Source organism: Tauraco erythrolophus, chromosome 4 (assembly GCF_009769465.1).
Source record: "Tauraco erythrolophus isolate bTauEry1 chromosome 4, bTauEry1.pri, whole genome shotgun sequence".
NCBI classification, from domain to species: Eukaryota; Metazoa; Chordata; class Aves; order Musophagiformes; family Musophagidae; genus Tauraco; species Tauraco erythrolophus.
The window spans coordinates 52,863,680-53,152,037 of NC_141468.1; the positions used below are offsets into that span (position 1 = coordinate 52,863,680).

The 288,358-nt window shown below is 42.3% G+C and overlaps 7 protein-coding genes across 8 annotated transcripts; 4 read left to right on the plus strand and 3 right to left on the minus strand.

Annotated features, from left to right (window-relative positions):
- The first annotated feature begins 34,118 nt into the window (after positions 1-34,118).
- NUDT4 (nudix hydrolase 4) lies at positions 34,119-65,801 on the plus strand. Of its 2 annotated transcripts, none has more exons than XM_086610021.1 (5): positions 34,119-34,218; positions 48,587-48,697; positions 58,873-58,917; positions 61,273-61,360; positions 63,261-65,801. In XM_086610021.1, exons 1-5 carry the CDS (start codon positions 34,120-34,122, stop codon positions 63,461-63,463), a joined length of 546 nt encoding a protein of 181 aa, XP_086466147.1. In that variant the 5' UTR covers position 34,119; the 3' UTR covers positions 63,464-65,801. The 2 variants fall into 2 exon arrangements, with proteins under 2 accessions (XP_086466147.1, XP_086466149.1); XM_086610023.1 differs by having other exon boundaries at positions 61,276-61,360.
- A 7,193-nt stretch (positions 65,802-72,994) lies between these two features.
- Positions 72,995-91,812, minus strand: UBE2N (ubiquitin conjugating enzyme E2 N). The gene is made up of 4 exons (XM_086610919.1): positions 91,737-91,812; positions 74,582-74,828; positions 74,278-74,418; positions 72,995-73,681 (listed from the first exon to the last, which is right to left on the minus strand). The coding sequence occupies exons 1-4, from the start codon at positions 91,764-91,766 to the stop codon at positions 73,641-73,643; spliced, it is 459 nt and encodes a 152-aa protein (XP_086467045.1). The 5' UTR covers positions 91,767-91,812; the 3' UTR covers positions 72,995-73,640.
- Positions 91,813-105,299: 13,487 nt separating this feature from the next.
- Positions 105,300-112,844, plus strand: MRPL42 (mitochondrial ribosomal protein L42). Its single transcript, XM_009992926.2, has 6 exons — positions 105,300-105,415; positions 105,907-106,069; positions 108,917-108,980; positions 109,916-110,000; positions 111,292-111,455; positions 112,723-112,844. Exons 1-6 carry the CDS (start codon positions 105,386-105,388, stop codon positions 112,766-112,768), a joined length of 552 nt encoding a protein of 183 aa, XP_009991228.2. The 5' UTR covers positions 105,300-105,385; the 3' UTR covers positions 112,769-112,844.
- LOC147528851 (uncharacterized) lies at positions 107,464-129,822 on the minus strand. The gene is given in 7 exon segments (XM_086610729.1): positions 107,464-108,011; positions 119,937-120,010; positions 120,311-120,391; positions 121,909-122,002; positions 126,202-126,324; positions 129,478-129,702; positions 129,705-129,822. Coding segments are annotated over 5 exon segments (573 nt in total). The 3' UTR covers positions 107,464-108,011; positions 119,937-120,010; positions 120,311-120,378.
- A 1,863-nt stretch (positions 129,823-131,685) lies between these two features.
- SOCS2 (suppressor of cytokine signaling 2) lies at positions 131,686-134,143 on the plus strand. Its single transcript, XM_086610436.1, has 2 exons — positions 131,686-131,839; positions 132,847-134,143. Exons 1-2 carry the CDS (start codon positions 131,686-131,688, stop codon positions 133,293-133,295), a joined length of 603 nt encoding a protein of 200 aa, XP_086466562.1. The 3' UTR covers positions 133,296-134,143.
- A 5,501-nt stretch (positions 134,144-139,644) lies between these two features.
- LOC147528852 (uncharacterized) lies at positions 139,645-149,811 on the minus strand. The gene is given in 6 exon segments (XM_086610730.1): positions 139,645-139,685; positions 145,322-145,606; positions 145,674-145,770; positions 145,772-145,971; positions 149,330-149,390; positions 149,746-149,811. Coding segments are annotated over 6 exon segments (750 nt in total).
- Positions 149,246-225,225, plus strand: CRADD (CARD and death domain containing adaptor protein). Its single transcript, XM_086610492.1, has 3 exons — positions 149,246-149,269; positions 149,819-150,124; positions 224,930-225,225. Exons 2-3 carry the CDS (start codon positions 149,827-149,829, stop codon positions 225,223-225,225), a joined length of 594 nt encoding a protein of 197 aa, XP_086466618.1. The 5' UTR covers positions 149,246-149,269; positions 149,819-149,826.
- The last annotated feature ends 63,133 nt before the right edge of the window (positions 225,226-288,358 follow it).

Below are 288,358 nucleotides of genomic sequence, written 5' to 3' on the forward strand. Positions count from 1 at the left end.
GGGTCATTAAGGTTTCAAACTTGCTCTTATTGCTATAGCCCTAATTCCCACTGACTTCTGCTTGGAACTGGAACAGGTTCGAAGCCCCTAAAAATCAGCTGTAACAATGCTCAGCCATGAATGAAATGGCTGTGTTCAACTCCCTCTCTGAAATGAAGTAATCTAACACCAGATGACCAAGTTACATAATTTCAAAATAAATACTGAGTGCTTTAAAGTTATTTTGCCATTTGAAGCCCTCAATGGCAGTGGAAAGGAAAGGAAGCAAGACAAGAAGCTATTGCAGGTGCTCACATGGACTCAAAGAAAAATTCATCAGGTACATCTTGTGGGGAAAAATAAGGGGGATTTGTTCCTTTTCTGATTAAGTCCTCCTTCATAGCTACATTTTTTCTTCTCCTGAATCCTGCCCATACCATTTATCTGGTTTCCCATATCCCCACCCTGTACAACAAGGTAAATAGACTCCAAAAGTTTGATTCCCAGACATGTACTTTCACTCATCCAGCCCACTGTTTCCAAAATCTCAGTGAAGAGCTATCAGCACCTCTCTAAGATAATAGAAGAAAACACACAAGATGTGTTCAAGAAGTGAAATGCAATGCTTCAGAAACTAACCAGGGCACAGTGTAGCTGTTCAAACCCTGGAAATAGAGATGATCAGCCAGTAGCATCTTTTCCAAAAATACCCACTGTGCATCTGACAGTGTGAAGTCTACTTTCCTAATAAGCTCAAAAAAACTCAACACAGAAAGGGTGAAACACTGAAAACTTTAGGCATGGATGAATTCAACACTTTATTCTGGAACAGTTATTAGACCATAAAGAACAAAAGAACCAGGAAAAATAACTTTCAACCAGCACAAGTCTGTGCACACTCCTGCTCCACTTCCAGTCTCCCTGAGAACACCAGGGGCAAAAAGCTGGGAAAGTTAAACCAGTTTCCCCAAGTTCTCTCTTGGCGTGCTGCCAGTACAATAAAAGGCAACCTATTACAACCAACTTTAGTCAGCTACAGCACAGACTTGTTGAGCTGAAAGAATCATCCCAGGCCTCCTTTAAAATGAATGGAGAAAACAAGCATTTAACAAGTGATTCATCTGTTTTATTTTAGAGAGTGACATTGGGATGAGATAAATTGTGCTGCAAAACAAGAAAACCAAGCCCTAGAAATGCCTGTTTCCCTCCATACACAATAAATGAAGTCCAGACGAGGAATTGTCTGTATTTGGTAAGATGATTCCCACTCATTCACTCCTTTCAAAGACCTTTTGTTACAGCTTTTACAGTTTCCATCGCTTCCAGACTACTTGGCAACCAGGCTCCCTCCACAATGAGCCCTTGATGGAGAATGGAGTCATGGGATATTCAAAGCTACTCTAGGACTTCTAAGCAACCAGATCCTACTGTGGGACTAACATAGATCTGGCAGGTACAACTTACCATGTAAAATATTCTACATAGTAAATGGGGAAAAAATGGATCAGAGACGCTGTCTCTTCTGAATTGGTAACACACTTTCCCTCCCATTGTAGAGTCATATAACAGAAACTGAAAGACTGAAAACTGCACAAGTACATGCTACAATTTTTAACGAAGAAAGAAAGATACTAAGCTGCATTCTTGAGCAGATAATTGAAATACTAGCAATTCAGAATCCACAATGAAGAATGAAAAATAATCCCCTTTAGTTGAGGACCTACAATACCTTCCTGGCTCCATTTTACAGCAACATTGAACACTAATGGAGGAGAAGGTGTGCTACAAATCTTCTTACCCAGAAGCAGCTATAAATGCCAAGGCCAGCACTCTGTACTGTCCATATTATAAATCAAGCTTGATAAGGGTCTATTTTCTGAAAATCTAGGTTCATTTTACTTTGCATTAGATGGGAAGTCCCCAAAATTAATTGCTAAAACAATTTCTGTATGTGTGATAACAAAATTAATCAGGCCGGTTAGTGCATACCATCACAATGCTCTCTTTTATGCTCCCACAATTAGTACATATGGCAGATGAAACCAGCATATCTCTGACTTCAACTTGAGTTAGTACAAACACCCCATTTCTCCACTTGAACAAGCCCACAAGGGACATGGTAGTTGTAGAAGTTACATAGTGTACAACACGTGGCATCACCATTAAAACCATTTCACCTATAAAAAAAGCAGATTTCTCATTAGACAAGGTTATTCTTTGGTGTCCACTCATTCTGGATACCTTGGCTCTGCATACAGAACAAAGTTTAGCCCATCTTATAACATTAAGCATCCCTCCACTTATCAGGACAGCTTTGATATTTTATCGATGGCTTTGAGTACCGTGTTCAGTTTTGGGCTCGTCATCACAAGAAAGCCATTGATGTACTGGAGTGAGCCTAGCGGAAGGCTACCAAGACGACCGGGAGCTGAAGTACATGACATACATAGAGATGATGGAAGAATTGGATTTGTCCAGTCTTTAGAAGAGAAGACTCTGAGGAGACCTTATTGATGTCTACAACTGCCTCATTGGAGGATACAAGGAAGACAGAGCCAGACTGTTCTCAGAAATGCACAGCGACAGAACAAGAAGCAATAGACACAAGTTGAACAGAGGAAATTCTGAGTAGACATAAGAAAAAATTGTTTTATTGTGAGGGTAGTCAAAAAACTGGTTGCCCAGAGAGGTTGTAGAATCTATGTCCTTGAAAGTGGTCAAGACTCAAGCAGACAGAGCCCTGAGAAACCTGATCCTGTTGAACCTGCTTTGTGCAAGGGATTGGACTAGGTGACCTTCCAGAGGTCCCTTCCAACCTAAGTAATTTTATGATTCTATGATGGGAATGGGAAAAGATGTGAAGAACACTAAACACAGTCTTGAGGAAGCAGTTTCTGTGGTTTTAATGCACAGCTCCCTGAGTTCTTGAAAGATATACTTGTTCAGTATCCTACAATATTCAAAAGTAGCCTCACCTAGTTGCATTCCAAATAAGGGCACACTAATATAGTTGGCTCTACACAGAGACACCTCAGTCTGCCCACAAACCCCACCACCCTTCACAGCAAGCAATGACACAGCTGTCCTAAGGACAAGGAACCATCTTATCTGCACAGACACCTGAATTAGTCAGGCACATAACCTGTTCACATAGCAGTAAGGATACTCTTGAATGAGCTTTAAAACTCCAGCACTACCCAATATTTTTCATGCTGGAGAATCAGCTGTTTTCATGTGTGCCTAGATCCAGCAATAACGACCTAACAAGTGCACAATGAACAGTCAGTGCATTTGGCTTCAAGATGGGTACTGCACAGCACTACAGACAGTTACCAAGATCCTCTTACATGCTACATATATTTTGACAATACAATCTGAAGCCATGAAGAAATACATTGCCAATAGAAGCATCCAAATGTGAATGCATTCTGCCAAAGAACCTGCTAGCTGCACTACACCAACAGAATGTTCACCAGCTAGATCTCCTCATGCAGAGAAGGCCGTGGATTTCCACTGTCTTTTAGACTCTGTCAGATTCCAGTATTAAATGGATGGATTAACATTGTGTCACCAACAAGGTCACACTGATTATCTTCATAATTGTTTTTAGTCACTAGTCAATACTAGTCAACATGTCGATTTACACCATCGTCTGTAATGAACCATGTAAATACAAGGCTGCAAATACCTGAGAGTGCGTAATGAAATGAACTCCATAAACATGGACTTACTTGAGAAATCTGTGAGGTTTTGTATGCTGCTACAGACATTACAGGCTCACTCCTCCAGCAGGTACACCCAGCAGGTGCTATCCTGAAGTAGCTTTACAGACTGTGCATTAGTACAAATCAAAACGAAATATATACTGGGCTACCAAAAATGATAAGCCATTGTTTATGCTTCACACTAGGATTTTGCCTTTCGCAGTCTCAACAATAAAACTAACCTTGCTGGAAAATCAAGTGATGATTCAGGGTATTTGAAAGTTCTCTCAAAAGATGTGGGTTTTTGCTCTTTACTAACCAACAAATACGGAACTTTATGGGAATATACTGATCCCATTATAACTTTTTTGAAGGGTTTGAAAGTCTATCCAAAAAAAAAAAAAAAAAAAAAGAAAGAGAATAACCTAAGCATAATCTGGTGCTGAATCACACAAAAGATTCAGATGAGGCATCTGATTTGCCATTATCCCACAACACTTAGCACTCAACATTCAATTTATCAGAAATGTTTTGTGTCTTCAGCTTCTTCTATCTTCAAGAGAAAAGATAAACATTACAAAGCACTTTAAATTTTTAGTTTATTAAGAGGGACTTTATTAATGAAAAGGTAGGGGAGAGAAGAAGATATAATTACTGTCAAACCAAGTTAGCACAAGGAAGATACAGTTACCCTGGAATTGTTCCTACAGAAACTATAGTACACTGATGAACCTGTAACAATTTTGGCCACACCTTCATAGCAAGACATCTACAGCAAAACAAACAAATAAGTCAATCTTTCTGTCAAATGAAACACTCTAGCAGATCATCTTCACCCCCTCAGGAGAGGATGAGAGAGATCAAGTACAGAACAGGTGTGTAGGCAGATTACCCAAAGGACTACAGGACAGCACTCAAACACTGTGATGATACATATAGACTAAAATGTGGGTTCTGTTGAAATAACAGAAAAGCCAATGCCTGCCTTAGGGTAGCCATGGGGTTCATAGGCGAAGAGAAATAAGAAACTAATCAATTATAGATCTCGTTTCTTATGCCTATACTAGGATATAAGCAAAAATGCAAAAACTTCCATGATGGCCACCAGAAATATTGTAACAATGTCATAGAAAAATTGATGTTGCAAGCCACATGAGCAAAATAAATTATTTGTTCTCCGTGGTAAACAGTATACAGTATTTACAATTAGCATTAATACAGATTTATGAGAGCTACTGGTATCCTGTAAAATTGATACTGGACAGACATATTCAATAGTGAAATGGTTCCATCCAGCTGAGTTACAGTTAGTGATTCCCACTGCAGTGAACTCCACTTAGATGTTCTCTGTTCAGGATCCTAAAGCTAGGAAAGCTCTCGCGTGTCCCAATCTGTTCTGATTTAGATCCCATCAGTAACTAAACCAAGTTCAAGATCCCTAGATCAAGGTCATTAAGAGGAAAAAAAGACACGAAAACAACTGCTGACTTAGGGAAACTACAGTCCACCACCTCTAAGGCAGCAAGATGTTTCAGGAATCCATTTTCATAATGTGGCAAAAGAAATTCTGCACATTTTAGGAGAAAATCTGAAAGAACGTATTTCCAGGGTGCACTGGCTGAGGCTAACGATGGGATGGATCTCCTAGAGTAGCAAGCTTGTCAAAAACTAGGGTGAACCTCATGATTGCCCTGAAGCCACTCAGTAACTGGTAAGGAAACATGAGGAGTCCGTCACCAAACTGCCTAGAGAGACCGTTTACACATATTACATTTCTGAAGGTAACAATACACTCTGTAGCCCTGAAACATGAGGTAATTCCTGAAAAATCTATTCTAATATTTAAAGGGATAATTCAAACTTAATAAGGAAATTGACCAAATACCTTTTGCCTTCTGCAGTTCTTTGGGAGGCATCAGCATAAGAAATCAAACTTTAAGTTTCTCTCTAAGTTTCAAGTTGCAACAAACTAGCATTCTGAAGAAAGCTTTCTATTCCTATTATTCAATAGCCTTCTTTCAAATGTCCATACAGATTATTAGGCAAACAGTTGCAAAGGTCCTAGGTAACTCACAAATATGTTTATGGAAATATTATACTTAAAACGTAAATTCAATCCTTTCAGAAATCCTCTTTAACCATCTCATTTTACAAGTTAGTGAGAGTTTTGCTTTTAACTTTAATGGTTACAGGACTGGCTCATGCTGACATGAGTTAAGACATCCATCTTTTAAGGGATATGTTAGAGATGCACACATAATCAGTAATACCGGCACCTTCACTGAAGTAATTTTCCTTTAAAAAGCAGTTACCACACAGTCATATGGAGCACATAAAAATATCATCAAAGTAAGTACAGTGTAAGCCAGCTCTCTGACTCTTCAAATCTTTGAGCTTTGGTGTAGTTCCAGTTGAAAAACGCAGCTATTCAGGTCTTCTGTTGTTTAGATCAATAGAGATGGATATTCTTCCCACCTACTTATTCTTCCCACTTTAACACTGTTGTGAGGAGGTATTTCTGATACCCACCTACACCAGGGAGAATCTGGTCTACAGCCCTTTTACATCTCAGTATTCTAAAAGACATTTTCAGATAATTGTTAGAGACTAATCTTTTTTTCAATACCTGCTGTTCATGGTTTTACCTATGCCACATCAACAGGTCAGTTCTGAAAATCACTACTCTAACCTGTATTTCTAGGACACTTTCTCAGATTTTAGGATAAATGCTAAGACCATGCTCCAGCCAGGTCTAGCTATAGGCTAGCTGGGTAACACATGAGTTCAGCTATGAATTCAGATATTTTTGTTTATTAAGCTCTAACACTGGTGGTTTGAACTAAAGAATTAACAGAATAACTCTGCAGAGTAGAATTAATCAGATCAATTAAAAAAATGCTATTCCTGTGGTAATAACACACACACAAAAACATTTTATCACTTAAATGTTAGCAATGACTAGTATATGAAATTGAAGGCAATCTGTAACTGTTCTTTTGGCTGCAGGAAGTAGTCTTCCCATTACAGCCTTACTAAACTCCAAATAGGAAATGTAAGATGGATGAGAGAAGGATATTTTGGAAGACCTCTTGGGGTTCATGTTACTTTAAAGCTCTACCTCCTCTGAAATACTATTCAGAGCACAAACCAAGCAGGTGCAGGTTAAGATGAGATTGAGACAACTAGTGTGGTATTCCTTCAGTGTGTTTTCTGGCCTGGGGGTGGGAGTATAGTGATGGCTTGGGTAAATCTTGGTGGATGTTTCCTTGCTGAATAGTACATGCAGAAACTGTAAGTCTTATTAGCATTGTCTTGAGGAGACAGTTCTTGTTATATGAATTTTGATAATCAAAGCTAAGCTTATCTTTTGGGTAATTATCTCTTTTCTTTTTTTTTTTTTTTTCTTAATTAGAGGCATTTCTGCGACAGTGATGGTGTGCTATCTCTTCTCATTTATGCCTCTGGTGACTGCGACAGGCTAAGGGCCAACTCTGGCTTAATGAATGTTTTATGGGCTATTCTGTGAGTGCAGACTGCAAGCTTTCTCTGAGTCTACAGGCTTCCCCTCTTGTTTGAAGCTTTTACAGGGAACAGGCACATTACAATACATATTTGCACCACTGTCAACTAAAAGCCTGTTTTAGGCCCCAAGACATCAAGCTCAGGATGACATAATTTGAGCATTTGAAGAGCCTGAAATGGATTTGTAAGCATTTTTTCCTCTTCTTAGGAGTGTCTGAGACTGGCTTTTCTTCCAACATTAAGTACCTCAGCTGGAAGGACCTATTTTTACTAAAGAATAGTCTGTATGCACAAGAACTACTAAAATTATTTTCTAGCTTTAAAAAGAGTATCTATGTAAACTTCACTAGAATTGTAGGTGTTAAAAAAACACTTCGAAAGTCATGTGAGAAGCTGTTGTTCTTAAAATATAATGGCGTAAGCTTGAAACATTGTTCAAATTATACAGAAAGATTGTTTTAAAATGGCATACCGCATACAGCTGTGCTTCCTTAATCTTGCTTTGGAAAGATGAACAGTGTTGTTAACACCTGTTCACGCCTTGTAGTACGGCATTTGAAACTGGCAGCACAAGATTCTCTAAAAAGCCAAGCTCTATTTTGCTTTTTAATTAAAATTCTTTGGTAAAACCTAAAAAATTTGGATTATCTACTAACTTTGATCTACATCATTTCTGACAGAAAAGGACAAAATATGCTTATTGTAGAATAATTACATTCTCTTTAATTAAGATACTGATTTATTTGGTGTTCTCTTAGAATACCATCATTATTGCTTCTTTGTAAAGGCATAAATGTATGCTTAAATGCTTAAACCTGGAAATCTGACTTTAGTGTTATCAGTAGGTCACAGTTAATACAGGAGTATAGAACACTCATACCCTAAGGCTGTTTCTGAACTGCCTGCAGAATCATATATAACTCTGCATTGCTGGTCTACTCCTTTTGACCTCAATACCATCATTCCCTCTTACCATGCGATTTCTCTTCTTGTAATTTAAATATCCAGGAATCTTGCTTCCAAAAGTCAGCTTTATCCACGGGACAGATAGAGCATTCTTTTACGGTGCAAATGGCAGCATTGACAGCATACAAAAAACAGCTTGAAAAAGAGCATTGATTTCTTTTTCGCCACACTAAACTACTGGAAGCAGCCTTTACCAATAACAGTTATCAATTTTTTGCATATACTGAAAGTAATTTGGTTTAACTGTAATATATAATTTTATTAATTAATTCAATTCTATATATTTCTATATCAACAACTTTAAAGGCAACAGCTGTTGGTGTATAAGCTGTTGTGCAAAGTACACTAGCTAATTTGTGGAACCAGTCTGTTCAGTTCTTGCTCTGAAAACATAAGGATCTTTACTTTTATCTTTACCAGGGTGTTATTTCTGGTTGCTACATCTCTCCTACCCTCACTACTTTCCTTATGTTATTCCATTTTTTCTAAGTGCTATTAACAGTCATTTCTTGGCAACTTACTGAAACTCTTTGCAATCCTAACTTTAGTAAGGCCTTTGACACTGTCTCTCTTTAACATCCTCAAAGACAAGCAGACACTATATAGGTTAGATCAGTAGACAGCAAGGTGGATTGAAAACAAGAACGGCCAGGCCGAGAGGGTTGAGAACAGTGGCACCAAGTCCAGCTGGAGGCAAGCCACTGGTGGTGTTCCCCAGAGGTCAATACTGGGGCCAGTACCACCTAACACTTTCATTAATGACTTGTACAATGGGACAGAGTGCACCCTCAACAAGTCCACAGATAATACAAAACTGGATGGAGCAGCTAATACACCAGATGGCTGCATTGCTTTCCAGAGGGACCTCGACAGGAAGAAGAAATGGGCAGAGAAAAACCTCAAGAAGTTCAACAAAGAGAAATGCGAAGTCTTGCACCTGGGCATGAATAATCCCAGACTCCAGTACAGGCAGGGGGCCGACCAGCTGGAAAGCAGCTCTGCAGAGAAGGGCCTTGGGGTCTTTCCAACAAACATGTTGATCGTGAGCCAGCAACATGCCCTTGCAGCAAGGGCTGCATTAGGAACAGCGTTGCCAAAGGTCAAGGTGGGTGATCCTTCCTCTCTATTAAGCCCTGGTGAGACACAGCTGGACTGCCGGGTCCACTGCTGGGCTCCCCAGTGCAAGACAGGGACTTACTGGAGTGAGTCTAGCAAAAGGCAACTTTGACTTAGATTAAGGGGCTGGAGCATCTGACATAAGAGAAGAGGCTGAGAGAACTGCAGGTGTTCAGCCTGGAGAAAAAAAGGCTCGTAGAATCCTGTCCATGTGTATAAATACCTGATAGGAGGCAATGAAGAAGAGGGAGCCACACTCTCTTCAGTATTGCCCAGTGATGGGGTAAGAGGCAATGAGCACAGATTAAAACACATGAAATTCCACCTGAACACAAAACCACTTTTTACTCTGTGAGGGTGATCAAACTGTGGACTAGGTTGCCAAGAGAAATTGTGAAGTTGCCATCCTTGGACATATTCAAAACACAACTGGACATGGCTCTAAGCAAACTGCTCTAGCTGACCCTGCTTGACTAGACAATCCTCAGAGGACTATTGGTTGGACTAGACTATCCTCAGAGGTTCCTTCCAACCTCAAACATTCTGTGAATTCTAAAACAGAGATATTGTTAACATTTTCATTAGTTTCTCTTTGTAAAAGCTACATGGGAACAGGATGGAAAAGAATCAACTCAGTCTCCAGGTTGTTGTCTTCTCAATGTTAAAGTGTTGCTTTCTTAAACTGATCAGTCTTAAATGAAGTTAGGGCTCCCATTCTCACACCTCCTACTTGAAGGTTAGGTGGTTTTAAAAACTTTAATTTATTTCAGCCTAGTTCACACCTACATGTTCTTATTCCCACACTGGTTTTCAGCCTAAGTATATCTTCCCTCCCATGTATTTATAGAGATGTGGGCTTATTTAGCACATGAAAACAAAGCTTTTAATGGCTATTATGTTAATTTCTGTGATGACCCTCATAGCCTTTCCTTGCACCTGTTCCAATTTTAATTCATCCTTTGTGAACATGGAGGAGCAGAATGGTACACATTATTCCTCAAAAAAAAAATATATTAATGCCTTCCTCTCTGTTCTGTATATTTAAAATGTTTTCCTCAGTCTTTGTAGGTAACAGATCATTTGATTACTTCTGCTAGACTAAATGGGAAAAATTAATATAATAGAAGACCCAGGTGCTTACCTGCACTGTACTTACAGTCCATACTACTGTGGGTAACAGATGTGAGGCACCTTTCTGCACTTTCATCACAATCCTCATGACAGTCATAGCGCTACATCACGCTGACTGCAGCCATTTCATTAAGATCTTTCTTCCAGGCAAAAATCAATTCAAGCCTTTTTATTACGGTTGTATTTCCACCCATGCACGTTCTCTGATGCTGCAGACTGCTTTTCTCAGGAAATCTTCAGCAGCCTCTGTAATATGTCCTAAGAAGTAGAAAGATCTTATTCATGAGAGGATCTGATTCAAGTTAGTCATGATTCTATGATTCTAAGTTAGTCCAGCACATACAAAACTACCCAGCAGAGAGTAGGTGGATTTGGCTTTCTTCAGACAAACAGTAAACATGCATTTTAAATCATGCTTATGAGAAAATTTTTCAAACTTGTTCTCTGCTTGTACTTAGATATCTGTAAATACAAAAATATAATGTCTGGGTTAAAATTTTCAAAGTAGCAGAAGTGACTTAGGCTCATCAGTCACTTATGAATATGGGACCTCAGAGCTTTGAAATTTCCATTCGAAGTAAGTTTCTAAATTAGAGAAGATACTGAAACAGAGCTTCAGCAGTAGAGCAGGCCATTTGATAAGACAAAAATAGCCATTGGCAAAGCAAATATAACTCTAAAGAGACGTAATCTATTTAGAACAACTTTGGAAGGTAGAAGGTGATGGAAGGAGAGGAAAAGCTAATGCAGAGATCACTTATAACTTATGATGTAAATGAAATATGATCCAATGGCATCTTGAAGCTTGGAATATATTTGTTCATGAGATACAAGCTCATCATCTTCTATATAGAGTTAGGACAGCCTTGTAATATTACATTTTTCTGCCACCTTCCCTAAAATTTTGAAGGAGAGTGAAGTAAGAGAGTCATAAAACAAAGTGGGAGAAATTATTATATTGAGCAATCCACTGGTAGCTTTGTGCTCTTTACTCTTATTTGCAGTTACAGCATTTTCAGTAAGACTTTGTTTCTGTCCTGACATTTATCATGTCATTACAGCCATTAATATGTGAAAACCTGTTTTCAAACCTCTAGCACTAGCATTCCTCCTATCTTCCATTTATTGGAGCAAATATACAATGTGAATAGTGGTGGGAGGTGAAATTTTTTGTTTGAAAGTAATAAAGTCTACAGAACTAAAATACACCGAAAGAATAATTCTCATTTTCTGTCTTTTGTAACCACAATTCCACTCTCAAATATTTCGCTACTTAGAGTGATTACATATGTTCGTAGGAAGGAAGCAAATGGCAATCCAATATTAGGTAGACTTACTGTAGCTAAAATTACATAGTAAGTACCTATTCACTGAGAACTTACCCTCAATTCATTAGCAAATCTTATCCTCAGTATCTTGATATATATACACTGCTACACATTCTGCGAGTTCTCAGGAAAATGGCTTTGCCTGGTTTCTTGTGTATGATTTTTCATTGGTACTCTACATGAATACAGCTACTCTGAAGAAAGGGACACTTACCCTTTGCTGGAGATTGTATTTTTAGAGTGTCAGTTATAAAGATATACTAAAGCAGTAGGTCCCTTTCACTTGATAATAAACATAGCCCAACAGCTGAAAAGATATATTTACAATCTTCCACCAGAATCCTCCCAACCCCTCACTGCTAAGAAAAACAAGTGGGCCACTGCAGCATGTCCCAGAACTATTTTAGTATCAGGGGAAGTGCAAGTTCCAAAGCAGTGTGGAAAAATGCCCTGCCAGCTGCTCCTCTCTCCTACAAATGCAAGCTTAAGTGTCTTCCCTGATCAACTAGTAGATGAAAGAACTTTCAGCTTCTACATCATCAGTGCCACATCCACAGAGATTTTTAGGTGTCAGAAGGCTTAAAGGTTTCAGTGAATTCCTGAGAGCTAATCAAGTAACACACCTCGGCTGACCTACAGTAATTGGCTGTGCCAGTTAACAAAAAAGATGCAAATTAACTCACAGCAGCTCAGCTCCCTTCACTACAGAGTACACTCACTCAAATTACTTGTGCCTGCCGCATATTAAGAGCACAGAGCACGCAGACCTATCGAGACACAGTAACTTGTTACCTCATACCAACTGGCTCTGCTCTAAGTAACATTCTTATTTATAAATATAAATCTGCTTTCAAAGCTCTGGCACCTGAAAAGTCATTGGTGCTGTAACTCTCACCAGTGAAGTTAGCTGAGTGCCGGATGTTCTACCACTCCGCATGCCAAGATCTTGGTTTAGCTGAGCATTTCAAGGGCCCATCTCACGCCTACTGATTACAAGCTATCACGCCTGCACTTTGTGTGCTGATCAACCCAACAGACAGGCTTGTAGTACAAAAGCCACACACAGATCAGATTAAAACGCTGAGTATAACACACACTTTCACTTAGAAGTGCTACCAAAGCAGAAGGTGGCATCCTCCACCTTTTACATGGTTGTCCAGAGGCTGGCATACTCAGGAAGGAGGTCAGAAACAGCTCAGTTGAGTTGTTCTTGGAACCATGAAGGCTTTGGCCTTTTTAAAAGAGATTTATAATGGAGTTTATGCTTCTAGAGAAAAGTTTAAAAATGTGAACCTGTGAGCCTCCAGTGAGTGAAAACCTTAGGAAGCAAACAGAAGTTGGGTGTGTGTGGATTTTTTCAAAATCTCATGAGGTCCTGGAACCTAATTCATATATGTGTCATTAATTACAATAATAAGTGCAATAATGACAATAATAATAGTATGGTGAAAGTATGTTTACAAAGTATGGTGAAACTACTTTAGTCGGGAGATGAAAAAGACAAAGAAAATAGTTGGATGGTCTGTATGAACTGTATACAAACACAGGGTCTTGGTCAGGCTGAGGACCAAAGCCAGACAGACATGGTCTGGCTGCTGATGCTGCAACATTAGTGCTTCCCGGCCAAGAAAGCAGTCGTAAGTGACGCAAGTAGTCATAAAATGCAACATCACCTCTTTCATCTTGACTTTTGTTTCTTCAAATTAATCCTTTTCATTAGTATTAGTATCTCCTCTTTCTTCACCATGAGTTTCAGGCTACTTGTAAGTTGCAGTCAAATGTAGGACTGAAGCTGACTTACACCAAAACTCATTAGCTATAAGCAAAGCAACACTGCAGAGGCTTAAGTTACCACATAGTACTGGGATACTGCTGAGGTTTATATAGCTGAAGCCAAACTCGGTGCTCTTGTAACTCCAGTGCTGTTGCCTGGGCTAGCTAGATCAATAGCAGTATCTATACGTGTTGCTGTCACACCTTTAACTGCAATGTAGATAGATACAATCACAGGTAGCGGTCATCGGTGTTCTGAACTCACACAGACACCAAAACTGCCAATCTGCCTTCTCAACTATTCGAGACACCAAATTTTTGTGAGTAGGCTAGGTTTTATTAGAAAATATTAGAAACAGTTGGAAGGACATTGCAAAGTGGTAAATGACATGACAAACCAGAGAGGCAGACCGGGAATTAAGTCTATCTCAGTGCAAAGTGCACCAAACTTCCAAGACACACTGAAGACTGCTATTTCAAAATTAAGAGATGCTAGACAATTGCTGTACTGCATTTTGATTGCCTACCTAATCATCTCATTGTCGTGGGTTAGGCCGCTCCGGCAACCAAACCCCACACAGTCGCTCACTCACCCTCCCCCAGCCCCAAGGATGAGGGAGAGAATTAAAGGAGAAACGGAAAACCCGTGGGTTGAGATAAGAACAATTTAATACAGATGAGTAATACACAGGGTAGATGCTCACCACCCCCTCTTATGCGAAGCCCGTCTCGTCCTGAAGCTGCAATCCCAGACGAACGCAAGGCCCCGAAATAGAAAGGGGGAGAGAGAGAGAGAGAGTACTCCAAGAGTGGGAGTACTGGGAGAGAGAGGAAAAAAAAGGCAACAGAGCAAAAGTGGCGAAAGAGCCAAAGCACAAAAGCCCTTCTTCCGGCTGTCCCTCACCTTTATACTGGGCATGACCCTGCATGATATGGAATACTAACTGGACAGTTTGGCCTCAATCTTAAGTTCCACCACAAATCACAAGGGGAATCGTGGCCCCCTTGTCCCAGCTATGCTCCCCCCTTATCCCACCGTGCTTCTGCACTCCAGCCAGAACACGGCACATTGAAAAGTCTTTGGAGTTTCACTTCCAACCACAAGCATCAACTTGCTATCAACATTCTTCTCAGAGCGAGCCTCCGAGTAAAACCAAAACACAGAGCACTTCTATCTGCTAAAAAGAAGAGCTAACTCTGTCCCAGCTAAAACCAGGACACTCATGAACTCAAATTATACTGAAATTTGAGGGGATACAGTTAAGCCATGAGAAACTTTAGTAGTCTGCCAAGATAAACTTTCCCTTTTGACGCATGTAACAGTCTTGACCTTTTTCTGAAAGCAATATATTACATCATAGCAATGTGTAATTTTACTTTGCAGTGCAGGTATATATTTAAGGTAAACTACAACATATCATACACACATCCAGCACCACTGAGAAATCGTTTTCAAAAAAACTACTTTGGTGATCCAAACATCAAGGAGAGAACCAAGGCTAACAAAATGCTAAAACTTAGAAATGTCTTAGAATTTCAGGGATTTTCTCTACTCATTTTCAGCTCTGATGCTTTCATAAGCAACAATCGAGAGGCCATGCAGCAGATGGAGAGGGAAGAGGCTACAAAATAGCACAGCCATTTCTCTATCACTTAAGCCTGAGCACACATCCCATGTAGAATGGCACTGTTTGAAGAGCTACTGCCTCTGTATCACGTTTCACACATCCACATCTAGTATAACACAGACTTGTTTTACATATACCCAGGCTGTTCCCAATGATTTTGAGGTTTTATCTGCCAATAAGCTAATTCTATCTTCAGTTTCAACCTTAGGATAGAACCCAAAGGCTGGGAGCTTGTGCTACAACTTCCATCTGCAAAACCTCTTGCGTGGGCAGCATCACAAGAAATTCTTCAAGGCAGACTGCGGCTCAGAAGACATTGATGGCTATGTTTGCACAATGTAGTGACAGTAGATATAAACAGTGTTTGAGCATGTTTTAAATTTAATTTCAGAGCTTGTGAACTGTGGGCATCCAGAAGATGGGAAACAAATATCAGAGCAGAAGACTCAGAGTCAGTGCTGTCACACCACCTTTGTGGTTCTCAGTAGCCCTGCAATAAGATTGCTAGGAATTTTCACATCACAAACCCCCCAACTATATCACTAGTAGAACTAATGCACTTCCCCACCCTGCTAACTAAGCTTAAATGATTAGACCAACATCAGCCATCACCAGTACAAGATTAATAAACATTGTTATAATAACACTGTACTCCCCTTTACAAGCAAGATCACTGTGGCATGTCTGAAAAAATCAGTGGATAAAAATGCTCATGTATCTTTGCTACAGTTGGTTTAAAAGAATACAAAAGCATCACATAACGCAGCCACAAAACATACTACCACACAAATTCAGGATTAAAACCTTTTCCTTGGTTGGTTTGTTTGTTGTTTTTTTTTTAAAAAAGAAGAGAGGGGGACATTTAGATTTAATTGCACACAAATATAAAACAACAAAAACCCAAGAAACAAACAGCTTTCCAAAGTATGGAATCTTTCCCTTTCTTAAGCACAAATGCAAAATGCATGCTACTGATTGCAGAAGGGACTATCTTTTTAAATTAAAAAGTGAGAAACACCACACCACACATCATGCACCAAGACATCTGTGCCTGATGCAGGAATCAAAATAAGGAAAGATGACACACAGAAACTAAGGAGTCTTTGCTGTGGGCTACTGTCAATAGTAAGCTCAAGTGGACTGTCACAAAGAACAAGCTGTCGGCAAACTCATCGCTGATGGTGGTCCGAGGGCTGACTAGCACTGTTCAAACAATGGGCAGGACTAACATGAGAATGGAAGTGGAACCCAAAACGCGCTGGTTGATCCCATCCCATCCATGGTTCCTCCCAATAACATTGTTATGCAGCCTAGACAGAAGTCAGACCCACACTTGCAAGTGCCCTTAAGCACTCAATTCCTATTGATTTCAATCGGAATCAGGCTCCTGCATGAATTTGTCAGTCTCAGCTTTACTGCCTTTGCCTTCCAACAGCAGTGAGAAATTGTCATACTACACTGTTTCTACCTGAATATCTATTCAGGAGAAAGAGGGAAAACTACATTCATGTCGTAGGCATGATTCATGTTCATTTTGCAAGAAGATAACAGCATAGTCAGCACAAAAATATCTACCAAGAGGTGTATCATTACGTATGGCTTTTAATAGTAAGTGACAGCACTGGTTAGTTACCACTATATTACCATGACTCTTTCAGAAACTCTGACAGCATAGTCAGAGGACTACGGGAAATTTCCTTAATGGACATTAAACAAATCCCTATTCTCCTCTTTCTTTCAGACATCTTTGAAAACCAGCTTTAAGGCTCTGCATTTGTGTTATGTTTAACAGCTATTTTATACACAAAATCTATTTCAGTATAGTTATCCTGGGTGTCAAGCAGTTTGATTGCATCAGTTCATAATAACACAATGGAATGTTTTTAAGGTGACTCTCTTTAGAGTTACGTTCCGTTAGTGTTCAACCCCCCTTATGAGAGGAGATGATTGAAGGAAAAAAAAAATAGCATATGGCAGCTATTACCAAAATAAACACATACCACATCTTGTTCTGAAACCCTGCACGCTACTCAAGTTACTTTAAGAGTAAAAAGTTAAAAAAATAAAATAAAATACATCGATTCCATTTATTGACTCTTGGGATTTTTTTTTTTTTTTTGCCTGGCAACAGACATCCTTGCTGGCATTACAAAGATCTGATATTCATTAAAAAAAAAAAAAAAAAAAGAAAAGAAAAAAAGTAACTGTGCTAGACATCATGAATGTCAAAGAAAATGGAGAAAGCTAGCACATGCTGAGTCTTGTTCTCCAGCATATCAGCAGAAATACATTCCAAAAACAGGTTTTATCATAAGAAACCCTGTTTCAGAGTAGAAATTCTTCTTGTTATGGAAACAGAGAGAAATGTGCAAAATGATAACCAGTACTTATACTACTATTAATGCCTAAAGTCTTAAATAGTTTATGGACATACCACCATAGACACCACTTATTTTTGCATGCCACAGTGTCATCACAGATCTTCAGCAGTGACAGCTGACTGACAATTTATCTCCTTTTGTAAAAATGAGACATAGCTACTGGTCGGACTACCCTGCTCCCACGGGCAAAGAATCAGAAAAAAAAATCTTTATTTGTAGGACAAGGACTTGAAAAAGTAGGACTCAAAATGTCATCTGGTTCATTCCTCTACTCCCAGGCAGGACTGTTAGGGTATAAACTATGTTTTGGCACTTTTGAGTCTGTATCTAGAATAGACTGTATCTGATGACTAGAAGATACAAGTGAAATCAAGCCTCCTCCAGCCCAGAAGAGGTTTCCACTCTGCAAATTAATTATGGAAAAAAATATGAAGAGTGATACTCTAGGAGTTGAACTCGAATTACATGGTTTGATCTGGGGGAGGTTATTGTAAGCCATAGTGTTGTGCCTTGAAAGTGATGCTGTTAGTACGAAAATTCCTGGACACAGTAATGCCTAGGTCTACAGGTCTTACTATTGGCTTACAATAATTTGGTATACTGTAAGCACATCAGAACAGTTAACAATTGTCTGATAAAATGATATGCAAAAATACCTGCTTTATTTTCTGCATCTGTTAGAAATATTATACCAAAGTACAGATATCATTCGACACAAACTGACACGTCCAGCTTGCAGCTAAGCAAATATTCCTTTCTCATCAATGAATAATGGGAATTAGTGTTGCTTTATTTACTAGATGACAGAAGCGTCATCTAAGTAATTGGTGTTCCTCCTGAAGACAATGTGATTTTAAGCCTGTTTATGTCCAATGTGTGGAATAAACTTGTTTCCCTTCTGAAAAGATTCATATTTCCTTACTGCAACTCTACAGACTATTTCTATGTAACAAAAACGCCAGAGTAAAAAAATTGAAGTTAAGCACATTTTCAGAGGCATTCTCCTGTTTAGTCATCACTAGGAACAAAATCTTGGCTCTTTGTTAAGGAGGAAATATCACAAATACCATATGCAATGAGGTTCCCAAAATGGTAGCTGGCAGCAGCAGAAAACATACTTTCACTGAGGCAAAGACCAAAATCTTAATTCAGATAGGCAAATGAAATACCATTTTTACTAGCTGTAGCTAGTATGCACTATAAAAGCATCTTCTCCTTTTTTTTTTTGGCCATTCATACCTGCCTTTCCTTTCCTTTCTCTTGCATTCTTTTTCTTGATGCTTACTCTTGTTACTTCAGTTTTCAGAAATTTTTTCTATAGTTCCACTTCACCTTACCTTCAGATCAGCCTAAACAAACAAACCACCATAAAAAAAAAAGAAAAAAGGAGAGTTAGCTTGCAACTATTTCAGTCCTCTTTCGCACAGCAGCAGGAAATATGAGATGTTTACACTGCTGGAAGAGCTGGGGGGAGGGTAGGGAGCACTTTTTAAAAGAAAGTCTAGAATTTTCGGATGCTATTTGAAAACAAAATAAAAATGGTTAGTTTTACTTTACCATTGCAAAATAATTGTTTAGGGTTTACACAGGCCAGTCTGGCTTGAGTTTGTTTGAAAATATTCCTTAGCAGTAAAATCAGTATCACAGATAATGTGAGTCTACACGATCTACTTCAGTAATTTTGTACCTCATTTCTGCACACGATTACCATTTAAGTCATAGAAATAATGCTACTAGATAAGTCAGTGACCTTTCATGAGCACTTGTAAAAGTTCTAGAACTATCTGCCTGTATGGTAATTTTCTTTTCAATTACAGAGGATATTTTTATTTTTAAACTGAATTCTTAGTCTTAATTTCAGTTATTCCCGGTTTCTGCATCTACATCCACGTAGCAAGACATATTATCAAAGGCAGATGCGAGAAAGTTGAGAATGTAAAACTTGATTTTACTTGAACTTTTATAAGACATCCATATTTACTTCACTAAGAAAAAGCTCTTCAAAAATACAGATACAGAAACAATTTGGGTAATATAAAACAGTACACACATGTAAGAAAACCACCATGGGCCTAATCCTCCAGGTTTTCAATTATGACAATAAAAATACGGGAATAGGATTGATTTATTTTGTAGTAGAAGGTGGGGAGGGGAAAAGCGTTACCAAATATTGAACACTTGCAGGTGCAGCAAGACACAAATTATGCTTACACAACATTTCTATCTACATCCATTTAATTTCGTACTTACAAGTCCCCTAAAAATGTATACAGAAAATACTACTGCACATATTAGCACAATACTATCAAATAAATATTTTATCCGGGATAGAGAAGGCTGAGGTACTCAATGACTTCTTTGCCTCAGTCTTCACTGGCAAGAGCTCCAGCTGCAAGTCACAGAAGGCAAAGGCAGGGACTGGGAGAATGAAGAACAGCCCACTGTAGGAGAAGATCAGGTCCAAGACCATCTAAAGAACCTGAATGTGCACAAGTCCATGGGGCCTGATGAGGTGCATCCGCGGGTACTGAGGGCACTGGCGGATGAAGTTGCTAAGCCACTATCCATCATATTTGAGAAGTCGTAGCAGTCAGGTGAAGTTCCCACTGACTGGAAAAGGGAAAACATAGCCCCCATCTTTAAAAAGGGAAAAAAAAGAAGACCCAGGGAACTACAGGCCAGTCAGTCTCACCTCTGTGCCCAGCAATATCATGAAACAGATCCTCCTGGAAACTATGCTAAGGCACATAGAAAATAAGGAGGTGATTGGTGACAGCCAACATGGCTTCAAAAAGGGCAAATCGTGCCCGACTAATTTGGTGGCCTTCTATGATGAGGTTACAGCATTGATGGATAGGGGAAGAGCAACTGACATTGTCTACCTAGACTTATCCAAAGCATTTGATACTGTCCCACACAACATCCTTGTCTCTAAACTGGAAAGACATGGATTCAATGGATGGACCACTCGGTGGATAAAGAATTGGCTGGATGGTCTCACTCAAAGAATTGTGGTCAATGGTTCAATGTCCAAATGGAGGCCAGTGGCGAGTGGTGTTCCTCAGGGGTCAGTACTGAGGCCAGTGCTATTTAACATCTTTGTTGGTGACATGGACAGTGGGATCGAGTGCACCCACAGCAAGTTTGCTGATGACACCAAGTTGTGTGGTGTTGTGGACATGCTGGAGGGAAGGGATGCCATCCAGAGGGACCTTGACAGGCTGGAGAGGTGGGCCTGTGAGAACCTCATGAAGTTCAACAAGGCCAAGTGCAAGATCCTGCACGTGAGTCGGGGCAATCCCAAGCAGAAGCACAGGCTGGGTGGAGAGTGGATTGAGAGCAGCCCTGAGGAGAAGGACTTGGGAGTGCTAGTGAATGAGAAGCTCAACATGAGCCAGCAATGTGCGCTTGCAGCCCAGAAAGCCAACCGTATCCTGGGCCACATCAAAAGGAGCGTGGCCAGCAGGCCGAGGGAGGTGATTCTGCCCCTTTACTCTGCTCCCATGAGACCCCACCTGCAGTACTGCATTCAGCTCTGGAGTTCCCAACACAAGGAGGACATGGAGCTGCTGGAGCGGGTCCAGAGGAGGGCCACAAAGATGATTCGAGGGCTGGAGCACCTCTGCTATGAAGACAGGCTGAGAGAGTTGGGGGTGTTCAGTCTGGAGAAGAGAAGGCTCTGGGCTGATCTTACAGTAGCCTTCCAGTACTTAAAGGGGACCTACAGGAAAGCTGGAGAGGGGCTTTTTACAAGGGCATGTAGTGATAAGACAAGGGTTAATGGCTTTAAACTGAAAGAGGGTAGATTTAGGTTAGATATAAGGAAGAAATTTTTTGCTCTGAGAGTGGTGAGGCACTGGAACAGGTTGCCCAGAGAAGTTGCAGATGCCCCATCCCTGGAAGTGTTCAAGGCCAGGTTGGATGAGGCTTTGAGCAGCCTGGTGTAGTAGAGAGTGTCCCTGCCCATGGCAGGGGGCTTGGAAGTAGATGATCTTTGAGGTCCCTTCCAACCCTAACCATTCTATGATTCTATGATCCAGCACCAATACATGATAAGTACAGAACAGCCATCAATTATAAAGGTCATCAATACATCTAATAAGAAATGAAGGCAGAAAGTAGATCGTACTTCCAATCTCTGGATTGCATACACAATCAATAACTAGCCTGGCTAAAATTTTAGTAGGAAGAACTAAGGCAACAGACATATACTAAGATATACAGCTCATCAAAGTGAGCCATAAAAGAAAGAAAACCATCTGACCACCTCTACCTTTTCCATCTAGAATTCAATCTCCAGTTTTCCCTCCCAAGCTCTACATCATCTTTACACCATCCACTAAAAACATATGTCTTGAAAGATCTCCTAAAGGGGAGTGGACAGCATTAATGTTGATTACCCACCCTAGGGATGAGTTGCGGTTATCGGCATAGGATCGATGTGGCTTTCATAGATGACACTGTACCATTCTGTACGCTTTTCTACTGTGGAGTAACTGAGACATAATATTATATTTCAAGAGAGTTGCTGTGTTATGTTTGAAGACTTCGAACCTGTGCGAAAGAAAAAAAACCTTGTACACCTTTTCCAAGTTGTGCATTTTTATAGGAAGTGTTCCAAGATGCATGTATTTGATGTACACCATAAGGATGAATACTCATTCAGGCTATTCAGAGAAGCTATCTGGAACCGGAGGAAGAGCAATGAAGCATTAAAATAAATGAAATGTAAATAAAATGCAAATTAAACATTTAAAATATAAATAAATTAGCAGCTTTCCTGGTTTTTTTTGGTTTTGGTTTTTTTTTTTCCTTACTGTTGTCTGCTGTAGTACAATCAACTGATAAAAGTTAATTTGAACAGACCAGCCCTTCTACACAGTGAAAAAGGGATAATTATCCTTCTATTAGCAATGGTTATGCCTCCTTACTGCCAGGATAACCTGATCACTATAGAAAGAAGCAGGCATGAAGGGAAGAAAGGAAAAGCAGAAGGGAAATTGAGAAACAGAATTTTTTAACAGCAAGGTGACTCAATGTACATTCTATATGTTTTCTTCCAGTCACAAACTTTTTACATATTTATGTCTTGCATAAAGTAGCATTTTTTCTTCCTTTTAATAAATACAGTTTCAAACTTTAACAGCAATCAGGTCACAATCAACACCCAGCTCCACCGGAGTCCTTCCTTGCTTGCAGACCTTGATACAGGTCTGCTCTGCTCTCCACTAACTACTCTTTTCTGTCCAGCTGTTGTGCCTCATTTTAGCTTTTGGGAGGTTAACTGTCTACCCCAGCAGCCACTGCCTTCATTGCACTCTTGGCTTTGATTCTGTTCTTTGGATAATTCTTTTCTTTACCAGATGCAGTTCTCTCTCATTCTTAGCACCTCAGTGAGGACCTGCTCTTTGTTAGCATTCTGAAAGGTAATCCAGCTACCTACTACTCCTTCTCAAATTAAATTTTTTACTTATTTTTGTGCTCTTACATGGCAATAATTCATTCACACAAATGCTAGTTATTCCTATGCTATAACTTTGAACTGTCTTTCTCTCTGTCCTTAACAAATACGTACTGCCCCTTGCACATACTCAGGAAGACTCACTCATTCCCTGGCACAACCCTATATACCTACACACCCAGGTTGACTCCACGTATCGTGCTCAGAAACAGCATGTGAGAGGCATTCTTTTCCCCACATTCACTCAATCACACCCTCTTCTTCCTCTAGTACTATTCAACTTTCAAAAGCACAGATACATTACTGTCAAGGCTGGAGTTTCAAAGTTTTGTTAGATGTGAATGTTACAAAGTAAAAATGTGGAAGTTCAGCGTGTTAAGAACCTATCTTGTGGCCACAGAAAGAAAAGGTAAAGTGGAATGTGTATTAGTGAGCAGTCTATGAAGTAGAATCATTCAATGCCTCACCTGAAAAGACAACCATGAAAGAACATCCTCTTTGAGTTCATATTGTATTCTCATTTAACAGGTGCTCCACAGTGTTATAACAAAGAAATAACATTACCTAAGTAGCTGGATTCCCATTCATTCTGTATCTTCAAGTGAAACGAGTTTAGGAGTTAACTCCTTAATTAATGTAAAAGAGAAGATAAAGCTATGTCAGCTTTTCTTTTAGGATACATTACAAATTTAGTTTGCAGCACACTAGCAGTACTGTAGGGAAAGACTGCTGACCGTGATGCAAATTTTGCTCCCCGCTTAGTGAGTTGTCTTGATATACATCAAAATCTCACTTCCGTTGTTGGCTTATGCTGAACTTCAGCTGTTGAGTTGTATCTTTCTGTTCACTTTTCTCCTAAATATTTATTTCATTAAGCTTTACTCAAAAAGAAAGTACCTGTAAGGACAGTTTCTTTATAACATTTTACATTTGAAATTGCCTGTAGTATTTTAAGTTTATTCACTCAAATATAACGAGGTCGCATACTGTACATCATATTAAAGCTCATAAGGTTAATGTTCCCTTACACAAGCATGAATTTTACAGTAGTTTTAGAAATGAGACAACTGAAGCAGTTTCTTTGTATGAATCAAAATCATTGTAACAGGGAAGTTGGTAAAATAACTAATCCTACCTTAAAATAAACTAACATCTCTGTATAATGCATGCAAATTATATTTAAAAACTGTTTAGGACAAGTAGTATCAGCACGAATTTTAAATTTGTATAGTAAAGTACTTGTACTACGTATTCACTCTTCGTATGTGAGACTTAATCATATGAGACCATAATATCCTCATTTCTTTTATGACAAAACCTGTAGTAAAGCACTGCCATAGGTGGGTTGGTCTTATAAGTTTCCTACTAATTCTAGCAATCCATGAGATCCTTAGTCTCTCCTAAGGCAGAAGGGAGGTGTGATAAACAATGAACCATAGAAATCAGGTCCGTAATTGCCATTAGAAAAAAAGAGGCTGTTTGTGACACATTTTATGTTTCCAGTGATGCACTGCTACTGTCAGAATTGTCTTTCTTATATATAAAGATGCTTTATCTAAACTCTAAAAATAGTAACAGTAAGGCTCAGGAAATAACATAAAAATCAAAAGAAGCCTCATCCTTTTACAATTTTGGCCTTTTACATCCTGTGAGAAATGTTAAAACTGGCTACAAAAATAAAATAAGAAATAAGGTGTTCTCTGAACTCTTGTGTCAGAGTTGTACTTCAATATTTAAGCTACATAAATGTAGCTTAAGGATGAAGATACACTGTCTTTTAATAAATTTTAAAGGTTTTTTTTCCACCTACCTTTTGTCTACTGTGAAAATATTAAGCACTCGTTCAGAAGAATCAATTTTAATTTAATCAGAAATGTTACTCATTTATTACTCATTTATCCCAGTAAAAGCAGTATTAAAATCTACACTAAAGGGAAAATGAAGCTTTTAAAATCAAATTTTAATACTGATAATATGCATAACACTGTTGAAACTTTGTAAATTCTCTACAGCCCACTTGATCTGTTGAGAATGAGATGGACTCAGCACCATCGCTGAAAATTCACACACGTGCTCACGCAAACAAGGAAGCCTTGAGATAAAACTGAAAACAACATTTTAGGAAAACTTACAATAAATATAGAGCTACAATGTCATAAGTCAACTGAGATTACATAATTTGGTCAGTGAGGTAAAGTTATAAAGCTTGCACAAGCACAGCAGAGGTTTGAAATTTGTTGCATTAATTATTTAATAAGACAACAAATTAAGTAATATAGCAAAAGTAAAAAAAAAGTGACCTTCAGACGACTGAAGAGACAATTACAATACAATGGCACACTCACAAGCTGAGATCAGTCTATCAATACTAGCAACAAACACACCAGAAAAAGCATAGAACAGTAACAAGACTTTCCTCTTCCTGAGAAAGTCTTAATTACAGCAGTAGAGAATATTTTTTTTCTGTAGAGGAGTTTGAAAGAGCTGGATTTGTTCCCAAATTCACGAAACAGTGAACTTTCAGTGGACAAACTAACCCACTGTGGTTCAACTTTACAAGCAGTAACAATGCAAAAGGTATTAATTTACAGAATACTTACAATAAACACCACTCCCATCAACATTTTCACAGTTGTCATCAGGAGAATAGTAAAACCAGAGCATCATTGCACTGAAAGATGTGAAGCTGTTAACACACATCTCAATAACCAGTTGCATTTCAGAACCAAACATCCCCAGGCTTTGATTTGAAACTGCCCACATTTGTGGTCTCTCAGAACATGGTTCAGTAACCATGTACTCAGCTTCTATTGGGAACGAGCAGTAGTTATGACAATGTAATAACTAATACCTGATTTACCAACTTTGGAATGAACTCCAGTAGGAAAAATTGGTTTTATTCTGCAAAACTGCATTTTTTCATTTATCTTCCTAAAATTTGGGAGAGATGTTTTAAATTACTGTTAAGAAAAACAGTGAATGCATTCTCAAGGCTACCTACACACATATACTGGACTCCCCTCTTACTTAGTTGTATGAGGGAGAAAAACTCAAATCTTTACGAAAAGATAAACAGACAAGTTTCACCAGATACTTATCAAAACATGGAATTTAAATAATTTAAATTTAAGTAACACATATGGATTGTGCCATGAAGAAAAACACTCACTCAGAGCACTCGTCAGAGAAATAACTAGGCATTCTCTTCTTTGCTGTTCCTAATTTGGAGTTTACTGGGTCTTAATGCTCCAATCATCTGTCCATTCTAAGGATCTTTCTCAAGTACGAATTCTATCTCAGAGGATCTGGAAAGTTTTTGAGAGAGAGTTTGTCAAAATAAATACCATTCCTCAGTAAAACTTTCTTTTCTAGGGAAAAAGGAACTTGAAGGAGTCCCAGCTAGCTCTAATAATATATTTTTGTTTGACTCCATCCCCCGTATCAATGCCATTTTATTGTAATTGTACACAGAAAACATGCTCCACCTGCTCAGAAGCTGAGCAACAGAATCACAACCATATGGAAATCACTAGGCTAAAATCCAGAGCCACCATACTGATTTCCTACTGCTATCAACATGTCATGCAAATCTTTTGACTGTCCACAAACTGTCCTTACACTATTCTCCGTGCAAAAACAAAACAGGCACACATCTGTGCCTTTGACCCCAGTAGAGCTCTTATGCACAGCTTAAATGCTACCTCTGCTGGCCCTCAACATTAGGACGATCAACTATTAAATTGCAAACATCTCTGATGCATATATTTAGTAACAGCAGCTATACCACAGTCTGAAACAGAAGCACTGAAATAAAAGTGATAATACCAGGCCCCAGAGTACTTTTGCTCCAAAGCTGGTAATACAGTCATCATATACTCTCTTTAAAAACAGAACTATGATCAGCTTGCATATCTAGGTGTTTTCAAGTAGCCCAGAAAGATGATAATGACTAACTCTGACTAAAAATTGGTGGGGTACCTATTATGAGTCTACTCCACCCATATCGATCTGTAGGTCTAATCTTTTTTAAAGGTTGCTTTGTTCAAGAAAGGTTAGGCCTGACTACACACATCAGGGTCAAAAGCCAACATTTTGGAATGAAGCCTTCAGATTAAAACAATGCAGAGGAACATTCAGGGATTTTTATTGCTTTCTCTGCCACCACACCTTTGCAGTAGTCACTTTTTCCAGTGAGTTGGTTGAAGCCTGCAACATAACAGCACTCAAAATATTGTTCGGATATTTAAGAAATCGCTATTCTCTGCTACCAAAATTTACCTTTGAAACTCAACCAGACATAAGCGTAAAACTTAATCACTATTTACTTCTCATATGGAATTACCTTTAGTAATTGTCTCAAGTATTTCTTGAACTCACAGCTCCATAGAACAGCTTCCATTCCTATTTAGCACAGTTCCTCATAAAGCATAGCTTGGCCAAGCCTCCATAATTTTTCTGCCACAAATTACTGTGGTTTTCTACAAGTCAAAAATTATGCGCGATGACACAGACAAAAATTGTCTGATGTCAACTATCAGACAAGCTCTTCTACTAGACTTATATAGTGTCATATCAGAAATAGACAGGCTCGAATAATCAGTAACCTGGCTACACAAACATACCAAAATAAACATAAGCAAATGACCTGTTCTGTGAGACTTGAATGCCAAGTCTAGCCAAGCACACTTCCGTTAGATTAGGAAAGAAGATTGCTTAAATGGCAGTCTATCCTTCCATTTTGATGCATCTGTTAATAATACAATGCAACTACCATTTTATTATTAACCTGGCTTCTAAGAGATAGGCTCTGCCAGAAAGAATCACATGGTTTTGAGGTAATCCCACTACCAACTCTTTCTCTCACCCTATTGCTGGAAACCACAATCCACAGCAAATTTAGCCAAACAGAACACATGCCCACCTCTTGGCAACCCAGTTCACAGTCTCATTTCCTCTGTACCTTAAACTGGGACTATGGAGCACTTGATATTTGGTATACTGCTGCTATGGGAGTGATAACATCTTAACCACAGGTGTCTTCCAAAACGATTCAGGTATTTTTTCAGCTTTGAGTCAGTGAAGTCCTGTTTTCTCAAGAAGCCCAACTCCTCAAAACCTACACATATTTTACCCTATTTTATTCAGGAAACTGAAAGAGGACCAAGAAAGAGCCTACTCATACCACTGCAATCTTCGTGGACGCACTTATAATTTTAAATGTTTACAGGTAAAGCAGGATTTCACTGCAATCACTGGAAGGCATAACTTTATCACTGAACAAGCTCAGTGACTCATACAGTCTCTCCAAACTACATTCACTTACATCAAACATAGTCTAATACCAGAATTAACTCAAAACTTGAATAACAAGAGTATTATGGCAATGAACTCATAACTAAGGAGGAGAAAATACTAAGGACCCAATTGTGAAATGCATTGTTCATGGGAAAATTATTTACAAATATAAAACTAAACAATAGGACATTCCACTAATAAAGCCCTACAGGCTAAGGAGCTTAAACCCAAATTCAAGATTACATAATCTCACAGAGAATCTGAAATATACAACAGTGATCTTAACTCATGCTTACTTATTTATTGAAGTCTGGCAAAAATCCTTGGGGTTTTAGGTTGTCTTTATGATAAAGACAAAAGAATTTTGCTTCAGTTAAAAATCTTTTTTCAGGTACTTTTAGCAAAGTTGAGTATCATCAATCTAGCTTTATTTTAACAGCCCAATAAAATATGCTAAACAGTTCTGTAAAATACAACTTTGTCTATTTTGCTAAAATAAGTTCAATTTTAAGCAAATCCAAACCAATCACAACCCACTGAACCCATAAAAGCACACAAAAGCATTCAATACTCTTAACATATAAAAATAAACCCACTCAGATGTCTACATTCAAATAAACATAGCTGTATTTAATTAATTTCCCCCTTTTCAGTCACTGGTGACTATCACTTCTTCCCATTTGTAAGCATTTAATGCAAAACCCTATCTTTACTGGGAGGGTCACTCCTACCAGGCATCAAAGCAATGCCAGCTACACTGGACTGGCAGACAGTAATAGTGTAATTGCATATAGTTCATACAAGTTGTTCAATGATAACAAACCACAGGAAAAGATATTTGTTGGCAGCGGTAGCAGTGCTCTAGATTCACCTGAAAATGAGGGAGCCCTGTGGTTGGGGAATGCCACCCTTATCAGTGAGCGTGTACATCTATTTAAAGCGTATTTTACAGCGGATTCAGGCGAAGATCTGGCTCTAAGGGAAAAGACGATGTGGGACTTAATATAAAAAAGCTGCTTTATGCATAATCATGATTTAGAAATACGTTAAGTGTTCCATTTTTTAAAGTTAGTTCTCTCTGTTCAGTGTTTACCAGAAAAGAGTGTGTGTGTATGATTTGGCAAACTTTTTGCATATTTTTTGGCACTAATGCTGGCATTTTCATAACTGCTAAATCATTAGAAAGATGACATTTTAAGTTTGCAGGGAAGCTAGCTTGGCACTGTTCTCGTTTGCTTCCTTACAGCTGACCACAGAGTAGTATAAAATCTCAAAAGAATCTATGCTCCCTAATATTGCATCCTGGGGGAGTAAGTCACCTTAAATAAGAACTAACCTGATGAATACTTACCCTTTCCATACACCAAACCTTCTTACATTCAAATAGGTTTGGAAAAGGTGCTAACCAGTCTGGTTGTCAGGTTAACCTTGCCAGTCTCAACGCAACTGTTATTGTAAATTCTGCTGAAATGATGACGGGGCCTCGAGCTGCAGGCAGCCTTTCACTGGACTACAATGCAGCTGAAAGAGGATTTACTGTTCCAGAAGCCCACACAATGCAGCACTAGAGGGATGCATTCTCAATACACTGTTCGCTCCCGGACTTTTGGATTTTTGTGCTGTTGAATACCAAAGAACTGTTATAACTGTTTTGTTTAACTGTTGAATACCAAAGAAATGTTATAACCGTGACAGAACAAATGATCATCTAGAATGACGATAACTAAAGACACTGGTTTCCCTAATATAATTAATTCAATGTATTATTTGCAGAGGTGAGAAAAAAATCTAAAGTCTCTATTTCTCTTCAGAGTAAATGTTAAGTAGAGGACTAAAAGTACCTCCAAAGCAAATATTTCATTTTTATTAACGACAATAAACTAAGAGTGGAAAAGAAAGTTATATCAGACTTGCCAGAACGTAGTTATTGAACACTGCAGTTTCTAATCTCAGTGACAAATGTAGGTCAAGGGAACTGGAAAATCTAATTACTCTGTAAATTTTTAAACCTGTTTCTTTCTTCTCAAGAAAAAGAAAATTGGTCCCTTGCATTTAAGCAGACTTCGCTCAAAGTGTAACTACAGCTAGGTGGAAAGTTATTTTTACCTGAATGTAGAGGTTTTTGAACTTCCTTTAAAGAACCTTTGCATCCTGCATTGTACACACAGCTCTGGTTTACACTTGGACTCAAGGTGTCAACAGTTACTTCACAATTACTATAGCTGTAATGCAAAATCCAGAGACACTCTTCACGAAAAACAAACAAAACGCTCCACCTTTGAATAAAATAGACCTTTGGTACCACACTGTAGCAGTTCCTTTCAGCAATATATCCCATGCAATCATAACTGGATACCCAGTATTCATACACTACGCTAACAAAATAGGAAGTAATGCATCATTACAGAACTACTGCAAATATGAATATGATAGCATTGTAAATGTTAATTATTTACTAACGATTTGACTGTTTCACATGTAGCTGTTGCTGACTTCTGTCTATAGACAGACCACATAACTTAGACTTACAAGAAGATAAAATGCTTTAAAAAATTACAAAAACCTTGAAGATTCAAGCCTCTTGATGATTCTAAAAACCAGCAGCTATTTAAGAATCACATTTCCAAACAAAAAATATAATTTCAGGCATTTAATTCCTAGCACAATGAATCTCAATCTTTCTCAAAAAAAAAAAAAAAAAAAAAGCAGCCTCTTACAAAACAAAATCCCTTAAGGACAAAAAAAACAAAATGTCCTTCCACTTCACTTTTTAGGATTCATCTGTCATTATTTTTAATATTTCTCCATATTCACAAAGTTGGGTTTCTTCTAGCTTGTAAAATAAAAGCCTGATTACAAATAAGCAGAGGTTGGGGCTTTCACGAAAACAAAGAGAGCCCCAATGAATCTACAAATCACTGGAGCTGTTACCGTGTTTGAGGATACATGGACTAGAAAATTTAACTCTAGCCAGCCTACTGACCGGCCCGTCTCACGAAGCTCTCTCTTCTGGCTCTTACCTCTGTGATACGTGACAAAGAAACCACCGAGTTTCACAACACAGATAGGACTTGTGTGTTGTGCTCTGATTTGGCAGTCAAATGTTTGGTTTGTTTTTTGGGGGTGGGAGGGGTAAGCTGTACAAAAGTGGAAAACCTGGCCTAAGCTCATCTGGTCTTTGGACACTGTTCTTGTTAAGTATAAATCCTACTTTGAACCTCCTCTGATTGCGTGAGAGGTGAAGCCTCCCAAATGCAAAAAAAAAGGTAATTTGGAAAGAGCCATATGGAAGACTTAAAACATGTTTGCCTTAAAAGGTAAACCCTGCAACAATGGCTCAAGGAACACCCCAAAGCAAAATGAGTTCTATCACAACAGTCTATTACAAAAAGCAGACTTATGGCAAGATTTTTTTCACTATATGCATTACATGAATGCACATCTATGCCGTTTGCAGAGATGTACCTTTAAAACTACATGGAAATACAGCAAAGGTGGCAAGGTGAAACAAAAAAACTAAGAAATGTCAGTACAATGATCAACTGTGCAATCTTAATTTCTAGCCCTTGGGTTTCATTACCCCATGCCACACTCCCTTTTCTGTATCACGCACAAGTTTATGAATACAAGCATCAAAAACATGTTTTTATTCCTCAACATTCTCAAAGGTTTCAGATCTCAACCCTCTAAATTTGAACTGAAAAATTCAGATACTAATTTGGTATTGGTCCTTCCCTCACAAAAAATAATTTATTCTGACTAGGGATCCATTAAATACTAGGGATCTATTAAATACGTACTGAAATTATATGCAGCCTGAGGCCTGACTGGTGAAAGGTAGTAGTAAATGAGACCTAGATCTACTGTGAATGAGAAAAAAAAAGAAGAAAACTAATCTGCTAGTCCACTGCAAAAGTGGCAGGGGCCTTCTAAAGAAAAATATGTTTATACAAGTAATCAATGTGTAAAAGCAAATTAAAATTGGAGTTTCTTAATCCCAGGGTGTTTGACTTTACAGCTAATACTGTAACAAAATAATATAGCTCAATACAATTGTGTTTTCCTTCTTTTAGCTTCCATGTTTTTCAAGTGTGATATTGCACTGACTCATTGCACTTAGTTCACACTCTGAAGAACAGAAGGTCCAAATTTCATTAACAATCAGAATAACCAGTGATGGCAAACCAATCTCCTTCCAATGCATGTCACAAAAAGCATATAAAAAGTCTGACTTGTTACAGATCAAAAAAATCTTTTTTTTTTTTTAAAGTAACTTAGGATGAAAAAAAAAATAGCTGTTCTGAAACAAGAAACAAGTAGGATGGAAGTTTAAAGCACATTGGTCCACTCCAAAAGCTCAAAGGAACCTCCAGAACATCAGTAGGATTCAGATGAAGGAAGAAATTTACGAAACAGATTGGATGGGTGATTTCTACAATTATGTAAGTGCACGGTAGCTTCCATCTACCAAGACGACTAAGCACTCTCTCATGCACAAGCAGTAAGTGCTTTGATGACTACTTGCAGTCAACTGCTTCCAGAGACATTGAAGAGTAGCATTTCCCTGCTTTGCTTTTAGTTTGGGTTTTGCAGAATTTTTTGGATAATGAAAACACCTGGGCTTTCACCCTAATAGATCATAATAAAAGCAAGTGGATAGTAGAGCTTCTCCCGGCCTGTCGTCGGTACTGGGAAGGCCTTTTGTCAATCTTTAGCTCCTACATAGTGTTATTACATGAACGAAAAAAAAAAAAAAAAAAAAAAAACAGACCAGCATGGGCTGCCTGCTTCCCCAGCCTGCGTACACTGGTATCTTCTGAAAATAAGTTATTTCAAAACCGGATTAACTTACACTGCCAAAACTACTCTCACTACGGTGCCTGCCCCACGTGCATCCTGCCCCTACCGAGCCCGGCAGCAGGGAAGCCGCCCTGCCTCGCGCACCTACGCCGGGCCCTCCGCCAGAGCGGCTGCCGGCAGAGACCGCATCCCTCCCGCGCTCGGAGCGCCGCGCTGGACGACGGCCCAGCGCCGCTGGAGCGGCGCCTGCGGTAGCCCCACGGGGCCGCCCACGGCCCAGCGCCGCTGGCGGCGCGTCCGCTCCCGCCCCGCGGGGCCACCGGGCCGCACGAACCCTCAGGGCAGCCTTGCCCCGCCACGGGGTAACTAGGACTGGTTGGACACCGGGGGCGGACTCCCTCCGAGCTGCCGCCCGGCAGCCCTGCCGCGGACCGGGCTGGTTTCTCCCAGCCCACAGCGCTGTGAGGGAAGGCGGGAGGGATAGAAAGGGACCAGCCCCGCCCCAGCTCCCCGACCCGCGCCCCTTGGGGACAGGCGCAGCTCCCAGCCCCAGCAAGCCGCAGCCCCGCCAGTGACTAAGCACACCCGCCGCCGCGCCGTGACCGGCCTTTTACCTCCCCTCCCCTCCCGCTCCCCGGGCCCCGCCCGCCGCCGCGGCCCGCCTCTCCGCCCCCCCAGCTGCCGCGCCCGGCGCCTGCGCGGTGCGGCGCGGCGCGCGCGGGCGCAGGAATGTGCGTTACAGTTAAATAGTGGGCGCAGGGGCGGCCGCCGCGGCGCTCGGGGCCGGCGGGCAGGCGGTGGCTCGGGGGCGAGCCGGGCCGAGCGAGGCGACCAAGGAGCCTCCATGGCGCGGCGCGGCTCCCGGGGCGGCGGCAACGGCGCGGCAGTGCTGTGACAGTGCTGTGACAGACGCTTGGCAGCTGGAACCGGCCTTCCTCCTGCCCCACTTCCGAGCGGGGGGCGCGGCGGCGCTCGGAGAGCGGAGCCGTGGCGGCAGCGGCGGCGGCCGGGGGTAGCCGGCGTGTCACCGCCTCTATGATGAAATTTAAGCCGAACCAGACGCGGACGTACGACCGAGAGGGCTACAAGAAGCGGGCGGCGTGCCTCTGCTTCCGCAGCGAGCTGGAGGACGAGGTGAGCCCGCCGAGTCGCGCGCACGTGGGGCGGGGGTGCCGGCCCGGCCCGACCCGGGCGGGGCCGCCGGTGCCGCATCCCTTTGTCTGGCTGGGGGGGCGCGGGCCCCTCCCGGGGGACCCCCCTGCGCATCCAGAGCTGTGTCGGGGCTCTCCCTCGCAAGCAGGGGAGGAAGCGACGCCGCGGAGATGCGCGGACCCCCGCTCGCTGAAGCGGGAGGCGACGGCCCGCAGCCTACGCTGGGAACGGGGGCGGTGGCGGACACCCCTGTGCCGGACCGGGCCGTGCCGTGCCGGCCGCGGGGGCGGGCGGGCGGGTCGGGCGCGGTGGCTCCGCGGCGCGCCTCTCGCCCACCATCTTGGGGCGGCGCGGCGGGGCGCGGGCCCACGTGCGCGGCGCCCGCCTTTGTGCGCGGCCGCGGCGCCCCTCGGCGGGAGGGGGACGGACCGGCCCGGGCGTGTGTGCGGCTCCCGGGGCGGGATCGGACGCCGGCTGGAACTCCGGGGTTATCCTTTGTGAGCCCGCAGCGCGCAGAAAATCGGTTACTGTGTAATGGCGTGTTGAGGGCTGGGCTGGTGTTACCCTTAAGACGGATCCCCTGCCATGCCTGGGTGGGATTAAAAAAAAAAAAAAAAATTTCTTGTATTTGGAAAAACCTGTTTTTCCCCCTGAGAGAGTAAAATGGTGCTTAAAAATACTTTGTCAAGCAGCTCGGGGGCGGGAGGAGAGAGGGTGTTGTGGTTTTGTTTGTAGAGGACAGCGCTCAGCCGGGGTTTTATGTTGCAGCAGAATCGGGAGGTGGCAACAAAGTTGTCCTATATTCCTAGCCAAGGTCAATTGCACTGGCCGTTATCTGGAAACTTTGCAGATGGTTTCATTGCACAATGCGTTTATAGACTGTCTCAGGCTGGAAGCATACCCTTTCCTGATTTTCATTTTGATGTTTCATAGCTGTAAAGTAACTACAAAGGTTCGGGCTTGGTTGCTTTTTTTTTTTATTCCCCATTATCTATATGCTGGAAGAAGCTAGTGTCCTATCTAAACTCTCAATATGACAAATTTCGTGCTTATTTTTAAACATTTATTAAGGAATGTAGTAGTAATAATAATAACATAATAAGGAGAGGCCTGATCTCAAAATACTGACCTTTGAGTTTAGGCAAAAACTGTGCATGGTGTTCTGGTATATGCCATTCGTTCCCTATGCGGTGTAAGTACAGCCTTGGGATAGCACTGGTCACCTTTTCCTAATGTTGTGAAGGAGAAAGGTACCCAGCAGAAATCTTGCTATTGTGATTTCAGTAGCACCTCTGATACTCCAGCATGCTTCCCCGTTTATATGTCTTTGGTGTTCATTTTTGGGTGCTACTCCAGCTCAGACATGTTTGGAGTTCAAACACCTGAACTACTGTTGCAGCTTTCTTGGACTAACTGTAGTTGGAAATTCAAGGTTGGGGTCACCTTTGTCAGTAATTTCCATTCATTCTTCATTTCCTGCTGCAACTTCTTATATTGTCTTTGAATCTCGTCTCCAAATGAGACCACTGGCTGCTTCAAAAATTTCTTATGCATAAGAACACCCTCCAAGACTAAGGATGGTAGTAGCAGCTTTGCTGGGCTTTGTAAGAAAGGTGAAGACTGCCACTTTTTGCACTGGAGCACTCTGGGATATTGCGAACAGAGCACCTGTACAGCTGGCATGAGGCTGGGCTTTGGCATTGTACAAGCAGACACAACTTGAGGATGAAACGAATAACATAACACTAAGTCAGATTTGGGACGTAGATTAAGCATGTGGAAACAGTTCAAATTAATTTCTGGTAAGTTACTTCCAGAAAAGCAATGGCAATGTCTTGAACTTGCTTAGCTGTTTCCCAAGTGCCAGCTCTGTCTGTATCAACACAATCTATTCCTTAGAAGTTTGATGCCTGACTACTGTTTGTGATTAACTTGTATCACCAGCCATGTTCCCCATATTGCCTGGATGAGACTTTCTTCTGCTGTTCCGAAATGCAGTTCTCTTAATACATTTCTGTGTAGATCTACTTCAGACTCCACCTGAATGTCTTCAGTGGTTCCTTTCCAATTCTCTAGAGGTTTTACCATTGATTTTCATTTCCAGGGACCTAAGTGCAAGGTAACTTCTGCTCTGAACGAGCACAAAGGCAGTAACTAGGTGGTTGGAGGGAGAAGATGAACAGCAGACTCCTGTAGAAGCTATTGTGGGGGGAGAAGTAGTTTTCATAGTAATTTTAACCTATAGGGTTACTATCCCATAAGCAAAGAGTTGCTAGACATTGGAGGAGAGATAATAGAACAGAGAACTGAAAGCAGTCTTTAGCAATACATTTCTTTTTAGGAGTCTTTAAGCAAGAAATCAAAATCTCAAGTTTTTTTTTTTACTGGTGATACCGTCTGTAAGACTCTCTCAATAGATCCCGTTCTACTTTTCAGCTGGTTAGCTTCTATCTGGAGGAATGAGTATCTGCAGCAATCTTCTGATACCAGTCTTAGAATTAACCTGTGTTCCTCCTTGCATTCCGATCTTCTGAAAGGCCAGTCCATGTCCAGTTGTGTCCATGCTTCGGCTTTTTCCTCCTTTTTTGTGCTTTAATCATTCCTTTCTTAGCACTTTGATGGACTTGAAGTCTTACAGCCTCTTCTCCTAAAACCAGTTTTCTCTTTTTCTGATCATCATGGTAGCTCTTTCATCTTCAGTTTGACAGCCATGTTTTTATGTGCGTGACAGCTGTAGTTGCTTTAGATGACATCTTACTGTGTTGTGTAAAAGGTTCCTAATACTTCTTTAGCTATACTAGCAAAAAACGTTGTGATGGAACCTATCTTTATCATACTGTAAAGCTATCATTAGTCATCTTGTGATTAGTGGTGGTATCTAAGTCTCTAACTTGCTCCCACCTTGTGAACTCTCAACTTGCACCAGAAATTCTTAGTGTTCTGAGCATTAGAATCACGGTATGTTCTTCTTAACCAAATGTGGTCCTTCTTCTGCGACTTCAGCATGAGATTCCCTGTTGATATAGTGACTTACGGATGTTGTCTCTCAGTTTGGAGACTTGCAAATTTCAGCAATAGCTTTTTGTGATCCTCAGCAACAAAAATCAGACCAGTCACTAAAACATTTAACATCTCTGTTGTTAATCATTTTCTAGCAAAATCCACATGTTATGGCTTCTTGGTCTGTTTCCTATCTGTATTGCACTTCCTATGCTACCTTCATAGCCTTGTTGAAGCCCATGTTACAGCTGAGTTTTATGGACAGTGAAGCAACATGTCAATTGGAAAAAAAAAAAAAAAAGAAGAAAAAAAACCCCTGTGATAACAAAGGATGTTTTTGATAAAACCATACTGTATTTCCATTCATTTTCTGTTCACTTTATTTCTTAATTTGAAACATAGGTTGGCTCTAGAACACCGCTGAGGCAAAATTCAGTCTGGTGGTCCCTGCGAACAGTTCGAAATACAGCTGCTGAACTCCTGCTCTCCAGCTACAGCACCTTGTCCAATTAGACTTGCCAACAGCCTTTGTTGCCAGACTTAAAATTGTTGAGTCAGTTCTCTTGGGTGTTACAGGCTGGAAACTGGGCTTGCCTGCAATCTTACAGCCTGTCAAAAGCTTTTGCTTTGTCTTAAGAGCTGGTATTATTGCAGCTGAAAGCATGTACTTGTGAGATGACCGATGGCTGTCCAGATGCACCCTTCCTGTTTCTTTCCTCATATTCAAGTGACTCCACATATGCCAATTTACTGCTATATAGCCCCTTTTGGTTTAGATTTTGTAGCCTTCATGCTGTGATATTGTATAATTTAAAAAAAAAAAAATCCTGGAGGAAGACCAAATAGCCCATTAATTTGGCCAGTAATTTTGGAAGTTTTTTTTGTGTGTTTTAGTAGTCTAAGAGATGATCTTCTGCTTTCGTCTCTCAATGCTGTCATTTGGGCTGAAGAGAGAGCAAGACAGCTAGATACAAGCTTAGGTGCTGGCTGCTTCTATCGTTCTTAATGAAAGTAAAGCAGTAATTGCAGGACTGTCTGCCCTTTGAACGAAAAAAATTGCTGGAAATGAAGCAGGAGAAATCCCATGAAAAATGAAACAAGGCTATGTGGGCATGAAATGCGTGGGGGCTGCAGGCTTTTTGCTTTGAACAAGCAAGAAGCAGTTCAAAGCAAAGTTCAAGCAGGTGTGTGGAAAAAGCTGATGGTGTTCAGCAGACTGGGATGGGCTGGTGGATTTGTATATGTGGAAATGCAAGTCTCTCTTGAGCAACTAGGAGATGTGGATGGCAGCTTTAGGATAAGCCTGAAGGAGAACCTCTCAGTACAGTAAGGACCGACTGCTTCCATGAGTTGTAATTGCCTGTGCATTCAGTATTCTGCAAACACTGGTTTTATATAAAATGCTTCTGTCTTATGGTCTGGGTGGAGAGTAGGCAAGGAAATTCTTACTTCTCAAAGCAGAGAACAAGGCAGGCTTTTAAAGCAGCGAGAGCAAATAGTAATAAACTTTTTTTTTTCCTAGTTGTTTGGATAACTAAAACAATTTTAAAAGCTAATTTAATTTTCTTCCATCAACTACGGATTATACAAATAAATGAGCGGTTATTTTTAAATACCGTGAATATAGAACTTGAGTGCGTTCTAATTATTTTGGCATCTGTAACACTCCTTTATGTAATTGAATATAGTATTGAAAGCCCTACTTTAGTGTTCAGCCAGCAGTTGCTAGTGGCAGATCTAAAAAAACAGTTTCATGTGCAAAAAAAGTCTTCAAGCTTTTCAATTTTTAATTTTGCCATTTTTCTTGTTCAACTTTATACAAGAGATAAAAATAGATGGGAATGGTTTCCTGTTACTGTTGAGACAGTAGTGAAGATAACTGTATTGTCATACAATTATGGGAAATGTAGATTTATTTTTTTCTCTGTAGCAGAGCATGCACTCTCATGTCAATTATTGCCTCTTAATTTTGAATTATAAAATACTAGGAGCCTATTATTTTTCTCCTTTTTGTTCTGATTTAGAGAATTTTATTTCTTGGGCTGTAGAATGTAGAGATTGGAGAAACCCGTGTTTAATCTACCTTGTTCTGGTGGTCGCTGTTTTATTATTTTAAAAAACAGTAGTATTGTTCAGTTTCACAGCTGTTGCTTCATATTAGCAATGGTTTTATTAAAGAATTATAAAGGAAAAAATAAAATGTTATTTTTATTTCTATTGGTCTAAATCATCTGAAAACCAGAAAGGCCTGTTGTAATGTAACCTGATCTATAAAACCATGGCTTAGAAGTATCACCTGGATACCCTGGCAAAATGAGATGTTCTAGGTATTATTGTAAATAAATTTGCAGTGATAAAAGGTCTTCCATACTTGACTCCCAGTTTGTCATTTGATTTCTTTATCCTTCAGTGTAAGCTCTTAGGTGTAAAGGTGTGCTTTAAAATATAACTTGGAGTGTGACCATGGCACCATATTTAAGGCTGGCATGCTATCCAAAGCAGTGTATGGACTGATGTGGGTTACCTAGCTCGCTCCATGATTGCATAATGGAATATAGGCATATTTTGAAGTATCAGAGAATCCACTTTTCAATATGCACTTCAGGCACACTGTGGTTTTCACTTGTTCTGTCTCATGTCCCTGTCCTGCTAACATACAGGAGAAATTATTGACATCAGGTGATTGCTGCCTTAGGTTTTCCTCAGCATTTTCTTGATATTTGAACATCATCTGTGTGGTGTAGGAAGGGGTATAGCTTGAAAAATCAAGACCTATAAATAGCTTCCAAAATGGCTCTTTATGATGCATCTACACAGACAGCGTCTGCTTATGGTGTGTCCCTGCAGGCTCTTACGGGGTTCTGCAATGGTTTAAGCTTGTGTTAATGTTAAATGAAAAGAATTGAATGTCAGGTTGCTGTGGTAGGATTGATATCAGGTAACCAACTTGCCTTGTTATCCCTACTTCCACAGAAAAACAGCTTTCTGCAGGCATTGCATGTGCACCTTGCCTTCATGTTGGGATCTTTTTTGACAAACTCCAAATGCTTGCTAGCAGTGGAAGCCTGCAAGTTCAGTGAAGCTGTAGGAATTCAGCTGTCCACCACAGCAGGAAGCTTCAGTCTTCACTCGTGACTCTTCAGATACTGAAATTGGTCAACCACGAGCTGTTTTTTATTGCAAAACCTCGATTGTTTTTTTTTTTCCCAATACTTACGGTATTGCTTGTCTGTGCCATATGAATGTGTTTAATGGCATGGGTAGTTGCTGAAAATGGGCTGAAGGGAGAAGGCAACACGGCTGTACCTGTCTAACATCAGGCTAAGCTGTCCTGCAAAAGAAGTTTTATGTTTTGCCCTGTTTAGAAGATGCCGTCTTTTTGAACTAGCAATATTTGTGTTTCGATACTTGAGAAAATGTCCTTTATAGCTTATGTGCACCATTCTGAGTTTACTTTGAGGATTTAAGCTGTTTGCTAAGTTTGTGTTTGAATCGCCCCAGTTAACTCAGTGGTGCGCAAAATTTCCAGGTTAGCAGTGTCTGTGAAATAGCAGAGTGGCAGGCTCCTTCAGAAATGTATACAAATCCTAGCTGGAGATGCACATACATATATGCACCTGTATCTCTAGCTAGGATTTGTAGCCATGTTTTCTTAAACATCCTTTTGTAGGTATGTGAGTTCACAGACCATAGGTTGATGTGTATTTTTTTGCAGTCTTATTTGTAGAACACTTAAAAAGCATATTTTAATTAGATGGCTTTCACTGCTTATTCCAACTTGAAGAAAGATGTGTTTGGCTTTGGCCAGGCCACTGATTTCATGAAACACTGCAATCTGACTTAGTGCTTAAGTACTTCAGTAGAACCAGTCCTATAAATGTAAATATTTTAAAGTAAATTTTGTCTTCAAAGCAGTATTTTTTTTTCCAAGTATCTCAAAACCAAAAAAGGCTAAAAGGTAACTGGTACTTGTCAAGAAGTAACCTTGTCATGTCTTTACCTGCAGCTGAATGGTTCTGAAAGACTTGGAGCTCTTGTTTCTGACAAGTGCTTGGAAGCTGATCCCTTAGTCAAACAGATTATGTTGCTGAGTAACCAGTAAAGCCCAATTCTCCTGCTCAAGATTAAGCCATGGTTTCAAGTTACAAAGAAATGGGCAGCAATGTGAGTTTTAGCTCTTCCCCTACTACCTTATGTGTTTTCTCCCTTGGTCCGTATTGGCAAGCATAAGGGAAGAAGGATGTACTGTAAAGTGGATTGGGGAACTGACCCAGCATGAGAAGTAAAACTTCTTTTATAGGCATTTGTGGGGGCTTTCTTGCTTGTTAGCAGAGTTTTTTTGCAGCCAAGAATCACCTTTTGCCCTGTGGCTGAGTGCAAGATCCGCACCCTTCATTGCACCCTGAGACCTGTCGCATCTGATTCTCCGAAGCATACCAAAGCTTAGGGGGAGATCTGACGTTATAGGTGACTTGAGTGCTTGTTGACGTGAGGAAATGAGTTCTGACTGACGAACTGTAGGAGTATAGTGCTGTCTGTTCCTGATATGAACACTTTAGCTGAAGAACAAAACAAAGTACTTTAAATAGCCAGAGGAAGGTACTCAAATTCTGAATCACTATAACAACATGTTAGCCGAATATGTGAGTTTCATGTGAAATAAAATCTAGAATAACAGAATTTCAATTACGAGTTAATGCAAAACTACTTCTGAAAAGGGCTGATGTTTTTCTCCCTATTGCTATATAGCCTTAAAATCAGAAGATCTCAAAGGAAAAATCACTTGCAGATCTGATTTTGAAGCATTACAAAAATATATGCATGTATTTCTTTATTGCTCATCTTCAGAATGCTGGTAAAGTTGCACTGATTGATGTGCAAGCATTGTGCTGCTGCTTTGAAAAGTGATCTTTACCTAAAGTTGGGAGGATATTTTAGACATTATTTAATATATTGTATAGACAGAACCCAGTTTTCTGGGTTGCTTTCAAGATGCTGTGCTCAAGTTAATGAGCGTTAGGATTAAAGTACTGCTAGATGTTACGCCATTTCTCTGCTGCTCTGCCAGTTGCTGTTCATTGAGACTAAATCTTCTTTTTAACCTCTGTCATAGCTAGGGACTGCTTTTCAGTCTGTTGTCTGTAAAGTACTTTGCTAGAGGCTCTTGAATTGGCTTAGGCTGATCTGAAATTGGGTATCTGCAGTCATGCCTTTCTGTCCCAGTTTGAGCAGTGCTGACCCTTGCATGGCGGTGTACTGATCAGTGCTGAGTGTGCGCAGGCTGAAAACGAAGCTTTCGTGGTACAAGCTAGTTTTCAGCCAGATCAGCTTCCAGAACTTGTGCCAGTGTAAGGGAGTAAGTAAAGATGTTGCAGCCATGACTTTGGCCTTTGATTAGCTTTTAAAATGCTGTCAAATCTGATCCCAAGGTTTTTTACTACTCTAGAATTAGTTTGTGCACGTTACATCTCCAGGTTAAGAAAAGTCATTTTGAAAATGATTGCACTAAAGAATGAGGACTTTAAGCAATCACTCTACGGAGAATATTTTTAGGAAGGCAAAAGCATATTCCTTGGTAAATGCTACCTGTGTGGCATTGCTATTGCAAGTTGTAAAACTCCATTGCATTTTTCAACTTTCTAGAGTCCAAAAAGAGACAATGGTGTTCTAGGACCGGGATACCACGGTATCCTATAGCAGAACTGAGAAACTATTTCAGAACTACTGAAATGAGGCACTGATTCTTAAAATAGCAAAAAGCGTTAGATAAAGGAAATCTCCAACTACAGTAGCAGGTTGACATGTGCTCTCTAATTTGAGACGTGTGCTTTTGTCTAAGAATTCATACAGTGAATCCTGCAAATATGATCCAGGGTTTGTAAGATATGCTTTTCCGTGCTCCTCAATGTTTCTCTGTTGCAGCATTCAAAGTAGTTTCTCAGTACTTTTAAGGAAGCTCCTGAGCTGAAAACAATTGGAAGTTGGAAGTGTTAGGGAAAAGTGAAATATTTCCTGCACGTTTTCCCCTGAGCATCTGCTTATGGCTGGTTTTAAACAAATCATAGGGCTTGACTTACCCTTTTGGCTGTATTTGATTAGACCATCTTCGACTCTTTCAGGTGCTTGTATCTTTGGCAGACCAACCGGGTAGGCTGAAGTTCTCCATGTTGAGTGTGCTAGGTTAGATTGTATTAACTTCCATCAAAGTGGGTCCTGTTTTTCCCTCAGAATAGGGTTGGATTATTTTTCCTTTTGCCTTTTAGTATTTCAGACGCCTGTGAGAACATACAGTTCGTCTGTTCTCTCTAGTAGCATTCTGACACTTTGTTTTATACCTGAGGGGTACCTCTTGCTGCCCCTTATGATTTTTCCTATACTTTGACAAGTTTAAAGCTTCTGAAATTGTTTGTGTGTACTCAGCTTCATAGAGCTTGGGAGCTAAATCCTTCATCTTCCATGCACCTGCCTTCTCCTTTTATCTGTGCAAGGTTTAGTCATACACCTGAGCAATACAGTGTTCTTCGCAGCTGAGCCGCATGTGCTCAGCGGTCTTTTCGGGGCGAGGAGTCGATTCCCTTCTTCTTGAAAGTAGTTCCTTTTAACTGCCAGTTTCACTAGGGGGAAAAAAAGGCAAACTTGGCTATCTCCATCAGGTAATTCAAACAACAAATTGGACATGGCTGCTAGTGGATTAGTGGAGGTGATGAGAGGGAAGAAAATGGGATGTGCAGTGAGGAGGAGAGGAACAGACGCGATTAGGCTGGAAAGAGACAACTTAGAGGTCTAATGGCAAATAAATAATGTCTGTGGAACCGGAGTGGAACTGTTCAAATACAAGTATGTTTCTCCTTGTACATAATACATCTGCTATGGAAAAATTCCCATCTTGTGGTTAGTTTGTAGCAGCTTCTGCTGCTGTTGCTTCATTACTGCAAGTTATGGAGGACTCTGCATTGAAGTCAAAGAATCCAAATGTGGGAGTATTGCTGTATCTAGCAAGTTTCAGCCTTAACCCTGATTACTTTTTTAACATAAGCTGATTTTAATACAATTATTTTTGTAAGCTATAGTACTCTGCAGTTAAGGAAGATAGAAAGCAATAATATTTTGCATAACCTTAAGTCATTTTCTACCTCTGAGTGCCTGATACAAAAAAATATATGTAAGGAGGAATAGCTTTTGGTTGTAATTTGTATTACTCTGAGCTGTTCCCATTTCAGTCTTCTGGAATATAAGGCTGCTAACTGTTTTCACAAGTTTCTTTTGACTTGAGAACACTAAACAGGCCAAAACTTTGACATCTTTCTCTAGGAAATTTTCAGTTGTTTGTCTGCAGGTTTAGCATTTATAGTGAGCAGGTCCCATGATGCCACATTCCCTGTAATTACCTTTGGGTTTTTGGTTAACCATGTCTTGGTTAAGCATATCGATAGGTGCTTATTACAAGTAGGCTGGCTAGCAGTTTCCCTTCCTTGCTGCACCCAAAGGTCATTGCTATTCCTGGACTTGAAACAAGGTAAAAACTTTGCTAGTAAAACTTAGTGGAGGAATTTTCTTTTTCTCCTCTTAGTAGTAGAATTTTACGGCTTTATTGCTTCACTTGTCAGTATTATGGAAAATAATAGTCTTCGGAGCAAGGTGAACTTAACACTGTAACTAGACAAGCAGATTTGATGCCATTACTCTGTATTTTCGAAACCTTTTGAAGAAAGGAGTCAGTCACTGTTTTCTTCTGAGCCTAATGAGATTATGATGTAAAATTTGGTGTGCATAGGCCAGAAAAAATGGAGGTGTGTGAGATTCTGTGGTCTGGATTTTCAGTAGACAACTGTGATCTCTGTGAACATGAACCTCCTCAGAAAAAACTGGATGTCCAGGCAACTGAGATCTCTATTCTCCTGGTTCACTTATATTAAGGGAAGATGAATTGCTGGCTTTTTGCTGGTGATTTTGCACCTCTTTTGACATGTTGAATGCATTGTCAACCAACCACAGCTTTTTGGTGTCTTCATTTTTAAGTGATCCATATATTTACAGCCTAGTCATTCAGGTACTGTGGGATGTGTCCTATGGCCACTTACAGATGGAAACACCTGAAAACTACATCCACTACATGGAATAAAAAACAACACACCAAAACCAAAGATGTGCAAGCGAGTTCAAGATGGCTTGCTACCCTAACAGAAAGAATCTGCATGGAATGCTTTTCAGCCTTACCACACAATCTTGTAATTGCTAGCTATTGGCTTTTGTGGAAATTGATTGCCACTGAGTATGTTTTTGTTCGCATACCCCAGGATGGATTCCTCATGCCCAAGTGGCTTCAAATGTTATGGGGAGGAAAAAATTGTGCATCTGAAGGTCTTGAGAATATACCTTAGTGTAGTCTCTTGGATTCAGACTGTAAAAGCAGTGGGATCACAGGAGAATAAAGCATAGAGGGAAAGATGCTTGAGAAGAAAATGCCTCAGTTCCCATATTAGTGGAGACTTGGGTGGTTGCCAGAATGAGCTCCTGGGGTGTAACACTTGAGAGTTTATTGTATGTATAGCTGTAAAGCGTATCTACCAGAGTTGATATATTTTAATGTTGATTACTTGCTAGATGTATTTGTTTCTGCTTTTTAAAAGGGTAATTTAAAACTAATAGACACACAAACCCAGCTCAATAGACTATTAATCAGGTTAGCGGTAGTCAACTGTTACATATAAAGGCATAAAAAAAAAATTCCTGACTTTATGCTACGCTGCTGGAAACAGCAACCTGCTTTATCCCTTAGTAGTAATTAACAATTTTATGTTTAGCCTTAACTAAACAATAAATGCTGATTAAAACTGTTCTACCAAGCTGGGAATGATTTAATGTGATATAATCATCCTTTTGTTCATCATTGTTGCTAGCTTCCACATGACTGCAGTGAGTGCTAGTTTCATCAGCAGAAAGTAATGTGTAATGCTTATGTCTGGGATCCCACAAGTGAATTCATAACTTCATTTTTACAAATGCGCTTTAAGCATTGCCGACATGGTGATTCTTTTGTAGTGATATAGATGTTCCACCTACATGTTGAAAAACTCTCTAAAACTATGTTTAATAGAGCTGTGTACCCTCTGGGAATGTTTTGTTAATATCAAAGGATCCTAGGAAACTAAAACCTTTGGTTGTAAGGATCCAAGTTGAGATGCGTTCGTGTCTAACCTTGTTGCCTTTGACTATTTCTAGGTTTTTAGATAGCTGAATAAATATTTGAGTTAACTGAAAATGTGAACATTTAGATCAGATGCTAACAATGATTCTGTACTAAATGAGGTCTCTGCCGTGTTCCTTATTTAATGTAGAAAAAATGTTGGGGAAATTAGTACAGTGGAGAATTCTTCGGAGTAGGACGAATCTTGACTGCAAATAAAATAAACATTACAACAAGAAAATACGTCAAATAAGGCCCTTCTTGGTGCACCTCATTATGCATATGCATTGTTGCATTCACAAAGGTGTGCAGTCACCTACACTCCCCAGTTTCTGTAGGTGAACCTACACTGTATTTCTGTGAGTGCCAAAGGGGTGTAGCATAAGTGATCAGCATTTCCCTGCTGCCCTCCTCAGGGAGTTGTTTTCCTGTTTAATCATAGAATGGTTTGGGTTGGAGGAGACCTCAAAGATCATCTAGTTCCAGCACCCCTGCCATGCGTAGGCACACCTTCCACTGAGGTTGCTCAAAGAGTCTCATCCAGCCTGGCCTTGAACACTTCCAGGGATGGGGCATCCACAGCTTCTCTGGGAAACCTATTCCAGTGCCTCATGACCCTTAGAGGGAAGAATTTCTTCCTTAGATCTAATCTGAATTTACCCTCTTTCAGTTTAAAGTCATTACCCCGGTCCTGTCACTACACACACTTGTAAAAAGTCCCTTTCTAGCTTTCTTATAGGTTCCCTTTAGGTACCGGGAGGCTGCTAGAAGGTCTCCCTGGAGCGTTCTGATCTCCAGGCTGAACAAGCCCAACTGTTTCAGCCTGTCTTCGTAGAAGAGGTTCTCCAGCCCTCAGATCATCTTTGTGGCCCTCCTCTAGACCCATTCCAATAGCTCCATGCCTTCTTCAGTTGGGAGCCCCAGAGCTGAATGCAGTACTGCAGATGGGGTCTCAACGACAGCAGAGCAGAGGGGTAGAATCACCTCCCTCAACCTGCTGACCACACCCATCAAACAAGAGAGGAGTTTAAAGACCATAAAGGTAGTGAGGACTAGACTGTCACTTCAGTCATCTGGTATCAGTCAACACTTCAACCTTTAGACTGAGGTTTCTGTTCCTAGTCTTTTAATTGCTTTTAAAGGTTCGTGCACTGACCCTGTCCCTTTGCTCCCCACAGTTGTCCTTTGACTTCAGGATTAGGCTTATGTTATTGCCTGGAATATGAGGTGTGTTACTACACAGATGATTGAGTATGTCTTACTAATCAGGATGTGTCTTTAATGCAACTTAAACTGTTTGTTTTCACGTGGTCTTGAATCAAGGTCTCATTTTCATCATCTTCTACTGCAAATTGCTCTAGATATGAGGCATCCCAGTTTGTTGGGCAGGTGGCTAAAATCTTCTTAGCTCTGAATATTATGAAGGATGGGTCCTACAGCCAGTGATTTTTAAATTGGTATATATCAATGATGTGAGCAGGTCAGAGAGTCAAATTGAAGTGTCTTGGGGAAACAATGTTATTAAATTTAGAAATTGCTTAAAATTCAGTGTGTTGCAGTTTTTCCTCTTACAGAAATGTTAAAAGAAACCAAATCAGACAAGGGCCAATGAAGTACTCTCCTTATTAATTTAGTTATGCAATATTGTAAGCACGCCCATGTTAACAGAACACTTCAGTTACTGAAAGAAGGTTGTCAAAGATTAAAAATTAGAAATACTTTCTGAAGTCCAGTTTTTCAGCTAAGAGATGCCGTTTCAGAAGAATGAGTTTAACTTCTGTGTGATGAAAATGTCTTAATTTACACGCTTTGCCATCTATATGACCCTAAGACTTGCTCAGTATTGTTTGTAGGTTTTTGTTGCATGTCTTCATTCCTGTGCATATTGTATATTTTTCACATTATATCTAAGCATCTGATGCAAGTGTTTGTGCAAGGAGATTACAATGACATTGTCTTGACTTAGTTATATTAAAAAGACTAGATGTTAATAATTTCACTTTTTTTTTTTACTTCCTACAACTCCTGGTTGTCTGTTATGTTCCATTTCTAAAGACTATAATCTATCTGGCTAGGTGAATAAGTGCATTGCTGAAAAAGTAGATAGTACCAAGATTCCTGACTTGTGAGCTATATTTAACAGTCATTTGCAATTATTTATAGGTGCTGTTGGTAAGCAGTAGCCGATACCCAGATCAGTGGATTGTGCCGGGTGGAGGAATGGAACCAGAGGAAGAGCCAGGGGGAGCAGCTGTTCGAGAAGTGTATGAAGAGGTAAGAAAAAAAAAAAAAGAATCCAGCTTCTTTCTCCTGCTACTGTCTTCAGGGTGGAATCAAGAAGAAAGAGGGAACTCTACCTCCTTTATCCAGAATTTGACTGAGACTTGCATGGTTGTGAAATTCAAAAGATTCCAGTTCTGTATGTTTAGAATTGGGGTATAGTGTGGTGAGGTGAACTAATTAGCTTGCTTCTCAGCATGCTTTCATTTCGTAGCTAAATTTCTGTCTGTCTTTATAAACTCTTGCTGGAAGTGGAAGTGTGACTTTACGCCAAATGACATATTGTAGCAGTGTAGTATTTCTCTGTTAGTGCAGAAAACATTTGACTTGCAGCTCCCCTGGAACAAACTGAAAGTGAATGAACCATTAATATGTAGCTACATAAGAAAGAGAAATAAACAGACTTTTGAAGAGATTCCAGACTAATTGGATTAGAAACTGATGTATCTAAGCAGTTGAGAATTCAACAATAAAAAGACCCCATGAAGTACATTTAAGGCTGTTTATAAAGAAAGCACCATAGGTATAGGCAGCCTTTCTGTCTCTGCCCCTAGCCCTAGCCAAAACAGTTTTAAGTCTTGATGAATTAATGCAGTTTCTCACTCTAGTGAGAAAATGGTAGTTAAATTTCAAATTCAAAATTCTATTTTTTAACTTGAAATTTAATTTTTCCTAGACAAACTGTTAAAAATGTTAAATGTTACTTGAATATTTAACAGCCAGCACTGTAATCCAAATAAAACTTCCAAGAAAGACTGCGTTCACTTTATTTAGCTAGAAATTATGCAATGTGTGACTACAGACTCTTAGTTCTTCATATCATACTTCTTAAATAGAAGGTGTAAGATTTTGCAGAAAGTGGATGCATGCTGGCAAGTGAGTGAACTACAGAATTTCTGGTAGTCTTAAACAGCTTCCTCATCACAGTTTGACTACTACTGTTGACAAAACACACTAATGTTGTTGCTAATTAGTATGTACAATGATTTTTTTATTAGCTGTGCTACCTAGTGGTTTAGCTTGCTTACCCTTAAGACTGGTTCTGCTGAGTTTTACGGCTTGGGAACTTGATGTAGATGCAACTTGCCACAAAAGCAGCTTGCTCTTTGGTGCCAAAATGAGATCTTCTCGTGAACTGTGATTCAGTGACCCTCCTCCCATCTTATATGGGAAACAGACTAGTTCAGTATTCAGTGCTCTTACCAGCCCTTACGCAACAAGATTCAAGCAGAAATAAGCCTCACTGACAGAAAGTTATTTCAGACTGTCTGTATTCAGTTTTGCTGGGGGAGCTAATTTCAAGTGGTGCAAGACACACTTGGGTAAGTGCTTGTGTATTTATTAAAAGTAAAGGAGACAGCCACAAGGCAGTCTAATGCCATTTGAGAGGAGGGAAGATTTAGGATTCTGGGAATTAAAGGCAGTAGTAGCACCTCTGGGGAAAGTCCTGGCACTTCCCATTGCCACAAATTGATGGGTAGGATTAAAAAGCACAGGACCACTGGCTCAGAATTCTCAACACTGATAGTTTTAATTGCTGATCTGACCTAAGGCACAGTTGAAGATGAGGGATAGTAAAATCTAATCTCCATGTCAAACTAGAGCTGACTGAACTGTAGTCATGTGTTTTGGTTTTTCTCTGGTGGTGAAGACTGGACCGTCTCAAAGGGACCTGTCTGCAGCTAGTGTGTCATCACAGAATCATTTAGGTTGGAAAAGCCTTTTAAGATTGTAGAGTCCAACCGTTAACCTAACACTGCCAAATCCCACTAAACCATAGAATCATCTGGTTGGAAGAGACCTTCAAGCTCATCGAGTCCAACCATTCACCCTGCACTGTCAGGGTCCCTAAACCATGTTGCTCAACACCAAATCTACACGGTTTTTAAACACCTCCAGGGATGGGGACTCCACCACCTCCCTGGGCAGCCTGTTCCAATACTTCACAACCCTCTCTGTAAAGAAATTCTTCCTGATATCTAACGTAAATTTCCCTTGGTGCAACTTGAGGCCATTACCTCTCGTCCTGTCATTCATAGCGTGGGAGAAGAGACCAACCCCCATCTCCCTACAACTTCCTTTCAGGTAATTGTAGAGAGCGATAAGGTCCCCCTGAGCCTCCTCTTCTCCAGACTAAACAGTCCCAGCTCCCTCAGCCGCTCCTCATAGGACAAGTTCTCTAAACTCTTCACTAGTTTTGTTGCCCTTCTCTGAACCCGCTCCAGCACCTCAATGTCCTGCTTGAAGTGAGGGGCCCAAAACTGGACACAATACTCAAGGTGTGGCCTCGCCAGTGCTGAGTATAGGAGGACAATAACTTCCCTGCTCCTGCTGGCCACACTGTTTCTGATACATGCCAGGATTCCGTTGGCTTTCTTGGCTGCTTGGGCGCACTGCTGGCTCATGTTCAATGGGCTGTCGACCAGCACCCCCAGGTCCTTCTCTGCTGTGCAGCTTTCCAGCCACACTTCCCCAAGCCTGTAACGCAGCAGGGGGTTGTTGTGGCCCAAGTGCAGGACCCAGCACTTAGTCTTGTTGAATTTCATACAGTTGGCCTTGGCCCATCGATCCAGTCTGTCCAGGTGCCTCTGTAGAGCCTCCCAACCCTCAGGCAGATCAACACTACCTCCCAATTTAGTGTCATCTGCAAACTTGCTGAGGGTACACTTGATCCCCTCATCCAGATCATTGATAAAGATGTTAAAGAGAACAAGCCCCAACACTGAGCCCTGTGGAACACCACTGGTGACCAGCCGCCAGCTAGATTTAATTCCATTCACCACCACTCCCTGGGCCCTGCCTTCCAGCCAGTTTTTGATCCAGCGAAGCGTGCACCCGTCCAAGCCGTAGGCAGCCAGCTTCTGCAGAAGAGTGTTATGGGAAACAGTGTTAAAGGCTTCGCTAAAATTGAGGTAAACAACATCTACAGTTCTTCCCTCATCCACTAAACGGGTCATTTTATCATAGAAGAAGATCAGGTTGGTCAAACAAGACTTGCCCTTCATAAATCCATGTTGACTGGGCCTCATCATCTGGCTGTCCTGTATATGACGCATGATAACACTAAGGATGATCTGTTCCATGAGTTTACCTGGCACTGAGGTCAGACTGACAGGCCTGTAGTTCCCTGGGTCTTCCCTCTTACCTTTCTTGTAGATCGGCATCATGTTTGCCAGCCTCCAGTCAGCTGGTACCTCCTGTTAGCCAGGATTACTGGTAAATGATGGAAAGTGGCTTGGTGAGCACTTCCGCCAGCTCCTTCAGAACTCTTGGGTGGATCTCATCCAGCCCCATAGACTTCTGTACATTTAAGCTGTGCAGCAGTTCGCTTACCATTTCCTCTTGAAAGAAACCTTGATAATGCTCTCCATCTCCACCATTTGGTTCTAGAGGCATATCACCCACTGAGTTAGTCTGACCATTACAGACTGAAGCAAAGAAGGCATTGAGTACCTCAGCCTTTTCTTCAACCCCAGTCACTATTTTTCCCCTTGCATTTAGCAAGGGGGGGGAGATTCTCCCTAATGCTCCTTTTATTGTTAAGGTATTTGTAGAAACTTTTCTTATTGTCTTTTGTTAGCTGCCAGATTAAGCTCCAGCTGGGCTTTTGCCTTTCTAATTTTCTCCTTGCATTGTCTCACAGAATCCTTGTAGTTTTCGTGAGTGAATAGCCCCTTCTTCCATAGGTCATAGTCTTTCTTTTTCTTCTTGAGCTCTAGCCAGAGCTCTCTGTTCAGCCAGGCTGGTCTTCTGCCCTTCCGGCTCGTCTTGCGGTTCACTGGCACAGCCTGCTCCTGGGCTCTGAAGATTTCCCTATGTCATGTCTCTAAGCGCCACGTCTACATATCTTTTAAGTATCTCCAGGGATGGTGACTCAACCACTTCCCTGGACAGCCTGTTCCAAGGCTTGATAACCTTTTCAATGAATAATTTTTTCCTAATATCAAATCTAAACTTTCCCTGGTGCAACTTGAGACCATTTCCTCTTGTCCTATCACTTGCTGCTTAGGAAAAAGAGACCGACAGCCACAAAGTTGCTGTGGGGGTTTGACCAACTATTGAAAGCTGCCTGAGTGGTCTAGCTTCTCAGCTTGCAAGGAATGCAGTACTACACATAAAGCTCTCAGGCTGACTTTGTAGAAAAGTAGTAATACCGGTGAGAGTTGTGGCCTGGGGGCTGATAAGTAGTTTTCTGCTACACATGGTTCTGCACCGAGAATATTCTGAGGAACACTTCTGAGTCCTGGCTTTGCTGGAGATCTGCTCACAAATTTCTGCAGTGGTGCAGTGTATGGAGCATGAGTGTTGAGAAAGGTTAAGCTGGGATAGCTAAAGAACAGCTGTAGAATATTACTGGATGATACATCATAAAGTATAACCTTAGTACAAATTTCTCTGTTAATGTAAAAGCCCAGTCAGAGTGTGCACACTACCCAGACACAGCAAACTTATCTGGTTTATACAGATACTAGAACGTTAGTTGCTTCTGAATGATCTTTTTCCCTTTAGACATGCTTTCACACTAGCAGGCACAAAAAAAAAACCAAACAAGTAGAGCAAATCACAAAGTGAATAATCGGAATACCTGCTGTTACAATGTGAAACAGTTCTTCCATAGCTCAGTTTTGTTCTTGCCCTCACTACTTTGTCAGAGCAAAGCGAAAGACTTTCCCATACATCATGGTGGTTCTGGTCAAGAATTGCAGTACTTGGCAACCTGTTTTGAATCCTGAAGACAGATGTCAGCCCCCTTCACTCATATGCTCACGCTCTTTTGATTGTGTTTTGTTCAAGTGCTATCACACAGCGACATATAAACGTGTGGCTTAGGCAAATGGTTTGATTACTTTTCAATGTATTGTACGTTATGCTGTTCTGTAGCTGCTTAGAATATATGTGTTGCCATCAAAATTTCGGTAAGCAGCTTCATGATAGAAAAGCTTCATGTTGTACCTGACTGGAAAAATGTAAATGTCATCAGTGTTTATACACCACAAGAGAAACCTTTTCTGAAGGTAAAGAAATGAACCCAGTAATTCTAAAGCTTGAGTGGTGCTAGCAGAGTTATTTTGCTCAAAAGTTAAACCAATTTTTATTCACTTCTACTACAGTGGCTACACCTTTTTTTATGGTGCTCTGGAGTAAGGCGTAAACTGCCAGCTGTGTTCAGCTCTGAGCTGTGCTTGCAAATGCATTAAGATTTTTCAAAGGCTACAGGCTTTAATAAGCAAAAATCATTTGGTGACACTTCTTCTGCAGCTTCAGAGTTTCTGGGGCTTGTGTAACTGAGCGTTAAAAGTTCATGCCCTAAAGTAACATCATCTTAAGCTACAGGCTGAATCATGTGTGCTGCCATGAGACTGCAAAGTGCCATTTTTAAAGAAAAGTCAGAGTGGTATTCAGGCTTTTGACTTGACCCATGGAAATTCCTACTAACCTTTCTAGAGATGGATGTCCTTTCTATTTTTATGCTAAGGTCAATGTCACCTGGCAAGCTGGTTACAGTACAGTGAACTGTTAAGAGTTTTGTGAATGAATAAACTTCAAAGGAGGCATGCTGTGGCACTGGTTTGACCTGTGTTTCTTCAGTATTGGGTCATGCACAAACTAAGCATCGGTTTCCATTAACTTATTACAATGGAGGAATTGATAGTGAGAGCTGCAGTAGCGTTTCTTAACAGTAAGAGTGCTAATACCTCACAATATGATAGCCCACTGGCTCTAAGTATCCCTCGCTTTCCCAGCAACTGTTGTGTATTTAAAATCCTTGTTTTAAAACCCAAGCAAAGATCTTTGTAGTCAAATCTATATGCACGGCAGTTGCTCCATAGTCTGCCTGTGTGTATGACTCCAGATTTTTTTTTTATCCTTAAATTCTGTTCATGTTAGTGATTTGGGGTTTTACCTCTACTAAGTGTTTAATATGAATTAAAGTTTGTCTGCCATTTCACAGGTTACAGTAATTACAATAACCTGTCAAATACCTTAGGTACAGTAAGTTTTTACAAACCTGGAAGTAGAATACCAAAATGAAGCTACAATATAAAGCAATCCCAGAAAGGTATTAAACCTCATAGAAATGAGGAGCTAGTCTGTTTATCAATTGGGAGCTTAATTGGGAGGTACTAGGAAAGATGGAAATAAATGTTGTTTGCACATGTAGCATTTTAAGAGAAATATGACAAAAATAATAAGGGTGGCAAGCCAATGATGTCCAGCTGGTTAAATGGAAGGAGCACCCTCTGACTCTTTTCTTCTATCTCACAAAAAAAAAACGAGACTCTTGCTTTGTTTGTGCTTAGTAGTATCCTGAAATGCCTACAAAAAATGAACGTAATTCCTCCCAGACCTGTGTGAACACAGTTTCTGAGACAGAGGCCGATCCTGAAAGTTAATCTGCTTCAACAGAGAAAACGGCAGTAATATTATCTGAGACCTCTTGCAGGAAGCAGAGGAATCTGCTCCAGTGAGCATCTAATATTTGGAAAATAACTGGGTATTACAGGCTAGGACTAGGTAGATACTTCAAAAGAAAAAAAAAATAAAACACACTTTCAGCTGAGAGGTTGTGGTAGATACAATGGAACCCTTTGGATTTTATAAGAGTATGCAAGAAAGGGCAGGAATAGTCTTGCATTGTGCCTTCAGGAGCCTAGCCATTAAAGTACTAGCCAACAGATATCACAGTTCAGACAGCTTTCAGAGTTACTTCTTATTTTAAGCAGCTTTCTGCTCTGGTAGACTGTTAGCCTAAAAATTAAACTGCAGCGTGGCTCGTGCTCCATCTACAGGAAACGAAAGGCGAGTCTGACCGTGCATCTGTGACTGCAGTATGCCTGGAGCTGCCAACAGCGAACCACCTCCAGGCCAGAAGAATTATGGGATGAAGTGGCCAGTTTGTCCTCTTGTCATTGGATTTAGGCTAATACTACAATATATACATAAATTCAGATTTGAGACTTTATTGATGTAGTACTCATAGACTTCCTTAGGGAATCCTTCTGGGGAGGTGTAGCACCCAATTTGACAGCTTGCCTGCCAGAAGAAATGGTGGTTTTTCAGGCTTTTCTCCCCAAAGTTTAGATGGTCTCACTTGCCTATTGTAGCCTATAGGATTTTGTTTACTTACAGAACTGTATTTTAACAGCCATGGGCACTTCATGGCCAAAGGAAGAAAGATATTTTTATTAGAGACAAAATGGTTCAAAGTCTGAGAACTTGACCAGTGTATTGGATTAGAAGCTTATGATTAGGAAAGTGGGAACATAGTTTGACTTTTTAGGGAAAAAGCTGAAGTGGTTTTTGGTCCTCTAGCACTCAACTTTGCCATGTTTTGGATGAACTACATTAAGGTAAGAACCTGGAGGAAATACTTTTGTTAGCAAAAACACTTAAAAAAAAAAAAAAGTCACAGTCACTTTAATGGTACTTTTTAAACTAGGAAGGTGATTCAGTTGAATATATTCATGAGACTAGTTACAACTTTTTTATACTTTTGGGTATAGAGGTTTCAAAAGACACTCCTATCTGCAGGAATGATGCTACATTTTGGAAGCATGTGCGTTTGCCTAGAGAGTAACTAGGCATCAGTGATAGTAAACACATTTACCTAGGAACATCTGATTGCACAAAAGCTTTGTTACAAGCTTTGGGAAATTCTTACACTTAATGTAATGGACTGCTTCTGATTGTTTCATTCAGAATTGCTCAGCAAAGAATATTTGTTTAAACCACTGATTTGCTTGGAGAGAGAATAGAGAAGCTGTTAAGTAAATTCCATTTAGAGTAACATTGATGATAAATTCCAATTGTGACTATAGGGTACTAATAGGTTGAAAAAACTTCTCTATGAAAGCTATTCCATATGGGTAAACTTACCTGGTCAATGGTGTTTGTGCTATGTGTTGGATATCAGTTAATTGTCAGACTCACGCTTAGCGGTTCAGAGAAGCCATCCTGCAGCTCTGATGGTGAGATTCTTTGTCCTTCAACAGTCCTGTTGCCATCGACTTGCCTTTAAGAAATCTTTGTAATGTAAGTAAGGCCTTGGCTAGGACTTCTTAGAGACTTCTAAAATCTTTAAAGTTTTTTGATTTGGAGGGAGGTGTTGGTTGGGGTTTGGGGAGGGGGGCAGTTGTTTTAGTTTGAGGTGACAGGGAGTAATTTTTTACCACCTTCGGGTAGAGCATAGTCCCCTTTACAGCAGTTCCTTGGCACTTAGAAAAGCTTTTCTTAATGCTTGAGAAACCTGCAGAGTCTATACTGGGCTCTTTGTCATGCTGGTAAGCTATATCTTGCTATAATCTTGTTGTTTGCTGCAACTTTAGGGAAGAAATGAAGAAATCACAAACTTGTGCAGCTAAAACTGTATGCTTGGATGCCTGAAGTGTTAAAAAAAGACTAATCTCACAGATTCATGTTGTTACTTTTGATGGAATAGGATGATGGAAAATTGCTTTTTTTAGTTGTTCAGTTTGCCACAAAGTAGAAATCTTAAAGGATACAGTGATTCCTAGATATTGCTGCATAAGAGGAAAGGCGAAAATTAGGGACAGAATCATAAATTTGTAGCCTTTTAGGTTCTGCTTATCTTTTTTCAAAAGATACTGTAATGTTGAGGAAACTAGGATTAATCAGTAAAACTTAAACATTTATTTCGCATGTGTTCTTTCAGGCTAATAAATGCTTTTTCATTACTTGGTGTAAAGCACAAGCAGACTTTAATGCCTATTGTGATGTAGCTGATCCTTTCAGATCAAAATGAGTCTGATGCTTTCTTAATTAACATACTGCCTAATCACTTATCCAGCAGGTCCAGTTACATATTTCAACTTCATGAACTCTAACAGGTATCTCTGTCATCACAGCAGATGACCAGAAGAATATTGTACGTAGTTTCGTGTTAAGTTTAGCTCTAGCTCTTGCTCTAGACAAGAAAAATGCTTGTTGAGTTGTAGGGGCTGTGAGCAGACTTCCTTCATCAAAACTGCTTAATAAATAACACCAGCCATCTGCTTTCTTTAAAAAGAAAGACACAGAAAGCATTCACTTCTAAGATCTTGATTAGACTTATTGCTAAAGCCTGCCTGGTTGTCTGTCAGAGTTACTCATTAAAATGTAATTAAGATCCATATGGTCCTTTATATAAAGAAGCAAGACATCAGTAGCTTCCTTCGGTTAAAGCTGGAAACAAAGACTGAAGACTAGAAAATGTCATCTTAGCACTTAAGAAGCCCTATTTTAAACATCGGTTATACAACAAGACAAAAAAAATTCTAAATATGGCTTTGTCTACCAATAGACTACATATGCTTTTATGTCTCAGGAATGTGGTCTGAGATTTGTCTAGAACAAATGGATGATTATAAAGTACTTATGTTGGAAGAGGCATTATATATTACTTATTGGAAAACAAACCCTAGAGTCTTAGTACAATATAATGACCGCCTTTATGGATAAAAGTTATTAAGCACATGCTGATACACATAGGGGTTGTTTTAAAAAGCTGGAGTAAAACTCTAAAGTCTTTCCTAACATTATTAACTAGAAAGAGAATTCAAAACTGTTTGTAGAGGATTGGGGATATAAATTTGGTTTTAAGCTTACATGCCAAAAGCTGTACTTTCATATGAAAACTAGCATACATTAAGTTATCATGCTGCAAGGTCCACTTAGTAACCTACGGTTTAATTTATTATTGTATTTTGAAGACTTAGACTTAAGATTCTGTGTAAAATAGCAATGGAGTTTTAATGATTCCTTTTCTAGATTTGTTGTTATACTACTTTAAATTATCTCTTGTCCTATCTACTTCCCTGGATTATTTAAGTATTGGATGTCACTTATCTCTGTAATAAAACACAGTGCACAAAGAACATGGTACGTAAAACAGTATTTTGATCTGGATGGAAAATCTGAAAGATTTACGCATTCTTTGATCCATACATTAGGACAAGCTTTTGTGTTCTAATACTCTGGGTACTCTAAAACTAGAAACTCCAGAAGCAATGCAGCACTGTCTAATTAAAACTTACGTTAAGACACTTGCTTAAATAACCCTAATGAAGACAAGTAATTAACTTATGCTGATGTAGGAGGCTGGTACTTGTGTTTTAGGGTTTTTTAAATTAAAAAGCACATGTTAACAGTTTTTCCTGTTTGTTTTGTAGGCTGGAGTAAAGGGAAAGCTAGGCAGACTGCTTGGGATATTTGAGGTGAGCTTTTCTTTTACTTTTTAAAAACAATATTCTTTTTTTATGAGAGTTGATAAACTACAGAAACTTAACATGTACACAACAGAATCAGACAGAAGTTCTGAAGTTACTACCTGCCTTAAATTTAGCAATGCTACTGGAAATACTACATTAGACAGGTGTTTTCCTTTAGTTGTTACATGATGTGTGAAGGTTTGAATAGGAAGATTTCAAAGTACTTGGAACTTTCCCAGAAAGATTAAATTAGTATTTGGATAATATCTAGAAGTTTTAAAACAAAAAAAGTGAAACCGACATTGATAGATCTAGGATTTCTGAAATACCATGCATACCTCTTGACGGTGTGATTTTGACTTTTTCTCTCTGATTAGTTTTTGCTGAAGTAACTTATCAACTTTCACACACCTAAATTGATAGGTCTGTATATGAAGTATCTCAGTATGGCTTTGATTCACCAAAAAAGCTAACGCTTTGGATTACAGATAAATCTAACCTTTAGCAATACTACGTAGTTCAAAACTTGTATTTCATAGTGTAAACATCAGACTCTGAAGTACTGACAGCGCAAGGTTGCATGCTAGATATAACTCTCTTTTAGTGTTGGTGTTGCCCACTTCTGCTCAGGTTTTAGACAGGAGTAGACTGTGGAAACATAGGGGTGAGTCTTCAGATCATAATACATCCAACATTACTATGTTGTCCTGTATGATGGGTGAGAGTGGAAGTCCCTTACTCTAGTAGTTAGGTATGAAGCTTCACAGTTTGATTACAAAACCAACTTTCAGAGGCAGTATATTCCTGATAGGGATTTCCTATGTGAAATATTACTTAATCCCATTGTGAAGTATGGAAGCCATGACAGAATTCAACAAGTGCCTGTTTGTAGTTAGCAGCACTTGCCCTTTTTCTGATTGATACTGAGTTTATGAGTACACCTGGATAGTCCTATACATTAACAACTTGCCTTGTGTTTCAGCTACTGGTTAATCTGCAGAAGTATTCTGTATTTCCCAGTTTGGTCCACAAAAAAGACAAGATACCTATCATCTTGTAGCCTTAAAACAAGGGATGCAAGGCATGATGATTCTTTGGCAATTCAGATGTATGTTGTTCTGAAGCCATCTACCACCATCTAGACCAGCAGAGATAAAAATCTGTGTTGAGTGGCACTTTTTAGGTTATTTGTACCTTAAATCAAGGCCCTACTTCAGTTTCACAAGACAGCCCCACAAATAGTCATTTGTATCGAGGGGGCCACCCGTTGTGACCTGGGGATGGAACTAAGACGATGGAAATGATGCTGCTGCTCAGTCCTCGTATTCTAGAACTACAGCCAGAAAGGATATCTGTTACAGATATATTTACTCCATTTAATAGTGATACTGACAAAGAACCATCTTGGAGTATTTTTATTTCCTAGTAAAGCAACAGTATAAAACAATAGTAAGCTTGTAGTGAAACAGAGTTAAGTAGGAATGGTTACTGGCACAAGGATAAAACCATCTGTAAGGGAGAGCTAGAGTATAACATCTCTTGGTTCTTAGTAGAGTTGTAATCATAGATGGTCCTGGGTTTTCTAGGAGCTCAGTTCTCTTCCAAGGGGCAGTATAGTTTGGTTAGTGGGGCAGCACCTTTGAGTGCACTGCTAGCCTGCTTCGGAGCTAGCAGGGAGTAATGTTTACACAGACCTCCCACGGACTGGCTGTGGCACAGCGACCTTGCCCTGAGCAGGCTACCTCTGTCAGTCTCTGACTTGCCTGGTTCAAAAAGCGTGTGCTTTCTCAATAGGTGGTTAGTGCTGCTAACATGGAGAACCTGTTGAGTGAACAGCTGGTAATGATTTTTGCATTTGTCATGATTGCAAACATAGGTTATTTAATTTGCCTCACTTAAACTGAAACTTTAGAGCCAGCATTGCATAGATGATCTGGCCACATGATGCAGTGGTTCCATCTTGCAAGGGTTTTTTTAATAACCTTTCATCTAGGAATATGAGTTGTGGAAACAGTTCTAGCCAGCACACTCTACTGTGGTAACTGAAAACATGTAAAAGATAAGTAATGGGCAGTACTAGTGGACAACTGCTAATATTAAACTAGATGACCAAGAACATAGTTTGGTCCCATCTTCACAACCTTCAAATTTGCTTGTTTGTTGTAGTTTTTTTTAATGAGTCTAGTAAAATATAATAGCTGTTCTTTTAAATAAAACTTCATTTTTCCCATCTTTTTGGGCAAGTATCCTTCAGGGTAAGTAATTTCTGATTTTTATAATTGTGGTATGTCTGTAAACTGGTTTGTTTGTTTGTTTTGTTTGTTTTCCTGTGAATTACAACCTCTACTTCTAATATTCAAGCAGAACCAGGATCGGAAGCATAGGACATATGTTTATGTTCTTACTGTAACGGAAATACTGGAAGACTGGGAAGATTCAGTTAATATAGGTAAACTCATTCTTTGTCCTCATGTGCTACACTTAAAACATATTAAGCAAACTTCTTTCATTTTCTGAAGCAATTCTTATAATCCTGGGGGAATACTATTTCTGTTCTATAAACTGAAATTACTGGAAATCGTAGTGCTGTTCTTCCATGCTTTTGTACGCATATAACTAGAGTTGCTTCCAACATACTGTGTTACCCTTATGTTATATTAATTAGGATATTCTAAGTATTAAGATGGAATCAACTTCATTATTAGTTGCTGATACAGCGCTTTTTTTTTTAGGCCAACTATTATACTGATATGACTTTTTTCTTTAAAGAAGAGTAGAATGTTTTGCTGTCTGATACTCTGGGTAGGGTACTCTTTAGGAAGTTTTGATGAGATTCTTTTTTTCCTGATTCCTGGAGGGGGGTGAGGGCAGAAATCACTGGTACTTACTTTGACCTTAGCCTAATTAATTTTTCAGTAGTGATAGTGCTTACCTTAAGAGGTATTTATTCCTATATAGATATATCTGTCATACAGATACCACTGTCATGCAATTTAGCTAGATTAATATCCTTTGTGATGCTGTATGGATCTTCCATTTTTAATTTAATTAAGTAAACACTAAGTAGTTTTGGTTTTAAGCTTTTTTTTTTAACTTAGTTCGTTCAGCGTATTGTCTTAGTTAACGAAGGATTGGTATCAAAAATTACATCCTACTTGGATTGGTGATGCTTTGCCCTTTTCAAGAGGCTGTGCTTTAGGAGTGCTAAAATGCATAAACTTAGCACTGCTCATCTGACAGCAAATGGAATGTAACTGTAAGGGTAATTTCAAAAGTGCTCAGTTTTTCAGGTGGAGAGAGAATGTTATGTTTCTGATGCTATCAAGTTGTGGGGATTCTTAATTGCATGTCAGGTTCCCTGTATAGCAACACTGATCAGTGATCCATTACTTAGGAGGATCAATATTGGCAGTGATAGGATTGTTTGAGGTTTTTTTCTTGTACCTGGAACTGTACAGGGCCCCTGAGGACAGGACTGGTCTGTTTCTGCTGGTGCCAAGCTGTGGGGTAGAGGGGAGCATCCAGCACTGGGGCTACTGCTGGCCTCCTTCTGGGGAGTGCTGCTGGCGGTGGGATGCTAGCTGGATGAACAGCCCTGGTGGGGCCACATACCTTGGTCTTAAACAGGAAGTTTACAGATGTCTTCATAATGTTTAAGCATAGTACCTGTAACACTGTAAAAAGCCAAATGAAAAACAGAATTAATCCCACTTTTAACAATACTATTGTTGACCTTTTAAGTGTTTTCAGAGGCCTTTAATTTTAAACGACTTACTTGTGTAGGAAAGATGGTCTTAGGACTGTCTTACTAAGATAAGGCTTAGAACTTATCTAAACATCTCTCTGGTATACTATTTTTTAAAAACTCACAGCTAACCTGAGTAACTCCATACATCTATGTTTTGAGTATGGAACACTGCTTTCTAAATCAGACCAAGCCATGCTGCTTCTGTAACTTCATGTACGCATGCATCTTCATTCTTCAGATTGATTTTCTGCTAGGCATGACAACGTAGGAAGGCAGTATTGTGTCTTTTAAATAATAATATCCTTTTCTGTAAGGACTAGATGTGGCTTTTGGAGCATATGAACAGTCATATGAGCTTCTTCCCAGTGTCTGCTTCAAGAGTGTTATCTGAAAGGCTTTATTATGAACTGCATTTCAGTAAGCTTGAGTGGATCTCTTATGTTCATGAGTTCTTTCAATGTCTTTTCACTTTGTATCTTTTGCCTGACAACTTGAACTTCTAAAGCAAAAGAAATGAGAAACAGTGAATGAACAGATAGCAACAAATGGTGCTGTTACAAATTTGTAACTCTGTTTTTCTTTGTGGATTATACTCCTTCAGGAAGGAAAAGAGAATGGTTTAAAGTAGAAGATGCAATCAAGGTCCTTCAGTGTCACAAGCCTGTTCATGCAGAGTACTTGGAAAAACTGAAACTGAGCTGTTCACCCACTAACGGAAACTCTGTGGTTCCCCCTCTTCCAGATAATAACTCCTTATATGTCACTTCTGCACAGACTTCTGGGTTGCCCTCTACTGTGAGATAAACATTTGGATTACCTTTTTATTCGTGTCGTCACAAGGGGAGACATTTGTGATCACATGTAGGCATCTGTATAACTGTCAGTTCTAAGTGAAATATGTGAATGTGTCATAATGTCAAACTTATTTGAACATGTTTTTCTTTTTTAACAATGTAAAATAGTATTTCAGCAAACCAAAGCCATATATGGATTTTTTTAAGATGCCTTAATAGGCCATTTTTTTTAAAAAAAAAAAAGGAACTTGAGTATATACATTTCCATATCTGCTAAAATAAAATATGCATCTCAGTGGTGTTCAGCTTATTTAAGACTTGTCAGTTTTAATCAGTAGTTCTGCGAGAGTACTTGCTTAGAAAAAAGCTTGAGCAAATAGTCTTATACTAAGCTCTTATTTGGTTTCCACAGATGAAGTGCAAAGATCTTTAGATGGAAGTATTTGGGTAAATAGGTGTGGTGAAGGCAGAGGTGCATAAGTGTGGCTACAATAAAGCACTAAACCACATTCGAGAGTAAAGGATACCGACACTAAGCACTGCTTGCCTCAGTTATCCAAAAGGTTGCCTTGTCCTATGCAGTCTCCATGTAATGTATAACTAGAGCAAGAACAATAACTTTTTCTTGCAACTACCAAAACTACCTGCGATACTTTTGTTTCATTACTTGGTCAGCTGATGAACTGTCAGAAGACTTACATGAAAAGCATTGTCCATCTTGCTTCCCCCATTCTTTTTTTTTCATTTTAGCATTTCGATACATGTTTTGTTCATGGTGTAATCACACTGCAGGTTCCAAAAACTGCTAATCTTCAATGAGAAGCATCCTATGTAGTGTTCCCGCAGTCTGTTGTCATTTAAAAATGTACAGAGGAAAGTAAGATTTACCCAAGGGGCACCCTTACCTTACAGGGGTGTCCACTAGCAAGCATGTGATGAGGTGTCTTGCCCAGCAGGAGCTAATAGTGGTACTTCCTGGGCCTGGAGGCAGGTGGGTTGACACTTACTTAGACTAATGGAGAAATAATATTACTTTGTCTTATTCAGCAGGTGTGCTGAAAGCCCCAATTTTAAGTTAATTCTTAAGTACTTTAATTTCACTGTTTAACATCGGTCGCTTTAGCTTCTTGAGTTAAAAGCTGTCCTCTTGATAAAACTTAGCTGGGATAAATGAGATACAGCTAACAACTTCCCTTTTCTTAATTATTTTCTCCCCTTTTTCAGCCAAAAAGATGAAAACTAAATCCACTGTTAGTCTTAATGTTTTTTACCATAGGATTACTCTCTCTCTAGGGTTATGTGTGTGTGCGTGTATGGTTTTCTTCTACAAGATCACAATCTAATTCATAAGAACACCCTAATTCTGTTTTTTCTAGGATCTAAACCCAACTGTACCTCCTCTATAGCTAGCCAAAACAGATGTTGAGGTAGACCATTACCTCACAAGTTAAGTTTATTCTGGGTAAAGCTCATTCTCTGACACAGCATTTGAACCTTTGTAAATAGTCCAACTAGTAAATAGTGAGTGTAAAATGGAAAATAAATGTAATTTAAACCTTTTGTTACTCAATACACAAATGGTTAACTTCTACTTTTTTAACACAAATTGTGTAAAATGCTGCTATAAATTAAACTTTTTTGTGCTGTTACACTTTTTTAGGAAAAAAATGTTGTTGCCACAAGTTATTCTTTAGAAAACCAATCTTGTGCCATATGTAAATGCAGTGAAACTAGGGAGACAGAGGTTCTGAGCTCTTAACGCTGCTCTCTTTGAAGAGGCATAAATACTACTGACAAGAGGCATGAGCCACAAAGCTGAAGACTTCTGAAATGTTGGGTAGGATGCTGCTTTTCCATCCCTCTATCTCCTATTCCAGGTCACTTCCAGAACTGGAAAGAACACACAGCTCTGTTCAGGTTCACCTAAAGGTGGAAGTGTTGCCAACAACTTAGGCTTCCTTTCAATCAGGAGGTGGGGCTAGGGAAGGAGTGTTGGTATTTCAGTAGTGCACATGCATGTGTACACCTACTTTACGCTGAACCTAATCCAGATGGGGACACTGTTTGCTCAGCTCACTTCTTTAAACTGAATGGTCTGTCAAAAGAAGGTGGAGTTGGGCATGTTGAAGGGTGTCTGATCTTTTGTTAAAATCCTACCCACAGCGTGTAAGGGTACCCTTTAAAGGCTCTAAAGCTGCCTTTAAAAGAGTGAATAACTTAGCTCCCTTTTTTGATCACTTTGCTCGCTTTTTTGTTCAGTAGTCATTTTAACACTTTAAATTGAGCAAACTTGAACAGGCTTTCTTGTAACAAGATTATATGGGATCTGTGAAAGCTAAAACAAGAATCCAGAGTTTTGAGTTCTTATTCATAAAAAAATGCTTCTGTCTCTGTTTCAGATTCTTGGAATGAAACCAATCCAAGCTTGTATGAGATTTAGTGGTAATGCATGATCTTATTTTGTAACTCTTGAATTATGTATTTGATAATAGTGTAAAAATGTACAGTATTGCTGTTGCTAACAAACTCAGAGTTGATTGCCTATAAATATTTTGGTTATTTTTTGGTCACACACATTTGAGCTGTTAAGTAGTGCCAGACAGACACTTTTTTTTTAAGCAGCATTCGTTGTATAAATCTCTTCAGTCTCTATGCAACCTTCAGAATGAAGCTCTATTGCTTAGTTTGACTTCTACTCCCTTTCAAAAATAAATGTTCTGTGAATTGTAAAGGTAAATTGAAAACACTTCAGTTATGCTACAGGAAACAACTGTATTAAACAGGCAGCGGTATGGCTTCAGTCCTAATGAAATCTGACACTAAGCTTCAACAGAAAGGGTCTGTGTGAAAATCAGAATAGGAAGGCTAAAGTTTCGGGTTTTTTACTACCTATCAATTTAAATGTTTTGATTTTAAATGCATTTTGGTTTTACATGTATTGCTATTTAGATGGGCCAAACTTATTTCGTACCGAGCAGATGTGAGATTTTTCTCATGCCATAAATTCTGTACAGTGTATCCAGATTTGGTTTGCCAGAGTAGAAAGGGAAGAGACAGGTGGTCATCTGCAATTTTCAGTCTAGTTTGTACTGCTGCATTTCCTGGCTGCTAGGTTTTGAGATTATCATGAATTAGATTACGGTGGTATCAAATAGAAATAGCCTTAAAGTTTAAAATCATGTGGAGCCAGAATTAAGTGAAACGGATGTGCTTTTAAACACCACAAGAAATACTGAGGTATTGCAGAGAGGCTGTTAAAGTGAAAAAAACATTCTTTTGGTGCTTATTGCACCCCTGACTTAGCCTAGCATTGGTCTGTTAGCAATGTGCTGTGAAAAAAAAAATGGAGAGGCAAACACTTAGTTTACTTACCAACATGGTTTGTGCAGTGAAAACGGAAGGGAAGGGGTTGTGGGTGGGTGGGTGGGTGGGGGAACAAATTAAGTTGTAAACATTTTGACCTGCTTGCATGGATTTTCTTTAAAGATTGATGTAAGAATTTTGACTTTTTATATTTGAGAAATACCAGAATAAAATCTAAATTAGTCCTGTGGATGCTGTAGTCATTCTGTCGCAAATACTGCAAAAGAAGTGTTTGTGCAAGAGTCTTCAGTCTCATCTAAAATATACTTAGTTTCATCTAAGGTTTTCTGCTTCTTGCCTCATCCTTGCACTCTAGCTTCACTTAACGCTGTGGAAGGGCTTATCCTAGGACAACTGTCCTAGCTCACCGTACAGCCCTCCCTCATGTAACTGTTTTACCTGTACCAATGAGACTTCTAATGCTCTACTTTCTTTTGTTATCCTCATGCCTGCCAGTTGAAGCACAGACACATATTTAATATCTGTACTATAACAAGGAGAGCAGCTGCATCAGATCAGACCAAATGTCCACCTAACCCAGTGACAGGAGGAATTTGTAACAACAGGACAGTAGTGTTTGCCTCAAGTACCCCCCTGTCGACCACGATTTGTGGCTCAAGATCCTCCCCAGCCATAGTTTCTTTGTGCTGTTAGAAGGAAAGGATTGCTTTCTATGAACTTGATGCCACACAGTTCCCCTTAGAACATGTTTATCTCTAATACCCACCCCAGCCTGGAGAGCACTGCCAGAGCTCAGCCTGCTTCTGCAGACCCACCCCCTCTTGTTTTTGTTTGTTTTTTAACCTGCTTCCTTCCACATTGTTTTGACACTGAGCAGTTACGCTGTTACCCTTCTCTCTATGACTTTTGACAAGTAGACAGTTAACACATTCCTCTGTTCTCCAGATTTAAAAGTTTTACTCTGATAGGAGCCAGACACAAGTACAGTATCTCCCACACGTGTGAAGTTGAAGCACATGATTAGGGGTAGTGTGTGTGGCAAAGCATAACACACAGAAGGAAAGGCAGAATGATGGGCTTTTCCAAGCTTCAGAAAGAAGATTAATAATCTTCAAGCTTTAAGTTGAATGTGTTTAGGGTTTTTTTTAAGCTTAACCTCTTTTTTTCAGCCATGTTCTGGCCTCGGTGCTGCTGTGACACTAAGCTGGGCACTGCACGCTCAGTTGGAGTGCTGAAGCCAGCCCTGTGTGTCCACATCAGGAGGACAATGCTCCACACAAGGAATGGTACAGCCTCTTAACATGCAAGCTCAGCAGCTGCAGGCATGTCCCTGCTTGTGGCAATGTGGGCTATGCACCACCTGGAACAATGCTCTCAGGCAATTTTCTGCCCCTAAAAAAGCAGGAAACATGGCTTGAAGAGCTAGGTTAGGAAGGCTAGAGAGCACTGAATGAGCCTGCTGTGTGATCAGCTGCTATACGCCTGATGGCCCACGCTGAATTTTCAGCTCTCAGCGGCAGCACTAGTTCCCAATAGCTTTTCCTCATTGTTTGTTACCATTGGTTCTGCTGGATGGACAGTATGAAGCAGCACATGCAGTAACACAGGCTGCTGGCTAAAGACCATCACCTTGCACGCTGACCCTGGTGTTGGCTTACCTGCAGCCTGGCACCTCTTACTCCAGACAGACTCTGTAACAAGGCTCTTGTCCTAAGGGATGTTTTGCTGCCACTCACCTCTGCTTAATTCTCCTAACGGCTTCCTGCTTTCTGGGTGCACCACTAGCACAACCTGTCTTCAAATAAGGCAGGCAAACACTCACAGCAACTGAAGAAAAGTACCATTAGAATCATCTTACTGCGCCTTATTCTTCTGAGATTAGCCTGCCTTTAAAAATTGTGCATGGGCCATAAGACCACAGACACCCCTCCATAAATTTATCAGTATCCATCCTAAGCCTTCAGTGTTACTTACAGTAATGGGAGTAGCCAGTGGGAAAACCCAGCAGCAGCACTTCTGAAGGCACAGCAGGTGCTCGGGCTGAGATGAGCACACCTGCTGCAGCAAGCAACAGCTTAACACTGCACATGAAACCTGCCAGATTTCCAACTGACCTTGCAAGGCTGCCTGCAAAAATCACTGGCATCTGTCAGGCAGGGAGGTGCAGATTAGGCCTGAACCAAAAATATTCCTTCACAGCAGCTCTGAAGACAAGAGTCCAGTCTACACTGAAGTATCTGAAACACCATTTTGCAACAAATACTCCAGTCAGAGACCAGTGAATTAATTTATATTTTCCTTTTTAAAAAACTAAAACTAAAAATATTCTGTTACTTGCCACACTTGCACCGATCTCTTTATCTGGGAAGGCTCATGCAGTCCGATACACAGAAACCGCAGGTACTGTACCTTGAGGAGCATTCCTGAGTATTCAGTGTCTCAGTGATGGGCTGATCAACAGTGACAACTCCCTAGCAACAAACTGAGCTACCCTGATTAGTCACCTTAGGGCATAATTCCCTTTCCTAACACCGATCATCCAGTGGGTAGTATTCAGCTGACACCTTCCACCACCACCTCCCTTCAAATCAGAGCAGTTTTTATCCTTAGTTGTTTTCTGCCCTGCAGACAAACAGAGGACAGTCTACTGGCTCACACCTAACCCCTGTCGGAACCGTTGAGGGGAGGTGACGAAAGCAAACACCACAGATAAAGCAGTTGCACTGCTTGATGCCACTCTTCTAATGTACTTCAGTGCAACGTAACAATTCGATATTTGCTTTAAAATCTTCCTGCATGAAGGAAATTAAATCCATCATAGCAGACGTCATTATCAACTTTAACTTTGTGCCATGCTCATAATGTAACATGTTTTAAGTCAAACTCAATACATCCATGAATCTGATTGCACTAGAAATCGTCTAAACTGTGCACTTAAGTAGGAAAGTGTTGTACTATAACAGGCAGATTGAAAACACAGGCAGGCAAAAAAAAAAAAAAACCCAAAACAAAAAACACCAACAAAAAAAGCATCTTCTGAGCTTGTGTGCCAGAGCAGTCCTCTCCAATGGCTTTAGGACAGAGGTATTGCTCTTTTCTCCCCATGAGAGAGGAAAAACATAAAGCTATAACAACTGTAAAGTAAATTATGAGGGAAGTTCTCAATGTTTATCTTCCTTATTTTAACAGATGTTAAGAACTGCTAGAAAACTATTGCACGCTGATGGCAGCCCAATACAGTGAAATGAAGCTCAGTGCCTATGTAATGAATAATCACTCTTCCTTTTATTTCAGTGTCATATTACATTACAGTCAAGACATGTTATTGACAAAACCTACCAGACATTTTACTTTAAGAGTAACCCTAAAAAAAAAAATAATCCCAAGAAGGAATGTACATAAGTCCAGATGTCACAATTTTTGATGTTACTAGTCCATTAAAATGTTTTACAATAATCTCAGATGTGTTGGAAATACAGTTTCTTGAAAGCTAGAGAAGCAATGTTTCACTTGGTTTAGACTGAAGTCAGCTAAGATACAAAAACCTGTTCCATCAGTTCCAAGTGACAATACATGTTACACCCACGACAGAACATGGCAGCATGTTAAGAGACCACCACTGCATGGTTATGCAAAAAAAAAAACCCTTCCAAATCCTCTTGATCTAAAGGAAACTACTGCAAAAGTATTTTGCATGTGTGGTTTTAGAGCCCGTGAGATAACCCAGGCTCAACAGCTACACAGTCACTGTCCAGACACTAACATACAAAGTGCAATGTCACCACTCTTGCTCCATATTTCAGGACGTTTGACGTATAGCACCAGTAATGCTAAAGAAAACTAATTTAAGTTTACTGTAAATTTATCTAACAGACATCCACTAAAAACAGAGATAAAATGAACATTCCCTAAAAGATAGCTGCATTTGCTAACCAGCTGTAATGGTAGATGTAACAAAAGTAACTGAGTTTCAGAGAACAGCTGTGAATATAAACCTGCTTAACTGAGGAGAAAGTTGTATCTAACTGGCTTCAGACTTTAGTTTAAAAGTTTTACACATTTCCCAACATATGAGAATGAAATTCCCAGCTTGGCTTTATACAGGGCTTTTAAATCAGCTTAAAAGTTAAAGACGTATTATTTAATATACATAATCAACTTTAAAATTAAAATATGCCTGAAGACCTCACAACAAACAAATTCTAGTTTTTAGGACGCCCATTTAAAATTTCTGTCATTACAACTATCATTTCAAAATACTCTAAAGTGTTCTGAGATACAGTATTTTACCTGTCCTTTTATACCGTTAATTTCAGATACACCATCACTATGGACTCATATGTTCAAATTCAGACAGCATGGACTTCCTTAACAAAATCTCAAATTTGTTGAGATAGTTAAAAAAAGAACCTGGACACATACTGGCTACTGTGTACTCAAATGGTTCTATAATCCACTCTATTCAGTCACTAGCAAATGGAGGCAGAGAATTTTTTCTATTAATACACTAACAATATTCCATCACAAACTTGGTTTTAATTACATTCTCCTGACTAGCTGCCAACTCTGGCTGAGTTTTAAGCCCTGAACATCCAAATATCTAGCCATCTGCTAAGCGACCTTGGTCCTGGATTCATCCCACCCAGTTTGAAGTTAAATTGTGGAAGTGCCAGTTCAGGTCCTGTTTCTCTACTGACGGAAGGGAAAGCCACTTTCAAAGGGGACGCTTAGGCGGGTCTCGCTGTCCTCTGAGGCTGTCACTCGTCCTTGGACTAGAGACAGAGCTGGGGAAAGCTGCGTGTGTAGTGTAAGGTAAAGCTTTTAAGAGGCAGGTGAAATGAATCCAGGCTTTACGGTAGAGCTTATGTATTCTCCACTGCCTGCCACGAAAGTTGCCCGTGTTAAGAGCACAGACAGGATGTATGCCAGCTAACCCCAAACACGCACTCATTTGTAACGAGAAGGCAGAGTTAATGGTGCTTACTCACTCTGAAGAACAATTTGTTACAAGCCCTGCATGCAACTTTGGCTTACATTCAACACAAACTACTTTTACAACATTTTTTTTTTTTTTAATAGTTCAGCCTGGTGAAAAAGTTGAATTCTGAACCAAGCTTCAACCATGTTACAAGGAGTACTTTTGAGGGACAATACCAGTTACTAACCACTGAAAGCACTGTCTGTTGGAAAACGTAGTTTTAATAGATATTCTTCATCTTACATCAGAGCACAATAAATACACCACATTCTATAGAAATTTCAGATGACACTAGAGTAAGAAGTGAAAGAGGGAGAATACCAATAGACTACATAACCATACCCCTGCATTGCATGACAAAACACTCCCTACTGCAACCACTACAAGCTGTCATTTTATACACTTCAGGTTGGCCTCACCAAAAGCTTTTAAGCTTTTTTTTTTGGCTTTTTTTTGTTGGGGGGGGGCGGGGGGAAGGGAAGAGAAGAGGGATACAGGAAATTAAGGGAAGCAATAAGATGGGTTCCCAGAACAGATGCTGGACTCCCAGACAAGACGCATACACAAAAAACAAGGATGAGAAGAAAGTTTTTAATCACTTTCCTTCCCTCCAATAAAGAAGCTTTGTTGCTATTTAAGCAGATCAGTTGCTCAAGCAAGCAGCTTAATAAGGCTTGTAGAGAAAACCAGTGGTACGAGGCGCTAGCTGTAAGTGGTTAAGCAAACATCAGTCAATACACAAGCGGGCTGTAACAGTGGTTCCACACACTGGTATTTCATGTGAATAGAGGGCAGGAATTTAAGTTAGAAAACCGTGTGGCATAACATCTGATGACAATCAGCAAAGAGAAGTTATGCAGATACTCAGAATTAGTGCTGTCATTTGCTCTCAACCTCCTACTTGAATATGGTTATTTCCATGAAAATGTGTATCAATGCATTATTAAAATTATAGTTACAATGGTTACATCAGAGACTTGTTTCTAAAAGTCACTCCAAATGGAATTTCATATTAAATTGGCCAGGTAAGGTCATCCACATAACACAGGCTAATAAAAAAAGTCAGCAAACAGAAGAAAAAAAAGAAAAAAACAAACCTTGTGAATTCCACCTCTTTACTGTTTAATCTGTCAGACTGGTGAAGACAAATTGTCAATTCTGATTTCTTTTTTTTTTTTAAATACGATTGTCACATTAGAGAAATGAAAACACAGCAAAATAAACTGTACAAAGGCAAAGTAGAATAACAAAAAATATTTTACTAAAACATAAGATTTACAGGAGGTTTTCCAGACAAGCCATACAAAATGGTCACAAGCTTTTTCTTGGAGGGATTTTTCTACACTTGACAGCAGAATCACAATATTATTAGTGAAGGTGATGGATGTTTAATGTTCCCATTTTTTTGTTCAACCAATATGAAGCTTGTCCATCTACAGCGTCTAAGTTAGACTGGGCTAGAGGGTATATTCTAAAGTATAACTCGTTAGCTGCTTTTACCAATGCAATTAGCATCACCATAAAAAGGGAGGAGGAGCCCACAAAATTAAAACAAAAAGCCCCACAGCTAACCCTGCCTACCTTCATTCACAGTGCTTGTATTTAAACCATGATGGGAAAAATGATTAAAAGCAGAGATGTGCTGCTGCTTTTAAACAATTTCACAACAATCCAGATGATACTTCTAGCCTCTGCTCATGCGGTACAATAGTGAATTAGGACAAGACACAGATTTGCTAATGTGCATTTAATCACCAAAGGACTGAAGATGTCTGGGCTTTTATTCTGTAATGTTTCTAAGACTGTGTCCATTAAATGCAAACAAAAAAGGAAGAGGTCTTGGCAGAACAGGAGAAGTGATGCACACTTGATGTTCAAAGCGCATTTAAATATTATTCATGGCATATAGCCTAGTCCATGCTCTGGCTGCAAAAAAAAAGAAACACATTTAAGATATACTTTTCAGGCTTTATTAAAGTCATTTTAAATACTTATATTTTAAAGATCACTTTTATACCGCTGCTGCAAGTATACAAAATACATCAGTTCCGAGATTTTAAGTGCAATTTTTAACTCCTATAATACACAAAAGTTGACAGCTGCTGCAGTGGATCCAAAAGCGAAGATGCAGAATGTAATAGTTCCTTCAATTCACTACAGCCTGCCACAGAAGCAGGTATGGAAGAGATGTACTTTCTGAAACTAGATAATCTGTTCCTTAAGCTTTACAGAAAAAGCAGTGGTGTGTACTTTTACTTCACCACAAGTCCAAATTAGACATGCTTGCAATTTAGGAACATGAAAACTCCAGATGAAACAGATCAAGAGAGCACTTCTCTTGCAGTGGGCCTCACAAACTTGGAAATAGACCACTGAAGGCACATTCAGGGTACCTGGACTATGACCGCATGCAGTAATGCAAGTTGCAGACATAAAACAAAGAGGTCAGGATTTATATCCCCCAACCAGTCCGTAATCAGCTACTTCCTAAAGCTAGGAAAAAAACATGTAAGGTACATCACCTGTTTCTATGGCTTGGGCTTCATTGGTCTTCCATTGCTCAGCTACATCATTTGCTAATGGATCATCTGGATTGGGAGCGCTTAACAAAGCCTGGATCGATAGCAGAACTGTACGAATCTGCAAAGCTGGGGACCATTTATCTGAAGAGAAATTTATAGCAGTATGAAACACCATATTCGTCATAGTCAACAGAAAGAGCAAATTTTCCTCTCAGATTAAAAAATAAGCAAGGTATTCTTAGGGCCAATCTACAAGTTCCTCTACTCAATAACATCAAAAGAAAGAAAACAAAGTAGCACTTACCTTTCAAAATATCTAAACATATTCTTCCCAGCTTGTCTACATTAGGATGATAAATTTTGGTCATGAAACGTACTTTAGGAGCTGCCATTGGATATTCTTCTGGAAGGAATAGTTCAAGTTTAAATGTCCCACCCTCAAAGGGGGAATCCTGTGGACCTGCAATGACCACATGAAAATAACGTGCGTTGCTTTCATCTGGCTCCGCTTTTATCCCAGGGACTGGCTCTGCCAGCAAGCGCTGGGTTTCCTAGAAGAAAAAGAAGCAGCAATGTAACAAATACAATCCATTTAAAGTAAACATGACCTATACAAACTATTTCAAAAACTATGAGCATTCATTGTGAGCTATTTGCCTACATCCACAGAAATGATCATGTTGGACAAATATCTTGAAGTCAAAGAACATGAGGATGTGCTAAACTGGTATGCATCTCCTTTTGGATCCCTCTACTGCTGTAATAGTGTGTGCTTCTACGGCACAAGGTAACAGATAACAATTAAGCTGTCCTCAGCAAATTTCTTAACTTTTGATTAAACTACTACCGAGCTGTTATTTTTCAATATACTTAAAAGCACTTTAAAGAGCATCACAGTAAAAATACCAAAACCATTTCCCGTTCTACCTTAAAACAGAAAATCCTGTAAGTGAAAAACCAGAAGGGCTAATCACTCACAGAAAGCGTTCAATATTTGCTCTAACAAGAGTGGACTAGTTTACTATGATGAACACTCATACTGGAATCAGAGTACTACTCTGCTGCAACACTAAAGGTGTTTATAAGGATGGTTTTTATATTTACACATATATATGCATAAATAGCTTTGGTGTGAGCACTTTCAGCCTACATATAACCATGTTTAGAGTCACCCTAAAGAACAGTAAGAGTCAGGCAAGTTCTGTAAAATTAGGGAAACCTGGTTTCCTAGAGAGATTTGTATTCTTTGTTTCTCAGTTCAGCCCACAGCACCGATCCCACCGCAGACCCCTCGCTGTGGCCATAGCCAAGAGCTGCCTGTGTTCTGACCATCCATCCCGCTAACACGCTGAGTAGGCAGACCGACCAAATCCTGTACCTCTTTCCCTCTCCTCTGCTGCCAGTCTTCACAAGCCTTACAGGCACTATTCTGCTCCTTTGTATAAAAAGGAACCTGAGGCCGAAACGGGCAACAGGACATTAGGCAGAGACAAGAAGTCCTACCGAGGTCTCATTTCCTCAGGTAATTTTAGCCCCATTTCCTGCTTTTCCTCTAGCTTGTTTTTACTATGTACAGTTAATTTTTCCCCCACCTTTCTGTGTTGGCTTTCACAAAGAAAAATTATCCCGTTTCTACTGAAGAAAAATGATAACTTGTAGGTGTAATATTAATTTATTATTCTAGTTTTATAGCATATTTATTCTGTGTGTCTACGACAGCACTAATACAAGCACAAGTGTCAGTTTAACCCAGCTGGCACTAAATACCACACAGCTGCTCATTCACCCTCCCCCACCCCCAGAGAATGGGGAAGAGAATTAAAGGAGGAAAGGGAAGGAGACTCACACATTGTGATAAGAATAATTTAATAATTAAAATAAAATTAAAAGTAATAGTGACAATAATATATGATAACATATAAAATCATGTTGTCCAGTGGGTTATTGTCCACATTATTCCAGTGGGTTGTCAGCCACTGGAATAGGCTGCTCAGGGAGGTGGTTGAGTCCCCATCCCTGGATGTGTTTAAGAATAGGGTGGATGATCTACTTAGCAATATGGTTTTATGAGGATTAGGGACGGTTGGACTCGATGATCTCTAAGGTCTTTTCCAACCTAGAAATCTATGAATTATAGTAATATATACAAACAAGCGATGCACAGCATAATTGCTCACAGCCTGATGACCAATGCCCGTCCCAGACAACGATTCCAAAATAAGTCCCAAAATTGCACAATACCGGAAGAGCGAGAGGCACAAAAAAAACAGAGAGCGCACTCCAAGAGTCTGAAAGAGACCAAACTTCCCAGACAACCCTCAACTATATACTGCGCTTGACACTGCACGATACGGAATATTCCATTGGCCAATTTGACCCTCAATTCTAAATCTAAATTCAAATCGTAATACAGAAGTTGTAGGCCCCTTTGTCCCAGCCTTGCTCCCCCCCAACCCGTTGTCTTCCTGCACGCTGGCAAAACATGGAAAGCTGAAAAGTCCTTGAGGTCTCAGCACCAACTATATATAAACATCAGTGTGTTATCAACATCCTTCTCATAACAAATCCCATACTGAATCCACCACACAGTGGCATTCTAGCTACTAAAAAGAAAACTAACTCTGTCCCAGCCAAAACCAGGACAACAAAATAGACAGATTACCTTTAACTTGGCTCAAGACGTTCTTCAAACATAACTGGACTGTTACAATACTGGCATTTTGTAGAAATAAATTCACACATCATTTAAGTGATGTGGTTTTCTTGATGCAGTTAAGTTCATTTTTTGCTAAAGTGAAGTGTTAATCAAATACACAATATATACAAGTGAAGTCACAGCAATTAATGCCAAAATCCAGTTATTTATCGCAAAATTATCAAGGTCCTACAAATCATAATATTGAAGTTATTACTATGTACATACACAAACAAAAATAAATGTATCTGGTCTAATTCTTTGTTGGGACTATGTACTGCCTACTTAACTACACAGGCATTAGCAGCCAATGCCATTTATACACCTTACTGGAAGGACATCCAAGGTTCCTAGCATTGTCTACACTCACTTCTGCAGGTTTATTTTTTTCAGTTATACACATCAATTTATAACATTCAGAATTTGTGTTCTACTGGCTATTTACTTGTACAGTAATTCTGTAGAAAAGCAGTTATAATAATGCTTAAAGCTTTAGTTCAGTGGTGTGAAAGTCAGTGAATAAGAAACTATATATTATTCCTATAAATGTGTAAAATATTCTCCCGTTTCTTTCAGCAAAGTTGCAGTATGAGTCCTGCCACAGGTAAACAGGATAATCTGGATTTGCACCTATGAAGGATCATATACTTATTACAGTTTGACAGTTTTGGCAGAGGAAATAGTGTCTTATGCCAAACACAAGCTAATACAGCAAGCCAACTTGAAATTAAAAAAGAACTTAACAAAAAGACCCAATTTTTAAACTTCTTCACCTGGACTTTGCCACATACACGCTAGTAGGCAAATCATGGTTTTGGTTCTTACGGGCATGCTCAAATTTAAGACTTTTTCTTTTTTTTAAGTAACAAGGGTAACACATTCATAGCTGGGCAGATCTCAGCAGTCCCTAGCCCCCTCTCAGTCATTCTGGTCTCCAGATTGCCTCCCTAGTTATGCCAGAATGCTGACTGTAACCATACCGGGCAGCGAATCCTGGCTTAAAATAACCCAGAATCAGCAGTTCTCCGGCAGCAGCATCAGCACTTCTACCTGCCAGTGTCACTGAGGGAGCAACGCCTGGCTGTGAGCTGCACAAGCTGCCACTAAAAGACATTTGTCAATAAACAATGAGAGCGCCTATGTATGAGAAAAACAAATTCTTTTAATTGAGGTACCACATTACACTGAAGGGCTACACCACTCCCAGTATGTTCTCATGCTCAGACAGCCCTTTACGCCTCTACATTACATGGATGTGGTGATCTTGCTATAAAACACCACAGAAAAGGGGAGTGCAAAGAAAAGTACTTGTGCTGCATACAGCTACGCTAGTGCTGAGGCTATCCAGAAACCATACATGCCCCCTGTGGAGCATTAGCATCAGATGAAAAATGCTGTAAGCAAGCACACCTCGCTTCCTGCACTATGCATGGAGCTCCACCACTACCAGCATAAGTGAAGTTGTTGATTGAAAACAACTTTGAAACGAGGAGGAATACTTGCAAGAAATCTATGAAGGAACTGGTTGACACTCATCTTTCATACTCGTCAGGCTCTGATGTAGCCATCATGCAGAGCAAGAGCAAGCACCAGGCTGAGCTTCTCTGACACACACAAAACAATAGGTCGTGACTTCTGTGAACATACATCACTATAGTTTTATGCAAAAGCTGAGAAACATCTTCAGTTCAAAAAAGGCATCTTTTTAAAAGAGGATAATACAGACAAGCTTGTTAGAGACCATGAAAAACACAAGAAAGACGCTATTTAATAAAAGATATTTGTACTTAAATACATCAACACCACCTGCTAAATTCTGACAGTAAATAAGGCTTTTTCCCTTCAATTATGAAGAAATTTATAATATCTTCAATATATTTTGAGGGAAACTATGGAAAAGGAACAGAACAGAAAAAATGAATCGAAAAGTTATATTTCAAGGTCTAAGCAAATAAAATGCTTAAACATACAAGTAGGTCCAGTTCTAAGGTGATATCAAGGACTCAACTTCCACATTTTACAGTAAGGTGGCCAGTTAAAGACATGCTGATACTAAAATCAATTTGATTTGCCATAAGACTTGGAGAAATAAGTCATATTTGAGATAAATAGTTGTCCATACACAGGGCAACACTGCATTAGGTCAGGAAACTGAACTGCTTAAAGATTTTTTAAATTTTTTTTGAAGTGTACATTACCAAAGCAAACAAACAAAAACCTGTAAGTCACCCAACAAGAGTCACAAGATGTGGACTCAATCTGCAAACAAGGAAATGTTTAACTACATGTTGATGTTATTTTGTAATTTTATATTACTTTCCCCAGAGGATGGTTACCCAATGAAAAACAGTCTCTCAAACACGTTAAACAAACCAATAAATAACTTCTACTTAAACTTTTAACTTCCCACCTTTTTTAACTCATCAGGAAGATAAAGCATATGCAATACTTCACTTTCTAGTATCTTTTTAGGGAAAAATCTTTCTAACACCTTTTTAGCTGAGGAAGTGAGTTTTGTGCAATCTCTTGCTTCCCCTTTTCTCCCCAAAACTGCCTTTGAACCCCTGGTCCAATTTCAATTTTCTGTACGTTTTGTAAGCTGTTAGTGGCTAAGTCAAAAACCAAGCTCAGTGCTACAGAAGAGAAAGACATGAAGAACTCTGGTATTACATACTGTTTGGCTAGTTTATTCCAATCACGTATGTACTATTCTTGCCTGGCAAAAAAAAACTGCTAATAAAAGAGCTGGGACAACCAAATATTAACATGTTAAAGAGGAAAAAGGACAAATTCACAGAAAACCAGGCTTTGCAGTTCTGATGCTCAAAATAAATGTTTTCACAATATAGCAGTTAATTTTGTCTCCACAGGAATACAAATCTCCATCGAAATGAGTGTTCCAGAACAGCACTTTATATTGTTTCTTACTAGCTCTCCTCTAGCATCCTGAAGTAAGTTTCACTGAAGAAATTCCAGGACATATTTTGAGTTCTAAAGTATTTAATGAAGTATCCCATGCTGCCATAGGCAGTTATTTCTATTTGTCATACTCTGCAATGTTTTAGATTGAGATGTCCTCTCGCTTCTGCTTTTACTCCATTTTTTCCAATTCCAAGTTAGTGTCGTAATTTCCATTGACTAAAGAAAATTTATAAACTCAAAATGAAGATACACACCAGTCAGTACTTTAAAACAAAACAAAATATCCCCACGACACTGTCATTCACAACTGGTTATGCCCCCTCCAATTTTATCTTTCTTAACCAAGTGGTTTAAAAACACAGAAGTGTTGAAGGTGTTGTGACAAGCAAAAGCAAAGCTTTTCTTATTAACACAGGTGGCCTGAAGTAGAGCGACAGATGACACGGATGGGACAGATGGCATAGCTGACATTCTGCACAGCTATTCTTCTATGAAGACATTACATTGAAAACTAATCATATCCGGGGGGAAGAAACTCTCAACCTGTTCTTACAGTAACCTGGGAGGACCAGAAGCCTCAGGAAGAGAGTGCATTGTGATCTTTAGAGGAGACCGACAGAGCAGGAGGTGGAGGTGAGGGTTTTTCAGGTTGCCAAGACTGAGAGAAGCCACGCAAACAAGAGAGATCGATTTGCAGGGGGTATGTTTCATTCTTTGAGCTTTTGCTTGGTTATCCTGCTTTCAGTAGGAGGAGGGGAAAAAAAAAAAAACAAAACAAAACACAAACACAAACAAACAACAACCCCTCCCACATGTTATTCTAAAGCAGACATAACCACCAGGATTCTCCTGGTTCGTACATCCAGAACAAGAAAAAGCCCTTCTTTAAGGATGGAAACTGAACAACCCAGAAGATGTTTCCATACAGAAATGCACAAATACCAGTTGTTAGAGCACATGGAGATATGAACAAGTGTACAAAGGAGGAATCTACCAGAAATATACTACTATTTTAATCACTTCCAGTCTTCCAGAAATGTTTATAAATGCCTCAAGTTGCCAAGGCCTCAGTCAAAACAACTAAAGAAAGACTTCTGTATGCTACATTTTTGGAAAACAAAAAGCTACTTCAGAAGTCTTACTTGCCATCAACAGACTAAGGCAGAATCAAACAGTGGCATATTGGCAAATAACTACAATCAGAAAACTCATGTATGCAAGTATTGGCAAAAAAAAACCCAAACATTATTTTTCACATAGCAGAGTCCCTGCAGCTGAACTGAATCTCTAAAGCTTCACCTGCCTTAGAGACCACTCCTGTAGTGAAGGAGGAAATTGTTGCATGATATTAGACAATTTTTAAAGCTTCTTTGTTGCTTTTTAGAAAGGAGTACTATATTCTTTGCTCAGAAAAATAATTGCAGTTCCATTCCCTGTACTATGGCAATAATTAATCACCACACATTTCACACTGCCTGCCAAGGGATGTGGCTAAAAAAGTTCAGAACAAATCAATATCTAGCACCCACAAAATACAGGAACTTTAAGGCTACTGTGTGAAAGCCACTAGAATTTATGAAAGAAATTTGCTGGCAAAGTCAGCACACACTAGCTCAAAGAAGAAATCCAAGCTCCATGTCTTCAGCCAAATTTGCTTTACTTTAGTAATTCAGCTGTCTGCACACTCAATTTCCTGACATCCCATTTTTCTTATTTCACATTCAATATTACTGCTATACAGTTACCTTCAATAAGTAAAAAATTCTGCATGTTAATTCACAAGTTAAATACAGCAGTCTTTAGTGAGATGCTAAAACTGAACTAACACACTTTTTGACAGAATCTAACATGGTCATCTTCTCTACATAGTCCTTTAATATCAGCTGTGAAATCACCTGGTGAAATTCAAAAAATCCATTAGAACAAAGGGAGCTTAGAGAAATCCCAACACCTTAAAAGCCTGATCATTGTAAGCTGATAAATGTGCGGCCACTGGGGAAAGGAAGAAAAAAGCTGCGCTGCCTTTTCACTTCAGCCTATTATGTACCTTCACTTCTGCCTGTACAGCTGTCTCTCAACTTCATAGCGAAACATAGCATGAAGCCGATCTCAAAGAAAAGAAAAAAGCAAAGAAAAAAAAAAAAGAAGAGAGAAGAGCCCCTGATGCAGTTCACCACATGTCCATGCAAACAGCTGTGCCAACAAAAAGGAGGGTGCAAACACATGCTGTCAAAAGGATGGAAGAACAGACTGCTCCTTTTGGTGAAAGGGCTGGTTTGAAGAGTTGAGACTGCAGCGTTAATCACAGCGAGACACTGGAGTAACAGATTACTGTTCTGTAACCAACCTAAAAAGGAAACGCAGAGGCTACCTCCTCATCCCAAAGGAAGCTTAACTACCAACAGGACTAATTTCAGTAACAGATGGTAAACTGCTAAATTAAAGTCTTCATCCGCCTATAAAAGTCTTAAACACTCTGTATATCTTCTTACTTGTTTTAAACAGTTATCTAACAACCTTTTATAGGGTTGAGACTACAGAAAAGCATCCTTATGACTAGGAGCTTTATGCTAGTATCTTAGAGAGAAATAACATCATTAAGACTTTCAGAGGTCAACATAGCTGTGATAAAATTATTCCAGAACTTCAAAACAGAAAACATTAATAAGGCCTCTTACACAGAGAGAAAATATTGCAAGCCTTAGAGCTGTTAAATATTTAAAACGGCACAATACCGCATCTTCACGCAAAGTCTCAGGGGAACGATTCTCTCCTTGTATTTTCAGCAGCACATTTACTAGCTCAATTCTCTCTGCAGTAGACAAGTAATTTACCTACAACATCACCTACTAAGATGGAGGTTACATTCCTACAAGTTTGTCAGGCCAATGCAAGGTACGAGCCCTCTCTAATTGACTTCAGATAGAAAAAAAAATATATGCAATATCCACTTTTACCTGTAGGTTCAACTAACTCTGGGTGGCTTTATTCTGAACAGATCAGGGAAGACAGAAGACGGATAAGTATCTTTGCCTTAATAAGGCTTAATCTGCAACAGGAATTACAGCTCACAGCTCAGCTCACAGTGCTTATTGCTGCCCCCTTGCCAGAAATCACCATCCTGCAAATCTACCTGGAAAGTAAACCCTGTCAGAATTCCCAATTCGACTCAGGAAAAGTGAGCTGGGCTTCTTAACTAGATCTTTAACCCAAAAAACACTGACTGACAACATACAACCCACTGCCATCTAGCACAGGACAGTGACTTCTAACAGAAACTGATTAACAGTTAGCATTTGCTGTGGCTAATTCCACCAGTATGAATGAATGAAATCTGGACATCTCTTGATAGGTTTCTTCCACAGGTGCTACAAGCAAGGGTCTCCAAACAGCTGGCTACAAAACAAACTTCTGTGGCAGCCCTGGCCATTTATAAAAGGAACAGTAGGATGAAACGTTGCATGTATGGCCAAGATGGTCTAAAAGGAAGCTACTGGTAAAATAAAAGAGGCACACAAATTTAAAGAAATACACATCAGCTTTTGCCTCACTTCTTTGGGACATAAAACTTGTATTTGGTATGGTCTAATATAACTGCATAACTGTCTAGGCATATGTACAGGGTGCAGGTGTCAAGGTGTTGGCAGCAGTGGGGCTCCAGGTGTGACCTCTGTGGGAAGAGGCCAGGGGCTGCACCACACCAGACACAGTCAGCTCTAACAGACCTGCTGCAGAGTCCAGCGGAGCCCATCAGCCAAGCTGGTGGCACACCTGGAAAAAAATGTATTTAAGAACAATAGAAAACATCACACAGAGAGAAGGGGGTGGGGAGGACAGACACAACAAACAAAACCACTGTGAGAAACACTAGTGTGAACATCAAGGTCAGAGAAGGAGGGTGAGGAAGTGCTCCAGGCACCAGAGCAGAGATTCCCTGCAGCCCATGGAGGGCCAGAGTGGCACAGGCACCTGCACTGGAGCACCGGAAAAGCATGAGGAGGAGGAGGAAACAGCAGAGAGGAGCTGTTGTGGACTGACCACAAACCCCCGATCCCCCTGCAACCATAAGAGACAGGGGAGGTAGAGGAGTCGGAAGTGAGGGACTGAAGTTGAGTGTGGGAAAAGGCAGTGGTTTAATTTTGTCTTTGTTTCTCACCACCCAACTCTATTTTATTTGACAATAAATTCATCCATTTTCCCCAAGATGAGTGTGTTTTGCTCATGATGGTAATCAGTAAGTGATCTCCCTGTCTTTGTCTTGACCCATGAGCTTTTCCATCTTATTTTCTCCCCCTGCCTGGCTGAGGTGGGTAGAGACAGTGGCTTGGTGGGCATCTCGCCAAGGTCAACCCACTACACCGTAAATCACAAGGTAACTTTAAATCTGAAATGTGCTTGAAATGTTGTATCTAGAAGTATTTTTAGAGAGGATGTGGTAGTCTGTTTCAGACTCTGCAGATGATATTGCAAATTAGAGCTTTTCAAAAAGAGACGACAGATTTAAAATGAAAGCTACTAACTCCATTTTCTGCTATAGACGAAATGATAACACTTATCACTTGGAGGGTACCACACATACCAATTTATATGGGGGAAAAGGAGACGAGGAAAGAGATATCTTTCAGTTTAACTGATTGCTCAGCAATCTCTTCAGTATTTCCTTCCTAGACGAGATCAGACAATTTGCTGCCAAGTCCTCCAGGAAGATTTCTAAAGCAAATGAAAAGTCACTATCAATAGTAAAAAGCAAAGAGATTTTTTTTTAAAAGTTACACCTAAGTTCCACTCTCAATGACTAAAAATTAGTGCAAGTCCTTTATCTCATCCTTCATTGGCTTCAGCTGTTGAGTTTACAATCGAGTCAAATTGCTTTTCTCCTCATTATTTCAGCCTGGTTCTCAGTCTTGATCAACTTCACTCAGATCTGCAACTACCTCCACCTTTTCCTTTCCTCACAGAACACAAGAGCTCGCCCGAGTGGGAAGCCCTAACTTCTCAGCAGCAGTGCTAATTTGTACAGTCACCGTTCCACACACGCCTTTCATCAGCCCAAGCATTTGCAAAGTCAAACAAATGAGATCACAGAAATTATGAAGCCTAAGAAATAACCTTTACTGCAGAGTTCTGAACCACATCAGTCCCTCAGTCCAAGTTTACTGCAGCAACACAAAAACTTCTGTGCCAGCACAGCCAGGCTACATCTGTTTATGCAGTGAGACCGCTCACCATGAACCACAGTCTAATCACCTTGAGAACTTCTGGTTAATCTAACTTAACTAAGTGGTAACTTTTCTGCCTTGCACTGGCTCTCTGCAAAAACCACACAAGTACATCACCAACTTCAGCGTTTCAATTCAGACTACATACCACATACATTTGTTTTGTATTTTTATTCTGATTGCAGGAAACCCTTGCCAGCTACCAGTGCTATTAACTTCCAACTACATTTAATAGTTTGGATTAATTTTGAGGTATGAAATAGAAACTAAAGGTTTTAGCTGCATAAGGCAAAAGCTTAAAGCGGCATACTGGCACACAGACAAGTTATAATTACTTGCCAACAGCAATTCTTTCCTGTTCTGTCAGAGTGGGATAAGAGGAAAGATCACACAGATTCTCCTTCACCAAGAACTGATAAGTTGCACACAAGGTAAACCGCATGCATGTTTTTGCTTTGATTTTTGAGGTGGAGGAAGTGAAACATACCAGTCAAAACTGTCTTCTACATATATGGATAAAGTTGCTTCAGAAAACCAGAAAGAATTCAGAAAGTTCTTATAACAGTACATCACATTTTGGCACAAATTCTTCCAGTATATCAATTAATTATGTAAAGAACTGGCTATAACCAGCATTACCAAAAATACATTCGTTGTCTAAGCAGATGTCATCTTGTCAAAGATATTTCAGAATGTTTAGATTAAAATTATATCACTGTAAAACAACTACATTGCAGAAAGTCTTCTGAAAATAATGTCTGTCTTTTAGGGAAAAAAGAAAAGCAATAAAGCCCATTAAACTGTAAAGTAAAGGTCAAACATTAAATACATGGCTTCCAGTAGCTGGCTTCTGCATGAATTTTTCTCTTCCTTGCCATATAATCCCCGAGCGTCAGCATCCCACACGCCTCCACTTCCTGGACTCATTACTGGGCTAACGTTTCTGTACACTAATGCTTCCACCACCTTGTGGGTTCCTAGACCCCATCATCAGCCCTGATTGTATCTACCCCCTTCTCTCCTCTCCCCAAAAAAGGCAAGAAAATGTTCTGAGTGTCAACACGTCAAAAGTTATCAGCTGTAAAAAAAAAAAAAAAATAATGAATAGAAGAGTGGAGCAGTAGATTTAGAAACCATTACCCAGAACCCAACCTATGGACAATTGTCCAGCACCTTGAAACTACAGCTCTGCTAAGCAAGCGCTGCAAACTCTGGATCACTCACAATCTTCCCTTCTGCACTTCTGGTTCTCCAGTTCCCATCACCACACAAACAATTTTAACCACTGCAAAGTCACTCACTGTGAGACAAGACAGTACACTCCAGGTAACAGCACCTTCCCAGAAAAGAAAAAAAAAAAAACAACAAAACACCACCACAAAAAAAGAGAATCTACACAGTCTTGGAAGAAGACCTAGTTGCCAAACAACAGTAACACGAAGAGGAGCATTTTTAAGGTCAGCATTCTCCCCTGAGAATGATCTCATTCTCAAATTTTCCACAGCAGATTATAGCATTTTGGAACTGTGAAGCTGAGATCCTATGCAAATTCCTGGAGGATTATCTATGTACTAGCAGAGATCAAGCTTTTCGTGGTGCATCTCCAGCTATAGTAAAGTGAGGCATCACTAAATTCACTAAGCTAATAGTGTAAACCATTCCTGTGGTTACACTGATGGGGCACATTTGCATTAGAGCCTTGCATTCATATGCAGTGCAGAGCCAACTATCAAAGCGGTTAAAGCAAACAGTAATTCATATAGAGCTCTTATCCAAATGCCATCTACGGCAAAATTTGCCACTTGCTTCTCACTACTAACTCACCAGTCACATGTAACTATAAAAATTTGGTTTACTTCATACTATTGCACGAAACAAATTTTGATGATAAACTGAAAGCCGTGTAAGCATTAACAGACGAGTACAAAACAACTGTGTGCAAAGTGATAAACCACCATTAACATCAGTACTTAGAAAGTTTAGTGTACTATAGACTTGTACCTCAAAGTTGCTCAAGCATGATACCAGAAGGTGGTCCAAACAGGATTTCTGCCTCTAGTTTGAATATTTGCTTTTTTCCCCCCCTCAGTTTTTACTCTCTAAGGTCTACTGAAAGCTTCTTTAAGGAAAAGCCTGTGGAAAGTTATCAGTGGCCTCTTTAAGACCTTTTATTAAGACCCCATGTTTTCCTTTTAAAACTGATACTTTGTTCTAACTTGAAAGTTTTCTTATCCTCTAGGCCTGAGACTCCTTCTCAGCCTCCCTCCCACACCTCCACAAAAGATCTGTCCTGACAAACTTCAGGCTTCCAATACTCGCCTATACATCCCCCCATCACCACAGCCAGCCTGTGCTATACTAGTCGCCTGGCAAGAAGACTTAAAGAGGGTCACAAAGCAGCTTATGTATTATCTTTCTACCTTCCCACATTTGTTGGGGGGTGGGAGGAAGGCGCTTGTAAGAACAGAACAAGAGAATCCTCTAGAATTCCTGAAATTTTCACCTTTCTGTCAAAATTGAGGTTATCCACAAGATTCAAACAGCATACAAGGGGCAAAAAGACATTACAAAGACCAAATATACAGCTTCTCTGACAAACACCAAGGAAGAGCACTCTTCAGAAGTAATGTTTTCTATGTCCAACCACCAAATGAATGCAAAATACCACACAAAGGTATTAATTTTACATCTAGTCTTTTTTTTTTATCCAGGAAATAAAAAATGGCCGGAAACATCAGAGAAATCAAAAAGTAACAGCTACTTAAATTTTCATGTAGACACAGATGTCCATGCCTCAGAAGCCCACACCTTCCAAGACAAAGCAAGAAATTTGGCTTCCAGTAATACTGTTTAAGAACTTCTAGAAAGTTTCAGAAGTTGCAGACTAAATATCTAACTTATATTTTTTAAAAAATAAAGCTCATTATACCAACCTCTAATATAGAATGCCGTATGTGCCTATCAAATACACCATGAATCACCATAAAACCTTCCAGAAATTTTACATTTTGAGGTAACATTTTACAACTCAGCAGTCTAAGTGCAACCCAGATTCTCGAAAAATGCTGCAAGCAGGAGCTCACTGGCAGCAATGTGAAAATCACTTCTCACAGTAAAGAGCAAAGAAGGAATCTCTCAGACAACATCACACTACCATGAAGGAAGAAATCAAAGCCCCAGTAATTTAACACTGATAAATTTGTTAATAAAAAAAAAAAGTCTCAGATACTGCTTCAGGTGGTTTGCTTCATGATATGACAAGGTACAGTGACAGAAGTGCTCCTAACAACTGGCTACACAGTTAACACATAGACCTGGACATCAAATCATGAATGATAATATCACTGCAGCAGTGAAAACAGCAGAAAAAAACATTTGAAAAGATAACATGAGGCAGCACTGCCCATCTCATTCAGATATACCAACTGCACTTGACACAGCAATGAGGTAGTTTGAATGTCAGCCAAAAAAAAAAACCCACACCATCAGATGCAATTCAACTCCTTACTCGACTGGAGCTACGTGACTTTGCAACACTGGACAGAATTGGTGTATTAAGGGCTTGAAAGTAAAAATTGCCAGGCTTATTTATTGTATATATTGCAACTGCTCACTTTTTAATGTGTGCAGTATGAAAAAAAGTTTACAGCATCAAAAACACATATCTGTGTAAACGTGCTGTACCACACTTTTATTTTATCTTACATTAATGGATTTTCTTGTCAAGGTGATTCTTAGAGGAGCCCTGGTTTTGGACTACTGAAGAAATAAAAATATCTCAACTCTATTCACAAGATAGAAGGTCTTCCAATTCTGATTATATCTTTAAAATTCAAAACTATATCATCATTTTCTTCTCACCATTTGTGATGTGCTAACACTAAGTCATAACTCCAAAGCAAGTCATCCCTTGAGCTTACAGATATCACTCCCCTCCTACTTGTTTGAAGTCTGTATTTCTACATAATCCGAGGACAGCAAACCAGGAGTAATTCCGTATCTTCTGTAACAACTGCTTTGCAACATCTATACTGTCATCTTTTAATCGAATTTGGGGAAAGTACTGGAAATATAAATAGAACTCTCTGTCGAGACAAGGAAAGCTACTGCTCTCCTACTGGGCTAGATGACAGCCTGCACATGGTGGAGAAGCAGGCTGAGGAGCACAGGGCTGCTAGTCAACCTGAAAGCCAAGCCATCTGCCAGCAGTCGGTCAAGACGAGGAACGCCAACTGCGCTGTGAGTGGTTAGCTGGATTTGTACTTCATTACAGTCCAAATACGCACTCCTATCCCCAACCAGCCATCAACAGTCTCCCTCGGATCAAAGGGAGAAGGTCTTTTCCTAACAGTAACCTAAGCCATTTATTTATCATCAAGTTATTTCACCTTTCTACAGCTCTTTCCTATCAGTTTCTCCCTTCTGTTTCCTGATCTTTCAAATCCTCACTAGCAGCAGAGTTCACTCCCTCCTCTCCCTCTAAGGCAATCAGTAATAGGAAATTTAACTCTAACATCAAGATTGGCAGGATAGAAAAGGTCAAAACAACTCTCACTTGAGACTCCTGAAGACTCAAGCAGGCATATTTCTAGGTCCGCACCTCTGCAGCTGTGATATTTCAAAATATGACTCTGCACATTTTTGAGGCTGTAGTTACTAGCGAGATTTGAGTCCTGGACTGTATGTACATCTGGCAACCTAACGTGTGCACAGCACAGGAGCTAAAGGATTGGTCATCTAACACAATCAATCCAAGATTTAAAAGTTCTAGACTGGCTGCAGACAACTTATAATGCATACATGGAAACATACAACCCAACACACACACCACTCTATAATAGATAATAATCCCAAAAATTCTAAGAGGTATCCTCTGGAGGAAATATGGAGTTTCTAGGTCTCTCTTCTGCTGCCCTCCACCTCCCCTTCCCAGGAGGACAAGAAACATTCACATGCCATCACACATCTTTGAAGAGAATCATGTGAATTGCTCCACGTTTTTTAAAGAAAAGCATGAAAAAAGCAAAAGCACCAAGAAGGACATTTATGCAGCAGCTTACAAGCGAGTGCACTGCTCAGCTGTGTTCAGAATTGTTAAGAGCTATTAAAAAAATTTACCACAGCCACCAGCCTTATGACTGATCTCCTACAACATCTCTGTGATGACCATCAGCTCCACTCTATTATGAATCAGTGTTCCCTCTCACATCTGAAATATATTCAGCTTTGCATGCTGTGCACTAAGACAGCTGTACAAGCATCAAACTCATTCTGTAAGATTTGTGTTTGTTATTTTACTGCTTACAATTGTGAGCAGTAATCATAGTATAGGCTGTTTCACACAAGATAAACACTACTCCTGCCTTATTTTTGCCTCATCACCTCTGTCACCTATTAGATGGTTTGACTTTAATTTAGAGAAAAATCTAGTTCTATTTTTCCACCCACTATTTAACATATCCTACATTCGAGTGTTTTACAACTGCATGCTCAATCAAGAGAGCTTCACAGCATCATAAATTATTTGTGACATTCTTTCACTTCAAGTAACAAGGGTGCTGTTATTTCCTATGAAACCTAACGAACCTCAATGGAACCACTCAGTAACTTTTGTAAAGGGAGCGATCACCAATTTGAGGCCTTCAATTCACATCAATGCAAAGAGAGCGGGAGAGAGCAGCCCAGCACAAACATCCACGCTAGCTACAGGACCAAGCCACCATAAAGACCCACAGGCTTTGCAATGCAGCTACCTGCATCTGTTGAGTGACTCCCAATCATCCAGGTCTTGAGCTAAAATTGCACTCGGAGGGTCAGCTGGAAAGTACGCCGAAGTCGAGATCCTTTACAAAGCCTGGTAATTGAAGGCGGACGCAGACACGGAACCGCCAGCACGAACACACCAATACCGCAGGGCCGACAGCTCAGCGCGCACGCAGCAGCACCCAGGGCAGCCCGGTGTGCGGCGGCACGGCCGCCCCCAACGCACAGCTCAAACCCGGGTTTAACCACTCGCTGCGTTCTGTCCCTGCTGGCACAGGAGGAACCCGAGCACCGCGCCGCCGCGCTCCCCTGGCCCAAAGGCGGCGAGAGCTGCGCCGGGAAGACGGGGCCAGGCCGGGCGCCGCGCCGCCCGTCGCCGAGGACGAGCCGCGCCGCCGGCGGAAGGGGCTGGGGGCGCGCCGCCGCCGCTGCCTTTCAATCTCCGAGCCCCGGAGAGGGCGCGCAGACACCCGGCGGGCGGCAGCACCGGAGGCCTTGAGGCAGCGCTGCCCGCCGCCCCCGGCCCGCCAGGAGGGCCCAGCCGCTCCCCACCGCCCGCCGCTGCTGCCGGGCCCGGGAGCCCCCGCGGGCGGCTGCGCAGCCGGCGGCGGCAGGACGCGATGGGAGATCCAGGCCTGGCGCGGCCCCCTGCCCCCACTGGCTCCCGCTGCGGCCGGGCCCGGCGGCGGGTGACCCCCCGCCCGGCACGGGAAGGAGGAGGCCCGGGAGCGGCCCTACCCCCGCGCGGCCGTACTCCCGGGCACCGGGAGCGGAGCGGCGCCCCGCCCGGCCCGACCCGCCGCGCGAACCCCGGCCCGGCCGCCCCTCGAGCGGCGCGGCCGCGAGGAGGGCGGAGGTACCTTGATGATCCTGCGGGGCAGCCCGGCCATCTTGTCTCGTCGGGGTGCTGGCTCGCGGGCTCGCCTCCGCTCGGGAATCGCGCACGGGCGGAAGTAGTCCGCGCCGCGCTTCCGGTGGCGCCGCCCGCGGCGCGGGACGCCGGGCAATGTAGGCCGCGCCCGCCCACCCTGCCGCCTGCACGGCGTCTCGCTGGCGGCTGCTGCCCCCGCTACGGGGCGCCCCGGGGGCAAGGCGGCCCCCTCGGCTGGAGGGGGATCTCTGGGCCGTCGGCGGCAGGAGGGGGCGTTGCGGGGGCGCCGGGGCGGGAGGGAGGGAGGGAGGGAGGGAGGGAGGCAGGCCGTGAGGCGGCCGAAGGACTGAGGCGTGCCGCCGCCCGCACCGCCCTCTGCCTGAGGCTGCGCCGCCCCGGCTGCGGGTGGCGGGACGCGCTCGCCGCCTCGCCTCACGGGCCGGCGGGCTGCTCAAAGCTGAAATGGGCCAGGGCAGCCAGCCGGCAGGCTCGGGCGGGCGTTCGCTTCTCCGAGTTCTGCGGGAGAAGCGGGCAGCGGCCTCCTAGGCCATCCCGGTACGAGCTGGCAGAACCCAGCTGCCAGAGCTGCTTACGGTCCCTCTGATTTGTCCCCTCTGCGACCAGCACCGGCTATCTGCAAAGGCAGGAGAAGCCCGTTTATAATAAGTTTGTGAGGTCATCAGTCAACCTGACAGGATTTCATCAGCGTGTCTTGTGCACCATGATGGTACGGTGTGTACCATTTCCTGATTTTAATCGGTGCGAGTGTCACAGATATATCATAGAACATATTTGTCTTAATAACACCTGCTTAGCAAACCTTCTTCTTTTAGCAGAAGAAGAAATATTGTAGAAGTTAGAGTATAATTATCACTCGAGCATCCTCAGACGCTTTGCTGCAAAGTAATAACCATGCTATGATTCTATAATAGTAATATCTAGCACTGTGCATCATTGTTGATGGGAAAATAAAAGCACGGAAAGGTGATTTGCCATAGGTTACCAAGCAGGCTAGCAGCACAGCCAGGAACAGTACCCTGTGTACACGCGATTCCCTGTCAAGTGTTTTCTCCTAGTTTAAAAACAGAACTTCTAGATGATCTATGTAATTTCTGTACGCTCTGGCACAATGGAAAGTTCTCTGACACTGGAAAATTTGGACTGTGCAATTGCTGAAACACTTCCATCAATCACAGGTACTACAAACATGTTCTATATCCTAAAATCTTAGCATTTCTGTTACTACATGATGGTTATAATAACATGAAGCACCTGTCGCTAAGCCTGTCCTTCTCACTAAGCCATTGGCACTGTAGCAGACAACTAACAAGTACAGAGTTGTTCTACACTATTTGATATCCCCAGCTGTGGAATACACCAGTAATTCCAAACTTCACATTGAATTATGAAAACCCGTAACCTCTATGAACTATTGTGTACAGCCTCAGCCCTTTAAGCACTCAATTCCTCTCCTAACTTTCTGGATGCAACTTCCTCTGAAGTCAGTCAAATCAACAATTAAGTGATGCGCACCAAGAGAAGTGCATGAAAACACATTTGCAGAATTGAGGCTTAAAGCATTCATCAATAACACCCCCTCATTCTGCACTGGAGATGGTGGGTTCATTTGCATACATCAGCATGTGAGATGTCCCTGTTTAGATGTGGTCCTGCAGCAAAATCTGGTCTTGCTACTTACACACAAAACTATTCCTTAATTGTGCATTTTTCTTTTTACTTAATTGTTACAACCTGCTTCTAATACTAAACAAGACCGAGTAGATATTTTTGTCTACTCAGCACCTTCACAGTACTTACTATCTAACCTAGAAAGCTGAAATGCTGATCTCTAGAAAAAGAAGTTGTAAGGAGGAGAAAAACACTTCTAAGAGAAAGTGTTTATCAGCTGCATGTTAGCCTGTTCTTTTCCTAGCTTCACAGATAATTCAAGTTATCTATCACACATCTGGTGCCTTAGAGTGAACAATTATAATCCCGGCTGCTAGGGCTCTCCTAAAGGACACACAGTGTCTTATTGTTTGATTCTGGAGGCAACAGTCTCAGTGATTTACCAGTTGGTTGCTTCTGGGTTGTTTGTGTTTGTTTTTTTTTTTTAGATAGGTGAAACCACACACAGAGATGCAAAGCCTCTTCCAAATTACTGTAGCGTAGCTTCCCAACCCTCTGCAGGAAAAAAGAGTCTAAATAAAAAGTATAGTATTCAAGATTTTTTTTTTGTATGGGCAAATGTAAACCTGAGCTCATAACGGGGGGTTTAGAAACCATGTGGCACTAATTGCTCTCGAGCAATCCTTGTTCTGTTGGAAGAATTTTGAGGCTGTATTTAGTGCCCATTTCTCGTACTCAGAAGTGACAGCTTACTTGCAGTAAACTTGCATAAATACAGTAACGCCTTCTTGAATCATCTGTCACTTGGGAGAGCAGTGAGGTTGGTGTAAAGGGATTAACAACATCTAGTGACTACCACAAGGCAGTGCTGGCCTGCTCATAAATAACTGCTCACCACAGAGCATCACATGGGTGAGGCAGAGAATCTGATTAGTTTTGAGGAATGGTGTTACAGTGAATTTTGCTTAGGGAGTCAGGAAAAAAAAGTCAAGACAGAAGGTTAGTGAAAAGAGGAAATTAGCACTCAGATAATCTTGAAACTTTGTGAACAACTGAAAATATTTGTAATCATGTTGCTATGACACCCAGTAATAACTAGGAGCCTTCATTTTGAGTTAGCAGGTATACTAACATATGTAGAAGGAATGCAAACATTTAGGTTATTTTTAAAATTGTTCTCTCCATGTCATGCAAGTTTCACATAACACAATAGGCAGCTTAGGGACTAAGACCAGAAATGGTCCCTAAACCAAATCATCCCTTTTCACCCTTCTGCCCTGCACTAGTAGCCCTTGTATGCACGTGCCAGCATCAAACAAATATGAAGATACAGCTGGAGAGGTGAAGCAATTCCTTGTGAATTTTATGAAAGTAGGAAAACCAAAGAAGAATTAAAAAAAAAAAAAATCTTGCTGGGAATCCTACTAGGAGAAAGACTCCAAGACGCCAACCCTTTATTAGACATCAAAGAATCTTCACTGGGCCACATCGGCAAGACAAATAATTTGAAACAATGTATTTTGTTACATTGCTTGCAGTCTTTTTCTTTGTTTCTGCCTTCTCCTACTCTTCCTTTTTTTTTCCCCCTTTTACCCTTCTCCTGGAATATTGACCATTAAAGGACTGGCATAAGTGGGCCAAAAGATGCTTTTAGGCTCAAGGTGAGTAAAATGCCACTCAGTTTCTTCAAAGTGCTGGAATTTCTGTTCTGTGAACTTTGCCCTGTGTCTGCGAGGTGCAACAGCGTGGAGCATAGTTGGCTCAAACAAACGCACATGAATGTTGCATTCAGTGTCCCCTTACAAGTGTTGCAGAGCAGAAATCTTGCTTCAGTCTGAAGTTGCATCAAGTCAATCTGGCAAGCTGTTATGTTTTGATAATTTTCGTTGCGTTGAGCAACAGAAGTGGCCTGCCACATCCTGGGAAAGTTGCAGTTTTCATGACACCTCTCTTTCTGGCTCTTTTTAGGAGGAGTCTTTTGAAGTCCACTTGCTTAGGAGACAGCAGTGAACTAAAACATTGTTTTCTGTTGTCATATCTACCAAGTTTTAGGTTGTTCCCCTAAGTCAGTCTAGCTCCTACAAGGACTGCTGCAAAGATCTCTGAGTATCCATATAGATGCTGAAAAAGCCATTCAAACTCGCTACTGAAGAATACTGGCTTTAGACTTTGCTTCTTTGCACTCTCTCTGTACCACAGGATATCTTCCAGGAGAAGCTATAGGAAGAAATGTCCTTCTTTTACAGAATTCTCAAATTCCTAAAAGAGGCAACTTAATCTTCTGAATCAGAGCTGGAACAAGACACATAAGTGCCAGCGGAGCTTCGTCTCCTCAAACTACCCACACCCCATGGAGGTTCTTGCATCTTCCAGGTGCTTTCCTACTCCAGTGACCTTCCAGTGTCCACCTCTGTCCTTCAGGATTTTCCACTCAGCCATTATTGGTACCGTAACTGGGTTCTGGACCGCAGCCAGCGCCACTCTGTGTACATATCCTCCATTTGGCATGTTTCTTGGAAGACATCCTTGGAGAAGCACCACGGGTGATCCAGCCCAGCATGCGTCTGCTTTCCACTTCCATGGGTAGAATAGTACTTCAGCACTCCTACTCCAAAGTTCCAGGTTGTTGCTAAAATGTATTTATTCTCCTCTGCCAGATTATTTATTTTGGCACAGAGATTCTTTATCCATACAGTTTTTTAAAGCCACATATACCATTAAACATAAAACAATTATAGTAACACCCCCCCCCCCTCCCCAAAAAAAAAATAATCAAAAGTTTTTTGGAGGGTGTTGGAGGGGGGACAGAAAAGAGAAAAGGAAAGAAGAAAAAGTAGATCTTAAAAGTGATATTTCCACAGCACTACATGTGTAGTTTGTCAAAATTTCCAGATTGTTTCAGAATTTTTTTTTTTTTTTTAGAATCATAGAATGGTTAGGGTTAGAAGGGACCTCAAAGATCACCTAGTTCCAACCCCCCCTGCCATGGGCAGGGACACCATCCACTACACCAGGTTGCTTAACACCTCATCCAACCTGGTCTTGAACACTTCCAGGGATGGGGCATCTACAACTTTTCCAGGCAACCTGTTCCAGTGTGTCTCACCACCCTCAGAGTGAAGAATTTCTTCCTTAGATCTAATCTAAATCTGCCCTCTTTCAGTTTAAAACCATTGCCCATTGTCTTATCAGTACATGCCCTTGTAAAAAGTCCCTCTCCAGCTTTCCTGTAGGCCCCCTTTAAGTACTGGAAGGCTGCTTTATTTGTAAAATTAAGGTTTGATGGAAAAGAAAAAAATCTGCTTTCATCCCAAGCACTGTAATTAATGAAGTCATGCATCATCTGCCTTCTCTGACTCAACCAGGTATTTTTCTTTTGCTAGGTTGAAAGATAAAGATGCTATGTGTTTGGCAGTCATTTAGATTGATATTTTTGTTTAAATTAAATTGAGATTTTTTTCATCAGACTCATTGCCTGGGGCTCTGTCTGATGTTCTCTTAGCACTGGCGATTGCTGGTGGTTTGCTCTCTCAATATCCTGAAATAAACCCTGCACCTCAGGCAGAACATGAGAAAATCTGGGAATATTGTATGCCTGTATTTTGTCAGATATATGCTGAAAAACAGTTCAAGGATATCAGACAGGGCTCTGAGTGGTTGTACTGGCCTTAGATCAGTAAAGGCTTTGTTAGTTGCTATGTTGACTCCACATGTTTGTGTCAGGGCACTGAGTACACAAATAGACCTTAATTTCTGTAACAGCCTCAATGGGGGACTCCACCTCCCTTTGACAGGCTTGCGTGGTCGTTTTTTCCTGAGCTACACCTCAGCTGTGCCTACCTGAGTGTCAAGGGCTCCTGGACCAGTCTCAGACCTGGCCTGTTACTGTGTCTTGCCTGATGATCCCTGGAACATCGACAGGACTCACTGGAGTAACCACCCTGCGCTGCTCACCTGCCCCTGGCGCGGTGGGGCTGCACCCCGTTGGTGGGGTCACTGCTCGGCTCCTGGCTCACTGGCCCTGAGGGAGCAGTGCCACCCTTGCTGCTCCCCGAGGCTTTGCTTCTGAGTTCAGAGTGCCTGAAAAACACAGATTCATTTTAGAAAAGTGATCTTGTCATGCTACAGTTGCTGCTGCTTGGTTTTTATAAAGCAACAGCTATATTTGCATTTCAGAGGAAATTTAGGTACAGTGTTCAGTAAGAATGATGTCACCTATAGTCCCCATTTAAATGGGAGTTCATTCTTACAGCCCGGCTCTGCCTCGACCTGCCTCCACAGCGATTATTTAGGGTGCAGTTTCCTGTCAGGGTTACACCACTTTGTATTTGCATTGCTGCTAAAGAAGGTTCTTGCCCTTCTCCTCTGCCACACACCACTGCTCCCTCAGCTCACATCATGATCTCACGGAAGATGAGCCGATCAAAAGCGTGAATAGTTCCTGGGTGAGCTGTGAGCTGATGTGAACCACAACCAGTCACACAAGTGTGTAGGGCTGGCACAAGAAAGGGGACAGGAACCCAGACCTGAGGGTGCGAGAAGGGGACTGTCTATTGTTCATTGCTTTAGGGATAGTGATAAACCACATATTTGAGGTCAGGTGATACTGGACAGCTGAGTCAATCTGTCAAAAAGAGGCCTTCTTACTTCCCCTTCCCATCTCACTCCTTCCTCACACACAGCGTTTCCCCCACCATTCACTCCTGGGACTTGTCAGATTCTGCTGAGCTGATCCACTGCACTAACTCGGCAGAAAAAGAGCCAGTCTAGTCTTCTGCTGATGGGTGAATTGATTTGGCTTACAGTGGGGTCTAGCAAGCATCAGAGACAACAAAAGGTGACAGAAGTGGGAGTGAAATTGCCTTTTTTAGTATCCATGAGTTATTAACCCTACTTCAGATACCTCTCATCCTTTTGGAGAAGCTGCAGGCAGCACTGAGCTCCTACTCCCTTTCCCTGTGCTCTCACCCTATATTCCTTATCCCCCCCTTCCATTGGTATGTCTCTATTGGGGTACGAGGTTTTTTTTTTGGCTGAGTTACCTTTCTGACCAGGTCACTGAGGCATCAGAGCTGGCAAGAGAAGCAGTAGGAAGCAGAGTGAGATGTGGCAGATGTAGGATTACCCCTTCCCACAGCACTGACCTGTTCTGCTGGCTGAGCCAGTCTTGTCCCACCACACCGACGTGAAGGCCGGGATGGAGAGCATGATCCTCATCCCACAAATCCGTAACCACCACATCATTGCCAGGATTACAGCTGTTCTGGGAACAAAATTAAGCAACCACCTTATTCACCAATAAAGTGCTCTATAACGTCACTGTAGGCAGAAAAGGCAAACAAGTAATTGCAATTATGCAATTAATACTCCCAGAGCAATTCAACACAGCTGCTGACCATCTTCCTGTGACAGCTTTTGCTGTCATGGAGTTACTGAACGGCTGCATCCAGGCCAGCTGGGCCTGTGGCTGACTAATCTTACTTCCTCCTGCTACCTGCCTTTGGAATCTTATAAAAGTCTTAATGCAATTACAACTCTATTTCAAACTCCAGATTCACTATTTTGCATAAAAGCATTTTTATAAACTGTCAAGTATTGTAGAAAGTCTGTTCAACAGCAAAAAACAGATGTATGTATGCACACATACAGAATGAGTTCTTACAGTAATATCTAGGTTTTGTATTAAAAATGTTCTTCAGTAAATTCCAGAGTATTTTACAAGAGTTGTTATTATCCCTATGTACAAATGGGGAAACCAAGGCATGGGAGTGTGGTGTTTCTTACTTAGCACTAATCGTAAGAGTCACTGGACAATTTCTGAATTATCTTTAATTTGCAGTATTTTCTGAAACTGTACTGAGAGAAGAAAAAAACCCACACCAGTAATATGTTTTACCAACTTAGGACATCAGAATGGGATGCTGTGAGTAGCAGCCTTCACTGTAGCAAATAAATTTTGATTTTTTTTTTCATTAAGTGATTGCTTGAATACAGAAATAATATTGCTTACATGAACTACAGTAATCAACAGAAATACAAATTATTTAGGCTGCATATGACCACTACAGGCACTTTAGTTTTGTCATCTGTTATTTACAGTTGCAGGTTGACTCCTTACTCGTAACCGGATGGACAGATGACAGGATGGCATGAGATCTACTAAAGAATGAAGATACCCTATTGACACAAGCATTGGAGTTTACTCTGTTTACAGATCGATTTAAAACATAGAAATCTGTCTGGCTACAGCGTAACTTGAGAAGATTTGAGAATTAACACCACAACTAAACAACAATGTCTCATTATAAATTTGTATCCTAAATTTATAGAATAACCTCGTGAAGATTAAGATACAATCCATCTCCGTTGTTAAGACACCACCTTTGCAATAAAACAAATCCATCCATTCACAAACTTAGTTCTACTTCTAGGTATGATTGTATAGTACATTTTCTACTCCAGATTTAAAGGAAACAAAGGAAACCAAATCTTATTCCTGGAAGATTTTGAAACATTGGTTTCTATGAAAAAATAAATATTTATTATATTCATTTTGCTAATGAACAGCCTGAATGATTTTACTAAGAAACAATTTCCTAAGTATGCCACTGCAGCAAAAGAACAGCCAAGTTCTGATTTTCCATTTCCCACAAGGGTGTATGTGTGTGTGGGCAACTGCTTAAACAAAACCCACACCAATCCAGATGCCAGATTTGATTTATAAATTTGTTCTTCTAAAATAGAGCCAACCAACGTAGTCTTGCCCTCATTACTACATAGCGTTTGTTGCCTAACTGCAGGTCAACTGTTTGATCAGTCAGCATAATTCCTGGAGAAGTCTGCAGCCGACTGTTTGAGTAAGAACAGGTGATGTTTTTTCTTCAGTGAGGAGCAACCTAGCAGTAAAACTTTCCAGGTTTCCAAAGACATGAAGTCCTAGAGGTCTGCAGCTCACTGCAAGTGCCTCCGCAGTATCCCCACAGTTAATGGAGAGAACAACTTCCTTTCTGTCAAGCCAACAATACAGTGAGCAGCTCCACTCTTCACCGTCTACAACCTGCTGAAGCAAGCAAGGCTGTTGGCAGTTATTAATAACCCCATCTCCAGACATACTGGAGAAGTGTGTAAGTCACGCTTCTGAGCTGTCCTTAAGTAATTCCTGTCTCCCTACCAGAAAGTTGTAATCCGTCAGAACATGCTTCTAAGAATAGACTCACAGAACATTATGTGTCAGGGAGAAGGTAGACCTCATCTACAGTCTCCTAAAAAATCTTTTTATAGAAACAGTCTAAAAATAGTCTAGAAACACCACAGGGAATGTGGTTTAGTTTTTAAAAAATAAAAATAAAGTTCTGCAGTACCTTCAGTTGCAACCTGTTAGAACCAGGATTTTAAGTTACAAGATGTTTTAAAACATTACAGTGATGTTTTAAAAGCACGCATTTCCAGAACAAGATCACTACGGAAACACCCACAGGTTAGCTCTGATTTAAAATTAATTATGCAATAAGGGTAAAAAATCAGGCAATCTGAAAAATCTAGCAAAGGCTGTTCTGTGACTCAAGATTCCAGAGGGCTGTCAAGTGTTCCCGATGAGTTCACACAAGGGACAGAAGATTCCTGACGACTTCTGATGAACCCTGCAAGTGATACTGCATCACAGTGATGTGCAAAAGAGGACTAAAGATGTGGTAGCACTAGGCAAGAGACACCTGTAATCTTCCCAGTGGCTGCCCTCCTGTCTGGAATCAGAAATTCCCCCCAGAGCACCATGTAGCATTTGCTATGTGGAAAAAGTAATACAATAATTGAAAACAAACAGTATAGACTGGCACATGATGCAACACTTATTAAAAAAAACAACACAACACCAAAAAAAACCCACCCAAACTTCAAATTCAACATCTTTTGCTGTTCTTTACAATCTCATTGATGAATTAGCTCCTTAGCTGTTAACAACTGAATACCACCAGCCTATAAAATCCCACTGTTAGAAGACTTGTTGGTCACATTCATCGGTAACATCAGAAACTCTACTTCTTCAAACTTGTGTCTGAGCAGACAGCACACACCTGTATATGTCTGTTTGCAGTTCTCAGAAAATACATAGAGCACGGAAGAGTAAAAAATTGTCTTGATAAAGGCAAATAAATTGATATAGGAAACAGTAAAGCAGGAGCACCACAGAAGGCTTACGTTGCAATGATGACTAATATACCTGAACATATCAAGATCTAGTATTTTTTATGGAGAGGGCAATTTTCTAAGGGGTTAGCAAGACGTTTTTAAAAATTGATCTTTTTAACAGATGCTGCTCAATATAGAGAAGATAAATTAAAAAAAAGAAGTGTCTTACACTGGAGAAAGAAGCAGGTGCAATTCCAGGATCTCCAGCTGTGAAGGAAGTTAATTTCAAGGTCTCCACTGGACAGCAAAGGATTTTTGTCTCCTGCATGGATGAACAATATCCTTTTGAGAGGGCATCTGAGAATCAGAGATGTCAACCAGTCATCATCATCACTGAGTTTAGGCAATCTTTTAAAGAAGGTATGACAACTAAGTCATGAGCACCTTCAAGGCAAGTCAGAGAAGCCTTAATTTTGCTTAGAAACTAGAACAAGGACCGACGTGCTTCTGTCGCATGTTGACACACTAACACGCACGCGTAGCACACGTGACAGCGTTCTGTGCTACGGGACCATAGCAAGGTGCATTCACATACAGGTGTATCGCACTGCAGCCGTCCAGAAAGGCAAGAATCCTGAGCAGCAGCTCCCCTGTTGTCACAACCTGCTCCTGGTCACAAACTCGGCAAGAGTCCATTTGAAGTAACTCAGTTTATCCCCACTAAAGACAAGATATTCCTGAAGCTCACTCCTTAAATGCAGGTTAACTCCTTTCTTTTAATTTCCAGACCGCACTTGTTTCAGACAGTTTATAACCATTTATTTTTGTCAGCACTGTCCTTGAGCTTAAAATCCTCAACATGTTTTCTTTATCCATCAGCATAACCACTGTCTCACTTGTATTCAGCTTCAAAAGGCTGTTCTTCATCCACAAGCTGACCTCATCCCCATACAAGGAGTTCCTTGTGGCAATAATGAGCTGGTGCACAGCAGAAGATACACAGAACTGTGTTGCTGCCGTTTGGTGCTTGAGCCCAGATCACAGCCCTCTGTGGCTGCACACAGAAACTTGATGGGAATGAAGGAGAGCGCTGATCTCCACAAACATGGAGAAGTTTTGTAGTGAAGATGTGATCTCCCACTTTGGTTGCATCTTTCCAAGTAGTATGTAAAACATTTTGGCCCGTCTCTGCACCCTCTCTCTACGGCTTACAGAATCTAATATTGCAAGAAGGCGCAGAATGGACGTCTTCCATCTTATGCTGTCAGGAAAAACATCCCAAAAGAAATGTTTGCCACTGCTAATGGGAATGATCATCTCTTGGTTAGTGATTTCTGTCTACACCTCTGTTGCACTTCTGGAAGCTATCAGTGTAACTACTATTCTACAGCTCCAGAACAAAGTTAGACATTGCTGAAATTGTGAGGCTTCCACCGACAGCTATAGCACAGCCGATGACCAGAAAAGATGCAACGGTTTCTCTGGAAGATGTTGCAGCTTTTTCAGGAGGCATTTTTCAAGACTCTACAAAAGAGTAATTGTATGAAAGGAATTGAGACATAGCGAGTTGATGTGACTTAGAGACACTCCGTGGGTGTATGAAAGCTTATGGTGCCAGAGCCATTACAGGTACTGGAGTAGCAGGTCAGATAATTGATTTTTGTCTCCACTTCTTGTCTTTTATCAATGTTGTGTAAATATAACGTTGTCTTTGAAATGCTCTGTGACTCGGTCTCCAAAACAAGGAAAGCAAATAGCCCCAGAGCAGCGGCACGCCTAAGGCATTCAGGTGGGTTTTCAGCATGCCTCAAATATCCGAATTGTGCGACTAGCTCAGCACAAAAGTAATCATCAGCAGTCCTCTCCTCCGCAGTACAGACACGTCAGTTGTTTTAGGAGCTGTTTCATAGAATCACAGAATGGAGATGGAGAGTTGGAAGGGACCTCAAGGATCATCTACTTCCAACCCCCCTGCCAGGGGCAGGGACACCCTCCACTACACCAGGTTGACCAAAGCCTCATCCAACCTGGTCTTGAATACTTCCAGGGATGGGGCATCTACAACTTCCCTGGGCAACCTGTTCCAGTGTCTCACCACCCTCTGAGTGAAAAATTTCTTCCTTAGATCTAATCTAAATCTGCCCCCTTTGAGTTTCGTGTACGCAAACCCCAGGCCTTCCCTGTGAGAAGGGATTACAGGTGCTGCCGAGGTCTGGCAGGCTGAGGAGAGGGAGCTGCTGCAGCCATTGCGTAATTTAACCGGGAAAGCAAGCAGGCCACGCTCACAAGCTTGTGAAATAACTGCTTATGTCAGAGATGTCCCCTCAAATGACGGGATTAGAGGGGGTTATTTTGCAGCTCATCTCACACGGTGGCACGTCCCCTGGCCAGGCAGGTGCGCTGATGCCTGTTGCGGCTATTTCGTCCCCTCTCCCCCGGCAGAACAGCTGCTGCCGACGCCGGGGATGCCCCAACACCCCCCCGCTGCGGGTGTCCGAGCAGCTCGCACCCCCCGAAACCCACCCACCTACCGCAGGGGCGCACCGAAGCCGGGAACGGCCGTGCGTGGGTGGGAGGGAGGGAGGAAGGGTGCCCATCCGCTGACCCCGGCCCTGCTCCCCGCCACTGCGGGGTCCGAACCCCGCCCGCCGTATCCTGCAGCGCCGCAGGGTTTGTTTCTGCGGCCGGGGTGGCGCTGGGGAGGGAAGGAAAGGAGGGAAGGAAAGGAGGGAAGGAAAGGAGGGAAGGAAAGGAGGGAAGGAAAGGAGGGAGGAAAGAAGGGAGGAAAGAAGGGAGGAAGGGAAGGGGGGAAAGAGGGAAGAGGCGGCACCGGAGGCGGCACCGGGGCACCGCGCCCGGGGAAGGCTCCGCCCGCCCGCCCGCACTGCGCCTCCCGGCGTGCCGCGGGGCGAGCCGCCGCCGGAAGCGGAAGGGCCCTACGCGCTGCTTGCGGTGCTGCGCCTGTTGGCGGGCTGCTGAAGGGCTGCGGCAGCGCCCGCACAGGTAACCTGTGCCGGTGCGGCCGGAGGGAGGGTGGGAGGGAAGCGGCGGTTCCTCCTCCCTGGCTGCTGCGCTCTGCGCCAGGAAAGCGCTCGTCTCCGCGGGCGGGGCGGGGCCGGGCTCCCCCACCGCCCGGTGTGTTCACAGTGTCAGCGGGCCTGGCTGAAGCAGGCAACTGCCAGCTCGGCCTCCGAAATGGGCCATCGGAAGAGAGTTTAAATCCTTTCAGAGGGGTTAAATCATTGTGGTTTGCACTCAGGATTGGTTGGTTGGTTGTTTTGGGGTTTTTTTCCTAATAGCCTGTAGATCCGTTTTTTATAACAGGAATTCTTTTGTTTGCTTTGATGGATTAATGACTTTTTCTTTAAAGCTAAATATTTTCTTTAATCCTACAAAAGTCAGGTTTCGTGTTTCTGCTTGTTGCTGACAGACCTTTAAGGTTTTTCCGTGTGCTGTCTCAGGGTTGGGAATGTCCCAATTTAAACTAGTGATCCTTGAGGTGAGGCCAAGAATGGGCCAGTGCTTGAACCCTGTCCTTTGACAAAGCAGTCCAGATCTGCCGTGTTGTTCTCACCTTTTTTGCTAATGAGCTTTCAAAGGCAAGTTACAAGCAGCTCTGTAGATGCTGTGTTAGTGTTCTCTAACTTCAGCAGCACTTGTCACAGGTAAAGAAAATGATTAATAATTATTTGTCAAAATTGGAAATGTGCACTTCTGGTATGTTCTGAAGCACTAAATATGAAGTAGTTTAAAGAGGTCTCTGTTTTTTTTATGAGAATGTCTTTAAACTGTTTCAAGTTTTAGCTTTTTAAGCATCCACATAAGTTTCTCTTCAAAGCAATTTTTTTTTTTCTGTAGACAATGAAAACTTAAGATGTTCGTATGTGTCTTTCTGCTTTTGTGAAATTTGAGGTAACGTTTAAGGTATTATAAATGGTGTCTCATAACTTTTAGGTGTATGGCTTTTGAGATGGATGAAACCAACTGCATCTAGACAGTTTAACTATAGCAGGTGTTATTAAGTACTTCTGTTTTTATACTGGGCAATGATATTTACATCGTGAACAAGGAAGGCATGTTTCGGGAGTAATTCTGTGGAGCGTGGGGAAGGAAGGATGCAAAACTTAGGTGGACAATACCACTAGAAAAACTGTGAGAAGAATCAAGCTTGGAAACCTTTTTTAAAGTTAATAACATAACTTCAAAGAGTACCTCTCAGTAAATAAAGTCTTGTACCACATTCGGCTATTAAGGAGGCAAGTGCCAGTATCTTAAATAATAAGGACTTCTAAACAACTGACAAATAATGAAGAATATACTGCACAAATTTTGTTTAAGATATTCAAGAAATTAAATTGTTGGTCTTCTGTACCCTGAACAGTTACAAAAGTGGTTTCTTTCAGAGGGTGTTCTGCAGAAGAAAAGGTTACGGTGTCTGTTTGAGTTCCATCTGGTCCAGGACTGGTTTCCTCTCTGCTGTCAGCATGGCAACATCACTTAGAACCGTATGGTCCAGATTCTTTAGGATGCGTTCAGTAGCAACCTGTAAGCAGGCCCCACTGCAAAGTAAGTAGTGATGAAATTGTAGAAGTCCTGTGTTAAAGTTTGTTCTTTGAGAGCCTCTTTCCTGTACTGTTTGAAGTAATGGAAGCATGGAAGTGACTTTTTATCTGAACAGAATCAAGTCTGATATTCCGTGTTCTCTGCTAATAAGTAAAGGATATTTGGATTTTTTTTTTTCTTTGAAAGCTTTCTCCTCTAATTTATTAATCAGCTTGTAAATACCACCCATCTTACCACTAATTATATTTGAAGATTTAAATTTATTTTTTCAGACTTACAAACATTGGTGAGAAAAGGCTACAGTAAAATCTCATTACTTAACATAAACAGAGAAGAAGTGAGAACAGGCAACATTATTTCTTAGACTTTTGTCCATGTTTTAGATGTCAGTAGAAAGATGTAGGGAAGATAATAAAGGTGGTAGAAAAGAAAGGAATTGAGAAAATATAATGGACATGTTACATTTTAAAGGTTAGTGGGCAAGAAGGGGAAAGAAGTCTTAGGAAGAAATACGAACTATCTGCAGTAATATTTTACCAGAATTCATCTTCTTAATAACTAAGAATGGTTTAATTGGAGGAACTGAAGCATGGAATTGCTAACAGAAATTCTAAATGTAAGAATTTTATATCTAAAATGTATATTTAAATATATTTACTATATCTAGATTTTAGAATTTTACATCTGAGAGGAGAATAGCTACACAAAAGTTACTTACTGGTTCTTTCAGCTGTCCCAGTTTTAACACACTGAATGCTTTCCCTCTCCCTTATGAATAGCCAAGAAGAATCCTATTTGTACTAAAATTAAATATGGTCTACATAAAATAAGAGGTCAGAAAAAAGCTGAAACCTTTTTATGACTTATTTGAAAACAGAAGGCTCAAAACACACTAAAGAGTTCTTGTGATTGTAATTCAGTTCTTAAAGTATAGCGGTAGAAGAAGCTTCACTGAACTCTGAAACTTAGATCTGGATTTGTGTCAGGTACTGGCAGTACTGGAAGAGATTTGCCAGTAAAAGTCAATGACAGGCACCTCCCAGGCCCGTCTTAGGCATGCCTATCTACATGGTTGTGGAAGGCATGGTGCCTGTGGAATGGCTCCTGTGTAAGGGACTGTTACTATTTAATACCTTACGTTAGGTTCTCAGTTGGACTTGATCTGAAACGTCTTTTCCACCTTGGGTGGTCTGTGGTCCAACCTTCTGCTCAAAGCAGTCTCAGCTCTGCAATCACACCAGGTTGCTCAGGGCTTTGTCCAGCTGGGTCTTTGAAACCTCCATGGACAGAGACTGCACAAACCCGCTTGGGCCCCAGTCCCACTGGTTGGCTGATCTCATTGGAAAAACATTTCTCTACGTATCCAGTCAAAGCCTCTCGTTTCAACTTGCAGGTGGTGTTTCATGTGATCCCACCATGCACTGCTGGGAATGGACTGGATCCCTCTCCTCAGTAACCCCAATCCCTATATGTAGTGTTGTGGTTTAACCCCAGTGGCAACTACGCACCACACAGCCCTTCATTCACTCCTCCCTCTTGGAATGCAGGAGAGAATCAGAAGGGTAAAAGTGACTCGTGGGTTGAGATAAAGACAGTTTAACAGGTAAAGCAAAAGCTGCGCACGCAAGCAAAGCAAAACAAGGAATTCATTCACCACTTCCCATCAGCAGGCAGGTGTTCAGCTGTCTCCAGGAAAGCAGGGCTCTGTCACGCATTGCAGTTACTTGGGAAGACAAATGCCATCACTCTGAACGTGTACTCCCACTTCCTTCTTCTTCCCCCAGCTTTACATGCTGAGCATGACGTCATATGGTATGGAATATTCCTTTGGTCAGTTGGCGTCAGCTGTCGCAGCTCTGTCCCCTCCCGTCTATTGGTGCACCCCCAGCCTGCTCACTGGTGGGGTGGGGTGAGATGCAGAAAAGGCCTTGACTCTGTGTGAGCACTGCTGGGCAGTAACAAAAACATCTGCATTATCAACGCTGTTTCCAGCACAAATCCAAAACACAGCCCCATGGGAGCTACAAGGAAGAAAATTAACTGTGAAGAAAATAAACTAGCACACATAGTTACTGGGAGCTGCCATTAGGTCCCCCCACAACTGGCTCTGCTCAAGGCTGAGCCAGCTCCAGTCCTTCAGCCTCTCCCCACAGGGCAGGAGCTGCAGCCCCTGCCCACCTTGGGCCCGCACTGAGCTCATTCAAGTGCATCTTTTATTAGAGGCCCCAGAGTGGCCATAGTATCTAGATACAGTGTAACAGGTGATCCCTTCCCTTAGTCCAGTCAGTACAGTCCTGGATGCTGTTGGCCTTCTTTACTACTTGTAATTCTTTAGTTTGCTTTCCTGGAAGCAACAGGAACCTAGGGAAAGGAGTAAAGTGTTACAGACATTATAGTTTTGTGTTTTGTATAGCATATATAGCAGTCACCAGTGAAGTACAAATTTAATTTTTGTAGTAACTATTGCTGTGAATGAAATTATGATCTTCCCTGTAAGTCATAAGGTAATGTTCTTTGCACGTAAAAAGATTATGCTCTAGTGAGGAAATCTATAGGTATTTTATTTGTACTGTGATTTCTCTTAGGAAAACAATACAATTGGAAAGGTGGATGTCAGCCATAACTACCTAGATACTGTGGGTTGTGATCGCACTAGAAAGCCATGTAGTAAAGTGAACTTCTACTTAGACGGTATTTGGGTTTTGCTAATCTAAAACTGATGATGATTATAATCCCTGATTAAGACTCAGAACAGAATGAAAATGTAAACATTCTTAAATTCGGCACAGCTCTGCTTGTTTTTACATTACTGTTCTTTGCCTGTTGGTTTTGGTTTGTTTTTTTTTTCAGATGGAGCTCTGTATCTTGCTCGCCATAAATCTACATACTCAGTTCTCCCTGAAGACTACAATTGGTACTTAAACTTTGATTTGATGCGTGGCCTTTTCACGTGACGTTTGTTCCAGGGCTACTTTCTCTGTCATGAAGTTGTCATATAATGGTATCAAATACATCTTCTGCCACTTTTGGATATATGTAATAACTAACTAAAATACTGGTTTTGATCATAATGATTGTGAAGTTAATATTTTAAAAAATAAGCATAATGAACAATCATGCAGGACTCATTCTAAACATGGTGATGAACCCAGTTCTCCTGCAGTTTTGTATGTGGAAGTGCAAAAGTAGCTAAGAGCAGTCATTTTTATTGATGTTTGTTGTTAAGACAAAGTCCAGGTATTTCTGTGTTGCTGCATGGGAAACTTGGGTAGAAACCAGAAAAGACGATACAAATAGTGAGATGCACAACATCCGTGTCATACAAGTTTTTAGGAAGCTAATGTGTCATGGGAAGGAAGGTGAGAAAAGTCATATTCCCTCAAGGGACCTCTGAGTAGGAATTTTTGTTCATAATGCTCATCATCTTTTACCAAATATGAAAGCTGGAACCCCAACAGAGCTTTGTTTCCTGTTCTTTCTTTTGATGGTGCCATACTTCTTACAAGGGCTTGTTGTCCTAGAATCATTATCCCCATCTGTTGCTACAGTTTTTTATGCAGTTATTCAAAGTGGTAAAGATTTTTTCCAACCCATATTTCTAGCTATCTTTAGTATTAGCCCTTTTTTTCTTCTCCATCCAAAAAAGAAACATGAACATGGCTGGTGGGGGGGGCAGGAAGAGGAAGTTTGTGGCCCTTATTTTATAAGGGTTTATTTTATAGAAGATTCATAAAAATTCATAAATGCAGGGCCAAATCTGGTTTTCTCTGGGAGTCAGACTGCTTAGTTGCTCAGCATTTCTGAAAATTGTAAAGGATATATTAAGAGTGTGAGTTTTTATTTTTATAGCAAAGTGGAACTTGCAGTGACATCAGATTTGAAGACAATTGTCTGCTACCACCCTTCGCTTGAGATTCCATATGAGCATACAAAAGTATGTCCAAATGTACACATTTATATTTCTTACTCTTGTAAAGGCATAAGTAGTTTATAATTTTGTGTCCTTAGGGCATCTTTGTTTAATTTGACATACTGAGGTGCTTTTTGGTACGTGATCAGCACGTCCGTGAAGTAAGCATATGATGAATTTAGCTGCTGCCGTGAGGAAGACCTTATTCTGGGATGAATTGAGGGAAAAGCTGCCGAGTAAGAAATGCCCAGATATCACAGTTTATAGTAACTCTAATAGAATTTAATGAGGCACTAAATACATGTGCACTACAGAGAGAACTGTGTGTGTCTGTGAGTGTGCTCCTCAGAGAGGATGTTTGAAATACAGGTGATAGTTCACACATCCCACTGCGTGCAGACGCAGGAGTCTGGGCAAGAGGATATAAATAAAGTGCTCCTGCTGCTGCTGCTCTTTTCAGCTCGAGCTTTAAATTCTAGTGAGTACTCTGGGTTCATAAACACTACAAAAAAACTTTCAATATTGATATTTTATCTATCAGTAGTACTTTCAATGTGTTCTTTACACTGACAAAAGTCTAGATACACTTTTCTAGTGTACACTTTTTGTTCCAGTTCCTAGTTCTCATTTCTCTGGTAAAATACTGCACGTGGTAGCTACACTGCTGAAGTACCCAATGTGAAAATTCTCCACTGAAAACTTAAAACATTTTAGCATTCTGCTTGCAAGTTACATATTGGTATTTTTAAAATTATCAGTTGCATGTCTCTCAGGAGAAACAGGTGTAAACAACTAAAACAAGGAAGAATATTTGTAATGGTGCTAGCAGTTAGGTTTCGGGTTGAGAACAAACGTCTTGGTCTTGGCAGATGCACAAACAATTAGGAAGTGACGCTCTTTTTCAAGGTACAAATCATCTAAAAGCTTTTTCGGCGATGATGATCGTCACTATGAATAAATTTCTAAATAGGAATGAGTACTCTTGTATTAGTAGAACCGAAACTTATGATTCAACTAGTGAATTGTAAGGATGAGATCAGCAATGATGATGACAGCCGTGCTGATTTTGGGGGCAGGATAATCAGCTGTTGCACCTGCGGTAGTGATGTTTCTAGACATCTGCTCCACAGCGGTGTGGTTTTGTTCAGGGTGGGCAGGGGGGGCTGGTAAACAACCTTTATAATTCTAGGCATTCTTCTGTATTTCTTTGGTTTCAGCTGTTGTTGTAAATTGTAATGCTATCTATGTAGCTTGGCTTTTTGATTTTCTCGAAAAAAAGGAGAAAAAGGAAATGTATACACTACTGTTTTTCTAGCCCATACCACGGCCAGATCCAGTGAATAATAAAGAAGAAACCCTTGATCAAGTTTTGAAATCCAGATTGAATGAAAAAGAGCTAAAGAAAAGCAGAGGTCCTACAATTGAAGAGCTCAGCAAAATGTTTTACACAACAAAACATCGCTGGTATCCTGTGGGACAGTAAGTATTTTCTTTTCAGTGTTTGTTCCTTTTGGACGTAAAGGGAAATACAGGAATAATTAAATGACCAGATTCAACCTAGGAGAAGTGATGTGAGACAAGATACTGTTAGAACATGGGCTACTACATAAAATCTTAAACACGGTGTTGTGTAAATGGAAGACTGTATTTCATAAGGTTTTTTTAACACTGCCCCTTTGGTAGCCTTTGCAACTCTTTCTTGGTAAAATGAATCACAGAGTAGAAATTTCTCATACCATCTCGTTAGCTGCTGGTTCAGGTGATTTATTAAGGTTGCGTAAGAGAATCTGGTTTGTAAAATACCCTCAATGGACATAACCAAATACGTCTTGGAAACATGCCTTGTCTATTCCTTAACAACTTCTCGGAAACAAACTTCATGGGATGATTCTCAGACTTGAGAATAGTGGAGGTTTTTCACTGGAAATGATGAAAAGTGCACCTTGGTGTGCCTTGTACTCAGAAAGGCAGGAGGAGAAGAGGTGCAAATATGCATGACTGAGCTTAAAGAAGAAGTATATACGTTCAGATATAGTGCTGGAAACAAATGGCGTTCTAGTTTGTGTTACTCCTTTCCAGTTGATGTTACTACACCTTTTGATAGCTGCTAATTTTATAGCTGTGGAGACTTGATACAGGCAGATTTTTTATTTTTTTTTCCTCCACAAAAAAATTGTTAATTACTGTTTTGGTAGTAGATAAAAGGAATGAAATGGTAGACCTTTCTATGGCCGAAGGGTAGCTGTCACTTTAACGAGCATCAAACAGGATCTTCATTGTTTCAGGGCGGGCAATTAGAAGGAAAACTGGGATCGTTTTTCTTGTGAAGTGTTTGTTTTTTAGTTTGTCTGCAAAATATTACACTATTTAACGTACAGCCTGGCATAACTCCTTTAAACATCAAGTCTCTTTGTAGCAATAATTTTAGCCAAAGGAAAAGCTGACCATGTAATAAAATTAACTCCACACAAAGGATTAAGAATAGACAGCAGCCTTTGTACCTATTCAGCTGTAGAACTGATTGAGTTATTGCGTGCTTGTAGCAGATGTGGCAATAGAAATGAGTAGCGTTATGTAACTCCATGAACAACAGAGATGACATCTAATGAGGGGTGATGGGTTGTGCTCGTGGATCTTGTGTCTTGCTTACTTGTGTAACCCGCAGACCCCTCGTCAGGGTCAAAAGTATGGGGAGAATCAAAGACTGTCCAAACCTGGCGTTCACTGCAGCCTTTTTTTCCTCTAGGTATCACAGAAGACGCAAGAATCCTAATCCTCCTAAAGACAGATAATTAAGATAACTACTTGTTCGTCAGCACTTTGCTGTTAATCTTTATTGGAAATAAAAATTACAGAAAGTGCAATGTTTGGCAGTTCTACGTGAGTGCTATAACTAAAACACGCTTAACTAAATATGACTGTTATTTTCTACTTCAACTAGTTGACAGAAAACCAACAAAACTGCACTATTGGAACGAGGATCCAGCGAGGGCTGTTGTACCAGCACGGTCAGCAAACGTGCTCGTCTTAGAACTGATCTGACAGGTGATGATGGCGTGCTCCAGTTAAACCCGGTCAGAGGCTTAGCGTCCGGAAAGTGAACGCGCAGAAGTAGTATGCCAAAGTGGGAAGTCTAGACTGGACATCTTAGGGTTCGGTGTTATTTTGAGGAATCATTTTTTTAATTTAGAAACCTAGTAATTGCAATGCAGGTGAGCTTGAATACTGAGGTATTCATGAAATAGTACTGCTGAAAAATACCGTACAAGGTATTTAGGAAAACAACAAAATAGTTTTGCTTCTTCTGTTAGCTTGTAAGATATCTGAGTCCATGTTTATTCCTACATCAGCCAAGTGATTGTATTGAAGGCTATTGCCATGTACTGAAAACTGGCCAACTTGGTTAAATTTTAGCTTCCAAGGGAGAACAACTCGCCCTTCTAAAATCACCGGGCATTCCCAAATATCTGAGAGAACTTCTGTGTGCATTGGTGGTTCGTGGGGGTTTGTTTGTTTGTTTGTTATTTTAACCCCACCTCAACCACCATTAAGTGAAGATGCTATGTTCACATATAAACTGGAATAGCTGTAGCTCAGGAGAGGAAGGGTTCTTTGCCTCAGCAAGGTAATGAGTGAAGACTCACGGCTCTTTCTAGCTTACCTAGGGGGAACGACTGGCCCTTTATTATATAAAATGCTTTAAATTAACATGGCTTTTTTCTGCTTCATAGTTTTAGCATTTGGTAGTGCTTAAACGTTCCTGCTATTATAATATTCTATGTCATCTAGCTTTTTTCTTTCCTCAGGAAAAGGAGATTCTTTACTCCAGTCTACAGTTTTAGGCATCAGCCTTTTGATAGAAAGGGCTAGCTTGGAACATTGTGCCTCTGCAGAGATCCCAGTGACTACATTTAAGTCTTAGCAGATCCTAATAAATAACCAGAAAATAAATATCCCGTATATGTCATACGTTTTGATTGTACTTCCTTTCCAAAGCAACTTGGATAAGCTAGGAAGGTTCTTGTTTCTTCTGTTAGTCTAGTGTCATTTTGGCAATCTACAGATTTTGCTAGACGTTGAGTATTGTATGAAGTCTCTAATCCTGGTCATAGTTAGTTTAAAGAACGCTTACTTTTCTAAAGTTATGACTAAATAACGTTTTTTTTTTCTTGAATTTCCTTTAATTGTGAAAAAAAGCAATGTTGCATGTGTGTATAAAGACTGCCTTTAAATGCTTCTGGAAGATTTTATGTAAAGAGAGTCTAAGTATTTATCTTGGTATTGTTTTTAAAAATGCATTTTTAAATCCGAATGCCAGTTAGCTGATAATGGTTTATCACGGCAGAGCATGAAATCACTTTGCTCATTGTCTCTGTTAACGCGTGTAAGATATCTGACTCTTCTGTGTTTAAGCCTACGTCAGCCAAGGGATTTTGGCTCCGCATTACACGATGTGTTGTTCACGTGGTAACAAACACACTGTCGTGAAGGAATGTCTGTTGTGTCTATGAAAGGGACAGCTGCTTACTCTGCAAGTTCAATTGCATGAAAATAATTATTTTTTTTCCGCCTAGAATATAACTTTTAAAGTAGTTTTTAGTAATCTGTAGTACAACAAATTTTAGTATTTTCATCAATTCGTGGTGCCTGGTACTTTCGAGTGGTCTGTAAGTGAGAAGCTTACATCTCACGTTTAGTGTTTTGTTACGTGCCACTGCATAAAATCAAGCCCCTTTTATTTTTTTGAAAGCCGAGACCTAATTTGTCACTGTTTGGCTTTACTCCAGTATGAGAAAAGATATCCTTGGATTAATTTAAACTTTGAATTATTTTTCCCCCTTCTCCCCAATACTTTTGCTTATTGCTGCCCTAATACTCTCAAGACATTTTGCTTTACAGAAATCTTCTGTTACTACATTTGTCTTTTCTTGCCTGTCAAACCCTGTTTGTGATCAAACATCCACAATCACTGTAGAAATGCTGGATTTCTCAGTGTTTCCCAAATGGTTTTGGATGCTTTTCAGGCATTTTGAGGGCTAAAAACCTATGATGTGCTGGACTGCTATCTTTAAAGTATCTCTTCTGACCAGTTACCGGAAACTGAGTCTAAAACACATGTTCGCAATGTACCCTCTGCCATTTTGTTATTACATTATTTCATAAAATTGGTATTTTTAAATCTTTCCCTGCTTACTCGGCCACTCTCAATCTTTTTATGTTCTCTTCTACTAAATCTTTCTCCTGGGTCATCTGAAGCGTACCCTGATTAAAATCCTATTCTCACAGTAATTCCAAGCTGTCCTTCTGATTTTCTAGGTCAACAACTACATAAAGCTGTCTTTATCTGTTTCTCTTCACTTGAAAACTTGGAATTAGAAATCCATCCGTTTGATTCTTATGCCACTTCTAAACAAAAGAAGAATCGATTTGAAAGTTAGTTTGGGGTTTCTGTTGCTCTTGTTCTCCGTAATCGAAGACTTCAGTTGCATAGAATTCACTGAACATGAAGTCTGCTCTGCTGTCTTTGTGTCAAATTCGAGGCACTTCTCCATTTGCTTTGTATCCAGTAGTTACCAAGTGTTTCAGACCTTACTAGGCTATTTGCTGTGAATAGTATATACAGGTGGGTACATCTTACTGATTATTTTTTTTTTTAAATGTCTCACTAAAAGTCTTTTCGGGCTTTGTTTGCGAGCATGCCATTAGAAAACTGTTTCAGTCAAACATCAAACAGTTTGTCCTCAATTCAGACGACTTAAATCACAGTTCAATTTATCTTGATGTCCCAGTGAACAGAAAGTTCTTTCACTTCCCTTAGTTAGACTTGAATTAATAAAAGGAAGCATGCTTTTAAAGCAGGTTTTTGCCTTTGCTATGTGCAAATGATGCTGTTCTGCAGACTCTTGGTACTACCACCAGGAGGCAATCTTGCACAATAACTCCACTGGATTTGCCTGAAGCCATCGTGGATTTAGCTGTATCATCAAATTTAACACTACGAGAGACATGCATTAGCTGCTCTTCAATTAAATTTGTAAGAACTTAGGAAAAAAGGGCTTCCTAGCGGGTCTGAAAGTGGCTGGATTCAAAGGGTCAAAGGTTCTTTAGTGGGACATGCCCGTTTGCTCTGACTGATTTGATTTTTGTAATGCGTAGCAGAGATGTGTGTTCACATGGAAACAGAAAAAGCCCCACCCTCCCGGGTTTGAAAAAAGGAGCCAGCAGTGTAGCAGTAACGGGACCCAGCTGCCAAATACACCCATGTCACAAGTTTTATGTCTTTGTGCTTCAGTTCCTCATGACTACAACAGAGGGAGCAGTTATCCATCCATCCCTTCCTGCCCCATAGTTATTCAGCCCTATAGGAAAGTTCCCTTCCTGACCGTTTACTGTTGTAATAGGTCTGAATTTCAACTGCCATGTCTAAATTCTGCTCTACCAGAATAAATCACAGCTGCAGCTCCGTTATAAGTCACAGTAATGACTGCTGTTTAAAGCCAACACTGCATTTCTGTTATTCCAATCTTCATGAATTTTAGCATCTACTCTGCTATAATTTCTCGCATGCTCATTCCATCCTCAAAACCAATACAAACTTACATAATGAAGAGATCAAATAGATGTAGTAGATGTAATAGAGTATGTGTATTTTGTTTTAATGCTACAATGTAATAAAATTGACTTAAAGCCCACCAGTCACTAGAATATACGTCAGGCAAATTGTGTACCTACAATACATAAAAGTTGGATTCATCTCTAAGATTGTGACAGCTACTAATTAGACGTCTAAGCCCGAGGTAATCTTCGTAGGCTCCCCTTAAGTCAGTTGACACAAAAAAAAGTACCTACACAAGGCAGTTCATCTTCTAAGATTTTATTGTCAGAATATGTCACACATTGTTCTCTGGAGGTGCTTCTTCCTTCTCATCTATGAAGCAAGGATGAAGCTTAGTTGAGATTCAGATGCTTGTTTCAGAGCACATGAAAGAAATCTTACTTTTTTTTTTTTTAATTTAAGAGAGCATGTATATGAAAGAAAACCATTCCACTAAAATTAAGATTAAAACATTTTTGCTGTTTCTGCTAGCCTTCAATAGCATGTAGTCCATATACAGGAACTCCTTGTTTTCTGCATAGAGTAATTCACACACATTTGTCATTTTGAATAAATTGTGTATAGGATTTTAATCTCACCTGCTTATACTGAATCAGCCCTCTAGTGCTAAAAGATAACATTCAAAGCTGTTATTTTTTTTTCTTTCATGCAGTGTGTAGTCAAAGGAGATACAAGATAGTTACTTATTTTATGTATCTTCATAGCACCTCTTCTAATGAGCCCTCTAGGTACTTCCAGAAAAATGAACACAATATATGATAATTTACTGGGTAATTTGCACAGAATTACCTGAAAATCTAAATACAATTTACACAGAATGTTAGTTCTACTGTATTTAACTACAGCTGTTAGGACACTGCACATCAGAAGGTGGGAGCTACATGGAAGCTGCATGAACCAGTTTTGCATTGTGTGGCTTCTAGAGAAGTAAAAGTGTACGGCCTGAAGTACCATTTCATTAAGTGTCGTGATGTAGCTGAGAAATGATACTCAATGTATCATAAAGTTTTTCATCACCTAGAGGCACCAGAGGAGGTTGGAATGGCCAATAGAACTGAGAAACCTTGCCAACTAGTCTTTCTGAAAAATCAAGTACGTAATAAATACAGAAAACAGTTGTGCTTATGTTCAGTTCTACTGCTTGTCAAGATGAAAAACAGCCTTGGGTCAGAGACAGTTTACCATTTAAAATAAAGCCAGTTTTGACTGCTACCAAAGTTTACAATTCCTCAGCAAAAGAATCTCCCTACCAGCATAATATGAGATATCATAGAAAAAAAAATTCTGGAAGAGCTGTTGGTTAGCATCCCTTCTGCCAAAACTAATAGAAATTTAACCATGTAAGTGATACAAAATGTTGTGTCATATAAGATGAGCATGAAAAGTACCTAAAGCTTATGTGATCTGAGACATAGAATAGAGAATAGCTTGGCTTAATGATTTTTTTACCAGCTTTCTTACCAGCCAGAGACCGTGACAGGAGCTGACCACAGAACAAAGGAGATGTGAAACTGATTAACCTTGGCGCCGGTTGAAACCAGTTTTGTGGACAGGAACAAGGCCAATTGAGCGAAGGTGAAAAGTGCACAGTGAAGAAGACTGCGAGCCTTTCTCCAAAAGACCCCAATAGACGACCACCAGATGGCAGTGCGCATGCGATGAGGGGAGGGCCGGATGATGATGCGTTCTTGGAATCAATCTCCATAAGCAACGCCTATTCTTAGAATTAATTGTAATAATCCAGCCTGTACTAGTGACTATGTATGACTATGCGTAATAAATGATTGCCTGCTTCACGGCACGGTGTGCAAGCTTGTGGAGGAGAGATCCCCCTTGCACCCGGCGCCACAATAAACATACCTGCTTTGTAACTCCCCAGGAGTTCCGGAGTTTGTTTCCACGTGTCGTAAGTGTGACAAAATTCAAATGAACCGTGAAAAGCGGCCTGTTAAATTAGGCTACTGCATTAAGCCATTATCATGTAGAATAAAAATTAATCTAGGTAAAAGACTAAACTATTAAAACATGACCCTGCTGTACAAACATCTATTTCCTACTCACTAACACCAACAAAACAGAGCTTTATAGTTCCAGTAAGGATGAGTGTTTATTAAATACTGCTAGTCTTTCTTTGTTATTCAAATTTATGTTGTATTTGTTTAAACAAATAATAAGCTAGTAGCACTTTTCTCAAGTCAAAACCTGTAGGAATTGTACTGGATCAGAGCTGTGCTGCAGCAGTGACCTTCACCTCCTGCCACTAAGGCACACTCAGGATTTCAATGGAACAATAATGCCAGGAAAAAATTTCCCTTCACCTCTAATTAGTTAACAGTCAGCATACAGTAGAGTATCCCTTTTCATATTTTTTGTTATTTTGTGTTTTTTAATCCTGACTGGTTTAAATGTGGCTTCACTCGTTACTGTCCAAGAATACCTCGTATCTTTATGAAACTTCCTTTCCCCTACGTTGTTTTTCATACAGTTAAAATCCTGGCATTAGTGATGGGGAAACTGAAGGTGGCAGCAAGTTCCACAAATTTTAGAACTAAATTAAGAAAAAAAGATTTCCTATCCAGACTAGAGGCACAGTGCAAACAAAATTCATAGTAAGTTCACCATAAGCAGGGATAGGAAAAATAGAGGAATTCCCTTTCTAGCGCATAACAAACCTGCTGTATGTTGCCTGCCTGTGTTACAACTCATTGACTTTATCAGGCCGTACTTGTTGAAAAAAAAGATTTGAAATGAGCCCAAAGAGGCGACTGGTAAGGCTGAAAGGGGACACACTGGCCCGTGAAGAGAAGAGCAGTGGCCATCCTGATGGAGAGCAGCTGTGGCTAGTACCTATGCAGTGCTTAGCCAGCCCTTGTCCAGTCTGAGGGCCAAACCTTGAATTGCTGGAACTGGGTGAGCGTTTTGCTTCAATATCACCAAGATTTTAATTCATGACTTTGCAGAAATGATACATGAGAAGCCTCATACTTCTTTAAGAGTAAAGCGTTTGTCCTGCAGTCAAAATACCTGTGTCTACACTTTACCTCAGCCAGGTGGTCCCAGCAGCAGACTGACACTCGGGGTCCCTCTGAGCGTGTCTATACTGCTGCAGGCTGGGGAGCAAGCTCAAGCTCCAGCTGCTGATCCCCATGCCTCTTCGCTACCTCCCCCTGTTCCACCTATCCCTCTTTAAAGCTGTGGCTGTGCACCCCTGCAGGGAGAATCCGCGCCAAGTACTGCTCCCAGGATCACATCTTGTTTGACTTTACCCTATGTGCTCTTCCAAACACTTCAAGCTGACTGTGCATCCTCAAGCATTAGCTCATTCCAAAACATGTAATACATACCCTCACTTTCACTCTAGGAAAGCACAGTTCCCACGGGCTGCAGTACAGTTTCACATAACTTCAGATACTTCAAACTGAAAGATACACAAAACAATCAGAATTACATGTTGGGTCTGTAAGGGCACCAGGAGGAGTCCAATGAGAACTGTGGGATGTGAATATAGGATTCTGCTCTTCAGGGAACTAGCCCCAGCTAGGGTGAATCTTGGCATCAGAGACTTCTTTTACTTAGAAATACAAGCATGCCCTCTGAAATCAGGTGGTTGGGACCCACATAATTTTTACAAACAACCTGAGCTCAGGTTGTCTTTGTGTGTTCAGACTAAGTCTTACCTGGTACAGGCTTATCGAGACATGCAAAACCAGTAATTCACCTGTGTAATTACTGTTCTCTCTAAACAACTTGAGTCATCAGGATTGTCCAGCCCAGTTCACAGATGCCTCAGTTGACACTCCTGTAAAAATAAAAGGATTTTTCTTCTGGATAAACAAAATTAAATATGCAGAGAAGAAAGTGCATTTCTGTAACTCCAAACAAAATCTGGATTTATGAGCAAGCATCTTCTTCAACAGTCCACATTGGACTAAATGAATCTTGCCAAAGGTCACTAAATGTCAATGTTCTGTAATCCTCAGCCTTCAGAGGATCAAAGGAATCTAAAGAAATGGTTGAAGTTGAGGCATTTGGCAAGATAATGAGGTGGAAGGCTTTCAAAGTTTTCTGGAGAAAAAAAACAATTATTGGACATAATTCTTAAAATCTTTATTTAGGCATTATTAAGTAAAAATGCTGTGTTTCCATTTCAGGGCTAGTGAAATGTCAACAAAAGAAAATAGTGGTATAAAAAAACAAAGAGCTGTTTTTCAGTTCCTCTCAGGACATAAGGAGTTTATTTATTTAAAAATCTGTAACACTGGCAAATAAGCTGTTCACTTTAAATAGCTTGCCAGGTGGTGTTCAGTGGTTTTTTTTCCTTTTCAGCTGTACTCATATGATAAATTAATTTTGCTAGAAATACACTACCAGATCAGCACAGATTTTTTAACAATTCATCTCCTTACCTGGCATACTCTCACCCCCTTAGAACAGCCCAAGGAACTGATCCTGAAAACGCCCAAGGAGATTAAAAGATATGCTTCAATTGATTGTTGAAGTAGAACTGTCAGAAACATAACAGATCAGTCCTGTTTGGGGAATTTCATTGTTGTTGCTGCATCTTTTCCATCAGCCAGTCCAAAGGGATTTCATTATCATCTCACTAGTACCTCTGACTAAGTAGGAATTTTGACTAAATTGTGAAAGCTTCTAGAAATAATCTATTTTGAAGTGTTAAGTATATAAATGCAAATCGAGTGGAAACAGCTGTTATTTACATTCTCTGGATGAAGGATTCCACTTCCTGATGGACAGAAAAAAAAAATGCCATTGAAAGAACACGAAGAAATTGGAAAAACATGGATCTAGTGAAAATATATGCAATGGACCACATTGTCGGGTGGTATAAATTGGTCTAACTTCACAGGTTTGCCACCATAATGATACATAGCCCACCTGCCAGGAGGACTTGAACAGCGTCACGGATTTCTTGGAGAAAGGGGGGGGTTCTGAAGAAATGAACACGCTCAAAACAAAAGCATATAAACAAATTCATGTTTCAGCTTTTTATGCAATGGCTAACAGAGAGCCAGGCGTTTTCAGAAATAGTCTCGCAGAACAAAGCCTCCATTCACAACAGGATTTTGCTGTGGACTTCTATTAGTTTGAGATTATGTTCTGCAAAAATTACAAAAGCTCCTGAAAAATCTAAGCAGCATATTCTAGACCAGTCTGCCTGCAAGTGGAGGACTGTGCTGGAGGGAAAAGCAAGCACAGCGTGAAAGCTCACCCCTTCAATGAACCCAAGCTGTATCTTTTTATTAGCCTGGCAGAGGGTCTCCTGCATGTCCTCTGTGCATGTCCCCTTTCACTTACCTGGAGCAGATCCCCACTGTCACATGTTCCACTGGAAAGCTGGCGCTCCTTCCTGCCATGCCTGCTTCTATCTGTAACATCCCTGGCAACCACCTAGAGTAAAACGAACAGGAATAGGCTGCCTCAATAACAGGCATGTTTAAAAATGTACAAAAAAGGAGGCTGCACGTTTCATTTGGACCAAACCCACTCAAGTCAAATCAGTGTTAGGAACCCAGGCTGGGGAATTAAAGGTGGGATTGTGTTGCTGAGTTTTGCTTAAAAAAAAGGGAAAAGGAGCTGATACAACCAACACAGCTAAAGCTCAAGCACCACAGAAAACACTTGATTCTTAGAGCCTGTAGAGCGATTCCCTCCAGGATTAGTTCTGTTTGACTTGGGATTGCTTTGTGCCTGCCAGCACACAAAAACTGTCACAACACAGGCAAACGTGGGACAGAAAGTTCATTCTTGTTCCATTTTAGATACAGACTCTTGTCTGCTGTTCTGTCTTATGCAAACAATACATCCAATGGGTGAATGCATCCTTTAGTTCCTTCCCAGAACAGAGACTGATCTACAGCAGCAGGTTTAGCAGCTTCCTTCCGTCTAGCATGATGTGGCCTGAAATGCCGTGGAAAAATTCTGCTGTGCCTCAGGCATCTTTCTGGATCAAATTTATTCCCAGGGGGATAATTTATCAAAGAAGTGAGCTCTGAAGAGAATGCTAAAAATAGTGTTAAAATTTTGAAATACAGGACAATAGCACTGAAAGTCAGAAAAGATGTCTAGCCAAACTCACACTTTATAAAAGGCTTTGTGTATTTTGAAATAATTATGGGTATTATTTGCCCTCCCCCACTCGTTTACAAAGACAGTGAGATAATAACAAACTTCAGCAAATCTGAATTTGGTCACACATAGCCATCTGTTAATTCTGGTGTATAGCAGTAGAGGGCATCTAAGGACTTCAAGTCACACATGGTGAGGGATTAAAATCAGATGGGTGAAGGAGTTACTACTGTCATCCCCAGCCATCCACCCCACCCTGTGACAGAATTTGCCACCTCACAACCAAACAGCTCAGGAAGCTGCTCCTGAACGACTGCGGTCGTGAGCCACGCTGGAACCAGGGCCGACTGCAACACACCAGACTGAAAGCTGAAGTTGTTCAGGAGGAGACGTGCGAGTTAATTTCTCATCCCCACTGCAGGCAGCACTGTCAGAGCCACGGGAAGGATGGTGCAGGTACGGTATAAGGGGGGATAGTAACTGCCTCGAGCAGTCTATCTGATTTTATTTACTACTGTTTGAGCGTTAATATCCGTATACCTGTCAAAACTGCTTACAGGAGGGGTAAGCAATCCTGGGACTGGACAGGCAGTGCCAAGAAAAGGCGAGCTGTGGACCAATGCTCTTTCCTTAACCAGGAAGAATAGCCCTGCATCTGTTTCCTCTGTTGAGCCCAAAAAATGCCAGTCTGTCTGTCTGGCCTGTATTTCAGTTTACGTCCTCCCAACACACCAGTCAGTTACAGGATGATGCCTTGAGCCTTCCTGAGAAAAAAAAAACAAGCACTAATCATGATAATTAAAGCAAAGAAAGTAGTTGGCAGCTAGCACTGTTTTCTTGTCATCTGCTCAGGTTTGTATAACATTCCACATCCAGCCTCTCTTCTTACTGATGAGGGAAAAGCAGCCATGCCTGTCTTAAGCCAAAAGAAGCCAAGACATCAGGGGCAGGTTAAGTCATTACCTGACACTGACACTTAACACACTAACCTGAAAAACGTATTTGATCCGAGCAGCATATACACATACCACAGGCAGCCTATTTTCAGTTAACTGAAAGAAGTTTAAAATTACATAAACACATTAGTACATGTTGATTATCCTGTTATTCAAACTCCTAAATACAGCCACACGTCGGGCCTTATGCTGAAGTCTACTATAGCCTTAGACTGAAATTTAAAAGTGGCTCATGCCCAGGAAAAGGTTCTACAACTCATTTAATGATTCACAGTACTCCTGAAATGATACTCATCTGTCTGCTTTCCATGGCAGCACTTTCAATCATAAACTCTTAATTGTAGGAATTCATCCTCAAGGCCAAACAGCTCTGGGTGAATTAAACCATCTTTTATATAAGAACTAGAACAGAGATTTAAAATTAATCTTTTTCTGATGGGAGACCATTTATTCAGAGACATATAACCCAATTTCTTCCTCACCTTCATTTTACTTTGCACTCAAAACTCTCTCCTTTGGAGGCAGCCACTGCATTACCTGTTTTAATTTTCCTTAGTTTCAGAACTGACTCTTCACCAACAAAGGAACTTTAATTACTTACGGATTGGCAGAACACAGGAGAGCTGCCTGCATGCCGTCTGTGAGGAAAACTTTTTTCACAGACATTTCTTGCTCTCTCTCACTTTGAGAAGTAGGACTTGCAACTGGCAAGAAAACACCTCAAGGCTCCTTTAGTATAAAAGGCTTGTTTTTTCTGGCAACATCTAGGAGAAGAATGCAATATCTCAGAGTGCTTTCAGCTGTGCTATCTCTAGGATTTTTCTAAAACAAAGACAAGAGTGTACATTTCTCCAAAAACCTAGAACTTCAAAAAGCGCGGTCGTAAATATGTGTGTGTATAGGTGTTTGTGTACATATACACCTATACACACTTTCTCAGCCAAAAAAACAAGGTAAACAAATATTACAATCACAGCATCTTATACCATAATCTGAATACTAAAATCCATAGCAAATATTATCCTAGTAGTTGTTTAAAACGACTGCTATCAAAACGATTCTTGCCAGTAGTCTTTTCTCCTATTGTTTTCATAAAAAGGAAGCACGATGGGGAAGAAAACGCTGTCAAAGCACGTATATTTACAAATTATCCTCAGGTAACTTTAAGCAATATTAAGCTAGTTTTAGTCAGACTGAAATTGTGCAGTTCACAACACAAAAAAGTGACAGGACAGAATTCTGCTCACTGTTTGTAAAGAAGCCTACCATAGTATAAGGTGAATATTGCTCTGTAAATTATCTTTTTTTTTTTTATACTTAGTACCCTGTGTCACCACGTTCCACTCTTCCTTAGCAAGTCCAGCCAAATTATTTTTATGTTATTTTGGCTTTAATTTGAATTGTAAATAGTAAATTACAGAAACTATAAAAGAACTACATTTAATGTTTTTAATTTAAGATGCTAAGTGTGTCTAGATAAACTCTCACTCAATACAGTTGAGGCCTTGAGATGCTACCCTAAGTTTTAAATAGGATAAAGCACATGATGACATAAGAGAAGGATTTAAATGCCACCTTTTTATGGTCAGAGTTTCAGGCTTGCTGGTGATTATCTGTCTACCTATCCAGTGAACTGAAGGAAACGATCCTTCTTTTTCTCGACTGTCTCTGAAAGAAAATAATCTGGATGTTCCTTCAAAGTAGTGCTCTCTTAATGCTATCTCTTGATGGTTTGCTTTAAAATTACAAATGCAGGTTTTCTTTTAGAACACCACTGACTCATAGAAATTATTCACTGAATTTTTTATTATTCTCCTTCAGCAAATGTATATTCTCGAGAAAGATAAAGCATTCACATCTGAACAGATAAAAATGGCAGGAAATAAGGTGGCAGCTGGTTAAGAGTAAAATGGTTTGGTATACATCATCATTTATTTCATCAAAACATTCTATTCCTCGGGCAGCTGGAAAGAGCAGAGTGATTCCATTTACAAAAATACTTGTCTTTGCTCTGCTGTATTTATTACGTTTCAGGCACTCTTTGTGAAAGACGCGAACCTTCCTCCTGACTGCTGAGAAATTCTCTGAGGGCTCGCACTGGGGACCCTGTTCGTGCTGCGGAGCTGCAATTAACTTGTTCTAATTTGCTTCAGATAAAGGCTCAATATTCTTACGTCTCTGCTCCAGAACCAAACAGGCTGCCTGACTGCTGCAATCGCAGGGCAGGGAGGAACCGTGGCAGAAACACACTGTTATTTACATTAGTTCAACTAAACAGTTGTCAAAATATGGTCAATAAATAGACGTGTGTGATAAGCAATAGCTGGCCTTTTAACTAACGCAGATTTTATGGTATGTCATGGATAATGGATATTCTGTGCTGCACCTTCGGGAAGCAAGGACGCAGAGAGCAAGGAAAGGCCCCTTGTATTCTTGCAGGTAGCTAGATAAATGTAGCTAAATAAATCTGTAAACCTTTTCGGTAAATCAAAGCAAATCAGCTGGGCCAAAAACGCACTACCCCCTCCTCCACTCACATCAGATTATATAAATAAATCAGCGTGCTAGCTCTCCAGTAAAACTGGCATACTTTTCAGGAACAAAGTGAAAATCATTTCTAGCAACAGGCACTTCACACAATTGTAAAAACGTTGCTGCCTCCTTCCTTGGTCATGAAAAGGAATTTTGCCTAAAGGAAAAATAAAAAACAAATCCACTTGCCCCTCCCCTTCTCTTTTTGAGCACATACGTTTGAAAACAAGTCAGAAATGTAATATATTCTGCCTGTGATTCTCAAGAACTCTTAATGTTCGTGTTTTCAGCAATAATCTAAATCTCGATTAAAAATATCTACTATATGGGTGACATACTGCCCAAACCAAAACATTCATGCACAGCAGAAAGTATCTGGAAAAGGCATCAGAGATTCCTTAAGTTTGTGCCTTTCATCTCCAGTCAGATTATAAGCCTCTAAAACTGGCTCAGAAGCATCCAGAACTATATACATAAAAGCAATATTTTCCTAGAAAATATTTGCTACCCCAAAACATACGGACTAAAAATAAATAAAGCACTTGCTTTGAATTGTACTTAAAATTTTTAAATCCCCATTTGTGTAAACTAATTTTCTCTTCATATTAGTGACTCTGTTTAGAAGAATTGCTATTTGTTACATGCCAAATTAAAGAATCTTATTTTGTTTCCATGATGGAAATCTAAGTTTTCAGAGTCTGAGATCTCCATGCTGCTTCTTTTCTCTTTCTCCATTTCATATCTTTCTCCTACTCCATTCTCATTTTTCATATAGTAAAACATTTAAGTCAGACTAAGTATGTATTAAACATTCTAATGCCAAAGAAGATAAAAAGTAGCTTGAAGTAGTTTAATGCACCACATGTGGCCCATAATCCCAGAAGTAATTTAATTTAATCACCTTTATTTACACCTAAAAAAAATATTTTTCTCCTCTGACTGTGTGAAAGACCCACGCAGACAGAGGAGAAAACCAGCTAACTAACAGCGTTGAAAGAAACGGTGAAATGCTAACTTGTTCCACCGAGCCTACGGTACTTACGGAAGTCTCATACCAGAGAATAAAGGTAACTGTGAACCGAAGTACTCTTATGAGGTGCCAAAAGTGTCATTTAAAGATCGATTTGCAGTTTTTAAGTTTGAATTTCATTACTCTTGTAAATTTATCAGATCTTTAGTACTATTTTTAAAAGACACTAACTTCTCATGAAAAAAAAATTAGGAGAACTCTGTTTAGGAAAGATCCTGCTGATATACTGCCTATTTCATTTTTGTTCTACCTTTTTCATAACAATATCTGAAGTTTTAAGTAACAAATATTTATTACATTCTTCTGTTCTTCTCATTCACCACATAAATCATGGTCTTCCTCTCTCTGCCTTTATAGCAGCCAGCTGTGGTTTTAGAAACAAATTATTATGACTTCAAGTGATGAATAAACAGCAGAAGCAAAGGAAGTCTTGAGATAGCATCCACATAAAAATGCCATTAATAAATAACATAGGGAAAGAGAACTACAGCAAAGCTGTAAAAAAGCAGCTCTGCATCTAGACAAGATGTATTCCATTTTCTCTAAGATGAATTGGTGAAATTTAAAGGAATAGCCTTAATTTGACCACTATTACATCAAAATAACCTATTTTTGAGCAAAAGCTCTGTGCCTGCATATACATATTGGGAATTATTTTAGTAATAAAAATAGATCTGGATTTTTGAATTTTTTTTTTTGCTCTTCTGGACACAGTGAAGCCAGTGCAATTCTGGAAAAATAAATTAGATTTTACGCAAGATCTCACATCATTGGTAGCAGAACCGTAAACTAAATTTCAAAGGACACAGACATATTCTCTTGCCTCTTCAAATCTATCCAATGAAAAGTTAGTGAGGATTCCACAAGAGTCACTGGAGGCTGGACCTGAAGCTATCTCAACTGCACAGACGAAAACAGGAACAAGAATGACCTTCAAGACCTAAATTGTTTTAAACCATTTCTGAGAATGCTTAAGTAAGAAAAGCCATGTTTGTTCCTCAGACCTCATTTTAAATCTGTGGTGCTGTCAGTGATTAAAACTACCTTTTTTCATAAACTGAATACATTAAATTCAAAAGCACCCTGGCATTACAAACAAATGAAACCATACTGACCAATTCACTTAATAAAGTTTATTTTTTTCCTCAGATTAATCTGATTAATTAGTAAATACAGCACTTATTTTTTAAGAGAACTATTAACTGTAATACTCTTAACCCAACTCCCTATGTTTAAAAATTATAAATAATACCTATTACAAAAGCCTTCAGGAACTGTCCTCCACGATCTTTTTTTTTTTTTTTTTTCTTTTTTCCCCCTAAGAAACATTGAATTTCAGGAGTTACTCAGGAGTACGACCCAAGGCAAGAGTGTCCCTGCGGGAGCTTTCTCTGTGCAGAGGAGCTGCCGTGCCGGTGCCGCCCTGCTCCCTCAGCCACACCGTCCAGCCTAATATATATTCATTTATCTCCTTGATAACAAAGGCTCCCCCTCGATTTTAAAAGATATTATTTTGTATTATTTTACATTATTTTTTTCCTGAGGACTTTAAAAAGACACTCCTCAATCCTTCTCCTGTCAAACCCGAAAAATACTCCCTCCCAAACACCGCCGTGCAATTTGCAGGGAGCCCTGACCTGCTGGCATGGGTGAGACTAATACGGCTACTTTTGCTTTGTTTCCCCTCTTTTCTTTCGTATATTTTTTTTGTCTTTCTGAAGTGGGCTCGAGGCCGCCCGGCCAGCGGCAGAAGGTGGCTGGCTACCGAACAGCACCCGCGCCGCAATCAGTCATCTTTGCGCCGAAAAACAGCTTCGGGTTTATTCAAAAAAAATAAATACATAAGTAAGTAAATAAATAAATAAATCGCGGAGGGGGGAAAAGGGAGCGGCGCGCGCATCGGCGGGTAATGGCTGTTTGTAGCAACGACGAGGTATTTAGCGCCGGAGGGTGAAGGGGGGTGGAGACCAGGGTGGGGTGTCCCACGAGCTTCGGCCGCCGCAAGTCCCTGGCATGGAGCTCCTGGCACCGACCCCTGACGCGCTCCCGGCCCGGAGGGCGGGCCCCGCCGCCGCGCTCAGGTGCCCGCGGCTGCCGGCGCCGGGCAGGCCGGGCGCCTCTCGCCCTCACCCCGCCGCCGCTCCGCCGCGGAGGTGGGGACCGCGCTCGCCCGGTTACCTCAGTAAGGTGCCGTGCGGCCCGCGCGCGGGCAGCCGTTGGAGCCCGCCGGCGGGGTTCCAACGGCCGCCCGCGCGCCGGGACCCCAGCGGCCGCGGCCACTGACCTGATCGCCGCGCGTCTCCTGCGGCTCCGCGAGCGGAGGGGGGCGGGGGGCGCGGGGGAGGGCCGGGCCACCGCTGCCCCTGCGTGACAGGCGGGGCGGCGGCTCGGTGCGGCGGCCCCGGCTGGCCGCGATCGCGGCGGAGGCGCCGGAGCGGGTCCTGTCACATGATGCGGTTCCTGGAAAGTTCCTGGAAAGCAGCCTTTGTATGTAGCCATCCCGGGAGGGGGAGCGGCGGGGGGAGGATGCCCTCGCCTCGCAATCAAAGGCGAACAGACCGCCCGCGCCGGGGAGGGGGGGCTGGGGGGGGCGAGCAGAGGGTGTTGTTTCCCCAGGAGCACCATCCTCCTCCGGCAGCGGCAGCCTGTCTGTCTGCCCGAGCACAGCCCCGGCGCTTCTCCCCGGCGGCGGGTGCTGTGTCCCCCCGGCCCCCTAACGCCGCCGGGAGCGAGAACAACCTGACCGCCCCAACTCCAGGCGGCGGCAGCGGCTGCCCCAGCCCCGTCCCGCCGAGCCCGGGTGAGTCCCCCCTTCCCCCGCGCCCGGTGTCCCGCCGCTCCCCGAGAGCGGTGAGCCCGCCGCCCTGCCCCCGGCACGCAGCTGCCGACAGGCGGGATGAAGGCTCCCACGAAGCCGGAGGCAGGCTGCTCCGGCGCTCCTCGTCCCTGCCGGGGGACGCTCCGCTGCAGCTAGCTGCTACCGCCTCGCAAACCCTCCGTCCCGGCCAAGCTCCCGCGGGCAGCGGCACTTCGCGTTCAGGCGCTCCCGGCGCTTCTCCTTCACAAGGGGTCGCGGCTGGACACCCCGGGCAAGGCTGCTCCCACCTGCGCTCGGGGTTTTGCGGCCGGCGGCTCCGCGCCCGCAGCCGCTCCGCTGACAGGCGCACCTGCGCCTGGTCCCCGAGCCGGCGGCGGGAAGTGCCGCGCGGGGGAGAAGGGGACGGGGATGGGCTTTGCCGGGGGGTTGCCGCGTGCGTGCGCCTGCATACGTTGCGACAGAAACTCGGCAGAGCACCCTGTCTGCTGCCAGTAAAGTTTAATCTGGAAAAGTTTCTGAGCTCACGCCGCGGAACTTGTGACGGGAGGAGCCACCTCGGCATAACCCCTCACCTGGCGGCTGCTGCGCACCTGGAGGCAGAGGCCGCCCGTTCCACAAGCACCGGCGGGGGTCCCGGTCTTCCCCGTGAGCCGCTCCCCGGCAAAGCCAGCTAGGCTCCCCCTCGGTGGCGCTGCCCGGCGTCGTCTCCGGCGGGACGGCGGGACGGCGGGAGAGCCAGAGGCTCTTTGTGTCCCTCCCGTTCTTTTCAACAGAGCGGAAAGATATTTTTTTATATATAGTATCAGCATTTAATGGAACGGGAAAAGCACGTTTCCTGCCCCGCGCTAAGTATATCGCGTCTTCCACCGCGCTGCCGCTTCCTGTACCCAAGCGGCCGGCGAGCCCCGGGTCCGGCGCTGCCCGCGCACCGCCCCGCAGCCCCCCGGGCACGCTGCTGCCCGGGAGAGGCTTGCTCCTACCCCGGGAGGACGGCCCAGGCCGGGCGCCCGTTCCTAGAGGTACGGCTTCGCGTATGACCTTACTGAAAGGCGTACGGTGCCGTGCTGTGCCGTTCCTACGCACCGCAGCGTGCTACCCGAGCAGCGCCGGGTCTGGGACCGGCGCCCCTCTTTGGGTACCCCTCCCTGCTCATACCTTTACGTGCCCAGCTCTCCCCCACGACCTCCTACTTCCCCAAACGCCCCTTCCTCAGCGCTGCCGGCCAGGCTCGCTTACCCCCGCCGAGGGAGCGGTGCATCAGCGGGTTTGCCCTCGCAATAAAGCGAGACCACCTTCGCGGGCCGCCGCCTCCGCCTTGTCCCCGGCGGAGGGGAGCCGGGGACAAGGCTGGGCGGCGAGAGGTGGGGGGAGGAGATGTCCCTCCCCCGCTCCGCCGGGAGGTGATCTCTCGCCTCGGGTCCCTCCTCTGGATGCTGGGAAGTTCCGAAGCGGGAGCACCAGAAACGCACGGGCTGCGTCGGGAGCGCCTCTCGCGGGGCTCGCCGCTAACCACGCCGTCTCTCCGCTCGCAGGCGGCGCCCGGGCCGGGGGCCGGAGCCATGCACCCTGCGCGGCGCTGAGCACCGCGGCTGCGGCGAAGCGGAGCCCTCTCCCTGCGGGCAGCCCCGACCTGCGTGCGAGCGGGGCCGCCCCCGCCGCCGCCGCCCCCGATGACCCTGCGCTCCGCCGGGTCCCTGGAGAGCGCGGAGGGCTCCCGGGCGCGCTGGAGGCATCCCGGGGCGGCGGCGGCAGCCGCGCCTGTTGCCGAGGAGTCCCGTGAGGCGGCGCAGCTGGCCGCGGCCATGGAGGAGCTGCGGCGGGCAGGTAAGCCCCGGCGGGCGGCTGGTCGGGAAGGGAGGGAGGGAACGGCTGGGGCGGCGGCGCTCGCCGGGGAGCCCGGCTCGCCGCCGCCCGCCACGCCGCGGTCCCGGGAAGGCGGAGCGGAGCGACGGGGAGTCGCGCCGGGCCGAGAGGGGGAACGGGCGGCGAGACGACGCTTGCCGTCACCGCCCGGCGCTGCGGGGTCGCGGCCCCGCGGCGGCGAGGGGCGGCGGCGGTTCCGACCGTCCGTGGGCTGCGGCGGCCGAAGCGAAAGCACCGCCCGCGCCGGCAGCGCCGCGCCCCGGCGGCAGCCCGGGATCGCCGGCCGGGCGAGGGCCGGGTGCTGCCGCCGGCCGGGGCGGCCGTGGTGTGGGGAGCGGGCGGCGGCGCCGCCGCATTCCCTCGGCCCTTCGTACCTGCGCTCCACTCGCCGGCGTGGCGGAGGCTCGCCCGGCCCCACAAGATGCGAGGCTTGACCGCGGGCGGAGGGGAGGGCTTCTCTCTTCATCGCCTCCCCGCTAGCACGGCAGCTGCATCGCCGAAGTTGTTTTCTCACCCCTCTCTGCTTCCGATTCCTAGACAAAGCTCGTTTCGACAGCAGCCTACCTAGAGTCACCAAAAGCGGGCTTTTTGCGGGCTGCCAGCGTGTGCCGGGCGGGCGCAGCGCTCGCCCCGGCGTGTGCGCAGCGCGGAGCCGCGGGACGCGTCCCCGCTACCTCACGGGCGGCCCATGGGGTCGGCGGCATCGGCGTGAGCCTCGCAGGACGCCGCAGGAAAGTTTGCGTGTGTATGCATGGATGGAGAAATAAACAGTGACCTGGAAAGCTCTGTCAAAACGAGCAAAGAGTAAAGTAAATGAATTTAAATAGCAAATAAAAATTTACAATGCCTGCAGGACTTTAGCTTTCAAGCAACAAAGGAAATGGGTTATTACAAGTATATCAGCCAAAGAGCAGCTTCTTAAACAAACAGGAATAAACAAACCCCTTATTTCTCTCCTCTTTTGACAGGGTGGTACTGGGGCAACATGACTGTTGCTGAAGCCAAAGAGAGATTACAGGATGCCCCCGAAGGGACCTTCTTGGTTAGAGATAGTTCACATTCAGAGTATCTACTGACTATTTCGGTAAAAACATCAGCAGGACCGACCAATCTACGTATAGAATATCAAGATGGCAAGTTTAGACTGGACTCTATCACTTGTGTCAGATCCAGACTTAAACAGTTCAACAGTGTTGTGCATTTGATTGAGTACTATGTTCTTATGTGCAAGGACAGAACTGAAACACCTTCAAATGGAACAGTTCATCTTTACTTGAACAAACCTCTTTATACGTCTGCTCCATCTCTGCAACACCACTGCAGAATAACTATAAACAAATGCACAAATCAGATCTGGGAGCTCCCATTACCAACAAGACTAAAAGAGTACTTGAAAGAGTACCAATACCAGGTATAAATTTCTTTTCTAAATGCCTCTAACATAAAGTAACTTTTAAATGCAGTTCTTAAAATCAGCCAAAGAACTGAGTAACCAGTTGTACAACTCTGCATGGAATTCACTATCAAAACAGCGGCAGTTCTGGGGGAAAGGTTTTTATTTCAGATGCCACAAAGGGAGACTTTATGTAGAATAATCCCAGCTTGCATCCTCGGGGCTTCGGCAAGGTGGCATGCTATTCTTGCGAGAAGAGAGAAGCCAGGAATCTGTCCGGATTGAATTGCTTTGTCAATGGCATAAAATATTGCACTAACTATCAAATGCTAATTGAAGCAGTGGGACCGGGAGAGACTGCAGAAATGGTCAGAGAAGTAGGAGAGTGCATAAGTATCTCAGTTGTCTGATTCCAAGATTAATTTGGTGCTGGTGTTCATATAATCCTGAAAGCTTAACTGGAACACACTGTGATAATCTTGCCAAAGTTATGCAACTAATCAAATCCAGTCAAAAAAGTGATCATCTATTCAATTTTTATTGAACTATAATTCTGTGCTTTTCTGCAAGCAAAGGAGTACTGTAAGTAATCAGTTTAAAATGTTTTTCAAGGTTCTCTAAAGGCTGACCTTAAGGAGGAATGCCACATCTTTCATAGGAACCCAGTATGTTGCTGATTATACCAGATTGGTATCCCAGAATCTTTGTTAACATGTTAACATCTTCCCAGTGGTGATATATCCATGTTATTACTATTAAGCCTCTTTTGGTTGAGGCTTTAGGACTTTACACTGCAGACTTGCAGTTGCTCAGTTCCAATGTCACAACGTGGATATCGGCAGTTACAGCTGTCTTCTACAGTGTAGAATGTTTTCTTCAGCTTGTTTCCCCAAATGTGGGGAAATATGGATGTGGGTGTTTTTTGGAGTGGGTTGGTTTTTTGGGGTTGTTTTTGTGGGGTTTTTTTCTTTTTATTTTCCTTCTAATTCGCCATGTAGCTATCAGTCTATTACTCAATAAAGTAAATAACATTGCACAACGATCTCCCAATCTTTGTATGTATGGATTTGCTACTCTTCAGGAAACAGTGATCTCATGAACCTAGATAATTTCCCAGCTAATACTCAAATAAATGCACATGTATCAGTGAGGATGAATACCCTTGCTTTGCCTTTGTGGTGCTGCTCAAAGATATAGCTGGATTATGTTCAGATTAGTGGCTTAGAGGCTGCCTGCTGAATTCCCGCAGTTAGGTATTAGCATAGGACATTGCTTTTTGTGTTACAGCAGTCCTCTAAATGGGAAGAAGGGACTAAGACCCTCAGTACCCATTCCTCAGTCTAAATGTAATATATTTAATAGAAGAAATATCCAGGATGAGAGCAACAGGAGAGCAGTAAAGAGAGAAACAAGGACATAGATTCATCCTCAGTCAACAAGGAGTTTTAACTCTTTCCCTAGCTTACTTTTTAATTAAAGCAAATAGACTGATGTTTGAACAAGGAGAGTTGTCAAGACTTACTGTAATCTAGCCCAGCCTAGGCTGAAAGAGACACAGCATAAAATAATCTTCTTGTTTTCCTTGTGCCTTGACTGCCCTGTAGTACTGTCAAGATGCTGTGCCCCTTCTCATAAACTCTGGGGCACTGACCAGCTTGTTTTGTCGCATCTAAACTCCCAGTGTTTTGCACTGTTTTGGCATTAACATGCTGGCAGAAATGAGTAGCATGGCTGTCGAGACAAGGAAGACACCAAGAACCCAAGGCAGAGGGGATGGTCCCTTGGTATGGCAAATTCTTGATACGTTGTTGTTCTTTCTGTGGAAAAGGTGGCTTTTCTCCATCCTCTTCCATGGCTTCAATTCTCTCTCCCTGTTTTTAATGAAAACTTCAGTATAGAAATGGAGTTTTCTCCTGAAAAACAAAACAAAAGCTTTTGTTATGTGATTTTTTTTTCCCCATGCCCTGCTAAAACGTAGCTGATTGTTGGAGGTTTTTCACATAACATGATGACCGCCCTCCAGTTCCCATCCCAGAAGAGCTCTTGTATTCCAGGTATGTGTTGTATTCACATGGTTCTTCTGTGCTTGTCATCTGTCTTGCTGGGATCTGCTACCCTGAAGGTGAAGAGGTTTTCCTGTGTGCAGTGCCCGTGAAGGAACTGTATTCCTTGGCACACTTTTTATTCTGATGAATCTGTTTTCTTACAGTTCTTGTTTAGTTCTACCTTGAGACGAGATAGCTGTGATTTGGAGTAACTTCTGTTACAGTAAGAAAACATACTAACCTGCTGCTACGTTAACCTTCTAGTACTGGGCATTTTTAGCCAAGAGGATACTTAGCTGTGATATGCTTGGGGTCTCTGGTGAACACATTATGCTAAGGTCCTTTAAAATAAGTTCCTTCCAGGCTAGCCCCTGACCTGGGGATTTACATTCACAAATACCAGTGCTGGAACAAGCAGACTGAGAAGAGAAGACCTTTGGGGTGCAATGCAAAAGTCACATTGTACATACAGGAAATGATTTCTGGTTTGTTGCTGGCAGCCTACTGTAAGCAGTCACAGGGCAGGTAACCCCCCTCGGCAGAGCCAAGCTCTGAGGAACAACACGGAGCAGATGCAGAGCAGATGGCTGGGCTTTTTGTTAGGGCTTCTCCAAAGCAAAGGGCGAACGGCATGCTGAAGACAAGGAGTGCTGGAAAAGTGAAAGGTGGTGATTTTTGTAAAAAATCAAGAGCAGTTACTGTGACGTGAAATCAAGTCACCAAACGTTGAGCACGTAACACTCCGTATCATTTGTACTCGTTACTGCGAGGGAAAGCAGGGTCTGTGGCTATGGTGTGCTTGAAGCAGCGAACAATATTTTGAACAGACTGGAGGGGGAACTAGTCCTCTTTGTATGAAAGCGTAGTTCTTGTCCTCATTAGGATGCCAGCCCTAGGGTTGATGTGTTGCACTAGTAAAACTAAACCACGCTATAGCTTGCAGAAAGCTGGGCTTCATTCTAACTCAGCACAGAGGAAAGACTTGTTCTGGTACAAAAAATCCAAGGATAGCACATGATTAGATTACAGTGGTGCGAAAACCTTGCATGTAGACCTCATGAATTTTCAGGCATGATCATGTTGTCCAAACATTTTTTTCAAAGTTCCAGTGCTTTTTTTTTTTTTTTTCTTCTTTCTTTATGGATGTTGCTGTGGCTTGTTCATGGTGCTAGCTTTTAAATTGCTGTCTCTTCAGATTCCAAAAATGACGTCTAACTGATATATGTCATCTTGAATTGCTAGTACAGAGTGTTCAGTGAAGCCAGTTTCACAGGTTCAATGCCCATGAGTCAACCGAAAATCATGATAAAGACTTTAATCCTAAGCCTTTTTTTTCCACCCCATGCATTGGTTTGGTTTTTCATTTATAAGTCTTGTGGTTTCAGATTTTCTAGCTTATACCTGGAAAGTTACTTGCTGAAAACCTCTTCATTTTAATTAAAGGAAAGCTGAGAATCCCACAATCCTAAAAGGTGATGCTTGGAAAAAAAAATATAAAAATTGCAAGATGAATGATGAAAATGGAATCAGTGATTGTATTTAGTTTAGCACTAAACCTAGCAGAAGTGTGAACTATGGCTCCATTTTAATTCTATGGGTATTTCCCTGCTGTTAGTATTATGACCAGACAGAAAATGGTTCAAGATGGGTGGGAAGAGCAGGAATGTAATGAAGCAGCTGCGCCCATTGCATTAGAAGTAATTTTATTTTAATCTGATCTTGTCAGTATTGTCCTAATTTTATTTCATGTAACCACATTCTAGATAAACAACATGTAATTATTAGCAAGAAGGAATATTCACTAGAACTTGGGGGTAAAGAGGTTTATTTTTGTATCTTAAAACAATCCAGAAATTGCTCCTCACTAAAAACTGTGGAGCTGTAGAATCTGAGACTCTTATTAAGTCTCATCACCTTAAGAAAAAAGAATCTATATGTGACAGGAAGGACAGGGTTCCGTAGCTGCATGAATTCCTGTACTTAGCTACCTCTTGTGTCTTAGCAAAGTGTTCCTGTAGGTAAATTACCTTGTTAAAGATAATAAAGTTTATTTACTTATATGTTCTATTCAAGAGCTTTTTCTTATATTCCTGATAAAATTCCTACAGATTTTTCCTTTGGCTATAAGCTTAGGATCTAGCACAAAGTAAGTTGAGTGGTGTCAGTGATTTGTTCTTCTTAAGCCAAAACACATGATGGAAGTGGGAAGAGATACTTTCAGATGTGGATGTCATGTCTAACAGTCATATAAAATAACATAAAATAAAACTGCTGACTTCTCTGTTATTAAAATAAATCGAAGTATCATATTGACTGCTAGAGGAAATAATGGCTTGAGGGATTCTAAAAGTTGCATTACTGATTCTGAAAATTATAAGAAACTTTTCTATTGAAAGGAGAAATTTTATTTTTAAAAACTACGGAAATAAAGGAGACTTTTAGTACAAAACCCATAAAATTAGCAAATAAAATAACTAGAAATTACTTGAAAGATCTGAGCTGGTTAGTGCTGTATACACAAAGGAAGTGGGGATGACAAGCTACTTTGGTATCTCAGCCTAGCTCCTGAAAACCACTTCTTTACGAGTGTTAACGTCGGCAGGTCTCAGTATTTTCCTACGCCCTTAGTGTGACTGAAAATGCCTGGAAAAAACATTTCGCCAACACATAACTTCAGATCACCAAGGTCTGAGCTTGCTTTACAACAACATGGCAGTTCACCACAGTATTGCTGAAGTTGAGTAATTTCTACAACGGGCTAATGTCAAAGAAACCGGAAGGCAGAGTTGTTGTTGTCAGGGGCAGTGAAGGGCATTGGTGTTGACCATCACTGGTCCTTATCTGCTGTCTTAGACAGAGGGCATGCTACAAACTAGTTAAAATACAGCTGCCAGGAAACTAGACAAGAAGCTCTTCTGCCTGTCTGGATTTTGATGTCTGAGAAGGAACCGAAGGGAAAAAAACATGGAAAAGCCAGCAGCTCCTATGAGAGGTGGCACTTCTCACAAGGTTTATCATATAACTAACCGTCAGGACCAGTGTGATGCTGAAAGGTGTATTAGTAGAAAAGCTCCAGGGGAGTAACTAGTATCGTCACAGAGTTTGAAACCACATGTAAACAATGTCTGGCTCGATAACTGAACTTCAGGGAAAAAAAAAGCTTATAGCAAACCAGTCTGTCCTGGTCCCAAGGTTGCCAAGTAGGGGAGGGATTAACTGTGTTTATTAATCAGGTTATCTAGAGGGCTTTGAAGTAGCCAGTGTCTCTGAGAAAGTCTAGGTAGTAAAATATATCACCATAATTATGGTGTTTAACCTCCCTGATAAATTGTGGATTTTATTCTACTTAAATCCTATTTTAAAAAAAGGCTCGCACCCATGTTTTGTTTTGTTTTGTTTTTTATTTCTTCTAGAGTTGCAGCCATTAACTCTCCAGGAACTGAAATACCAAAATAGTATCATTACTTTCTATGATATTAAGAAGTGAAAAAAATGCAGGAGCAAAAGCTATTTACATTAGCATAAGAAACAAGCTGACATTTAATAAGAGAAAGTTCAAATAGATAATGGCCACAAAAAGTTCAGATCTAAGTGCTGCAAAGAACAAACTAGATTAAAAAAATCCCTAAATTCAATATGCCTGCCTTAATTTTTTCTTTCACTGGCAGGCAGGGTTTATGTAAGTAAATCTTTTTGTTTTCAGTCAAATTGTCCCAAGATTGATGTTTCATAGCTGAGGATTGCAATTTGGTACATTGTTGGTTAACAAATAGTAAATGTGGAGGTATGTTAAACGTGGGAAAAGATTCAAAGCCCAGTGCAAATTTTTCTTTTGACTTTATTTTGGATCAGGCTTGATAATAAGAATTATATCAGAAACAGTTGTTAAGACTGATACTTGAAGGTTGTAAAATCACTTTTCAAAATGCTTTGTTGCAATTTAATTTTATCTCTTTAGGTTGCAGCCCTGAAATAGGATCTGTTCAGCTGAATCTCTGTACCCACGCTCGGTTTGTCTCGGGGAATCTCCAAATTTGAGGGGTTGATCTGGACACCTATATTACACATATCATGCGTTTGCTTTTTTCTTACATAGCGTGCTGCTTATTGACACAGTCTGGAGGGCAGAATAAGTTGTGGATCAACTGTTACTGTTTATGGGATTTTTAGCTAGTTCGTTTTCTTTTAGGAAGAGCAATATTGAACAAGACTGAGCCTCTATTAGCTCCAACTTACGTGTCCGTAAAGTGGCCAGTGGACTTAGTGTTTTGTAATTTACCAGCATGGGGTGACAAGTCGCTTGTATTTCAATTAACATTGATAGGAACTTAAGCTGCAATGATGGCAATATCTTTGAGTGGCTGCATTGCTAGGAAGAGAGAAGAACGTAAGTCAGGAAAGTGAGATTCTTGTCTAACTAGATTGCAGCGGAAGTGGCATCGCTGCTCCTTTGAGAGCTCAAGCGCATCGGACGCTTGTTTTCTGTGAGGGAAACTGCCTGTGTGAAGAGAACTGTTTTCTGGAAATTCATCTGTTTCTTTTAACTCCCTTGATGGAGGATGCCGTGCCTACTGCAGGCTGCTTAACTAGCCCACGGTAACCATGCCTGCAGACAGGTTTGGTTTTGAAAGGGAACAAAACAGAGAAACTGAATTTTTAATCAAAGGGTATTTTTTGTTTGAAAGCAGGACGTATGGAAAAAGTATAAGCAGTGGCAAATCTCTTGCTGGGGGACCTGTAAAAACTTTCCATTAATCATTAGTAGCTCCTGAAAAGCTTAACCAGAAAGTAAGAACCTTTAAAAATATAGGTACTGTATATGAGTTGGTCCAGTTCGAAGCCTGGGAAAGAAACAGGAGATTGCAAAAAGCAGTAGTTATGCTCCTCCTAAATAAACCCAACCTTCCAGTCTTTTACCTAAAAAAGCTAGACAACCATTTCATATATTGTAATTTGCAAACAAAATAAATTGGTTTTGTGAAAAGGTTTCAGACTTGAATCTTAAATTCCTTTTACTTATTTGTCAGTGTTTTATTTTCAGGCTAATTTGTGAATTTTCTTTGTTTGTTCTCACATTATTAAAATGGTTGCTTTACATTTAAAAAATAGTTTCATAAGTCTGGAATAAATATTTAGAGGCTTGCAGTATTTCATCTGTCTCCTCAAACCATCTTTAAATTAAACTTCAAAAACAAACAGAGAACTGCATTAATTTATATCTTTACAGAAAATAGACTAAAATTTCTGAGAAATACTGAGTCACATTTTGCAAATATTAGTTGCAGGAGTTTTTATTACAATTCATTGCAGAGATTCTTTTTTTTTTTTTTTTCTGGAATGAATACAAAAGTTTTGCATTCGATGCCTGCTTCTTTTCTTATAACTATTCTGCATTCGACTTTCGGCTAGAGAATATTTGTATCAAAGTAAACAGCATTAATTCATTGCAGCACTGCTAATAAACACTTATTTTTATTATTGAAACAAATGTAAATGTATAGACACTACACAGTCACTTCAAACCCCATGTTTTAAGATGTTTTGAAACTTTCAGTGCTGTATTTTACCTACATGCTAGACATGCCTTTTAATAAAATAATACTTTTAAGAAAGCGTGTGATGTGTCACTTGTGTTTTATATTCATTGCTCTCTTCCAACTGCATTTAATGTAAAGCTTTTATAATTCAAATGAATGGGAAGTTGCAAAGCATCAGAATAATCTAAGCAGCAGCCCAGGGATTGATTCCCTTCCGTGATGCCCTCCAGTCCTGCCTGTCATCTTTTCCCAGGAGCCATAAGGAATCACTTCTGGAGGAGCAAGTGCCACCTGAAGAGTGACACCCCCTCCCAACCACAGCCCAGTGCCTTCAAACCCTGCCAGCACCCAGCGCAGCACGCCTAAGCTCGGTCTACAAGTTGGGCAGCCTTTCCATGCCGAAACCTTCCCTTCCTTGGTGTCAGCCTGGTTTTTGGTGGCTGGCATGGGAGACCTGGATGTTGGCATTAGGGAGGGCCACCCTTGCAAAGGGGAGTGCAACGGGGACCAGAGTGAGGAGGAAGAGGAGAGGGAGGAAGGGAAGAGATTATTGCCTGAGACAGCAGTGGACAACAACAGCTTGCAAGACTCTCATCTGGTCTTCAGGCCACCGAGTCTGGGCCATCCTGACGTATTTTAATAGTGGTTTTGAGATACATCCTATGCAGAAATGTTTTCTGTGCTCTTATTTCTAAAACTGACAGGCAACCATATAATATATGCTTCTTTTTTCCATCTTCATTTCAGAGGTTTTGTGGGAAATTTAACCAATTAGATGTTTTAATAAACAAATCTAGAGGCTTGTATTTCTTTTCTTTTGTCCTTAAAGTTGGAACGCTGTCCTACAGACAATTGAAACCAGCATAGTCCTAATAGATTAAATCTGCTTGCACTAGTTTTAAAAAACACATTTTGGCTCTTGTTATCAGCAGAAAGAAATTAGTCTGTAGAAAACAAAGAAAATATGTACATGCTAGGATACAGCTTGACTCTAATTAGCATAAAAGATCCTCTCAAAAGCTTTTTTTCTAAAAAATCTCATTATACTTGTACAGAGTTTATAAAAAGATTTGAGACTTTTAAGTGAGCTTTAAAGAAGTGTTATGGTAAATTAAAAAATCTGATATTCTGACCTGGAATAACCCACATGTAAGGAGAACAGCATTGTCAGAAGAGATGCTGCTTAGCTTGGTTCCCATGGATTTGGACTTGCTGCCTTGAATTCAGCAGTCCTCAGAAGTGTGGCCTGATGACCACCGGTGATTCCCCAATTCACAGAACCAGAGAGAACAAAGTTTTAAGTCTAAAAGTCTGATGATACTGATGTGCAGGACTGACTGTGGTCCATTGACCTACAACGTCCAGGAATAATTTTTTAATCTACACGGTTGGCTTTGAGATTTGAGCAGTTAGTGGGGAGTTGAGCTGAACCCAAACTGGCTCAAATATATATATATATATATGACATACATAGGGACAAATATATGTGTGTATATATATATACATATGTAATTTATATTATTGCCTAGAACTGGAACAGAACCAAACCGTTCTTCTGAAATTTTGTTGAACTCAGATCAGAACTGAACTGGAAGAACTTTAGTCAGAGCTGAACCCAAACAGAACTGAAATGAGAAGTTTAAGGTCTTCCCTCCTTGGACTTCAAGTATTACCTGCGTGCATCCTTGTTCTGTACCTGCAGAGTATGATCAACACCTGGGGTGCATTGCTAAAGATGACTCCGAAACACCAGTAGCACATTTAGTTTCCGCGAGTGAATTTGCAGCACTAGTTACAAACTAGTGGAAGGAAAAGCAAACAGCAGATTTTTCCTTTAATCAGACTTGGACCTCTGCTGTCATCCTCTTCCTTCCCAGGCTTATCTGTTTCCTTTCACCGCTTTCCTTCTTTGCCTCTCTGTTTAGACTGTATGCAAAGACGTGACTAAATGCTGGCTGTACGACTGCTACCGTTTGCCTGAGCAGGAACCAGAGTTGCTCTATGCAAATCCATATGTTTTGCTAACTTTCTAAGATATTCTTGGACAGTATAAAATAAATAATTCTAATTGCCTCATCTGGCAAAAAGATATAGTAAATGCAAGTGATGTAACTGCTTGTCTTAATTTTCTATTTTAAAATGTAAGCACATTATCTGCAATTAAATGCAGCTGTCAGGATCACAATGATGTGATACTGTAAGTCTCCAAGTTTGGTCACTCCAATTCCAGATATAATACAGTTCCTTAGATTGTGACTGAAAAAAAAAAAAAAAAGCTGGCAATCACAAATACAGGAAGCTAAGAAGGAAACTTTCAGTAGCTGTACAGCACTGCGCTGAGGAATGGTATAGATGGTCTGTGGTGTTCTCTGCTCCGTGGCGCTGGTTTGTGTTGTTTACAAGTGTCTTTTCTCACAGCCGGTATTACAAACTATCCATGACATGAAAATTTAAAACACCTCAGCTGTACTTTGGCTACAACAGCAGCATACTCCTTGTCTTAAAGAGTTACCGATGACGACTGACTTGTGTGGTTTCCAGTGTTGTCAAGGTCACAGTAAATATGTTAATGCATCACTCTGAAACAATGAATAGGAGTATTTAAATTTTTTACATCTGTGTTACTAGAAGACTTAACACGACTGCCTGAGACAAAAAGCATTTACCTCAATTTAAGAGATGTATTGGAATAAGATATTAATTATCAATTATTTAAAAACAATTTAAACCTCTTGTATCAAATTTATTGTCTGGAAATAATCCTAGATAAAAACGTTATGTCAATTAAACCAAAGTATTGCTTTAAAATTGCCAAATAAGTAGCATGTCTGCAGAATCTGACCACATAATAAATGTATATATTTTTTTAAACATTTCTTAAATCCAGTGTACAAACTTGGCCTTTAACACTGTGATTTACATTTTGTGTCCACATAAATTCTCAACTTTTCTGTCAGCCACAGGAAAATCAAAGGAAAAGGATCTAAGCTTTCTAAGTGTGACTAAGTGTGTATATTTCTGCAAAATCTCATAGATAAATACCATGTTGAGCATATGCAGTAACTTTCAGTTATATTTTTCCATGGCAAATATTTCCTGGGTACAGTATCTAGGAAAGGTTTCCGTAACTGACTTCCAAATACCCTGAAATCTTCCAAGTGCTATTAAATCTCTACGATTAGTCTAAACTGAATGTACAAATGGGATTCACACAGTGGCAACATTTCTAGCAGCAGCTGCAGCAGCAAGCACCTTTCCTGCTTTTCCAGAGGGTTGGTATTAAGAAGCTGAGCAGACCACAGCCAGCTCGCTGTGGTTGCCTGCAGCTTCAAGGTTGCTCGTTCCAGCTCTGGAGGATCTTCTTTTTTTTTCCTTCAATTGCTATTGCGGTCCCGACATGAAAGAAAAAGGCTGACACTGCTCAAGCCCGAGTGGCACCTGACACCTACGTAAAAGTGGAAAAAAGTTCTTCGATGATATGTGATAGGAAACGACCCCACCTCACTTTTATAGTGCTATGAATCACAGTTTTCTCTCTTCTACCATACTTTGGTTTCAAATAGTCGTATAAAACGATGTGAGAGAGACATTTTCATCTTCAGTAATAGATGAATAAAACTATTGAGAATACGCACAGCACTTGAAATGTGGTAGACACAGGCTGGGTCTTACTAATTGGTTTTCATCTATGAAAGTTTCTTCATTTTTACACTATTCAGAAGAAAGTAATGAAGCTATAAATATATATATATATATACACATATAGAGTATTTGATACAATATTGCTGTATGTTCAATACGGTGATACCAGCACCTGGCTGAAGTTGGGCTTAGCGCATACTTGCAAATAGAAGCCAGTATCCCTAGAGATCGGCTGTTTCTAATGTCGGGGAAACGCCATTTTTGTAATTTCTAATTTAATTTTAGATACAACTCCTCCACTTTCTAAAAAAAACAAAAACCAAACAAACAACAAAAAAACCCCAAAACCAAAACCCCACTACTTCGACGCTGAGAGCGCAGCAGGTCCTCCAAACTCCTGGAAAGGAGCCTCCTTCGCGGAGACACCCCCCTCGCCCCCGCCCCCGGCAGCCCCTGGGCACCGGCACCACGCAGCGGCGGAGACCCCGCGGCGGGGCGCGGCGGCCTCTCTCCCTCAGGCCGTTCCTGGGCTCGCGTGGGGCCGGCTCCGCGCCCGCGGACAGTCCTCTCGGGGACGGGGGTTCCCCGCGCCGGACGCCCACTTGCGAAGCTCCCCGCGGCCGCCCGCTCCAGCCAGTCCCGCCGCGGACGCGGCGCCGTCTCCGCGCTGCCAGCGCCCCTCCCAGACCACAGCCCCGCTGCAGATCTCCCGCCCCACGCGTCCCCCGACCCGAGGCCCACCTTCCCGGCCAGGAGCCGGGCGGGACGGGACGCGGCCGTGCGTCCCGACCCGCAGGGCCGCCCAACCCCGCTGCCCACAGCTGACATGGCGGCCGCGGCGCTGCCCACAGCAGCGGCGGCCTTTGCTCAGCCGGCTCGCGGCAGGGCGGCGGCTGCGGCGGCTTCCGGCGAAGCCCTCTTGCCTTCAACAAAGATGGTGCTCCCCGCGCAGGCTCGGCGGGCGCTGGGGCGCCCTGTGTAGTTCCCCACTTCCCTCTTGTAAGTACGGGGCGGGAGCAGAGGGGGCTCTCCCCTCGCAGCGCCCGCCGCCCCGAGCGCTCTCCCTCTCGCCCGCTCCGCAGTGCGGCGTTGGCGACCCCGCTCGGCTCGGCTCGGCCTGGCCCGGCCCGGCCGCCCCCGCCCGCTGCCGAGGGGGAAGCGGGAGTAAAGGCGTCGACGCGAGCGGTGCCGAGGGGCCGTTCGGCAGCGGCCCCCGCGCTGCGGGGTCGGGGCAGGGGACGGGCTTCTGCGGGGCGGGCCGGGGCGGCCCGGGCCGCGGCCGGCGGCAGCGCCCGCCTCCTCTGCAGCAGCCGCGCCGAGCCGTGCCCGGAGGAAGGCCGGGTGCTGCTGCCGGTAGGGCCGGAGCCGCGGGGGAGGCTCCGGGCTCGGGTGCCAGCACGTCGGGCAGCCTGCCCCGACCGGGGCAGGAGCAGCAGCTTCCAGACCTCGGTTACAAGGCGGAAGTTGAAAGCGAAACTGGATATTTTGGGGGAAGATTTTTAACCTGCAGGCATGCTGTGAGTAGCCCAAATCAGGATTAGGCAGGGTGGACCTTTTTTTTTATCTAATCAGGCACCGGGAACGTACTCGGAGTCATAAGCAGCCCGGTGCAGTTGGTGTTTGGGAAGATGCCAAAGTGTTTCTAGCTGAGAACTAAGTGAATGTTTTTTTTTTTAGGATCAGAAGGGGTCTTTTTAGGGTCATGGCTTTCAAAAGTTTTATCCCCATTCATGGGCAGATTTTTGTGTCAGATCCAGAAAAATGCAAACCTGCCTGTGTTCATGTGGTGGTAAGTCAAGGACTGTGCTCATTCAGCAGGACGTGGGGGTCTGTTTCATAAAATTTGGCTCTGCAATGGGAAAGATGCATGGTTAGTAGTATCTGGGGAAGGTTTGAGCCATGTGATCTTTGGGTAAGCAGACATCTCATCTTTTCAGTTTCCCTCTAGCACCAGCACTACTAGAGAAAATTTATTTTAGAGCTTTCTTTGGATCCCTAGATATAGGCTGCAATTAAAATTAATTTAAATTAATTCTATGTTGCACTAAACTCCATCCCTACACTGTTATGCACCAAAATCCTGATACCTTTCCATATCTGGCTGCTTAGGTCCTGGCTCAGACATTTCCTTCTCACAATATACTCACACAAAGAAATACTTAATCTTTAAAAATCAATACAACCTGTCCTGGAAGTTTACTGGGGTGGTGACTTTGGTGTTAAGATCTTTAAAACCTCGGTGATGCTCACTCTGCAGTCAGTGAGCCAAAGGCCTTTTTCAGCACAAATTCCCCCTTCAGATTCATGGCTTGATAGGCATTTTTCAGTGCACGAAGGTGCAAACTGAGATGGTTTTCATTGACCATTTTGGTCATGAAGAAGGGGAACTTGTCAAGTCCTGTACAGTGACTGGAGAAGTCAATGTTCAGCACATGGGCGAGGAGGCTTCTGTACAGGGACTCTCCGTGGCCCATGCAGAATGTGAAGCACAGAGCTTCGTAGCATCTGAAGCAGTTTTCTGCCTGAGCTGAGACAACACCTTCATCGCTGCTGCTGGGTGCCTGTCTTGAGCTCTGCAAGTGCTTCATGAGCTCAAGGGCAGTCAGAGAATCAGAGAATCATAGAATGGTTAGAGTTGGAAGGGACCTCAAAGATCAAGTAGTTCCAACCTCCCTGCCATGGGCAGGGACACCCTCTACTACACCAGGTTGCCCAAAGCCTCATCCAGCCTGGCCTTAAACACTTCCAGGGATGGGGCGTCCACAACTTCTCTGGGCAACCTGTTCCACTGCCTCACCACCCTCAGAGTGAAGAATTTCTTCCTTATATCCAATCTAAATCTACCCTCTTTCAGTTTAAATCCATTGCTCCTTGTCTTATCGCTACACGCCCTTGTAAAAAGTCCCTCTCCAGCTTTCCTGTAGGCCCCCTTTGAGTACTGGCAGGCTGCAATAAGATCACCCCAGAGCCTTCTCTTCTCCAGGCTGAACAGCCCCAACTCTCTCAGCCTGTCTTCATAGCAGAGGTGCTCCAGCCCTCGGATCATCTTCGTGTCCCTCCTCTGGACCTGCTCCAGCAGCTCCATGTCCTTCTTGCGTTGGGAACTCCAGAGCTGAGCTCAGTATTCCAGGTGGGATCTCACGAGAGCAGAGAAGAGGGACAGAATCGCCTCCCTCGATCTGCTGGCCACGCTTCTTTTGATGCAGCCCAGGATACGGTTGGCTTTCTGGGCTGCCAGCACACATTGCCGGCTCATGTTGAGCTTCTCATCCACCAGCACTCCCAAGTCCTTTTGCTCCGTGCTGCTCTCAATCCATTCTCCTCCCAGCCTGTACTTGTGCTTGGGTTGCCCTGACCCACGTGCAGGACCTTGCACTTGGCCTTGGTGAACTTCATTAGGTTCTCACATCCTAAGGATCCTAAGGATGTGAGATTCATCCAATCCTGGAAGGGAGAAACGGCAGCGATCTGCTGCCTGAATTTTATCTGATTTCACCTGAGTCCAGTAATTGCTCCCAGTAGCATAAAGGTGTTAGAGACCAGAATCTTCAGCTTCACCTGTCCAAAATGAGCATCTTAACATCAAATGGGGAAATGCAGTTCTCTTTCTCACCTGCTCTTTTTCCATCTCCTTCCTTGCACTATTATCTCACTTCATAATGGAGTTTGATGTTTGAGCTATGCTTAGCAAGCTAGTGGTTTTTTAAGGACATGTGTCAGGATAGCTGTTACTTGATTCCCAAATGACCCCTAGACAGAAGGTAGGTGCCTTAAAATTCACTTTAATGTAGAAGAAACATACTGCGTAATCCAGGGAAGATGGAGTCCTCCTGGGAAGGTGTCATCCAGCAATGCTTTCCGCACTTGGGGAAAGCATTTTCAGAAAGTGGCTTTGTTGGAGGGTGTCACAGATGGGGTTCTCCAGTCTCTTTTGGGGTTCTAGGCTCTTGCATTTTGTTCAAGATGCCACTTTCGTGGCTACATGTTCTGTTACCTGCCCTAGATTTAAACAACCAGACCGACCGACCGACCAACCAACCAACCAACCAACCAACCAGCCTTTGATGGGGCCTTGTGAGTCAGTAGGCACCTCTGGTGATAAAGACTTTAGGAGGTTTCTTAGAAAAGTTTTGAAAATCTCTGCCTCTCCTTCAGCTCCTCAAGCTGAATGAAGTACAGTTTCTGCAAGGTGTAGCTGTTCGAACAGCAGCATCTAGTTCAATTATCAGAAACTCTTTTAGTAATCACATTCAACACCTGCTGCAGTTTTTTGACTTCACTATTTAGTCATGAGAAATTATTTAATTGTATTACTCTGTCATTTTTCTTTTCAAGTGCCTTTAATGGGATAAGGGGTATATTTGTCTTTAAGGACTAGACTAGACATCTTGACTTTTTTCATAGGTGTGGCACAGACTCCCATTGTGATCTTGGATGAGTTGCTTGGTCTCTCTGGACCTTGGTTCCTCTTCTGTAGAGTGGCTATAAAATTCATCTTTTCCAGCTTTTGTCTAGTCAGAGTGTTAGTGAAGTGAAATGGAAGCTGGCAGAGGACATCCCATTGCTTCCTGTGAACACATTAGAAGGGTAAATACCAGAGAGGGTGAAGAGCTGCTTAAGCTAAAGAACAGTTTTGGGTAGAACAAATGTCTATAAATAGAAGGTGGATAAATTTGAGATGGAAATTCAAAGAAAGTTTCTCATCATCAGATCAGTGAAATTCCAGAGCAGCCTTCCAGGATGAGTCAGGAGGGAGAACGACCTGGTGCGTAAGGTACATTTCTATCCCTCCTAACGTTAAAATGCATTGCGTGGGCCAAAGCTACGTGCTGACCCTGTCCCTGCTGCTCCTGCCTGGCTGTGGTGCATCTACCAGTCCTGCTGCTGCTTTTGCACTACTAGGACAGCAGTAGCGTCAGAGGCATCAGTAATAGAGGTCAGATGTGACATTTCTCTAACTTTTTTGGGGTGGAGTCTCTTAAGGACTGGCAAACGCTCTAGCTGCCTTTAGTATGGACCTTGACCAGTTAGTCATTAGGATTATTTGGCGTGGTTTTTATTCCAGCAAAGGGCTGGTCTTTGCAATGCCAAAGGTTCTCTTCCTGTCTAGTATTTCCCAGAAATGGCTGCATTTTAGCTTGTGAGACAGTGAAATCGGAGCGGAAAGAAGATGGTGGGGATCATTAATAGTTTTCCCAGATAGGTGATTCTGAGTTTGGCATTCTTTCTAAAGGTTGCCAGGTATCAAACGTCACTTCTGGATGTTAAAGGTTGAAGTATTTTAATCTTCATGGATTCCCCTGCTCCTTTTCTCATGGTCTAGGTTGCCAGATGGATGCCAGAGACAAGCAGCTTTTACGCTCCCTGCGCCTGGAGCTCTGCACAGAGGTGCTGGTGGATGGACTTGTTATTCAGTATCTCTACCAAGAAGGGATTCTCACGGACAGTCACGTTCAAGAAATAAAATCCCAAACCACCAGTCAGAGGAAAACCATGATGCTCCTTGATATTCTCCCTACCAGAGGACCCAAGGCTTTTGATGCGTTTTTGGATTCCTTACAGGAGTTCCCATGGGTTAAAGAGAAGCTGATGGCGAAGCGTAAGGAAATGACAGTACAAGATCCTGCAGGTAAGACCAGAATTATTGTTGCTGATATTTTGAAGCTTGTTCTTGACCCACAATTTTGAAAGTATTGAATGTACTAGTAATTTCAAGGTATGCGTCATGTAGATATGCAGCATGATACCATCAAAAGGGCACAGCCTGAATTTCCTGGAAGCCAGCCAAACACCAGAAAGTACGGCAAAGTCTGGGGAGTGAGCAGGGCTGAGTTTCAGGAGACAGCAGGAGAGGCTGCCTTGGGAGAGACTGGGATGTAGGAAGACTCAGACTTCATGACCTCAAAGAGAACAGACCATAAAAAATAGTTTTGACTAGCTGCAGAACAGTCTCTTCACCATCCATAACTGATTATTGTTTGTTTTATGTATGTTTTATGGTGGTTTCTGGATTGTTCACATTGACAGAATTTTTATTTACTTACCTTTATTATGATTTTAGTGTAATTTTGATTTAGTAGCATATGGTAATTTAGATTTATTTAGTTTATTATGTTTACTGGAGTGCAAATATCTAGGATCATTACTTCTAGAATTAATAGCCATTACTTAGTTTTAAAGCAAATTTAGGAGCTAATGATTTAGTGGGTGTTATATAATCTTATTTTTTCAAATCTTTGGCTTTCTGACATTTAAATGTACTTCTAAAACTAGTTTGCTGGACTTGATGTTTGTTCCGAAGTAATTTCTTTACCAATACATTCATGCAGTTGTTGAGCTGTTTCGAAGTCAAGACAACTGCTTAAAATGCACGTTTCTTGCCCTAGATTTTGGCAGCACGCACTGGCTGCTAACCTCATGTTACCAGTGAGATAGTGAAATAGTCCTCACTTGGAAACATCGTTTCTGAGCAGTCTGATCAACCTTTCTCCAAACCCTCCATCATCCCCTGCATTTGAGTTTGGTCATATGTATTTTGATGCACGTGACGTGTGATTTTTCCAGTGTCAGTGTGCTGGAGAGACTGAGACTGAAAGCTGTGAGACTGAAAGCCTGTGCAGATGGGTGACTAAGGCCTGTTGACCATCATGTGCACGTGCATCCCAGTTAGCTGCGTGTTCAAGAACATTTTGTCAAGATCTGCTGGACAAATCTGACATTATCTTACCTTAGGACGTTTTTAATGGAATATCATGGCAGGTTGTCTTTCTGTTGAGTCTCTGTGGAGGTTGCTTTATGCTTGCTCAGAAATGGGTAAACAATTTTCGGAATTTGGGAGATAAATATCCTGTGCTGCCCATAGGGCAAAACACTGCAAGTTCTCAGCACAATGCAAACTTGTGGCTTTGACTGTGTTGGAAAAGACCTTGCTCACTGTTATGAAGAATCCTGTCATGCTAATGCTCCTTATTTGCCTTACAAATCAGCCTCTTTGTTTGCTAATTGCTGGTTAAGCTGTTGAATAATCCTTACAGTTCCAGAAACTCTCACAGAGTCATCGACTACAATCGGGATCGTGTAGTTTGTTACTAGAAAAATTGTTTCCCATTTTTGTTCTTTTGATTGTTTTGTAGATTTTTTGTTCCCGTTCTTGATTGCTTGTAACTAACGTGATGAATTTATGCGTATCAGGTTCTCTGGTTTCGAGTGGGCTGACTGTACTTGATAAGCCTATTGCCAAATTTTGTGTAGAAGTTAGAAAAGGCTTCCAGATTAGATCAAAGGTTACTGTTGTTTTTACTGGGGTGATACAGAGTGTAAGAACAGGATAAGAGGCAGATAGCCAAGTTTGTTTTAATATTTCGGCATGTTCTTTAGAAGTCAAAGACAGAGAGCACCATCTGTGCCCTCCTAAATGCTGAGTGCACCCTGGAATGAATTGGAAACTATGGTGGCATCATCAATGCTGATTACATGCAAGAAAATGTGGTTTGGGATAAAAAGCCTCTCTTCCTATTCTAAACAGCAAACTTGTAAGCTTTTGTCTCGGCAGAGTACTTGAGCATATGCTTGGCCTTCAGCATGGAAAAAGCCATTTGCTCTAATAAAACTATAAACATACTTAAAATTAAATCTGTTCTTTAGTCCCATGCTAGATAACTTAACTTCTGCCCTATTGGAAACAGTTCTTATAAATGGTGATTTGTCAGTGGCAATTTCTTTTAAAGAATCTATTTGTAGTGAAAAAAGCCTGCCACATGCACACTACCTTTTTTTAGACCCTGAAGCTTTTAAAATTGAAGTTGGTTTTATGGCCCCAGGTTTTCGAATCTTTTTTCCCTTTGAATCATGCATACTTATGGAAATCGCATGCCTGCTGTTCACTTGTTTATGCTCAATTAAAATTCTGTTTATTCAAGCAAAATATCCTCAGATTTTGCAGATCTTTTACAGGACTAAGGACTGGTGGCAAGTTGTTCCTTGAAGGAAGGTTTTATCTTTTAGTCTTTCACTTCTCACTGACTACATGTAGGATTTTTAAAGGCAGTAAAAGACTGTTAGGTTTTCTCTAACTGAATGTAAAAACTGTGGCACATGCACAGTGATTTTTCTGTGTAGACCTTTGGATTATTGTGCATTTTGTTCAAAGAGATCAGGGTTTTCATCTTTGCTTCAGCTGAGAAATATAGTTTGTTGGTTCCCAGTAAAAAAATAAAAACCCACAACTGTAATTGTTAAGAAGCTTTTCATTTATTTTCTTCTTCTAGTGAAAAAAAAAAAAAGAGCAAAGCAACTAAGCGGAACAAACAGGAATTTCAGAAGGACAGAAATAAAAACGTTTTTGGTGATGTAGTGCAAATATGATCTGGTGGACTGAGCAGCTATGACATGGAAGCCAAAGCCTGAGATCTAAACAACACGCTGCCACTGACTCATCGGAGCCCTTGGGCAAATTCTTCCAAGGCAATGGATTTATTGATTCCCAAGTTTTGTAACTCGGTGTAATGTTCATGGAGCAGCATAGAGTGTAACTGTAAATTGGCCCAGGATTCAACCCAGGGTATGTTGTTTGGCTACTTGCAAATAAATGAACTTTTAAATGTGTGATATCTTGAGTTTTATTGCTGAACATCAGTTTGACTTAAAAATAATAGTTCTGTATACTGTTATCTGCTGTAGTTCCAAGGAACACAGAAGACCCTAATCCTGCAGAGCGCGAGGAATAGTTTTTCGATGGGAATCAGGAGAGTGACTTGCAGGCAGGTAGGGCCACTCATGTCTGAAAGAGACCCAAGATTCCTTCCTCTTGCTTGTTTACTTTATGCATAGGACAGCCTTTTGCCTAGAGTCACTTTTCTCCTCTCTTGTATGGATCTGTGAGATGACCACAGGTGTGGGGAAACCTTTTCTTAAGATAGTGAAAGCATCACTGTAAAACCCCAAAATGTCAGGAAGAAAAATTAGTCATGTGCTTTTGGAGGTAAACGTTAATGACTCTCATCGATTTCAGGGTGACAGGGTGTGTCTCTTGCTTGTGTAAGAACCTGTGATAAAACAGTTCACCCTGTGCTGAGTGGCATTGCAAGACTTAATCATGATAAACATCAACTGCGGCATGAGTTTCTGGTTTTGAAGGTCAAAACTTATGCCGTGGTAAGAGTTAACAAAAATAATGTGGGTCTGTTTTGCTGGGAAAAGACTATTCTGTTTTTTCTGCCCTAGTTTGGATAACTTTATGCCTTTGTCAGGAACATAAATCTTCAATATATTATTATAATTCCTAACAAAAAACTACAGCTGTTGGCAACAGAATTCCATTCTTTCTAGGAACAGCAAACAGTTACCCAATATTTTTTTTCACTGAGTAAAAAAATATAAGCTTTGACAGTGTTTGCTTACCAGAATGTTTTTCTAATCTCTCTCCACCCAAGAATTTCTCTGCCTGCGTATTATATTTCTCTCTATACTATATGTTGCTATAAAATTATTTACTTCTAAAAGTGTTAGTACTGCACCTCTGAGTATAGATGATTTCTCCGCTCCACAGGAAATCACAGCATATTGAGAAAGAGAAAAGTCTGAGATACAGCGTTTGCCAAAGGAATCCTGCAGCAGCCGTTGCTATCTGGCAGACGCTAGTGAATTTGGGGCTTGGAGTTACAAGAATCATCCTGGGAAAGCTGTTCTCTCACAACTAAGCAAAGAATATTTTCTAATGCATGATTTTGTTGTTGTTGTGGTACCTAGTCAGCAGTCTGCGTTAGGGTCCTGTTAGACTTGGGTGAGATTTTTTGATTTGAACAGATTTTGGTGTGGTTGGGGTTTTTTCCTGTGTGTGTGTGTTCTTGTATAGCTATATAAAGCTTCACGTTGTGTAACACTTTGGATGAAGCATGCAAATACAAAACAAAGCAAAACATGTACTTCTGCTGAGAAAGCCATCCTTCCCTCCCCCCCATCCCCCCCGCAGCTTTCCCAAAGTCCTTTTTCCACAGCTGGGTTGTAGGTTTCTAAGAATTTAGATTCAAACGCAACAGCATCAGGACATGGGGAAGTTTAGCATCTCTTCTTACCTTTCGTTGGCTGCTTCCTGCCCTCTTCCTGTCTTGCTTCCTCTCACGTCTAATGCAGGGAGGAAACAGCCTGGTCTCTTGCCTTTTCCATTTGGATGTCAGATAGGAGAGCAACTGATGAATTCCTTTTCTCTCTCTAAAATGGTGGACAGAAGACAGTGGTTTTTTTCTTTCTTCTCTTTCCCTCCCCTCTCTTGTATAGTCCAGTGACAGAAGGGGGAGTTTCCTCCCATGTATGTCTGAAGGAAAGGGATGGGCTTAGCAGCCTTGGCCGAACTGGATTGACCTGGAGATGAAAGAATGCCCTTGTGCCACATCCCAATGCCTGGAGGCTGTAGAAAATGTTCTCTGGTTCTCTGGAGAGATTCAAAGGCATCCTCGCAGGAGAATTTCCCAAACTCTTTTCCACATTCCCATCTCCCCTGAAAATCGGGTGTTACATTTATGGCTTTGGCTTTGTTCCTGACCGCAGCGAGATCTGTGAAGTCTGGCATTAAAGGTCTGTGCACACACTCAATATTAACAGTATGCATCATGACATGGGCAAGTAATCAACTTCTCTGGTTCTACAGAGCGTTCTGTGTATGTATTTTGGTTTTAATGTGTGTATGAATGTAAGATTTTCTTTTTTTTTTTTTAAACAGGTTAAGGAATACTTGCTTTGTTGCTTTTTTGCCATGTTAATAAGCAGCTCTGCTTGTGCTGCTTACATCTATGTTTTTGACTTTGAGAAGCCTAAATCTTAGGCATCACTGCTAACTATGGGTGAGTTAATGGAAAGATATAACCATACTTGCTGTCATCCTCACAAATATGTGAGGCTAATAGTATAGATTTAATGAACCTTATAATCCCTGGAAGCAGGAGAGGAGGAGTGAGTCCTGGCAAGAGAGGTGTTTGGGCCAGCTGTGCCCAATCAACTACTAAGAACCAGTGCCACTAAGAGGGAAGCAATGGGCAATTGGGATTGAAGGCTTTCTGGTGCAGGGAATGGAAACATCCATCTACTGACCAGACCTGAGGAATTCCAAGGTTTGCTGCTTCCCCCAGGACTGGATCCAGGACATCACAGAGGTTGCCAAGACCTGACCAATCATCAGACTTTGCTACTCTTTCACGTGGGCACTAGTAATACTTCAGCAGTTTAAGGATGACTATGGGATTCAGTGATCCCATGAGAAGGGATGGAGCCCAAGTAGTGTTCTCCGTCCTGCCATTCAAGGGGGAAAACCTGGACAGGGATAGATGCATCCTGCATATTCACATCGTCTGTGCAGTTGGTTTCATGGCAGCACTTTGGATGCTATGACCACAGGACCCTTTCGAGAAATGGAGACTGCTAGAGACGGATGGGATCAACTTGATAGTGTGGGGCAGAAGTGTCTTTACTAGTGGGCATGCTGGGAGGAAGTGGAGGTCTGCACAGTTGCAGTGCTGTGATGTCCTTGGATTTGCAGAGACATGGTAGGATAGTTCACACAACTACAGTGCCGTAGTGCATGGCCTCAGGTTCTTAGGCAAGGATGCTATTGCAGTCTCTTCAAAGAAGTGTCTTGAGTGCACAGAGCTTTGCTATTGTGTGGGCAACAGGCTGGTCAAGAGCTTATAGGTTAGGATGAGAAGGGAACTCAGTGAGAGAGACATTGTGGTGACATCTTTTATAGGGCTTCCAGTCAAAAGGAGGTAGATCCTGGAGAAGGGAAGGCTTTAGGGAGACTCGATAGCAGCATTTCAATACCTACAAAGAGGATATCAAGAGAAGACAGGGATAGGCTCTACATAGCAATGCATGGTGGGAAGATGAGAGTTGAAGGGCATTTCGTTGAAATGGGAGGTTCTGACTGGCTATAAGAAGAGTTTTTCATCATAAAGAAAGAAGTCAAGAAGTGGAACGGGAACCCAGAGGGGTTAAGTAGTCTTCATCCTTGGAGGTTTTCAAGACCTGGATGGACAGAATACTGAGCAGCATGGTCTGATCTCAGAGCTGACCCTGCTTTGAACAGTGAGTTGGACAGCAGACCTCCTAAGGTCTCTTCCAACCTGAATTTCCCTATGATATGGTTTGAAGTGGGGGGGGAGGTCCGGGTGGCAGAAGCTGCCCATCACACCGGACTCCCGTCCCCCTCGGGGCTTGAGCCAATAGGCGCCTCTGCGAATTGCCCTATTTACGTCGGACAAAGGAACCGGAAAGGTGTGCCTTTGCCCAGGAGCAAGGAGACGGGAGGGGGGCACGGCCCCCCGCTCCCGGCCGGGCCGGCGCCCGCTCCGTGCCGGTGCCCGCCCCGTCGAGGATGGCGGCGGCGGAGGCGCTTGGGGAACTCGGGGAGAGCCCCGCTGCTGGGACGCCCACCGGGCCGAGTTCACCCAGAAAGGACTGAAATCTAAAAGAAACGGCCACACAGATAAGAGGTCAGTGAAGATGGAACGGAACAACGTGTGCCGCGGCTGAGTCCCCCTTGCCAGCAGCCCCTTTGCAAACAGTCCTCGGTGGAGCAAGCAGAGACCCACTCGCAGCCCGTGGAGGACCCACGTCGAGAAGAGATGCCAGAGCCTGAGCACGGTACGCATCTAGAGTCCGTGGGATGACCCCCACCGATGGGGAGGTGCTTTGTTAAAGGAGATGCCTGAGCCTGAGACTGTTGTGAATCACGGGCACAGGTCGAGGCGCATTTACGCATTTTGCATTTACGCATCTAAGTCTGTACGGAGGCGCATTTAAGGTTGATATGACGCCCCACGCTGGAGCGCATTTAAAGTCTGTATGATGACCCACGCCAGAGTGAGTGGCTACAGCTCCTTAAAAGTCCAGGACTGGTAAAGCCCGCACTTGGGGCAAATCCGATGGGGTAAGGATTTGCCCCCCAGCAGGTAGTATTCACGCTTTCGCCGTGAGTAGGGGATCCACTGGAGCAAGGGACAATGGTGTAAGGACTCCTTTTCCTTTAAGAGAAGCGGCAGTAACAACTTGGAATGAACTGACCTGCACTCCCCATTCCCTGCCCCCCCTGTGCCGCTGGGGGGAGGAGGTAGAGCTGGGAAGAAGAGGCAGAGGGGGGGGAGTGGTGTTGGTTTTTTTTAAGACCTGGCCTTGTTTTCTTGTTATCCTCTCAAGTAACCGTTTTTGTTTGCTTTTCTCTTTGTAGGTAGCTGTTAATAAATAGTTTTGCTTTAAGAAAACAGCCTCTTTTGCCCGGGACCGTGGTTGGTGGGTGCTCCTCTGTTCCTGTCTCGATCCTCAGCTCTTTTATTACATTTTTCTCCTCTCCATTTTACTGGGGTGGGAGAGCTGCGTGGGGTTTAGTTGCCGGTTCGGCCTAACCCACGACACCCTATGATCCTATGAAGCCTTCATAAAAGAGTGCTTATATTGCAGGCTCTGGTTCTTAGGGAAACTTTAACAACCCTGGTGTTTAATGAGAATGTGACACAGTATGGGAATCCAGGAGACTTATGGAATGCAGAAAGGACAATATCTTGATGAATGTCCTAGATGAGTAGACCGAGAGAGGTGCTCTACTGGCCTTGCTGCACACAAACAAGAAACAACTGTTTAGGAATGTGTTTGTTCATGTCAGTCTTGGCTGTAGTTATCATGCAGTGCTAAAGTTTAAGATACTGAGAGAAGAGAGGAAAACAAGTAGCAGAGTAAAGATCCTGGACTTCAGCTTGTTCATAAAACTGGTTGATGGGACACTGTAGTAGACAGTTCGGAAAGAGAAAAGCACCCAGGAGACCTGATCATCAAGGAAAACCTCTTCAAAGCACAAACATGGTCCATTCCTAAGACTTTGTAGACTTCTTTTCATGAAATTTTTCTTCATCAACATTTTCCTTCAGAGCTGGCCAGCTCTTCTTTCAGCACCTCCAAAATGGTTGTGGAGCTCCATCTGAAAATATTTGTTTAATTTTTGTATTCCTGTTGCATGGAGAAATCTATTGTCTTTCATGAATTGTCTATGAATGCTGTTTTTTTTTTTAAAAAAAAAACAACAGCCAAGCAGCAAACACATCCACCTTAGCTTGCGTGTGTTGTAGAGGCTGCATAGCCATCCAAAGTCAGTAACAATATTAACTAGTGTCTCATACTGAAAGTCTGACTCCAGGGAAATCAGAGGCCAGAATCCTGTTGACCAGAGCAGGTCAAAGGTCTTGTACTGATGACTGAAATATTCTCTCAGGTGAAAGAATGGGTGCTATGCTGTCTTCCCTACGCTGGTATGGCAGCATGTCTCGACCTTCAAAGAAAAATAATTTCTGCAGCTGAAGAGCTATTAGTAGTTCAGACTCTGCCCTCCTTTTGCCTGTTGACTGAGTGTGTCAGCAGTGATGTGACTTCTCGCTGGGAAATGTCACTTGTATGGCAAAGATCAGGAAGTTCCTCTAGGATACAGTTAATTATGCATGGTTATTATATTTTGAAGCCATCCCTGCATTGCCATACGCAACTAAGTTTTCCTTCCAGATTTGTTTAAGCTCATAGATATGTTTATACGAATGAGAACTAAAGCACCCAAGTATCACTCATTGTTACCTCAGAGTGATGCAGCTGCAGTTTATCTTGTTAGAAGCAGGGGGTTTGGAACTAGATGATCTTTGAGGTCCCTTCCAGCTCTAACCATTCTATGATTCTATGATTTACAGTTTTGTATACAAGACTTTTAAAGCCAATTTTTATCTATTTGGCAGTTGTCTGTGTAAACACAGAACCAATCTTGTTGCTTCTTTTAGCTGTTGGACCATTGTTCCAGTATACTGTTAGGTTTTCTTTTTAAGTTTTCTTCCTGCTCTTGCTTTGTCTGTGAATAGATTTGTGTTCCCTCATATACTGATGTATTGTACACGTGTTTTGACAAACACATCTGCTGCCAGCTGAAGCGAAGCTTCAGTGTTTCTTCCAATCTACGTTTAGAGAAGGAGCTGATTTGATTTATGCTATACAGTTTGTGTGTGCAGGAAATAAGCATTAATGCATCAGGTCAAGGGGAATAAATTACCATTAGTGCACCACTTTTTCTGGCAGCCTTCTTAATCTTAGTGTTTCACCACCTTGCCTGGGATTTTCAAAAGGGCTCATAGTTAACCCAAGCTCACCCAACCCTCCTCCCGTCAAGGTCAAGGGTAAGCTTTTAGTCCTGTACTGATGCTTTTGAAAGTCTTACCTTTCATTTGTAGTTAATAATGTGTTGAGCTCTTTAACGAATAGCCTGTTTCAGTCTTGGGATCTTTCTAATAAAACATGTGCTATGGTTGAGTGAAAGGACTTTACTCAGGGAAAAGGTTGACTAACCCCCTTGCCAGCCCTGGGAGTCTCTGGCTGGCTCTCCTGGGAGGTAGGTTGCCTCCAAGGGCAGCTGGTGCTGCCTTCAAGCAGGGGCATATGAATCCTGAGCAAAATAACTGTTGAGAAAAGAAAGCTGGAACGAAAAGGAAAACCAGTACTTTCTAGTATTTCTGCGTGAAGAAAGTATTTCTTTAAATATGTTTTTGTTTACTGTAGGCGATGGCTGTGTTTGCTCAGCTTTTCAAAGAGACAAGACATGTTCTTTATTCGTAATCCTCTTCTGTTTAATTAAAAAGTCATGTATTTCTCTGTGATCTGGTTCTGCCACATCCCACATGAGATTAGTTTCATCTTCATACCCTTGAACAGCGATTGCTGCACTTAGGGTTGCAAAACACTGTCGTCGTCCCCTTGGTTCATGTGTTTGTGCTGGATCCGGTGAGTTCACCTGCAAAACGCTCATTTTAAAAGCAAGGTCAGGTTATAAATGGAAAAGCTAGCCAGCTGTTTGCAGTAGGAATTAACTCGGGATTCTTGGGGCATTCCTCTTGCAGGCACAGGAATCCAAACTGAGAAGCCTTAAATGCACCCGCAGCCATGTCCCTGGGCACCGCAGCTTTTGCTGTCGGAGCTCCCCGGGCACTTCAAAGCCTGCTCTGGCACGTCCCAGGCTGCCTGCTGCTTGACAGTGCCAAGCAGCGTGGCATCTTGCTCACGGCCGGTGCCAGGACACGTGAGCAGACCTTTCTCCAGCGATTCTCGGTCCTATGGGTGTTTGCAGCGCACACCTGTCAGACCAGGCTGTGTCCCTGACAGCAGCTGCCAGCGAGGTGCAGCTCTTTCCATGGAATTGTTTAGCATCATTATGACCCCACAGTGTAACAGGTAGGATACTACCTTGTGACTTGGCATCTTAAGACACTTCCCTAGTAAGCACATCTACAGTTTATGTGAGTGGTGCCCCCTCAGTTGTGTTTCGTAGATCTTTGGTAGAGGCATCACTCGAAAAGAGAGCTCAAGTCTTGAGTTTTGACTAGAATAAAGTCCTTCCCAGTAGTTGGAGGAAATGTACCTAAGTCCCAGAAAGAGAGAAGATAGGGCTTTAATTCCTCTCCGCTTTGTTTCATCTGGGCTAATTGAGGCAGCTTCTCGGTTGGCGTGCTGGCCTTTGTGAGTCCCCTTCTTAATGTCCTTGACTTTCCCCAGAAATTATACACAGATTTTAGTGAAATAATTCAGACCTCTTCTAAGGGAAGGGGATTGGTGATAAACCAGTGTCTCTGCCTTGCACCCAAATATTGACCCTGTAACTGACCCTGTAACTGAGAGTCTTCTTTTCATTCATCACTATTTGTTTATATATTTTATTTTTCCTAGTTCTCATATATAGCAATGTTATTGTATCTTTGAATTGTTCAACTGAGTGCATGACTTTCCTTTTCCTATGCAAAGGATTGATACATACACTTCACTTGTCTCTTTAAAGTTGTTACCTATGTTAGGGATTTTTCAGATTCCAGTATGACCATTGGGTAAAATATAGGTAAGAAAGAAATGTGTAATACGTGTTTAGCATAAATGTCTACTGTTTTATTAAAAGGCTGTTGCCATACTTCTGCATAGATAGAATTAAGTTGGCCAGCTGCTGGTATGACATTGCATTTATCTGATATATTGCACAAGACAAAGGCCTGAAAGGAGCTCCTGAGTCTTTGGAAGGCAATGGTCATCTTACATGGTGTCCATATCCCACTTAGTGGAAACACGTGCATTGCTAAAGTTTGTTTAATTGGAATAGCTAGTTAAGAGGCCTGAGCTAATATATTTTTATTGCCAAACTCAACCTGCAAACATTTGTTTGTGTGACTCTATGCATGTTAGCATGCTCATTGGCCTTGTTTGGATTACTTGCATCTGAATTCACTTCAATTATCCACAGGATTGGGCCATAATGTATAAACAGTCTGTAGGAGTGAAAACAACTGTGTTTCCACTGAAAGATGCACAGAGGGTCCAGGGGAATATTACAGCGTTCTCTATGTCTTGTTTGGATTCTGTTAGCATTTTCCTTTTGTTTTTCAATTTGTCACCTACAGTAGCGTAAAGAATATGCATCAAGTCATTTAGAGAAAAAGTGAATCTCGTTGGTGTGGTGCCTTTCCGTTCAGACTAATATCAGGAAGAATTTGAGTGTAAACCCTGCTGTTCACTCAAGTTTCATGCTCTAGCCTGCTGCATGACAAGGTGTTTTCCTGACTAATGCTGATCAGAGGCATTCCTAGTGTGATTATGTGTCCACTGCAGTGTTCATTTTGCCTTTGCTGTGTGCACCCTCTTACAAAAGTCTTGGCATACCAAGGCTCTGGTTTAGAAGATTTCTCCCTGTTGGTTTTATGACGCCAGATAAGAAGGGAACTGTGACTTAGAGCCATGAATTTATGATTTAACAGTTTTCACTTCCACTGCTCAGTAGCCCATGCGCTTGGTCAAATTCCTCCTTATCAGTGAGTATTCTTGTTGACAGGAATTCTGTTCTGATTAAGAAAGCAGCGTGCTGGCTTTTCCTCCTCTTGTTCTGCCTGCACAAGTGTACTATTACTTCCCATTCAAAACCTCTTTGGTAAGTGCTGAAATCACTTCGGGACTTTTTCTTAAGAAAATCAATCATCTTGATAATGATAGCAACAGTGATCCCATGAGATTCTCTGCAAGTCTTCTGTAACCATTTGTAAACATTAGGAAAGGCAGAACTAGCTTTTTGCTTTTGTGCATAAGCTTTTCACGTTGGTCTTAAACATTAGATAGTGTGTCCTTGTTAGTGTCTAGCCCTCCTGGTAGTGTCCCCAAAGATGAAGTTCACCATTGTACGCTTCTTCAGCTTGGTTTTTCAACTTTAGCATTCTTTTGTTGAGTACTATCAAATATTGAGTAACTCTTGTCCATAAAGCTTCAGAGGTCTAAGTTAAGGAAATATACAGGATGTCCACATCTTGATACCGCTTTCATGCCAGCTGACTCCTCCTGATGTGAATCAAGGAAGGTTACTTGTGCAGGATACAGCATTACTAGTGCTTCTTGTACTAGATAATATGCTGTCCATTTAAAATTGCAAACCCTCCAGTTTACGTACAGAAAGACAGGATTTTTTTGTGTGTGCTGTCCTTACCTTATAGGTTCCTTCTGGGAAACTGTCATCATGTCACCAATGCTGTCTGAGATACACATATCTGTACACAGGTCTGGAGCTCTTTAGACTTCGTCACTGTCTTGCATTACTGCCTGTGGGGTAATTATGAACTCTTTCCACACAAGGCTGGAGAATAGCAGAAGTCCTGGAATTGGGATCTAATAACTATTAATGCTGGAGCATCAGAGTGGGCATATAGTCCCAAAGCATGCCTATTTCTGGTGGGGAGAGAGAGGTGGTAAGAGATTCTGTACTGCCAGGTGTTGATTAGCCCTCTTTTGGCACCAGCTAACATTTGTACACCTCTAGGGTTTGCACTGATAAACAAAGTCCTTTTCTCCTATTCTATGCCGTAAGGCCCAACTTAAATGTCTCTATGCAAATACGTGTAGCATGAGCAATAAATCACACCTGCAAGGCTATGATCTTATTGGCATCATGGAGACATGGTGGGATGAATCCTGTGGCTGGAGTGTTGGAATGGAAGGATACAGGCTTTTTAGAAAGCGCAGGCAGGGGAGACGAGGCGGAGGTGTCACTCTTTATGTCAATGACCAGCTGGAGTGCATGGAGCTCTGCCTGGGGATGGATGAGGAGCCAACTGAGAGCTTATGGGTCAGGGTTAAAGGGAGGGCAGGGACAGGCGACATTATGTGGGGGTCTGCTACAGGCCACCTGACCAGGAAGACTAAGTGGATGAGGCCTTCTATAGACAGATAGAAGCAGCATCAACGTTCATGAGCTCTGGTCCTCATGGGAGACTTCAGCCACCCCAATATCTGCTGGAGGGACAACACAGTGAGGTATAGGCAGGAGGTTCCTGGAATATGTTGAAGATCACTTCCTTCTAAGGAGAGGTACTGTGCTGGACCTTGATCTCACCAAAAAGGAGGGACCAGTGGAGAATGTGAAGCTCAAGGGCAGCCTTGGCTGCAGTGACCATAAAATGGTGGAGTTCAAGATCCTTAAGGCAGTGAGGAGGTCACAAAGCAAGCTCACTACCCTGAACTTCAGGAGAGCAGACTCTGGCCTCTTGAGAGATCTGCTTGGTAGAGTACCATGGGATAAAGCCCTGGAGGGAAAAGGGGCCGACGAAAGCTGGTTAATGTTCAAGGCTCACCTCCTCCAAGCTCAGGAGTAATGCATCCCAACAAAAAAGGAAGTTGGGCAAAAACACCAGGAGGCCTGCATGGATGAGCAAGGAGCTCGTGGACCAACTCAACACAAAAAGGAAGCCTACAGAGAGTGGAAGCAAGGACAGGTAGCCTGGGAAGAATACAGAGAAATTGTCTGAGCAACCAGGGATCAGGTTAGGAAAGCTAAAGCTCTGATAAAATTCAATGTGGCTGGGGACATCAAGGACAATAAGTACATTGGTGATAAAAGAAGGACAAGGGAAAGAGTGTGGGCTCTCTCCAGTAGAAAATGGGAGACCAGGCTACCTGGGATATGGAGGAGGCTGAGGTACTCAATGACTTCTTTGCCTCAATCTCACTGGCAAGTGCCCTTGCCGCACCACCCAAGTTGCAGAAGGCAAAGGCAGGGACTGGGAGAATGAAGAATGGCCCACTGTACGAGTAGATCAAGTTTGAGACCATCCAGGGAACCTGATGGTGCACAAGTCCATGGGACCTGATTAGGTGCATCTGCAGGTCCTGAGGGAATGGGCAGATGAACTTCCCAAGCCACTATCTATCATATTCGAGAAGTCATAGAATCATAGAATGTTTTGGGTTGAAAGGGACCTCAAAGATCATCTAGTTCCAAATCGTGGCAGTCTGGTGAAGTTTCCACCAACTGGAAAAGGGGAAACATCGCCCCTGTTTCTAAAAAGGGAAAAAAGGAAGAACTGGGGAACTACAGGCCTGTCAGTCTCACCTCTGTGCCCGGCAAGATCATGGAACAGATCCTCCTGGAAACTATGCTAAGGCACGTGAAAAATAAGGAGGTGATTGGTGACAGCCAACATGGCTTCACTAAGGGCCAGTCGTGCCTGACAAATTTGGTCGCCTCCTACAATGGAGTTGCAGTGTTGGTGGGTGAGGGAAGAGTAACTGACATCATCTGCCTGGGCTTGTGCAAAGCATTTGACACTATCCTGCACGACATCCTTGTCTCTAAATTGGAGAGACATGGATTTCACGGATGGACCACTTGAATGGATAGTTGCACTTAAAGAGTTGCAGCCAACAGTTGTATGTCCAAGTAGAGACCAGTGATGAGTGGAGTTCCTCAGGGGTTGGTATTGGAACCAGTGCTGTTTAACATCTTTGTTGGTGACATGGACAGTGGGATTGAGTGCACCCTCAGCAAGTTTGCTGATGACACCAAGCTGTGTGGTGTGTTTGACACATTGGAGGGAAGGGATGCCATCCAGAGGGACCTTGACAGGCTTGAGAGGTGGGCCTGTGCAAACCTCATGACGTTCAACAAGGCCAAGTGTAAGGTCCTGCACATGGTTTGAGGCAATCCCAAGCACAAGTACAGGATGGGCAGAGAGTGGATTGAGAGTAGCCCTGAGGAGAAGGACTTGGCGATGATGAGACAAAAAAGCTGGAGAGGGACTTTTTGCTAGGGTGTGTAGTGATGGGACAAGGGTTAGTGGCTTTAAACTGAAAGAGGGTAGATTTTTATTAGATCTAAGGAAGAAATTCTTCACTTGAATGTGGTGAAGCACTGGAACAGGTTGCCCAGAGAAGTTGTGGCTGCCCCAACCCTGGAAGTGTTCAAGGCCAGGTTGGATGAGGCTTTGAGCAAACTGGTCTAGTGGAAGGTGTTCTTGCCTGTGGCAGGGGCATCAGAACTAGATGATCTTTAAGGTCTCTTCCAACCTGAACTGTTCTATGATGCTATGATTCTATGACTTGTGGCTTTTTGCTTTTTTTATTGCTCACTTCCTATTGACTGTACAAGTTGTTGCTGTAGCCCTTTTTCCTCCCATGGAGTTGCCACCATGTAGTTACTCAGACTGCTAGTTTAATCTTGTGCATCAAGAAAAACATTTATATTGTCATATTATTAATGAAGAGTTACTCTCTGAATAGACTAAATCCTTTGGTTTATTGAGTAAGCTAATACAGGAGCAGGGTATAAAATACCCTGGAAAGCCACTTGTGATATTATACCCCTTCCATGTACACCCAATTCTAAATGAGTTTCTTTCTCGTTATCTGATTCCAGTCATGTCTGAGCCACAACTTTTGAGCTTTTTCCCCAGTCTGGATTGCTTTTTCCTTCTCAGTTTGCTATTTCCACATGCATAACCCTTTCGCAATCAGTTAAAGTTATAACATATAGGAGAAGAGTTTAGTAGCGTTTCTGTGAACAAACTGAACATCATTGTGTTGCGTCTTCTTTAAAGATCTAAAAGCAAAGTTATTACTCGGACCTTTCTCTAGCATTGCATGCTCTGCCTTTGGCAGGATGTTTGGAGTGACTACGTTATTATTTCATGTCCTTTCTTATCAACTTCTGAGTCCAGTGGTATCATGAGGTTAAAAAAAGGCGTCGTTGGCACATAGAATACATGAAGTATTAAGAATTGACTGCTTTGCCCCACCATAGGGAGCTGCTGTGAGTTCTCTACATACTTATTTTTTGCATGGCACCGAAATTGGATATCACCTTTTGGTTGCTGGATATAATTTCTTCCTTGTTGTAAAAACTGTCAACACCAAAGTGGCCCTGAAGTATCCTCCTTCTACAAAAGCTATTCATCTTTCTTTTGCAGTGGTAACATTCATGCTTGCCATCATGATCTTTTATCTTTTCAAGTTTGTAGTAGATCTAATAGAAATTCTAATGTACAGTTGTGATTACTGCTTTGTCCTTAAATCATTGCAGCTGTGTAGCAGACACTCACTGATTCCTGACCACTGCTGATGGGCTTACTCCTCATACTGTGTTTTATAGATGTCCTCACCTTGGTTTTGAAAAAGGGACTTTCTCAATCATAATCCTACCCTATCCTTGCATAGCCTACATTACAAACTTACCAGTGTTCTTTGCCTTGCCTTTGGGCTGTAGGGGCATATAGGCTTTGATGGTTCCCCCCCTCCCCCCCCCCGACCTGTGGGATCCATTATGTTATTAGTAATATTCCTTCTCCTATAGTAGACTTGCAGTGGTTCAGAAAACTACTTTACCCATGAAGTCTTAGCTGTAAAAGGAGAGATGCCTGAGGTTTTGTTCAGCATTTCCCTAATATAGCCACTGGGATGAGAGACTGTGAAAGGACAGCCATGCTGGATTTATCTTGCTCAATACACCCACCGTGTCAAGGAACTCACCATTAACCTTTGCCAGGCTCTGTCAAGATGGACACCCACAGCATCATGAGAAGGAAGCTTGACTGGGGGAATCCCAACAGTGAGGTAGGACCTCTTTTCCACTCCCTTTTGCTGTCCTGTCTTCAGACAGCGAGGTGTCAGATGGCATCTGCTTGTTTCTTATGTGTCTTTGGAAAATGGTGTCAGGGTTAGCTTGTTTGAGGCTCCCTTTGGCTCTCTGTTCTTACATTTTTTGAACCTCTTGACCTTCAAGCCTCTCTCTTTTCCCCTTGATCATCATATGCAGTCATGTTTTTGATTTCCCCACATCCAGCCCTCTGATGCCTGTCCCAGGTAGGAAAGCCAGTCAAGACAGTGGTCTAGCAAAGGATAAGCTGAGAGTGAGCCAGGGTTTTCAGAGACTGCCTTTTTAGGCATAGGTTTTAGTACTCAGTTTGATTTTTTTATTTGACTGGAGGTAGCTAATCAAAGTTCTGTCTTTTAACACCACAGTCATCATTATTTTCATGGAAAGGGATAATACAACACCTACCTGCAGAATGTGCATATGCCATGTCTGGAACACCAAAATGAATTACCTCAGACTTAGAGGCAGAAGGAAATCACTGAAAACAAGGTATGATTTAGGATCAAGATATGGGAAATGCGCTATTAGATAATCTTCCCTCACCATTCCAGGTTTGTAAAATAAATATTGGCGTCTGCATATAAAGGTGGTTGGTGCTTCAGGAATGCCAAAGAGGATGTAGCTATTTGAGAGAACAACAACCAATTCTACGCTTGTTTTTGTCTACAGGTTATGAGAAAGTGTTGAGAGCTGTTCTCAGCTTTGAGTGGGTCACCCTGTTTTGGTAGCTTGAATTCAGAATATACATACCTACCTAAGTAGTTTATTTCCTATGGGAAATTAGTGTGTTTAAGTAGCTGAAATGAAGTTGTTCAAGACAATTGGTGCTTCTGGCAGACTGCGATTGTCTTACCCTGTGGTGTACCTGGGCTGGCTAGTGAACCTTTGGCCTTGAGAGGAGGAAAAACAGCTGAATCTATTGCTGTTCTTGGTGTTTTCTCATGGGGAAATCTGCATGATTGAATTATATTTAGTACAGAAGAGAGCTAAATGGCTTGTCTTTAGGATTGTTTTATATCACTTACTTTTTTCCCCTCCATACAAGCTGGGTGTGTTATGCTCTAGGCAGCCTCCAGCTGAGCTGAGTCTTCTCAGAAAAGCGTCTTGCACTTTGACCAAGCAGTACATAGCAGCTGGAGCTTTGCCCCAGTACAGAAAGTGTGTGTGTCGTACATTTACACTGTAAAATACACCAGAACTTAATTTCAGGGTAGCTTTCTTCGTGACTAAAGCCAAAGGAAAAGCTGAAATTTGCCTTTTGTCTGCAGCTGTTTTTGTAGAGTTTCAAAGCTTAGTAATTGGTGTAGTTTCATTACAAAGTCTTGAAATGGAACTTTAAAGGATCATTCCTGTTTGGAGATAAAGCCAGTCATAACTCTTTCTGCTACTAGTTGAAGATTCAAGTTTTGCTTTTTTTTTTTTGTTTTCGTTCTGGACGCAAATGAACTCTTCTAATAGCAGGAAAGATTAAGGAAAAGGTGCTCTTGATGTATGAAGTCCTATCCTTTCTGTGTTTTCTCATCATGTTTCTTGGTATTTCTTATTTTCTTGTGGACCATGAGAAACATGAACCATAGGTAGACTGTATTTTTTAATCAAAGTTTTTGGTAAACCAACAAACTTCTGGGAACTCGGCAAGGCTGTCTTTTTATCACTCATTTGTCTTTCCATGATAGATTTTTTGGTTTTTGTTCTTACTGTGGTTGAACAGTTGAATTGTAATCTGTAAAGAAAAATATGTAGTAGGACCTTTAGAAAGTGACATGAAAAATCATGTAATTTGCTAATAAATTTATTTAAATTGCTGTTAAGAACCTCGCCTGTGGAGTAGAACTCACTGCATCATCTGCTGACTTTTATTATATACATCTCAAGGTGAAGGTACTAGATTTCAGGTCCACCCTGAGACCTGCCCTGAGGAATATGCAGGGGAAATCTGAACTTCAAACCGAGTTAGTGTTAGGTAACATCTCAAGAGCAGAAACACCTCATATTCCCACCAGGCACTGGGACTAGTGAGAGAGCTCTTGTTAAGAGTGACACAGCTCCCAGGCTTCTTAAAAGATTAGCAATGATATCTTTTTTTAATTAAGCAGCACATAAATAAAAAAGCCTTGGAAGCCTTGATCTTACGTAGATGCTTAACTCTTATGCCCTGAAGCTTTTACAGTAGTTCATGTTTAAAACTCACAAAAGAAGATACAGCTGACTGGTATAATACTGAAGATCCTTAGGGCCCAAGGGGTCCGTAACATGATGTTTCAGAGCATGGAGTTTCCAAAGATTTGAACTTTTCTTGCAAGGCACCTCTCACTGCTGGAGGGGAGTTTAATACTAGGGGTGAAGCCTGGAAGTGCCAGGTATTAATAACTTATCATGGGAGACATCTTTGTTGACTACAGCACCTTTTTTTTTTAGGATTTCAGCAGAATATGATTAGTACCTTGTATTGCATTTGGAAGAGAAGAGGAAACTGATCTAAAGTGTACGTTGTCATTTGACTGAGGTCATGGTTTCAGTAGCTGCGCAAACCTCAATTTTCCTTTACTCAACCTGTTTTGATTTGACCATGTGATATTATGCATAACCTAATGTTTTTGTCTTGCCCCGCTCCCCTGGGACTGAGGTAAGGTTTGCTGCTGGTAACGTCTGGTGTGTTAATTGTCGTGTTCTGCCTCGACTTGACTACTTTCAAAAATGGCACTGCGTAATTGACTTTTCAGGAATAGTTGCTCTTTTAAAGGGTTCAGTTTTCTCTATCAGCAAGTGTCATTGCTGCTTTACATGATTTTTTCAGAATTTCTGGTCTGAGTGCTTTAGGGCATTTGAGCTTCCCAAACTATTCTGTAATTTACTCTATGTGGATCTTAGTCTTTGTCCAGGACAATCTGACTACCCATAAAAATTGTTCGGAAAAGGAATTTCCCCTTTTAACTCAGTAGCAAAACATAATGTAAAAAGTTAATGTAGCTGTCTGCTTCACTCCCATGGGTGGCTGAGATGGGCTGCAGTCACACATGCCATCTTATTGTTCGCCTCCTAAAAAATATTACCAAAGAAAATGAGTTTTAGATTATTGTTTATATGATGGTTGTGCCTGCAGAAGTGATATTTAAATGGAGAACTCCGGTCTGGATCTGGACCATGACTAAACTTTGTCTGGATGCCAAACCAAGATGCCAAAAATCTGCTGTCTCCTGAGGCCATGAAAGAGACCACTTGCGTGTCTGCCCAGGGTGTCTTGGGGGGTAGCTGGAGCGTGCCACCTCCAGCCACGGGCATAGTGAAGGGGGTAACATGTGGCTTTAATTTTTGACTCTTGGGGGTTAACATTGTCATGGTTTAGCCCAGCCGGCAGCTAAGCACCATGCAGCTACTTGCTCACTCCCCCACCCTGCTGGGATGGAGAGGAGAAAATATAGCAAAAGACTGGAGAGTTGAGGCAAGGACAGGGAGGGACCACTCACCAATGATGGTGATGGGCTAAACAGACTTGACTTTGGGAAAAATCAATTTCATTCATTAGCAATCACATCAGAAAGGATAATGAGAAATAAAACCAAATCTTAAAACACCTTCCCACCACCCCTCCCTTCTTCCTGGCTCAACTGTGCTCTCAATTTCTCTACCTCCTCCTCCTAGCAGCGCAGGGGGATGGGGAATGGAAGTTGTGGTCCATTGTTTCTGCTGCTTCTTCCTCCTCAGGGGGAGGACTCCTTACACTCTTCCGCTGCTCCAGTGTGGGGTCCCTTCCCACAGGAGACAGTTCTCCACAAACTTTTCCTATGTGAGCCCTTCCCCTGGGCTACGGTTCTTCAAGAACTGCTGAAGTGTGGGTCCCTCTCACGGGGTTCAGTCCTTCAGCAACAGACTGCTCCAGTGTGGGCTTTCCCACGGAGCCACAGCCTTCTTTGGCGCAGCCATCTGCTCTGATGTGGGGTCCTCCACGGCTGCCAGTCTTCACAGACTGCTCCACTGTTAATCCCCATGGGCTGCAGGGGATCAGCCTGCCGTCTCACCACGGGCTGCAGGGGAATCTCAACTCCGGCACACCTCCTCCCCCTCCATCGTCACTGACCTTGGTGTCTGCGTTGTTGTCTCTCACATCTCACTCCTCTCTCTGCTGCAGTCATTCTGGGCCCGACTGGCCTGATGAACTCTGACGGCCCTGGTGGGACAAAGTCCACCCAGTGGGTGCCCTGGGAGTGGGGCGCTTTGGAGTGCTCCAGGCCACAGCCACCAAACCCCGGCCAGGCAAGGGCCAGGGGTGGCCCAGTGCAGACAGCTGCCTGCGTCTTCCCCCTCTCTCCACTGCAGGTCCTGCATGGCTCAGGTTTCTTTGTCCCTTCTTAAAATATGTCATTCACAGAGACGCTGGTTGTTTCAGCCTGAGCCAGAGGTGGGTCCGACCTGGAGCTGGGGAAGCCTCTAGCAGTTTCTCACAGGAGCCATCCCTGTAGCCCCTCCCCTGCTACCTGAAGCTCACCACACAAACCCAATGAAACGTTTTCAAGTCTTCCCTTCCTCCCTTCATCATGAAGAACGTAGGGTTTTTTCTTCATGAAAACTGAGAGCAGCAGGTTTGGCAAAATGATGCCAGGACCTGGGCATTTAGGCAAAACAGCAGTTGTTGCTGTGGAGAAAGAGCTGTCGGCGCTAGGTCAGTCGGAAAGGTACGGGTGGGATGTGGACACCATGACCTGGAGACCAGTCCATTAGCTTCCGCTTCAGACTGCAGCCTCGCTACTCAGTTGGTGTGTTCGATTCATGCCTTCCTTGACATGCAGATCTCTGTTTATTTGTGGTGGTGAGCAGGATTTTTATTCTTTAAAGGACACTTTGGTAGCTCTCATGCATTTGTAATTCCTGGCTTACTCAGCCAGGCTTAACTGTCCCCTTTGATGGCCCTTCTCACAGGTCACAAATGGTCTCCTGACGTGCTGTTGTCAAGTCATCTCTGAACCCACTGTGTGGTCTCATCTGTGTTTTGTTTTTATGTTTTGGCCTGATCCGGTGCACTTATCCGAATGCCATACATCTTACACTTCCAAAGACTGATCCTGTCATAGTTTAGGGGCAGTAAGAGCCCTTCCCCCTTTACAATTGCTGAATTTACTTCCTGCCCTTATAATCACTGTATATGGTCTCTCCAAAGACTTCCTCCTCGAGCATCAAAAAAATATCCTGAGTCTTTTGCTTACATTTTCAATAGATGGCTTCTTCAAGCCACTCCCAGATGTGCCATCCATCCAAATAATATCGGGCTGGATAGTTTTAGAGCTTCTTGAGAAACATGAAAGTATCCCCGTATTACTGAGTTATAAATAAAACTTCTCCCATGAAAAATTCCTTCTCTGCCTTCTTGGAGTTAATGGTTGCATTTAAGTTGTGGAGCATAAGAAAACTTGTTCTGGTATTTAAAACAAAAAACAAAATGGGAAGAAAAATTGCTGTGTGTGTTGGTGCCCCCTTGGTTTCAGTTTGATGCTGTGTCGGTCGGTGCAGGACACAGCCCATCAGAGCGTTAACTGGGCAGGAGGTTGTTTTCTTTACATTTGCCGCCTTTCCACTCTGACTGTATATTCCCTTTTTAATGGATTTTAAAGATCATTCTGAGCAGCATGCCAGGGCATTGAAACAACTCCCCTGGCCTATTCACCCAGTCACTCCTGTGTATTTCTAACCTATATTTGCTGTCAAGCTTGCAGCTCTGATTTTCTGTAACCTACCGATGTCTGACTGGGGCGTGCATCTGAACCTTGCTGCCTCTGCTCGTTTTTCTTGTCACATCAAGTGCTGTACAGCTTCTTTCACTTCTAACCTTACTGAATCAGCGCGGAGAGCTGTCTTCTGTGTCTACGTGGATATACATATCTCTCTACAAGTGTATATACAGTATATATACTGTAAGTAGCAGAGTGGTTACTGTTGGCCACCGTGTGTAAAAATCCTGCTTTTTTCCTGAGCTGGTGTGCTGATAATGCCCAGGCCTCCTAAAATTGCCTGCTTTTATTGGAGACTTATCAGCACTCCCATTTCAGGTAGGTGCTCTTGATTGAGCCCGAATGTGTGTTGCTCGGCTGCTGCTAGCCTTGTCACAATGCTCCTATCTTGACATAATTTTCCCTTTACACTGAACTGTTAATTTGGTCTGTGTGCTTGTTTGGTTTTTTGTGCTGCAGCCTACTGAATGGCGCCTGAACCAGGAAAGCAGAATGATTTGGGAATTTTATTCCCAGTTCTAGCGCTGATTTAAAGCGTGGCCTTGGGCAAGCGAGTGCTGGTCTGCTTTCTCTTGTGTTCACTGGAGGCAATGATATTCGTTTATGCATCTCCTGGAGCTGCTCAGCCGTGGTATGAATGCACAGGGTGGATGGACCCACAGGACCCGCGGTAACTAGCTGCAGTGGGTTTCGTGGAGTACTTCTTAATCACTTTCTGTATATTTTTATTGTCCCCCTCCCAGGCCAGATGGATTTGAAATTTATAGTTCTGAGAAACTGGATTCCTTTGTTCATACTGTATGGCTTGCTTTTTTTTTTTCTCTTTTCTTTTTTTTTCCCTTCAGTATGGGGGTATCTAATTTAATAAAGGATTCAATCAGCTGGAATGTGCACGTTGGAAAATGACAGACAGCAGAGGCTTCCAGGGGAGGCCAGGCACTTGAGCCGGCTTTAGCAGAGAAAGAATGAGGCAACTGTAAAATGAAAGATGTCTAATGCAGTTAACATACAAATACCGTACACAAAATGAGTAGTCTGCTCTCCTTCTTCATCATGCTAGAAAGTGATGGTGTTTCAGACCTCATTACTTCTTTACTTTGACTGAGGTTTAATGCTTTATGACAGGTGACAGGTTTGATAGCATCTGCTTTTCTCAGATCAAAAAAAAAAAAAATCCACCTGCCTCTTCTTTCTTTTGGGGCCTGCAAAGGGTTAAGGACTGCTGAATGCAGACATATATGGTGCTGTATTGATATTATGTACTTTGTAATAGAAAACAGAACTATCCAGGTCAAATATCAATAACATTCTATAAGCCTTTCTAGGAAAATATAATTAAAACCATTCAAAGCTGTTTCCCATAACTGAATTTACTGTGACTTATTGACTTCAGTCCCACGTCTACAATGTGATATTATTATTGACTTTTAGAGCTCTGCCTATTTTAAAAATAAAGAAAACACAAAATCAGGTGGTGGTATTCATTTTGTTATAAATCTTGCCCTCCTTTTCTCCCTGAAGCAGGGATCATATTGAACTGTTTGAACAACAAAATGGTGGAGTAGCCCTTCAGCTGGTCTAAACTGTCATAGTCCCACTGAAACCAGCTAAACCAGTGGGCCATCAACTGAGGACCTGTCCCACATTCTTCATTTTAGCAACTTATTCCTTTGCACCCAAGGCTACCAGTTACTGCACTACCTCTGGTTTTATTATCAAGCTATATTGACTTGTTTTCACATTGAATATCGTGAGTAGGATTTAGAGTAGGAAGTTCACTAAATTGTTTAAATATTTCAGACAGAATGTGTTTGCTTTTCTAATGCTGTCTCTCCCTCTCCTCAAAGCAAATGTTTTGTCATATCATCCACATTTAAATTAGGAGTATATTCCTCCAAGCATATAATTTCCATGATAAATATATTTTGTATATTCGGTAAGGTCTTAAAACCTATTTGCTAGCACAGCCTCGTAAAAAAAAAAGTGCATCAGTCTCAAAAATTGAATGTTTATATAAGATAACTGATATATACCATATTAATATATTGTATTTATTCTGAAGACTTGTACCAAATGTTAGGTAAGTCTGTATTTTTCACACAAATATTCTAGTGGAATAATTTTTAGTTATAAATATTAATAATACAGAACTGTTTCCGAAAATATTACAAGAGCCTAAGAAAAATATTTTCTGAGAATAGTTTTGTTATTGTTTTTGGCTGTGGGTAGCTTAGCACTTCATGGTTATCACGCAATATGTAATCAGTATTTAAGATTTTTGAAGAAGTCAGATGTATGCAGATGTCTAAAATAGATGTGCATATACATCCACCCACATATATTTATATATATAAAGAAGAAATGGGTGCAGAACCTTACAAGGAGTATAAATGTTTTATTTCCATAAAACTAGATGTTTTCATATAGCATTGAACTGATTTTCCTGAAATCCGAAGTTTCCTGGAAGTTGGTAGGGATTGCATTGTAGAAGAGAGAGAAGAATTCTGTTTCCTTTCGACTTGAATTGCACTATATTGAGTATGTTTGTGGCTCAAATAGAGTACCTAGATTTAACATTAACTTCCTTTAAAAACATTCAGAAATGGCTATTTATTGGTTGTGGCAGCCTAGAATATTTTACACTAACGTTTTACGTGCTTTTTTATGTAATTGGGGCTTAATTGTTAAAGTAAGAAGCACCCCTCATGTCCTGAGGCAGACAGTGGCAGCACTTGGAAATATCTGACGGTCAGTGGTAAATGTACTCCGAAGGAGATGAGGTAAAAAAAAAATCATTCTGAAAGTATTGAGAGCTGAACAGGAATACTGTGTATGGACCAACAAAAATTAAAATAATTTTTTTCCTTCAGCAAGTACCCTTTTACCTTATTATAACATAATAGATACATGTGAAGTTGGTAGACAGAAAGGCTTCTGTGTGAACCATAATTATATTCCTTGTGCTGTCAAAATTGCTATAATTCTGTGACTGAGTTTTAAAAATTACATCCTAAAGATGATATGAGCTACTGTCCTTGTTGCTATTTAATAATCTGGATACTCAACTAGGAATTCATTTGGTTGCATAGTATCTTAATTTATTTTTCAAGTCATTTTAAGTCACCCGCAAATTGTAGACAGGTCTGAGCCATAATTTTTGTATTTAACTTTTTGAAAAAAAATCTCAGTATTTCAGTTTGAAATGCAGAATATTTTACACTCTAGATATTTGTTTAATAATGTAATAACTATATGATTTGATGTCTGTATTTTCTGCTTGTGGTATTAGAAACTACATTAGTATGTAAAAAGGAACAAGAATAAGTAGTTTAAAAATCTTTAGGGCTCTTTTGTCATTTTCATTAGTTAGTTCATGTCATTAATATTTTCTTCATGTCAAGCTTAAAAATGGCTCTGCAGTCTGGTTTTGGATTGATTTATGTCTTCTCTAAATATAAAGGTGGTGGTGGCAAAATATTTGCCAAGAGAAGTGTATAGGGGGTTTTAATGGACTGTCTTGTTGTTCTCTTACCTTTAAACAAAGCTGCTTACAAACACTCAAGAACAAGCACTCAGACTGGGCAGTGGCTATGGATTTTCACTCATACAGTTCCCTCTTTTTCAAATCTGATAGTGCTGTGCAGTGCCATTTCAGGAAAGAATATTGATTATGAGCATTATAGTGTCATTAAATGTTCTTCATTAAAACTTCACTGGTTGAGCATACAGGTGGCAGTAGAAAGATTAAACCAAGCAGATGAATATTACTAAAAGACGACAGGAAAAACAATCTGATCCTGACCTGCATCACTTGTTTTCACTGCAACTTACCCCCGACCCCCCCCATTTTTCACATAGCTCATGAATACTTGGAAAAAAACATTATTAAATCAAATTTTTACATGCATCTATAAATTTAGCAGTGTCAATTACTTGCCTGGGCCTGCCACTTTCATATTTTTAACTCTGTTCTTACTTGCTGTGTGAGAAGCATCACTGCAGTACGCAGAGAAATTGTAATTGCAGTAACATATGCAGTAGCATATTTTTTCCAGCTGCAAATTAATTATTCCCTTTATCTTTTGGATTATTGTGGAACGCTGTGATTTTATGATTATTATCAGGCCTCTTGAGATAGTTAGAATATTGTGTAATATTTTTATGAGTTCAGAGACCGGACTTTACAGTACAAGAGTGGTTAACGCGTATGGATACACCCCCAAAGTTTCCAGTAACAATTACATTCCAAGAAAGGTGCTAAATATATTGCTACCAAGAATCTTCTGTTTTTTTCCTCCCTCAATCTTTGATGTCATTTGGGAGTGCCAAGAATTTTCACTTCACCTACTTAAAACATTTAAACGTGAATATAAAAATTTGCTTTAGATTTTTATCCTACCCAGGAAGCTTGATCCTGTGGCTATCACCTGGCAAAAATTCCCACTGTATTAAATGCGAGTCTTCCTTGTGTCAGGACTGCAGCAGTAGCGCTGGAGTTACTGTCAGCCCTTCGTGGTGAAATTATTCTGAGCCCACGCGAGGCTGCTGGTGTTATTCTAGCTGAAAACTTAACTACAAAGGCAAAAACCCTTGAAAATAAAGTTTGCAAGATCACTTGTTTACATTTTATAATTCAGAGATGTAAACTGGTTGGTAGTATTATGGTCAGTGTTTGTTTTAATTTAGAGATGTGTTAACCTTTTAAGAGTTGGGTTTTTTTGGGAAACAAATTCTTAATGTAATTTTTTTATTTGCCCAAAGCAAAAGCTGTAAACAGATTTGAAATTATGACACACTTCTTTAGGTCAGCATTATACATACTACACAGCTTCTACCCAAGATTACTTTGCAAAGTGAGAACAGATTATAGTTGGGGTAGTTTGCAGGCAATAACAACCTGCATTTTCTCACAGGAACCTTAGTAACAGTGTGACATAACGAAGGTAAAAGCAAATTGAATTAGAAAAACAGCAAACATTGTGTTTTATAACCCAAAATAAAATTCTTCAGCAGCAACTAGTCCTGTAATGTAATCCAATCTGTTTTAATACTGAGATTTTTCCAAGAAAGCAGGAAACAGTAAAGGGTAAGGCTTTCAAACCTCTGCTGTTTCGTTTACAGATCCCTTGTGTTAATTTAATGCTTCTAGGGAACTGGGGCTCTTTCTTTTTTCTCAGAATCCCTTCTCTAGGAAATACTGAGTGGTGTGGCGCTGAGAAGCAGTCATGGTTTACAACAGATAAGCCAAAGGACCTGGCTTCAAATTCCACACTTCTCTGAGAAAACAAAACACGCCAATGCGTGCTTCTCTCTAAAGCAGATGATTTCTTACTAACAGGCTACAGAAAATTTACCTTAGAAGGAGCTTAGCAGGCAACCCGCAGGGCCTTGACTCTCCTCCCCGTCTCCTGTCTCTCCAGAGCATGCACCAGCATCTAGCAGTTCTGTGCAGTCAGGTTTTTTAAGCGTAAAAGATAAATATTTACAGCTATTACTTTTGGAGCATTACCCTGAAAGTTTTGCTGGCACAAAATTCACACTCCTGCCGGCATGGCTGTGCCAGCTGCAACCCCGGTGGATGCAACGCCGGCCCCTTCCCAGACCCTGCCGGCATGTTTCTCCATGCTTGAAACACCCCCTCCCTCTCCCCAAACCAGAGACACCCACCTGGACAACTGGAGTTTGCAGCTAAAACTGATTTTGTCTGGAAAAAAACAGAAGGAGCTGCTTGCAAAACCCCAGCCTGGCTGGTGTTAGCTGTGTGCTGGTTAGCAGCCCTGCCGCTGCAGCGCCAGGAGATGCCGGGGCAATGCACGTTTTGGCCTCTTGCTGCTTCTTTTCCTCGTTTTGCTGGTTCAGAAAAAAGGGTTCACAGTGGGATTTCTGAAATTACAACAGCCGTGGCTTCTGGGGTTTTGTTGGCAGTGAGGGCTTGGGGTGTCAGGGAGCTGCCCCCACCGCCTGGCCCACATGTGGGGGAAGAGTGAGTGGGAGGAGACGTCTGGAAGGGGACCATTGCAGGGGACGCGGCTGGGGACCCACTCCTGGTCCTCAGAGAGGTGGGGAAGGACAAAATGCATGGAGGAGAAGGAATAAGGGAGGCACAGGAGGAAGGAACAGCTGCCTGACCCCAGCTGCCTGTGCTGCCTGTCCTTTTGCAGACCGAGCGTGCCGTGTGGGAAAAACAAGGGAAATTGAGGCTAGGAAGGGGGAGAAGTTCACGTCTTTTTTTTTTTATCTCTGCTCAACATCTGAATCAGTAATTAAAACTTTGTGTTAATTGGCAATAAAGTAAGTTCAGTAGAATTCCTGCAGTTGAGACTGTTTTGTGTGCAAGAGGAAGGGAAAAGCAAAAATTAACAGCGTGCTTTATAACTAGCACACTCTTCTACCTTTGGCTGTAGTTTGCCTGGCATGGGAGGAGATTTTCAGGAACTTTGTTCTTCTTGTGGTACAGAACATCCCGATAGACTGATGCTTTTCTTCTGGTCATTGATTTTTTCATTACTACATAAAGGTGGAGCCGTATCCTCTCCCAGTCCTGGGGCAGGCCAAAAGGATCTTGAATTCACACGGCAGGAGCAGACATTTGGCAGAAGGGAAGAGCATTGCCTTGTATCATAAATTCTTAGTCCCAGCCTCACCCTTGGTGCCACATGGCTTAGGAAAGAAAAATCAGCAAACAGTTGTAGGTGTGCCATCGAGAATCCTGCTGCGAAGCTGGGGCAAGTGCAGCTCCCCTAGAGTCACGCTCATGGTTTAGGTTTATGGCTGTGAAATTGGTAGTTCGTGGGATCAACACCAAAATGAGATGTCATGGCGCTCTAGAGATTTCTCAAGATCAAGGAAATATCTTGGGAATCTTCTCCAGGGATAGCTGTTACTTCCATATAGGAAGAGGGAGAAGAATCTCATGCTGCGGTAGATGAAGCACCACCCTGACTTTCTTCCTAAACCTTCTTTCCTGGCTTTTATATAGGAGGGAGAGCTCTGCATCCCTTTCATCACCAGGTTCAGTTTACACTTGCTATGTGCATTAGATGAGCTAATATTGAAGAGTGGTGGGAGAAAGAAAAGAACAAGGAAGTTCTGATTTTAGAGGGTATTAATATGGTGAATGCTGTGCTGCTCAGATTTGTAGCAATTTTAGAGCTTCCCATTTCATTTTCCTTTTGCAAGGGTACTTGAATCCTGCAAAGAATTCTTGATAATGTCAAAATGTTGCCCCTTACCAATTATGGAAATAAACTTTGAAAAACAAGTTGGCTACTCTGTCAAAAATTTGCAAAATAAACTTCCTCTCCCATCCCTGCCATTTCCAGATTTTTCTTTTGTTTTGTCATCTTGGTGTGTAAGCCGCTCAGGGTTGGCAGCATTGTACAAAGTATTACTGATTTCTTCTAATCCATGTGTTAACTCTTTGAAACAGCATATTGTGTGTGTATTTTTTGCATGAAGAGAGTTTGAGAAAACCTGAACGTAAAAATAACCTAAGGATGGCCATATGAAGCCAGACCAAGGTCCATCTGTCTCAGCAACCTGTTTCTGGTTAAGATCAGTAGCCCAGTGGCCGAGGGAAAGCTGCAAGAACAGGACCTGCCTGTAGCAGTAGGTACCTGCCACGCTCTTCCTGCAGGCTGGGGCTTGGAGGCTTCATGAGCTAAGGTTTCTATCTCGGTGTTATATAGCTTTTAATGGATTTTTCTCTCCTTTGATTTGAGAATGTGCTTGTTGAAATCTGGCCCCTGAAGATTGTAACAGATGTAACTTGTGACCTACTTTCCCACTCCGTTGCATTTGATGCACTTCTGTTCCCCAGACATGGTGGGCTGGAAGGAGGAAGAGCCGTATACTCTCACTAAGGATGTAGCCTGTGACGACCATGTACTAAAAACATCTACCTTCAAGCACAAAGGCAAATTCCAGTTCTACGAAGAGGTGCATGCAGGAAGACCCTTCCTCTTTGGCTTTCCTCTCCTCTTCATTCACCAGGGCTCTTCCTAGGCTCAAGAGACCACAGTGAGCTTAGGATTGGCTCTGTAAAGTCACCTAGTGAGGCTGTTTTAGTCTGACAAATGCTTCTGATAAAAAATAATGGCACCCAACTGCCTGAGGGTGTCAGTTTGGTGTTATTTACATAAAGCCTCTCACAGAGACTTCAAGCATTTCCTTTTGTCGATGTGTGATGCACGACAAACCAGCTTCACATGCTCAAAGGCAGTGTCTGTCCGTCTGCCCTATATGAAACAGTCCCCCGCAGCGTTACTGTGAGTGGCTGCCTTCTGCCTGGCACAACTTTCAGCATCGATTATTTCTTTTCTGCATAGGATTAATCTGCACCGTTGGTGTAGTCATTCAGCAATGCGAAATAATATGTGCTGTGGTGTGGAAATTGCTTAACACGGGCGGTCTTCCAGATCTATCGAAAGAGCCGCTCCATCTACTCTGCCGCTTCACCTCTTCGCTGGATTTCTTGGCAGTCAGAAGGAAGATATAAAACTGCTCTCTGCATACCAGACAGATAGAATTTGTCCTGCGTCATATTAAGTAGTGCTTATTAATTCATAGCTGCTGGGTTTTTTTCAAAATGGAGATGGAAGTTTGTAGGTGTTTAATTCACAGGAGGTAGAATAGGTTTCCATGTTGTCCTGTACGTTGTAAGAATAATAATAATCAGCAAGAAAATTATGAAGGGCCTCCCATTATAAAATATGGATTAAAACAAGTCAACTTTTATGCAAATGTGTAAATCCTTGTTTTCACAAAAGCTTCTTCAGACATGCAGCGGGGTTTTCTGCTCACACTGAGATCCTTGGGTTTTATCCTGTTTCCTTTTATTACACTGTTGAGAGGTACTGAGGTTGAATAAAACTAGTGTTTTGAGAGAGATGCCTTAAAACGTAGAGTATGTTCTATGAAGAGAAAAGATATTAAAGATGAAGTTAAAATGTACATATTACTTTTGCTTAAATATTAACTGTATGACTGAGTTTGGCCTTTGAACTTGAAGACTAGGGGTTATTAATAAGAAGGTTTTTGACTGACCGTGTGAAGTGTGGTTATAGTCGCATTGCCTTTCATTTTTATAAAATTAATCTACAAGCCAGGGCTTTGAGCTTTCAGGTTGATATAGACCTGATATGGTTGATATGTTGTCTTCTGCTGTGGTTGGGTTCCAGGTCATTGCACGATTTTACTTGTAAAAGCGCAGCCTGCTCGGTCGCTAGAAGCCGGCACAGTGGGAATAAGGCGGTGGAGCCAAAGTCATCCTGCATGATCGACTCACTGATCACAGTAACGCAAGAGATGTAAAATGAGAACTGTCCCCATTGTTCTCTGCAGTCACCGTCTCCACGTGTGGAGGCCTCGATATGTAGGGCAAGGGAAAAAAGGATCATTATTTTACTTTTACAGCTAACAAATTAAGCAGCAGAATGAATGGTTTCCCTAAAGTTTATGGCAGATTCAGGAACTGAACTATTAAGTCCCAGTCCACTGTCCTAACCACAGACGGTTTTTCCTAACATCAATTAAATGAAATAATTTGAAAGCTTTCATGGCTGTTTTTCAAGGATACCTCAGAGCTAACAGCACCAGTCCATCTTAACCTGTGAGTGTTTTCATGTCTGGTATCTATTTTACTTAAAAATTTGCAAGAATTTAACCTCTGAGATTAAAGTCTCCTACTAGCTCACTTTTGAATTCTTCTGTAGTCCCAAAAGAAGAGAGAAATTGCCATTTCACCTGTAGAGAACTACTTGAGGTAGTATTTCAAAACCATCAGTGTGTATGTTTTCTAGAAAACCTGGTAAAATGATTCTTTAAATTCTTGAAAGACTGCAACCCTATATTAGCTCTAAATATCTTTTTTCTTACCATTCTTGCTCCCTTCCTTGTAAATCCAGGGATTTACTGCTGCTTTGGAGAGTAAGTGGCACAGAGATGAATGTGTTAAAAAAAGATAAATTCTTTTGCAGTACAGTTGTACATGTCTGACCCATCAGATTCCAGTGGGCATGAAGAACAGGTATCAGATTATTTGCATTGAATTTTCATTCGGAATCTGGAATTGGATTTGGGGAATTTTACCAAAATACATAGTTTCAGAACGCATGAACTTTAAACTGTTTCAATAATTCCTCGGTTTTATAGTTATCACTGCTCCTAATGAATTTGCTGCAACTTATTTTAATGGCTTTCAGTGTGCTGGCTAGGATTCCAGGATACTTATTGTTTGTACATCATAAAAACACCACGCTGTCTTTCAACAGAAAGGTTTTCCTTTTAAGAATCCTTTTAAGGACATTTCATGAAGTAACAAAGGCAGCCATTAAAAGACAGCATTGAATAACTTCTGCCAAGTTTCAGTGAACAAATTTTTATTTAAATTAGGAATGGAAAAGATTTCCTGAACCTAGCATTCATTCTCTTACTGTTCCAGGCAACCTCCTCCTGCTATGCCATTTGCAAAGTGATCAAAATCCTGTTAAGTTCTTTGTCTTCACTACTGTCATTAAAAATATGTTCCAAAACCTCAGTGCGGTCAGGCTAGAAGCCTTCTTCTAACTTCAGCCTGAATTTCTTTGTGGCCTGTTTATATCCACTTGTTCTTGAGTTAACATTGTCATTTTAGTCTAAACAGCTCTTTTAGTTCCTCTGCCATATATTTACAGAAACAAATCTTGTAGCCTTCTTAGTCTACATCTTCTGAGACTAACCAAGCCAAGCTCTTCAGGTCCTCTTCTCGCCTAGGAGAAGCTTGTCTGTTCTCTTGACCAGCCCAATAACGCTGCTCTGTACCAATTTGAGACCAGTTTCCTTCAACATGGGTAATGAAGACCTTTGCTCAGTGCTCTTACTTCATAGAGCAAGAGCATTGCAGTGATCTTTATCTGGCAGAAGCACGTCTGATACACTTTAGCAATGTCTTTGTCTTTTACGATTATATCAAGGTGACTCTCTGTGTGATTTTATGGGTTTGTCTTCTTCAACATTTCCAGCTGATGAGTTTCCAGTTTGTAGCAGAAATTTTGCTTTCAGTCCTTTTGTTCATGATCTTGCTTCTTCAGTTGCATCTCTATAGCAGTGGTCCACGAGCTCAGGTAGTTCTTCCTATCTGATATCTCCTCAGGTCAGGTGATTATTTAATATACTGGGGTTTTTTTTGAGTTTATCAAACTTGCCTCTTTGAAGTTCTGAACTTTTATGACAGGCATTTTGCTTATCTCTCTGTTTAGTTTAAACAAAACCAAATAATGATCTTGCAACTCATGATTATTTTCTTAATCCAATTGTATTACAGATATCTTTGCTACTTCCAAAATCAACCCTAAGAATGCCCACAGGCCCTCTTGTTTAACCAGTGTTTGGTAAAGAAATGCATAGAATCTTACAACCAGAGATAACTGAACCCCTGCTGTTACTAGATCCATTTATTCTGCTATCCGTATCTCATAATTTAAAATCTTGTTTTCTACTGGGAATTGTGTCTTTTGAGTGTCAGGTAGAAATTTCTTTGGGGAAAAATGAAAGAAATCTGCAAAGGAACTGAGAGTCTACTGCAGAGCATCTTTCTCCTAAATGGATTTTGAGTTATTGATGCTATTCCTTCAATATCAATTCAATATCAATTGATATTGAATAAATCAACTCAGTACATCTTTCAATTCATGTTCGGTTCTTGTACATAATTTTTGCTTCTGTTATTGTCTTTCCCGAACACAGTTGTGCTATAGTCCTGATTGCATTTTCTGTTATTCCTGCGACGTATTGCTTCACATTTTGCACCAGCAATTAAAATTCCACTTTTTCTTTTCTGGTCCGTGGCCTAAGTATTAGTACACAAACATTTAACTTGTTTCTCACTAACCATGTCCATTTCCCTTACTGGATTAGGCATAATCCTATGTTTCCTCTCAATTACTGTACACTGCAGTATTGAATCTGTTTTCTTTCTCATTTTTTACTCACTGACATTCCTGTGCCTGTTGCCGTCTCTTTTAAGTGCAAGATTTTTCAGGGTCACTTTTAAACTTAACTCCACATCCCATATCCATTTAATATGCCATTCTTATTTGTAGATCCAGTCAGATGACAGGTTTTCAGCTCTCATTAAGGACATTCTCCCATCGTGTGTGTCTTCTTCCTCTGCCTGATGTTGGTACAAATCTGACTCCTTTCCCTTCCATCCTTTCTGCTGTTGGTGCAGCATCCGGCTTGCTGTGTTGTCTGCAGTCTCCAGTACACTATCAGGATCCATTCCCTCAATGTTTCTATTCTTTTCTCTTCTCATAATGCTCTTTTCCTTATGTTCCCTTTCCCTCCACTGCTCATAGGACTCATTCTCTGCTGACACCATCATCCTTACCTAGGGATTTTTGTTTTGTTTTATTTTGGTAAATCTGTGCCAAGTCCCTGCGGCGGTATTGAGCTGTCCTGGTAGTCTCCCTGCATAAAAAAGCATCTGCCAAATAGCCCGTCAAGGATGCAGGACACCTCACTTTCTATATCCAGTCAACCCTGTTGTCTTTGTAGTTATCTGGATTTGCCCCACTGCTGCCGTAGTCACTTCTCATCCTTACCCTGAACTTGTAACAACAAAACCAATGAGAAAACCCTTCCCCTTCCAAGCTCCTTAACAGCCTGCCCTCTTTCCTCCTCTCTGCTGCTGGCTCCAAGGCTGCTGGATCTGGTCCATGGTTACTGGCTTCTTTTCTCGAGAAAATACATACCGTAATCAGTTGGTGAATTGCTTAATAGAAAGGCTTACATTGAGGAGTTGCACATAGTGTAGTAAAAGTTGATGAATTTAATGTTGCTTGTTATTGTATTAAAGGAACATCTGACTACAATGGAGACCAAGAAAACCAGCATAGCAGCATTGCAGGAAAGCGTTTTAATATTTGACTGTACACATTAACAGAAATACTTCAAAACTGCAATTTCCAATAATATTTTGTTTTCCTGAAAAGTGAAGATGCTTCTATAAATTAACTTTTCCTGATTGAAGCTGTAGAAAAGTCTAAGTAATAGATGAAAGCAGCATATTTCTTTAATATGACTGATTCTCATAAGATAAATTCTCATTGTATGTTTGAGGCTGAAAAAAAGTGCAGGCAATGTTCAGAATAATCTCTTGTCATTCATGCAAATCTTCTACAGTAATTGGGAAACTATTAAACCTTTTTTGTAGCTGGAGTCACAGTCAGAGCTTCATAGTTTTATTCTTTCTCGAGACTGAGGAATTTTTTTTTTTTACTATAGAAGAGCATAGTTTAAAGCTTTTGAAAAATTAGTGGATGATCCTCCCTCTCCAGCAAAACCTATGTTAAAAACATATTCAAGTATAGTATATTGATGAATTATTTCAGCCTGGTGGTTGAATAAGAGACAAAAATTTCTGTTACAATTGCAGGTGTTTCCTGTAGCTGAGTATGAAATTAAGTAAATTTTAATTAAGTTACAGTTGCTATTTGTTGAGCTTTCGCTGTTCCTATTTTTTTTTCTCAGTTACTGTTTTCCAGGAATTCTGGAACTAAGAAATGTTCTACTTAGAATTTGAAAACATAAAGCCTTCAATTCAGTGAGTTTGTTTTTAAGTTTGGAAAGCAGTGAAATAGAGGTTTCTAATTTGTCACTCTATGTGTTATCTTGTAAACTTGTTTAATATAATTTAATTGCACTTCATGGAGCAAAAAAACACAAACAGTAATTGCAGATACATTCTTGCTACATTAAACAAACAAACATTGCCCTCCGAAAGAGAGTGATTTTAATAACAAGCAAAAAAAGGAAGGAAGGCGTAAGTAACTAAATAATAAAAATTTGATTTTTTAAAATACAGAAATTATGTAATAACTTCTTGCCTTTCTCCTCTGAGCTGGAATTAAACATATCTGCTTTTTATTCTCACTGGCCTCTGTGAAAGTAGGAAGTTCTTTCTTTCCTATCATTTTCCTATTAATTTATTTTTCACATTAAACATGCCAAAACTTGACCTTCCTCTCATTTTATTCTTTTACTTTCCAACTGTTTCCTTAGAAGTATTCTGTCTTTAGTCCTTTTCTGCCTTTTTCATATTTTCTCCACTCTTATCCCTCTTTTCTCAGGGCCCAAGTCCAGTGATGCTCAGTATTCGGAAGAAACCCCAGGACTGTTTTCCTTAGGCTAGCAGGTCCCCGTCTGTTCTTACTAAGGAAAAGTAGAAGACATCATTCCTTCAGTCACCAGCACTGGAGTCTGCAAACTGAAATCTATTATTAATGTCTTTTTTTTTTTTAATATTTTAAATAAATTTTTAAAAAGAGATGAGAAGGAAGGAAGCGCTAGGCTAGTAAATGTGAAACTCAAGCAGATATTGCATCAGCAGAATTCGTGTGGTTTCAGGCACCGAAATTCACTTGCTGTTTTATCTCAGAATGTCCCCCTCAGCCACCAAACCTATCTTGTTGGTTTTTAATAGCCAGTGTAGCAATCCTCCTTCTCTTGTCAGGATCATGATAATCACTCCTGGGAAAAGATGAAATAAGTGACCTGTGAAGTTAAATGCAGTTTAAGGTAAATAGGCTGGTTCGCACATGATGTAATATGATACAGGTCTGCTAATCCTGCTTGAGATCACAACAGTTTCTGCTGTCCAAGAGAAGTGAAAAACGTCTTTGGTGAAAGACTCTGAACTCAGCTTAACTGAGTTGTCAATCAAGTACAAGCGCTCTCCCAGTAATCAGTCAGTGCACGGCAACAATACTGCCATTTATCACAGCCCAGGTTTATTTTATGAGTAAGAATTACCAATGTGTGCAAAGAGGATCTTTTCCGACAGTCTGTGAGGGGAAAGTGAGTCAAAACCAGACAACTGGTAGCGAAATCAGCTCTTCCACAGCTCCGCAGAGGCTGACCATTTCCCATCCCATCAGACATGGGTCTCAGCAGCTTCTCCTCCAGCAGTCATGGGCCGCTCATTTGAGCCTCTATCTCACCTCTTTAAAACCATCTTGGTCACAGCCCTCAAAAAAATAAGTCTTGCTGCCTTCCAAAGCAATATGCCTTCCTACTCCTTGTCCTGATGCGCATCCTTGGATACATTCCACACTTCTTCTGTTTGAGAGCCAATACTATGGCATTGCTGGCTGTGTGCTGTTAGCCAAGCAAGTCATAAGTAAGGAGTACATAATTCCTGCATTTCTTTGAGGTTCTGCAGCATACCTCAGCACCAGATACATGGTTACCCATTTCAAGATTTAATGCTGCTTTTTTAGTTTGATGGGCCAGATAATTGATCTTACTGCCATCTTGAATATTGCCTTGCTCTTCTTTTTCTTCAGTTGCATTTTCCTGGGTAAAAGCTTTTCCTTCTCTCCAGCTGAATTTCTTCAGTAAATCCTAATGATATAGACAATCTCCTCTCTGATGGCTGGTGTTTGCTTAATGTCAACCATAGTAAATTAAAGTACGGTTTTCTCAATGCTGAGAAAACTGCATCTGTGTTGATATGCATGCTTTTGCTTGACATGTTGGCACTTGTAATTGTGTGTAGAGACTGGATCGCGTCCACTCTTTAGCAGTTACAGGTGACAGGAGTAATATCCACTTTCTCACTTCATTGTAACAGATAAGTTGAGCGAAGCTCTGTATTTGCAAGGCATTTCTTCTTCCTAACCTGCAATTTTCTCCCTGCTGAGGAGCAGCAGAGTTGGCCTTTTAGTGCAGACTTACTTATAATGCTGATATCAGTTGTGTTTTTTTGCTTTTCCCATCAGGTTCCCTTCCATTACTAAACTTCTAATATTTAAGATTAATTATTTAAACTTTAAGAGTTTTCTCACATATCATAATTCTTTGGCTAGCTGAAATGCATAAAAATGACAAGAAAAAAAACATAAAAGAAGATGCCTCTGTAAAATGTCTCCAGGCTTGTGCTACTGGGAGCAGGCGTTGAAACTGGGTGTGGTAAATGCCTGTGCTGTCTTGGAGAGTAATTTTTCATTTGAGTGACTTATTGGTAGATAACTGAAAATAAGAAAGGCGAGTGTATGCCCCAGTAATGAAATGTGTTTTAAATGTGATGTGATGTGATCTGCACACCTTTCCAGGGAGGGCCGTGCTGGATCCTTGAAGCTGTAACCGCTCTCAAGTGCCTCACACAAGGCTCTGTGCTGGCTGCTGTCACCACAGCCCTGTGGACTCGCACAACCATTGGCAAAAGGCAGCAAATCACAACCCTTACGATGTCCCCGCGCAGACAGTGCCTCTACCTCCTAGATCTGTCTCTAGCTTGTGGTCCTCTTCTCCCCCTGGAGCTTCCTTTGCCTTGGAACACACTGCAACATTTTCTCCCATTCAACAATGTTGACCACAGAGGTGGATGAGATAAATCATCAAAAAATCTCATAACCTATAACTGTTTTTTCATGCTGCCTGTTCTCTGAACGCCCCTTGCCAAGACTGTGCCAGCAAGTTCATGTGCCAGTCCCTTCAGCTAGTGGGACTGTGGGGAAGAGGGAGGCTGATTTAAGGCTGGATAATGTGGCTCATGTCACACCCCAAAACAACATTGGGAAATCGCCTTCCTCCTCCTTTGTCTTTGCCTTGTATGTAGTGTAAATTGCATTGATTTAGCAGAATGATAAGTCGGACTTTAGGGCTGTGGTGGCTTCTACTGGACAGCGAGAGCTCTGCGACATCCTGCTGACTCAGCAGCAGGGTCTCCCTGCTCTTGGTGATATGGTGTACCCCCAATCCCACCTGAGTACTCACCATGGAGTGTAGAGAAGAGATGCTAATTCTCTAGAGGAGAAGAAAGTGATGTAATGAGTATATATATGTTTCAGTGCCTTCCTTAGAGAGCTCTCTCCGTTTTTCCCCAGTCATGACTCTTCATCATTTCCCTCTTAGAAACCTTAAGCTGCTCAATCCCGCTCTCTGGTTTCCAAACCCTCAATCCCTTCTATTAGGCCTTCTCTGGGCCTTGAGTGTGGCCAAGGCCTCTGTCCTCACCCATCCCCATTTCTGGCTGCTCCCAGGAGTGTCCACTTCACTTTCCAGCATGCACAGATGCTATCACAGTCTGGTGGATCTATTTGCCCTTCCTTCCCATTACCTTCTGGAATGAGCTAACAACTCTGCTTATGAATATTTTATATACACTTAGGGCTCTTCCCAGGCTTCAGGAAGAAACTAGCACCTGGATTATCTCAGTGCTTAAAGCAATCTGCAAAAGAAAAATCTGTTTCTTGTCTCCTGAATGAGGAATAGCTGCTCTTCCCAAAAGAAGCTTCCCAGAGCTTCCTTGTGCATAATAAAAAATGAGCTCTCCTTTTTTCTGCTTAGCTGGAAGGCGGGCCTGGATGGTTGAGGAAAGATGTGGTCACAATCCTACATAATCCTTTCCAGCTCTTTTGAAGGAAGACCTTTGTCTTTACTTTTTCTCTCTCCTGCTGTTACTGTGCCTACCCCTCAGTGTCTCATCTGGGCTTGGCTTTGCTCTGCAGCTTCTCCCTCTGAATCTTCCTGTTCTCACATACCAGCTGCCTGCCCTCCCATCCGAGCAGCTTTTTACACTGCATAATGTTTTGCTGTTCTCCTTTCCCAGCAATGCAGCACGGTTTCTTGCCAAGCCGGGACACACCTCTGTCTGCCGGGGAGTGTGGAATATAGCGGGGAGGGCGAGGGCAGGTTGCACCTTTCCCAGGGAGTACCTGGGAAGAAGAGGCTGGGACAGGGCTGGGGAGGTCTTCAGTTGTCTGGGGAAGATGAAGGAGGAGGGCAGGCAACATAGCCAGCAGGAGAAGCGGGAGCGCCTGGTAACTAGTGGCCAGTGCAGCATCAGTCTTCTGTTGTGGAGGCTGCCAGCCTACCCTCTTGGACCTGTGGTCAGTTCTGGGAGCCTACCTTCTGCCACCGCTGACCCATCACTGCTAGATGCCTTCCTCGTGGTTTTCCTTGAAAGAACAGCCTCTTCCTCACAGGACAGAGTCTGCAGTTCCCCATCTCTCCCACCTTTATTTATCCCGGAGTCAGCAGTTCTCCAGCTGGCTGGGGAAGGCAAGAGAGGGCATAAGGAGTGTATCCCAGGAGAGCAGAGAGGAAAAGACGCTGAAGAACTGCTGCTGTATCCTGGTCCTTCTCATTAGTAAGAGTGGTGTGATGGTGAGCTGCTTGTGACTTTGGTGGCATTGTGTATCTGGGACCTCTGCCAGAACATCCATTTGGTGTGAGCTTTGCGTGGTGGAGTGATACAAATAGCAGAGGGACTCGCAGAAACCAGGGACTGCCAGCTGTAGCTGCTGCTTCACTTTTGATTTTTATTATACTGTTAGGCTTTTCAAGTGATTTGAAGTACTTTTGTCTGTAGTAAATCAGAGCATTCTAAAGCCAGCATTAGTAAAGAAATCCTTGAAACTTAGGTGCAGTCATTGAGGGTGAAGAGACTAGTGCAGATGGCGTGAGTGTTCAGAGCATCCTCCCATTCCTGGTGTACTTTTCTCCCTGAGGTTTTTTCCTCATTTTGATAGAATCTGTATGTCAAGGCCAAAATACTGAATCTCTCTCTTTTTCCTCTCTGAACTGGAGTTTACTTTTACCAGAGTACAAGGGGAACTGGAGTCCTCTTGGGGCCCTTTGATGCCTGTGGAAGGTGAGGAAGGCTGATCAGTCCTTTCTTTCGAAAATTTACTGGCACTTGATAAGGAACCTGAGCTACACTTTTGAGTTTGTGTGTTAAATGGTAAAATTAATCTTGGGACTGTCTTAATTTTTTGTGTGAAGGAAAGAAAACAAGCAAGGGAGAAACTGATTCCTCCCATGTTTCTTTTATTCAACATAATAATAAAAAAGAGCTCTTCAAGTGTGGTTCAGGATAATAAGAAAAAAGAACTCTCTGAGTGTGGTTAGGGCGTATTCGTTCACCAGCCCCATAGGAAGTGGTATTTTCTGTGCAGCATAAACCCACAAAGCTTTCAGATACTTCTCTCAAAGTTACAATAAGAGCAACATGCTCACCCAAAACAACCCAACAAATCCAAAACAACTCACTCTCCAAACCAAACCGCAGCCAGAATGGGACTCCCTAGCAACACAACTACCTTTTCTGAAATCTTCTATCCCCAAATTATTATTTTATTTTCCTTCCAGAAAAATAAAATTCCTAAATTAAAACGAGAACAACTTGCCAAGCTGATTTATTAGTGAGCAATAGTGAAACTGGCTAGAACTGCCCTGTCCTTCTTCCCTCAGTCCTCTTGACCTTAAGGACCATTTTATGTTAAAGCACAACGGAGATCAGCGTATTTAATGTCTGTGACCTCTGGTGCCCTGTTTCTGCTAAAATATCCCTATAGTTAGTAAAACTGTATGTTGTACTTCTGCTATGACATGTTGTATATGTTGTACATATATGGCCTGTTCTGTCATATGACTATGGTGCGTGCACATCAGTGGATAATTCTCAGGATGATTTGTATTGTAAGGCACGTATGTCTGTATTTGAGAATGACCTCGATTTTCTGATAGCAAAGCTGTTTTACCATTTTGGCTTTATGCGGACGTGTCCAGAAACTTTAGTGTCTTTTTCTAATGACTTATGTTTAGGAGTTGGAAATAATTTCTTGGCAGCATTATGAATGTAGACCAAACTGATTGTGAATCAGTATCTGTGGCATAGAAACTGCATAAGTAAATGGGATGTAACTTCTAGGGCTAATGGATATATCCTCGCTACTAGGGACACTTAGTGAAAAGCCAGCACGGGATATGGCTGCATTTGAGTTAGTCTGGCTTGTTTGACGGATTTTATTGCTCTAAACTTTGTCCATATGCTGAGCAGAACTCAGTGGGCTTCCTTGTTTGATACTCTGGCCTTTATTCAATGGAGTTCTAAATCACAAGCCTTACTGAAGCACATGGATAGTCCCACTTATCATGGGTGGTGACAAAGCCATCTCCAAGAGTCCATTTGCTGACTTAATATAGCCTGTTGTATATTCTGCTAGTGTAAGGAGTGATATTTGACCATTCATTCTGGTTTATCTTCTTCTTCTGCTTTTTCACCCCCAAAACACATTAGGCTCTTTTCAGACTGGACGGATTTCATTCCCCTTACCAGAGTGGATGAAGCATGGAAAAAGAAATGTTTATCAAAAAGGCCAAGAGAACAAAATTCTACAGAGCATGGAAGTTTCAAAACAGATTAGTTTGCAGCGAAGGGCAAGTGACTTCTCAGAGTGGCAAAATGAAAAGAATTGCTACTTTCACGTGCACTCGCAGCATCACAGGATGGTTGAGGCTGGCAGGGACCCTTGGACATCATCTAGTCCAACCGTCCTGCTGAGAGCAGAGTCAGCCAGGACAGGTTGCTCAGGACTGTGATACATCAAATTTTGAGCATCTCCAAGGACGGAGACTCCACAATCTCTCTGGGCAACCTGGTCCAGTGTTTGATCACTCTCCTAGTAAAAAATTTTCTGGTGTTTGAGTTTCCTGTATTTGAATTTGCACCTATTGCCTATCATCCTGAAGCTGGGGATCGCTGAGAAAAGGCTGGCTCCATCTTTTTTACTTCCTCCCATCAGATATTTACACATATGGATAGGATCCCCCTAAGCTTCTGTTCTCCAGGCTGAACGCTCCCCTCTCTCTCAGCCTCTCCTTATATGTTAGATGCTCCAAGCCCATTCATCATATTCCTGGCCCTTTGGTGGACTCGTTCCAGCATATCTATGTCTCTCTTTTTCTGGGGAGCTCAGTAGTGGACCCAGCCCTCCAGCTGTGTCTCACCAGGACTGGGCAGAAGGGAAGGATCACCCACCTTGACCCGCTGCCGATGCTCTGCCTAATGCAGCCCTGGAGGCTGTTGAGCTGCTTTGCCCTAAGGGTGCGTTATTGGCTGGCTCACAGTCAGCTTCTTCATCAAGACCCCAAGGTCCTTTTCTGGGGAGCTGCTTGCCAGCCTGTACTGGTGCCTGAGGTCATTCCTGCCGAGGCGCAGGACTTGGGATTTCCCTTTGTTGAACTGCATAAGGTTTCTATTGACCCATTTCTCCAGCCTATCCAGGTCCCTCTGGATGGAAGCAAGACTCTCTGGTGTATCAGACACTGCTCCTAGTTTTACATCATCTGCAGACATCTCAGAGTGCCTTCTGTCTCATCATCCAGATAATTGATGAAGGGGTTAAATAGTCTTGACCTCAGAGGTTAAACATTCTTGCCTCTAGCTGGGCTTTGAGCTGCCAACTGCAACACTTGAAGCCCAACAGCTCATTCTGTTTTCAGTCTGCCTCACTGTCCACTTAACTAGACCGAACTACATTGCTTGTCTACTAGGATGTTATGGAAGACAGTGTCAAAGGCGTTACTGAAGTCGAGATAAACAACATCCGCTGCTCTCTCCTCATCACTAAGCAGCCGTCTCATCACAGAAGGCTATCAGATAGGGTTATCAGGTTGCCATGAAAGAGTTGAGGATAAAAGCAGCAGCTATATACCATTGCATTATTTTCTCTGCCAGCGAATTTGCTAGCTAGCGGTTCAAATCTCAATGGACTGTGAAACTCAGGTGCAATTTTAAGCCTGAAGCTGGCTACTTTTACAATGGAAAAATGTATTTTAATTTAATTTAACAAATCATTAGTAAAACTTTTCAAGCCGTTTGTTTTTTTTTTTAATTCTATTTGCAAAAAAAGGACATAGAATCAGTGCAAAAAATTATTCTTGAAATTTGGATCAAGCTGGTTAGCAGTAGTAATTTATGACCTCTTTAAGGCATTAGAGGGAAGAAGGCCATATAACACTGCAATATTATGACTTTTAAAATATGACTACATTTTTTCATACTGTAAGCTAAATCAGAGTGAAATCTGGAGTTTGCGATTTTGTGTGCTCTTTTGCTATTCCAGTTGAGGTCTTTTTTTTTTCTCTTGTTGTAGTTTAACTTTCTAACCTCTGTGCTAGTTAATAATTTATAAGTGTTCAATACTATACTAGATTTACAGGGAGTAACTTTGGCTCACTGCCCGCATAAGTAGTGTTTCTTCTTTTTTTAAAAACTTTTAATGTGTTGCAGCTCTGTGGCCACTGTTGAGTCATGCTGTGTAACTAGGCCATGTTTTGCCTATTTCTGTCTTTTTGAGGTTATTTCTAACATTCAGCTCTAATTAAGAGAATGAAGAACTGAGAGAAAACAAGATAGTTGGTTTTTTTTTTGCATGACCTCCAATTGCTTAAGGAGAGAGTTAAACTTAACAGTTTGAGTTATTTTGTTAAATGAAACTAGAGTGTTGGGTCATTTGTAATGTGTAAGTACTTTCATGGAGAGAAAATAATTGATGCTAAAATAGGGTTTACTAAAAGGTCACTTTAACAGGAGCAGAAGGCATAACAGGAATCAGTGGCTAGAAGCTGAGATCAGAAAATTTCAAATTAGATGCAGGGTTCATATTTTTAGTAAGAGAGGTGGCTAACCTTTGGATGAAACTGCTGGTTGACAAATTAAATATTTATTTTTAGTAAAGACTAAAAGATTTTCTGGAAGATGCACTGTAGCCAAACATAAATTTGTCCTGTATTCAAACATGATTGAACTTAGTGTAAGAGAAACAATCTGAAATAAAATTACTTATGATAATGCAAAAGGTTAGATGAGGCTGGGGGGTTCAGGAACTAACTCTAGCTCACACGTGGCCCCTCATCCAGCCTGCCACTCCCTGTTGCTGTAGCACTCATCTGTCATGAGATGAGGTGAAAAGTAGATCATTGTCTAGCCTGTAGACTACTTTGCATCTGCTCCTGAGGTTTCATCAGAGAGACCATTCTGGTGGTGGTAACCTGCCCCCAGGTCCCTCTAAGGACAGTCAAGAGTACCAGGAGCCTAGCTGTACCACTGCGAAGTCGCTCCAGCAATGGCCCTTGAAATTCAGCTAGTGCCACACTTGTAAAATGTCTGCTTGAAGTCTGGGATTAGATATGGAGAAAAGGTTGAAGAGGACAGACGTGGATGCAAACATTTAGAAAGATGAGGTGATTTACCCACAGTCAAAACTGAAATATTGGAAAATGTGGGAGAACCTCATAGCGATTGCCCCAGGAAAGTTCTTGTCACCAGTATAGTGTAACTATACAGGAATGGAGCTGAGGAATCCCATAACTCCTCATAAGAGGAGAAAAATGGTCTTGTGATTAAGACCTAGGAAGGAAACATAGAAGAGGTACAGCTTTCCAGTACCTAAAGGGGGCCTACAAGAAAGCTGGAGAGGCGCTTTTTACAAGGGTGATAGGACAAGGGGTAATGGCTTTAAACTGAAAGAGGGCAGATTTCTATTAGATCTAAGGAAGAAATTATTCACTCTGAGGGTGGTGAAGGACTGGAACAGGTTGCCTAGAGAAGTTTTGGATGCCCCATCCCTGGAAGTGTTCAAGGCCAGGTTGGATGAGGCTTTGAGCAACCTGATCTAGTAGAAGATGTCCCCGCCTGTGACAGGGGGTTTGGAACAAGATGATCTTTAAGGTCCCTTCCAACCCAAACCATTCTGTTCTTCTAAGATAAGAATCCTGTAAACATTGTAATTTCTGGTGAAGTCAGTCAGACTTTTCTGGAGAAATAAATGCAAGGCAAGGATGGGTAAAGAGCAAAAGTACTGTAGCTCAACATGTCCGTTTATAAAATGGAGAAAACATTTGGCCGATTCACAAAGGCATAGCTGTGTGGATAGGGCACCCTCTGATCCTTGGATGGAAGGTACAACAAATACAACATATTGTTTTTTTCTTGTGATCCTAGGCATGTGTAAGGCCTTGAAGATGTGTCAGCTATGAATTAATGATGTGTGGAGTAATTAAGAAACCCATATAATTTAGTGAAATGATCTTCTTACAGCAGCAGAAAGTACACTGAGACTCCTGTAGCTCGGTCATAGTTCTGTCACTGCTTGTCATCCTCCCACTGAAATCAGTGTGGCAGTGACAGTGTTTGACATCGTGCTGAATTGTGTCCTGTGGGGAGCAGCTGTGCTGAAACGGAACGTAAGGATGTGATAGACGGCAAGCAACGATGAGCGAGCACTGAGCCCTGGCAGCAAAGAGGGCTAACAGCGGGCTAACAGCATCCTGGGCTCTTTAAAAGGAGCAGAGTCAGTAGATCGAGGGAAGTGATTATCTCCCTCAGCAGTCATGAAAGCACTTCTTGATACTGCGGCTAGTTTTGGCCTCCTGAGTACAGGGAAGACATCGATAAAGTGGAATGAGCTCAGTGAAGGCCCACCAAGATGGTTGGGGGCAGGAGCACGTGACACATGAGGAGATGCTGAGGGACCAGGGCTGATTCAGCCTGAAGAAAAGACGCCTTCAGAGAGACTTGATAGCTGCCCCTCACTGCTTACGTGGGAGTAGTCGAGGAAAGGGAACCAGGTCGTTTGCATCAATGCACAATGGTAGGGTAAGAGTCACAGACATAAGTTGAAGCATGAGAGGTTCGGACTGAGTATAGGGAGAAATGTTTTCTGCACCAGGACGGTCAAGCAGTGGTTGCCCAGAGAAGCTGTGCGCTCTCCGTCCTTGGAGGTTTTCAAGACTCACCTGGATAAAGTCCTGATCTGATCTCCTGGCAGATCCTGCTTTGAGCAGGGGGTTGGACTAGAGATTTTCTGAGGTTCCTTCCAGTCTAAATTATTCTACAGTCACAGAATCCTTCAGTTATGCCAAGATTTCTCCCAGGGTGTGTTGGTATGTGCCAGTCAGTGGCAAGCTTGATGTGCATTAAGGGCAGTTAGCATCAGTATTGTGTGGATTGCATAAAGATAGGTTCAGTGCACAATGTGTGCTCCTTTAGAAGGCAGAGGCCAAATTGTTTTTTCTTTAAGTGTGTGTCAGTGTCCCATCCTGCAGTAGGTGTGTGTCAACTTGGGAAAGGTTTTTTTAATGGTACTGTTTGTAAGAGTCACTCATGTTCTGTTCGTCTGCTTGTCTTTCCAATGAGGATATGAAAGAATAAAGCAAATGTGTCCTACTACAGCTCCCCTTTTCTTTCTGTAGTAGTGAGATGGACCTTGAAATATATTAAACCAGTTATTTTTATCAGACTTCAAATTTGTCCTTTCTAGATTTGTTTGGTGAATAAAGATTATCCTCCTTTCATCTGCTTATTTTTGGATGCTGCAAATAAATAAATGAAAGTAGTAATCAACTTCGCCACAGTACACTTTTGTGTGTGACTCCTCAATATGGTTTCAGATGTAATGCAATTAAATTCCTACTATCTTGCAATGTAGTGATTGGAAATTGTGCCCAAAAGGAAGAAAAGAAATTGCAAATAGCTTAGAATATGTACTCGTCTTGTTTTTTGTGCTGTGTTATAAAAAAATGCAGAAATGTCATCTCTAATGCAACCAATGACGACAAATTTTATAGGAGCTATGATAAACATGAAGATTAAAAAGTATTCTTGTTAACGATTGTTCCCATTAGTGCTACATGGCCTGAAATAAAATCCAATTATGACAATTTAGGTACGCTTTGTTGTGCTGTAAGATACCTTGATGTTCATGAATGTGCTGCTGTTTGCTAACTCTGGCTTCAGTGCACCTGTTCCTTATTTTAACAGCAGATACACAGCAAAAGTTTCATGCTGGTTCATTTCCTCCATTGACAGATGAGTTAAACTCCCACAGCAGATTTTCCTTATTAACGCTCCAGCCCCCCAGTAAAGGATTTCATCATTAATGTTTCCAGAATAATTTGAGAAGCCTAGTTGAATATGTAGTTTCAGACATGGTATTTAGAAGGCATCACATCCTATGAATGCTTTGGAACTCTGAACCATAAATATGGTACTGTATTCTCACTTTTATCAAAAATGCACAGTGCAGGCCACAATGGATATTATCTCTGTGACGCTTGACAAGAAAATCAAGTAGATGCCCATTCATTGTTTCTCCGGAAACCTAGAAGCTCTCAAACTCCCAAAATGATGCTCTCGGTATGGAGTGTCTCTGTTAGCTCTTCACTTTCCGGGTGTAAAAATAAGCTTGTGAACTTGCAGAGTAGAAGGGCAATTCATGAGAAGCTGATAACATCAGTGGGGTTTCCTGTGATGGATCTCATTGCTGCCAAAGGTGTTAACAATAGCAACATTTTGATTCCAACAGCATGAGTTCAGGGACACTGATCATTGTCTTGTCACTTGTGGTCTCCTTTTCTTTCTCAACCAGTTCCCCCAGTTTCTAACAAGATTTCTAAAGGCTGAAGAGAGAATGCCATAACCACCTTCAGAGACCCAAACTGGGTGGCATAGAGTTGGCAATATTCTCTTTCCATTGAGACTTCAGCAGCTGGTGCTTGCTTCACAGCATAAATACATGTCAAAGAGTGTAAGCAGTTCCATGTTCTTTCCAGCGAACCTATTGGTTATATATATGATCGTTATTACTGGTCCAGGTTAGGCAAGACTTCACAAAGTTATAATCGGGTAGATGATCTGAGCCCAAGGCTCCAGCAGCGCAGAGCCTGGCGTGGGGCAGGATGGTACCAGTGACAGGTTTCCCGTTGGAGTGCCCCGAGGCGTCTGCCCTCCAGCGACCTTCTCCGTCCAATGACATGGAGGAGATTTGTCATTCAGTATTCAAGCTGTGCTCTGGGGCTGCAGATCCCGGAGCAGAACTCTTCTTCTTCCATTCAGCTCCATCGACCTCTCCTGTGCAGTCTTTCCCTACCTCCACTCATGGTGCTGTGGTTGGTCGTGGCCTTGCAATAGGGTTGTCTGTCAGTGAGGAACGTGCCTTGCCCACAATGTCTTGAAACTCAGCAGTTCCTTTTTTGTTTCTTCTTTTCAGAATACTGAATTAGTTTGTGGGGTTTTTTTTTGTTTGGGTTTTGGTTTTGGGTTTTTTTTGCATAGCCATGATCTGTTTTCTCTTCAGTGTCACTGAATTACCTCTTTTCCTGAGTTACTACATTCTGCCTTTACTTACACTGCCCTGTTCTCTTGAACGCATATCTTGCCCTGCATAGTTGTTACTACCAGTGTTAATGACTGAATCAAAAAGAGTGCAGCTGAGTTTTCACTTCCTGGGCGGTCAATAAGGCTGAGAGTTAAGAAAAGACACCACCAAAAAATTCCCTCGAGCCTCTATTTTGTAAATGGAATTAATTTTATCTGGAAGTCATTGAGACATAAAAAGCGCAGAATTTGAATGTCATTTTGATAAGTCACCTTTCAGAATAAATTTCACTTTAAAACTTCAGAATTTTAATAGGTAAACATGTTTGTTAAAAGCCAGCAAATACAGACAGACCTATCTTTAGAATGGAATAGAAAGCAACGAACTAGTACTGGTTACTCAGAGAAAGTGATAGAATATAGAAACCTCTGCTCTCTAATGAAAGGGACCTCATGAGAATATTTAGATTACTAAGAGAATGACTAAAAAATAAGAAAATGCTGAAAGCAAGATTGTCTTCAGTATGTAACTCTTCATGACCATATATTGCAACACTCTTGAATTACACAGTTGTATGTATTCATTTTCAGCATTGTTACAGTGGAATGAATATTGGAATACATGAGGGGACTTCACTTCGATTTTATTTAAGACTTCAAACAAAGGCAGGCAGTTCTAGAGCGATACTTAGTTTCCCTACAGGAAGTATATTCACCTTTGTTGTGTAGGCACTTTGTTGTGTTGCCCCCACTGCTTTTCAGTGGGTTGAGTTTTTTTCTTGTTTTGTTCTCCAACTAGTCTTCACACTGAGCTGAGGAAGGATAGCATGTAATTTAATATAATGAAGGTTATTGCAGAGGTGATTGTTGCATGGGTGATATTAAAGTAGCACTTTGCAGCTGGTGATGACTTCACTTCCCATTTCGAAGGTAAAAAAATTCAACAACAACAAAAAAAAAGAAAGAGAAACTGCATCATTTAGATCTCTCTATAAGAAACCATTAGAGCATTCTCCAGCATGAGGAATATTTGTCATCTGTCCTCGTATGTGATTTGCTGGCACAGCCAAAAAAGAAAAATAAGGCAAAGCCACCAAATGCTGTGACTGCAGATCCTCTGTTACCAACATTGTAACCACTTTCTGAAGTTTTGGAATATGGGAGTAGATATTTTTTGATGTTGTTGCCCAATGGAGATACTTACGTACCTTAATTAAAATTTGCCTTTGTGTCGTTAGTGTTCATAATCCTTCTGGCATGCTGGCTGGCCTGTACCTCCCTTTGTGGGAGTATGGTCTGATCTGGGATTAATAATCAGAGTTTGACTGAGCCCTGCTCTCCAGTTTGGACTCGGGCTTGTTGTGTTCATGTGCGCATTGACTGACTTGTAAGGCAGCTGACTGGCTGCAATGAAGAATCGGAGGGAAGACGTGGATTGGAGAGAACAGCTTCTGGATTCTTGGCAAAGCCTTCCAGTTTTTCAGCAAACCTGCAAGACCAATTTGATTAATGCACAAAGCATAGAAGGTGATTTCAAAGGACACAGCCCTTCGGCAGCAGAGCGGAAGATGGCAGAACTGCTGTGATGTTCATATGTGCTTTAATAGCTTTAATAAGCGGAACATACTGCTGACTGCTTGCAGAGACAGATCATGAACTCCTTATCTCGGGTATCTCTACTGAGCACACAGGGCTGACTAAAAACCCACAATATTTTCTGTAAGAAAGATGCCTAAGTTCAAAACCACAGCCAAATCTCAAATTATTTAGGTTTTAGAACTTCAGTGGGAGCTTGGGTTATCAGAATATAAAAGATTGCAGTATTTCTCTTTACTTTTAGCTATATGCTTTTCTATGTAAGAACTGACAGCTTTCAGCTGCAAAGTTATAATTCAGATGAGGCTGAATTTCGATTACAAACAAAACAGCTGGTTTTTAGACCCATTTAGGACACAGCAAGGACTTGTGCAAATGATTTCTGTGAAGGTAGAGTATTAAAGTCGGGAACAGAATATGCTCCTAGTGTCTTAAATTTAGGAATTTTTCTACACTTCAGCACCGTCTCTCTCAATGTATCAGGTTTGGAAATGCAACTGATAGCCAACTGGCTTTTCTTTTAAGAAGGCTCAGAATGCTTGAACAAATTAACAAGTTGTGAGAGCTTCCAAAGGGAAATTGCCCAGACTGGAGCTTGTCTGAGCAGAGTTTGTCATCAAGGGGAATTCTCTGCCATCTAAGAAATCTTTCACCAGCAGTAGACATCCCTTACATAGAAAACACTGCCAAGCACTTATGGAAACATTTGAACTGGAAATGACTGACTAATTGATTGACTGGGCTTTTACTGCCACAGCCTTTTATTTCTTTTTTGCTTCTTTCTTTTTTCTTCTTTTTCTTTTTTTCTTTTTTCTTTTTAAATCAGGCAGTTTATAAACCAAAGACATTCCTGGCCAGGACTGCTTCCTCAATTGACTCAATTTTCCCATTTCCTTCCTGGCTTCTGCTGGCGGTGCTGGGACAGGAAGTTCTGCTGTGCCCCACTCAAGACTCCTCTCCTTTTGCAGCTCAGGCTGAGAGTTTTGCTAGTCATTTGCAGACCCTTGAGCAACCACTGTGATTGTGGACACCGAGGCAGGAGGCTAGAAAGCCCTGCATGCTTTTGGTGCCTGAAGGCAGCCAGGAGAACAACTTCATTAGGGGGGACGAAGAAGTTAGAGCAGTCTTCTGGGAACTGAAAGGTGTGGATTCAAAGCTCCTTAGAAATTAATTGCAGGTGCCTAGGGATGTTGGGCAAGTGGGTCAGCAGCACTAGTCCTCAGATCTAGTTGCGAGAACTGTGACGTTACTTGCTTTTGAAATAAAGGATTTATCCAGCTCTGGAAGGGGATTCTGGGCTGAGCACCATGGATGAAGATACACCTCCTGTGGCCTTATGTTAGACTGTCACATTATCAAGGGGAGTATGGCTTGGCGTTTCTCATGCCTTTGTTCCTTGCTCAGCCTGCCAGCTATTGTAGATCAGGCTCTCAGAAGTCTCACTTGCCCCATGCACAGCACAGAGGGAGCATCAGCCTTCAGGAAGGTGTCTGAAGATCCCATGAAAATCCAGTCTATGAAATCTTGCAAGTTTGCACTCCTCACTTTTCATTTGTTCAGACCTCTGTAAAGCTGTTAGCTGTTTGGAGCCGGTTTCTCTTTCTAAGCACACAGCTCAATACCTTTCATCAGCGTCTTTTCCCTGGAGCGTTGTTTACATTTCCCTGTTCCTCTTAAGAATTGCAGAGCTTGCTTGCTTTTGAAGCCCTAAGTTCTCGGCTTGCAGTATTGAAGCAGGTCTCCCCCTCTGGGTCAATTCCAAAATATAGAACTTGTCTTTTCTCAGTTTTTCTCCTTTGCTACTTTATCAGGCTGTGGCTTTTCCGACAATACGACTCATCAGAGTAGATAGGTGCCACCTCCTCTGCCTTCTCAGGGGGTTTCCCTTCAGCCTCATGAGCCTCAGGAGAGATTAGCTTTTCAAAGCTCTTGTCAGCATCCTCTGAGAACATGTCAGACTTTTCTCCCAAAGCTTGTATTTCTTGTTTCAGTGCTGCAAGCTGCTGATCATTTCATCCTCCGCGTCTTTCTCAATTAGGCTTGAGAAGAAGTTTGGAATTGCCTTTTCTTTGACTAAGACATTTACCTGGTTTTGGCCTCAAGCACTCTGTCGTTCAGGCAATTTAGTGCTTAACCCTCTGGTTCCCTCTTTAATGGTGCACGTCTCCTTCTCGTATTGCAGCTGGAGAAGAGAGAAAAATTGCCTTACAGGCATCTGTGATCTTGCCAATTTGAGAGGCATCAAGGGGGATTGTGGGGCTTGTGTGTGATGATCTACTAGGGATGACGTAGCTGCTGTCCATTGCCATAATGCTCATTGCCATCCTTCTCTCTTCCCTCAGCATCTTCAACCTTGAGGCCCAGGGAAATGCTATAAAGGAGAAATGAACCTACATGAGCATCAGGATGCAAAATCTGAGCATCCTCAAACGTTAAAAAGGTTGCTTTCCTTCAGTTGGAAGGAACATCTAAAGTAAAGTGGGCATTGCAATGTGTGAAACAGACTGACAAGACTAACCTTACAGCTATAAAATATTACCAAGGCAGCTGCCCCATGCAGTCTTTCTGATCTTGGTGCCAGTCGGTCTCGTGAGCTTCTCCGTCTGCAAGGATGTGGCTTCCTTGCCGGGCTACAGCAGATGGCTGAGGACAGTTCGCAGAATTTTAAACTGTCGGTTCCAAACGGAAATATTTCAATGTAAGCTTACTTACAAGCAGTAGTACCAGCTTGGATGGCTAAGTCTGGAAGAATTTTAGAAGCTGGACCTATATTTTTCTATTAGACTTCCTATGCATATGTTGCAGGATTTACTGACACTCAGTGATGGTACCAGAGCCCAGATTTGGTTTTCATCACAGAATTTGCATTTCATGGTCACGAAAGGTGGAACCGGACTGGCCACTTTCACTTTCCTTTTGAAAGGCTATTTTTAAAGTGTTTCACTTTCTGGCTCCCCTCCATTTGACCTGTGGTGTAATGTTTGGACTAGAGATGCTTCTGGGGAAACATTAAATCCAAACAAACTCCTTTCCACCCTGTTTTTCATGAAATCTTACTTGGATGGTCACTAATGCTCTATTTTTTTTTCCATTACATTCTCTATTAAACACAGACACGCGCTAGAGATCTCATGATAAGTACTTTCCCCAGACTAAAGCAATTTTAAATGCTTATTTGTTTGTTGTATTTTGGAAAGCAATTAGAAACACTATGGTACTTACTTATTCGTTTTGTTTTATTTTTCTTTGCTTTGGGGTTTTGGGATTTTGGGGGGATTTTTTTTTTCTTTGTTTTTCCTGAGGATGGGCTGGGAGAAGTGAGGAATTGGAAACCCTGGAAATCCTTGACACTAAAATCAAGATAAATTTTTCCCCTTGGTAGTATGTCTGGAAGTGAGGAGAAATGAGTTGTTAAAAGAGTTGGTCCGTTACACTCTGCTTTGTGGAAACTTTCGGTCGTGACAATGACTTTAATCGTACCTAGGGACATACGAGTTCCTTCTTTCACAGCATTCTGACGTGTTAGTTCTTCCTGAATCCCTGCAGACCATGAAGATGTGATGAAGGCACACTTTTTTGAAGAGAGATCTTTCCTTTTTGCAGGGAGCATGGCAGAAGCAGAATGAAATATTCAAAGCTCACTATTAGGAATTTAATAAATGGATCCTCCTTGGCTAATTCTCCAGTGGATATGTCCCAGTAAAGAAAGGAGTGAAGGTCAGAAACAGAAGGGAAGAGGGGACCAAATGATCAGGGTAGAATTGATGTGAAGGTTTGCTGTGGCTGTGGTCCCTCTGAACCTTTGCCAAAGCCTGGCTTCACCACAAGCTGCAGTATTTCTCTACCTTGCTTTATCCGTGCTTTATTATTTTATTGCAAGTCTCATAAAATCGTCAACTCACAATGCAATAAAATCTCTGCTTGCTTTGTTTGTGTCTTACATACATATCTATCTTCCTCTGCATGCCTCACACCTGGGATAACATGACAAGGGGTCTCCTTCTCATGTCTTCACAGATACCCTTTGTTTCAGGGCTTTTAAATCAAATAATTTACTTTGTATCCTATTGTTGGATAAAATATGTATTTCATATGCTGCTTTGGTAGCCCAAGTATGACTTACATTCTTCCTGCTGGAGTGTTTTTTCAAAAATATCTGGTTTGAGTTGATGAATCTGAGAACTATAATCTGTATTTTTATTATGAGCTTCTTGGCACTGATATGTAATAAATTCACTTCATTACCCCATCCAAGAGAAATACTGCTAAGTTGAGGGTCATGAATGTTTCATATCAATGTCCTGTCTTTAATAAATCCTGGTCACTTCTGAAAAAAATCTGTCTGCTTTATGTTTTGGGATATTCAGGAAGAAAAATATAGAAAAATTAAATATTTTAGTCTGGGACTTCCTTCCTTTTCACTGCCTCTGTCTCCTTGGTCTTCCTGGTAGATATCTCCAGGACGGGCTAACTCATCCAGGCTGCAGCTGAGCCCAGGGGCTGGAATGGAGTTGCTCCATCCCTACTTCTTGTGGCTCACTTTCCAAAATGTTGTAACGGCTAGCATTTTAAAGCTAAATCCTAAATTTAGCCCTCTGAATCCTAAATTAGTTGTATATAAGAGCTTCTTCTCCAGTCAGATATTTTCTCTGCATGGCGGCAGTGACAAGCAAAAGGCAACATGAGACCAGTAGGCTTGTGGAGTAGTGGAATAAACCAAGAAGACCTACGTGACAGAATTGTGTGCCGTGCCTGGCATGTGGCATGTGGCTAGGCCTCATGGGCACTGCTGGTTTTCACAGTAAGAAGACTTTCTCAGAATAACATTTCCTGGTCCTTGTACTCTGCCAGTGTCCCTGTCTTCCCAACAGGCCGGCATCAAAGCTGGAAGCTTGTTCTGATTTTCTTTGATTACTCTGTAGGGGATGGATAGACAACCTCAGGGGTGAGCCGATGACTTTGTGAGGGATTCACCTAAAGTGAAAGAAAGTAGATGAAATGAGAATAAATTAAGACTAGATGTTTTTATTCTGGTTAGAGTTTCACAAGATGATCTGTGGGGCCACTGCCAGTACAAAAACCTGGTACAGAGGAAGCTTAAGCCACGTCAGTAGGTGCAACACCACCTGTTATCTGCAACAAAGACTCAAGCTCTGTTCTCATAACAAATGAAAGCTATGGCATAGTAGTTTCCCAAATGAGCTGTGATACAAAGATGTCAGTTTACTTTGGAAGATGCTACCAGAATGTAATTTCATAGGTGGGTTTTCTGGGCTGTTATAACTTGTCAAAACACTCTTCAATTAGTCCAGTTACTGGAATTCCCTGGAGGAAAGCAGCCTTCAGAGGAATGAAAACCACAGTGTACCAGCACAAATAGTTTTCCTGTCTGTTGCATAATAGGGTGAGTTACTTGGTTATTCCATGATTGTTGGTCCTCTCTGTGCTGAAAGAGATATTTGGAAGCAGAAGTACAGGCTGCATTCAATGGCCTGATCTTATTTGGAAGTTAGGTTCTGAAATGAGGGAAGAAATAGAATAAGGGAAGCTTAGGGAATTTCCTAATCATCTCATCCCCTCCAGGATGAAGGGAGAAAAAAGATTGACTTCGTACATGGAAGACGGGAAGCATGGTTTTGTGATTACAGCATATGACTGAGACTCCAGAAATCCTGAGTGTTTACCTCTGCCACAGACCTGCATACCGTTCCCCCCTCTCCTTGCCACAGACGGTACTAAAATCAGTCTGAGAGGACCCTAGAACCTTGCAAGGAAGGACCAATATCGTCTTTTCTGCCTGATGTTTTTACCCATCATCTCTGCAACACACTTAGATTTCCACCCACGAACAACAGCAGAGTCGGTCTAGATTCAGACCATCATGTGGCAGAGGTGCAGGACACTTCATGTGCAGTGTAAATAAAGGGATAATGCATTAGCATTGCTCCAAACAGAAAATGTCTACAGTGTGCACAAACTATCCTCTGTTTTGGGAAACGGGAGCGACACCAGATGTTAAAACCTTTGGCCTGAAGCTCCAGACTTTATCACTCTTCGTTTGGTTTGCTTTTCAGCTCACAAAGCAATACTTTCCCACTCTAAATACAGCTTGTCACACCAAAAATGCGCAGTGCTCTTGCAGTTGCTGTGGCAGACTTTGCTCTTAATGAGATGTTACATGTGGAAAGCAACAATTCCACGCAGCGGAGCTCCAGGCTCCCTGAAGCTGGGGAGAACAGCTGGCTTGGCCAATGCACGCTCTGTAATACTGAATTTGGGCTGACAACGTAAAATCTGACCCATCGGTGCTCTGTTGCTGGTGGAGAGTTGCTGTGTTCCAGCTGCAGTTGCTGGTGGTCTGTTGAGAAGTTGCATGTGTGTGTGTGTGTGTGTGCATGTGTGTGCGTACGTGTGGTTGGGGTGTTTCTTCCACTGCTATTTCCAGGTGCAAGCAGACTCAGAGTCGTGGAGGAAAGAGGATGATGGTTGTTTGTCCCCAGAACTCATTGTGTTTCTGAGAGCTGTTATTTATATTAGTTTGTGCGGAACTTACTTGTCCCAACATTGCTCACTGAACTTTCACTTGTGTCATGTTTTGTAGATAGTTGTAGAGTTTTAGAAGACCAACACCCTGCTGCTGGGTCAGGGTGGCAGTGAGTTACATCCCGCTGTGCCGGTGAGCCCTGCCGTGCCGTCGGAAGGAGGGGTACCCAAAAGAAGCCATGTTGCCATGTGGTCGCAGCATGCTCTTGGAGACTCTGCTGGAAAGGGCCTGTTTGGGTAATAGTCAAGCTTTATTGGATGTTCCTGGCCAAAAAAAAGCTGCTAGAGGAGTAAACTAAATCAGTTTGTGTTTCTATCACTATCTTTTCTGGTACAGTCCTGCCTTAAGTACTTGGTATTGCAAATGAGGTTTGGGCTTGTTCCTGCGTCACAAGCATTTTTTTTTCATGGGAGACACGATATAGCCAGAGCGCTAGGTCGCCTTCTGCACCTCGTGGTGCAGACTCTGCTCTGAACTGTGTGATTTTCTAGCTGGGAATTCACATTTTCCTAGTAGCCTCAAAAAAACACTTCTCCAACACCACCACTAGTTAAAGCAGGAAGATTGTTTAGGTAGTTAATTAAAAATTGTGTAATGTTAATGTAGTGTCTGACTAGATATGTGCTCCTGCAATACATAAAATAATAGTTTGAAGGCGAGAATTGGAGAGGTGGTTATTTTGCATTGGTAAAGAGAGCAGCAGTCTCTATTTTTGAAAACAGCCGGGGGCTGGTTTGGCAGCAAAATCTTAACCCAGCAGCCGTCCTGTTTTGCCATCTGCTCAGCCAAAGCACGCCTTAAACAAGGTTGACTCCTGAGCAGAAACAGAAACAGCGTGCAACGTATACACACACTCCGTTCTCATTGGTGACTGTAGGGTCCCAGATCTGCTCAGACCCCTGCCATGGGAAAATCAATAGCCTCGGTGCCTTTTTCTTCTCCTTTACTGGCCACTCTGGTCTCTGCCGCTCTTTCCATGCGTGGAAAGGCTGCCCCAGCTTTGGCCGCTCCAATCCTTTCCTCGCTCACCAGTGCTTTCTCCCTCCTTCCCGAACGTATGGAGGCAGTGGGAATTAAGACTGAGGGTGTGCAAAGCAAACTGGCAGAAGGAAAGCATCACAAGCTGTGCATCCACGCTGGGCTGTGGGGTTTGATTTGTACAGCCGAAATCCTGCAAAGCGGTTTGCAAAGATACAATTCAAGAGAAAAATTCAAGCTGACCTCTTGCCACGCTTAAGGCTGGGATCCATGCTAAATGAAACAGAGGTACCAGCTCCCTGCTACCTGCCACACCAAATGCCAATCCACACTGGACACTTTTTAAGGAAATTTTAAATAAAAAAAAGGCTTCTGAACCTCACTGAAAAAAAAAAAAAAACGAAAAAATTCTGTCTTGGAAAATTTTCGTGTTTTTTTTTCCAGCAGAAGCTGAGGCAATCATTTTTCTCCCTGTCACTCTCCTTCCTGCTTGAAAAAGTGGGCGGGGAAGGAGAGAAAAAGCTGGAGAAGAAAAAAAAAAACCATCATTATTTAAAAGTAGGAGGGGATTTTTGTTACGGAAAAACTTCCGACATACCTTTGACACAGCTGAGTCCACCCATCCGGTGGGAGGGCTGTGTGCCTGCCCGACGTGGGTTAGGAGACAGACCAGTTGCCTTTCTGTGATGGAGGGACACAGTGGTAGCTCCCTGCCCCAGCTCCAGGGTCTTCCGGCAGCCACAGCACAGGGCAGGGAAGAGAAGAGAGATGGAGGAGATGGCAGATGGTGGGAATAGACTAAGTCAGTGCTAAGAATGGGAGACCAGAAGGAATCCACACAGTGAACTGTCTGGCAAAATCTATCACTACGTGTAAATGCAGACGTCAGAATTTGACTCAAAGGTGGTTTTTTTCCAGATTAAACCCAATGCCTTAAATTCCACATGAAGGAACTGGCAGAATAGAGGTGAGGTACAGACATTGGAAGATGCTTTGGTAAGCAGTGATAGTAGACCAGCTACGGTTTTAGTGTAGCTTTTAATTAATTTTTGAGAAATTTTCATGACAGCACCTGCATGCACAGAGCACAGACAGGAGATATTTTCAGATCCTTTCATGAGTTACCTGTGGTCACTGGATGACTGAAAACAGAACAGGGCAAAACTTCACTGTCTCCATCTTAAATGCATGGGAGCTCCTCTGGGCAGAGCCTTCCTAGCTCCGTGGGTCAAAAGCTTCAGGAAGATCTGCTCTGTACAGAGCCACGAGGTCGGAGCCCCAGCCTTGTCCGAACAAGATGTGTGCCTATTTGTCTCCATAATCGTTTCAGCCTTTCTAGCTCAAATAGCTACTGACTCCTTTGGTTATCTGCTCCCTTTGGTTGTCAGTACCTCAGTGGATTTCCAAATTCCAGTACGCTCAATTCCATACTTGAGATTGTTTGGGACAATTTCATTATGTACCTTTCCGGGACCTGGTAGATTAGATTCTCTGATCAAAACTGCAGAGGCGTGGCGGTCATGAGTAGGAAATCCAGCATGGATGAGCTGCTGGGCTGTTGGCTCATCTGATGCTTTTCCTGTTTTACCTGTGTGAGCCCAGCTCTTCGGCGTTGTTTGAACATAATCACGGCAGTCTCAGCGTACATAAGCTAACACAGGCAAAGCCTTTTCACAACTCGAGCCTGAGATGGCAAACTCTCCGGCGCAGTGACTCTCCTCCCTACATGTTTGTATTTAACACAGTGAGGCCAGCCTCGTGGGGAGTTTCCAGACAGTACAGTGTGGAAGGCATAAAATACAGTAGTTCAGATATAAGAAAGGCTAGGAGGCTGTTGGTTCAGAGTTCCTGGAAAGCCTGGGATGGTGTACAAATGAGGTAATATCTAAAGCATCTTCAAATAAGTTTCTAAATCAAATGTTGCACAATTAAATTAAGGCTTCAGAGGAATAAAAAGAAGAGGCAGATTTGTTTTTCTGTTGAATAGGACAAGTTTGTCATTTTTATTGATTCCCGTAGAAAAATGTGGACTTCAAAATTAAAGCCACAGCCATGTTGTCAGTTTGACAAAGTATTTCAAATTGGGACATGCAGAGCTGTAGACTGTTGCATAAAACCCAAGGAGTTCTTACCATCCTTTTCTAGTAGAGTTTTGTCTTTTCCTAGGCTTTCTCTTTTGGTCTAATATGTGTATTCATGCAGTAATTACACTTTTTCTCAGGGTCAGAGACCGAGGAGTAGAAGAGATGTGCCGCAGATTGCTTTAGCTGCCTCCTGCTGTCCCCGCCTGTAGCTCTGATCTTATATGACAGATACTCTCAAGCTGTGTTTCTTAATGAAACTGTCTTTAAAATAGCAATCCGTGGGTTTACAGAGCTGCAAATTTTTAACAGTTGTGAATCTGAGACAATTTTATATGTTTAAAATTACGCCATTAAGCTTATGTTCAGCTGTTCCAAACATACTTCTGTTCCCTGTAAAAGGTGTGCTCCTGCGGCACTCACAGGCACAGGCATCTTTGGTTGACTGAGTTTCTCTACTTGCTTGTGGAAATAATTGCATCACACAAAGAACAGTATTAAAAATTGTTCCTGCTTTCCTTGCTTGCTTTATAGAAGGGGACTGTTGAGTCTCTTTGTTGAATACTTTGGACCTGGGTTGTTTAAAAAAGACTAGTGGCTTCTTATGGTGATCCAGGGATTCTTGTCCCGCGTCTCACGATCCACCTGCACAGAGCTTCCTGAAAACACTGAGGCCTTTCACAATTTTCAGCCTGACTGTCCCCATTCACTTGGCAATTTTGGAAATGAAAACCTTCATAAATCTTTAAATTAGAAGATGACTTGAGCAAGGACTTTTCATGGGGTGCCTAAAGTTCTCGAATGATTCAGATACAGTATAAGTATCTCTAAATAATTTCTAGTAAATAAAGTATCTTGAAAAGCCTGAGTCGTAGCAGTACCTACATGTTCTTGTCAACCTCTTTCAAGTAGATGAGCCTTCATTTTCAATCTACAAAACTGAATAGAGATATTTAAGTAGTTCAGTCTTGTGACTTTAGGACACAACTCCTAGGCTGTATAACAGACTTAGAAAGCTGGAATCTCCCAAACTGAAGGAAAACCAAAGCATCACAGCCAAGTTTTCATCTGTCTTCTGCACTTGAACTTGTAAACTTGCACATGAACCCTCTTTGCCTGTCATTAGCATACTTACACACACTGAAGTGAAAGTGGAAGGTCAGGTTAGGTAGCTGGGCACTGTGTGGTTTGTACACAGCAAGGTTGGGTTTGCGTACGCTGATGTGGTACAGCGCATTTCCACAAATGGAACTTTGAGGCCGCTTTCGCAGAATGTGTTAACCTCACGTCGCCAGATTGTTCAACTCTTCTCTGAGGGCTCCACACACAGCGTTAGGTAACATGTTGAATGTGAAGCTCAAAATATTTAGCCCTATGCAATGCCGAAATCAATTAGAAGGTTCAGTGCAGAGTGTGTTTGATTTCTTTAATAAAGTCAACCAACCTGTAGCACTTACATCTGAAAAAAGAAGGAAGAGAAAAATGTTGATGTTTACAGTTCTGGCACTAAAATTTTCAGCATTATAAAAAAAACACCTGATCTCTTTGTTTATGAGTTTGTAGAACTAAAAAGATGTTTACTTAAGGGAAAAAAAATCCTTTCTTACGATTGCTTTTCCATTGTTACCTCTAGGAGGTAGATGTGATGCCAGGAACGGTAGTTGAGGAAATAACAGCCCTTCTCTCTTGTTCATAGCAGGATTTCAGATATGACTCCCTCAGGGACACAAGCATCATTTATATTTCTGCATCTCTGGGACGGAACAGATTTGTCTGTTTTTTTGGTTTGCCTTTTGGTTTTGTTTCTGTCTTACTTAGGTTAGGCATAGCTGTGTAAAAATCCCAAACCAAGTAAAACAAATCTTTTATCGACTGTCTGATCTTCCAGCCTTTTCATTTCTGATGTTAAAGCCTTTTTATTTCTGATTCGTATGTGAATCGAATGATTTCGATTTGGCTATGTACGAAAGCCAAAATGACTAAAATTTCAAATCTGGATCAAAATCTGGCAGCTAGTAGACTACAAAAGTATGAGGGAAAACGTTGTGTATGCACGAGACATGAAAATCAAACTGTTGAAGAAAAAGATTTTTTCAGATGTTTAGATTTTGCATATGAATTGTCCCACTAATACTAGCATAAATCTTCTACAAATACTGGAAGTAGTACAAATGTTTGCTAATAGCTTGTTTGATTTTCAACTTGCTTCAGTTGCTTTGGCAAAATACTATTCCTGAGTGAGTAAAAGAGTAATTGGGTCCACAGCCTTCAAGTGCGTGGCTGCGACTGTGAGTCACCCCATGACTTTCACTACTGTCTTGGGATCCCTAAAGTGCCTGGCTGCAGCTGTGAGTCACCCCAGGGCTTTCACTACTGCCTTGGGATCCCTAATGACTGCAGCTGGTCAGCGTGCCGTGTCACCCGGTGCAAGCTGTGTCGCAGGGCAGCCGCGAGCCACGCCGGTGAGCGCATCGCGCAGGATGTTAGGTCAGTGCTGACTCAGAGGGGAAAGGAGTAATCATCAAACCTGGGGTAGTGTAAAGTGCTCTGTGAATCAGGACCTCTGTTTATGAAATGACTTTACCCACGCTCTCATTTTCATCCTTTTCCTCATAGGATGGTGTGGCAGTTCCCTAATCTGAATTTGTGGAAATGAAGTCAAAAAGAGGATGAATTTGACTTGCAGCTATCAAAGACTTTCATATTTTTAATAAAGATTTTGAAAATGTATGTGTGTGTGTGTATATATATATGTGTATACACACACAAATACAATCGCACTTTTGTTTTACAGATAATGAAAATTCCTGTGACTGCGACCTTCTAAAATTACTGCCCTATTGGTCAGCTGAAATTGCTTTTGGACAGTACCAGTCTGTCAAACCAGCCATGAGATTCCAAATCAGTTTCTTTCAGATCTTCAAGTGACTTGACACTTGAGAGGGCTGGTGTTGATGCTAAACCTCCCACAAGTCTGGAAACGGAAAGAAGCAGATGATGCCACCTGAAGCTTTCCTTCCTGACACCTATGGAAAGCTCTGCCTTCTGACTCAGGCTGTCGAATCTCACTTGACAAGCCAGGCGTAGCAAACGACTGTAGCTGAGCAGTGTATTTTAGTACCAGTACCTGTTTTTTCCTGTGGATTTTGAAATGTCGAGAAGTCTACTCAAGTTCATGAGCCTTTAAGGCACTGACACAAGAAAAGGAGGAAAAAAAGAAACCAGCAGGGGTCTGAGTCCATGTTGCTGATGGCATTTTGTGAAGTCTTTCACACCTGTGCAAAATATTTGTAAAGAGACACTAAACTAAGGCATTGCACTTTGTTTACTTGCTTTGCATGGGTGTAAATGATTAAATAAAATGCCAAGCAATGGAGGATTCAACATGATAGTAGTGTTTTCACTTGCTCTGCATGGCTTGTTCTGTTAATATATGTTTGTGGTCAGGAAGGAACGCAGTCTCACTTTGCTAAAATCTGAAACTAGGTAAAGCATAATACGTGCAGTATTAATTTTGGTTTGACACCTGCCAGGCAAAGATCCTCACCAGCCAAAGGCATTCTTCTCAACCAAGCTCCATCTGTTGTGCAGATCTTCGGTTCTGATATTTCTAACTAGTCGAGCCAAAGCAAAAAGAAGAGCCAACTTGAAGGAAAAAATCTCTAGGAGAAATGAACAGTTTTATCAAGGCTAAATATAATGGCTTGTTGTCATACTTGTTTGAAGTCCTGTAAAGGAAACATGTGCCATTAGTTGTGTTGTATAAGAAAACAGTCTTTCATACTGGCAGTATGATTTTTGTTGTTGCGTGAAAGGAACATCGATAGCTAAAGTCCAAGCACATGATTTTATTGTTGAAATACTGCAGCCTTTAGAAAGATTTCTTGGTAGGAAAGTTGCTAGTAAAAAATTTGCTCACTTCTTGTACTCAGCAGATAAACATCCGGAGGAGTCTGCTGTGATTCTTGCACGCAAAGGAGCAGTAGGATTAACACTTGCCTCAGCTCTTTGAAAGACAGCTCAGGCTATTTGAAATAAGCGTTCAAGCAGCATCTATCAAAAGAAGTTAATTTCCAATCCTCTGACAAAAGTTGCATGATGAGTTTGTCACCTAGCTGACAATATAGTAATTAATTGCTCCAGTTGTCTTTGTTTTGCACTTAGAGTGGGTGAATTACTCTGTCAGAGCTTCCTGGCCCACCCAGGTAAACATTTGCCTCCTATGAAACCATGAGAAGTCTACTGCAAATATGAATGTGCTTTATAATCGTCATGACTTCGTATAACCATCTGCTGATTGTTAACTATTATTTGTGATAGCTTGGAGGAGAATCTTGACTGAGGGAAATGATGGCTCTGTGTGCTTCAGACCAATAATTAATAGTTGAAAGTGTCGTGAGTATTGTCAAACTCCATTGAATTCACTAAGAACTGCAAAGCATTCACAAGTACATAGAAATCCTCTGTCATACTTCAGAATTAGATTCTGAATTCATTCATTCAGAGTTGACTCTTGGTGTGACTGTCGGCATGTAAATGAGAGACTCTTCTCTCTCCTCTCTCAGGCTATCAGGTGGCTTTGTGCTGTCTAGTTGCACCTGGCTTCCAAAAAATGGTCCTACGTCTTCTTTCCATATGACTTTTCAAGTCATATTTGTTCATTTGAAAAAAAATCTTTGGCCAAGGTCTGAATGCTCACAGTATCTGTATTTAAGCAGTTCTTCCAAGTAATTCCTAAAAACCTCAGGTGTTCCTCAGAACCTCCCGACTGGATAAATGCTTCTTTTTTCTTTAGTGTAATGCTGCATGCTGAACCTATTCATACATTTATAACAAAGTTATCACTGCAAGGGTGCCGTCATTAGCTGTGGCTTCAGGGCTGTTGCATATCATTTATTTACATGTAACAATATAGAAATTCTTAGGAAATACTAAGCAAATTTTGCTTCCACTTCATTGTCTACAGCAGCGTCAGATGCTGCTAAAAATAAAAAAAAGTATTAAATCACAGAATGATGAAGTCCAATCCTGTCTGTAATGCTTAGGTAATCCTGCTTGAAAAGAGAGCCGATATATGTTGTGTTTGTGTATTCTTCACATAGGTATTCTTTTCCTTGCATGCATCTGTAGTTGCCATTTTATTTATTAAATTAATTATTTGATTTCATGGTGTGCAACAGCAGAGAAATAGTAGGTAGAGCTGTAATTAATTTTTTGCATGGGAAACAAAATGAGTTCCACTGCTGAAGCTTCCTCCCTGCTTTTCCCAATGAAAAGCAAATGAACAAGTGAAAACCCAATCTCTTTCAACTCCTTAAATTCAGGGATTGCTCCCTATGGCTTGAAAAGGGTGAAAACTTAAGACAGCATGAATTTATTTAGGGATTCTCTGTCAATCTGTTTAACATGAATTAATACTGAAGGCCATCAGTATAGCAGAGGTCTGTGGAGGTTCAAAACCTGTAAGACAGATTTAAAAAAAGTTCAGGAGAACAGCATAGCTACTGGAACTGAATAGTGGGAATAGAATTGAAAACTCCAATTAGGAAATCTGAATGCTTTTGTTTCAGCTTTTAGCAGTCTACTGGCACGTCTGCAGTTACTAGGTAGTCATTAGCAAGTGATAAAGAATATACAAATTAGCTGCTGGTATTAAGCCAAAATAGAAACAACTGCATTCTTGAATTACCTGTAGATTTACAAAATTTTATGCTGTCTTTTTTTCCTACTCTAATACTCAAAATGTGTTTAATGTCACAAAGCGTGATGCTTTAGAGCTCACGCAGGAGAAGAGATTGCCAACGAATGAAGATAGATGTACTTTCTAATTACATCAGTGGTGCAGGGTCCCAGCAAGCTTTTGGCAGGAAGGAGCTGAATTTGGTACCATGGGTGGATTCTGCTTCACTTGAGGGATACCATTTAAAGTTGCTGTAGATTTTATTATCTCAGGATTGTGGCCACAATTTATTCTGCAAGTTGGCTGTCACAGTATTAGATTCCAATTTATTTAAAATAAGACAGAGAACTTCCTGTCTTTTAATATAGGTCTTAAAAAAACAGCACGATGTGGAATAATGCAGCCAGTCTAAAAATTTATTTCATGTTTACTTTCATTTTGATTAGTGCCTTTCATAATGTAATTACAAGACATGGAAATGTAAATTACCATGATAGAAATACGCTAACGAGTAAGTGGTTTATGATCACTAATTGACAGAGGTTGGTTTTATTCATACACGTTCTGTGTATTAATGACTGTTTGCTTTCATCAGATCAGAAATTACCAAGATACAGAAACTTTACAATCCTGCATTTATGAAGCATGGCTGCAACATATACTAAAATTCTCTGTCAAATTTGTTTGACTGTACCGTGGTCAGTTGAAAAAAATGTGCCGCTTTCTAAACCCTTGGTTTAGGTGTTGTTCTTTAAATGTGCTTATGGTACAGATTCCGTTCTGTAGTTTAATCTGAGTATTTAACTGAGCAAGATTTGATTTTGATTACGTTAGAGAAGACAGTATTTATTCTGGATTTATACAGGCATTCTTGAGCCTGTTGTTCTTACAAAGATGCAGGTTTTCCATCACCGGGATTTCCCCTGTGCTGAGTCAGCTCTATGGGAAGAAGAAGGGGGAGTTCCTGAGCAGAGATCAGCACATGCTTGGCAGTCGTCGTTAAATTGTGTCCTCTGATATTGCTAAGTGGGATGCAGGAGGTGGGCATGGCTATCTCTTTGGTAGCGAGCAGAAGCCTACAGAGGAGGCAACCAGCACAGATAAGTGGAACAGCTACCACGATCTTCCACCTTGCAGCTACCCACGTAGCTCACCACTCGCACTCAGCAGGAGAGACAGAGAAACAGCTGCACACATCCTAAATGCAGGAGAAGACCATACATCTTCTCCGAGTTATTTTAGTCTTCTTCTGTATGTTATTTTAATCTGAGTGTATTAACTTTATTTATGGAAAGATATTTATAATGGGGTCAGCGATCTTGCTGCAAATAGTACCAGATTTGGTTCAATTTTTTTTCTCGTTCTTTGGTCAAACACTTTTTGAAATCCACTGACACCAGGAGGCGAACCATAGGGGTTTTGAGTAGACTTTGGATGGGCTGTGTGATCTGTACTGTTTGCAGATGTATCAAAAATATATATATATGGTGATATATAGATGAGAAATGTTTTTCCACGTTCCCTGGAGCACAATTATTTGGAGCTGTTGCAAAACACTGATGTTCCCTTACCAGCTTTTGAATCAGTCCAATGTTTAATTAGCAACAGCGACAACAGGAAAAAAACCAACACCCAGATTATACAGTAGAGGTTGATTTCTGAATAGTCTGTTCCACTTTTTTCAGTGATCAGCCTTTTGAGCTTATTTCTCGTGTTTAAACAGGTCCTGATTCAGACTCTTCTAAAGTTCACAGCAAAGAAATAACCTTGTAATGCTCCATGATCATTTTGAACTTGCAGAGCAGGGAGTAAGTGCTGGGTTCTCCATGCTGGCCTGCCAAGTGTCATATCTAGCATGATACTTTCCCGTCTGGCACTCCAGTCATTCATTACCGCAGGCTGGCTTAGAGCTCATGAATTTGGATGTGCTGTAGGAAGAGGGCAGGCATTTGCCTGCAGTTTGGCCTGTTAGAACAGGGTTGGGAGGGAACAGCTGAACAAGAAAGCGGAAGAGCACTCGTACAAACGGAGGCCTGCTGTCACCTCCCATCCCCTGTGCTAATGAACTGAGCCAAGCCACCCCTGCAGCTATGCAGCACCTTCTGTTTATTCCACCTTTCTCACCAGGACCTCCGCCATGATCTGCCCTTTGACTTCAATGATCTACAGCACCCACTGGGATCCCTCAGGACTCTTACTCTCTGCTTACCCTGTCATCCAGCATCTCTGGTGGCTCAAGTGGGGCTGCAGCTCTCAGAAGTCTCTGACCCCTCCATTAGCAGGAGCGTTACGTACTTACCTTCCAATTCAGGTTCTGCAACCCCACCTTGCTGCTCTTGAAAGCCTGTCCCAACCTGATCCACCAAGTGTTGTTCTGCTTCGTGACCCACTTCTATGGTTGTGCTCAGGCCAAGGGGATTTAACTTTAAAGCAAATATACCTGGTTATGTGCAAGTTGTTTGCTATTGTGACATTCAGTCATTAAATAATTTCTGGAACATAACACAGCTGCCAAAACACACAGCACAGTCTGGCAACCATGACCATGCCTGCTCAGTACCCACTGCAGGGTCTGTGGTTCAGGCTAGCTGAACAAGTGCACCGTGCTCCGAAGGGGCTGGAGGGAAGCAGAGCCTGGCACTAGATTCTTTATTATATGTTTCCTTTTAGCCGAGGTGCCCCAAATGTCACTGGCTGCTGGCTTGTTAGACACGATGGTTCTGTGGAGCTTTAAAGTCCCTTTTAGCATAATTTCCTATAATAACCAAGGCTGTATGCTCCTCTGCTGCGCTCCTCTAGTAGCTTCTGAACCTGTTGGCCAACTTCAAGAAGGCTGCCTAGTCGCTGTTGTTGAGAGGAGCAGTTTCATGAGGGTCTCGAGAATCGGTAAGCCTTTGGAGGAGAGAAGTCCTGAAGCGTGAGTCAGCCATAGGACTCAAACCTAGGGGAGACAAGGCTTCCTTGATTTGCTGCTTGTGGAACTGCTTGATCTAAGTTTAGCACTTCTCAGGGAAGAGCTGTACTCCAGATGCCAGGAAAGACAATTAAAGAGAAGTCTGAAATGCTTGCTTTGAACTCTTCTGAAATTATGAGCAGGATCTGGTAAGAGGGTCAAGTGAACAACAGTTAGTGACTTGAGTCCAGATCACTGAAGGACTCTGTACACCTGTCAGTAGGAGATGCTGAGGTCAGATGCATGCCTAAGCCATTATTCCTTTTTATGGTCCCATTCCAGCTATGCAGGGTCTGAAGCCCAGAATCGCCTACCTGTTTCTAGTGTAATTATATAAAAATCACAGTGTTTGCCTAGCATCGTTTCTGCCAAGGGCTCTTGCATTACATTTTGCTCTGTCTCAGCATACCCCTGGCTTCACAGGAGAGTTTTCTCTCCACCAGGCTCCATTCTGGAGGCTGGGAACATTCTTCACCGCTCAGCAGCTGATTGAGACTTTTTCAGGACTTTGGATCCAGGTACATCATTTCCATCAAAGTCCCTTTTGCGCAGCAAAGAGCAAAACCCAAAAAGTTGTTTTCGTGTTGCATCATGTAAGAATGTATTGACTGCATAAGGGAGAAAGCTTGTTGAAACTCCAACAGATGCTTTTGGTGGTGCACAGAGAAGTCATGCTTACACAGAGAAGAGTCCTTTAGACAAAACTCTAAGGCACTTTGAACTGCCAGCAGTTCTGAGGAATCAGTTGGATACTTTGCAGATCACTCAAAAATGCCTTGCACTTTTCACTATGTCTTGTGATGGAGCCAAGCTTGCTTGCTCCCCACTCATTTCCAGCAATGTGGAGAGTGGGAGGTCAGTTCCTCGATGCTGATAAAGGTTTTCTCATGGTGCAAGACAGCCTAAGAGATGATCTCAGCTTTTCTCATCACCTAGAGATGATGATGAGAAAGCAAAGGCAAAAAACAAGTGTCTTGAAGTGATTCAAAGCTCATTTTCACTGAACTTTATCTTGCATCCTCCCACTTGTGCCAAGCGGGACAGAGCTGGGGTGAGTTTATTTTTCATCCCCCTGATTGTTGCAACATCTTCCTAGAGTTTCCTGCTTAAAGCTGGAGAGGTCCTGAAGAAAAAGAAAGGCAAAAGTGGCAACTGGCTGCCTTTGCCCCATATATAGCTTTGCTATCTGGGTTATTCTGTTTTGTCTGGTACATATCTGTGATACTATTTATATCCAGTTCTGTTTTCTGTCCTCATTCACCAGCATTTTCATATCTCCCAGTCTGTGCAGTGGTCTGGAAGCACACATGTACACAGGCCAGAAGTTGTCAACATCTCTTGTTTTTTAACTGGGACGACTAGGATAAAGGCTTAGGGTGGATGAACTTCCTTGACCAGCAAGAGCTGGAGACAGGGAGAAGCGCGGTCCCTCATGCTGCAACTTTGAATAGGAGCTGCAGGTCTTTCTCTGGATTGGTTTCAGATCCAAAACCAGGGTGGAGAGTGTCCTTCCCACCTCCAGCCTGGAGAAAGGGGATTTCCATGATCCCAAGCGCCATGCCAGTGAGTTGGCCGACTGTCCCAGGAGAGCAGCTCTGCACCAGGCTGGTTCGCTCCCCAGCACGAAGCCATCAGCTCCCCATTCCCTCAGGGACTTAGTGGCTTCAGTGCAGGCAGCAAGATTTCAGCCTCTAAATCTCCGCAGCATATGGCCCTGGCACATCGTGGTGTAGATCGTGTCCACAGCTGGACACGGTATTTCTCTCGGCGTGCTTGCTGGAGATGATGGTACTGCAAATTGCCTTCTCCAGCGAAACCCTCGGCACCCTCCGTTGGTGCTCCCAGCCCTGCTTCTTCCCATTTCTAACAGTGCAGTCCTCATTTTGCAAAGCTGAAGCGTATTTCTAACATAAGCATGTACACCTCCACATCAGCTCCACTTAAAACAAGAAGAGCTTCACATTTTTTTTCAAACCTGAGATCTCAGTGTCCTAAATGTACCTTTCAAGTGCAACTGCAGGATCTGCATAATTGAAACTTTTTGCTCTAATCTCATTACAACCCTCAGGCAGTTTCTGACAAGTGGAGATTATAAGTGAGGGTCTATAGTAAACATAACTAAAAAAAGGCATCTTTAATGTTTTTGCATAGTGTTCAAAGCAGATTGGGTGCCAGGCACAGAAAATTCATTGCCCTTTTACCTGAAATGGCATTATGTTTATTAAATTAATAGTGGTATTAATCCTAGAACATATCCAGATCTTTTTGTGGTTTTGCATTTGTCATAACTGAAAGATCTCACTAAGTATTTCTCTATACCTCTAAATAGTATTGCCCATCATGTAATACTTGTTCAGATTTTCCTCAGTGACTTTGTATCAGAGCTGAAAAAGAGCTATCTCAGAAAATAAAATGGGACTAAAATAACACTCCTTTGTATTAAATTTAACATTTGGCTTCTGTCCCAGAATTTTCTGCATCCATATTAGAATCAGATGCTAGCCTAAGATGAAAAGATTTCCTGGATGGGTTTTCTTCTTATTCTTATTAAAGGGCTGATAACAGGCTGAAGGCAAGATACTTGTTGCAGTAAAAAAATCTGCCTGATATCAAAGGCTGGATGGACAAGCTGACAAGTATTATTGTTAGGCCTCCCTGCTTGATCACATTTCATTATCATAACATCGTTCTGCTAGTGAATATGAAGTATAAAAATTCCAGCTTGAGAGCAAAAAGCCCAGGCTGGCAGGTAGTGCTCCTTTAGGCACGCTGCCTTATGCTTAGTAGCTGACCATAAGCCAATGCAAGGGTTTAGCATCAAAAAGTAATGGTGGTGACAGCACAGTGTAGCTATATTTATTTCAAATTTTAAATTTAGCTTATTCTCAAATATTTGCATTCATGAAAGGCACTCCCGCATCCTGATTTACCTGTGGAGCTGATATCACGTCTGATGTGACAGTGTAGGGCAGCCCTACCAGTACTGCTGAGCCTTCTTCAGGAGCCGTGCATCCTCTGCCCTGTCCCCGAACCAGCCACTTGCCCTGGGTTCCTTTGGCAATCTGGAGACAGAAAGATCAAAGGGATCTAAATACTCTTCAGAAAGCAATCTTCCCTTTACTCAAAGCAGCTTTCTATAGTACTTACATATGATTGGGCTTAAATTGTACAAATGTTTGCAGACTCTGGGTATTCTATGCAAATACAATTACTTTTGATAAAACAAAAGGAGTGGTGCTTTCTAGTGTTGCTGTTCTGCTGCAGCGGAGACTGCGAACATGATATTGGAGCTATAAATTAGATTTCGCAAAGCAGCTCTTCTGTAGGGTGTCTGCTGCTTCAGACCGACAGGCTATAATTAGCATTTTCTTGGGAATATTTTCACTCTGTTTTGACGCAGTGTCTTCAGCAGCAAAAGTAGAGCAGCAACTGCAGGCAGATTGACCCTTCATTTCAGCTTGTGATCACAAAGGGTATCAAGGAGCAAATATCCTTTATAGGTATCTTATGCTGCTTTTCTAAATGCACCTTTTTAAAGCAGCTGGTATGTGGTTTGGATTTACAGGCAGAGAATCGTTTCACCAGCGCTTAGTGTTTACAGCATCAACGTCAACATCTAAGCTTGTACCCAGTGCTCCTTTTACAGTCAATGGAGAGAAATGTGCACATTTAGAGGAGTAATTCATCTGATTATTTTAGACATCTTCTTTCCAGTGAGATGGATTGTATTCTAGAAGAACGTATTTTTTCTCTCCTTAGTGATAATTAATCTTGGTATAATTAGTTCAGGAGGAGCTATCTGTAGTTAGGTGAGATGGATCCCATACAACATGTTTCTGAATAGCGCCATATTCTCACTCTATTAACACCGTTTGTATGAATGCTTTTTTTTTTTTCTTAAATGATTAAATAACCATAGGGAATACATAAAGAGATCACTTGTGTTTGTGAGAAATACTTGGTTCAGTCCCAAAGAGATTTTACTGCTGATAATTACAGCTACCTTAATGCTTCCTGTGAAAGCTGTTTTGGTCGTTGTTTTGATCCTGTCCTCTGCGACTCAGGTACCAGTTCGATGTTAAACATCTTCTCGGATGAAGAGTGTGTTCTGGGCATGTTGGGTACTTGGGCAATACTAAGAGAGTATTAATAATAATAATAGTAATACTGAGAGTCTTCTTGCACTCTCTTGAAAACAGCTTCAAGGAGGCCAGATGAACAGGGCTGTAGCACATACATGCCTGTTTTCAGGAGTTATTACTACAACTGGGATGAGGCATAAGGAAGCATAATTTGTACTGGGGAACAGTGTTGATGCCCTGTTCATTTGAGTTCACCTGAAGCATGCTTATGGGTTCATTCAAAGAGAAGAAAAGCCCCCAAAGCTGGTCTTTTCAAGACAAGTTTGCCATGTATGACAGGGCACAAAGGATAAGTAGTATCTTAGAAGACAGAAGAATTTCCTGTGAACAACCCTCAGCAAAAAAATAGAGTAATACCCAGTAACTAAGGAATCAAAGTTATTTCTGAAGTGTATAAACAGAGTCACAGAATAGGAGTAATAAGGTAGTATGGGTCCCACATTTGTCATTTGTCACTATGTCATACTGCTGGAAGCAGGCTGATTTTCGGAGAATGGTGGCTACTGGAAACGTGTTGCTTGAAAACCTTTCTTGTTCACTACCTCAAAATCTATAATTACTTTTTGAAGTCTTGGCTTTGGAGTAGAATTCTGATACCTGGATTATTGACACCCAAAAACTCAAGGCTCCACTGAGGTTTATTTAGTAGGGTCCACTGAGCATTAGTTTTCCTTTAATTAATCTGCTGGTTGATTATGTAGTTAATTTTTCTAGGTGAGTATGTATTCTGTTTCTTTAATTAATTAATTATTTCACCTCAGTTTTGCTTATTCCCTCCTTTGTCAAAGTCTTACATTAATATTTGCAGCATTGCCTACTGACACATGTATGCCTTTTTTTTTTTTTTTTTTTAACAGATATAACTGAAATTGCACCGAGTATTTTGAAGACTTCACCAACAGATCAGCAGTTGAACAAGCTTGCAAGGAGACTGGGACCCGAATGGGAGCATATAGCTCTGTGCTTGGGTTTGTCCCATACTGACATCTATCGATGTAAAGTCAATCACCCTCACAACCTGCAGTCACAGATCGTAGCTGCGTTTGTCTTGTGGAGACAGCGTTTGGGGAAAAAAGCAACAGTCCAAAGTCTGCAAGCCAGTCTGGTGGCGGAAGAAGTGGATCCTTCTGTGTTACAGTACATGCTTGAGTGAAACCTTGCTATCGATTGAGAGCTTTCAAGTACTTCGTTAAATTAATTAAAGAGGATTCGCTGAAATGTATGTTGAAGATCTGACACCTCAAACTGGGAAAAAGTGGGGTTGGGAACTGTGGTTTTATTAAGCTTAAACATTCCAGTTTTCTGTGGCATCTTGTGACTTGTAATTCTTTTCATGCCAGATTAATTTTTAGCAGGCATTAAAAAATGGATCACTCTTTCCTGTTCGCTTTTGTACTATTCCAGTGGGGATATAGGGTGACACTTAAAAGTCCTTGCAAGCAGGAGGCCCTGCAGTGAGTTCAGCAAGGTTTCTGGTTTCATTGCAAGAGCAACACTTGGTTTAGCCTATTTTCTGGACTATGTAGAAGCCTTTTTTACTGCTGTTCCGTGCTAGTTCCCTGATATCCCAGCGAGAAATGAAAGTAATCACTGTTACTAATTTAACAATTTTACGACAGTTATTGCAAGCGGCTAATTTCACGTTTATAAATGTTTTAGAACATACAATTTCTTGCTAGGATAGATGGCTGCCACCTCAGCCTGCCTTTGAAACTGGCCCTAAGTGGAAGTAACAGGAACTTAGTGTACCTGTGAGGGTTTCTCTCGTTACTATTTAATGGGTGTAGGTTTCTGCAAGGAGACAGGCACTGTGCACCTATGTTGTCTCTTAGCATGGCATGGGTGGGGAGTTCTCGGAGAAGACACGCAATAGAAAAATGCTCAGAGAATAGGCAGGAGCTGGCAAACAGAGCGAGAAGGTGCCTAAAAACTGAGACAACTTCTATCTGTCCGTGTTTGTCTCAGCTAATAAACTGGGAGACAACAGGTGCCTGCTGAGTCTTTGTACTGTGCTCTGGATCTTGTTTCACAGAAGTTTTACTCTTAAGTCAAGTGTCATAGACGCCTTTCTCTGACCACTGCATGCCCAATGGTGTACTCATACTTGCAGGCCTTTTCTGTTCAAGATGAACTCCCCACTACTATCCTTCCAGCTTGTGCCACCCACCAGGCTCATTTGCTTTCTACCAGCTTTTCTGCACCTAACGGGGGCAGCTTTGACGCTCTTATCCCCAGTTCTTTGCCAGCTGTAATTGTACCACCAGTGATGGTTAGATTTTACCCAGAAGAACGGTAAAGCTTGGGCTTTTCTCCTTCTTCCCTCCTGTCAAGGAGATTTTCTTCCTGCTGCAAGAAACCACTGAGGTTTTTGCTGACAGGTAAGTGGGGATCAGTCCACAGAGTATGTATCCAAAAGCGATGGAAGTGACCAGCTGCTCTCTCGGGCCTGATGATGAGAGGCAGAATACATTGTAATTCTCCCTGAGCAGTTCGTTGTACAGTAAATGAGGAACAAAGTTTGGATGCAGGGTTTCAAGGTCTATTTATGAGCAAGTTACTGTAGACTGTTTAATCTGCAGAGTCATTGCCAAGTAACTTCCCATTCTACAAGATCTGCCCCATATAATTTAACATCTTAACAACCTTGTCAGAAGTCTTTATTGGGGCAAGAATGAACTTTACTGCCTTTTTTTTTTTTTTTAATTCTTCCTATACACAAATTTTGCAAGACATCTGGGAAATTAGGAAAGAGAGAGATTTTAAGGGAATCCTCTCTGCCTTGTTTTTCAGAAGCATGGAAACAGATAACGTATCCTGGTAGGTTCAACTCCTGCAGGTCCCTAAGCAATCTGGTGGTATTTTGGGTTTAATCTTCTGTATACAGTCCTGACCTTCAGTAAATCATGATCCTGTTATACCTCACTCAGATCTTAACTAATCATATCCTATTATGGCTACTTACAGAGTTTAAGTCTATCAACAAATCCCAAATAAACAATGTACATCAATTTAGGTCTTGGGATTTATTTATTGTTCTGTTTCATGATGCTTCAATGCTAGCATATTCTTTTTTTTTGGTTGAAAACCACCCTAGAGCAGGTGTACAGACATTTGGCAAATCTATATGAGCACGACCCAGCGTAATGAGTGTGTTGAGGGCTCTGAAACAGTTCTGCCAGTGAGATGGGCAGAAGTGTGGTCTGCACGTTAGGGAAGAGGGGCAAAGCAATGTCCCTGGCAGCAGTTTGGAGGAATGAAAGCTGGAGATGGGGAGCAGGAGAAACTACTAAAAACGTGATTGAGAGAAAGAAGCTGGCTTCTGGCAACATAAGTGCAAGTACCTTGTCTTATTCCGAGCCAGCATGGACCAAGTCTTAACACCGACTAGTCTCCAAGGGGTCATCCCCAGTTAACCCAGCATGAGCGCAGTGTTCTGGAAAGGTAACCAGTCCAGGTGGTAAAGCAGTGCGATGGGCACACTTGTGGGTCCATGGTGCCTTCTTTGGGTGAACTTTGCATTTCATGTTCTTCATTTGTAAGACCAATGTCAGGTTATCCATAGCTAGTATATTTAGAGTCTTCTAATGGTTAAGAAAACAGCCTGGAGTAGGTGTGAAGTGTCATGCCAAGGAAGCCTTCCTTACAATTCAGGTGTCCTTCTGTATATCTGCTATGGGCCACTGGAAACCTGATGGGCGAGTGTCGTATCAGGTAATTTCTCCATTTAAATTGGTCTTTAAGTGGGCTGAATTCTGCATCCCAGCAGTGGTACTGAAATTACAGGAGCCACGGCTAGACAAGGAATTTAAAACCTGGCCTCTCATGTTGTAGAACAAAGCACTTAATTCATAATTTATAGTTACTTTCACATTCCCAGGCCCTAAATTAATGCAGTAATACTTGAGTTGCAAATATTGAAGGCAGAGGTTTACTTATTTTATGAGATTGTTTCCATTGCTGTTATTTTTAAATTCGTGGAAATGTTCCTATTAGACTCTTCAGTTTTATTAAATTTGTTTTTGCACCACACAAATGCAAGGACACATTTAACTTGACAGTAGTATTCCTTTATCCCAGTGGATTTTTCCATCCACTTAAAAATAGTTTTCTTCTGTATGTAATGCTTTATTTTGCACAAGGATGCAATTAAGACAGTTTAATTCTTCAGATGTATAGCAAGGCCTCTTATTCTCTCTTAGGACAGCCAAAAGGTCTTAAAATGTTTATTTTTCTCTGGCTAATTTGGGAGCAAATGTTATTTATTTAAATCTCACTCGTAGACAAGCCTGCGACTTGAGTATTGTTCAGGAGTGAGGCAACTCCGTGAACTAATTTCCCTGGCTCTCCCTTTGCTTCAGCTCCCTTACGCCACCAGTCTGGGTGATGGTGGGGACCTTGCATGGGGGCTGCTGTGCTCCCTGCCTGCTGTGCCCCCACCACTGGTGCACGGGGCAGGCTGGCAACCAGGGGCAGCCCCCAACAAGGACTGGTCCCTCACTGCTCATCCCGTGCAGTGAGGCGCATGGCCGCTCCAGGCTTCGGGCTGGCCCCTGGATGCAGGGGCAAAGGGTAGCCAGCAGCAACTGCTGGCTGGTGTGTTTGGGTTTCTTAACTGATATTGAAAAAGCTTTTCTAGTGAAAATGGTATTGACTTATTTATGGCAATGTTTAGGAGCCCTGAGAGAGGAAAGCATAAAGGTGGCTCCTGCTGGACCTTCCACTGAAATGGCTGGCTTAAAATCTAGTCCTTGGAAAAAGTAGTCATTGATTTTCTTCCTGGGCCTATAAAGGAGACTTTGAGATCCCGCTTAGCTCTCCTAAGTGGTAAGTAGGCTTTAGAAAAGCTGTTTTTTACTCTGTGAGTACAGGTGGATTCAGCATAGCAATAGGCAAGGTCTAAGAGCACTACTTCCCACCTGTATAAAGCAGCATGGATGATCACAAAGGAGGGATCTCCTCAGGGCAGAACCATGTCAAGGAGGCTTTACGCTGTGCTGAACAGTGTCTGGAGCATAGAGTAAAACGAAAATGCAGTCATCTTTGAGCTGCTTCTCTCAGATGATGCGGGGGAAATTTCCATCTTGAGTCGTGTTATGACAGTCATTGGTCTATGGAATAAAACATTTTGCAAAAGGCTGGAAAAATAAACAAAGTCATATTATATTCAAAGAACATAGAAGGCACAGTCATCTGATGCTAAATGTGGTCATGCTGCCAATTTTGTTTCTTACTGGAAATAAAAAAAAATCTCTGAGCGCTAATCTGTTTATAAGCTTTTACAGTCTCTGTAGCCGTAGACTAATGTCAAGGCATAGTAGTAGAGCTGAAAAGGCAGTTCCTAAAAGCTTTGTCTATTTACAATGAATATTCAAAAGCTTTGTCCAGATTTCACTAAATCAGAAGAATTTTGACTTTCAAGGTGTCTTTCCATCACCTGATAAGTAGACCTAAAAATAAATCCCACATGATTTGGCATTTTTTGGCCTGAATACAATGTCTTTTTAAAGTGATTTCCTGAGAAAAAGGAACATTTGCTGGAAATGGAAATAATCTTTCAAAATATCTTTCCAGGTTAAAAAAAGAAGTATGTGCTTTAGCAGAATTCATTTCTGAACCTAGCATTTTAGTTGTGAAAAAAGATGAATTGGCAATTTCCCTTTGAAGCTGTTGGGGAGAGCTGAAAGATCAGTAGAGCTGATAGTGATGCAGGAAGACCCCCAGCACTCCTGCTGCAGTGACTGCCTTAAAATGTCTGCACGTGTTAAAAGGTACCATTTCTGACACCAATGTCTGGTCCAAGCCCCAACAGCAAAGAGACAAGAAGTCTCTTACTAACTTCAGTGCACTTTGGATTAGGCCTTCTTTAACTGGAACCTGCTGAAGTCTGGTACTTTTACTACCTCGCTTTGAAAAGCAGCCTGTATGGATTTGGGGCAATAATGAGGAAGGGTTTTTTTTCAGGTGTAGTAAGCACTTTGGGTGATAGAGTCCTCTTCCGCTGCCTCAAGTGCTACTTTGCACTATTCACTTCAAAGTAAGCGTTGTCAGAAAGGAAAAAGAACAGAGGAGTGGAACCATTCAGCAAAGGGTATTGGTATGTTTCCAAAACCGAGATCATTTTGAGTTCTGGAATATGAATAATCCCCTCAGAGGTGGGATTTGATGGCTCAGGAGATTCGTGGAGTTTTCCACCTCAAGATCAAGGATCTAAAGCCACATTGACCCAAAAGAAAAGCAACCTGGTGGCAGTCTTTGCAAAATGAACCATGTGTTTTCTTCTATCTTTAAGACTTTCATTTCTGGCCTACGCAGCACCAGCCCTTGCTATCAGACTTAGAAAAGGGCACAGAGGATTGAATGAGCCTAGTACTTGAACTATCCTCTGCCCAGAAGAGGGACAAACCCATTAGACCCTGGGAGGGCAAAGTAGGCGATGTGAATTGCTGCGGTCGGTGCTCATGTTCACATGGTGTGTGCAGAGAGGCCATCAGCTTCCCGGGATGTCACCCAGACCTCCTTCACACTGGTAGCAAGCTCTTTCACAGAAAGAGGACACTCAGAGACCTCCTTAACTCCTGCAGCATACACTCAGAGGCTGTTTTCACTCGCAGGCTAGTTATTATTCTCCTGTGAGTGCTGTCATAGCCCTTCCTGAGGAATGTGTGCCTAGGCATAATATTTAACTGCCCAAAATCCTGTTTCTGCACGACAGAGTCACCTCCGTGAACAGGCTCAGGGCAAGGTAGGACAACACCTTGACTGGGAGCACTGCTCAAGTGCAGATCTCATCAGCAATGATGCATTTCCAGAGTCAGAGTTATTTTCTGATTAGCAATGTCTTTTTTTTTCTTAAATTCAGAGTTGATCCAGCACTTGTTTCTCGGTTTGATTTCCATGGTGGTAGAGTGAGTTTTGCCTCGTGACTGGGACGCTCGCGCCTGGCCATTCCGCAGCGGTAAGTCAGCCTGCCCCATGGCATGCAGCTCAGGCGTGGCCCTCAAAATTAGCCCTTCTGACTCTCAAAATACGCAAACTCTTCTAGCACCTGGGACATCTGCGTGTTGCTATTCACTGTGCTTTCAATCATTAGCTATTTTATTTTTATTGACTCAAATCTCCTGTCTTTGCACCATTCATTTTGGATTATCCTGAAGGGAATCATTGCAAACTAGAGTGGGGGTGTTCTTTTGCGCACACGCTGTAATGCCGTTCCCTAGGAAGCAGACACGTGGAGACTCTTAAACTGCTTTGATGTTCATTTTGATTTTTTAATGATACTTTCTCCACCAGGAGGGTGATGCTTCCCAGCTCATGATCCTATGAACCCCAGGAAGGGACTGGGAATGTTCCCACTCAGCTGAGGCCGATTGGGACAAGCCCACCACCACATTTGCCTTCCTGGCACCTTAACAGGAACGACGCTGGGGACACATGGCACAGTCATTGCCCTTGAAAGGGGACAATGTAAAAAAAAAAGGCTATAAAGACATGCTAACAGGAAAATATAACTTTCAATTATCTGAGCAGACAGACCTCAGTAACACTGCCTTTTATGAGGTAATTTTATTTTTATGGACACATTTGCTAGGCTTTATTTAAATAAGAAAGCAATTGAATAACTAGAGCATGTGGAGACTCCTGATAAGTATCCGTCTTTCAGGTTACTAAACAAACTGCATAGCAAGTGCTCAATTATTCTTCAAAATGCTTAAGCAACACCTTTCGTTCAGATTCCCATCTAGAATTACCTCCCAGTAAGTTGCCTCCCAGTAATTTCCAAGAAGCAGCATGCGATCAGCACACACCCCTGTTCTGGGTAATAAAGACTTCTGAGAAAAATCTCAGGATTAAAAAACAAGCCACGAAGCGACCTGGGAAATCAAACCTTCTGAAGGAATTTTACTTGCCTCGCACCAGGCTTGCTGTGCCGTCGGGTCTGATGTCTGCATGTGAAATGAGCCTCAATAATTACATATTCTTCCTTTCCATTGCTGGTCCTGACTTTGCAACATTTGGGAAACCACTTCAGGCTGCGGCTTGTAGAGTGATGCAGACTTCTGATGAGCAGAGCTCGACGAAGGCGTAGCAAGCCCGAGATTATTTATGTAACACACACGTGGGGTTTCGTCTCCGAGCAAGCAGCCATCGTATGGTGAGCAGAGTGGAGCATTGGAACCTCTGCAGAGCAGAGACAGCTCTGGGGAGCACGGACGTGTGGTACAAAGCATGTCGACATGGGCCTTGAAGAGGTGACCAGAGGTTTTCCTGCTTGTGATACATACAGGTTTTCTCACCCAGCACCAAGTATTTGGGTGCCACAGAACTCTGGGAAAAAAAAACCCAAAACCTGAAATTAGCCAGCTAAAGCAAGAGCCACATCATAGAAGCAGGCAAGACTCATAGCAAAGATCTGAAGAAAACCAGACTGGAAACGAAGACCAGAGTCTGCCTGACCAGTCCGCTGTGAATTTGAGGACTGAGATTTTTCTGTTTCAGCTGCAGACCAGGCTCCATGTCACGGGTTGTTGGCTTCTGTGCTTCCATGTCAGCTTGGAGCTCTGGTGAGTCATCCCCCAGGCGCCTGCTAAAGACAGGGAATAGCAAACAGGTCAGAGAGGGACATGTGTGCGTGAGCCTGTAGAGGACAAGAGTAAAGGGATCGGGAGAGGAGGGAATGAGCTCCAGAGCTCCCAGAGGGCTCATTCCCAGCACTGCCTCGTCCTTGGCCGTGCGCCGGGTCCCTGCCTGCTGGCTCCCCATCCCTGCCATGAGGTCATGCAGTGAGAGATGTGTCCTCTGACGCCAGCAGATGCCACAGCAGGTAGATTTTTCTTTCTCTTTTTTTTTTTTTTTTCTTTTCTTTTCCCAGGAAGACACAACCATCACATCAGATTTCACCCGGAAATCCAGCTGATGGGCTGGCTCCAGGTTTAACATGCTTTCCTAGAAGGGACATTGCTCACAGGGCACGCAGCTGCGTTTTCCAAAAGCTAATCCCACGAGGTGTGCGTCCTGGCGAGGTGACAAGCCAAGAGCGACTGAAGCAAAGTCGTCACCCGAACAAAGCGCCAGCAGGCGCCTGGCCAAGCGTGGCCGACAGCAAACACTTCTGGCCACAGCTGCCACCCACTCACTGCAGCCCAAGGGGTGCATGGCCACCACTGCCTCCCCACATGGGGGATGTGAGTGCCCAGCCTAAATCAGGACATGAAATCATAGAATCACAGAATGGTTTGGGTTAGAAGGGATCTCAAAGATCATCTAGTTCCAACCCCCCCTGCCATGGGCAGGGACACCCTCCACTACACCAGGTTTCTCAAGCCCTCGTCCAGCCTGTCCTTGAACACTTCCAGGAATGGAGCATCCACAACTTCTCTGGGAAATCTGTTCCAGTGCCTCACCATCCTCAGAGGGAAGAAGTTCTTCCTTAGATCTAATCTAAAGCTACCCTCTTTCAATTTAAAGCCATTACCTCTTGTTCTGTCTCTACATGCCCTTGTAAAAAGCCCCTCTCCAGCTTTCCTGTAAGCCACCTTTAGGTACTGGAAGGTTGCTAGAAGATCTTCCCAGAGCCTCCTGATCTCCAGGCTGAACAACCCCAACTCTCTCAGCCTGTCTTCGTAGGAGAGGTGCTCCAGCCCTCGGATCATCTTCGTGGCCCTCCTCTGGACCCGCTCCAGCAGCTCCATGTGCTTCTTATGTTGGGACCCCAGAGCTGAATGCAGTACTCCAGGTGGGATCTTACAAGAGCGGAGTAGAGGGGCAGAATCACCTTCCTTGACCTACTGGCCGCACTTCTTTGGATGCAGCCCAGGATGCGGTTGGCTTTCTGGGCTGCAAGCGCACATTGCCAGCTCATGTTGACCTTCTCATCAACCAACACCCCAAGTCCTTCTCCTCAGTTCTGCTCTCAATCCATTCTCTGCCCAGCCTGCATTTGTGCTTGGGATTGCCCCGACCCACGTGCAGGACCTTGCACTTGGTCTTGTTGAACTTCATTAAGTTCGCACAGGCCCACCTCTCCAGCCTGTCAAGGTCCCTCTGGATGGCATCCCTTCCATTCAGTGTCGACCATACCGCACAGCTTGGTGTCATCAGCAAACTTGCTGAGGGTGCACTCGATCCCACTGTCCATGTCATCGACAAAGATGTTAAACAGCACCAGTTCTGATACTGACCCCTGAGGAATGTCACTGGTCTCCATTTGGACATACAGACATTGATTGCAACCCTTTGAGTGTGACCATCCAGCCAATTCCTTATCCACCAAGTGGTCCATCCATGAAATCCATGCCTCTCCAATTTAGAGACAAGGATGTCATGCAGAACACTGTCAAATGCTTTGCAAAAGTAGATGTCAGTTATTCTTCCCTTACCCTCTAACACTGTAACCCCGTTGTAGAAGACCAGCAAGTTTGTCAGGCATGATTTGCACTTAGTGAAGTGAGTTACTAGCTGGAGCAGCTGTAATTTCTTTGTGCTGCTCTTCAGGTGCTATTCTGCTGGCCTGTGATCCTTCTCCAGGCTGTGGGCATCTATTGCTGGCACTGGCGTCAAACAGGTAGGAGAGGGATGGATTGAGGTTCCTCTCAGCAGTTTAAAGCTTTCTTCACCAGTTCGATGAAGACGAACGGCACAATTTGACAGTGGCTATAAGAAATATTGCAGGAGAAATCCAGACCTAGTATGTAAGAGATGATCATATGGCATAACAGAATTGCTCATCTGTTAAACATTACTAAATGCTTACTCTACTAAGCATTGCCGATCTCCAGGAAATGTACCTAGGTGAAGCTGAAGATTTTTAAATCTAAAACTGATGGCATAAATCAAACCCTTCTCAGGCTCCTGCAATACGAGGAGAAAAGGAAATTGCTTTTCAGCCCAGAAAGCATGCTCCTGGTAGCTGATAAACTGGCTGTGACTCCCCAGAGAAGGCACGATTAATAGCGAGAGAGCAAATATCAGAACTATAATGAGCCTCCAAAGGGACACAGGGAGTGACAGCAGCTGCTGCTGGAGGAATTTGGGGCCACAGGAGATCCCGTCAGGATAGAGGGCAGTGCGTGGGAGGGGGAACTGCACCCTGAGGGTAAGGGCCTGTAGGAAGCCCGGGTTGGACGCTTCCCTGTGCCGCTTTAACTGCGTAACCCTGGATCCAGAAAAGATACCCAAGGAAATGTGAAAGCACCGATGTATTTGCCCCATGCCAGTCAAAAGATGAGCTGAGGCCTTTCTGAGATTGTGGGTGTGGGTGTGATCCTGAAGCAAAGTGACCCTGTGAGATGGACACCTGACTTCATCCCTTGTAGCTTTCACCTGGTCAATCGTTTAGCATTAGAAAGCCAGAGAAGGATCCATCTAAGTTTTAACGTCTGCTATAGAGACACTTATCAGAGCTGATCCCTGTCACATCCTTTTATAGTCAAGGGAGAGAAGCAGGCACCTTTTGGGTGCAACTCATCTACCTTTCTGTATGTTTTTGCTAGGATGAGACGAACTCACACCCCAGTGACTATAATTGATGCCTAGCTCAGCTATAGGTATATACATTAATTGAGATGAATCTCATGCCTCATGTCAGATTAAATGAAGCCCCCACCCCCCCCCCCCCAAAGTCCTGGTATTTTGAGACAACGTGCTCCGTCAGGAGCATCATGGTTCTGGCTGCCAACAGGGACAGCCCCTCTGGTAAAGCTGCCACCTTGCCAGCTGTGGAGGTTCTGACAACCTGAGTTTCAGGGAGGCCTTTCAGGGGGTAATAAATGACTCATGTATCCAATAAAAGGAAATTGAAACTTAGTAGACAAGCTGCCCTGGAAAAAGACCTACTCAGTTTATATAAACAGTTCACACACAGCAAGAGGGATTCTGGAACAAAACACAGCCTTGTAATCCAGTTCTAGTCCTAGCTGTGTATAAACACAGAGTGGATCTCTACTACGAAAATAGGTATGTCAGAATAAGCCACTAAAGACAAGGGTGCCTAACAAAGGTGATAAACTACCAAGCAGTAGATCATATATGTCACCTTTACTGAGATACTTCACTGTCTGCTTTGTGAAGCACCAGAGCAAAAATGTTCCATTTTGTGCCTTGTGAGAGGTTTAGTGGTTTGGCTTTTTTTTTTTTTTTTTCTCTCCCCTCTTTGTTGCTAGAATTTTAAAAGCTTGAATTTGGAATAGTCTTGCATTTCCTCATGTCTCTGTGTCTCACCTCAGTGCCATTAAAAGTCATGACACGTAATAGAGAAACAGCTGTGCAGGAAACTTCAGGCATCTGTTTAATATTAATTGCATGTATTCCTAAAAAGTCATAGCATGTTTTTAAAATTTCACTGCACATCTGGTGCGTCACTGCTTAGGGTTTTTTTGTAATAGTTTTTATCTGTGAGTCACTGAGAATTATCAGCCACAAGCTGGCCAGACAGCAGGGAGATACACAGGCAATTAAAATGGAAGAGACATTTCTAAATAGCTTCTAAAAAACCACAGCTCTGAACAAAAATGACAAAGCAACACTGATTGTTAGCTGCTTGCCAGTAGACATTGAGCTATAGGGAATCTAGGTTTAGGAAAGGAGAGCATATTCTATTAATAAACACTGTATGATTTAAAAGATGTCTTCCACGTGAATCCTGCCCCAAACTGTAGGCTAGGATTTCTCTCTCAGCCAGAGAAGGATGAGTTCTCCTGTGGCTACTCAAAAAAACACAACTCATCCCCTTCTGCTATACCTCATCCACACTCTTACCCCAACCTACTTGCATTTAGCCATAAACTGCTTTTCCTGCAGACTTGGCAGATCTCATGTTGAAGAAAGTCTCTTGAAGATCAGGTGGAAGGTGGGTTCTTCAGCCTGAAACGACCCTGCAAAACCCGCCAGCTCCAAGAGGTTCTCTACCACTCTGCCCTGCTCTAGCCTGGGGAACCACGGAGCCTCAGCCTCCACCCGTCACAGAGGAAGCCCCAGACCCTGAGCAAGGACTGCAGTTGGTCCCACCAGTGTCCATAAGCTTTTGAAAATTATGTGAATTCTCTGAGGAACTTTTTCTGAATGAATAAATGAATGAATGAATACTAGATAAAGGATTTTTGCACATTTTTCTGTATGTCCTCCCTCTAAGAGGCAAGGACCCCAAAAAGTGTCTGTTTGAAAGACTCCTTTTTTTATTTTAGAGATCTCTTTTCAAGAGCTTGTCTTGTGTGCTATGCATGACAGGGTGTTGCCCACTGTCAGCTGTTTGAAATATTTGCTGAGTGGTGACAACCGGTAATTAAGTCAGTAACAAATGATGATTTGAGATGTTTATTAATGCATAAAAAAGGACTAGAAGGCATAGATTTGGACAAACACAGCTTTGTCAATGTTACAGAGCAGGTGCATCCCACAGCAAGCTCAATTTCGAGAAATACAGCAGTAGGTCTAAGGTGTGTGCCTGCCTGGGGTTGTCTTCAGTTAATGAGAGGATCCACAGGGACTGGAGCAAGGGAAGGAGGGAGGGAAGCCATGGGCATGGATCTCATCTTGACGTGCTGCAGCAGGTACCCGCACCCACGCATGAGAGGGCATCTATGGGAGAAGCATTCCTCCATCCCACGCTTCGGAGGTAGAGAGTAAAGCCTAAAGAGTAAAGGCATGTTCCTGTTCTCTACTCAGAAGGGTTGCAACTTTCTCCCTTTGTAAGAGTTTCTCTGAAATGAACCTTTCATATCATATCTCCCCCTAGCTCTGGTGAAAGTCCTTGTTTTGGGCTAAACCTCATGGTTGGTTCTTATGTTTGTAATGAGGCGAACCGCCAGGAGTGCCATGGTCCTCTTTGGGGGACTTCTAGTTTGGAGTCAGTGGCCTGGGTGCCCTGGCAGCTATGAGCTCAGTGCAGCCTCCGCTTCAGACCTCTCTGCACACAGGTAAACAGGGGCAGTGGTTTTACTTTCTCCTTGAAAAAATACTTGGAATTTTTTCAACGAGGAAGACCTGCAACATCTAAGAGTGAGTGGGAAGATGTGAGTGAAGTGAGTGTGTGCCAGAGGTGCAGGGACATGCAGAGTGTCCATTGCATGTTCGCCAGTCTGCATTGCAAGCACGAGGAGTACCTTCCAGTCCTTGTTTTTCCTGTCTTAAAATACTTCTGCAGTCTTATGCTCAACTAGTTTTAGGAACCCACAGCCTAGAGAAGATGAGCTCTGGACCACTGGGAATCAAGGAGGGGGCAATAAAGGGAAAATCAGGCAGCAGTGCAATGTGTCCATGATGTGAGAGGGGGAAGGGGAAGGCTTCTCTGAGCCTCTGCTTGGGGCCCAGCGGGTCTGGTGCCAGCTCTGGCAACTGTTTGAGCCTTGTGTGTTTTGCCTTCATGTTTTTACAGATATGGATGAAATTTAATTCCTGGCAGAGAGCGAGTATGTTATTTGTGGATAGAGTTGAAGGGGGACAACACAGAACCTGCAGAGCATTATTTAAAAATAATTTTAGTGAACAGCTGCATTCACAGGCTGCAGAAGGTAAAGAAAAAGCTCACAGGACTCAGAGCAGAGATAGTATTTAACCTGCAGAATTGCCACAGTCCATGTGCAGAGGCAAGGGCAGCTTTTTGTACCACATCCTGGCTAAGCAGCTGCTGGGAAGGGACATGAAGACAAGCCCTGCTTGTACTCTTCCCGTGGGACAGGGGCAGGGAGCACGATGTGGTTGCCATCAGTGGTATCAGCAGATGCCTGCTGAGCTGTGCTGGTATGGAAGCTAAGATGCTTTAACGTGATAAGGAGCTATCTAGGCCAGAATTAAACCCAGCCGGCCATGTGAAATCTCTCTGAACACGGGGAGAAAATACCTGTCGTAGGCAGAAGGGCAAGGCTGACCCTGGAGTTGGATGCGATGCAGGGGGAGGACCGGAGCTCCCTTCTGCAGCCGGACACCGCAGAGCCAGGCTGTGGCACTTTGCAGGAAGCAGGCTTACCTGCTTTTCTAAAATGAAGCCACTTTCCCTCTTGGCTGGTGCCCTGAGGGCACAGCCCCTTGCACTCTCTACATGCCGAGACTGGTAAACAGGCTCTGGGGAGGCTGCGCCTGCTCGCTGACCCTTTGCGCTGCCGCTGGCCGGGCCATCCCGGCACGTGGCAGCACTTCCTCGCCCCAGGTGGGAGTGCCAGCGAGGCGTTGTGACCTGCCCCGGCTCAGGCTGGGCCACCATCGCTGCCCGAGACCTTTCCCTCAGTCAGCAAGAGCTGCCAGGATCTGCCCCAAAATCAGCGAAGGAGATAGATCTCGCCAGGGCAGTTACAACCAGGAACAGGTTAAAGGCAGGAGAAGAGCTGAAGAAACCACCCAACCTGGATCTTTGTTTTTTTTCCCTCACTGGTGTGCCTCACCTTAAGCAACTTTCTCCTAGCGTGACTTCACCCCGCACTTCCTCACCGCTGGCAAACAGCAGCACACTGTGGAATCTCAAAGCCTGTCTCCGGCGCATGCCGCAGCTCAGAGGGACAGCCAGGGATGAGCAGGGACAGTGGGGTCAGACAATGGGGTTGGACAGTGGGGTTGGACAGCCCGTGCCACCGTGCTCCTGGCTGCCGCGCACATGTGTGTACGTGCACCGGGTTCCCACTGCAGCACCGTGCACGTGCAAAGAGGCAGCTCTGCCATTTACAGTCTGGGGCCGCTCGCCTTCACGCAGCAATTGTTCTGGCAGAACCGGACAGCTACAGCGGCGCTGCCAGGAGGGAAGTGTGGCTTGCGGCACGCTGAATCCTGTGGGCCACTTCGGTGCGGAGCGGGTTGGGTGAACCCCGCCGAAGCCAGGGCTGCGGGGGTGCCAAGCTGGCGGGGGCTGGTCCCGATGTGAAGGCAAACGCCGTCGCGAGAGGGGGAGTGAACGGCGCGCGGCACGCAGAACAAGATCTGTTCAATTCCATCAGTCAGCACTCTCTTCCAGAAGATGACCTATTGAACATTTCCAGGAATAGCTGTGCCAAGCCTGTCAACTGTTTCTTGGAAATACACTCAAGAAAAATGGCTTCCTTCCAGTAGGGATCTGCAGAAAGCCTGGACTGGATCGAGGCTGCAGACAGATGTCAAGGTGGCGATGCTGCTGCAGCAGCTCTTTCAGGAGCAGGGGATGCAGAGGGCTGGGGTGGGGGGGCTGTGTTTTCTCCCCCTTCTACTCCTCCTTTCGTATCAGATGGGAACGATGGGGAGGGAAGGGGTGCTTTTTTTGCAGATCACTCAGCTCACTGGTCTGCTTATCCTTCCTTGCAGTCTCCAGCAGTAAGCAGAGAGGAAAACCTGCAGTGCTGCACATGGCTGGGCTGTTGGCCTGGCACACAACCTACCTGGGCTATTCCGTAGGCAATCACTAGTGTCATGTGCCAACACCAGCACAGGCCCCCACAGCCATAACTCGTTTCCAGTGTGGTATTCTTGGTATTCCCTTATCACTTTACTGCTGGACTTAACACAATAACCTTAAGTTATCGCTGTGGTACCGTGGTTTCACTCCCTGCACCCACAGTTGCGTGGGTGGTAGGGTGGGGAGCGGGGTTAAAATGTGCCCTGGGAAGGTCCCATCACGGTGATCCTGGGCAAGCTCGAGGGTCCCACTGGCTCCAGTCGACCAGCAGGGAGAGGGGTTGCAAGTCGCAGGCAACAGGAGGTACCTGCTGGGGCCTGTCCCCACAGCACACGCCGTGCCCTGCACCTCTGCTATTGCCAAACCCACTCCTCTTTCGCCTGCTGGAACCAGCAGAGTAACAACCTAGAGTGACACACCAACCAGAATTGAAATCTAAGGTAATTGTCTTCATTTACACATCACAATGTGGTACTGGTACAGCAGATGGCTTTTGCAAAATGGGGGTCCAAGCCCTCTTCACATCTCACTGGTCCCTTTCCACTGTCATCCTCTGATACGCATCTGAGTGAACAAAACCCCATGGGAATGAATGTTTCCCCACTGCTGGGTGAAACTGGGCAGATGCTGCTCTGCCCTGTGAGAGGGATTGCAGAGGTGCCTTTTGGAGTTGCTCTGGATCGACTCCAGATCTGGATTTGCATTGGGTCCTTCCTGACAGGTTACAAATAAACCAAAGTAATGGGATCTGGCATGGCTTGGCAGACTGTTAATAGGATGTAGAGTCTTTCATTTCTGGATCATTAATTCAAACCAGCCCAGATCAGTAGTGGCCACATTTTGTTGCAGTCTAATAGCTGTATAATAACCTCTGTGAACAGAATTAGGGAGTCCCTCACCACAATTTATATTAATTATAATAAGTTTTGTCGGCTATCTCAGCAAAGAAACCCAGGACTGATTATGCCCCGAAGTGGGGGCTCCCTGGAGAAGCAGGGGCAGGTGGTAGCTCTTTCTGCAGCAGCCAAGTGCAGCCCCTGAGGCCGTTCTTCCATCGCTGTTTACAAGGCGAAGCTCCCCAGCGTGTAGAGAGACCACCTGAGCAGTAAGCATCTCTGCAGCTATTAAAAACTGGGCTCCAGATGTAGCCTCCAGCTTAGAAAGTCCCCACAGCCCCTGCTTGACTGTTGGAAGTGTAGGATCACTCTATATTTGCTTGCTTTCTTATATTCTTTCCAAAGCATCTGTTACTGGCAAGTCTCCGAGTCAGGACACCGGGCTGGCTGGGTCTGTGTTTGACCTAACAGGGATCTTTTTTTTTTTCCTTTTACATTCTTATAGTCTGAAACCCTTGAAGTGGACAGTAATGATATGCAGTGCACTTGTCTAGGATCTATGCATGCCTTTACCCCTAAATTCACACATGCACTTGTGTATGCTCAAACACATCCAGCATTTGCATTTTTGTATTGTTCCAGTAATTAAAAAAACCTTGAATGATTTATAATTCCTTTGTGAGGAAGGAGAGCTATACTACTTTTTTCCTCCTTCTGTGTCAAATCCAGTTAGCTGGCCACCATCTCCTTTCAAAAATTAACTAAAATAAGCTTTCTGTTTTCCTGGGAGGAATATTTTCATGTTTCTTTCTGGGTGTGGTCAGAATTTTTGGCAGCACTTTGCTGAACCGAAGCGTGTGTCTGACTAATGCAGCAAACAGGCCAGTACACCATGGCGTTTGCAGAGATTATTCATTGCATACCACCAAATCGCATCATTTGTGATTTGTTGTAGAACTTCCAAAGAGCCCCGGAGCTTGATGCTAAGTCTGCTTTACATGTAGACGCTTTCAACACAGGGCAGAGGAGACTGGAAGGCGAGAGAGGGATGCTACGAAACTCATGTATAAAATGGGGGTGGTAGAAAAGGCCGCCACCTGAGTTTCAGGGTCTGTAAAGGAATTTGTCTATAAGGACAGCTTTTCATCAATGGGCTGTCTGCAGCAGAGTCATTTGTCACATATGACAGTTTTCACTTCATTGCATCACTAGCTATGCCACTCTGATTCTGTTTTTTAAAAAATATTATTATCAAAATTATTGTTCTTTTAAAGGAGGGGCTGAGATTCTTTGTTTACTAAATGAACAAACAGAACTGAGAGCATCTCCTGGCTGACTTGCTAGTGTCCTTCTGGGTCACTCTAATTCACCCACCACGATGACTGCTAGCAAGGCTTGCATTTAGCACTTCTAGTTTTCCTGGTAAGGAGGCTCCGTTGTGGATATCAGTTTGCACCGTTGTATCTGAGTTGTCTCCAAGTCTTGCCCCCACCCCTTGTTCTTGCATTGCACAGTTGCTGGCTATCTATTGTGGACCCAGCCTTGAGCTTTAGCACCTGCAAGCGAGAATCAGAGAGGTGAAATATGATGGAAGAGGAGGAGTTAGACCCTGGAGACCCTCTTTTGAACACAAGGAGATTTTGAGCCCTCTTGTTCCCTGTAGGGCTCCAGTCTCATTACATTAGCAATGCAACGGTGTTATTGAACAGCCTTGTGGCACAGGGGACTGTAGTTTTGAAGGCCAGCTTTCCCAGACAGAGACACTCAGAAACTCCTTTAGTTGCTACGTGCAAGCAGTTTAAGCTGGATGCAGAATAAAGCCGATCACTTGCAAACGCTTCAAGCACTGAGAGCTCGAGATGCCCCATTGGAGTAGCAACTGCAGATGTTATTTGGATAATACAGAAGTTTAAGTGTGCCACTATGACTTGGGATAAATTTTGGAAGAGAATACCAGAAACTTAGAGGAGTTTGGAAACCAGTGGTAGTAAATAAAGTAAACAACTGAAAACCTAAGTACCTATCAAAGCAAGACGTATAGATAGATCTCAGCTCTATTAAGACCATCATCAACATACCTGTGCCAGTGACAAAGGGAAATCAGCCCTTCGATGGACAAAAAGCTTAATGGGGTTGGCAAAGCTATACGAGTCGTCTTGGAGGGTGCCATTCATGTGCCACAGTCATGAGTATGAAATTAAGCTATGATAGGAAACTTTCCTGAACAGTAACAGCACAATTCCCTTGCAAAAAAAATGATTCAGGTAGACCAGTACCTTAGCCCATGAGTATGTGAAGAGTCCTGTGCTGCATTTTGGGAAAACTATGCTGATTAAAACTGCTTACAACCCCTTTCATTACCACTGAAAGGAGCTGTAGACAGCTGTTGAGTGCATGTGGTGTACTGGATCATGTAGGGCAGGAGCGCAGGCTGGGGATTGTGCTGGAGCATGGACCTCGCGTTGGGGCAACCCTGCTCTGTGTCTCTCTGCAGTTCTCCAGGGCAAGCATGGCGGAGGAGGCTGTGTCTGGCCCTGGTGTAGGTCCAAGCCGAGCAGAAGGGCAACCCTGCACTGGACATGTATGAGGGGTCTCTGAGCGGGGCCATGTGAGGCAGAAGGTACCTGTGAGAGTCGCACACAAGGATCATGAGATATCACCGCTTAGATACAGCTGAAGAAAGGCTGAGGCTGGACTGATGAAAATCAACATTGGTGGCTGCCTGTCATTGTACTTCCAAATTCTTTCAGCAGCCATTTCCTAAGGGTACAGGAAGATCTGCCCCCCCCAAGACCCTTCAGGTTTTGGTCTGACTTAGATTTAAGCCAATGAGATTCTAAGTGGGAAAAGGCTCAAGACAACCCTTGAGCTAATTTCTGAAGCAACCAGCAAGAGAGCTAATTGTACTGACCTTGGTGACAGTGTTGGTAACTTGATCACTTATTCTCTGAGAACTGCACTGACATCAGCCACTAAGGTCCCATGGGTGATGAAACAGCCATCCTGGGAGACAAACTTTTGATCACCACCAACAAATTCTGGCTTTCCTCAATTCTGCCATCTGGTGATGTGACATTGCCAAATCCTCATGGGCGCCATGGGACTGCTCTGTACACAGTCTAAATGATGTGTAGGCATATCTAGCTAGGTCAAGAGAGGCAACTCACAAAGTGTAACGCCCATGTCCCAAGCCTTTCTCTTGACTGTACAACACATTACCCTTAGCATATTGACCAATCCCTATTTAGGAAAGAGGTAATATGGATGTCTTCCACGTTTCCTGCCAGCTCTTGTGCAAAACAGTTATTGCATAACTCTCAAAAGATGGTGCATTGTAAGTGGAGGTAGGAGCGCTCAATGAGCTCCAAGGCACTTTGAGATCCTAGACTGACGTATACTACAAAAACGGACTGTATCATTGGTATTTGAGCACAGATGTGAAAATTGTTTCCTTGTACAAGTCTGCTGGGCCAGCCAGTTTGATTTTTCCCATCATTTAAAGGAGGACTCTAATTCTTTTATTCTGCCTACACCCCTGATTGGAATTCAAACCTTTATCAGAGTCTTCCCTGCAGAAAACCACAAATGCCAGATTGCAAATTCTTTGCAAATGAAACCAAGCTCTTTATTTTGTTTCGTTTTACGTCTAGCGGTGAGCTCTTTTGTATACTGATTTCCTAAGGTAATTTCATTTATGGAACTGCACTGTCTATGTGTCTGTCAGCTTCTTCATAAATTTGACCAGGTTGACTACATTCCACCATATTTGACAGTAAGGTAGAAATCTTAAAGATCCTGCAAGTCTTGGGATAACAGACAGCTGTGGAGAGGAAGGAGGCCCAAATTCATTGCCTTTCTGAGAGGAAAGCTTCTATACAGTGGAGTAATTATTGTACCTAACCTTTATGGCTCTATACAGCATAGTATGTGCTGCCTTCTCTCCAGGTCGCAACTGAGGGACATTGAAAGCAGTTGGTACAGACAGGGGATAAGGGTGTGAGAGGAGCGAGGAATTTAGGAGGTGTTGGAGGAATTGAAAGTCTTGTAGCAGGAGGTAGTCATTGGAGCTCAAAGACAGGAACTAGATTTGCTGTGGTGCAAAGGGACAAAGCTGGGGGAAGGAAGAGACAGAGAACACAAATCCCTAAGGAAGCGGCATATCCTCCTCTCTGCTGCATCTGGAAGAGCGCATGCCTCTAACACCTTTTGCACTAATCTTCCACTCCTCATCTCCTCCCCACCAAGCAGCAACTGCCCATAGGCCCTGCTGTTGAGCCAGAGGACTATGTATTCACCTCTTGTCAGCACAGTTTGCTATTTTCCAGACACCTCTGCCTAGCTACCACTGACAGCAAGTCACCTGTATACCACGGATACAATTTTTTATCCTTTTTCATGCAGACTGTGACATTCATGAAGTCCTTTAGGTCCACATGCCTGAAAGAGGTCTTCTTCATGCACGCCAGCAGTTTTTCTCGCTTGTTTCTGTTAAAGAGGACACTTCTCTCTGCCCTGCTGCTCCTTTCTGGGCCATCACCGTTAGTCTACACTGGCTGGTATAGACAGTGCAAGCTGCCGTAGGGCTGCTCTCCAGACCAGATTTGCCTACACTGCATGTGAGCCAGCAAGAACAGCAGCAGAGGCGGCCAGGACTCCTTCTCTGAAACATTCCTGCCTGTGCGGCAGTGCAGCGTGGCAGCACAGAGTGGGCAGGCTTGCACAACCCACGGGTGGGCAGCGGGCAAGGCCAGGGGACCTCGAGCCGATGCCTCTTCAGAGACCTGGCTCCTGACTGGGAGCTAATTCACTTAACAGCTCCTGGTCCCAGTGCTCTTTAACTGTTCCTTGTAAGGAAGTGCCTTAATTAAAATCCCATAGTTTAGTCTGGTAAGCTACTTTTTAAGTAGTAGCCACTTAATTCAAGCTTCCTAATCAAATAACACTTGGGTCGAAGGCGTTGCTGGAACACACTGGGCTCACATAAGAGCCGAGAACTGCAGTGCAAATGGCAACTTCATTACTGTTCGTGTAACAAGGGCTAATTTTTGTCTTCCTGATTTCCTTTCTCTTTCTATTTTATTTTTTTTTTGGTACACTCACGTAAGAATTTTCTGTTTGAATTGTCTTAGAAAGAATTACAGAGATGTGCTAATAATAAAAAGGTGTTTTTTTTAAAAAAACAAGCTTGGCCTAAAACCAGAGAGATTTGAATGCTGACAACGAGAAAAAGAAGTGCTTTGGATCTGAGACTCATTTCGATGTTTGTCATCTCACATCTGACTAGGTCTGAGTCTGGAATGAGCTTGATATCATAGGAGGCTTCAGGGGTAAAACCCTGGGCAATGGCTTCAAGCTTTCACCTTGCTTTATAGCGCTTGGTGTTTTAGACCAGCATAAGGGCCTGAGGAGATGCTGTGATGTGATGTATCACCCCAGCCATGCATCCACCCTCTATAGAAGGTGACTGCGGGCAGTGCAGGAGCAAGGTGGGGCAGCACAGGGAGCACACATCCTGCCTGGGGCCTCAGGATTGAGCACCTCTGCCTGCCTCCACCGTCTGTCTCCTGCTTGATGCAGAAGATGCTGCACTGAAATGACTGCGGGAATCAACTCCTGAGCCTCCTGAATTCGTTGCTGCCTGCTTTTTGGAGGAACACATTACTTGAGTGATTTACTTGTGAAATTATATTACTGAGAGCAATGTGCATATGCACATGTCTTAGCACAAAAGGGTACAGAAAATCACAGATACTCTATCTGAAAAACACGTGTTTTTTTTCTGGTTTTCCATCCCTTGGGATTTTCATATTTTGTGGCCCAAGAAGATGGCATCTTCCCATTTCAGATTATGGACAGCCAGAGTACCTGCTCCTCCCCGTCTCTTACACTCAAGTCCCCACCAAGAGATTTCTTGTGTTTCTCTCTTCCATTGCTCTCACTGATTGAGTTACTGCTTACTTATCCTGGAGTTACAAAATCTGTGCCTTTACCCACTGAAGCAGGTACCTAGCACAGTAAACACGACACAATGAAGTCTTTCTTTGCTTTGTTACAGATGAACAGAAATTAAACCAAGATAGATACAATGCGTGAGCAATAACTGCTCCCTTAGCAAACAAGACACGCATACGGAGAAGGTAGGAAGTTTTCGCAAATCCTCTGCTCAGATGGCTCTTTGTGTCTTGCTTGCTCACAGTCCTTCCTTCTGCCAAGCAAAGAGTGCACCTTCTCTCCTCGCAGCTCTACGTATGGACAGACCCTACAGATCCATGCAGACGAACATGCTAAGCTCTAGCTACCTGGTCGCTTACACCTGACTGACCTTTTCCCTTGGTAAGGTGTTGGCTGCAGCAGCTCTGCAAAGCTGAAGCAGTTGTCCAGAGGCCTTTCCACTTTCAAGAGTCCTGCACCAACCTTGCAGACACCTGTACGGCTGCTAATTTAGGACAGCGTTTATACATACTGGTGAAGATGTGAAGCTGCCATGCACAAAGGCTTTTTATAGCACTTACTGCCTGCTCCTACATGCGCTTGGTAAGGAGCCTGCCCGTGCTCCTCGCCACTGGGAAGGAATACAGCAGTTTTGATAGCCTTATCAAGCAAGAAGCTGAAAGTTCACGCTCCCATCCAGCTTTTGCAATGGTAAAAATAGAAAAAATAACAACCAGGTGAGCCAGCCTGGCAGGCTGGCTACACCCTCCCAAAGTCGCAGGTGGCTGAGCAAAATCCGCAGTGATTCTGTGAAAGCCATCAGGACACAGTGACAAGAGAACAGGAAACTTCAGAACAGCAAAGTTCACCCCACAGAGTGTCCCCCCCAGAGCATGTCTTCGCAGTCAGGAGCAAATAGATGGGAAAGAGCACTTGTCCCAGAGCCCCGCTACCATAACAGCATGTCCCCTGTTGATCCCAAGCTGGCTCCTACCCGTGGCACACTGGCAGAGGAGTGGGAGTCTGTCTGCACCTGCTCATCTGACACACTTGGGCTGGAGCAGGAGTGCAACCTAATACACACTGGGACTGCTAGTGCATAGACCAGTTCTCTTGTTCCACCGCTGCCTTTTTATTTACCTTCCCTTCTGACTCTGCTTTCAGCCAGACTGAGCCAGACTTGTATCACCAGTGTGGTAGCCAAGTGCCACCCCTTGATTGTGCCTATGGAGGCAGCAAAGGCTGAGAGAGGGCTCGAAGGACCACCTGAGTGTTTGGAGAAAAAGCCCACACTGACTATTTTGTAGCTGTCATGTGGAGTGGTATCTAGACTTTTCTATACAGTGGTCCTCCTCACAACCAATTAAATAATCCATACTGATTGAAAAACACGGGAGAGGATGAGGATCACAACCACTGCCTTGTGAGCTTGCTGATCTTTGGGAGAGTCTTGACATGCATGCTGCTTTTGAGAGACACAGGAGTCTCAAGCTGGTGTTGCATGCAGCAAGCCCTGTCTCAGGGAAGGAGCTGGAATGCGTCAGGGGTAACCACTTGAACAGAAATCCCCTATTTATTCCCGAAAGCTGCTGGCTGTGCGGAGAACAGGAACGTTTGCTATTACATCCAACAATTATCCTCTCAGATAACACTATCAGTTATGCAAAATGGCAATAAACTTTTTTCTCTTTAGGAAGTTGATATAAACTGATGCTTTCACCAGACAAGAGCCTCTATTTAAAGCTAGCACTAGAGAGGCAAGCAGGCTGCAGTCTGAAGCACCAACCTGTCCCCAAAGCAACCCTGCTGCCTCTCTCTCCAGCAAAGATATGGAGCAGTTTTCCAATACTGAGCTTTTCTCAAGGCCTGGGTGCCAAGCAGCAGGAGCACCCCCATCCAACAGCCCCACCCCACCTACACCCACAGGGATGCTCAGGCATCCCCCAGCCATTTCTCAATAACTAAAGCTCCTTCCACTCCCATACACAACATAATTTGTAAGCTCTGCCCATTAGCCAATGGGGCTGTGCACCTCTTACCATTGCACATGTGGTTTTCCAGCAAGCACGTTGCAGCTCTGACTACCCTCCACAGCAGGTCTGCACGCCAGCAGCGCTAAGAAGTGTTTGATGCTTTAAACTTGCCATGTGTACTCATTCACAGACCATCTTTACAGTCCATCCCCATCTCGTACAATATGACGAGAAGTGTTTAACTGCCTCCCAGTCCAGCTGCAGCCCTAAATCGGGATTGCTGTGCAAAGATAAGTGAGGTGATATTTCTAGGAGCAGTCTACCCTGAAGCATGAGATCCTGCCTGCCCAGGGCTTGTTTGGAGAAGTATGGGAGCTTCCATAAACACACTTTCCAAAAACCCACACTCAGCCCTGCCCTATGGGATGGAGAGGGACAGCAGCCCCCACCAGGTAGCAAAGGGGTCTGTGAAAATGGTGGAAAGTGCTCGGGATGGTTGCCCCTGTGTGGAGTCATGCCCCACACATGGTATGGGGCGTTGCTCTGTGCAGAGGGGCCACCCCAAGCATGGCCACGTGGCACCTGGGGTGGCCACCCTGCAAGGTTCACGTACTGTGGGCCAACCGGAGAACCTGGTTGTAGGGATATGGACATGATGGCATGCTTTACCCCTATTCCTTCTGAGCACGTGCCCGCCTGGTGGGACCGGGAATGGCACCAAATGTATCTCCTGGTACGCTCTCAGCGCTGGTAATTCAGCAAAAACTGAATGGTGTCAAAATTCCATCTGTTCCTGAAGATTTCCTCTTAATTCATGCTGATCGTGAGCATTGTCTGGTTTTCGGTAAGCCAATGAACTAGCTAGGACTGACAGTAGTGACCCTAACAATGTCTTCATTCCAGGAGGTCGAGATATTGGGCAGCTGATGCCAAAAGCGACATGCAGATTCTCACTGCCTGGCAGAGAGGCCACAGTGAAATCCTCAGCACCACTTCGGTCCTGTTGGCTTTAAATGAAAGCAGGAAGAGACCAAAAATAATCCTAGGACCAGCTCTTTAAAGATGCGCAAGTGTCTAATAGGCTTTAAAATCTCTAAGTGGTGGGCATCTAAATGCCTTGAATTTTTATTTGTTTCAAAAGAGATTACATGCCTGAAATCCTTAAGAAATGCGGGCTTTTCTGATATAATTGTGTCTCCTATGGCTTTGACTTTTATTTCCTCATATGTGTTTATGTCAGTAAAAGCTTTTGTCGGGGCAGAGTTCAGTTGGTTTAGCTGGTCTCACAGCGAAACTGTAAATTTTTAGCACTTTGATATCAGTATAACTATACCCAGTCTTCAGGGGTTTTGTTACAATTACCAGCTTAAGATCGGTTATTGAAAATCTCTGCTTCTGAGGTGCAACTCTGAAGCTCGAGCTCAGATTTTCCTCCCCATCTTAACAGGTGGGTGCAAAAGTTGAAGATCCATTAAGAGTACAGAGGTATAAAAATAGTAAGAGCATGAGTAGAGGGGAGTTCTTGCGTTCCCAGGTCCTCAAGTGATTTTTGAAAACAGCCCTTAAGCTCAACAGTCGATTTGAAGCTAAACTGAAAGGTCTGATGCAACCTGACAGGGGAAACGCTGCAGCCCACAGAGGTAAAGCTGTAAGGCCATGATATCGATGGCTCGAAGCCGATGCGAGTCAGGAAGGGCAGCTCGCCCTGAGCTATGACAAATCACTAAGACAGGTGTTCTAGTAAAAAAATTGCCCTTAAGTCATAACTTATTTATGGTGCTGTTACAGCACGGCTGTATCTAATCCTGTTACAAAAGATTCAGTGAAACACGATACGAGATTTTGAACTTGATCGTATTTGAGGTAAATTAAAAGAAAGGCTCTTAATTTTTTGTTATAAGAACAGTGTTTGATAATACCTCTCAACAGGAGCCTGCGAAGGAGGGGACCAGAGGGGAGGAAGAGTATTTGCAAGGGGAGGTGGAAGAAGGGCACTGGGCTGCGCAGGCATTGCCCGTTCTTGCCACCCTGCTGCTGGCAGAAGGGGCAGGAACTGTATAACTCCAAAGGGAACTTTTAAAACAGTTGTAGTAAAATATAACCCAGGAGGCTCATCACAAGTTAGCCAAAGTAGTAAAAACCTCTGTAACTTACTGCTCTCTTCAGGTTATCAGATCAGCCAAGCCTGGTTGAGTAACACTAATGGCTTTTCATTGTTAAGCCTTCTGACCATCTGAACAGTAGAACCATTTCCAGAGCTGCAATGCAGGGAAGAGGTGGCCAAAATGGGTGTTTTGGTCATGCAGGGACAGCTAACCTGAGGCGGAAAGGCAAACCACTACTTGGAGGACTGCATAATGAATTACTGAAAACAAGTCTAAAATAAAGCCGGTTCTTAGTCTCACATGCAGACCGCTGGAACACAGCTGGAGTGCTGGATATCTGAAGGGGGTTTCTTCTCTTACCAGGTGGGTTTGGGCTGGTCAGATGCCTCTACTGCTCGTGCAGCACCTGACATCTCCAACCCACTGGTGCTGCTCTGGCTGATGGCTTCACCGCTTCACTCTGCAGAGAGCAGAGAGCATGTCGCCAAACCATGGTTCATTCAATCACTGTCGACGGTGACCCTGTCACTCAGCAGCCTGGGGCATCACCGGCAAAGCCAAAATCCTGGTCCACAGGGCCCGTCGCTAAGCATGGAATTGGGGCTGATGACTGCAAACCAGATAGATAAACTGTGTTTCAAGTTTTATCTCTAACCTCAGTGTCCAAGGGTCTTTAAAGACCAAGGATTTGGTCTTCTTAATAGACAAATTTAGATCATGTTGAGGAGTGTGAGGGGCATTGCTTCACATTTGGATTTCACTTCAAGCCAAAGCCAAATGGAAATGCAGAGGATGCAAAATCTGATGGAATGAAACAAGTGTGAGCGTGTGAATCTCCGCATGGATAAAAGGAGGGGTTCGTAGGAAAAAAAAACCCAACACCAAAAAACCCACACATGATGTGAAGTCGCCTTACAAGGCTGGAAACCCTAAATATGTCCCAGGATGAGCACTCTCCTGAAGAGCAGCCAGGTAATTCTTCCCCCCAACAGCACCTTCTAATCCTCACCCCTGGACTTGCAAGCCAGGTCTGTCTTCCCGGCATGGCTGCCCCTCTGCTGAGGCTGCAACAAGCTCTACCAGGCAGCTTTACAATAGTCTGGGAGAGTCTTCTGCTGTGTAAAATCACACGGACATCCTTCCTTTCCATCAGATAAAGAAACCTTAGGATAGATAATGATTTCTGCCATTAGTTGCTTGGACACTTTTTGATTATTTGATTATGTGTGCTCTTCCCAGTCCTCTGTAGTGTGGAGTTCATTTTCCTCGCGTTGAGGTACAGCCTTGTGTCGTAAACGCTCTGCCAATGCCAATTAAATTCTAGTAGGAGTAAGCTTTCTTGATGGTAAAATTAATAGCCACATTATGGAGCAAATGTGAAACAACTGCACGTAATAGAATTATTTAGGATTAGTGCTGCTACAACTGGCAGCAGATAGCCAAATGCTTTCAGTACTCAAAATTAAAAGCTTAGCTATCTTCTTTGATTACAGAGCACAGGGTCTGAAAAACAATACCTAATGTTATTAGCCTTCAGAGTATGAATATGCTGAGGGGGAGGTACCCTAATTTTGATCTTAATTTTTCTTGTACAGATAGTTTATAGAATTTCTATCAGCATTCACAAGGGCTCAAGGAAATGCAAATGAAACTAACAGAAAATTGGCTTCTCAGTTTCCTAATTCTGCATATGTGTGTGTTTGAATGCATACAGGAGACAGAGGACATGCAAGTGTCCATTTTCTCCTTACAGTTACATTTCATTTGTATTCGTTTGGAGGAAACATTTTTCAAATGCAGCGAAGTGCACAAATCAGGTTTTGTTAGAAGCAACTGTGGATAAACGTTTCAGTTTTTGGAAGATGGAGAAATTAACTGCACTTTTCAAAACACATGATAATAAGGTTTTATTAATCTCTGATTTTTGTATGACAGAAAGGTTACAGACACTCAGCTGTGTCTGTCTGCAGCACTTGCGAGAAAATGAAAATTAATAGTATTTAGCATTCACTTGGAATCTGTTGAGCAAAATCAAATGAATGATACAAAGATTGGAAAGACTGAGTGCAGAGCCTGTGTCTGTTTCAAAAGCCATCTCTAACTTCTTCAGGAAACACTGGGGGAATCATTAATGTTTTAATTGTTAGAATAAAGCTAGAGAAAAATCTCCTTAGAAGTATCCAAAGTGGTACATCTGTAGTTTTTTTTAATTCTGGAAAGACATGTGTCCAGCACATTTGACTCAGAACCAGCCCTGTCCTGGATTGCTGGCCCTGCCAAGGGAAGGGTCCCATCAATGCCTACACCCATGGAAGGGACTCATTTTTAGTGACATGGGGCAATAGTACTCCTGTGCAGGGTGGGATAAGAGACCAAGGGCAATGCCTGGTTCTAACAGGGAACAATCTGGTTGCTTTAAATTGTCCTGTTTAGAGCAAAAGGAAGAGAACCGCATGTCACATGGAAAATCTCAGTTTTAACCTGGACACTGCTACGTGGTCACTGTCACTGGGTATGTCTGGCGACACTGGAGCATTAAATCTTGGGATGTCTTGCCGGTCAGTGCTCTTGCGGGCTCCGGGGCTGCTGGCAAGGGAGCTGGAGCTGCCCCCTCGCCCCGGCAAGCCGGGTTTGTGCAGAAATATGAGTTGGCTCACGTGTCTGGAGGAAAGGCTTATGAGCTTTGCGAGACTCGAAGGAGGTGTCGGGTTTATACTAGTGAAATCTTTCCAGTGAACTAAGGAAACTTCCTAAACATTGGAATAATCCCTTATTTCCTTTTGAGTCCTTGGGAACTGGGATTTTCTGTCTTTCACTCTGAGTAGGAATGCCCTCTATTAGACTAATGTCTGCCGCAAACCCTCTTTCCCTCTATTAGATGCCAGCAATTACATACCTCTTGTTACATGTCAGATGTACGCATCAGGAAGCTGGAGTTGCGAAGCAAAAGCTGGAAACAAATGTATCTGTATTTGTTTCCAACTTTCCTGCAGGAAAATACAGTCTTGAAGCTGCATGCACAGCTCCCTTCCCTGTTCCCACGTCAGCTCAAGCAAATCACACAGCCTCTGTATGTTATCCTCTGTCTGTACGACAAGTATTAGGATAATTGTCTTCTGTGTTTAGGCTCTGAATAAATAACAGCCTTTAGCCTGAAACCAATGCCAAAGTATAGGCTTCTTCACTTAAAAGCTTCTGTTTTTCCTGTTGTGGCGTCATATTAGATTTTTAACTCGCTGACTGAATTGAAGGCTTCCTCTGCGCAGCCTGGAAGAGAGGCAGCTGATGACGTATGTCATGGCCCATGTTGAATCAAAGAGAGCTCAGGATATACAGCTCCAAACCTAATTCCAGCTTCCGTTAAATCGACACAGAACGACCCTACTGTGCGATTACTAATATTTGATGATATTTGGCTACAGCACTTCAACAGAGCTTCCCTGTGTCATCTGTTACGGTTGTAACACTCACGCAATTTTTGAACAACAGCGATTGGGTGCGATTTGGCAGTTTGAACCTCAGGAAGCCATATATTTCCCCATGACAGAGTATTATCTAATGTACCGGCTATCTTGGATTGCAGCAGCTCTGAAAGCTAGCATAGGGGTTATAATTTAAGGCAAATAATAAAATCCATTTATTGCTTATTAGACATGAAGCAGTAACATTTCTGGCATTCCACCTCCCTGCTCCCAGCACAGTCTCTCCTGAAGCAGAGGGAACACGCCTTTTGAATTTAGAGCTTTTTGCCGGCGTTTTTAGAAGAGCGCTTTGCGGTGGTGGCCACGCTTGCTATAGCTGGGTCCCCGCGCACCATGGCTTGGCATGCAGGTTTCTGCCCATGTCTCCTACGCCCCCCTGCTTTGTATACTGCGGTAACAGGAGGTGCTACCCACTGCTCCCCGCACTTGGCAGTGCAGGAGGCAGTGGGGAGGGGGCCGTGGGGCCAGGGATGAGCAGCCCATGCTGGGGGGCTCTGGGACAGGAGAGGTGGGTGGTAGGCAGCTCACGGCTCGCTGGCTGGCATGCCTGCAAGAAAACATTCTCTGGGACATGCCGTTTGGGGCATGATGCGGTTGTGAGGACTGGGATAGACATCAGCTAGAGTCTGGTCTGGAAGGCACCACCACTTCTGGTAGAAAGCCCATTTTAGGGACAGACGCAATCTAGGGTTGATGGTCTTTCTGTCCTCAGTAATTGAATTACAGTTGTTATTTACTGTAGAAAACCTTCGGGCATGTCCTATGACTGCTATTAGAAATTAACTGAGAGTTTTAAAATCCTGTCTTTGAGCCTATTTCGTTCTCATTGCTCATTTTTCTTCCTGCATTTTTGAAGAACTCTTTCTGTTTCATTTCCCCTCCTTTCGTCACCTTTTATTTAATGGATGTTATGTACCTGTTACGCAATGCCAAATTATTTCCGCAAATTTGACACTCGATTGTTTCTTATAGAATCATAGAATCATAGAATGTTTAGGGCTGTTCAAAGGTCATCTAGTCCAACCCCCCTGCAAGGAACAGGGATATCTCCAACTAGATCAGGTTGCTCAGGGCCTCGTCCAACCTAGCCTTGAACATCTCCAGGGATGGAGCATCCACCACCTCTCTGGGCAACCTGTTCCAGTGTTCTACAACTCTCATGGTAAAAAATTTTTTCCTAATATCCAATCTGAATCTACCTCCCTCTATTTTAAAACCATTACCCCTTGTCCTATCACAACTGGCCCTCCTGAATAGCCTCTCTCCATCTTTCCTGTAGGCCCCCTTGAGGTACTGGAAGACCGCTATAAGGTCACCCCGGAGCCTCCTCTTCTCCAGGCTGAACAGCCCCAACTCTTTCAGCCTGTCCTCTATGTTGAGAAAGAATCCGAGTGTGAGACAACTGATCAGCTAACACACTCTGCCATGTGGGTGCTGCTGCGGGACAGATTCTGCTTTCGTTTACACTGACATAAACCACGTTGTGTTCATAGAACACAGATGTTCAGATGTTATGACATCTAGTCACAGTATTCTGTATTTACATCAGATGTGAAGTCTGTTATCCTCTGAGCTCCATCATGATGTCAAAGAAATAAACTTTTGAAGGAAATAATTTTTAATAAAAAAGTATTTTAAAAATCATATTGGAACTAAAAAATGTATGTACTTAACAGCACTTTAAGTTGATGTACTTTCTTATTCAATATTCACAACGCCCATATGTTAGCTGCCAGTACTGCCTTTTGCCTGTTACCATGATCTTCTCCCAGCACATAAACTGTTCAGGATCTGATTTTCCTTTGAGTTTAACCCCTCAGATTTCCATTCACAGTGCCACACACAGTGTACGTTTAAAATACTATAAAAGGTATTAATAACGCCTGAATTTACAAAGCAGAGCATAGAAAGAGAAAGGATAGAAAAGCAGAATGTAACTCTCCCTGTTGAAATTTAAGCAGCACAACGAGATTAATTCTCCAGCTCTTGCGAAAAGCGTCATGGGATCTTTAAAGACCACAGACAAACCGGGCCAAGGTCTTTAAGTCCCTTCAAGAGTAATGCTCCCTTCACACCATATAAACCATATAAAAGAACCATGAAGGGAAAGCCTCCCAACAATTTAAACAGCTGTGTAATGTGTAACCTGACGCCAGGAGGGTTTATGTGTCCATGCACCCAGCGCATCCTCCTCATTAGTGCCGAACATTGTGCAACGCGTTCCTGCCAAAGACAGACAGACATGTGTTGCCGATGGTGCATAATGGACAATGCGCAGCGGTGAGGCAACGCTAGCGGCAGCTGAGCAGGGAGAAGGCATCACCTCGTTACTGCAGCCTCTTGAGCAGATGTTTGCGGCTGCGCAAGTTGCTGCAGATGCGTTTAATGAGATTAACTCCCCAAATGAGAGCTCTTCAGAAGGAGTGTATTAATAGTCACCTGTATTCTCCCCTTAATGAGATACATCATCTGCTCAGGACTGAAATAGAGACACACCAGTCCTGGTAGTCCCAGCACCACTGACAGCAATGAACTGTTTCTCTGAAGGACTCTCTGTTGGCCAAGTGGAATGCCATGAGTTGAGCTGTTGTCTTTCCTCACCCATATGCCAGGCCTGGACCCTGCCACAGGGGTCCTTGTGTCCCCTGGGACGTGGTCTCTCCTTCCCTCTGCAAGACAGATGTGGGAAAAGGAAGCTTTTCCAGAGCTTACAAGGGAAGCAGGGGTTTCATCCTGCCCAGCAGCAGGCCATGGCCAGCGTATCCTTGCTGCCTGGGGTCTACAGGCTCCCTTGGCCAGGAGGGGAAGTAATAGTTGTGGGCGATGCAGAGACAGCTCTGGTGCTACTAACAAATCACCAACCTGAGCAAAACCCAGATATGCCCAACCTTTGGAGAGAAAGGGGAAGCATATAATGTTACCATGAACGCAAAGAAAAATGGCATTTCTGGATCAATAGGGAAGTCATGGTGAAATTGCGCGTCACCAGATCAAAGGAAGGAAAGCGAGTACAGAGAGAAATGAGCCCAGCAGCTGGGAAGAGGCAATGGCAGGGGAGTTCATCAGCCTATTCGCAGCTTGGACAGCTTGCACGAACCCTAGAGAAACAGTTTCTTGGATGTAAATGTTGGATCTCAGACTATCTAGACTAAGAGCTTGCACATCAGAGGGAAAGCTATTCATGGTTCAGTCTTAATCAACACACAGGAGTTAATTCAAAGAAAATGACAGTAGCTGAATATTAAATAATTAGAGGCAACCATATAATTAAACTCATAAAGGGAAAATAAAACACTGAAAAGTGACATGGTTAAGCATTAAAAGAGAAGACAAACAGGTTAGTTTAAAAGGCTTTAAAATTAAAATTAAAATGAAATCCCTCGAAAGTCACCCACTCAAAACAGTTATGTAGTGTCAGAAGATATGCCTAGGGTTGAATAAAAGGGAAACAGATGGGGCAGAGGAATGCCAAGTGGCAAGATTTAAGAGGTAACGTGAGCCAGTCCTTCAGCATTTGGAAATCTGACCCTACTGAGGGCAATAAACAGGATTATAAATTATGGTAGGTTATAAATTAGCAGAAAATCAGAGGGATCAACATAGGCTTGAAAGGAATATAGTTAAAAAAATAGTAAAGATAAAAATATGTTTTCTGAAGTCTATCAGAAGTGATAGTCATAAGAAATAATCCATGGGGTTATGAAAGCACCAGGGAGGGAAGGAAGCAACTAAAGGAAGACAAGGATGTTTTTTGGAAGTAAAGTTATCTTTCAGTGCAAGTCTTTACCACTGATGATGTTAGTCCTGTTCCTAAGGATGAGATGAAGCTGCTGAGGGAATATCACTACTGAGATGTTGGAGCAAATTGAAGAAGTTGTATGTTGCCACCTTCAGATAGTACATCCAAGACTGGGAAGACTCTCCACTTCTCAAGGAGGCTGAAGGACTGAAAGAAAGCAAGCTTTTTGTGTGCCTGAGGACTTCAAGTGGCAAGCTTATCCAGTATTTACCCCCACACAAGAGAAAATCTGGTGGTGATCGCTAACTGCCACATCTGTACCTCAGAACTGATTGAAACTAGAGCAATAACATGTCTGGAAGCAGACTAAGCTGTGTGCATTTGTACAGGGATCTAGTCAGGTCTCATCCCAAGCAGCTAAATGGTGAAAATGTGAGAGTCAGAGCATTGTCATGAGCCGAACATTGTGCAGTCGGCAGAAAGCGGTGGGTAGGGCTAAAGGTTTCTTTTCATTGTAAAAAAATGGTAAAAGGCAGAAGATACTGTCCTAGTGCCTGTGTTATTCACTACGTTTATCAATGTTTTGGAAATCAGGATGGGATGTATGGTAACAAAATTATGAGTGATTCAGAGGAGGAAGTAGAGAAAGATTAATTAAACACTTGACATTCTTGGCAGATGCTTGCCCAATCCTTTTTTTAAATCTCCAGTGATGGAGACTTCACTACCCTCCTTTGCCAATCTGCCCCAGTGCTGCACAGCCTTTACTATTGCAGAAATTTTCCTGATAAGTAACCTGTCTTCTTTGCTGTGATGTCTGACAATACTCATTATCCAACCCCCAGGAGACACTGAGAAGAGTTTATTCTTTTCCTAAAACTTATCTTTTGCATATTTAAAGAATTATTTTTATGTTTAGTGGCTTACTTGTGTCTAAGGACTCTTCATGAGATATTTAAGGACCACTCATCTCTCACTGAAGTCTCTTCCATACTAAACTAGATTCTTCTGACCTTTCTCACTGCCAATCCCAAGAGAACAAATCCTTCTTCAATCACTGAGACCTAAATGTGACACAATCTTACCAGCACCACATAAAGCGAAAGAATTACATCGTATTTCATGGACTAGTCTTTTTTATCCATCATAACACAGCTGTTACCTATTTTGTGTCTGAATTCTTGATTGGTAGTGAATTTGCAGACTACTATACCCTGAAGATACATCGCCCTACATTAATAGGTCACTCCCCTCTTGTGTTTCTGGAATTTGTTATTCCTATTTAATTATTAAAACTTCTAATTTATCCTTTTTCAGTTGCACCCTATTTCTTCCAAGCCATTTCTTCCATTTGTCAAGATCCTTCTACCTTCTCATCTTGTCCTCTGTCATCACTACAGCTTCTCCTAGTTTAGTCATTCAGGTAATTAAAAAGCATATGTCTGCTCTTTCATGTAAGTAACTGTTGAAAATCTTGAATAGTGCTGGACACAGTACAGACACCACTGAACCTCAGCAGTTACTTTTTCTGCTAATTAGAGAATGAGCTGTTGATCACTACCTCTGTGTACATGGTTTAACCAGTTATGGTACTTCCTAACATTCATCTGCTCCTTTTTTCCATGCTTATTTATGGGAATGTCATGCAAGGCATGTTGAAGGCCTTAATAAACTGAAGGTATGTGCCATTAACTTCCTGCAATCAGATTTGTTGCCCTGCCACACAGAGTAAATTATATTAGTTTGACATGACAGATCCTTGTTAGGTGTCATTCATCTGGTTTTTATCTTCCATATACCCTAAATTCTTTGATTTCTTGCTCCAGTATTTTTCTGTGAATTGAAGAAAAAATGATTGCCCCATAATTCCCCTGTTCCTTTATAATGATGAGAACTATGTTGACCTTTTCTTAAAAGTCATGATTTATCCAATTTTGCCTCTGACACTCAATTCTAGACATCCTCCTGACTGGGACAGATCATGCTTTTGACCTTACTTGAACGTTTAGGAACTCTCCACTTTCCCTCAGTTCTTTCTCTCTTACATTTGATGATCTTACCTGCTAGGTCTCTGAGTATTGTGAGGATTGCTTTCTTAAGCTCATTCTCTTTATTTTGATCTTTTCTCTTCCTGCTTTTTCTAAGAGTTATAGGATATGTCGCATCGTGGTGACACTTGTATATGTCACCTGCACTTCTGTGTTCTTCTACAGAATCAAATGAAGAAGATCCTCTCTTCTAGTTGCTTTCACCACCCTCTACATTAACAATGCTGCTCACAACACATCACAATATCTTGTGAACTGTCTCTACCCTGCTATTTTTCTCTTCTAGCAAATGCCTGTGTAGGAGTTAATCTCATTAGTAGCAAGTCTTGTGTTTTGGGTGGTTCTATTACTTGCTGAGAAAAAGTTGCATTCATCTGATCTTCCTGCTATTGCAAAATCCTGATGTGCTCATGCCTCTGTAAATCTTTTCTATTTACTCTGCAACTTGATGGCTGTGAGAGTATAAGGGAGATCTGGATTGTTTATGTTAGGTAGAAGATGTGGGTAGTTCTTTCTCCCTTCTAATAATAGATCACCAACATGTAAAAGACAAGACATTTCCGATGGATAAAAGGAAGCCTTTTCTTCCACAGACTTATCATTTGACCATTCATTGCCATGGGAACTCTTTTTAGATGAGACATAAGATTCCAAAAGCCACACGGGGCATGGATGTGGATAAAGTATGTTTCCAGATAGCATGTGTACTGAAAACAGCATCAAAGGAAGATCCTAAATCTCATTTTCCAAAACTCATGCAGTCTCTAACGATAAAGTGCCAGAGTGACTCATGGGGTACTGAAGTGGCTTACCCTCCCAAGATGAGCAATTTTATGCAGGAGCTAAGGAAGCTTTCTGAGCCCCAGATCAACTCTGCTGCGTGTGACATGTTTCTGACCAGCGGTGGTATCAGGGCAATGCAGTCGGGCTGTTCCTCCCAACCTGGGCACAGCTGCATTTGCCTCTGCACCCACTTAGAGCTCTTACGCCTTCCCCTGAAGCGTTTGCTGCCAGAATTTATGGAGGACATGACAAGGTTTCCAGAGTGAATCAGATCAGGAGCTGCTTTCCTGTTCCTAAACTTCAATAACTTTTTGGCAGCAGTTTCCAAACTCTTTTACTTACAATCCCACTTCCCGTGTCACTCATCTGCTTCTGTTTGCCCTTCCGGACTTGTGAGCCCTTCTGCAGAAACTGCTGCTTTATGGCATCATGTGCTCCCCATATTCCCTTCCTCCGCATCCACATCTTCCCTGCACTCCTACCTCACCCTGCCACTCACGTCCCTTCTCTCTCCACAGCTCTCTGGCTGCTTCTTTCCTCCATTCTTCTCCTGCACCTCCGCCCTGCCATGCTTCCTTCATTTCTGGTTGCTTGAGGTACCCTTTTACCCCTGAAAACTCTACGAAAGCCTTGCTGCATTTTCAAAGTCCCTCCAGACTTCCCTTTGCCCTGGTCTTGCGTCCCTGAGTGGGTAATCCCAAACTATCTAGTGCCAATTTGGCATCATTGTACATGACGAGTGACAAAACTTGCTCAAGATGGTTCTCAGATTTGAAGGGGTGAAGAAGTCTGTGTCAAGGGAAACTGGGATTTTCCTAGCTTGTTTTGTTGGAGAAAATTGCAGGGCACAAGGAAGGAAGCTGGGACATGGACATTTAATCATTTATTAGGAGTGGTGCTGTAGTGGAAGGAGCCCATGAAGCATATACCTAAGAGCAGTAAAAGGCAAGGAGCTGCAGCTTCCTAAAGGGAATGGTAAGGGTGTTAAGATAGGATCATCCTCAGTAGAGTCTTCAACTTTTCTAACAAAAAAGGAGTTTTTTGAGATTTTTTGTCCCACAGTGAGTGACTCATATCTGCAGGACTGGATCTAGACACAAGTGGTTACTTCTGAAGTGGGACAGTGTCAGCTTTGGGGGCAGGAGTGGTGCCTATAGATTCCCTTGCCTCTACCCCCTCACTAAGTTCACCTTTGCACAGACTAACAATTTGGTTTCAGGGAAAAGAAGGAATGGGAGTATTTAGAAAACAGTGTAGAGAAAGAAAGCTTGCAATGCGTTAGAAAATGCTTTTGCTGGCTCTGTTCTTGAAGAAGAGATTTTTCCTAACTTAGAAACACCTACAATGGCAACAAAGACAAATGTCAAAAAAATTACTGGAAAAAATGTATAAGGATGAGGTTGATTAATTTCCACAGTAATTTTCTGGGAGATTTGTCTTCATTATCATTGAAGGTGTTTCTAAGACAGTCTGATTAATTTCCAAAGTTAAGACTCCCCTTGTTTAGACAGAAAATCGTGTTTGCCATGTTTCCACTCTGGTGATTTACATTTTTCACTTTGGGCATAGGCCAGAAGGATTTACAGCTTGAGAAAGGATCTTCCATCTTCCTAGGAAGTTAAATCATTGGCACTGCTTCAGCTTTTGTGTATAAAGGAGATTAACATCATATTGACGTATAAGGTTGAACGAACCACAAAACAGATGTTTGGATAGTCAACTGAACACTGAACCCAATGGAAAAATTCCATTTTGATCAGTTTGAGGTAGGCCTAGTCGTCTTGTGGCTGCGCAGGATACTAAAATCTGGACTTTATAAATGAAACACTCTTAAAAAAAAAAAAAAATCCTGGAGAAACACAACTGCTTCAGGCTTCTCATTTTATTTTTTTTTTTTTAAACTGCAATAATCTCTGGCGTGGATGGTCTAAGTGGAATACATTAACATTAGTAATTCTAATAATTACAGATTTTCGGATGATAACCATCAATCACAACTGGTCCCCATCTGAAATACTTCTGGTACCATGATGTTATCTTTTTGGTGACTTTTCACCGAAGTTTCTCTGGGAATGAGAGTGGAGGGCCAGTGGGTCCTGCTGTGGAGAGGTGGCTCATCGCTGGATGTTTACTTCATTCCCGAAGAGCACTGTGAGGGATCTCAGTTAAAGTGGTGGATAAGGACCAGGGTTAACCACGACCAGTCTTTACCAGTCACACATGCAACGAGCCATAACACAGTCATAGACTGCTCATCCCCACACCACAGTCGTGCCTGCAGGTCATTAGAGCCAAGCAGCATAATTAGCTGCTGCTGCTGCAGATGTGATTTCCTTTTCTTAGGCTCACCATGCTTTATTGGCTTTTTCAGCCAGGTATTCTAATACTTACCATCTTTACAGTATACGGCAAATTTCCATCCTTTCTGTGCTAGTCTCCTTACCAAGTGTCGGTAGCAATCAAAATCTCATTGGCTTCTTCTTACCTGAAAGGAGATTACAGCATTGACTTTTTTAATCTCACTTGTGGGGCGAAGGGGAAAGGATGGCCCCTGTACCACATTATTAAGGCCTTTGTTTTAAGCACGCTTACCGTTGCTCTCTAACATAAGGAGTTCATTTGTTGGAACAGCAAGAGCAGTGCTGAGGCAAACAGACCTGTGGTGTGCGTTGATCCTCATATGCTGTAAACGTTAGACACTTGGGTCCAGCCCTTGCTCAGACCCTGTGTAATGATGATCAAGGATGCCACTACATCTGCCACTCTTTCAGCCAGATTTGGTCAGGTAAGTGGTGAGAAACAGAGAACCAGCAAATGTCGGTTTTGTTTACCAAGATTTTTTCGAATATGCGATACTATGAATACCAGCGTGTCTCACATTACATCACGGGCAGATTGTGTTTGTTATTGGAAGTCTGAAGGTGAATCTGACCTTTAATCATTACTAAACTGGGTAATGGAAAAAGCCTAAATTAGGACTCAAAAAGTAATTTGACCTGGCAATACCTATATAAGCCGAGGAAACACATGATGTAAGTTGCAATTTTCTTTTAAGCCTCTGAGTGTTAGCACTGGCATAAAAAGAAATGGTGCCTTTGAAGTACCTCAATAGATTGAGATACTTATTTAGACAAGAAATGTGCGTTGCAAGATGGGGAGTTGGTCAAAAGTGAGTCTGCCTCTTCCAATAGTTCTGCCTCTTCTGATAGTACTGCCTCCAAGTTCTGCTTTAATTGAGGATATTAATTTGAGACCTTTCCTTCAGTTGCAAAATTTGCCAATATGTTGACCCTCATTGATTTCTGAGACACTCTTAGGCTTACACCAGGAGATACTCTCAGGCTTACACCAGAGACGAAGGTGGACCCAGTGTGTATAGAATCCTCCATGTACATTATTTACTTTTCTTCTTTCTGTTACACTCTTTAGATTGAGATTCATCTCCCTTGGCTTCAGGTGATTTAGATCAAGCTACTCATCTGCTACAGTCAATAGAAGGAGAGAGACACCAACCATAGGGGTGTAACACGTCACTTATAAATTTCATTTCTTATCACCCTAAATGCAGCCTCTGAAAGCAGCTTGCCCTCTTCACTGACTTTGGACAAACCATACGCACACGAATCCGTTTACATGGCTTAAAGTAAATTTGATCAAGGATCATGCTAGTGTCCATCATGGCTTTACACTTTCTTTTCTGCAAAAGCCAGAGAGCTGAAAAGGAGAGAAAAACTGCCAGTGGCATCCGAGGTACCCAAAGGAAAGCTCAATCTGTAAATCTCATAAAGGAAATGAATTTTTGCCTTTTCTCCTCCTTTTGTACTCTTCTCCTTTGAGCTCTGCCAAATTTTGTTCTTTACGTTTCATGTCTCTCTTAATTTTCTAAACCAAATACCTGACACTGGACTGGAGATCTGCCATGGTTTCATGATAAGTGAGCCCTGCTTAAACAACCCATTTCATCATAATCTAATTTTGGTTTCTACTGTCATTTTTGTCTTTCTCCACTTCAAACGTTTTAGCAAGTATGCATGTTATCCCAGTAAATATTTATTTTAGGTCCTAACTGGAAAGGCTCCTTTCCATTCCAGGGATATTTTGAAAGTCTGGAGGTGAGTCTGAGCATGTCTACATGGATGGGCCCAGACAAGTACAGTCATCTGCCATGCTCTGATCTGATCGAATGGGAGCCAGTTTTGGTATGGAAACCATTGAGCAATGTTCCTGCAGCTCTGTGCCCAATCTAACATGCCTGCAGAGGAGACCACATCTGTCTGCACCCATCTGTGTAGACATGCCTTACGCATATAAAGCACTTAATTTTGATTCTCTCCCTCTCATTGGTTCTTCCTCCTGAGGCACAAACATACGCATGTACACAAATGTGTGAATGCACTCCCGCTTTTGTATACCTATTACAATCTACAGGGGCTCAAGTGGCACCAAAATATCATAGCAATTATTTTTTTACAAGTAACAAATACCCGCTTTTGAGTGAACAAGCAATTGAAAAACAGTCTGTATCCTCTCTTTGTCAAGTGTTATAAGAGCAGATAAACTAGATGACCTGGCGACACGTTCCATCTCTTAAAGTATTATTTGCGATGCAGGCAAAATTAATTGAAAGCGTGGCACTTGTAAGCTCTTTACTCCAGGCAACACACTCCAGAAGGAATTAACAAAAGAGAAGCGTTAGTTCAAAACGCAATCTTTCCCAGCTACATCTGCATTTAAGTTTCATTCTGTGAAGTCACAGACTGTATCGAAATGAGCAAAGGGGCTAGAGATCCTGAATTTACCCATGTGCCAACAGCATCTTGCTATGCAGATGCAGACTATGGCCTGAAACCAACTAACACGTCTTCTTCACAGCCCTTGCTGCCCCTGAATCCTCGGAGGATTTCTGGCTGGTGCAGACTTCCTCCTGGAGCATTAACAAAAAGCAAGCTGGAGCAGCAGTCTCACGCCACCTTCAAGGAGCGCTGCCCCGGTCCTGTGTGCGGAGCCAGTCCTCCTGACGCTGTTGTTTGCGTGCCTCTCCTCCCCGACCATCTGTGATTAATGTCTCTTGGAAGACCCCAGGTGTTCTGGGTGTCTGATGCTTATGACTGCGGACAGCTGTTTTGTGGAACACAACTGGGATGGAAAAAGTCTTGTATCCTTTTCCCCCTTTTCTCACATTAGTGGAAAAAGAGCCTTCAGTAGTACTTGAGAAATTACTTTTGCACACAGTGTTCTCATAGACTGTGGAGGGCGCATACTGATATATGAAGTGGGTGCCTATGGATATATTACTGTGTTTTTGGCTGAACAAATGTGATGGATGCCTTCGTTACTAAAAGTCTACTCCAGTAGCCAGCGGTGTATTTACTGGCTTTTGTTTGCAGTGATCACTGAATCGTTTCCCCATCTTGTAGCATTTCTCTGTTCATACTGATGGAGGTGCCTCTGTTTCCAAGGGCTTGTCTACCAGGGGAGGTTAGTGTGCATTAAGATGGAGTATGAATTTACAGTGCTTTTGGGGTATCCGCACTTGATAGAAAAGCTGTAAGGATGGAAAATGTGAAATTATGCCTGGTAGAATGGCTTGTTTAGCTAAATCTGGTCTAACCGTGGATAATGCCTTATTCAGATGGCAATTTTGGTCACCTGGCAGATGCTCATGTAAGTTCACATAGCTTTTGAATAATTATTCCACAGCTTCTCATCCCGTTTTTGAGGCATGATTTCCACTCTCTCCAGGCACTGTTTTTCTTGGCCTTTTTCCAGATGTGAGTGATTTGATAAAATCCCTGTTCAAATGTAGAGTTTCTGCAGCTGTAATCACTTTTGGCAGCCTGCCCACTAAGATAAGCTGATCTCCAAATATTAAAAAGATTAAGAAGATTGGACTGATACGAAGCTGTACTCCATCATCCTTGAAAAACAAACAATACTAACCACTCCACGAAGGGCTGTTCTTGGAAAAAGAAGATCTGATTTTTAAGACAGAAAGCTGAGGGCAGTAATAACAGCCTCGCTTACTTTCTCTTCATGATGTCAGTGATGCCATGACTCTGTATTTTTAAACCAAAATGTCCCTTGAAGCTATTGGTAGGTCTTATAACTACTTCTGTACAAAGACAGAGACTGAGTAGATGTTTACTGGTATTTGTACGTCACTCCAGCATTCTTTGGCAGTGTTATTAGTATCTGCAACATCCAGACTTTCCGTTCCAAAGCTGCTGCCTTCCTGAATGTGCACATAAAAAGGCTAAAAAGAGAACCTTAGGCTCACACTTACTCAGCGGCATTATGCTGGAAATTCACTGGGTTTCAATGGCCATACGGACATTGATGATAAAGAATTAGGTAGACTTACCATGTTAACTCTTTCACGTAATGACAGAACCATTCAGGCTGCAAGGGATCTCGGGAGGTCTCTAGTCCAGCCCTCAGCATAAAGCAGGGTTAGGTCTGAGATGACTGAATCAGGTTGCTCAAGGTTTCATCCACCTGGGACCTTAAAATCTCCGAGGATGTAGTCTGCACACCCTCTTTGGGCAACCACTCTTTGACTGTCCTGATGGAGAAAAAGTTTCTCCCTCCATCCAGTCTTTGCATTGTAGCTCAGTCATGAGTTTCCTGCTGAGTCAAGCCACTTTCCTCATACATCTGCTTGTTTTCCTGCACATTAGGATGGTTTTGTGCTTGGAAGAGGCTGTCAATAAAGACTTGCCAGTTTTCCTGAGCTTTTTTGACTTTCAGAGCTGGTTCCTATGGGATCAAACCTACCAATTGTCTGAAGAAACAGAAGTCTCTGCTATCCTGATGTCCACGGTCTGTAGTCTGCTACTTGTCTTCCTCACTATCTTCAGTATCTTTAAGTCCACTATTTCAGGGTCTCCATAACCAAGCCTGCCATTGATTATCGCTCCCCAACCAGTGTGAATGCTTTGTGAATAGCAAGGCCAGGGTATGTGTGTGATTCTAGGTTGGCTCATCTAGTACCTGTGTCAAGCAGTTGGCCCTGACATCTTCCAGAAACATCCTGGTTTGCCTGTGTCCCTCTCTAGTGCTCTTCCAGCATACGTCAGGGACATTAAAATCTCTCATAAGAGGAAGAGTATGTGATCTAGAAATATCTTCAAGTCATTTAAAGAAGGCTTCATCTTCTTCCTCACCCTGACTAAGTGGTCATTAACAAACTCCCACCAGACTGTCACCATTACTGATTACTCACCCCTGTCCTGACCCACAAGCTCTCACTCAGTCTGGTTCATTGAGGAGCTCCATATATCAGAGCTACTCCGTCACATATACGCATCCACACCCCCTTGTCTCCCTGTCTGTCTTTCCTGATACCCACTCATCACAGCACTCCAGTTGTGTGAGCTGTCCCAACACATTCCAGTTACTCCAATGATGTTGTAGTTCCTCTTCACTGACCAGATTGAGGAAACAAAACCTGGACCCCCATGCCCTTCACCAGCACCCCAAAATCCATGTAGTCTCTCCTGATACGCTTTAAGTCCCTGACAGTAACATTGGTGCCCATGTGGAAGAGCAGCGAGGGTAGCAGTCTGAGGCCAGACAACCCTTGCTCATCTCCACAGTGTCCCAGACCCAAGCACAGGTGAGGCTGGCAGGCAGAGACTTCTGTCTCCTGCAGCAGGGTGTCTCCAGCAGCTACAGATCTCTTGCTTCTCTCCATGCAGATGCTTGGTTGAGGGCCAGCTGGCCAAGACACCTCCCTGAAAGGAGGTCGTCTGCCCCTGATCCTAGGGTAAGGCACTGGTTTTGTAACTGCAGAATCACAGGCCAAGAAGGACCCTTACATAGGATGTCTGAAATGGCTCATCCTTCTCCATCTTGCAAGCTTCCATCCATCAGCCTTCTGTGGGCTGTCTCCAGCTCTTCTTTCCAAACACAGGGTTTGTGCTCCTTACTCTGCAGGATTTCTGCAAAAACTCTTACAGTCTCCTTCTGCTTACGCTCATGAATGGTGTGTGTCCAAATCACCTCCTTCTGACACTTCTCCTTGCAGGCCCATGAGGCACATGGCCCATTCCCTCACCCAAGACTGCACTTATATCAAGGCTTTCTATGAAACATCCTTTTCTTCTGCCTGAAAATCTTGTCCAGATGGGAAAAGAGAAATTTGGCCAGATATCAAACAACCCAGTCAGAGCAGAAACATTATTCAGTGCACATGCAGTAAGTTGAATGCGTGCAAGAAAGATGAAAGATTCTAACAACCTTCCCTGTCCCTCAATTCACAGCATGGAGCAGTCTTGGGATCCCCAGCGCCAGAAGTACTCCAGGTGGTAAATGGAGCCCAGATCAACCTGCCAGGTTGAGGACTCTGGGCTGGGAGAGGGGCTATGGCAGCTCAGTGCTGCAAAATTGGAGCACAGCTCCTCTGGAGGGAGAGGAGAGAGCCATTTGTGGGCCTTTCTCTATTAATGTGCCAGCTCTGACAGGGGCTCAGAGGTGCTTGGAGAGGGAAGCACATGGTGCTGCAGCAGAATATGGCATGCTCCATGGCAGTGGGGAAACTACAGAAGGACTTCTGCACCCTATGTGATAAAGGATCTCCAATTTCCCTAGCGCAGCAGGCCCTTTCCTGCTGGATTATCTTAACGTGATCTTGTCTTGTTTGCCCTTTGCATGAGAAACACTGGTGTGAAGCACAAGTGTGTGAGTCCATTGGTCCACATGTGCATGGAAGGTGCCAGCAGGCTAGCAACAGTGGTGAGGTGGACAGGAAAGCAGTGGCATATCTGCAGTGGTGACACTTGCTCTCAGGGAAGCAGGAATCCGGTCCCCATGGAGGATGCCAGGTCAAGGTTTACACTTCCAGTGCAAGCCTGAAGAGACCAAAAAAGATCGACAGCAGGGACAGCCCAACCTCGGCAGACCAAGAGATACTGGTAGGACTCAAGTGTCTCCAATCTGTGCATGTACACAGGGAGGTGAAGCCTCCTCCAGACCCTGGGCTGTGCATAGAGCCCACTTGGGCTGGTGATGGCTTCTAAAACTCAAATGAAGGGTATCATGAGGGGTAGAAGTAGTCATGAGAAATAGTCAAAAGCTGACTTGAAGGCCAACTTGCCTTCCTTTGAAGTGGAGTAATACGAGTCATCGCAGAAGTTGCATCTGCCACCCTGAGGGGATTTCTAGCTGACAAGGTAAAAACATGAGAACAATTCAAGCCGGTGGGAAAAATTAATATATAAAGCCACTCATGTGATTTTTTTTTTTTAACTTTATGGCATTTATTTTACACACTTCTCCATCAGTGATGGAAATGTCATCAATGCCTTCCAGCGATGTGGAATTTCCTTCTCATGAACCCCCTCCCTGACCTCTGTCTCTGGAGAAATGAAATGTCATGGCCTGAAATCAAGCAAGCAATTCCAATAATTATCTGCCACTTATAGTGCCTCTTTCTTGCACAGTGTACTGGCACCCCGTCAGCTTCATCCTACAGCTGGGAAAACTGGAGGAGAGTGAGTCAAGTGGTGGCTCTGGGTCTTGCAAGAACTGGAGGGTAAGTAAGTGTCCTGCCTTTCCAGCCAGCCCTTGTCCTTCAGGCCATGCTGCTTCCATCAATGATTTGGTAGTGAAATCACAGCACTGGTATGCCTAAATCCTCTACGGTCTTCACTTTTTTTAGCTATTGTAAACACCAGATCATTATCCTGATTATCTTAGCTGAGATGGTGGACAAAGACAAGCGCTTAGAGGGAAAGAAAATAACAGGGGTGCACAGTGTGGCTTCAAGAAATGACTTAATGACAGGATGTGGAGAAAGTCAAAGACAAAAATATCAGAAGGAATTACAAGAGTGGTGCCACAGTAAAGAGCAGCTAAAAGGCAGGGAGCAGAGGGAAGTCCGAAAAAGGGTCTCTTGGAGAGAGCTAATATAGCATCTCGCAGGACATTGTTGTGTGGTGCGCACCAGAGACATTACATGACAGCAGTGTTACCCTGATGTCAGAAGAAAAGCAGGACGAGGGATGGGTGGGAGGACGGGGCGGTGAGAAAGAGCAAGTGTATCTTACCCTCACTCCTCGCTGCAAGTGTTTTTTTCAGTTTGTGGTAATCTGCTGCCAAAGAGATCAACATAAACTGCATGATGGCATGTGATTTAGGCGCGCACACGATGTCTGTCCAAGGAGCGAGTGCTGCTGCCCTTTATGTTCAGCCGTAACATACGCATGACTAGCTTCTTCAAGTAACACGCTCTGAATCAGAGGAAACAGATTGCGTGGGAGAATCTCGCCCTTTATTATCAGCCCATCTCTGGTCCAAAACCCGCAAGAGTCCTGGGGCCCACAGTGGGAACTAAAATTGGAAAACCTGTGACAAAAATAGAACTCTCTTGCTTTTAATAGCCTGGTTTTATTTTGAGATACCCTTCAGGGAACGCCCCACCGAAATCTGATCTGAAGCCAAATCTTTAACTACACAAAACTTGTCTTATTCATGCAGACAGTTTAGTGAACTACTTTTTATGTATCAGGCCGTCATTAAAAAATGATTGCACAAAAGATTAGCTGATGTGTTCTGAAGATGGTGGCTAAGTGGGGTGCCTAGGCTGTTACCAGTGAAGGAAAAGGCAACTTTCCCTCTCCTTAGTGCACACAACAACTTCAGGTCCCACCACATCCATGCAGTCCTGAACTGAGATTATACACCCTGTGTCAAAAAGTATCCATTGGTGTCTCACGGAAGCCTCAGAAGGGGATAATGCTACAGTGAAAGGTGGGTAGATCATGAACTGCTGAGGAGTTATTTCCCACATTATGACTAGCGCAAGTCTAAGGGTTAAATAATAATGCTCTTTGTTCAGATGAACCTGATATGCTTTAATGGAATTTTTTCAGCTCCTCTGTTGTTGAAGTCACAGTGTATTACTGAGCCTTTGTGTCCTGAATTTACACAGATGCAATTCCGGCCACGAGCCAAGTCATAAGAGGGCAAAACTTAAGCCTCGAGAGCAGCAGGCTTAGGAAAATATACCATTTACAACCCCTGCCATGAAGTGCTTTCAAAGGCCTAATTTTAGACATACGCACCGGAATCAAATAGCAAAGGGGTCAGTGGGGTGAGGAATGGAGGATTTTTTATTCAAATGTCAATTATAATTAACCTAGAGCATGATGATATTCTCCTGTCCCGGAGCATTCGTGGTGGCATGTAACACCATCCCTGGAAGCTGGCAGGACATTCTGAGAAAGGCCTCGCCTCCGGCAACAAAACCACCAAACGTTTCTGCCAATGGTTGTCCATGAAGGCTTGCTTTGGTGTCTGTCCATCAAGGGCTGGCCTCAGGCACAAGCAGACCAAGTGGCTTCCCTTGGCCCTTACCACCACTCTCCTCATTGCTGCAAGACCACCCCGGGGGCATGTTCCTGCACCACCACCACCAGTGCCATCACCTTCCTTTTTCATATTTCATAATTGTAAATTCCCCGTGCTCAGGGAGGAGAGATTGCTCTCAGGGTGTGAAGGGAGCAAAAGCTCCCAGTGCCGGGGCTCCAGGAGGCTCAGAGAAATCAGGAGGCAGTGTCAGTCCTCTCCCACGGCAATGGCCTCGCCACCCTTGTCTCTGATCCTTACAGGCTGTGGGATGCCATGTACTGATGCTGTGGTCACACCTGGGACTGTTGCACATCCTCCTCAGTTTAGTATTTTCTTTTTCTTCTCTCTTCCCCTTCCTCTGGACTGGGGTGGCAGCCGCCTGTGAGATGAGGTGGAGCCCCTTCAGCGGCAGGGGTTGTCGTCAGCCTGGCACACTGCGTGGGGTTTTTCTCTACTCGTGTTGTAGGCTCTACCCAGAGTCAAAAAGTTTTGCTGTGTTTTGACAATATACTGACTGGTGAGACAGCATCAAACCTACAGTTGTGCTGCAGCAACGCACACATAGAACCGAAGGCCAAGAGTTTCAAAATCTGAGACCCACACTTTGGCTTGTGGTATAACTACATGCATAAAAATGGGAGGATCTTGATTCCTCACTCCACTCCAGCTATTTTGTGCTAGTTTAATGCTCAATTTCTACATAATTAGGCTGCAATAAAAGAGGCATAATGGAGTAAAACGGTGCACAACAGGCAGAGGCCTCATTTACAGGGAGTCCCAGAAAACTCCCTTTGGGACTTCCAGAGCTCAGAGGTGCTCGCTGCTGCCTCGCCATGTCCAGAGACCTGCTCCTGAGCAGAGACAACCCCGTTTCCTTCAGGCTCTCCTTCCTGCCACCTCTCAAACCAACTTCCCCAGGGCAGGAGACACGCCTTGCCATTGCCACCACTTCTTGTCCAGGGACCCCGTTTCTCACTCAGTCTTACTTCTCCAGACCATGTTCAAGAGCGTGGGCCTGAACAGCAATAAACCCTGCTAACCCTTTTGGTAGCTGATTCACATTTAACTCCCCACTCATTCCTTTATCTTCCGTTAGCTGAAGTGGAGAAGATCTGGATCTTCCTCCCTTCAAACCATTGCCGGAGAAGCTTTGATAAGACTAACAATGTGCAACCTAGTCTCATCTGTCCAGCTGGACAGAGTGGGGTTTGTCTGACCAGATGTGGACATCTCTGATGTGGATATCAACATCTGACACCAGGATCTGCACTCTCTTTATAGCTGATGAACATTTTACATGAACTTTGCTGCATGCTAAAGTGACATCTCAAGGAGACCGGACGAATCACGCTTTCTCAAGCATGATTTTCTCAAGCAGCTCACTCAGATGTGGATATCTGCACTGGAGGAATCTAGAATAGGCAAAAGGAACTCTGATTTTAATGACTCTTTCCATACTTCTGTAAGCTTTCAAAAAGTCATTAACTGCATTTGAAGCACAGTGCCATGTCCCAGTTTCCTCGAAAATGTTTGAGTCACGAACAGAAGCTCCTTTCCATACAGATTGCATATGCAATACATAACAACTTTCTGCTCCCAGCCAGGAGCTGGGATTACTGAATGCAGCCGCATGACTGCATTTTACTTGTCGAGACATGAGAGCAACAAATCTCTCCTAGATGACGATGGGGTTTGAAAACTGGGCTATCTCCTGCCTTCATCTTTTAAGAGATACAGTGACAACGGAGTTCTAAATGAACCTAGTAAAAAGAAAAGAACATAAGATGAGAATGTCACAGCAACTTGTAGACTTCATTTTTTACACAATTTAACAAATGTTGTCATGCTCTGTGTCAGACTTCTGGCAATACTACTATGGTGGATGGTAGCAGTCAGTCAGCACAGACCTGTATAAACCCAGTGTCTGCAGATGCCTTCATTTGGCACATAAGAAGGAATGGTTAAACATCTTCTAACGTAAAGGTAGCTGAAGCCATTGCTCAAGGAAATGGCTAGCCATCACTGCAAAGTTGAAGCAGAAGCTAAGACACCACCAAAAATTCAGAGATTCTCTGAAAACTGACCTCAAACCCAGAATGCATCAGTTATATCACAGGCAAGAAGCTTCAGAAAGTAAGAGAAAGCCAGCAAATGAGGACAGATGTTGTTGTGTCCCAAAGACAAAGCACAGGCAGAAAGTGTTCTCCCTGAACAAGTTGTCTTGGAAATGACAGACAAGGAAACTGCCAGATATTTGTTTTTACTACTTTCACAGAAATATAATCAGTACAATCCCAGAGAACTAGTAATTGACTTCTGTAATCAATTCTTCTAGCAAACGCTGAACATTGGCTAGCCTGTCCATCTGAGAGGCATTAGTATATTGTTCAGGAGCCTGAGTTATTAAGGACAAGGTAGATTTCTGTGGCTTGCACTGAAAAAGGCAGAACTGTCAGTACTTTGATAATGCAGTGACCAGGACAATTTTTTATTTGGTGACTCACTGTTGAAAGACTGTCCTGTATCCTACTTGCCCCTCTGCTTAGTTTGAACACACTGTACTTGGGGATGCTACCAAAATCAATATTGTAGATAAGATTATAGACTTGGCTAGAGTCAAGGAGATGCTGCAGGGAAATAAAAAACAGTAATTCGAAAGTGCATGGCATAAAGAGTACCCTATTCATTTTCAAGCAATTAGCTACGCATAAGGAAAACTAAAAACGTCCATGGCAGATGTCAAAGAAAGTGTACTGAGACATTTTCCTTCTTAATAGATTTGAAAACATTCCCCATGCCAAAGGACATAATAGAGTCTGAAAAGGTCAACTTAAATGATTAAAGTGGTTAATGGTCCAGCCATAAAGCAACACTAAAGATAATAGGCAGGGAGGTACCCTGTAGTAGCCCTAGTATAACCACTAGGGATGCTGGGGAGTTCTGGAAAACAGACCACTGAGGACTGTACACTCTTGCTAAATAGCACCTCCATAGTCACTGTCCATCCTATTTTCCTCGCGGGGAAACGGACAAGAAAACAGGGAGAAATCAAATTATTACGAGATACAAGATAAGGGAGAGGAGTGGGAGTCAGAGAGTGAAAAACAGATAAACATGGCTATGGCACCAATCATTCTTATCCAGGTGGACTGAGTTGAAGATAATGAACTAATTAACTAATTACTCTAATCAACTCAAGGTACCTATCCTGCCTACAAGAGGCAGGCCATTTCCTCCTGGCTGTGGAGGATGCAACAGTGTCCCTGGTGCTGCAGCCCAGGCTGGTGAGCAACAACTGGTGACCCTGGTGTGATACGTCCTTGAGACCCTGGCAAGCCCTGACTCCCTCGCTGAGCCAAGAGCCTGAGCATAAGGAGCCTGAGCCAAAAGAGCCGGAGCCAGTGCTGGAGCCGGGAGCTTGAGCGAGAGTCCTGCGGAGAAGAAGGTAAAGCTGCAAGCCCTGATGTGGTATTCGTGGGAGGGAAGTGTGCTGGAGTTGGATGAATGGGCCGGGTCTCTGCTCACCCATAAAGCCTTTGTGAAAACAAAAATACTAAAACAAAAAGGGGGAATTATGGCACCAATCATTCTTATCCAGCTGGACTGAGTTGAAGATAATGAACTAATTAACTAATTACTCTAATCAACTCAAGGTACCTATCCTGCCTACAAGAGGCAGGCCATTTCCTCCTGGCTGTGGAGGATGCAACAGTGTCCTTGGTGCTGCAGCCCAGGCTGGTGAGCAACACATGGCACTGGAGGGAGACTCTGAACAGAACAGCTGGCAGTGGCCTGGCAGGAGGCCGGGCAGCAGCCAGCCCTGCGATGATAACACCAGAACCTTTTTCCTAAACTTTTGTGATGTTTACAAAAAGCCCTTGAACTGAGAAGAAACAAGACGGGCCAAATTCTGAGAGACTGGGGCACATCCTTTCCTGCTTAAGAGCAGCAGCTCCTGCTGGCTATCCCCAGAAGGACTGGCATGGGATGACGCAGGAGATCCAAACGAGGCATCTAGGAACCAAAGTTGTGATTGTTCCTGGTGGCAAGAGCAGGGCCCTCAGCGAAAGGCAAGGAACCATCATCTTCAGTGTCCAGCACCACAGCAAGGGCTGCATGGAGCTCTCCTTCTCTACCATTTCTCTCGCATCTTGGTCTCCCATCTGGTAGGGTCTCACCCTGCTTCCTCAGTGTCCTAAAATGCTCTTTCCTAAAAGGCTGCAATGCCCAGGTAGCATGCATGCTTGATGATAATTCAGGTGGGTTCACAGAGAGTTATACTCTGGGAAACAGAGAACTGAACCACCCCAAACTAAACCAGCACACAGGGTGGAGCCACAAGGGCTGCCTGGGTTATTCCCCACGATATGTGAGTCAGTGACTGAGATCCCGCAGGAGCTTTTCAGGCTCAGAAAACACTTCTCAGTCACAGCTCAGCTGCGAAAGGTCAAAGTGTTTGACTGAAGAAGTGGCAGAGATTGGCTATGAAGTGCCTCTTTGTTTAAAGATCTTAAAAGGGGGAAGTTTAGTAAAGTAGAATAAATAAACTCTGGCAATCCAGTTAGAACAAGTTTCTTATCTATGGTTTCAGAAAAGAGAGGGTAAGCAGCAAATCTGGGGCGGAGACAGTGGCAGCAGGTGTCCTCAGAGCTGCACCTGCCCTGACAGCACCTGGGCTCCTCTCCAGTTGATTTATCTTTCCATTTGAGCACAGAAAAGAATAATCAAAAGTTGTGCTCTTTAATATAGTGAAGACTTGTTCTTTCACCAAGAACAGTCTGGCTTCTTATCTATGTACGTGAACATGGGGTTTGCACCCCCATCCAAGATACAAAAGTATTGGTGTCTGTCCTGACTGCTGTAACAAAGCTTCTACTAGCAAGAGACAGGAAAGGATATGTAAATAATCTATTATAGCATATAAATGCTTTCAGGAGACAGATATACTAGCTACAGAAGTGCTCTCTGTTCAAATGGGAAACAGTGCAACTTCAGCAGCTGGAAGCCGGAGCCATGTAATCTCAAATGAGACATAAAATTTAGATTTCAACCAATAAAGTTGTTTAAGAGAGGACCAAACTGCCATGGACAAGGTGAAGTTCTCATCTCTTGATGTCTTTGTATCAGAAATGCAAGGCTTTGAAGGAGGCAGATTTTAATCAAGTGCTAACTGAAGAACTCCCCAAAAAACAATTGGCAGGCCAGAATGAAAGCGTTTGCGATAGACTGGGGGACAGTTAGGTAACTGCAGGTTTCATTGGCTTTCAAGTCACTTTGTGACTCTGCAAAGTTAGTTGCCTGTCATAAAACTCACCAACTTACTCTTCTGAAATCAATACAGAATCCAATAACCCCATAAAATACAATTTGTGTCTTAAATGTATTTGTTCTAAAGTTAAGTCACAAGATAACTTTCCTAATACCTAAGGGTCTTGAAAGGCTATGCAATCTTTAACTCAGCTCTTGACTTCACCATTTATTTTCTGGTTATTTCAGGGCCAGCAGAAGTTACACAGAAAAAGTCAGAAGCTCTGCTGGCCAGCATGTCAAGCAGGGTAACTGCAGTCCCAGACAGGCTCTCCAGTGCTCAGCCTGTTACAGGGCACATCAGCTCTCTCTGAACCTGTCCTGCAGCTGGATTTTTGGCCAAGAGGAGATGCCTTGTGCTGTCTATGCCAGGACAGCACTGAATGAGTTGAAATAATCTAATTTTAATCATAAATCAAATAATCCTGTTCAATTTGATTTTGACTTTTTACGTACATTTGGATTTTAGATTTATTTTCCTACACACAGACTGATTCTCACTGGTTGGTAGCTATTAAAATACGTTGGTTTGTTTCTAAAAGTAGCCCATAACTACAACTGGTATTTCCTTTTTGGTAGCCAAGGTGATATACTATACACACTTTAAATACATAGCTTAAAAATACAATTCTCGTGCTGAATGAACAAGGAAACTTTTAATCAGAACACGCTACGCATTTACAACAAAATGATACCGTAGACAAAGAAAGCATTATTCATAGAACATTAATCGAACTAATGGCTTCAGATCAGCATGTTCTTCAGCATTTTAGAACTAATAGATGTCACCCTCTCACACCTCATTTTTATAAGTAAATTGGAAGAGGAAACCTGGCTTTTTTCTTTTTTCAAATCCCAGCTGGTTTCTCAAATTCTATTACATTATTGAAGTAGCTATTGAATTGAACACATCTGATAGGAAGAAAATATCCTTCCAGCAGAAGAGACTACAGCTTGCCAAAAAGAAATTTATTGCTTTAGCAAATTCTATTTCCAGAGCTCAGCTAGTGATTTCATAAGTAAATTGACTTCTGCGTAAACTTCATTTAAGCAAATATATACTGGCTAAATACTGTTCCTTATATAACCTAAAGGTTTTTAACAGCATAAGATCAGGAGTTAATATAGGTCATGATGATTCTTTAAAACTAGACCCATTAAAGTGCATGTATTTTTAATATGGAAAGTAGCAATTTAATTCTACTTTTGTATTTAGACTTTTGTGAGCTCAGTGCCTGCTGCTATATTCAAAGACCCTTAGGACCTTGCAAAGCTCTTTGTCTGTCTATTACTGACAATGATCCTACGCAAACTTCTCAGCCTTATCACAACCTTGTGACTCACTTCAGCACTTGAATCACATAAGGACAACTAAACAAATGCAAGCTGAGCAAGATGGGAATATCTCTTTTTCTTCAAAGCCCACAAGAGTTCAGTCTCATAGATTCAGGGAGTTATACTTTTTTTCAGTCCTGTGCTGGTTTTCTGGACTTCTTTTTCCCCTCCTTACCATGCTAGCTCTGCTTTCATGGAGGATTTTGGAGCGTTTTCCTTCCTTCCTGAGGTATGCAATGACTAGGCTCGCCCACCACAAGCTTCAACATTTGTGTTTAAGGTATTGCCCTGAAAAAATACCTTTTGTATTTAAAGCAAAACAATATTCTTTCAGCTCTTTAAATATACTCATGATTTGATTTACTTTTACATTATAAAGACACATTGCCTGTGAAAAAGTACTGATCTCAAAGATACATAGATAAATGAATATATATAGTTATACACTTTTTTGAAATACATACTTACATATAGACACACAATTTGAGCAAGATTAGCCTAAAATGAGCTAAATCCAGGAACAGATTAAATAAATTGCTATAAGAAAATTGACATCTGGAGACTTTTCTTCAGACTCAGTATGACGCAAGGAAAGATCCTTATTTCTGAAACGGTGTTTAGCTTACGTGTTTAATTTTTTCCATGACATTTTACAGGATTGATTATTTGCTTTACTGATTTTCTAATATCATTGCTGCTCTTTACCTCCTACTCCTGTGCTCCATTACAAACCCAGTGCCTGGAAAAAGTTTATTTCTTTTTCTATTCTCCTTTTTAAAGGTATAATTAGTGGTTTGCTGTGTGTGAGGACCAGCACATGTATATATGTGTGTTCGTCTATGTTTTACATCCACAAATGAATGTGTATATATATATTTATACATATGCATACTGAATATTATTTGTCATTACAAATACTCTGCAATTGAAAATTAACAGCAAAATAGCACTTACGTATAATTTTTGCATCTCTGAATTGAGGAACCGTAATAAGAACATGAGAAATTATTCCCATTGGGAAGATAAACAGCAGCAAGATGAACTCTTACTGCCACGCCTGCCTGGCACCTGACTCCAGGAAAGAGCCCACCCTCTGTCAAGACCCCGGAGCCAAGTGGAACTCCATGCTGGCACAGATCCTGCCTCCTCTGGACCAGATCAGTTGACAGGATTGGGGCCAGAAGGAGGAACTACTCTGCTGAAGTCAGTGAAGCTTTCAAGGCAATCTCTTGAAGTAAAAGGAGTTCTACTAGATAGCATAGATAGCTTCCCTGGGGTGAAAAAAAAAAAAGCAAGGGGTTGTGGTGTTCAAATGAATGTGGCATCAGGTGTAATTTACATTAGCTTGTACCACCCTGAGGTACTTCCATTGATCTTTCCTAAAATTTCTACATGATGCTTTCCAACAGAGTTCAGCTCTCCTATTGCTGTTAATTGGTTTGCCTTATACTAAGCAGTTCAGATTTTATTAAATAAGGTCATACAGTGGTCACAGAGAACATCTCAATTGTTACTAGATTAATGTTAGCAATCAAATAAATCAGAAAACAACAAGGATACTTTATCACAGGACACAGTTTCTATGTTTATTTGAACAGACCAATTTGTAAATAAGGTCTCATTATTATCAGCCTAACGTAATTCTGCCCTTTGTTTCCCAAGTGAAATGAAGTTTAGGAAACTTCACTTTAAAAGATTATAGATATGTAAGAGTGAAAGATGAAAAATGAACAATCACACACAATTTAGGATGATTTATCTTCCAGAGGGGAAGATAAAATCTGTCTTCTGGAAAAAAAAATCTGCAAAAGAAGTCAGTAAAATCATAGAGCAATATTGAAGAACAAATAAAACTACAATCAAATAGAGCATACAACAACAATAAGAGCAAAAACGTATAACACAATACAAAAGTGTAGACAAAAGTTAATGGTCTAAAACCAGAGACAGACAAACAGAAATGCTTGGGTCTAAATGAAGATATTGTTATATGAGATTGTATGCAAACTAGGAGGAAGGAAAGAAAAATAGTATAACACTAAGGTAAAAATTATATCAGAAAGTACAGCTATCTGTGTTGTAGAGAAACAGTATGTGTGTTAAAGAAAGTCTTAGTAGTCAAATAGTATGGTTGTCACCCACGTCAACAAGTCCTAGGGATTGAAATTGTGGGTTATAGGTTAATACTGAGGCAACAGTCCACATCAGTGGAGCACAGTGGTGACCACAGACTCCAGGATCAGAAACAAAACAATAATGGAAAATTCAGTCATTGCTTATCCCCATGACAGTGGAGGAATGTCATTACAGGCATCATACAGACATGAAAGTTGTCGACATCATAAATGACTGTGTTTTCTCAAGAAAAGTGGAAAAAAATCTAGTCTAGAAGAATGCTAGATATGTGCAAGAAAAAAGCATCTTGTGGGCATTGTACAAGATACAGTTCAAGATACAGTCCTAGAAAAGATACTCTGTAGTGCCTTTGCTACCAAAGTTCAGTGTTCTAGTAGGAGATAAATATCAAAAAGCCAATTATATTATCATGGCATTTTAAGAAGAGGAACAAGGAACAAGGAAGCTTGTTAAAAGGGTCTTTTTTTATAGACATTCTATCAGTCTTTGAGTAAATGTAAATCACTTACAAAAAAACCTCAAACCCAAATTCAGGCCTAAAAATCAAAAATATAATAACCTTTATGATTAAACATTGGAGTAAAGTTGCTGCCTAGAATTGAAAAATCCAAGTTGACTCCAAATGAGGAAAACAGACAAGAAGGTATATCCTGGTAGTTAAATGCAAGAATATAAGAGGGCATGCTAAAATGATCTTGAGAAGCAACAAGCAAATGATATGAAAACTATTAAAAGCCTTTTAAAACATAACAGAATTAGGAAGCTCATCAGAGTTGGACAGGTAAACAACATACAGAATAGATGCTCAAAGGACTAAGCAAAACAGGAAATAGAAAAAATAAATAAAAAGAAACACACAAACAGAGAAAAAGAAAAAGAAAAAAGAAAAAGAAAGAAGAGAAAACCAAGAAAATCCAAAAAGATTCTTTGTCTCAGGATTCAGAACAGAGAGGCTTAAGGAAGTTTGCACAACAAAGCCTTTATTTACAGGGGTGAGGCTAGGGGTTGTGTAAAATTGAACTGTCAGTAGAGAGGTTTCAGAGCAAATCAATAAAGTGAGTAGCAACACATGGCCAGGAGCAGGTAACAATCACTCAAGGGATCTCAGGGAATTCAAATATAAAATTGCTGAACTTTTCACGGTAGTGTGTAACCTATCGCTTACATTGGCCCCGGTTCCAGAGTAATGGAAGGTGGCAAATGTGGCCTCAATTTTTAAAATAATCTCCGGAGGGGAGCCAGGAAACCAGAGAATTGTAAATTTGACTTCCTGCTGAGGCAGACTGATGGAAGTTATAATAATGAGCAGAATTAGTAGATGTGAATATATACAACTTACTGGAGATAGTGAACAGGATTCATAAATAAAGAAATCATGCCTCACAAATCCTGTACAGTTCTTTGCAAGGATCATTGCACTTGTAGACAAGGGCAACTTGAGCAAAAAAATTACCTTTGGATTCCTAAACCTTTTTATAATATCCCTTCCTAAACAGTCTTACAGAAGCCTAACGTCGGGGGAGATTGCTGTACATTAATAACTGCTCAAAGGAGACGGAACAGCAGGCAAGAATAAGTGGTCACTGTTCTTCCTGGAGCAGTTACTTGGAGAATCCCAGAGGGATCTGGCTGGGAACAGCCACAAATCACCTAGAAAAGCAAAAGAACAGCAAGACGAGAAAGTTTGCTGGTGATTTGGAATCAGTCCGGACAATCGAAACCAAACCAGACTGGAGAATTTCAGAAGTTTGCGTCATGCTGAATAGGTGATAAAATGGAAGATAAAATTAATCCTTGATAAACACAAAGTAATACACTGTGGGAACGCAATCCTAAGTGCACTTAAGCAATGATCAGATCCAAGTTTAGCTGGTTTTGTTTTGGAGACGAGGGAGACCTTAGGGCGGTCCTCCAAAGACATCTGCTTGACAACCTTTCATTGTCAAAAAGGTGAACAACCTTAGGGATGAACTAGGAGAAAACAGCATTATGCTAATAATGCTGCTACAGCTTAGAGACACCGTCAGCTTCTGTCTCAGCCTCTGTCTTATGTAAAATAAAAAATCAGAAAACTTAAGAAAGAAAGGTAACAAAAATGAGCACAGTCTTCTATGCAAAACAAAGCTCAATGTATGAAGACTGCTAACAGTGGAAAAAGAAGGTCCGAACAGAACACATCCAAGATGTATAAAAATACTGAATGACATTAAGAAGAGGAAGAGGGAACAGTTCATTTTTTCCCGATACAAGAACTAGGATCATCCAGCAGAAAACCTCACCAGTACATCAAAACAACAAACAAAAAGAAATACTTTTCCACACAGCACACACAAAGTTGTGGAAATGCCATAGGATGCCACGGAGGTTTAACGTCTAAACACAAAGGTTCAAAATAAAATCAGGTGGCTACATGGAGTGAGATCTGTGGCTGTTAAACAGCGACTCTGCTCAACAAGTCCCTAATCTCTGATTTCCAGAAAGTGGGAAAATATAACAATGTAAGTATTTTACTCCGCCTGTTTCTCATGGACTCTCCCTGCATCTGCTATGGCCAGATGGGATAGGTGGACCCTTATTCTGACCCAGCACGTCATCTTTAAATTCTGTGTGTGCTTTTGTTCACTTTAGCAATCAGTCATTTGGTGGTGCTGAGGCAAGAGGGAGATGGCCTGATGGTTGTGCTGATGCTCAGGTGCACGGGAAAGCTCAGAGGAAAAAAGCAAGGTTCTCTCATACTTCCAAATAGCTCAAAATGACTGATTAACACTCAAAGACTGAAGTGTGTCATGATGTTAAAAGGTAGAAATCCTTCAGCCTTGAGGGTTGCACAGGTAGTAGGTTTGAGTAGAAAACAAGAGTGTGTCGTAGTTGGGAGAAGAAAAATTAATAACACAAACCTGAGCTGTTACGGATGAAGCTCTAATGGCATTAAAGGATAGGTGCCAGGGTCATTCACCGGGCACTTTGGGATTCCCCTGCGCCATATCTAAGGTACACATTAGCACTTTCCCTTTCAAACATTGCAGCTTCACAGACTCAGAAATCCCTAAAATAGGAATGGGGGAAAGATGTGATGAGCTAGCTCTAGTACGCGTTCAAAATTTTAGTCTGTAAAATGGTCGCAGTCGTTGTTAATAAAGCAAAATCTCATTTTTAAATTAAAAGAGCTTGTTTGAAAAACATGAGTTGCAGCTTTGTTTCCCACAACAAATGCTGACTGTGGCTTGAGCTGCTCTGCTCACTGACAGCTCTCCAACTCCTGGGAACTGCTGCTCTCTGGTGCCCATCTTCCAAACAAAAACCGGGACAGTTTCTTTTTCATTCTCCTCCCCTGCTTTTGATGTTACTACTGAACCACCTCATCAAGAGAAGAATCAAGATGTAGTAATTCATGTTCAGATGCGTATCCTATCTAATTAAGCATTGGAAAATAACATGCACTTGAATTACATTGAGCCTATGTAATACGTAAATGAGGTTGAGTCAATTTGCAAATCAGGCTTTGTACAGCACCGTGTCTTCTACACATATGATATGAACGGCAAAGAAAATTCTAATTTTGGTAGTGGGAGTAGCTTAATCTAAACATTTTCAACAGAAAATGTCTGTGCTCCCCATTTCTAAACTGTTTTCATTTTGAAATTGATGGAGGAATCTTGAAAATGGAGTTAAAGAACCTGAAAATGAAACAAAGCACTCCTTTTTGGAGCTTGATGGCTTCTCAAAGAGAATGTTTACTTTAAATGGCATATAAATCGTCTGTTGGGTCCCTACAGTCACAAGGGCCTTTGATGCATTTTGCAAGTGATGGCTTAATTTCTGTTTTGATTTTATAGTACAGAAACTACACGGCTGAAATAATGGGTGATTTGGTAATACACCTTTCACTATTTATTGCTTATTTTCATCACAGTTCTGCCATTTTTATTCCCTCTGCAAGTCAGTACATCTTCCTTGATGTTAGAGACTGGTGAACTAAATAAATATAAAACAGAAACTGTCTGCAGCAAAATTCCTATTAGAAGTTCTCTCTTTTCAATTTTAAATAATTATGTCCTATAAACCACACAAAGGAAATAACAAAGTCAGCCAGTAAATCAGAGGCAGTAAGTAGAAAAAGGGACTGTTGATGGTGTCTTTAACTGCTGAAAATGGATACATGCATGAAGTAGCAATACTTTACAAAGTCATAGTTATTTCTGACTTTATTGAAATGCCTGCTGCTCATTACAGAGATTTAAGAGGTTTATGCTATGAGGTATAACAGCTATATTTAATGAAAGTTGAAGCACTCCTGCTTTCTGGGCTACAGCAATTATGTTTTACACAAGCTGTAGAAGCATTAGGTTCACATTTAACTTACCATCAAAACATCCCATGTTGTTATTCACAGTGATTTCAACATTCATTGTTTGTAAAATAACTATACAGAGTTTTTGTTAATACTTCTGCTTCCTACTTGTGCTGTTTATGTTAAAAATGCTTGTGCTTTAAATACTGTATGCACTAATTTCATGTACAAAAAAAAAAAAAAAATATTAAGGGCTCAGAGTTGAACAAAGCTCCTAACCAGGTACTTATCCTTTTACTGTGAGAACATCTCTATTGGCCTTAAAGCACTTTGCTTATATGCTCAATATAAGCCTGTGTTAAGAGCTTTGCTGGATTTGAAAGTGAAATAGCTTAAAAGCACTATTTAGAGACCCATGCAAAATGACTATGAAATACGAACTTTCTGCGAATAGCATTCCTCCTCTTTACCTGTATTTTAATTTTAGAAAAAAAGCTATTAATGAAAAGCTTTTCTATAGGGCTGAATACCTACCTTACTGTCTTTTTTTCCTACTATTGAACATGTGGTCTGGGTTATCCCAAGATACCACATCCCACTCTGAATTCAATGTTTTTGCTGAGATAACTGATGGATATGCAAGGTAGAAGCATGCTGGAAGCTCAGGTAATGAGTCTCTCAGGAATAGCTATGCAAGATTCAAATGGTTTAGGTGCCCTTGGATAATAAAGTTCACTTAAAATTATAGTCTTCACTTCATTACTCATTCACTTAAAATTATTAAAATTACAGATTAAATGATATATCCAATGTGGACTGCATAAGCAGAGTGACCTGTGCTGGTTTCGACTGGGATAGAGCTAATTTTCTTCGTAGTAGCTAGGACGGGGCTGTGTTTTGGATTTGTGCTGGAAACAGTGTTGATAACACAGAGATGTTTTCATTATTGCTGGGCAGTGCTCACACAGCGTGAAGGCCTTTGCTGCCTCTCACACCATCCCACCAGTGAGCAGGCTAGTGGTGCACAAGGAGCTGGGAGAGGACACAGCTGGGACCCCAACTGACCAAAGGGATATTCCATACCATATAACATCATGCTCAGCATATAAGGCTGGGGGAAGAAGAAGGAAGGGGGGGAAATTTGGAGTGATGGCATTTGTCTTCCCAAGTAATCATTCCACGTGATGGAGCCCTGCTTTCCTGGAGATGGCTGAACACCTGCCTGCTGATGGGATGGAGTAAATTAATTCCTTGTTTTGCTTTGCTTGTGTGCGCAGCTTTTGCTTTACTTATCAAACTGTCTTTATCTCAACCCACAAGTTTTCTCACTTTTACTCTTCTGATTCTCTCCCTCATCCCAGCGGGGGAGTGAGCGAGCGGTTGTGTGGTGCTTAGCTGACATTTTTCAGAAAAAGGTTGTCTATTTGCAGAAAATCCCTTCTTTAGAAGAACCTTTAAATTGAGTTTTTACAAGTGTGACTTTCAAAGGGACAATTTTGATGCAATTTCTAATCAGATTGCATTTGAGTCAAAAACTACTATCAATCAAACAAAAAGTTTGTTCATATTTTGCAAAACGGTGATCTGAAATAGTCTATTTTCCATTTTATCAAAAAAAAAAGAGATTTTTTTCTTACTTTCTGAAGGCTTGTTCATGTGATGATGCCATACAGAATAGAGCCATGTTTATCACAAGACAGTAAACCAGGAATCGAGGATGCACGTTGAGGGCTGATGAACAGTACTCAATGAGAAAGAAATTGAGAGAAGTGTAGTCACTATCCAAACCACTTTCTTCAAAATGATGACACCTTTTCAGTGTGTCATTATGAAACAGTCAGAAATCTAAGCTATTAGAAGAAGATTTCCACAGGAAAACTCATGCACTCAGAGTCTGTTTCAAAGTGAACAAGCCTCACGGCCATGTACCACAAAAAAAAGAAGAAAAAAAAGGCAAAAAAAGAATCCGGAGGTGGCAAAAAAAAAGATAACTGCACTCTTGAAATGTTTATGAAATGCCAGAGATTATTTTTTTCTACTAAAAATCATCAAATTAACAGTGATCAGATGAAACCTACCTATCATTCAACAAGAGAGGTAGGAAGCTAAGAGGAAGAGGGCAGCAAGAGGTGCTTGTGCTGGCAAAATCAATGCGTATTTCTAAAAATTAAAAAATACATTCGTCACGTGAGTATTTCCTGATTGTAAAATGTTAGCACAGAAGTATCCTGTTTTATTTTGGTTTTCTTTTGAATAAACAGTCACTTAATGCAAATAGTACTTCTTCATACTATCCTTACACAGTGATTTTTATTGTCTCTAGGCATCATGTGTCTGGGATATCTAACTCCACAAAGGTTATTATTATCCTATAATTTGTTACTTATAAATGCAGGCTACATTTTAGCTGCCAACAGCACAGGAATCATCTGTGGTTATAGATTGCAGCTGAATACTTCCAAGGCATTTATACATTGTCATTGCAATAGAATTATTCTTCAGATCACCCCATAAAATTAGGAAATTATGAGGTCATTTGCAGTAGACAATTACCATATAATTCACTGAGTGATTGGGGAGTGGAAGCTGTTTCTTGCTTACTGTGTATTCCTTAAATGAGCAC

Coding starts and splice junctions, on each gene's coding strand:
- NUDT4 (XM_086610021.1), top strand. CDS start 34,120: ATGATGAAATTTAAGCCGAACCAGACGCGGACGTACGACCGAGAGGGC. Junction 34,219..48,586: donor GCAGCGAGCTGGAGGACGAG/GTGAGCCCGCCG, acceptor AATTATTTATAG/GTGCTGTTGGTAAGCAGTAG. Junction 48,698..58,872: donor TTCGAGAAGTGTATGAAGAG/GTAAGAAAAAAA, acceptor TTTGTTTTGTAG/GCTGGAGTAAAGGGAAAGCT.
- UBE2N (XM_086610919.1), bottom strand. CDS start 91,766: ATGGCCGGGCTGCCCCGCAGGATCATCAAG. Junction 74,829..91,736: donor TGCCCCGCAGGATCATCAAG/GTACCTCCGCCC, acceptor TTTTTCTTCTAG/GAAACCCAGCGCTTGCTGGC. Junction 73,682..74,277: donor AGCCCAAGCCATAGAAACAG/GTGATGTACCTT, acceptor TTTTTTTTGCAG/CCAGAGCATGGACTAGGCTA.
- MRPL42 (XM_009992926.2), top strand. CDS start 105,386: ATGTGTCTTTCTGCTTTTGTGAAATTTGAG. Junction 105,416..105,906: donor CTGCTTTTGTGAAATTTGAG/GTAACGTTTAAG, acceptor GGTTTCTTTCAG/AGGGTGTTCTGCAGAAGAAA. Junction 110,001..111,291: donor TTCCATATGAGCATACAAAA/GTATGTCCAAAT, acceptor CTGTTTTTCTAG/CCCATACCACGGCCAGATCC.
- SOCS2 (XM_086610436.1), top strand. CDS start 131,686: ATGACCCTGCGCTCCGCCGGGTCCCTGGAGAGCGCGGAGGGCTCCCGG. Junction 131,840..132,846: donor GGAGGAGCTGCGGCGGGCAG/GTAAGCCCCGGC, acceptor CTCTTTTGACAG/GGTGGTACTGGGGCAACATG.
- CRADD (XM_086610492.1), top strand. CDS start 149,827: ATGGATGCCAGAGACAAGCAGCTTTTACGCTCCCTGCGCCTGGAGCTC. Junction 150,125..224,929: donor GACAGTACAAGATCCTGCAG/GTAAGACCAGAA, acceptor TTTTTTTAACAG/ATATAACTGAAATTGCACCG.